Source organism: Rhinoderma darwinii, chromosome 7 (assembly GCF_050947455.1).
Source record: "Rhinoderma darwinii isolate aRhiDar2 chromosome 7, aRhiDar2.hap1, whole genome shotgun sequence".
Lineage (NCBI taxonomy): Eukaryota > Metazoa > Chordata > Amphibia > Anura > Rhinodermatidae > Rhinoderma > Rhinoderma darwinii.
The window spans coordinates 113,368,610-113,656,967 of NC_134693.1; the positions used below are offsets into that span (position 1 = coordinate 113,368,610).

The 288,358-nt window shown below is 40.9% G+C and overlaps 2 protein-coding genes across 2 annotated transcripts; one reads left to right on the forward strand and one right to left on the reverse strand.

Moving 5' to 3' along the window:
* The first annotated feature begins 30,777 nt into the window (after nt 1-30,777).
* On the forward strand, nt 30,778-31,221 carry LOC142657478 (uncharacterized). Its single transcript, XM_075832513.1, has one exon. It carries the CDS (start codon nt 30,778-30,780, stop codon nt 31,219-31,221), a length of 444 nt encoding a protein of 147 aa, XP_075688628.1.
* Nucleotides 31,222-97,889: 66,668 nt separating this feature from the next.
* On the reverse strand, nt 97,890-239,252 carry LOC142658106 (sodium- and chloride-dependent GABA transporter 1). Its single transcript, XM_075833853.1, has 15 exons — nt 239,066-239,252; nt 172,988-173,398; nt 151,336-151,467; nt 148,480-148,580; nt 146,104-146,213; nt 133,064-133,196; nt 131,181-131,315; nt 130,998-131,101; nt 129,816-129,940; nt 125,190-125,302; nt 118,018-118,149; nt 117,363-117,465; nt 103,366-103,466; nt 100,765-100,932; nt 97,890-99,974 (listed from the first exon to the last, which is right to left on the reverse strand). The coding sequence occupies exons 2-15, from the start codon at nt 173,223-173,225 to the stop codon at nt 99,870-99,872; spliced, it is 1,800 nt and encodes a 599-aa protein (XP_075689968.1). The 5' UTR covers nt 173,226-173,398; nt 239,066-239,252; the 3' UTR covers nt 97,890-99,869.
* Between the last annotated feature and the right edge of the window lie 49,106 nt (nt 239,253-288,358).

Consider the following 288,358-nt stretch of genomic DNA (forward strand, 5'->3'; position numbering starts at 1 on the left):
AAAATGTGAATGGCATTATCTATAGTGGGGGGGTCTATCTACAGGGGGGGGGTCATCTTTATGTGGGCTAAAATATATAGGGGGGTCTATATGTGGGGCAGTAGCTACAGGGGGTCTATATGTGGGGCAGTAGCTACAGGGGGGGTCTATATGTGGGGGTGTGGGCCACTATATACAGGGGGGTCTATATGTGGGCCACTATATACAGGGGGGGTCTATATGTGGGGCACTAGCTACAGGGGAGGTCTGTATGTGGGGATGTGGGCCACTATCTACAGGGGGGTCTATATGTGGGGCAGTATATGTGAGACACTATACAGGGGTGGGCTATATGTAGAGCACTATCTATAGGGGAGCTATTTTTTAGGGTACTTTCTATAGGGGTGGGCTATGTGTGGGACACTATATACAGGGGTGGGTTACCTGTGGGGCACTAGCAACAGGGTGGCTATATGTAGTGCACAGTCTACAGGGGTGGGCTATATGTGGGACAATATCTACAGAGGTGGGCTATACGTGGAGCACTAACTGTAGGGGAAGCTATATGTAGGGCAGCACGGTGGCTCAGTGGTTAGCACTATTGCCTTGCAGCTCTGGAGTCCATATGTGGGCACTATCTACAGGGGCTTCTATGTAGGTCACTATCTACAGGGGGCACGGTGTGTGTGTGTGTGACAGTTATATTTAGAGGTGTTGAGAATTTTAACTTTGTTTACAGGTGCAGAAATGTTTTAAAAGTGAGAAGCTGAAGACATCTAAACGGAAAACTGCAGAAATGGGTCATGGCCGGGAGAAATCCATCATAGATGTCTGAACCGGAGGGAGAAGAAAAGAACTAGAATCTGAGACGTCACCGGTGAGTCACTTAATGTAAATGTTTATTCTGCCTCTAATCAGTATTGTAGTCACTGTATGATCTGCAGCGAGATGATGGTGGTATGATTTTTTTTTGTGAAACCGCATCTCCCAGCATATCCTTATCATTGTTTCGGCCATGCTGGGAGCTGTAGTTTTACGCCGTACAAACCTATGCGCAGTGGCGTAACTACCGCTATAGCAGCCGTAGCGACTTCTACGGGGCCTGCAGCATGAGGGGGCCCGTGCCACCCGCCGGCACGGCCTCTCCCATGGCCGCAGGCTCCGCTAGCAGCCGCTATGGCTGCTACAGCGCGACGCCACTGAAGGGGTTGTTCCTACAAAAGACATGCATCCCCTAACCACAGGATAGGGGATACATGTGGGATCGCTGGGACGCCCAGCGATGAGGAGAACGGGGGACCGAAAGTCCCCCCTAAGTTCTCCATGACAAACCTCGGACTTCCGTAGTCTGTCTGCAGCTCCATGGAAATTACTTGCGCACCGGTCGTGCTTGTGCGCATGCGTGACCAGCGCTCCTTTCATTTTTATTGAGCTGCGCAGACGCCGGAAGTCCGAGGTTAGTCATGGAGAACTTGGGGGGACTTTCGGTCCCCCGTTCTCCTTATCGCTGCCAGCGATCACACATGTATCCCCTATCCTGTGGATAGGGGATGCATGTCTTTTGTAGGACAAACTATAGGCCGTTTTTTTTGGGGGGGGGGGGTCTGTATGGCGTAATCTACAGAGGGGGCTGTATGGCGTTATCTACAGAGGGGGTCTGTATGGCATTATCTACAGAGGGGGCTGTATGGCGTTATCTACAGGGGGGGCTGTATGGCGTTATCTACAGGGGGGCTGTATGGCGTTATCTACAGGGGGCTGTGTATGGTGCTATCTATAGGGGGGCGCTGTGTGGTGGAATCTATAGGGAGGCACTATCTACAAGGGGGGGGGGTTGTGTGATACCCAGCAGAGGGGGGGGGGCCCCAGTCAAAAGTTTGCTATGGGGCCCAGTCTTTCCTAGTTAGGCCCCTGGTGCTGGGTCAGGTCCATGTATTTTCTACATGTACAGCACATTATCTTAAAAAAAATATAATTAGCCATTACAAATATGTTTCGTAAATGTCCCCAGCAATAATTATCTATAATGAAAAGGTCTATTCATTTAACATACAATTTCCACTAATGCACGTTCAGCCTGAAGTGATAATCACATATTTGTGGCTTTTACTTTCCTGCATTTCTAGCAAGTTCTTCCCATTTGCTGCATTTCCCTATATGTGAATTGTGCTCCTTTTTTTTCTGCTCTTCGCCTACAATTTGACCTTTTTCTGCAATGAGAAAGAAACCCTGAGGCAGAATAAATGAACCACAGTAAAATCTGATAGATTGCTGAATTTCCAGCCTCAAACTGTTAATGCTGATGTGGTTCTTCATGAATCATTTCTCTGTGTGGATTTCATTTTGTATTAATATTATGTGGTTCTTATTATTTTGCAAGGATATGATAACAATGATGATGATTATTATTGCTAAATGCTAGATAAATGTTACAATAATTTTTTTAAATGCAGAAATTTATTTTATGTCTAATATGATATGACTGAAATAATTGTAAAAATTCTAAGTATTATACTTACATATACATACCTATATCATACAATTCTGCATTTATTACACAAGTAAATGATGTATAAATCCCATATAGGTGTAGACTTTTCTTTAAGAAATAATATTTTTTTTATTTGTCTTTAATAATATTAAGGATTAGATATTTTATACATAGACATCTGATAATATGAAAATGGTTTGGCAGCCCTGTTCCCTATAAGGTGCGCGGCTGCGGACCTTTCACGGTCGTCGTCGTCCCACTCAATAAACTTTAAAGTCCGTGCACAGTAACAGGCGGCGGGCAGATGTAACATTTTAATTTACAAATTGCATCTCTCCTCTGCTCCAACAGCGCTTTGGAGCGATAGACGTCACGTTTCTCAATCTCCTCCCTCTCTCACCATCACGGAACGGCCACCCAATGATAAGTCCCGGAAGGTGAGAGAGGGAGGAGATAGCCCTATCCTATCAGAGACCGGTATTGGTGCAGCACGAACGTGACCAGTGACTCATTCCTTTCCCTCCTGAATGACCGGGCAGCATCCTCTGCCCTTGTCGCCGGCACAGCTTCTGGGGCCTGACTGTGACGCAGGTAGATATTGAAAATGTAAGTTACTGCTAAAGGGGCTAAGAAATTGCTGGACCCTCAGTTCTGTGCAGCTTTGCAAGTTTTCGAGGAAGTTGTCAACCAAATGCCAGAATTAAGGTTTTGCAAAAAAGTAATCTTACAACTCTAGATGCTTATCAATATGTTATGGCCAAAATATCTAGACTATGTTCACAGTTCTTGGGTGAAACATTACATTGGAGTGAGCAAGTATGCAAAATAATGGCAGATAATGGAACTGAAATCAATATGGCCCAATTATTAGGTTTGTTGAACGCTTATTTTTACAATTGGAGTGTCGTTTTCCAGAAAACGAGCTGATGGAGTTGAGAATTTTTGACATATCTGCCTTCAGCGTTGCATTACATTATGGAAATGGCTGTCAAGATATTACAACACTTGTTTCAAGATCTTCTGGTGGCTTTTTGCCATGTAATAAAGATGACCAAGATATAGTGATGAAAGTAACAGACCAATACCAGGACTTAGGCTGGGTTGACACGAGCATGTTATATCCGTAATGGACGGAACGTATTTTGGCCGCAAGTCCCGGACCGAACACACTGCAGGGAGCTGGGCTCCTAGCATCATAGTTATGTACGATGCTAGGAGTCCCTGCCTCTCCGTGGAACTACTGTCCCGTACTGAAAACATGATTACAGTACGGGACAGTTGTCCTGCAGCGAGGCAGGGACTCCTAGCATCATACATAACTATGATGCTAGGAGCCCGGCTCCCTGCAGTGTGTTCAGTCAGGGACTTGCGGCCGAAATACGTTCCGTCCATTACGGATGTAACATGTTCGTAAAATGGCCCATAAAAACCTGGTTGGTAGTGCCACACAGCCCACTGGTTGGTAGTGCCACACAGCCCACAGCCCCCTGGTTGGTAGAGCCACACAGCCCACAGCCCCCTGGTAGGTAGTGCCACACAGCCCCCTGGTAGGTAGTGCCACACAGCCCCCTAGTAGGTAGTGCCACACAGCCCACTGGTTGGTAGTGCCACACAGCCCACAGCCCCCTGGTTGGTAGTGCCACACAGCCCACAGCCCCGTCGTAGGTAGTGCCACACTGCCCACAGCCCCCTTGTAGGTAGTGCAAGGACTACGAAATGACCGATAGCTGGCGGGCAATAGATATTCAAAAAAGGACAACTGTGCAGGAGCACACAGAATACCCAGCTTTCCCAGCTATCAAATAAATGTGTGGAAATAAACTAAGTTATAACTTTTATTTAGTCTGAGTAAAGGATTAATCCTTTTAGCTAGATTAAATAAAAGTTATATTTTAGTTTATTTCCACACTTTTTTTTTGATACCCGGGAAAGCTGGGTATTTTGTGTGCTCCTGCACAGTTGTTCTTTGTAGGTAGTGCCACACAGCCCACAGCCCCCCTGTAGATAGCAACCCCCCCTTCCAGTATAGATAGCACCACTGTAGCTCCCTGAAGGAGGGGAATCCCCGTGTGGCCAGGGATTCCGCTCCTGGAGCGCTGCTTGATGCCTCTGTCCATATATGGACAGTGACATCAGGGAAAACTCCTGAAGCGGAATCCCCGGTCACAGCGTTGCAGACGCTATGACCGTCGATTCCACTCCAGGAGAAGCTTCTGACGTCTGTGTCCATGATGTCATTTGCTTCTCCTGGAGTGGAATCCCCGATCATAGAGTCTGCAATGCTGTGACCGGGGATTCCGCTTCAGGAGTTTTCCCTGATGTCACTGTCCATATATGGACAGAGGCATCAAGCAGCGCTCCAGGACCGGAATCCCCGGCCACACGGGGATTCCGCTCCTTCAGGGAGCTACGGTGGCGCTATCCTGGAAAGGGGGGTTTGATATCTACAGGGGGGCACTATAGCAGAGCAAGGGAGGTATCTCCCTGCTCTGCTGTCTACTAGCGCCGCTGTAGCTGAAGGGAGCTACAGTGGCGCTAGTAGACAGCAGAGCAGGGAGATATCTCCCTGCTCTGCTATAGTGCCGTCGCTAACGCTATAGCAGCCTCAGCAGCTGCTAGCGGTGCCACCGCCCTCGTGCCCGGTGTCACCGCTAGCAGCCGCTATGGCTGCTACAGCGGTAGCGATGGCCACTAAGTGAAGAAGCGCCCGGGTGCGACTGCAGTTAGTGTGTGTATCCCCGCTGGTAGTTGCAACGGCGCGGGGATACACACACCCGCTGGCGCCCATCTTGCCGTGTGGCGGCTGGTGCCCTGTGCGACCGCACTGGTCGAACATATCTAAGGCCGGCCATGCCTACATGTGTTTGCTCTGAGAGGAATAATACATTGTGGACAGAGGCTTAATATGGATTGGTAAGTAGATTAAGATAAGAGGCTAGAGCTTCTTTATTTTTTTTATTTTTTTGGTGCTACTTATTGATGTGTTCTACAGAATTGTTTCTCTTTTGTTCCACTAGGTTGTTTTACTTCTCTTCGCATCAGGTAATATTTTTTGGTGTTGTATTCTGTCTATTTGCAATGGAGAAACAGATTGATTGACATCTAGAGAAATAAGATGGTTTACTTTTTTTTTTTGTTTTGTTTTTTTCCACACAGGGGACAGTGGTGTAAGAGGGATTCTTTCATTGATGCCTACAATTGGTGTTTATAAATCTCTATTTTACTGGTGTACTTGTAATATTATAGTATTTAAAAAATAATGAAAACAAATTTAAGCTAAGTTTTCTTATTCTCTTATTTAGTACGCCATATTAGCGTTTACTGGGGGTATTACTTTTGGTCATCAGATCGCCCACCATTGATGGAGACTTTCCCTGCTCCCTAACTGCTCCGCTCAGGAGGTGCCAAGACTTAGAGGGAACACTGTTTGGCAGAGGGTGATCCAACATGGCAGCCATCTTGAATGCCGATATTTTGGATTCAACTTTAGGCTGAACACAATGGACTGAACGATGACTCATGAGATCATGATGTGATCATGAGGCCAAATGCTGAATGTACCCCTGTCCATGAGGAAACAGAAGCTCAGGGGCCTTTATGACCTTGTATTAGCCCATTAATGACACGGTCAATTTTCCTTTTTGCCATTTTAGTTTTTTCCTCCCCTCCTTCTAAAAGACATAACTTTTTATTTTTCCGTCGATATAACCGTATGGGGACTTGTTTTTTGCAGGACAAGTTGTAGTTTTTATGGCACCATTTAATGTATTATAAAATGTACTGGGAAACTGAAAAAAATTTGGCGTGGGGTGAAATTGGCAAAAAAACAGCAATTGCACCACTTGTTAGTGGGTTTCATTTTTACGCCATTCATTGTGCGATAAAAATGTAATGTTCACCTTATTCTATGGGTTAATAAGATTACGGCGATACAAATTTATGTTTTCTTTTTGTTTTACCACCTTTTATAAATAAAAAAACTGCTTGAGTAAAAGGAGAAAAAAAAAAACAAAGGAGACGGCGCTTCTCTAAGGCAATATTGTGGGGACCAACAATTTCTGCAGGGTATATTATATATATACGAAATGGCTGCTCGCCTTTTAGAGTTGTGCTGGTTCATTGGCACAACCCATTTTTTTTTATCATGCTGAGTCTTAGACTCTGGAATCACAGTGTACTAGCCTTGGGAGATGACGCTGGATCTGATCGGGCACAGCTCTTCCGTTGTCTCAGGAAATGCAGTTTGACAAGAAAAATTTCTCCCTTCCTTTGGCGCTCTTGTGTTCATCAGTTATTCCCTGGAAAAAGTTCACAGGTATTCTTCACTACTTGTGAATTTTTTCCCCAAAAAATTAACTGACGAACACGAGTGCCAAAGAAAAGCAGAATATTTTCTTGTCAAACTGCATAAATTAAAAATTGTTTTCTGTTGCCATATTCTGAGGGCCATAACTTTTTTTATTTTTCCGTTGATTGAGCGGCGTGTGGGCCTGTTTTTTGCAGGGTGAGCTGTAGATTTTATTGCCACCATTTTGGGGTACATGCAACTTTTTAATCACTTTTTATCCTATTTTTTTGGGGAGTTAAGGTGACCAAAAAACAGCAATTTGGGAGTTTTTAAATGTGTTCATCGAGAAGGTTAAATAACACTATATTGTAATAGTTCGGACTTTTACGCATGCGGCGATACCAGTGATGTTTATTTATTTTTTTACACTTCTTTAGGGAAAAAATGGGAAAATGTTCTTTTTTTTTTAAACTTTTAATATTTTTTTTGGTACAATAATGAAAAACTTATTTAATTATTTTTTACTTGCTTCATTAGTCTTCTTAGGGGACTTAAACCATCGATCATCAGATAGTTTGTTAAAAAAAATTCACTGCAATACTGATGTGTATATTGTCATTTTTACAGGCTTCTGTTAAGAGCTGCCAGAGGCAGGGCTTAACAGAGGCAGAATGAAGGCAGATCTGGGAGCCTTCATTAGGCCCTCGGGCTGCCATGACAACCAGCTGCATCCCGCGTTCGCGTCGTGGGGGGGCAATTGGGCTATCAGAGGGGGCCACCCCCTCTTTCTAAGAGCTTCGATGCCGCGATCACTATTAAAGGGTTAAATGGCCATTAACCGCTGTTCCCGGCCGTTACTGCAGGGTTCCAGCTGTAAAACACAGCTGACACTCGCAGCGTATGGAGCCAACTTAGCACGTGAGGCGGCTCCTTACTTCAACCCCCACACCAGGACGTATGGGGACGTCCTGTTGGGTGAAGGGGTTATGCTATACTGGGGTTTATATATTTTTTTACCGCTATTCTGAGTCAAAAGCAGGAGCTAACAGAGTCTGAGATCAGAACTATTTATTAATGATACCCTGGTCATAACCATGTATTCATACTATTCTGGGTCTTAAACCTGTATTAACAGTCTAGGATCAGCACCATGTGCAGCGCTCCAAGTTGCAATATTAATTTGCGCTGGGGCGACCTTTGTAACTTGAAAATATTGTAACTTGAGACTGTAACTCTATGGAAAACTAGTAATTGGTTCCAAAGCCCCCAAAATATCAACCAAAAACAATAAAAATTAAGATAAAAGAGGCTCTGTCACCAGTTTATAACTTCCTTATCTCCTACCTAATCTAATAGGCGCTTTAATGTAGATAATTACTGTTTTGTTTTGTTTTTAAAACGTTTTTTATTGACCAAGTTATAAACATTTTTCGATCTATGCAAATTTTTTCTAAATGCCCAACTGGGCGTTTTTTTTTCTATTCACCAAGTGGGCGTTGTATAGAAAAGTGTATGACACTGACCAATCAGCGTCATACACTTCTCTTCAATCCGGCCAAGCTTGATTCACAGCACAGCGGGATCTCGCGAGATCACGCTGTGACGTGACCTCCTCCCGCAGGTTCTTCACCGGAGCGACGAAAGACTGAACAGACATCGCCTCCAGGCGTGCTAGGACATTTATCTGAATCTGCGGTAACTGGAGGCGATGTATGTTCAGTCTTCCGTCGCTCCGGTGAAGGACCTGCGGGAGGAAGTCACGTCACAGCGTGGTCTCGCGAGATCACGCTGTGCTGTGAATCAAGCTGGGCTGGAATGAAGAGAAGTGTATGACGTTGAGTGGTCAGCATCATGCCCTTTTCTATACAATGCCAACTTGGTGAATAGAAAAAAAAAAGCCCCGTTGGGCATTTAGATTTTTTTTTTATAAATCGCAAAATGTTCATAACTTGGTAAATAATCAACATTTTATTTTATTAAAAAAAGTAATTATCTACATCAAAGCGCCTATTAGATTAAGTAGGAGATAGGGAAGTTATAAACTGATGACAGAGCCTCTTTAAAGAAAAATAAGCAGATAACTAATGCAGATAAAGCAAGTCCTTACATATAAAAGTCAGAGGGAGCTGCTGCATTACTTTCTATGTTGGGGAGAGGAGCTTTTTCATGGTCCTGTATATTATGCACAGTGTACAATAAAAATAATAATATAAAAATAAAATGGAGCAAAAGAAGCAGCACAGCAGCATGGGCACATTACATGTAGTACAGTACCCTACCTCGGAGAGGCGCTACTAGACCACCCATTGTAATTAGCGGATTCTAAGGTGTTTTAATAGTAAAATGCCTACGCTGATTGTCCTTATCTGGAGATTGGCACCGTATCTGGCAATGTAGTTTCAAGTTATGGTAGCCCGGGAGACCGTTGTAACTATATCCCAACTTTACGTATCATGGCTTTAGTGGTTGATAAGGATCCCATGCTCTTTAATGCCTAGGAGCACAAATCATTCTCACCCCACCGCTACCTGGAACTCAACAACATACGGACCCGCAGGGCCGCCATCAGGAATTTCAGGGCCCCCTACAGCTAAATTTTCTGGGCCCCACTACCGTGGCACCGCCTGTTAACGGTACTCCGTCCAGAACTATATCATGGTACCCAGGGCCGCCATCAGGGGGGGTATTAGGGGTACTGATGTGAGAGGCCCGGCCAAACCTAATTGAAAGGGGGGCCCGGCAAACTGCCGCGACTTGCCTTTGGTAGAAAAAAAACAGGCCCCTGCAATGGGGCCCATTTTTTTCACCAAAAGAATGTCGTGAGCTGCGGGCCCCCCTTTCAATTAGGTTTGGCCGGGCCTCTCACATCAGTACCCCTAATACCCCCCTGATGGCGGCCCTGGGTAGCATGGGGGTCGTCATGGGGGCCGTCAAAGACCGCCGCCCGTGCGACCGATCGCGCGCACCCGCAAACTCCCGCGCATGCGCACCCGCGACCGCCTGGAACCGCGCACCGAATTTTGAGGCAGATTTTGACCTGCCCACACTATCTTGCCGCGTTTTTTGCCCACGGCGATTGAGGACAGCAGACAAAAAACGCAGGGAAAAATGCATTTTCTGCCTCCCATTGATTTCGATGGGAGGTCAGAGGCGGAACCGCGACAAGAAAGGACGTGCTGCTTTTTCTTTTTTCCGCGACTGGCTCCCATTGATTTCAGATTAAATCAATGGGAGGCGGTTTTGGAAGTTGTTTGGTGCTGATTCTGACGCAGTGTCCGAGTCAATATCAAGGGCCTTATTGTTAGGGCTTATTCAGACGAACGTGTAATACATCCGTGCAACGCGCGTGATTTTCACGCGCCTCGCACGGACCTATGTTACTCTATGGGGCCGTTCAGACTGTCAGTGATTTTCACGCAGCGTGTGTCCGCTGCGTAAAACTCACGACATGTCCTATATTTGTGCATTGTTCGAGCATCACGCACCCATTGAAGTCAATGGGTGCGTGAAAATCACGCCCAGCACTTCCGCAGCAGTATAAACTATGAATGAAAACAGAAATGCACCACGTGCTACAAACAAACAAACAGAGTGTCATAATGATGGCGGCTGAGCGAAAATCACGCAGCCACACATCATACGCTGCTGACACACGGAGCTGTTATGGACCTTTTGCATGCGCAAAACGCCACGTTTTTGCGCGCGCAAATAGCACACGCTTGTGTAAATCCGGCCTTAGGGTAGGAACACACTAGGCATGAACACTGCGGATTTTATGCAGCACATTTTATTGTGGAAAATCCGCAGCGTATTACAGTCGCAGCAGAGTGGATGAGATATGAACAAATCTCATCCACACGCTGCAAAAATAATGGACCTGCCGTGTGGCTTTTGGCTTTTTAAGCCGCAGCGTGTCAATGTATTCTGTGGGATCGATGCTCCTCTGTTGCGGAAATGCTGCGGTTCTGCCGCAAAAATCACACATGAGAAAAAAAAAAAAGGCACTTTTTTAAATTTATAAAAAAGTTTAGACTTGCTCCGGCCGTAGTCCTGGTGACGCGATCCTCTATTCTTAGCGCAGCCCCGCCTCCTGTCATGACGTTTCATCCCATGTGACCGCTGCAGCGGTCACATGGTCTACAGCGTCATCCCAGGAGGCGGGGCTACGTTCAGAAGAGAGAGATGCGTCACCAGGACTACGGCCGGGGCAAGTCTAAACTTTTTTTTCCCTGCAGGATTCCCGCAGCGGACACGCCTCACGAAACCTGCGCCACTATTTGGTGCGGTTTTGCTGGCAGAATTCCCTGCATCTACCGGGGCGGATAAGCTGTGGAGTTTTACTCAGCGTATCCGCCTACTGTGGTCCTTATGTTTTCGCTCCTGGAGCTGCTGCCGGTCTCTAAATAGGCAGTTGGTCCAGTAGAATTTGGAATTATTTTTTTTTGTGAACCAGCTTAAAAAAATACAAAACTTTTGTGTTAGGGCCTATTCACATCACCGTTCGCTTCCGTTCCGGGGTTCCGTCTGAGGTTTCCGTCGGGTGAACCCCGCAACGGAAAGTGAAAGTGACAGCACAGCTTCCGTTTCCGTCACCATTAGCGCAGTCGACTACGCTATTGATTCCGTCCGAAAACCAGCCAGAATGGTGACGAACGGAAACCATTAGCGATGTTTCCGTCACCATTGAGATCAATGGTGACTGAAACGGAAGCTGTGCTGTCACTTTCCGTTGCGGGGTTCACCCGACGGAAACCTCAGACGGAACCCCGGAACGGAAGCGAATGGCCGGGAAGCGAATTCATTTTCTACCAAAGACAAGTCGCAGCAGTGGCCGGGCCCCCCTTTCAATTAGGTTTGGCCGGGCCCCTCACACCACTACCCCTAATACCCCCCTGATGGCGGCCCTGCGGACCCGTCATCTTAGGACTGGCCAGAAAATCTGATGGTAAAATACATTTATCTTGAGACAGGTACGCTTTAAGAACAGGATCTAATTGATACCCATAAACTGGTTGCCTAGTGGGTGCTAAGAGCCCTCGTTATATAGTCCTCAACATTGATGGATGTATATTGTGTCAATGTACCTGATGAATTGGACAGTTCTGTGATGCTGATTCATGGAGGGCTTCTGATACAAGGCTTCTCCCTCGTGTTCCCTTCCCCCGGCTTCCCAGTTCAGTAGAAAGAGCCCGGTTTGGTAGGGCTGATATAGTACTGTAGGTGCTCTAATCACACAATGTACTACCTTGGGAAATCGGGCCTATATCATGTTCTAACACATCAAAAAGACATGGGAAAGCGAGAAAATCAGATCACTTATTCCATTTGCTGACCTGCAGTGGGAAAACTTACCAAGAATCTGTCTATGGGCACACATTTTTCTGCACTATTTTTATGTACCTCCTTCAACCAAACCCAAGCCAAATATGTTTATATGTTACCAGAATATGAAAAACCATAAAGTATGTGTATGTGCATAACACAATTGATTTGATGCAATTTTTTTTAAATGAAAAAAGTACGGAGCCACATTTTACAAACTTTTGTAACTGAGAAACACCCAGGACACTATCGCTGCCTAAGTCCCCATGCACATGGCCATAATTTTGATCCGCAATTACGGACCGTTCATTTCTATTGCCCACAGACACCTTCCCCTATATTTACGGGAAGATGCCCGGGCCGTAGAAATGACCCGCAAAAAATATTACATGTCCTATTTTTTTTATTTTACGGACCGTGCTCCCATACTAATTATAATGACTGACTGCGGCAGTCTGTGCCTGTAACCACAGGCCTTGATTACGGGCATGGCCGTATGCAGAGGGCCTTAGTACGTATTTGAAGTTTTCATAGCTAAATGGAAAAGAAAATTACTCAGAATTTAAGTACACTGGCATCTTTCCTTCAGTGATACACCCCGAGGCCTACAAAGATGTAATGCATAGTGACTGATTTACATTACATAACATTTTCAACAACTTCAAATGATATCTATGTATCATCTGCATATGTGTGTGTGTGTGTATGTATATATATATATATATATATATATATATATATATATATATATATATATATATATATATAAGAAAGCGTAGAACACAGTGACGGCACCAGGACTTCAAGGCAGATGAAAGCAAAGTGGATATATTCACCTCAAAAAACAACAGCAACATTTCGGTTCAACAGGAACCTTTCTCAAGCCATGACAAACTAACAATAGTGCCAAGTATATATAGGGAGGACGCACATCAATTGACAATAAAAAAATTGACTGTACAATTCTCATTAAATACATCAAAATGTGGTTATCACAGTGTATTACAAACATTATGAATGGAGTGCAGCAATGAATCTTCAGAAAGACATTAGTAGATAACAGTGTATTTGAAAACATGATAATAAGTACACATCATGAATAGTGAATAATAGGTGCAATAGGATTAATTAGGAGGACAGCAGAGGCCAATTATCAATTAATTTAGATCCCTAAACTTACAGTTTACGATGTATCCATGTACCCAGCATGTAATGTTCGCGCGCATCGACTGTGCATGCTCCAAGATGGTGTCGAAACCGGATATTAATTCCGGTGGAACGCATCGTGCAGCGCAATCGCTACTGCGCATGCGCCGAGACGGAACAAACGTTCCAGTCCCATTGCGCAGGCGCAAGTGGCGACTTAGATAGAAGATATAGAGTTTGTAGATTGTGCAAGATTTAGCTCCATAACAGGTCCGGAGGATCACATTTAAAACTACACTGCACAGATAAAGATATTAAGAAATTATTAATAGAAATAGGCATGGGCTTATAAACCAGAGGGCTTGTATACTATTCACGTCCCATTGAGGAATCATGTGACTGTAGTCACCAATGGGATTAATAGAAAAGCCATATTCAATAGAAATTAATAATCCCAGACAGGAGTGTCCAATTTATCAGACATCTCATGCTTGGAAAAAAGATCATAGACCACATATATGTAGAAATATGTATTTTTTATTCATCAAGTGCTAGTCAATAGAGAAATAAAATATGGTAAAGCCATACTCCAGACTTAATAAAATCTAAATTTATGCACATTAGTGTACTACATTGCTGAGATCAATACTGGATATAGAAATATGTAAATAAACAATTCCATATGAGACTCAATGATCCCAATACATAGGCCTCTGCTGCTTTCCGAAATCCTTCATGATGCTTGACAAATCCGTATGTTTCTAAAAGAGTGTAAAAAGAAGCAAATTACCATCTACTATTTAAATAAACAAAAAAATGTGATTTAAAAAAATGTATACATAAAAGAGAAGTCAAAATAAGACTTCAAACTATCCATATACAAAGCACAAACTATACCAATCGGGAACGTAGACCCATCATACCCCCCAGATTATCAGGCAAGTTACCCCCCACTATATTAGATGTGTGGGCCATAAGGATATTCTATATTCAGCCCCTTGGGAGACATAGTTTCCAACTTATAAATCCACTCTAGCACTTTTCTTTTGAGAGCCAAGCCTCTATCTCCACCTCGTCTCATTTGAGGTACCGAATCAATGATTCTGAATCTCAACTGTGACAAGCTATGATTTTTCTTCGCAAAAGTGTCTTGATACTGGTAAATCCTGTATCTTTGTTTTGATGTTAGATTTATGATTTCTCATCCTGAGACGTATTTCTGTTGTGGTCTCACCCACATAGTGTAGACCGCAAGGGCAACTCAGTAGGTAAATAACAAAAGATGAATGACACGTAAAAAAACCTTTTATTTTAATGACATTGCCAGTTTGTGGATGGTTAAACGAATCACCCTTAATCATGTGATCGCAGATATTACATCCCAGGCAGGGGTAACAGCCCAATTTAGGGGGTGCCAGAAAACTTTGACTTTTCCGGTTAGACCCAATATCTATCGGCTCTAACAAGACTATTCTTGATAGTTTTGCCCCTTCTGCAGGCCATCATAGGTCTCTCCTGAAATTCAATTATCTCTGGAAAGGCTCTACTCAAGACCTTCCAGTCCCTCCTCAGAATCTCACCAATTTGTGAGCTTAGTGCGGAGAAAGTGGAAACAAAGAGTAGACGAATCTTCTTTTCTACACTTGACTTTTCATCTAAAAGGGCCTGTCTGTCCAATGAATCGACCTTCCGTCTATTCAGCTCCAAAATATAATTTGGATAGCCTCGATCAGAATTTTTTTTGCACATCTGATCAAGTCGTGAGGATAGTCTGTCCTTTTGACTTACCACCCTCTTGACTCTGATCAATTGGCTATAAGGTAGTGATTTCAACATTACCCCCGAATGTCCACTGGAAAAATGTAAGAGATTATTTCTGTCCGTTTTTTTAGAGAACAGGTCAGAAATCAACTTGTTTCCAGAAATAGAGATCCGAGTATCTAAAAACTCAATAGCAGTAGTAGAAAAGGACATAGTAAATAGGATAGTGGGATTTAAACCATTCAGGAATATTACAAAATCCTGTAATTGACTGATTGGTCCGGTCCAGATGAGGAAGACATCGTCTATGTATCGCCACCACCGCAGCACTTGACTGAAGTGGTGGGACACATAGACAAGGTCCTCCTCCATCCGCCGCATAAAGATATTTGCATAGGTGGGGGCCATATTTGACCCCATTGCAGTCCCTCTCTTTTGCAGATAAAATATATCTCCTACCAAAAAATAATTCTTCACAACGATAAACTCTAATAATGATTTAATGAAATTAATCTTGTCCCTAGAGAAGCCTGACCTCTCAAGATAAGAGAGTGAGGCATCAATACCCTCCTGATGGGTAATTGAGGTATACAGACTACCCACATCAAGGGTAACCAAGACCGACTGGTCAGGGATCGTGAGATCCTGGATCCTGACCAGGAAGTCTGAGGTGTCCCTGATGTAGGAGTCCGCACCAATGGCAAACTGCCTGAGTATTTTTATCAATGAACATAGCTATTGGGACAAACAAGGAATCATTCCCTGATACAATAGGACGTCCAGGGGGTCGAGTAAGATCCTTATGGATTTTTGGTAGGAGATAAAGTACAGGGGTGACAGGAAATTTTACCCATAAAAATTCACAAAGATTTCTATCAATGATTTTCCGCTTAAATGCACTGGAAATCAAGTTGTCCAGCTCACGTAAATATACAAACTTAGGATCACCCGGTAGTACCGCATATATGTTGGTATCATTCAGTTGGTTAGCCATTTCCTGTAGATAAAGGGAGGTGTCCAAAACCACTATGGCACCCCCCTTATCCGCAGCTTTAATGGTTAAATCACTATTACCCATTAAATCCTTAAGTGCCAGATTTTCAGCACGTGTCAAATTTCTTTTAACAAACTGGCTACTCTGCATTCTCTTCAAGGAATCTATCTGATCTTTAACAAATAAAATATAAGTTTCAACAGCATGAATATTTTGGGGAGGCTGAAATTTACTCTTGTTACATAGCCCATAATCCCTAAGGTGGAACATCTCATTAGTTGAAGCTACACATGTATCAGTAATGCATTTAGATGACTCTGAAAAATATGCCTTAAGCCTTAATGACCTAAAAAAATATTCCAAATCTAGATTTAGCCTAAACCAATCAATGGGATTATTTGGACAGAAAGACAGACCATGATTAAGCACTTTGACCTGCAGGTCAGTTAATACATATGACGATATATTCACCACTAGGTCAGGGGGTTCCTCTTCCTGGTCTGATATTGCCGTATCCCCCGTGTTGAGGTCATCCGTCCTCTGGATTTGTTGTAATTCATTCTTCCTCCTGTGTTTCCTCCCGCCCCTTCGGGTTCGCTATCTCCCAGCATGGGAGTATCCATGTTGTCGCCTAAAAAAGGTATAGCATATTGATCATCAGAGAGTTCTGAATCCGTAATGTATGGCTCAGCTCCCCTCTGTCGTCTTCTTGATCCTCTTTCGATCCTCCTGGGACCCCTTGGGTCAGCATCTTCTCCCTGCCAACAGTAGATTTTACCTGTGGCATAATCATCAAGGTCTCGCTGCCATTTTTGGCGCTTTGTCTTCTCAATATCTCCCCAAAATTTCTGTAGGTAAGAGGTAGCTTTATCTTTTAAAGTTGTCAATTCTTGAGAGGATACCATCTCCTTTAGCTGAGTATCCCTTTCACTCAGGCGAACTTTAACCAGATCAATCTCTTTTTGCAGATATTCAAGATTCAGTAGCAAAAGATCCTGACAGTATTTGTTTGAGATAGCTTCAAATCTCTCCTTAAATGCTACGTTTGTAGGGAAGAGATTGGGTCTCAAATGTGAGCGCATGCCACGTGGTATTCGAAGGCATCTGTAGTACTCACCGAGCGTGGATAAATGTAATTCAAGGGAGATTAATCTCTTGGAATCTGCCTCCCATTTTCTCCTCAGATTTTCAACAGTGGGTACACTTAGGAAGGTAACATCTCCCGATAGGCCCTGAAGGATACGGTCAGCGTCCTCCTTGGTATAGGTAAAAACTTGAGCAAGGAATCAGGCCATGTGCTCGTCACCAGGGGATGAATCAATTCCCCTTTTTTTTCTTTCTTCTATTTAAAAAAAAAAGGGGAATTGATTCATCCCCTGGTGATGAGCACATGGCCTGATTCCTTGCTGTTTGGAGTGCTGTGTTCATCTATTGCTGGACTGTATATATATATATATATATATATATATATATATATATAAATATATATATTCCATCCCCATTCAAGTATATACAAATTAGGGAGAAGGGGGTATGATGAAGAAGCCCTATAATAGGCCCTTTATGAATCAACATCACAGAACTACTAAAACAAATCTTTGGCAACACATTCTAAAAGTTGAATGGATATGGACCTAGAAAGAGCACTATGTCCCCTTTTTCTAGAAGTTTCTCCATGTCCCAGATTATGACCTGTCACATTGTAAACAGAGAATGAAGAAAACGGCAGAGGAGTTTTTCTGTATACATGCATGCAGGTGAGTGACCAGGTGACCAAAGACAACACTCCGTGGCCTCCAAAATGTCTGATTATACTTGCAACTTCCTGTTCTCAGCTAGAATATAACAAACACGTCAGACTGCTGATCAGACACATGAAACAACTTGTAGACATAAAGAACTGGGGTCTTTGTAAATATATGTAACTTTCTGTCTATCTTTTGAATACCCATGTCGCAAATTCACTGAACACAGCAATTGAGCTAAGCTTATTTTATATAGGAATGCTCATTGCATTTAAGTTTGTGTGGTCGGAACCACTACTAGAGCTCATGCACATAGGCAAAGCCACATTCAGGGACCATGTATGGCGGGAGACAGAGTCCTTATAGGCCCATAATACTTGTGTGGCACCTTGTGGTGTCTCTGTGAGGCACCGTATTATTCCCTAGGAGAGAATAAATGTAGTATGGCAAATGGTGCTTCATGCTAAAATGTTTTTATAAGTTAGACTTACATGGACGTACAGTATAGGCAATGGACGCTGTTACAAATAATAACAAGTAATATGGCCGTGGGCATGAGCTCTAAAACTATTGTCAAACCATAGGACCTCTTCCTTTATTCAATGTATAATTTGTTACCTAGTTCTGAATTTCCTATTCTAGTTAGTCTTATCAGCTGTGTTCCTCTTTCTTTGTAGTTCATTTGGCAATTTACATTATATAAGCAAATCAATGAGGTTTTTCTACCCTAAGATGCTTGTGAAATTATCAGATGATCCAATCGGAATTGTTGTGTTTTATGGTGTGCAGACACCGCTATTCCATTTCTTCTAAAGTAATAGCGCTCCCTGTGCACAAAGACAATGAACTCGCTAATGTTCTCATTAGCTTAATCTTCCTTTTAATGTTCCTGAATTTGTTTTCTATCATTTATGTTTTACACGCCGGCTGATAACTATATAGAAAAACTATATAGAAAATATTAATATATTGTCTATTATTTAATGAAGACCCTATAATGTGTATTTTCCTTATTTACATTTCATCCCATATCATTGTATACATTGTAACAATGTACACAGGAGAGATGTCCAGTGCTTCTCCGGGTTTACGTGAGTCTAGCATGACTAAAAAAAGATCAGTTGTATCACTAGTGTGCAGCCTGGATAGAAATGAGATTTGCTGCAGCGAAGGAAAAGGCCCTGGAGAATTTTAGATCTAGTTCCCGGGGAGGTAAAGTGGCTTACCAAGCAATATGTCTATACAGCGCTGCAATAGCTGTGTGCATTGAGCGTATTGCTTCTGATTAATTTGCAGACAAGAAAACTTGATTATCCTAAACACTGTATACTATTACCTGCAGTATTAATGACAGCCGTACTATATTTTTCTGGTAAAACCTAATGGCCCCTTTACACACAGAACCAGTCAGATCGTGACAATAATTGGCCAGTGTATGTAAGCCTTAACAATGGACTAACCTATAAAAGTACAATTGCCTCTGATTTAGGACATCTACTAGAAACATATTATATAAACATATTTATTTTTGTGTTTTCTTGTTTTTGTAAAAAATATTTAAATGAGCATTTTTGAAAAAAATCATTGTTATCTTTGTTTGTTGACCTTTTTATAGAAAATAAACACCTTAACTGAACCTTATGTGAGATACATCGCTTCATGCTTAATAGTTGGGAGCAGGGCCACCATCAGGAATTTCAGGGCCCCATACAGCTAAATTGTCTGGGCCCCCCTACCGTGGCACCGCCTGTTAACGATACTCCGTACAGCACCATATCACGCTCTTTGTGTGATACATAACTAATAACTTTTTATTTGACCGAAAGATTTTGAAGCCTGCCACCACGACAAAGTAGACTCTTTTGGCAGGGCCCTACTCTACTCTAACTTTATTCCTTTTTCTGCAGATTTAATGAATATAATACTTAAAGGTGCTTCTCAGCCCCTAAAAATTGATGGCCTATCCTCAGGATAGGCCATCAATAGCTGATGGGTCGGGGTCCAACTACCGGGACCTCTGCCGATCAGCTGTTTTGAAGGGAGAGCAGCGCTCATACGAGCACTGCTTCCCCTTATTTCTACTTGCTCACTGTGAATCATCAACACAGATGTAGCGCAATTCAGAGTATTGCAGCCCTCTCACATTCTCACTGCAATACTGGGAATCGCCACTACATCCGGGTCAACGATTCACAAGTGAGCAAGTTGAAATGAAGGGGAAGCAGCTCTGCACTGCCTTCAAAACAGCTGATCGGTGGGGGTCTTGATAGTTGAACCCCGACCATCAGCTATTAATAGCCTATCCGGAGGATCAGTGCACCTGTCACTATATCATACTGCCCGCAGTTAGGGCAACATTAACAGGCCGACAGGTTCACATAAACAAAAAAGCAGATACAGGATTTGTTTTGGTACAATCCTAAAACCCCATCTATGATCAAAAATAGATGCATAAGAGTAAAGGAGAAAAAGGTTGTTAAAACAGTGGCGTAACAATTGCAGTCACAGGGGGGGTGGGTCCACCTGGAATGGGCGAGCCCCACTTAAAACTGGATCCACATATTTAACGAAGTGTTAGGACGGTGTATGCAGCGTCTAATATAATTTCCTGATGCTGCCCGGCCGGATGTGGCAGTGGGCCTTGTGTACCAGGTCATGAAGGCAAGAGGAGCAAGTAGTGGGGAGTAAATTTTTTTATATTTTTATGTTGGTTCTGGGGTCCATGCTTAAGGTGGACGAGCCTATTAAAAAGTGTGGCATGGGGCGTAGCACAATGTAGTTACACCCCTGTGTGTAAATATTATTCTAGTTCTACAGGGTGGGCCATTTATATGGATACACCTAAATAAAATGGGAATGGTTGGTGATATTAACTTCCTGTTTGTGGCACATTAGTATATGGGAGGGGGGAAACTTTTCAAGCTGGGTGTTGACCATGGCGGCCATTTTGAAGTCGGCCATTTTGTATCCAAATTTAGTTTTTTCAATGGGAAGAGGGTCATGTGACACATCAAACTTATCGATAATTTCACAAGAAAAACAATGGTGTGCTCGGTTTTAACGTTACTTTATTCTTTCATGAGTTATTTACAAGTTTCAGACCACTTATAAAATGTGTTCAAAGTGCTGCCCATTGTGTTGGATTGCCAATGCAACCCTCTTCTCCCACTCTTCACACACTGATAGCAACACCGCAGAAGAAATGCTAGCACAGGCTTCCAGTATCCGTAGTTTCAGTTGCTGCACATCTCGTATCTTCACAGCATAGACAATTGCCTTCAGATGACCCCAAAGATAAAAGTCTAAGGGGGTCAGATCGGGAGACATTTCTTCTGCGGTGTTGCTATCAGTGTGTGAAGAGTGGGAGAAGAGGGTTGCATTGACAATCCAACACAATGGGCAGCACTTTGAACCATTCCCATTTTATTTAGGTGTATCCATACAAATGGCCCACCCTGTATATGTAACCCATTTATTCATTTTACACTTACCTTTGCAGTCTTCCCTTCTCTTCAGCAGGGGGGGCATCAAGCTCACAAGTGCTTACCACACACTGAAGCTGAGCTGCTCCCTCTGCCCTATCCAGACACAGCAGTTGGCGTCGCTGGGATTGCTCTTCAGCGCTTTGGACCTTTAGCAATAATAAAAATTATTAAGTGAAAGAAAAAATAAATATATATTAATTTTGTAAAGAGCTTCGTCATTAGTTCTACAGAGTTTAAAACTTTAGGTTTAACGCTTATGACGTTGAGCGTGACATCAAGATGTGCTACATTGCAGCATGAGACTGCTCAGCAACGTAAATACACCCCAGCTAGATGCACAATGGAGCTGCTGCTTACTGGTTAACCGCTTCCCGACCGCCCACTGTATATTCACGTCGGCACTTGCTGGGCTCTGTGCAGTGCCGACGTGAATTCACGGTGGGTGTTAAAAGCGATCCGGGTGTTTCAGAGTAGCGCTGACACCCGGATCGCGCTGTTATCACCTGCCTCTGGTCCCGGAGATATGATCGGGACCTGATTAGTTCAGGTCCCGGTCATGTGATCGCAGGGAAAGTGTGTTGTAGCAACGAACTGGAAAGTTTGTTGCTATAACAAAGTGGAAAGTTTGTTGCTACAACAAACTTTCCCGGGGACCGATTGCGGGTGCTGCAGTCGGTTATAAGGCAGAACCGGGGGCCATATAAGGGTATGTGCACACGTAGTGACCAAAAACGTCTGAAAATACGGAGCTGTTTTCAAGGGAAAACAGCCCCTGTTTTTCAGACGTTTTTTGAGCAACTCACGTTTTTTGCTGCGTTTTTCGCTGCGTTTTCGCGCAGTTTTAAACGTCCGTTTTTGGAGCTGTTTTCATTGGAGTCTATGAGAAAACGGCTCCAAAAACGCCCAAAGAAGTGTCCTGCACTTCTTTTGCCGAGGCTGTATTTTTACGCGTCGTCGTTTGACAGCTGTCAAACGACGACGCGTAAATTACTGGTCGTCGGCACAGTACGTCGGCAAACCCATTCAAATGAATGGGCAGATGTTTGCTGACGTATTGTAGCCCTATTTTCAGACGTAAAACGAGGCATAATACGCCTCGTTTACGTCTGAAAATAGGTCGTGTGAACCCAGCCTTACAGCCCCCGGGTCTGCCATGCACAGCAGCCTATGAGAACCAGCCGGATGCTGGTTCTCATAAGCTTCCTGTCAGTGTGACTCTCAGCGTCACACTGACAGTTTATAATACGTTACACTACCTAGGTAGTGTAATGTATTATAGCAGCGATCAGTGCTGCCAGGCTTCAAGTAAAAAGTAAAAAATAAAGTGTCAGGTCCGTATTTCACACCGAATAACCACCTCTGTAAATTGAAAGCTGAAGGCATGCCTGGAGAGAAGTACACCACACAAATGTCTGAGGTACAGCTTCAATGTCAGCCAGGAGGGACTGAACTTTATTCAGAACAAAGAAACACACACAGAGAAGACACATGCCCCTCCCTATAAGTTTTCCTATACATTCTTCTGCACACTCCTCTTTGCATTCCAGGGGGCGGTGTCTTCCATAGGTGTGTCCGACATGAACAAAGAACTTGTTATATATATCAGTATATTACACAAAGAACTGAAATGTATATACATATGTGTGAGGATAATATTTTTCAAACAATATACATAGTAATGATCCCTGACAAAAGTAATAAAAAAGTTTTAGAAAAGTGTAAAAACAAGTTATAAAAGTTACAAAGAAAAAGAATGCTTTTTTTCTTATAATAAGTCTTTTATTATAGGAAAAAAATGAAAATGTAAAAAAAAGTACAGATATTTGGTATCACCGCGTTCGTAACGACCCAAACTATAAAACTATAATATTATTTTTCCCGCACGGTGAACACCGCAAAAAAAATAAATTAAAAAACAATGTCAGAATCACTTTTTTTTGGTCATCAACCCTCCCAAAATATAGAATAAAAAGTGATCAAAAAGTCGCATGTACCCCAAAATAATACCAATAAAAACTACAACCTATCCCGCAAAAAACAAGCCCTTACACCGCTTTTTTTACGGAAAAATATAAAATTATGACTCTCAGAATATGGTGACACAAAAAATAAATAATTTCATTAAAGTGATTTTATTGCGCAATCGCCACAAAACATAAAAAACCTATATACATATGGTATCGCCGTAATCGTACCGACCCGCAGAATAAAGTAAAATGTCATTTATACCGCACGGTAAATACTGTAAAAAAAAAAATACAAAAAACATCACATTGTCACTTTGCTTCCAAAAAAATCTAATAAAAAGTGATTAAAAAAAATCACATGTACCCTAAAATGGTACCAATGAAAAGTACAGATTGTCCCGCAACAAATAAGCCCTCACACGGCTCCGTTAGAGAAAAAATAAAAAAGTTCTGGCTCTCAGAATATGGCGATGCAAAATGTGCAGAGTGTTCCAAAAGCGGATGAGATCGGGCGACCATTTATCAGTGCGACACCTGCCACATATCTGCGAATTATTATTTATGTACCCCATTATTATACCCTCTTATTATGCCCTGATGTACTCCGCACAGATTACATATACCCCCACATCATAAACTGAAATACCAGCAAAACCCCAAACAGAACAGTTACCAAGCAAAATCTGCGCTCCAAAAGCCAAATGGTGTTCCCTCCCTTCTGAGCCCCACAGCGTGCCCAAACACCAGCTTACGTCCACATATATGACATTTTATATCCGGGAGAACCCGCTCAACATTGTATGAGGTATTTGTCTTCAGTGGCACAAACTGGGCACAATATATTGTGCATTAAAATGGCATATCAGTGGAAAATGTAAATTTTCACTTTGCACCATCCGCTGCGCATTAACGCCTTGGCGCACCACAACTTAATAGCATGTCGTGGTGCGAGGGGTTATTTATGGAACGGGCTCATGCGCTGTGCACGCTCCATATTCTGCAGGTGTCAGCTGTGTATTACAGCTGACACCCGGGACTAACGGACAGGAACAGCGATCGCGCTGTTACAGGAGCCTGTAAAATGACATTATACTGCAATACATTAGTATTGCAGTGTATTGTACCAGCGACCTAATGATCACTCGTTCCAGTCCCCTAAAGGGACTTTTGGGAGGTTTCCACTGTTTTGGTACCTCAGGGGCTTTGCATATGCGACATGACACCCGAAAACCATTCCAGCTAAATTTTAGCTCCAAAAGCCAAATATTGTTCCTTCCCTCCTGAGTCCTGCCGTGGGTCCAAACAGCAGTTTATTACCACATATGACGTATTGCTGTAATCAGGACAAATTGCTTTACAAATTTTGGGGTAATTTTTCTCCTTTATTCATTGTAAAAATTAAACATTTCTATGTTTTTTCAGAAAAAAGTAGATTTTAATTTTCACGGCCTAATTCCACTAAATTCAGCAAAAAAACTGTGGGGTCAAAATGCTAACTATACCCCTAGAACAATTCCTTGAGGGGTGTAGTCTTCAAAATGGGGTCAGTTTTGGGGGGATTCCACTGTTTTGCTTACTCCAGGGCGTTGCAAACGCGATATGGAACTGAAAACCAATCCAGCAAAATCTGCGCTTCAAAATCCAAATGGCGCTCCTTCCCTTCTGAGCTCTGCCGTGGGTCCAAACAGCAGTTTAGTACCACATATGGGGTATTGGCATAATCGGGAGAAGTAGCTTTACAAGTTCTGGGGTGCTTTTTAATCTTTATTCCTTGCAAATATTAATTTTTTATATTTTTTCAGAAAAAAAGTAGATTTTCACTTTCACAGACAAACTCCAATAAATATAGCAAAATACCTGTGGGGTCAAGATGCTAACTATAACCCTAGATAAATTCCTTGAGGTGTGTAGTTTCCAAAACCGTCTCACTTTTGGGGGATTTCCACTGTTTTGGCACCACAAGACCTCTTCAAACCTGACATGGTGCCTAAAATATATTCTAAAAAAAGGAGGCCCCAAAATCCACTAGGTGCTACTTTGCTTCTGAGGCCGGTATTTCAGTTCATTATCACACTAGAGCCACATGTGGGATATTTCTAAAAACTGCAGAATCTGGGCAATAAATATTGAGTTGCATTTCTCGGGTAAAACCTTCTGTGTTACAGAAAAAAAATTTTTACAAATGAATTTCAGCAAAAAAAATAAAATTTGTAAATTTCACCTCTACTTTGCTTTAATTCCTGTGAAGCGCCTAATGGGTTAAGAAACTTTCTGAATGCTATTTTAAATACTTTGAGGGGTGCAGTTTTTAATTTGGGGTGATTTATGGGGGTCTATCTAGTACATAAGGCCCTCAAAGCCACTTCAGAACTGAACTGGTCCATGTAAAAATAGCCTTTTGAAATTTTATTGAAAACGTGAGAAATTGCTGCTAAAGTTCTAAACGTTGTAACGTCCTAGAAAAATAAAATAATGTTAAAAAAAAAACTATGCAAATATAAAGTAGACATATGGAATATATAAAATAGTAACTATTTTGTGTGGTATTACTATCTGTTTTACAAGCAGATACATTTAAAATGAGAAAAATCATAATTTTTGCAAATTTTCTCTAAATTTTGGTGTTTTTCACAAATAAGCAATGAATTTATTGACCAAATTTTTCCACTAACATAAAGTACAATATGTCACGAGAAAACAATCTCAGAATCGATTGGATAGGCAAAAGCATTCCGGAGTTATTACCACATAAAGAGACACATGTCAGATTTGAGAAAATGGGGCTGGTCATGAAGGTCAAAATTAGCTCGGTCTTGAAAGGGTTAAAAAGCAACCATTCAGTCCAAAAAAACAACAAATTAAATACTGCAAAATTATTGTTAACTTACCTGCTGGCCTCACTTGCTTCTGGTTCTACTTCCTCATTCTGGTCCCTGTTTTCTGGAATCCAAGATGGCTGGTGCGGTCTCAGACTTGTATATAGAAAGCATTACCTGCAATTCTGAGACATGAACGCACCTTCTTCATTGCTCTCAAAAGAACAAGCACCGATGATCTCAGCGCTGTTTCCATCTATTCTGACACTTGTCCTGCTGACTTCTTGACAGGGGTTCCGGCTGCAGCAACATCCTCATTGACAGCGCCTGGTGGACGGAGGAAGACTGTGCCAGGGTTGGCATGAATCATCTTCTGTATTTAAAGAGGCTCTGTCACCACATTATAAGTGCCCTATCTCTTACATAATCTGATTGGCACTGTAATGTAGATAACAGTGGTTTTTATTTTAAGTTATGAACAATTTTACATTTATGCTAATTAGTTTCTTAATAGACAACTGGGCGCTTTTTAACTTTTTACCAACTTGGCATTGTAAAGAGAAGTGTATGAAGCTGACCAATCAGCGTCATAAACTTCTCATAGTTCCAGCCCAGCTTCTTTCACTGCACAGCGTGACCTCGCGAGATCACGCTGTGCTGTGATAAGTCCCACAAAAACTTTACCGAAGTTGTGGCAGTGTGAATAGACATCGTGTCCAGGCTGGAGGTGATGTCTATTCACTCTCGACACTTCGGTAAAGGTAACGTGGGAGTATGTGACAGCACAGCGTGATCTCGCGAGATTATGCTGTGCAGTGAAAGTAGCTGGGCTGGAACGGTGAGAAGTGTATGACGCTGATTGGTCACTGATTGGTCAGTGTCATACACTTCTCTTTACAATGCCCAGTTGGTAAAAAGTTAAAAAGCTCCCAGTTTTCTATTAAGAAACTAATTAGCATAAATATAAAATTGTTCATAACTTGGTCAAAAATGATAGTTTTTCAAAATAAAAACCACAGTTGTTATCTACATTACAGCGCCGATCACATTCTGTAGGAGATAGGGCACTTATAATGTGGTGACAGATCCTCTTTAAGTATATCACATTGTATGCTTGTAACGGTCTTATATGTTTTATTGTCTGTTTTTTTTAAAGGTTTCCGTGTCTTGGACTACGTTGGATTGTCGTGGGATCAAATTTTTACCAATAAAATGGTCAAAGCGGGCTGTAGGGGGGGCATTTTATTTCAATAAAGTGTTTTTTATATTTTTTTCAACTGTGTAACAGCGCTAGTAATCAAGGTGTCTGACTGACACCTCTCCATTACAATCGCTAGGGCTTGGTGTCAGTCAGTGATGTGCTATGTCCACCTTAAGCAATTTTGAGGCAGATTTTTTTCTGCCTGCAAAATACTCTGTGTGAGCAGGGCCATACATAATCAGCACTTTCAGACACTTTACTTACTGTGTCAGAAGAGCTGCTGGCTCCCACTCCAGTCCTCATTGTCAGGCGATGTCTTCCAGGTCCAGTCTTCCAGGTCCAGTCTTTCACCTCCAGCCAGGCTCTAGAAAATGGCGGGGATCGGAGAACGCCTGCCGCCGCACTATAACTAGACTCCTCCCCCTCTCCTTATGAAGCTACGCTCTGGAGGAGAAGGAGGAGGAGGCCCAGGTCAGTTGTGTGTGCGCCGGTGTCTGTGTGTGCCCGCGGGCACGCATCCATCCTCGGGTGCGCGCCTCCATCCGCGGGTGCGAGCGGGCGTTCGCGGGTGCGCGCAAGCTGGCGGTGTTTGACGGCCGGGCCCCCATGATGAGAGGGGGGCCCGCAGCTCACGACATTCTTTTAGTGAAAAGAACGGGCCCCATTGCAGGGGCCTGTTTTTTTTCTACCAAAGGCAAGTCGCGGCAGTTGCCGAGCCCCCCTTTCAATTAGCTTTGGCCGGGCCCCTTACACCAGTACCCCTAGTACTGCCCTGATGGCAGCCCTGGTTGGGAGACCCACCTCTGGGATCCCCACCTAGCTGGAGAACAGGGTTCCTCTGACCCCCGATCTGCCTAGTGAGGTGGCCACCTAGGTGCATATTAAATGGAGAGAGATGGCCATGTATGTCTGTGTCTTTCTCCATTCCATTCTATGGGATTTACAGAAACAGGTGAGAAATTTGGCTCACCAGGCGGATCAGGGTTTAGGGGACCTCTATTCTCCAGATGGGGAGGGTCATATGTCATAAATGTCTGTGGTGGGAAAACCTCTTTAAAATCACACATACTGAACCTTGCAATAGACTTCAAAAAGCAAGAAATTACTCACGTAAGTCCCGTGATATTTCATGTGGGTTGCGCTCCCTTTATCATGTATGAAATTTAACATTTTGTGACTGTTCTCTGTGGAATATTGCTGGTGTTCTCTTTCCACAGAAAACTGAATAAATATATGATTAAAAAAATAACTCAAGAGACTTAAGGGAGCCATTTCTTGCTTTTTGAAAATGATTACAGAGTTCAATATATATGATTTTGGACTGGCTATTTTTCAGACCAAGTGAAGATTTACTAGGTAGATTAATTGGGAGATATTCATAGCTATGCTTTTGCTGGTAAAAAGCCTTAAGGCATGTTCAGACGTGGCGGAATTGCTGCAGACCCTGTCCGCATCAATGCCGCCCATAATCCGCGTTGCGGATTCCGTTGCGGATTTAGCTAAAATGTTAGGTAAAATGCTGCGGATTTGTCGTTGCGGATTCAGGTGCAGATCACACTCTGCTCTCTTTCAAACATTCCATCCCAGTCTGGGTATAGACCTCGACACACATAGGTCCAGTCTTGATCCCGTGTGTTGCACTCACTATACCCTGCACTGGAGGTGTCCCACAATTCAGGACTGTTATGTACCTGAAAAACAAATAGACAGTGCATATTGTAGTTTGATTTGTACTTATGAATAATGTTATATATGTTATATGTTTATCTTTGTTATAATGTTTACATACTGCAAATGCTGCTAGTCAGACATCATACATACAAGTAAACTAGTGAAAACATGACATAAACATGTAAAGTTACTTACAAGGTTAATAAGAGTAGACACTTCCATATCCATCCGCCTATATCTGGCCATGGTAATAGCTCTGTGTTCCTGTAAGCCTGGAAGCCAAAAATTGAGGTTTTCTCTTCCTCATCATAATGATTAAATATCCTGTTCCTGAATGAAATGTGCAACGCAAAACACACAGCAAATCCGCAACATATATTACATCTGCAGATTTCATTGCGTAATTTGAAAACTCCATTGAAGTCAATGGAGAAATTCCGCAACAAGTACGCAACAGATTGTGCAGGCTGCGGACTGCAAATTCCGCATCGCAGCCTATGTTCCGCAGCGGAGTTTTCCGCAACGTCTGCACAAAGTTAACTAAAAAGGTGTTGAAACCAATGGAAAAACTGTCTGCTGCAGATTTCCACTTCGGACTGTCCACAGCGGAATTCCACAGCAATTCTACCACGTCTGAACGTGCCCTTAAACTGTTATTATATTTATGTTTAATTCATATCCATGTTCTTTTTCTTCTGTTCTTGACACTATAAATATACAAGTCGTAAAGGGGAGCAGTGACTCTTAGGCCCTGTTCACACAGATTTTCTTGACGCTTAAAGCACAGCAAAAACCGCTGCAAAAAAAGGCTGAAATTTAAAACAATGGGAGGTGGAGGGGAAAAAAATAACGCTCGCGGAAAAAGTTTTCCGCCTCAAAAACCCAATTAGAATCAATGGGAGACGGGAAAAAATGCCGCTAACGGGCGCGACTGTTTTTGACTCATTATATGGCAAAAAACGCTCACGGTTTTTTCCTTTGCCTGTTGAAGAAAGAGGTAAGAAACGTGGCAAAATGTGCGGAAAAAAACGCCTGTGGTGCAAAACCACTTCAAAGGAACCGGAGCTGATTTTTACAGGCGGAATTTTCTGCCTGCAAAAAACTTTGTGTGAACAGGGCCTAAGTGAACAACCCTCTGGTGCAAATTCCCAGCCTAAGAGTATCAATAACATTCAGAAATCGCAGTAAAATGAATTGTTTTTCTTGCGTTTCAACAACAACGTGTTTCAGAACCAAAAAAGGCGCTTCATCATGTTTATTAGAGAAATATATTCAGGATAAACAACATATGAACAGTTACAAAGGAACAGTTAAAGTGCAATAACGAAGGAGATCCAGCCAGAGGGTGGGATAATCCTGCTGTTAGAAATAACACGTGTTAGAAAAATCTCATATAACAACTACAGATGTGTCTTATCTTTCCTCTTATCTCAACATATCCTGAGATGTGTGTCAGGTAATAAAGTGCTTTGAAAAAAAAACAAAAAAAACATGACTTCGCGATACTCTGTCACAAGATGTCTATGCTATATGTCTCTATGTCTGGCCACCCAGTGGTTGGGATGTGAGTTGCAGCCTTTTAATGATTTTATTAACATGTTGCGATATTGTATATAATTTGATTCCTGACAAATTGGAGACCTTGATTGAATTCAAGCAAAGGAAAGGTTAGACACATCTGTACATATATATATATATATATATATATATATATATATATATATATATATATATATATATATATATAAAAATATGGTTAATAAATATTTCTTTGTTTTTAGAGAATTCTTGGGTCAATTTGTGGTTGTGTTGTTGAACGATATTTTGTTTTTTTTCTTGTCTTTGGAACAACCTCATCCCCATGTCAAAAGGGTTCTGTCTAAGTTAAGAGATAACCACCTTTTAGCTAAGATGGAGACGTGTAAGTTCAAGATTGGGAGCGTTGTTTTTCTGAATTATATTATTTCTCCTCATGAGTTTTCCATAGATCCTTTTAAGGTGCAAGCCATCAAGGATTTGGCTCTCTGCACTAATCTTAAGGCGGTGCAGAGATTTTTGGGGTTTGCCAACTACTATAGGAGATTTAGCAGAACTTTTTCCTCTATAGTGGCTTCTATAACAGCTCTAACTAAGACAGGTGCCAATCCGGCTAAGTGGTCTCCTGATGTCCTAAAGGCATTCTCCACCCTCAAAATGTTGTTTTCTCTTGGTCCCATATTGAGATATCCTGATATTGATGTCCAGTTTATTGTTGCGAACGATTCCTTCAACGTGGGAGCTGCGGATATACTTTTGCGAGAGAATGCTGAAGACCACACCCTACGCCTTCTTATACTGAAAGATTTCTGCAGCTGAGTTTAACTGGGATGAAGGTATTCGTGAGGTGTTGGCTTTTAAATTGTCCTTTGAGGAGTGGAGGCACTGGTTGAAGGGGGCCAAATCCCGATCATTGTAAATAACGACCACAAAAATCTTTTGTATATTGAGCCTGCCAAGAAGCCAAACTCTAGACGGGCTAGATGGACATTAATCTTTTCTATGTTCAATTGTGTCATAATCTTTTGCCCAGACTGCAAAAACCTTAAAGCCAAAGCCCTTCCTTGCAGTTTTTTACAGCAGCACGTGGAGACCTCTACACCTTCTCCCATCTTCTTCTCACACAGGTTTAAGTTGCTACTCCCCCCGGGAACCTGATCAAATTTTTTTGTTCCTAGAGACTAAAGATGAGCGAACTTATGAAAAGTTCAGTTCGGCTGGTTCGCCGAATTTCACGAAAAAGTTTGATCCGGACCGAACTAGTTCTGACCGAACCTGTAATTTCCGTGCGCCGAGCATGGTACAGTCCAGGGTGCTGAAAGAGTTAATGGGCTGCACTAACTCTTTCAGCAACCTTGACAGTACCATGCTCGGCGCGCGGAAAATACAATTTTAATGTAATAAAAAAAAATGTTATTGAGGTGTTATTGAGGACAGGAGTGGAGGAGAGGTAACAGACTGAGAGCTACGTAATGGTCTGAGCAGAGTTCACAGCAGCACAGAATATTTCAGAAGAGGAGCGTGCAGATGTTGAGGAGTGTATGACGCTGACTGGTCACTGATTGGTCAGCGTCATACACATAAACACGCTCAGTTAAAACCACGATACACGCCCAGCTGGACATAACGAAAAAAAAACGCCCAGTTGTCCATTTCAAAGCTCATTTGCATATATGCACACGACCGTAAAAACTCCCGTTATTACGGGTCGTATTTACGACCCGTAATAACGGGCTCATAGACTTCTATTGGCCACGGGTACCTTCCCGTTTTCTTACGGGAAGGTGCCCGTGCTGTTGAAAAAGATAGAACATGTCCTATTTCAGGCCGTAATAACGGCACGGGCAGCCCATAGAAGTCTATGGAGCTGCCGTAATGACGGGTGGCTACATGTGTGCACCCGTCATTACGGCAGCGTTGCTAGGCGACGTCAGTAAATAGTCACTGTCCAGGGTGTTGAAAGAGTTAACTGATCGGCAGTAACTGTTTCAGCACCCTGGACAGTGAATTCCGATTAGAATATAGAGTAACCTATAAAAAAAAAAAAACGTTCATACTTACCGAGAACTTCCTGCTTCCTCCAGTCCGGTCTCCCGGCCGTTGCCTTGGTGACGCGTCCCTCTCGACATCCAGTCCGACCTCCCGGGATGACGCGGCAGTCCATGTGACCGCTACAGCCTGGGATTGGCCTGTGATTGGCTGCAGCGGTCACTTGGACTGAATCGTCATCCCGGGAGGTCGGACTGGAGGAAGAAGTAGGGAGTTATCAGTAAGTAGGAACTTCTATTTTTTTTACACGTTGATGTATATTGTGATCGGAAGTCACTGTCCAGGGTGCTGAAACAGTTACTGCTGATTGTTTAACTCTTTCGGCACCCTGGACAGTGACTATCTCCGCCGGGTTCGGTCAAAACGTGTTCGGCCGAATCCGGTGAAGTTCGGATTCGCTGCGAACCGAACTTTTCCCGATGTTCGGATCGAAACCGGGTTCGGTTGTCCCGGTTCGCTCATCTCTACTAGAGACCTTTTGTCTGCTGTGCTTTTAAAATGTCACGGCAGCAAGATGGCTTGCCATCCAGGGATATCACCAAGGTGTGTAAGGCCTTGCCACATTCTGTCTGGTGGCCAGCTATGAGAAAAGATGTGGAGAATTTTTTGGGTAAATGTGACGTATTTTCCAACAATAATATTCCCAGGGTCCTACCCTTTAGTCAGGTAAGATCATCTCCCACCCCCAGGAGACCATGGACTGACATATTCATGAACTTCATTGTTGAGTTGCCCATCTCAGGGAGGTTGGATACCATATGGGTAGTAGTGGATAGATTCACAAAAAAGGCACATTTCATAACCTTACCTGGCTTACCCCTTTGCTGATACATTGTGTACTCTCTTTGTCCAGCATGTTGTCAGGCTCCATGGTATACCAGAGAACATTATGTCAGACAGGGGCTTCCAATTCATAGCCAGATTTTGGAGGGCTTTTTGTGCTAATTTCTCCCTTCTGTATTTATAGGTTTCATCCCAATGCATCCTCATTTACAGGGACCATGTGCTCTGGAGTTCCTTTGGTCAGACGGAGGGTCAGTCAGTTTGGAATAAGGTCCATAGTGCTTTAGGTACAGCTGCCAAACGCAAGTCTGATCCTCCCCACAGGCCAAGGTCGGAGATATGGAGTATGGTTGTTGCCCAGGAACATTATTTAGCAAGCTGGGCCCCAGGTTCTAGTTTCTTTTCTGTTGGACTTTCCCCAAAGCATGAGAATTCCAAGAACCTTTCACTGCTCCCTTTTTAAGTCTGAGTCTTCTTTCAGTAAGGTTGTTCCTAGAACCCCAACTGTTATGGTCTTTGGTCAGCCGGAGTGTATGATAGAGCAGATCCTTGATGCTAAGTGGGGTGGAACACATCTCCTTTATCTTGTAGAATGGGATTATGGTCTAGAGTTAATCTAGAGTTAATCGGGTGAACCCAGTGTTAGGGCGCTTTAGCCCTTCGTGAGGGGACTGTTACAAGCAGCAGATCCATTCCTGCATGCAGCATTTTCCATCCAGCTATTGAGCAGTAGCTGGGACAGTTGCTGAGGCTACATCATACTGCTCTTTTACATACGTCATATATATATATATATATATATATATATATATATATCTTTATAATTCTAGAGTCAAATTAAGTTGCTAGCTTTTCACTTGATGTTCTTAATGTATAAAAGATAAATATTGAAAAGTAAGCAAACCCCATGCCAATAGCTGACATGAAATATTCAATGGTTCCGAATACACCAAGATGTTAGCTTTCATATACTGTTATGTTTCAAACCTAAAATTTAACCTAATGCAAATCTTAGTGGGAAATTGTTTTAATTGTAGCTGAATAAATATAATAAAAATACATAATGTCATTTCCCCGATCTTTAATTTTTGGGGGTCCCAATTAAAGTTTGAGTCCTTTGGTACCAAGCAATTTTTGCCACCTGTATTATAGTCCAGAGCTGCATTCACAATTCTGCAGGTTTCAGAATTGAAATCTTTAAGTATTACTTGTTGATGTCTACACAGAGCTTGTTCTGGTGCAGCACATCGACCTAGATTTACTTGTGTTTAGTACGCCAGTCTTTATTAGAAGCCTGCTGTAGCAAGATGTGCTACATTTCTTAAGAGGCGCATGCCTCTTGGGCTGTCCGTGCACCACAGACTGAAATCTACACCATGAGCTGGCATAAATTTCCACTATAAACCACGCCAATTTTTGGCATAAATTAAAGTAAATCTGTTGGGCCTCGGGTGGCCCCACCACTCCTACCAAGCCCCACTTACATTTAAAAAACTGTTGAGAGCAGCGGAATATTGTTAAAAGGCAAAACAGGCGTGCACCAATATTTGCAACTTTGTTCTGACAGAAAAAGTTTGCAAATGGCATAATAAATCTCCCCCATAGTCTTTGCACCTGGCAATGTAAAGCAGGTAAAAGAGACTGTCCTGATTCTGATAACTGTAAAGTCTATAGGCAAAACATATGCTTTAGGTTTCATCTCATACCAATTCCTACCTCCAACAATAAGTAATGAAGTAATTTGTTGCCTCTGAAAACGACATTGGCAAACTCCACAGATTTCATTAATCAGAATGTTCCAGTATATTTCCTGTAGATTATATCATATGCTTCAGACCCCATCCCTAAATTTCCTCTTTGACACTAAATGGCCAGGCTGTCCTATGACTTGTGGGAAAGTTTGGGCCTGAAATTTGGACCAGCATGAGAAAGGGAAGAGGGAGAGGAACAATGTACAAGATGTAGCTGTTATAGGGCCCAGACTTGGTTGTTTGCATTCCCTTTGTTATTGGGTGACAAGAAGTTTTGCAAAACTCCCCTATACAGAGTAACTGCATTGGTAGGGAATTGTCCCAAGGGTCATGGAAAGAGCACTGTGTGGGAAGCACACCCCCAGCACTTCTGTCCTGAGTTATAGGCCAAGTTTAATCTTTAATATGCGGGCCCCGTTTGTACACCACTGGAGGGAGGGTTAATCATCTTAATTCATGTATAGCGCGGGCTACCAGGTATTCTATTCACGCATAGTTCAGTCAACTGACTTATGTATACTACTGTACTATATGTACATATATGATGAAAAATTCTAATGAACGCTGACTATGGTAAAACCCATACTAAAAATTTGGACACAATGAAAAACAACAAAAAAACAAAACAAAATAAAACACTAAATGTTTCTTTAATCTGGAGCAGGTGGAAACTTGGAACAAACTGTATCATATCCCTGAAGCTGCTTGTACGGATGTATTATTGATAGTTCTACTAAGATCGCAGATTCTCATATCACCTGCTGGGATACAGTCAATTCTCAAAGTGGCACAATTTCTTCCGGATACTTATAGCTTAATAACATGTGTACAAGACATAATCAGCTGCAGGCAGCTCAGTGGGTTTTCTATTTCATTGCTTTTGTTAGTGCCAACTGATAACCAGCTCCAACTAGTTAGCAAATATTTGCTGGCCTGAGGTCTTCAATCTGGCCGGTTTGCCGTCCGTGGCCATCCTTTACTAGAAACATATTATAGTCACAGACGCTCGTGTGCAGTGGTGAGAAGAGACAGGTGCTGCCTTATCACATTAGTGACATGAAGTATTTAAACAGAGGTCTTACCTAGTGACCGGTGCAATTGTCATTAGAGTGGAATTATCTCTTTCGCTGGTATTTATCGACCAAATTAAAAAAAAAAAAAAAGTTGCATAAAAATGAAAAATAACTGATGCTAACAGAAAACGACAAAGGTGTTGAAGTCAAAATGGTGGTTAGCTTTCCCAGGACATAATGTATATGAACATCTTGCGAAGGATTTTTATTTTCCTTTGGAAATGTATTTGTTGTAGAAAACATCCATCACCCACTCAGGTGTTCCCTTGGAAACCTCTTTATACATACCATGATACCATATGTGCTGCGATAAGCTCTGTCACTGTCAGCCGTGCTTAATCGTCTACATTTTGTCAATATATTGTTTTTGTATGCGTGGATCATTTTAAAAACATTCCAGCATATTAAATTCTCATGAAATTTACTCTAGTGTATTTGTACCTGTGGTTAGCAAATTGGTCTTTGAAATACTAATACATACAAATACATTGTCAATTATGGTGTCATGTGTAGTGTGAGATACTGTATGCAGATAGAATATAAATAAAAGGTAATGGAATATTATATGAATAATTATTTAAATGAACAATAACACTAACATCAGGTCCTCCCAAGGGAAACGTTTTAAAATTCCCTAACTGTGGCATCCGCATGGCACCATGGCATCTACATGGCACTATTCAACATAGAATTTACCTGAGGTGATCAAGTCGAAGTACCCAATGATTTTTCCCCTTCTATCCCTGTCTGGCATCAGTAGGTCAGATGGAAAGGTGAGATGGACCTCAGGTGACAGGTGAGTTGGACCTCAAGTCACACGTCACAATAGGCTGACACTTCTGCTTTTGTAGAGATCACTTTCCAAATTGTGTTGTGAATACTGAAGCCAAGGTCAGTGGTCTTATCATTATCATCAGATGGTAAGATTACGTTAAAGGTAATCTCCATTATACAGCTGGAGACAAATAACACAGGATGACACTATTGACAATAGGCAATGGACACAGTACAGTCCCCCCCTCCCTGCACAATGACCTCTGCACATGACACAGAGCATGCCCACAACACTTTTCCATAGAAGTTAATGAGTCTTATGTACAATCTGTTTTTAGAGATTTGCTTTACAGCATAGGAAATCTCTAAAAGCATATTTAAAAAAAGGGTATAATTTAGCCTATATTTATAAATAATTAACCAAAAAATAAAGGTGATATGATTTCTTTAAGGTTGCACAAAAAAAATGAAAGGAACCAAAGACTCCGTTCACATCTGTATTTCCATTATTCTGTTCCGTTATAGAAACACAATAACAAAATTAATGAATAGAACAGAACACGTCAAATGACTAACACCAATGCCGGCCCGACAGAACCCATTAACTTCAATGGGTTCTCTCAGGCTTTTGTCATAGCTTGCGTCACTTTACTCGACAAATATGACGGAATCTGCAATGGAGGATCTTAATGGAACCTGCAACGCAGATGTGAGTAGAGTCTAAGGGTGTGTTCACATCAGCATCAGCCAAACCATTTGCAACAGAAGCATTACCATTGGAATCAATGGTAATTCAAACGGAAGCTATGGATTCCGTTTGTCTTTCCATTCATGGGTTCCTCCGACAAAAAGGTCTAACCAAACCCATGAATTGAGGGGTGACGCTGATGTGAACAGGCCCTAACTTTACTCAGTTGCTTAATACTCTAACATTTTATATTACATTGTAGCTGGGTTTTTGGGGTTTTTTTTTTGCGGCTGACATTGTTGGTTTAACATTTTCTTTTAGTAAACTAAATATACAATAGCAAGAAAGAAATAATTCTTCTTCTATTCAGTGGTATGATTAGTATTGTCTTCAAACTCCATTAGGTAATTCACTTGGATCATTAAATGCAAAACTCAATTTCCAGTCTAGCGCCTTTTTTTCTAATAGCTGATATTTCTAGGCTAAACATTGTAATATTTTATTAGAATACCAACCAGTGTTAATAACTGCACAGGGGCAGAAATGATCCAGGACGTTTCCTGAAAATGTTATCATTTTTTATAATTGAGAAATTTCCATAATTTCATATAAGTTTATGCCTCAATTAACAAAAAATGTTGTGTTCTGTTCACACTTTGCAGTATATAATATACCAAGCTGCTGATCTCAGGGACCATGGTTGCAAGACAATTTGTTTATTTATTTATGTAGTGGTTCAGAGCGCACAAGATCCGGTAGGTGCACGAATAGGGTCCCAAACCAATTACGTTATGTTTATTTATTTGTTTGTTTATGTATTTATGCATTTATTTGGGGAAACTGGCCTTATTCTCACGAGCGTGTCCGTTTTTCATACATATGACTGTCTGTATGCAGTCAGTGAGCTTTCCATGTGGCATCCGTTTTACTCATTCATGTGTCTGTTCTGCAAGCACATCCTGACTTTATTTAGATTTTTTTTTCTCTGCATTTCTTTAGCAACTAACACGTGAAACAAGGACAGCACATGAATGTCGCCCGTGTGCTCCGTTAATTTCATGCACCCATTGACTTTAATAGTGGTCTGAAAAAATGGACCAGAATAAGATATGTGATGAGTTTCAGGCAACGGACACGCGTTCCATGAAAAAACACGGATGTTTGAATAGCCCCATTGAATTGCAAAGGACAGCACACGGACTTAAAGAGACTCTGTCACCAGATTTTGCAACCCCTATCTGCTATTGCAGCAGATAGGCGCTGCAATGTAGATTACAGTAAAGTCTTTATTTAAAAAAAACGAACATTTTTGGCCAAGTTATGACCATTTTTGTATTTATGCAAATGAGGCTTGCAAAAGTACAACTGGGCGTGTTTACAGTAAAAGTACAACTGGGCGTGTATTATGTATGTACATCGGGGCGTTTTTACTTCTTTTACTAGCTGGGCGTTAGGAATGGGAGTGTATGATGCTGACGAATCAGCATCATCCACTTCTGTTGGTTAAAACCCAGCTTCTGGCAGTGCACAGACACACAGCGTGTTCTCGAGAGATCACGCTGTGACGTCACTCACTTCCGGCCCCAGGTCCTGCATCGTGTCGGCCACATCGGCACCAGAGGCTACAGTTGATTCTGCAGCAGCATCAGCGTTTGCAGGTAAGTAGCTACATCGACTTACCTGCAAACGCCGATGCTGCTGCAGAATCATCTGTAGCCTCTGGTGCCGATGTGTCCTCGCTCGTCCAACACGATGCAGGACCTGGGGCATGAAGTGAGTGACGACACAGCGTGATCTCTCGAGAACACACTGTGTGTCTGCACTGCCAGAAGCTGGGCGTTCTGAAGAGAAGTGGATGATACTTCTCGTCAGAACGCCCAGCTAGTAAAAGTAGTAAACACACCCCGATGTACGCACATAATACACGCCCAGTTGGAATTTTACTTTAAACACGCCCAGTTGGACTTTAGCAAGCCTCATTTGCATAAATACAAAAATGGTCATAACTTGGCCAAAAATGCTCGTTTTTTAAAAATAAAAACGTTACTCTTATCTACATTGCAGCGCCGATCTGCTGCAATAGCAGATAGGGGTTGCAAAATCTGGTGACAGAGCCTCTTTAAGTCATTTGTAGTCCTTGGTGGTGCTGCTGCTAAACTGTGCTGCTGAGGAAAGGCTTCTGTGATTGGCTAAAGAAACTGAGCCGAAACTGCACCAAAAATGGCATTAAAACTGTGTGTGTGGGCGTGTGTGTGCGTGTGCGTGTGCGTGTTTGTGTGCGTGTGTGTGTGTGTGTGTGTCGTTCTGTGTGTGTGATCCTGGCCTTAGACTGGAATAACATAAATACACTTTTGAAGCAGTTTTTGCCTTTTATTTGCCTTTAGGTCATTTTTTTTTACTATGCAGAAGTGGATGTTAATGAATACTCATGAGAGACTCTACACAGTCATGAGGCATTGCTGAACGTCTATTGTAGATTTCTCACTAGCGGTTACCCTGCATAAAATATGGAATAAACATATTTATACACAATATATGTGTATCCTAGTAGTCACCTTGCTGTGCGTTCCTTCCAAGTAATGATCATTCATTTTGCAAACATACAGCACATAACGCTTCACAAAGCATAACTAGTCCCAGTAGCTGTAAAAAACGATCAGCGTCCAGCCAAGAGCGCTGCCGGATTTCTTAAGGCACTGAAGCGTGCTGGGTATATTTCACTACAGCAAAGAACTATCCTTAATGTCTCATCTTGTAATTAGTTCTACTTTCTTTCTCTATAATATCTGTCTGTGTGCTTTTCTGTGCTGGTAAATAAAATAAAGCAGAATAGATGTTTTTAAGTGTTTTCTACGGAACAAATACACAATCCTGACAAGTATTTGACTGTGCTAGGGACAGCATTCCAAATATTAGATGTACCAATAAGCTGCCTTTTGGTCTACAAGAGTATCGTGCTGATATATCTGGGATACACGACCAGCTTCTAATTGCTTTCTGTTATCAGCAGTTCCTACAATGGGTAATTTTAAGTGACATTCTATTCTACCTTTCGAGCCACTTTCAAGGTTTTTTTCCCCCCGAAACAATGTTACTTTGATTCATGAACTGTGTCAGGTATTGCCAATCAGTCCCATTCACTTGATGCACCAGTCTGTCTATTCTCAGAAACCTTTTTAAAACATTAGTGCACCTTGATATAAATATATGTTACAGGGGAGGGAGTTCCAGACCGTTATGTATAATTTTCAGCGATCACAAAGTTCTGCATAATGGCTATTTAAAGGGGTTTTCTAAAGATTAACATTAATCCTTTATACACATTATAGGTGCTAACTGCATGATGACTTGGGGCCCCACTGCCGAGACCCCCACCGATCACTAGATCGGGAGTCCCACCCCCCTGGTTTATTCTCACTGCATGATCACGGTGAACATGAGTTTGAATAGAGTGGAGGACAAGCATGCGCCCTGCCACTCCATTTAAAGTCTAAGAGACTGACGTAGATAGCGGAGTAGAGCGCTCAGCTGTTTTCATCAGCCCCATAGACACTGAATGGAGCAGCAAGGTGCTTACCCGTCCTCCGCTCCATTCAAGCTCCTTCTCAATGCAAGTTTTGGGACCCCCATTCTAGTGATCGGTAGGGACCCCCAGTGATTAGACATTTATCACCTATCCTGTGAGTAGTTGATCAATTTTAATCTTGGGACAACTACTTTAATGGGATCATAGCCGTCTAACCCTTAAAATACTGCAATGAATAATGACTTGCGCATTAGCAAAGTGAGGGGGTCCGTCCGGGTTAAAAAAAAGTTCTAATAAAGCTATGCAGATGTTATATTATCTTACTGTACACCGTAAGTGAGGTTTCTGCTAATTGCGTCTCCTTTTTTTTTTCTAGTATGACATTTTCTATTATAAAGTGTGTGTAAAACAAGACAAATACATTTCTAGATAATTACTTTCTGTAGAAGAACATTGTGTCTATGTTCTAGAAGCTTCCATCAGAAATCCCGTGTTTACAGCTGCGAGTCTATGCTTGAGTGGTTAATTCTGCGTTACTTTGTACTGTAAGAGCTTTAGTATTGCCCCATGTACTGAATCTTAACAAAATGATTTCCTTCTCTCTAATTCAGGCATTCAGATTAAAATAAAAATACACCGAGGAGAAGAAGAACTTGATAGTCACCATATGATTGCCCTTCGAGTCTCCTTCTTCTATCAGTTAAATAGAAAGAAGCCCATGCATAGAAGTCATGTTGCCTAGCAACTGGAGGTGAGCAAACGTACGCAGGGTCTTGCAAACTCTAGATAGTGAAGGGTAAAGGGATAGAGGCTGAAGGCATTGTCACGTGAAATTAGTTGATCTGTTCATTTCTCCAGCAGAAAAAATTAATACCTTTTTTTCCATCGTGTTTTTAAGGTTATGACAAACATCCCTATACAAGTTGTCATTCTGGTCAGGTCACCGGCCGCTTCTGTGGATCTGAACTCATTGCAGACAACTCTGAAATATTAGTATTGCTCGTACAGTCAGAAGAGACTGTATCAAACGTGTACGGATACTTGTAATGTATGTTAACCAATTCTTCTATTGCTGTTATCAATGATGCATGTAAAGGGGAATGGACTGCAATGCATGTAATAAGTTATTTAGCGGTAACAGACAGTGCTTAACCCCATGTGTGCCAGAGATTTAGGAGTTATCTATTCTTTATACTGTTCTTTCCTTTTGGATCCACATCTGACTTTGGCTCAAAGAACTGAGCCAAAAACTGCATCAATACTGTGTGTGTTCCTGGCCTTGGGCTGGAATCACACATGCAGTTATTGTTGCAGTTATTGTGGTATTTTTTTAGTTCCAAAGTGAGAAGTGGATCCAAAAAGAAGGGAAGTATAAGGCCTCCTTCACACACAGAAATTATCAGGCAATTTAAACTATAAAAAAAAAAAATGCTTCTAATTATATATTGCAAAGGTTTAGAACACAAGATATAGAATATAACAAATGCATAAAAAGCAATACAGTGCAGATATAGTGTAATCTAGATAGACTGGGATAAAGCCCTGCTCATAGTCCTATTAGGGGATTATATAATTAGCAATTCTCTAAATATATCCTTTTTTCCTGAATCCCAGAATTTCAGAATTGCAGAAGCAATCTTATAACACACTTGTAGAGGTATGTGGGAGGCAGGGGCGTACATAGAGGTAACAGAGGTAATAGACAGGGGTGAACCTAGACCCTCTGCTGCCTGAGGCGAACTATAAAAAGGTGCCCCCCCCCCAATCTATCGGAGTTTTCTCATTACTACCTTTACAGATCAAACACGCAATATATATAAAAAAAAATTAAATAGGAAAACATTTGTTGTTTATTTGTAAAGTGCTGTTTAATGTGTAGAGAAGATTTAAAGAACTCTTTTTACTGTATTACTTTAGTATCATAGATCAGCAACGCAGCATTAACACTGAAAATTGTTTAACATCTTCTATGCCCCCTTTTTATTACCTAATTGACTTCTGATTTTTAACCGAGTTCAGTCGTCGGCATGATGCAGTGACGTCATCGTGCCGGGCAGTTGAAGTCATCAGCGTGCTCCCGATCTCTTGTAGGCCTCAGGCCTAAACCAGGTTGTGGCCTACAAGAGCAAACAGCGGAGCAGTGGTTTCTATTGTGGCAAATTATTATTTTTTTTACATTTTATACTGCTAACTTTTTTTTGGTAGGTTCCAATTGTGAAAGAGGGTTGCATGGGGAAGTTTTGATTTCAATAAAAAAAAAAATCTTATGTCTGTTTTTTTTAAATACTTTATTATGGCCTTAGTAATGGCAGCTGTCTGATTGACAGCGTTCAATTACTAAGGCTGGGGCTTAGCATTAGCCAGTAAAAAGGCTATCACTAACCCCTATTATTACCCCGGTTCCCATTGCCGCCAGGGATACCGGGAAGAGTCGAGTACGATTCAGTACCTGGACATCTGAAACGACTGTTAGGCCGTAGGCTGGTATTATCAGGCTGGGAAGGGCCAAGCAAGTGGCCCTTCCCACCCTGGGGATGCTAGGCTGCAGCTGCTTTATTGTATCTGGCTTGTTATGAAAAATTGGGGAAACCCCTCGTCATTTTTTAAAAATTGAAAAAAAAATTACGTGAGATCCCCTCCATTTTTCATAGCCAGCCAGATACAATAAAGCAGCAGCAGCGTAGCATTACCAGGGTGGGAAGGGCCATGGTTTTTGTCCCTTCCTAGCCTGATAGTACCAGCCTGCGGCCACCCAAGTGCCCTTCTCTTCAGACGGTCGGGTGCTGGATCGTACCCAGCTCTTCCCGGTACTCCTGGTGGCGGTGGGTACCGGGGTAATAATAGGGGTTAGTGATAGCCTTATTACTGGCTAACACTAAGCCCTTTCTTAGTAATGGACGCTCTCGATCAGACAGCAGCCATTACTAAGGCGGTAATGAAGTATTAAAAAACAGAGACATAAAGTAATTTATTTTATTGAAATGACAACTCTTCCACAGAATCCACTTTAACCATTTTATTAAAAAAGAAAAGAAAAAAAGCTTACATCAGCGAAGTAGTCCAACAAATCTACGACGTATTCCAAATGGTCCAGCGGAACCTACAAAACAAAAATTAGCAGTATGAAAAATAAAAATAAAGTTGGCTGCCCCCACAGACGTACAAACATATGAATAAATAACTACCTTCGGGAACATATTAAAATAATAAGAAAAATTAGGCCCATAAAATAAAACATATCAAATAAAAAAATAATAATTATAACACCTTTCTTTTAAAGAGAACCTTTCATCTCCCCATACATGTGCAGCTGAGTGCAGCATATAATGGGGAGGGCCGCACAAACTCTGTGGCACTTTCCATTTTTTTCCTAGCCTCCTTCGTTATTTAGATATCGGTGCTGTAATATTTGGTGCCCGATATTTAAATAACCCCCTGAACTGTCAATGGGGAGGTAATTGGCAAGGGGGCGTGTAACATCGCTGTGACACTGTCCAATCAGCTACAGACAGTTTCAGAGCAAGAGCTGGACAGAGAGCGCGTGCCCGCGAGCGCGCAGCTCCGCCACCACTAAGGAACAGAAGAAGAGTGTGAATTCTTCTTCTTCTGTTTCATGGCATCGGAGCTGTGCGCACACGCTCTCACTCTTTAGCTCTCGACAGACAAGGACGACAAGACTAATCTCTCACCTGAGATCACAGTCTTGTACTTGCCTGCCGAGAGCTGAAGAGTGAGAGCGTGCGCGCGCACATGCTCTCCTCTCTCCAGCTCTTGCTGTTGACATTGTCCGTAGCTGATTGGACAGTGTCACAGTGATGTTACACGCCCCCTTGCCAATTACCGCCCCCATTGGCAGTTCATGGGGTTATTTAAATATCGGCGCCAAACATTACGGCACCGATATCTAAGTAAGGAAAGAGGGTAGGTAAAAAATGTTTAACGTGCCCCAGAGTTTGTGCAGCCCTGACCATTACATGCTGCACTCAAATGCAAATCTGTGGGCAGGTGAAAGATTCTCTTTAAAGTGTAACAACTTTTTTAAAAACTTTTGACATGTCAGAAGTTTTGATCAGTGGGGTCCGAACACTGAGACCCCCCACTAGTTGCTAAAACGAAGCAACAGAAGTGCTCGGGTGAGCGGTGTGCCGCTTCAATTCTGTTTGGCTTTCCTTGGAGCAGTGTACGGGCTCAATAGAAAGTCTAGGAGTCCGTACACCGCTCACTCGGCTGAAAGTCGATCATAAATGAATCGGCACAGCGCTCACCCGAGCACTTCTGCTGCTTCGTTTTAGTGATCGGTGGGGGCCTCAGTGCTCGGTCCCCCACCGATGAAAACTTCGGACATGTCACTATGATATATAAAGATATCTATTACTGCGATTGGTGCAAGTTTTAATTACTTTTTATTGAAAATGATTTGTACTTTTTGACATACAGCTGCTTTGTATCCTGTATACAGAGCAGCTGTATATTGCGCTGAGACCTGAATCCATTAGATCGCCTATTACCGATCACATCTAAGTTATGAACTTAGATGTGATTGGTAACAGCTCGATCCTGCAGGACCCGCTGACCTGACGGATACAGGATACAGCGCTATATACATTATATTATATATTTATTTTAATTAGCGGGGGCAGGTTTATGGAGAAGGATTAGGGCCTGTTCACATCAGCGTTGGCTTTCCGTTCCGAGGTTCCGTGGGAGGTTTCCGTCGGGAGAAACCCGCAACGGAAAGTCAAACTGAAACCACAGCTTCCGTTTCAGTCACCATTGAAATCAATGATGACGGAAACATTGCTAATGGTTTCCGTTCGTCACCATTCCGGCAGGTTTCCGTTTTTGTGACGGAATCAATAGCGCAGTCGACTGCGCTAATGGTGACGGAAACGGAAGCTGTGGTTTCAGTTTGACGTTGCGGGGTTACCTCCAACGGAACCCCAGAACGGAAAGCCAACGCTGATGTGAACAGGCCCTAAGGCTTCTTTCACACTAGCATTAATATACGTTTACCTCTCCTCCGTCAGAGGAAGAGAGGATCGATAGGTTAAACGGAAAGCAATGGTTCCATTAGAATTACCATTGCTTTCTTTTGTATCAGTTGCTTTCCGTTTGTCTCCGTTCGCTAAGTTTCCGCTTTTTTTAAAGGAAACATAAGTGCAGTCTGCAAAACTTTTATTTCCGTTCAAAAGAACGGAAACCTAGTGAACGGAGACAAAGCAATGGTAATTCTAATGGGACCGTTGCTTTCCGTTTAACGTATCGATCCTCTCTTCCTCTGACGGAAGAGAGGTAAACGTATATTAATGCTAGTGTGAACAAAGCCCAATACAAGATATTAATATTAAAAAAAACAAAAGAAAACCCCAGCTGGGATTTAAACCAGCAACCTTCCATGTGTAAGGCAGACATGCTAACCACTACACTATAGAAGCTGCCATAGACAATGCCTGTGAAACTGTAGTAGTTGAGGGTTTACTATTAGTCTCTCCTGTCTCTGCTGCATGTGGGTGGTGACTGGTCAGAGACTCACAGTCAGACTGGCTGCCGCATTCAGTGTGCACTGTGAGTGACTGTGAGACTCACCAGTCACAGCCCTATTTGTAGTTTTCCCACGCTAATTAAGCACAGGAAAGCTACAAAGCCAGGAGTATACTGCAAGGGAGGCGTTTTACTGACAGCAGAGTGCTCTATAGGGGGGAATTATCCCCCCCCCATAGAGCTCTGACTAGTTCTTATACGGAAAGGTTAGGGGGGTCTGAGTATCTGACTGATTGCTCTAAGGGGGGGGGCAGAATCCCCCCCTATAGAGCTCTCTGCAGTAAGTCAGACCCTCCCCCACCCACACTAATCGTTGCATTATAGTGATGTGAGGGCTCTATGGGGTGGATTACTCTGCTGTCGGTAAAATGCCCAGACCCCCCCTTGCAGTATACTCACGTCACGGGTCCCGGTCCCAGCAAGGCAGGAACTTACCTCTGCTGCTCGTCGCTCCTCCTGCAGACTTGCTCCTCTCTGCCTGCATGTGCTGTGTGCAGCGTCAGAGAGGAGAAGGAGTATTACAGACGTTCGGCACGTCTCTCCCCGGTCCAGTCCGTCCCTGGCTGAAAATGCCGCCCCCCCCCCCCGTTTGGGTAGGTGGTGCCGCCTGAGGCCGTCTGCTCACCTGGCCTCATGGCAGATGCGGTACTGGTAATAGAGGTAATCAAAGATTAAAATAGGGTCTCCCTTTGGTGCTGGCTGACACCACCACACCCCTAACCACCTGGATCAGGAGTAGTTGGTGCTTATTTGCCCCGATCTCCATTAGAGAGGCAGCCAACCTAGACTGGGACCCCTCTCTCTAGAGGACCTATAGCAGCCCCATGGGCTGTTTCTATGGTATGAGCTCTCATTTTGTTAAAGTGTAGCTAAACGTTTGACAAACTTCTGACATGTCATAGTAACATGTCAGAAGTTTGGATTGGTGGGGTTCGAGCACTGAGACTCCCACCAATTGCTAGAATGAAGCAGCTGAAGTGCTCGTGTGAGCGCTCAGCCGCTTCGTGTCTGTTCGGCTTTTTCCGGAAATAAATGTATCAGTGTACGGACTCTATGAGCCCGTAATCCGATACATTGGCTTTCCGGAAAAAGCCGAACAGACACGAATCGGCTAAGCACTCACACGAGCCCTTCAGCTGCTTCGTTCTAGCGATTGGTGGGGGGGCTCAGTGCTCGGACCCCCACCAACCCAAACTTCTGGCATGTTACTATGACATGAACCAAATGGGACATATCCCTTAGAAAAATACTGTACTCAAATATAAAAAGTACAAAAAATATCTTTATTAAATATAATGCCAAATAACAGATGATGGAAAGAGAGATATGATACAACATATATGGAGACATATACAACAGGGTCAGATGTAAAAGACCATGACCGACAGAATCAACCGTCCACTAATGACCTCAGACACGCTCAAGTAATAATAAGCAATACATAAGCCCAGGGGTGTGTGGTGGTAAATCCCACACATAGCAAAAGTGCTACCAGCTGGAAATACCAGTGTACAGAAGTACAATCGTAGCCTATACAATATCAAAGCCTACATAGTATATAGTGATACGTGGGAAAAGTAACCTATAAACGTTTATAAGTGTGCATATAATGATACGTATAGAGCCAGCACAATATGTAGTAATGCGTAGAAGGTGCAGCTAAATAACTATACATATAATAATGCGTACAAAGCCAACACGATATACACTAGTAGGTGAGAGATGCAGCTAATGATATATATATAAATAGTATTACGGCTAAAGTAGCAAAGAGAGGTATAGCTGCCTCTGCTGGACAAAATAGCCCAATAATAGTGAAGGCTACAAAAGCCTGGAAAAGCACATACACGTACCCTGAGACATTTTGGAGAGCGTGAAGGGTCAGAAGAACTGGATGGGTGAACAGGCGCCGCGCCGCGCGTTTCGCCCGATAGACTGGCTTCGCTTTGATATTGTATAGGCTACGTTTGTACTTCTGTACACTGGTATTTCCAGCTAGTAGCACTTTTGCTATGTGTGGGATTTACCACCACACACCCCTGGGCTTATGTATTGCTTATTATTACTTGAGCGTGTCTGAGGTCATTAGTGGACGGTTGATTCTGTCGGTCATGGTTTTTTACATCTGACCCTGTTGTATATGTGTCCATATATGTTGTATCATATCTCTCTTTCCATCATCTGTTATTTGTCATTATATTTAATAAAGATATTTTTTGTACTTTTTATATTTGAGTAAGGTATTTTTCTAAGGGATATGTCCCATTTGGTTAGTTTCTAGGTTTAATTGCTACAGGGGACCCCATTATATGCCAAATCTTTTTTGGTGTGAGGTTTTTGGTTAGGTTGTCATGTTACTATGACATGTCAGAAGTTTGTCAAACGTTTAGCTACACTTTAAATGCATTTCCATAGTTGTAATCAATAGCTTTTGCTTATTATATCTCACTGATTCTGAATTTTACACTTTACTGCCTATTGTAGGGCAGTGGTACATTTCTTATTTATGTGAGGCTGACTTAACAGTTATTCCTTTGTAGTCACTGATCACGGATCAACCCTAATGGAGCTGAACTACAACAGCAGCCATACAGCAAGTATTTAGGAAAATAGCAGGTAAGCATTTGCGGCAAATACGCAACGAATCTGCAGCACAATTACCATATTTTACGGTTTGTCCAGATGTGGTGGATTTCACAGTCTACTCGCAGTACATATCAGCCTTTGCATTGCAAAGGCTGAAATACGCAGTGAAAATTCGCTGCTTCTCCACAACAAATCTGTCACATCTGAACTTGCTCTTATAGGTACTTATATACATATTATTTTTGAGCTCACAACTGAACAGTTGCTTTAAATCTACAAACTGATTTAGGTTTAAAGCCAATATTCATAAAGCTAAAAAAAAAAAAAAAAAAAGATAGAAATCTAGATAGAATAAAATAAATGATATTTTTTTTTATCAGGCAATGAGCATATAATTGCATTTGCCAATATAATATATATATATATATATATATATATATATATATATATATATATATATATATATATGTATATGTATATATAAAAAGTATTTAAAGTGATGACGTTATAATTATATTAAATAAATTTAAAAAAGTATCTTTTGATGATTATCATTTACATGCATTACTTTGCGCCAACGTTTCAATTTAATACTCTTGGAAGTAACTTCAAAATAAATTGAATTTGCAGATTAACATAGATTGTCTTTTTGAAGTGTTCTCTATGATGTTTCAAGATATATGCGGGAAACCTGCAGGAAATATAAAATAGCATTAGATTAAAACAAGTCCTTCCCCAGTTTCAGTCTTTGAGAAATGAAAAAAGGTAATACATTTGCATGAAGTGTGAAAATATAATTAAATGTAACATTTTTGAGAACTTCTTAAATGCTGTGCTGGTAATATAATGAAATAGTGAATTGAGAAAAGATCCCGCATTAGAGAAAGGTTAATGTCATAGGTTAACTTTCATAAATGATGGACTTACTTCTTTTAAAGGGAACCCGTCAGCTCATTGTGTGGATCCGTAATATGTTCATTATGATGCCCCTCTTTTGTTCAATCCGATGCTGCATAAAGTAAAAAACTAACTTTGAAAGCAGTGCAGGCTTTATGCAAATTAGTTCTTTAGAGTCATCTGGGCGATGCTGCATTCTTGTAGTCATTAGTGTTGCAAAATACACCCTACCATGGTTGATCGACATAACAGCAATGTGGTTCGTCACTCCTAACCGTCTCCAAATTTCACGCCATTGACTTGGGACAGTCACAATATTGGAAACTGGCACAGTATTAATGGTAGTGTCAGGGTAAACTCCCTTTTCCCTGTTATTTCACACCGAATAACCACCTCCGTAAGTTGGAAACAGAGTGCATGCGTGGAAGAGATATACCAGGCAGACAAGTTGGTAGAGATCCTCCCTCAGTGAAGTAAAGACTAAACTTTATTGAACAAAGAATCACAAAAATCGCCTCCCTAGAGATGTGGGACGTGCTTAAGCCCCATTGGCTCTATTCAGCTGTAAGTTCATCTTACACTCCTCTTGCATACCAGGGACGGTGTCTTCCATAGGCGTGTTCCTGATACAAACTCCATCGTGTTCCATAGATTCAATTTCTTTGTGTAATATACTGATATATATATATGTAAGGATAATATTTTTGCAAACAATATACAGGGTGGGCCATTTATATGGATACACCTAAATAAAATGGGAATGGTTGGTGATATTAACTTCCTGTTTGTGGCACATTAGTATATGGGAGGGGGGAAACTTTTCAAGCTGGGTGTTGACCATGGCGGCAATTTTGAAGTCAGCCATTTTGTATCCAACTTTAGTTTTTTCAATGGGAAGAGGGTCATGTGACACATCAAACTTATCGAGAATTTCACAAGAAAAACAATGGTGTGCTTGGTTTTAACGTTACTTTATTTTTTCATGAGTTATTTACAAGTTTCTGACCACTTATAAAATGTGTTCAAAGTGCTGCCCATTGTGTTGGATTGTCAATGCAACCCTCTTCTCCCACTCTTCACACACTGATAGCAACACGGCAGAAGAAATGCTAGCACAGGCTTCCAGTATCCGTAGTTTCAGTTGCTGCACATCTCGTATCTTCACAGCATAGACAATTGCCTTCAGATGACCCCAAAGATAAAAGTCTAAGGGGGTCAGATTGGGAGACCTAGGGGGGCATTCAACTAGCCCACGACGACCAATCCACTTTCCGGGAAACTGTTCATCTAGGAATGCTCGAACCTGACACCCATAATGTGGTGGTGCACCATCTTGCTGGAAAAACTCAGGGAACGTGCCAGCTTCTGGAAAGTGGATTGGTCGTCGTGGGCCAGTTGAATGCCCCCCTAGGTCTCCCAATCTGACCCCCTTAGACTTTTATCTTTGGGGTCATCTGAAGGCAATTGTCTATGCTGTGAAGATACAAGATGTGCAGCAACTGAAACTACGGATACTGGAAGCCTGTGCTAGCATTTCTTCTGCGGTGTTGCTATCAGTATGTGAAGAGTGGGAGAAGAGGGTTGCATTGACAATCCAACAAAATGGGCAGCACTTTGAACACATTTTATAAGTGGTCAGAAACTTGTAAATAACTCATGAAAGAATAAAGTAACGTTAAAACCAAGCACACCATTGTTTTTCTTGTGAAATTCTCGATACGTTTGATGTGTCACATGACCCTCTTCCCATTGAAAAAACTAAAGTTGGATACAAAATGGCCGACTTCAAAATGGCCGCCATAGTCAACATCCAGCTTGAAAAGTTTCCCCCCTCCCATATACTAATGTACCACAAACAGGAAGTTAATATCACCAACCTTTAGCATTTTATTTAGGTGTATCCATATAAATGGCCCACCCTGTACATGGTAATGATCCCTGACAGTCCCGCCTAAAAATATTATTACTCTATCCCTGAGTCTTACCTAGCAACCTAATACTGACCACTCGAACCAGGCGGGTAGGGGTTTTGGATTTCTTCACCAAGGGGTAGGGGTAGGGGTTTTGAGATGACCTACTCCTTATGAGTAACCCCCCTTTGTTACTGGACTTCCAAGGTTTCGGAGTGGTCCTAACTTTCCCTATTCTCCTCAGGATATTATGCGATGAAAAGATGGTTCTCCAGAGGAAGTGTCCAACTGGGAGCGGAAGGCGTGAGAATCAGATTCTGACAGAATGTGGACGGATAAAGGAAGGTAAACAGGTAGCACCCAAGGCACTCTTGAAGGCATTTGCATTGATTGTGTATGACCTCACATATGCCCCAAGACTGCAAGGATCGATGTGGTAAGATCTAATTGGTATGTCCCAGGCTTTACAGCTGTTGCTGCTAAATTCTGTTAGAGCTGTTTGATTTACCTACAGAACAGTCTTGGCAGCCCGGTGCCAACCTTATCATACCCGGCTCCCACGAAGAGAACCGACCTTGAGAGGCCTTCCCAGGTAAAACAAACCAGAGTAGGGGGAGAAAAAAAAATGGTTTGAGACACTTGTCAGATAAACATGTGGAATCTGTGTATATTTCTGTGAATAGGAGCTGTTCCAGGTAATCAGCTGAGAATAAGATATAAATCCTGCTGGACGGTGTAACACCAAGTTCAAATACAATGTACCCAGTAATTACACATCTTCTAGGTGCCCTGTCCAGTGGAACAGATTAATAGGATGGTTGTCTTGGTATAATTTACAAATCGCTGCTTGTTGTAATATATATATTATTAATCCAGTTTACATTTTATTAACGGTAATAATTGGGATGAGACTCAAATTCAAACTGGTATGTAACTACATGTGTATTAGAAGAATTATACCAATTGCTACATGTCCCCCCTCAGCACTCTGTGCAATAACACAAAAAAGGATAAGGATGTATATAGTGATAGTCATTCTTTGGAAGAGACCCTCTTGCAGTGCGAGGCGTGGATCCATGTCGGCCTTCCTTCTGGCTTGACTGCAGTGGGCGAGATCAGAAGGACCTGGTATGGACCCTCGAATCTGGCTTCTAAGCCCCTCGCCCTCTTTACTGTTAAACCTACTAATATTGGCGATAATCCAAACTTCTCCTCCACGGCACTTGTATTGGTCATAATTGTGTCGCACTGTGACTTACTGTCCTAATGGGACTTTTACCCCTGCAGATATAACAGGTCATGGGCAGCATCTTCCCCAAACCTAAAGACACCCGAGTAACATAACCTCCGGGCTCTCATTACTGCCATATACTTCTTACATACAACAACCAGTGACCTTCACCTCATAACTCCACATAAAACTCCTCAGATTGTAATTTGCAGTACCGTGGCATATTTACACTCATTATAATTATAAAGCTCAGACAATATAAAGAATACGGCCTCAATTAATAATATAATGCTATCACCAATCTCATGCTATCACCCTCAGGTTTTGGGTCCCATCAGTTCATTGCAAGTCCTGTACATCATAGTCCTCTTCTTCTTTTGTCTTCTGCTCTTCACTGACTGTCGCCCTCAGGGTAACCCACACAATTGTGGAGTCAGACTGCACTGTGGTGTCCAATGGGGGATTTATTATTATCCTCCTCCTGGTCACTTACTCATTAAAACACTTGATACGGCTGACGGATTCACTCAGGTCTTTCGTCTTTACTTTGATCTTTGCTGATGTCATCAGGACTTGGTTTGGTCCTTCTCATCTGTCAGACACCGTCTCTTTTACTGGGCTGTATATAGCACCTCATGCTGTGAGCCTGGGGTGAGATCTCACGTAGACGGAGTAGTGGAGTTTTATTGTGACTACCACAAACCCTCCGCATCTGTCCTCTTCCTCCTCCTCCAAGTTACTTGTCTGGGCGGCTGCTTAGAATTGTGACGCTGCCGTCAGTTCATGACAAACGCGTTGTACTGGCTCAGGCTGCGCCTGCCGCATCTCAGTGATGGAGTTCATCATATTAAAAGTCTTCTAGTTCATGTTTACTGGCACTTGCTGGGGACCCCCAACCCTTGTCAATTGTTAAAATAAATACTAATCTGGTGATAACATCATCCGCATACTGTTAAGGATCTGCCAGGCACAGCTTCTGTATCCACGCCCATAGGTAATCAGTCTGCACCTGCTTCTATGTCTGTGAGACTGACTCCATCTTCCACCACTCAGGATGGCAGGCTAAGGAGTGGGAGAGCCTATCACAGCCTGGCCAGGCGGAGCTAGCTCCCGCCCTCTGTCTATTTATACCTGCCTTTCCTGTTCCTCCTTGCTTGTGATTCTTCTCGTTTTGTTTCCTGGCCCTTCTGCAGCTTCTTGTACCATTTGACCCTGCTTCATATTGACCCTGGCTTACTGACTACTCTCTTGCTCTGCATTTGGTACCTCGTACACTCCTGGTTTGACTCTTTGTGTTCACTACTCTCCTGCTCTGCGTTTGGTACTTTGTACACTCCTGGTTTGACTCGGCTCGTTCACCACTCTTGTTGCTCACGGTGTTGCCGTGGGCAACTTCCCCTTTTCCCTTGCATCTGTGTACCCTTATTTGTTTGTCTGTCGGGCACTTATTGAGCGTAGGGACCGTTGCCCAGTTGTACCCCGTCGCCTAGGGCGGGTCGTTGCAAGTAGGCAGGGACTGAGTGGCGGGTAGATTAGGGCTCACTTGTCTGTTTCCTTACCCCCATCATTACATAATCACAAGCCCATTTACCTACTGTACCCTGGTCCCTCACACTAGTATGGACCCCCTTGAGACCCTGGTTCAGCAAATGCAGGGTCTCTCTCTACAGATCCAGGCCCTGGCTCAGAGGGTCAACCAGCCTGATGCTACCATGGTAGTGCCCCTCACCTCACCTCTTGAACCCCACCTCAAGTTGCCTGACCGGTTCTCAGGGGACCGGAAGACTTTTCTCTCCTTTCGGGAGAGTTGTAGGCTCTATTTTCGTTTAAAGCCCCACTCCTCAGGTTCTGAGAGCCAGCGGGTGGGTATAATTATGTCCCGGCTCCAGGAAGGGCCCCAAGAATGGGCCTTCTCCTTGGCTCCTGACGCCCCTGAACTTTCCTCCGTTGATCTTTTCTTTTCTGCTCTCGGACTCATTTATGACGAGACTGACAAGGCTGCCTTTGCCGAGAGTCAGCTGGTGACCTTACGTCAGGGTAAGAGACCTGTTGAGGAGTATTGTTCTGACTTTAGGAAGTGGTGCGTAGCTTCTCGGTGGAATGACCCTGCCTTAAGGTGCCAGTTTAGGTTGGGTCTGTCGAACGCCCTCAAAGACCTGCTAGTTAGCTATCCCTCTTCTGACTCCCTAGACCAGGTTATGGCTTTAGCGGTACGACTTGACCGACGTCTCAGGGAAAGACAACGTGAACGTTTTGGTGTTTTCTCCTCTGACTCCCCCATGATGCCTCCCGAGCTTCCGTTGCTTCGTTCTTCCACGGAAGACTCGGAGGTACCTATGCAACTCGGGGCCTCCGTGTCCCCCCAACAACGTAGAGAGTTCCGCAGGAAGAATGGTCTCTGCTTCTATTGTGGGGATGACAAGCATCAAGTGAACACCTGTCCTAGGCGTAAGGATAAGCAGCCGGAAAACTTCCGCGCCTAAGTGATCATCGGGGAGGTCACTTGGGCGCACAGGTATTTCCCGTAAATATGAAACGTAATAAAATCTTGCTACCCTTTCAGGTCTCTTTTGGTGGTAGGTCTGCTACCGGCCTTCCCTGGTTGCAGTTGCATAATCCCACGTTTGACTGGAATACTGGGGATCTTACCAAATGGGGTAATGAATGCTTGACGTCATGTTTTTCTGTTAATTCTATTTCTCCCCCTGAGGAGGTGAACACACTACCTGAGTTTGTTCAGGACTTCGCTGATGTTTTCTCTAAGGAGGCCTCCGAAGTGTTACCTCCTCATAGAGAATACGATTGCACTATCGATTTGGTACCAGGAGCTAAGCTCCCTAAGGGTAGGATATTTAATCTCTCTTGTCCCGAACGTGAAGCCATGAGAGAGTATATCCAGGAATGCCTGGCCAAGGGTTACATTCGCCCCTCTACTTCTCCGGTAGGTGCTGGCTTCTTCTTCGTAGGGAAGAAGGATGGTGGTCTTAGGCCATGCATTGACTACCGTAACTTGAATAAGGTCACTGTAAGGAACCAGTATTCCCTTCCTTTGATTCCTGATCTCTTTAATCAGGTTCAGGAGGCCCAATGGTTCTCTAAGTTTGATCTACGGGGGGCGTATAACCTTATCCGCAACAAAGAGGGGGATGAGTGGAAGACTGCGTTTAACACGCCCGAAGGTCATTTTGAATACCTCGTCATGCCCTTTGGGTTGTGTAATGCTCCCGCGGTCTTCCAGAATTTAATAAATGAGGTTTTAAGAGACTACCTGGGGATTTTTCTTGTAGTGTACCTTGATGACATACTTGTGTTTTCCAAGGACTGGTCCTCCCACATTGAGCATGTCAAGAAGGTGGTCCAGGTCCTTCGGGAAAACAAACTGTTTGCGAAGACCGAAAAATGTGTGTTTGGGGTGCAGGAGATACCATTTTTGGGTCAAATCCTCACTCCTCATGAATTCCGCATGGACCCCGCCAAGGTCCAGGCTGTGGCGAATGGGTCCAACCTGCCTCCCTGAAGGCGTTACAGTGCTTCTTGGGGTTTGCTAATTACTACAGGAGATTTATTGTTAACTTCTCGGTCATCGCTAAGCCTCTTACGGACCTCACTCGCAAGGGTGCTGATCTCCTCCGCTGGCCTCCTGAGGCTGTCCAGGCTTTTGAGGTCCTTAAGAAGTGCTTTATCTCGGCCCCGGTGTTGGTTCAGCCCAACCAAATGGAGCCATTTATCGTGGAGGTTGACGCGTCCGAGGTGGGAGTGGGGGCTGTTTTGTCCCAGGGTACCAGGTCCCTCACCCATCTCCGTCCCTGTGCCTACTTCTCCAGGAAGTTTTCGCCCACTGAGAGTAACTATGATATTGGCAACCGCGAACTCTTAGCCATTAAATGGGCATTTGAAGAGTGGCGCCACTTCCTGGAGGGGGCTAGGCACCAGGTAACGGTCCTTACCGACCACAAGAATCTGGTTTTCCTAGAATCTGCCCGGAGGCTAAACCCGAGACAAGCTCGATGGGCGTTATTTTTTACCAGATTAAATTTTTTGGTTACCTATAGGGCTGGGTCTATAAATATTAAGGCTGATGCACTGTCGCGTAGCTTCATGGCCAGCCCTCCTTCGGAGGAAGATCCTGCTTGTATTTTGCCTCCAGGTATAATCATTTCCTCTATTGATTCTGATTTAGTCTCGGAAATTGCTGCTGATCAGGGTTCAGCTCTGGGAACCTTCCTGAGAACAAGCTGTTTGTTCCCCTGCAATTCCGGCTAAAGGTACTTAGGGAAAATCATGACTCCGCACTATCTGGTCATCCAGGCATCCTGGGTACCAAGCACCTCATTGCCAGAAACTATTGGTGGCCTGAGTTGCCTAAAGACGTTAAGGCATACGTCGCCGCTTGTGAGGTTTGTGCTAGGTCCAAGACTCCCAGGTCCCGACCAGCGGGCTTACTACGTTCTTTGCCCATTCCCCAGAGAACTTGGACCCATATCTCCATGGATTTTATCACCGATTTGCCTCCATCTCAGGGCAAGTCGGTGGTGTGGGTTGTAGTAGACCGCTTCAGTAAGATGTGCCACTTTGTGCCCCTCAAAAAACTACCCAATGCTAAGACGTTAGCTACCTTGTTTGTCAAACACATCCTGCGTCTCCATGGGGTCCCTGTCAATATTGTTTCTGACAGAGGGGTACAATTTGTTTATTTGTTTTGGAGAGCCTTCTGTAAAAATTTGGAGATTGATCTGTCCTTCTCCTCTGCCTTCCATCCTGAAACTAATGGCCAAACCGAGAGGACTAATCAGTCTCTAGAACAATATTTAAGGTGTTTTATCTCTGACTGTCAATATGATTGGGTCTCATTCATTCCCCTCGCCGAATTTTCCCTTAATAACCGGGTCAGTAACTTGTCAGGGGTCTCCCCCTTTTTCTGTAATTTTGGGTTTAATCCACGGTTCTCCTCCGTTTCACTTGGTAGTTCCAACAATCCCGAGGTAGAGGTCGTTCATCTGGAACTGTGCACAGTCTGGGCCCAGGTTCAGAAGAACCTAGAGGCGTCCCAGAGCATACAAAAAACTCAGGCAGATAGAAGACGTTCTGCTAACCCCTTGTTTATGGTCGGGGATCTGGTGTGGCTATCGTCTAAGAACTAGCGCCTTAAAGTCAAGCCAAGAAGTTTGCTCCCCGGTTTATAGGGCCGTACAAGGTCATTGAAGTACTCAATCCTGTCTCCTTCCGACTGGAGTTGTCCCCATATTTTCGAGTACACAATGTGTTTCATGCCTCCCTCCTTAAACGCTGCTCCCCGTCCTTGGCTCCCTCGAGGAAACCTCCTGTCCCCGTTCTCACCCCTGAGGGGGTAGAATTCGAGGTGGCCAAGATTGTGGACAGCAAGATGGTCCAAGGCTTCTTCCAGTACCTCGTCCATTGGAGAGGATACGGCCCTGAGGAGAGGACTTGGGTACCCGCCCGGGATGTTCACGCTGGGGTATTGGTCAGGAGGTTCCAGCTTCGTTTCCCCAATAAACCAGGTCCATCTAGAAAGGGTCCGGTGGCCCGTCATAAAAGGGGGGGGGGGTACTGTTAAGGATCTGCCAGGCACAGCTTCTGTATCCACGCCCATAGGTAATCAGTCTGCACCTGCTTCTATGTCTGTGAGACTGACTTCATCTTCCATCACTTAGGATGGCAGGCTTAGGAGTGGGAGAGCCTATCACAGCCTGGCCAGACGGAGCTAGCTCCCACCCTCTGTCTATTTATACCTGCCTTTCCTGTTCCTCCTTGCTTGTGATTCTTCTCGTTTTGTTTCCTGGCCCTTCTGCAGCTTCTTGTACCATTTGACCCTGCTTCATATTGACCCTGGCTTACTGACTACTCTCTTGCTCTGCGTTTGGTACCTCGTACACTCCTGGTTTGACTTTTTGTGTTCACTACTCTCCTGCTCTGCGTTTGGTACCTAGTACACTCCTGGTTTGACTCGGCTTGTTCACCACTCTTGTTACTCACGGTGTTGCCGTGGGCAACTGCCCCTTTTCCCTTGCTTCTGTGTACCCTTATCTGTTTGTCTGTCGGGCACTTATTGAGCGTAGGGACCGTCGCCCAGTTGTACCCCGTCGCCTAGGGCTGGTCGTTGCAAGTAGGCAGGGACTGAGTGGCGGGTAGATTAGGGCTCACTTGTCTGTTTCCTTACTCCCATCATTACACATACACTATAAAAGTTGTTCTAAGTACATACAATAATAATGACAGGCCCTTAAACTACATCAAACAAACACCTTTATATAAGAAAAACTAATCTGTTCCACTGGACAGGGCACCTAGAAGATGTGTAATTACTGGGTATATTGTATTTGAACTTGGTGTTACACCGTCCAGCAGGATTTATATCTTATTCTCAGCTGATTACCTGGAACAGCTCCTATTCACAGAAATATACACAGATTCCACATGTTTATCTGACAAGTGTCTCAAACCAATTTTTCTCCCCCTATTCTGGTTTGTTTTACCTGGGAAGGCCTCTCAAGGTTGGTTCTCTTCGTGGGAGCCGGGTATGATAAGGTTGGCACCGGGCTGCCAGGACTGTTCTGTAGGTAAATCAAACAGCTCTAACAGAATTTAGCAGCAACAGCTGTAAAGCCTGGGACATACCAATTAGATCCTTGCAGTCTTGGGGCATATGTGAGGTCATACACCATCAATGCAAGTGCCATCAAGAGTGCCTTGGGTGCTACCGGTTTACCTTCCTTTATCCATCCACATTCTGTCAGAATCTGATTCTCACGCCTTCCGCTCCCAGTTGGAGACTTCCTGTGGAGAACAAGCTTTTCATCGCATAATCAGTAATTGATCTTAATCAGATAATTAATTTGAAGAAAAACATTAACAATGACAGATTTATGTTATGATTTACACTGGGCAGTAACTAAAGCTAATATATACAAACTGATTCTCCCTCTCTTTATATATATATATATATATATATATATATATATATATATATATACATATATATATATATATATATATATATACATACACATATACACTGCACAGAATTCTCTGCTCTAAAATTTTCCTTTCACAACAAAAATATTTTCAAATGGGAATCTACTTGCACCAAGAAGTTATCATCTACACAAACATAATACTGACGCAGGCTTCCAATAGTCCAATGCTAAGGCTGGTCCAGAACTTTACATAAAACTTAACCTCAGTTTTTAATATTCCCACAACACTTTTTGAATATCATTATTAAACAAACTAACTTTGGAATAACATCTGGAGGACTGCTGACATCTTATCATTGTACAAACACCAGTTCAATACTTGGGATAACACTGTTCCCCTGTCACTACACACAACGTCTGCAGTGGGGAAGATATCGGCCGGGCTTCAGGCGCCCCCTGAGAACAGGTCTACACATACGAGCACCATTTCATACACTTCTACCTCGTGTAGTTGTATGTTCTGCAGTCGCTGGGACGGGTAATCTGGCTGGGCTGCACTTTTCACAGGTACCTTTGCTGTTTTACCTATGTCGTGCCGTGCGCACATCATGCAGGCTGCTACAAACCTAGTGGTGGCATTATTGTATCCAGGGACAAGCCAATTTACTGACACCTGGCTGCACATACTCTATTTGCCGACTCTTTCTTCTCTTGCTCTCTCAATTGGCTTACCCGATGGTCCAATAAAGTTTCTACTACCAATGGGCCCATAATTGTGGGCGATGGCAAAAGCGTACCTAGAGTCAGTGTAAATGTTGGCCGTCTTACCTTCTGCCAGGTTACAGCCTCAGCGAGCACCTCCAGCTCCGCTCCTTGAGATGAACAAGAAGGTGAGAGTGGTTTCTGGATGATTTACCTTGTGCCTGGTATCCTATCTTTTACATACTGTATATGATGAAGTATCTCTACATTACACATTTACATTAAAAAACCATGTCACATATAGATAGAACATTTCAAAGGGGTGGCGTCTTCATTCTTTAGAATAAAAATAAATGTTATACACTTCTCCACACTCATCAGATAATCCAGAACACTTTGAGAATCTCACTTTTATCAGGTTCTGTAAATACTTCAGTAATACAAAAACAAATAAAAATTACTAAAATCTTTACATAAAATTAACAATGTTCAGATAATTTTCACCTCCTTCCCTACTAAATCTATAAAGACTCATCCGTGAGTGACATCTGCCTCTTGTGTAAATTTGCTGGAGGGGGATGGTCTCTTACACATTTTGTAGATCTCCTGGAACCAAATTCATTAATTCAAAACAAACCAAAATTGTACCTGATCAGTCCCTTCACCATTCCCCCTTTTTGGACTCTGCGAAAGTAATGTAGCAGGGTTCAAAACGACATGTTAACATAATAAGGTCAGGCACTCTATCTGGGGGGCACTAATTTAACCCCCTGTAATACACAACAGCCCGGAACAAAAATGACTTTCTCCTGACAAAAATAAATTTTATCTTTAAAATAACTTGCAATCATTTACCTGTAAAACATCTCACATTTTCCAAAATAACATTTAGGCGGCACTTTAGCACGTGCCTCATGTGTGAAATCAAAAACAAAACAATTGTAATTAGTTATCCAATAAAACAGAAAATAATATATCTGCTAATATTAATTACTGCAAACTAATAAACTGTATATAAAAATAGGGAACAGTGGGGGTACATACATTTTCAAGGCCCGTGTCTCACAATATCTGTATTTTAATTAATTTGAATTAACATCAAAACACATTAAATCTTATCACATCATAACACATAAATATGCAGCGTAACTTTTATCTTTTTGCAGACAAATCCAGCGGTCTGTAATATTTTTATCGCTTGGTGCAGTTACGAACAACAGCGCATGCACAAAGATAAGAAACTTTCCTTTACACAGGAAAAAAGAAACTGATTTTAACCCCATACACAAAACACTAAGATTTTTTTTTAGACATTACTGCTGTTAAAAATAAGAGCATACAATATAGATCTAAAATCAGTGCAATATTGTAATCACCTGTCTCATCAGTCCACGCTCTATATACAACTTATACCAGTCTGCTTTTCAGACGTCACACTGCACACATCACACAGCCCCCCTCCCCCACACAATCGATATCAGTCATCGCATTCTACAGGAGGGGTCACGCACTCACTCCTCACAGCTTCTGTTCTCACAATCTTAACAATTTCAACGCCGGCAAAAATTCTCCCATACAATGAACCTCCAAGAGTCACACATCTGTAGTACAACACAAGATAACGTACGTATCTGCAATCATTCATCACACTATTGTATAGGAATTATCTACGTTCAAAACATCAAACACATAATCTGTAACAGTGTCCTATCTGTCGGCCACTATCTCTATATGATGATGACGTGTCTTTTCACCAGTACACAGCGTCCTGCACCCCTGGGACGGAATCTAGAATAGAAGAAAACACTGCAGCATGTGTTACTGGCAACCATTTACTGAGGGAAATGACAAAATTAACAAGGCTATCATTTCATACTGATTTGATTGGGCCGGGCGTGATCTCATCATGGGGTGGGGGGCAGCCTCTCCCACAGGAAGCACATTGCTCAGCTGTGAGGGGTGTTTTGCTGCCCACAATGAGGACGCACCCAACATGAGGGACTTCCGCCATTACAGGGCGGTGGCTGGTCCTGTGGTTTATAATACATATAACATACAATGCCGTTCTTATTTCCAACTTCCCTTTGTTCTCTCAAATAGCTTTTGCCCAGTCTCCGGCTTGTAGCCGCCCTCCCCTATGCATCGCGCACACTTCCATCAATTTCTTCGTTTTACTCACATACGGTCTTCAACCCTCTAGTGAACGGTTCACTGTGGTCTGGCCAAAATATTACAATTCCTCAGTCTGCAACTCATTAAGTCTCGCTGGAATATTACAATTCCTCAGTCTGCAACTCATTAAGTCTCGCTGGAAAATTACAATTCCTCAGTCTGCAACTCATTAAGTCTCGCTGGAATATTACAATTTCTCAGTCTGCAACTCATTAAGTCTTGCTGGAATATTACAATTCCTCAGTCTGCAACTCATTAAGTCTCGCTGGATTATTACAATTCCTCAGTCTGCAACTTATTAAGTCTCGCTGGAATATTACAATTCCTCAGTCTGCAACTCATTAAGTCTCACTGGAATATTACAATTCCTCAGTCTGCAACTCATTAAGTCTCGCTGGAATATTACAATTCCTCAGTCTGCAACTCATTAAGTCTGGCTGGAATATTACTCACAACTTATCACACGTCTTATCGTGCCCCGGTATAAAACAGGTTATATTTTCTATCTAGTCCCTAATTACCCAGAGGATGGTTAGTCGAGCGTGACTAATTTATTACAGGTATGTGACCACACAGCGGGGATGTCGCTCCTGTCGCCTGAGCTAATCCAGGCAATCAACCAGGGTTCTACAGACCACCACAAGACCGTCCACTAACACAGATAAGATGAAGATTTATAAAATCAACTGACTTACCATGTTATTGTGGAGGTGATAAGGCTCCTTCAGTGGGCAGTCCTGGGTCGTTTGTTTCACCCTGTGATTGTCGGTTGTCCGGATTCCGAGATCTCCTCGAGTGCAGCCCCACGCTTCGGGTGCCAATTGTCAGGGTAAACTTCCTTTTCCCTGTTATTTCACAGCGAATAACCACCTCCATAAGTTAGAAACTGAGTGCATGCGTGGAAGAGATATACCAGGCAGACAAGTTGGTAGAGATCCTCTCTCAGTGAAGTAAAGACTAAACTTTATTGAACAAAGAATCACAAAAATCTCCTCCCTAGAGATGTGGGACGTGCTTAAGCCCCATTGGCTCTATTCAGCTGTAAGTTCATCTTACACTCCTCTTGCATTCCAGGGGTGGTGTCTTCCATAGGCGTGTTCCTGATACAAACTCCATCGTGTTCCATAGATTCAATTTCTTTGTGTAATATACTGATATATATATATATATATATATATATATATATATATATATATATATATATATATATATATGTAAGGATAATATTTTTGCAAACAATATACATGGTAATATTATTACTCTATCCCTGAGTCTTACCTAGCAACCTAATACTGACCACTCAAACCAGGCGGGTAGGGGTTTTGGATTTCTTCACCAGCTTGAGATGAGCTACTCCTTATGAGTAACCCCCCTTTGTTACTGGACTTCCAAGGTTTCGGAGTGGTCCTAACTTTTCCTATTCTCCTCAGGATATTATGCGATGAAAAGATGGTTCTCCAGAGGAAGTGTCCAACTGGGAGCGGAAGGCGTGAGAATCAGATTCTGACAGAATGTGGACGGATAAAGGAAGGTAAACCGGTAGCACCCAAGGCACTCTGATGGCACTTGAATTGATTGTGTAAGCCCCATTGGCTCTATTCAGCTGTAAGTTCATCTGTACACTCCTCTTGCATTCCTGGGGCAGTGTCTTCCATAGACGTGTTCCTGATACAGACTCCATCGTGTTCTATAGATTCAATTTCTTTGTGTAATATACTGATATATATATATATATATGTAAGGATAATATTTTTGCAAACAATATACATGGTAATGATCCCTGACAGTAGCAGCAGGATGGCAGAGTTGAATGAGGCAGCAGAATGGGAGGTTTGTGTTGCTATAAAAGATGTGAATGGGCTGCAGAAGCGGAGCACCAAAGATGTATGGGCATAAAATCTGTAGTCATTTTGACAACATTTCATAATGAAATGGGATGGATAAGAAGAGAGGGAAGGAGAATTGGTTGGGTTTTTTTTCTGCCTGTGACTGTGTCTGATCAGTACTGTATTCTCTTGAATAGTCTGCATTTGATAATACTCTACAGATCGCCTGTGTAGACCTGGCATCTGACATTTGGCACTGTATAGCGGCATCATTGGTTCCATTCTTTTTTCTGTACAGTGTGTGCCCGTCCCTTCTTTTGTTGAGGGTTTGGTTTACACATTTGAGGAAGAGGTGAGGGGCACAATCAAACATAGAAATTATTTTTTTTAACTCCCCCCCTAGATTTCAACCATGGGTCTGCCACTCATCTCACATGGGTCTACATTGCTGGTAGTTTGCAGGTGTGATATTTGGTAAGGCTCTCACACTGGAGTGCTGTGCCTTCCTTTAATATAAAAAGTAACAAGTTCATCAACAATGGATAATATTATTCCTTAAGGTATGGTCGTTAGTGGAGGCCGCATGCAGACAAAACCGCGCACACATGTGGTGGCCGATGGACGCATGATTTTACTACATTCGGCCGTCGCTATGTGGGACCTTTCTCTAACAAAATACTGGCTCTTCAAATTCAAGGTGTCATAAATTTATTTTTCTTGACTCTACAAGACTACTTTTTTTTTGTTATCAAGGCCCTGTTAATATCATGTTTGCAATGTACGTTTAGCACATACACCGGAAAAGCTCCCAATGTACACAGATGCTTGTGACGGATGCTGACAGTGGCATCCCTCACACATGCTATTATGGCATCCGTTTAACGTATATATCATGAAAAGGTCAGTTCATAACGTGTATGTTAAACATATCCCACAATAGTCTGTGTGTGACGGATGCTGCTGTTAGGCATCCTTCAAAGCCTAGGATTAACCTATACATTGGGAGCTTTTCTCGGCATGTACGCTAAACGTAGGCCAAAAACACAAAGTAAATGGGGCCTTAGGGAACAAAGGTCACTGGTGAACACTTTATACCACTAGCCATTTTCTTATAAATGTATCACCAGGATCATGAACATTTGTTTATATGTAAACTACTGTGTCATATGTCTTCTACCTTTTTTTTCCCTCCATAATTAATGTATCAAAATATTTCAACTCTTTCATCAATGTCAAAGTTATCTATTCTTAGATAAAAGTTCTTACCATATCAGAACAGGTGTAGCTTTTTAACCTATACAACCTTCTTCATTTATTTTGTAATGAATATCAGTTCACTGCAATAGACTACATGAAGACCTCAAGCGACACTGACACACAGACCTAATACTATATTATGTGGCTTGTTTAAGGGCAATACTGATCTTTCTCAATCTGGCTTAAAGTTATGTGTGTCTTTGGATTTGTCAGAATGTTGTTCAAATGGCCGATTTTTTTTCGCCAAATCTTTTCTGACTGTATTTTTAACTGTTCATAAAAAATGAACACATAGATATGTTCCTTTGGCTAGTATATGACCAATTGAAAACCTTCATTTAAGACTACTTTGTTTCCTTCATTAAATTCTTATTTTCCTAATACACTTACAGGCAAGACAATTTTAAATATAGTCACATTACATTAGTACAAGCATAGATCCCAGCTTGTCAACTGGTGCTTGCTATTCAATGCCACTTGTTGAGAGAAAGTAAAAGACACAGTAGGGTATCCAGATGAGTTCCTCCCCTCATGTGGTGCTGAGAAAAACGTAACTGAAAGGGGCATCACATTTGTCTGCGTCAGACTTGGCCCAAGGGGCCCTTGTCCAGTGCCTTCAATACCTATTGGGCCCTTCTCCTTATACCTCCATGCTCTGTATTGCAGTGGTTTTAAAGCGTACTTAATGTTTCAGAATAAGCTGTCATATGTGTGTTCATGAGGAATAACAATATTTTTGGTCATTATATGACTTGTATTCTGCATTATTTAGCAGAAAGAAAAATTTGGGAATTCAAACTGATGATAAAATTCCAGTCATTGACACAAGGCCTCAATCCAACACCTGGATTTATGAGCCACTACATGGACACCCATCACATCCCCCATCAGACTGACTCCAGATCCCTTATCTCCTAAGCAGTGGCGTAACTACCGCTATCGCAGTCGTAGCGGCTGCTATGGGGCCCGCAGCATGAGGGGGCCGGTGCCACCCGCCGGCACTGGCCCCCCCATGACCGGAGGCTCCGCTAGCAGCCGCTATGGCTGCTACAGCGCGACGCCACTGAAGGGGTTGTTCCTACAAAAGACATGCATCCCCTATCCACAGGATAGGGGATGCATGTGTGATCGCTGGGACGCCCAGTGATAAGGAGAACGGGGGACCGAAAGTCCCCCGAAGTTCTCCATGACAGACCTCGGACTTCCAGGGTCTGTCTGCAGCTCCATAGAAATTAATTGTGCACTGGTCGCGCTTGTGCGCATGCGTGACCAGCGCACCTTTCATTTTTATTGAACTGCGCAGACTCCGGAAGTCCGAGGTTTGTCATGGAGAACTTGGGGGGACTTTCGGTCCCCCATTCTCCTTATCGCTGCCAGCGATCACACATGTATCCCCTATCCTGTGGATAGGGGATACATCTCTTTTGTAGGACAAACTATAGCCCGTTTTTTTTGGGGGGGGGGGCTATATGGCATTATCTACAGGGGGGGTCTGTATGGCATCATCTACGGGGGGGGGGGTTCTGTATGGTGTTATCTACAGGGGGGCTCTGTATGGCGTTATCTACAGGGGGGTCTGTATGGCGTTATCTACAGGGGGGTCTGTATGGCGTTATCTACAGGGGGGTTCTGTATGGTGTTATCTATGGGGGGGGTCTGTATGACGTTATCTGCAGGGGGGGTGACCAGCGCACCTTTCATTTTTAGTGAACTGCGCAGACTCCGGAAGTACGAGGTTTGTCATGGAGAACTTGGGGGGACTTTCGGTCTTCCGTTCCCCTTATCGCTGCCAGCAATCACACATGTATCCCCTATCCTGTGGATAGGGGATACATCTCTTTTGTAGGACAAACTATAGGCCGTTTTTTTTTTGGCATTATCTACAGGGGGGTCAGTATGGCGTTATCTATGGGGGGGGTTCTGTATGGTGTTATCTACAGGGGGGTCTGTATGGCGATATCTACAGGGGGGGTTCTGTATGGTGTTATCTACAGGGGGTCTGTATGGCGCTATCTACAGGGGGGGTCTGTATGGCAAAATCTACAGGGGGTCTGTATGGCAAAATCTACAGGGGGTTCTGTATGACGCTATCTACAGGGGGGTCTGTATGACATTATCTACGGGGGGTCTGTATGGCGTTATCTACAGGGGGGTGTCTGTATGGCGTTATCTACAGGGGGTATGTATGGCGTTATCTACAGGGGGGACTCTGTATGGCGTTATCTACAGGGGGACTCTATATGGCGTTATCTACAGGGGGTCTGTATGGCGTTATCTACAGGGGGGACGTATGGCTTTATCTAAGGGGGGACTCTGTATGGCGTTATCTACAGGGGTACTCTGTATGGCGTTATCTACAGGGAGGTTTGAATGGCGTTATCTACAGGGAGGTCTGTATGGCGTTATCTACATGGGGGCTGTATGGCATTATCTACATGGGGATTGGGGCTGTAAGACGTTATCTACAGGGGGCTGTTTATGGTGCTATCTATAGGGGGGCGCTGTTTGGTGGAATCTATAGGGAGGCACTATCTACAAGGGGGGGTTGTGTGATACCCGGCGGAGGGGGGGCCCCAGTCAAAAGTTTGCTGTGGGGCCCAGTCTTTCCTAGTTACGCCCCTGCTCCTAAGTCATCACCCCTATAACCTCCATGTTATTGCCCCAGCTTATCTTGATGATGTATCACCTCATGTACTAATTGTCTTTGTTTAACATCTTAAATGTTGTGCTTTTTTCTTAGTCATTCATTTGTTAATTTGCCTGATGTGCTCTGAAAGTTTGCATATAGAACTTTTATGGTTAGCCAATAAAGGTATCATACCTACTATACTTTTGTCTTTTTTGACACAGAAGTATTTAACATTGCATATTGTTTCTGGCTAACACGGTACTACACTATTTTTTACTGTACTTCATATTTTGAATAAAATTTCAAAAGCCTCTTTTTTTTAGGGACCAGTTCAGTTCCGAAGTGGTTTTGAGGGGCCTATATATCGGAAACCCCAATAAAACACCACATTTTAGAAACTAGACCCCTCAAAGTATTCAAAACAGCATTTAGAAAGTTTATTAACCCTTTAGGTGTTTCAGAGGAATTTAAAGCAGAGTAGAGGTGAAATTTACAAATTTATTTTTCTTTTTTCAGAAAATCCTATTTATTCAATTTTTTTATGTAAAACATTTTGTGGAATTTGGCTGTGCAATTAAAAAACAATTTTTTTCAGATAAAAGGTAAAAAATTTTAATCTTGACAAGGAATAAAGGAGAAAAAGCACTCCAACTTTTTGTAAAGCAATTTCTCCCGATTATGGCAAAACCCCACATGTAGTCATAAACTGCTGGTTTGACACACGGCAGGGCTCAGAAAGGCAGGAGCGCTATTTGACATGTCGATTTTGGTGGATTGGTTTCTGTCCGCCATGTCGCATTTGCAGAGCTTCTGAGGTACCAGTACAGAAGAAACCACTTAAAAGTGACCCCGTTTTGGAAACTAGACCCCTTGAGGAATCCATTGTAGTGTTCATGGGGTACATGCAACTTTTTTTGATCATGTTTTATTCTATTTTTTAAAAGGTATGGTGACTAAAAAACAGCAATTCTACTATTGTTTTTTATTAAAAAAAAATTATAGCATTCACCCTGCGCTATAAATGACATATTCACTTCATTCTGTGGGGCAATACGATTACAGCGAAACCATATGTTTATAGTTTTTGTTATGTCTTATGGCGTTTGCACAATAAAATATTTTTATAGAAAATCATTTACTTCTCGCTATTGAACACGCCTTCTAAGGGGTTAATCAGCGGGGACACCGCGATCGGTCCCCGCTGAAGGAGCTGCGGCAACTTATGTACGAGACAGCAGTTGTCACAGCTCCTGTATGTGACGGGAGGACGTCCGAAATGGCCTATCCTCCCATGACGTACTAATAGGTCATGGAGCACGAACGATGCACTTGCCGTTACCTAATAGTCCGTTAAGGGTGTGGGAAGGGGTTAAGGAACATCTAGAGGCTTCTCCTTGCTCCTCCCTCTAACCATAAGGTTCCGCTAGAAGAGGTTAAAGACCATGCCCCCTACCAAAACCATTAGCTGTGTGGTGGCGGCCCTGGGTATGGGAGTTGTAGTTTATTATTTTAGTATATTATGTACATTGCCTTTTAGATGAGTATGTAACATGAGTAGACAGTAACCCAGGGCATCGTTGCCACCTTTATTACATAAAACAATAAAAGTGTAATAGTAAAAAAAAAAAGTAATAAAAGAAAATTGAGGCAACAGATTTAGCCTGTTTGATACTTTTATACAGGGCAAAATCTGTAAAGTTTAAAAAGATGTGAAATCTAAAGCGAATATTTGGTCATGTTTGGAGAACATCTCTCATTTATACTCTGAAAGAGGATTACAATCATGTTGTTTGGATAGATCAGAGCAGTAGAGTGAGTAGTATTTGTTGAGGCCTCAGCTGGCTGCAGTTGAAAAAAAAGAGGGTTTTGTCGCATACCTACTGGAAAGAACGTTATCAGAAAATACTGTAATTGCTTTCAGTTAAGTCTTCAGTTCAAAAGTGCTTTACACAAGGAAGATTAATTTGAAATAAGTATCTCTTGGTGTTTTTTTTTTTTTTAAAGCCCGGCTGTTTCTGGGCTCGAAATGTATTCCAGCTGCTGCTCTCATGGGGTTGACTATTAGCCTGATTGTTAGGCATGGAGAGATGTTCTAAAGACAGATTAATAGGCTAAATTACCATGTGCTGTGGTGTGTAATTTAAAGGAAGCTCTAGATGTCTGTGCTTGTGTGACTGTGTCTGTATGAGTGCTCTTTCTTCTTGGAATTTGCACTGTATGTCCTTTTCAGCACTTCAATATGGCACATTTGACTTGGGCATGAGGGAGTCTATCTTCAGCTACCACCCTTCATAAAATCTGTACTATGTAATAAACACAAAATACTACAAGGCTGAAATAAAATCACAAATAACACAGAGAATTTGAGATCAGAAAAAGGAAATCTGCTTTATTTCCAGAAACAGTGTCACTCTTGTCCATGGGTTGTGGCTGGAATTTCAACTCATTCAAGAGTAGAACTGTTTCTGGAAAAAAATCCAAATCGAACTCACTTATGCTGTATATGGAACCTATAGAAGAGTACCTTAGACCTCAGCTTCCCCAGCAATGTCAAACATATTTAATATGTAAATATTCCTCAAAAATATATGAAATCCTAAATTTTGCAAAAAGCTATGGGGTCCAAAATGCCTTAATACGTTTTTTCAGTTCTAAGAAATTGATGGCCTATCCTCAGCATAATATTTGATCAGTGGGGGTCCAACTATCGGCACCCATGACGACGCTGTCAACCTACCCGTTGATGGTTAAGTAACCTCTTTTGGTTTGTATTTATTTTCTTCACACCAGATGATACATTATATATATATATATATATATATATATATATATATATATATAGTACCCGTGTAGCTGACTCTATTGATTGGCCTAATTTAAATAACATTGTAATAGCACTTTACCTATATTTCACTAGGTGTCTGTATTTTATTGTATGCTTCTGTACACTCGTATAATTTTTTTAATGTTAGTTTTATATGAGATTTTGTAATATAGCTGAATATATATGAGCTGAAACGTTGCATGTGGAATTAAACAGGATCACCTCTTATTTGGTTGTGCTGCCTCATCTTCTATTTACTACATTGAAAGGACATTGGACTGTGACCCAGGAGGCATGCACCTATTCACTTTTTTCCCTGTCTGGTGCGGCTGATCTTTGTTTAGCTAATTGGCAGGGGTGCTGAGAGTCGGACCCTCAGCGATCAAATATTGATGGCCTATCCTGAGGAAAGGCCATCAATTTCTTATAATTGGAAAACCCCTTTTAAGTCTGATTGGTTGAACGAAGCACGCTTTAAAACCCTCGTTCATCAGCCCGGGTAATATGCCCAGAAATGAGTCATTTAACAAGCAAATGCTCGTTTGTCAACTGATCGGATCCTTAATGCGGGCATTAAAGTCATCAATTGTCAGCAACACACCTCCCCATGTGAACGGATATGTGCTTCCGTCAATAAACATAGTACAGATAATTACTCCATGTAAATGGAGCTAAGTGAGCTCAGATCGACTTGCTATGTTATCGATCGGCACTCGGAGGCAGAAAATCTGCCAGTGTATATAAGCCCTTAAGGTGGAGCGCCGTGAGACAGTGAAAGCATGTAGATCGGCAGTCGTTGGAGGCAGAATATCTGCCAGTGTATATAAGCCCTTAAGGTGGCGCGCCGACAATAAAAGCATGTAGATTGGCGCTCGTTTTCTCTTTTTACGTGGAGCAATGACCAGGTGTATGGGGTCGTTAATATAATCTTTTGTCTTCATAGGTTCTTCATCTTGCCAACAGCACAATCGCTGTTTACATCGGGAGATGTGCTGCAGACACACAACCATTTTTTTGGCAGCATAAACGATAAGGTCAGCCAACACATGAGCGTTTACTCGTATGTTGGCTAATCTCTGCCCACTTTACACAGTGTTTGCCCGGTCATTGGCTCGTGTAAAAGTTCCTTTACTTGGTTATACTCAATGCACATGATAGCAAATGTTATTTTGATTTGTGTAGATTTGACAGATTGTTTTTGTATCCCGGATTGATTTACCAGCCAGCGATTTGTTCACATCAGTCGTGATATGCTGATTTTAAGTGGTTCACACAGAGTTGATCTAATAACGCTGCTAAGTGGAGCATGACCAGGAACCTTTAGAAGAATTATAATTCTCAGGCTGTGGCATTTAAATTTAAGAATAAAAAGGATAGTTTCATTTCCAGTGTTACCAACATCTATTTACAGTGTAGCAATGTCTATTACTTTTATTGAAAATACCAAAGTACAGTACTTCTTTTTGTTACTGCATGATCCACTTATTATATTCTGATCATATACAGTAATGCATTCAGAATAATAGCAACTCACATAAGGTCAATGTGTTCTGAACCATTAAGTCTTCTTCCTGCTGCGAAACACGTTGTGGCTCATTAACTCCTATTAATTAACAAAGGTGGGTAAATTAGTCAAAGAGAAAATGTAAAAAAAATAAATCTAAAATACCTCTAAAAATAATGTTATTTAAATAATAATAAATAATTTCATAATCTTTGAGGCTGGACATGCAAGGAATTGAAATATCAGAATGTAAGTAATAAGATGTTTTGGAATTACCATAGCTGGTACACCTGTCAGTAGTGTACGTTGACTTCACCTTACCCTCCATTATAATTATTATATATTTTGAAATCAGCTTGAACTCCTGGAAAGTTTATGAATAATTTTTCACTAGACTCTCCAGTCTTTGTGTCTGCAGGCTTCTCAATGGTATGTTTAGGATATTTATTATTGTCCTTTTAATTCTTGCCCTTTAAACCCTTTTTCAATAGAAGATGGCCCGGAAAATAGTTGTCAGGCGCATGTCTGGCTTCTTTAAAGGAACAGTATCATCACAAATTATTTTTTTATATGTTAAAGATGTTAGTGCTTTATTAAAAACGTTTATATTCATTTGTGTGTTTGTGTTTTACTTTTTCTTATTTTTACACTTTTTCTTCCCTATGGGGGCTGCCATTTTTTGTTCCATTTCTGTGTGTGTCGATTAACGACACATAAAGACATGGAATACGGCAGCCACAGTCCCATAGGGACTGCGAACGGCTCCCGTCCCATTGACTGCAGTGTACGGCGTCTGTGTGGGAACTGCGCATGCGCCGCTCCCACACAGTCCTATTCGAAATTGGCGCCGTCCGGCGCCATTTTCCTGTGGACCGGAAGTCGCGGCCGGACAGTAATATTACTACTTCCGGTCGCGGCTTCCGGATTTGTGCACTTGGACCAGCGGCAGCAAACGGAGCGGACGGGCCAGAGGGAGCCGCGGCGGCAGGAGCAGGTAAGAGATTTCAATGTATGTTCGTGTTTGTGTGTGTTTACTACTGTATGTAAACCTACTACACTGTGGGTTAGCTCAAAAAATGGCGACACACAGTGTAGGAGGTTACACCGTTCAAACCCCTCGTTTATCCCGGCACTAGCCAGGATAAAGGAGGGGGGGATGCTGAGAGCTCACTAGAGCGAGGGCTTTTAACCCAATGTTGCAATGCTGCAATTTTGGGAACAGCTCCATCTAGTGACCAAAAATGGGTAGTATTATAAATTAGAAATAATTTATAATATTTCCTGACTCGTTCCAAAAAAAAATAAAAAATTTGAACAATGTTTAATCACCCACACACTAAATGTTTAATTTTTAAAAAAAAAACATGTTTTTCTGGCAACACATTCCCTTTAACCTCCTGTGATGACGTGTTTGCACCTGGTCATCCATGGAAATGTATTAGGCTTCGTTCACATCTGCGTCAGGGCTCTGTTCTTGCATTCCATCTGGGGCTTCCCGTCAGTGGCGGATTAAGTAGACGATGGGCCCTGGGCTGTTACCCAAACTTCGGCCCCCCTTGCGCACCGCCGCCCTGCCGCGCCGTAACTATTTTTAACACTACCTTTTTGGGCAAGCATTAACAAATGGGTGTTACGGATTCCCCTTGTCACAGGGCTGTGTCCCTACATACTGACAGTATAACACTGTACAGGGACACATAATCCTGACAAGGGGAATTGTCTATCAGTCCTGGACTGCAGAAAGACTTTTTGTGAAATACAAGGATTTCCTATAATAAAAATGTCAGGAGACGTCTCAGATTCTAGTAGTTTTTTTCCTCTTTTCTTCTCCATCCGGTCCATAGCACATGACGACTTTTCCCGGCCATGACTCATTTCTGCAGAATTTGCCACTCAGATATCTTCGACTCCTCACTTTTCCAACATTTCCACACCTATAAATGAAAATAAAGTTATCATGGTGCCACATACTGTACCCCTAAATATAATAGCACCAAACATTGCGCGCCTGAATATAATAATACCACACATTCTAAAACACCACATACACACAGCACCCTGTACATAGTGCCACACACAGCCCCCTGTACATAGTGCCACACACAGCCCCTGTAGATATTACACCCCCCCCCCATAGATAGCGCCACACACAGCCCCCTGTACATAGTGCCACACACAGCCCCTGTGGATATTACACCCCCACATACATAGCACCACACACAGCACCAAACACAGCACCCTGTAGATATCACCCCCCCCCCGTAGAGAGCGTTACACACAGACCCCTATAGATACAAATGAATATCCCCCCAAACGGAAATCTTTAGCAAAGTTTCCATCACCATTGAGATCAAGGTTTCCATTTGCCTTTCCATTGAGGGGTTAACCAGACGGAACCCCTCAACGGAAGGGCAGCGGTGAGGTGAACAGGGCCTTAGATACAGGGCCTTAGATACAGGGCCCATGTGCATGTGTGATACTGTTTGTTGGACCCTGTATCTAAGCCTAATGTGGGCTTAGATACAGGGTCCAGCAGACAGTATTCTTATGCAATATAAGCTGGGGACCTGTATCTAAGCCTAACACATGGTAGGCTTTAATGGTTGTCCAGTCCCTAAACATTGATGGCCTATCCTCAGTATAGGCCATCAATAGCTGATGGGTTGGGGTCAGACACCCGGGACCCCCGCCAATCAGCTGTTTTGAAGGGGTTGCAGCCGCTCGTACGAGTGCTGCTTCCCCTTCATTTCCCTCACTTGCTCACAGAGTGTATTGCTCACACGTCCGTGTCGACGATTCAGTGTGAGAAAGTGACCGGCTGCAACCCCTTCAAAACAGCTGATTTGCGTGGGTCCCGGGTGTCTGACCCCAACCCATCAGCAAGATTATAAAATTAAACTTACCTCCTCTTCGGCCGCTGGTCCTCACTCCATCAACTGTTGGGACGCTGTGCACGGCGCATAGCATTATGACGTTATGCGCTGCGCACAGCGCTGTGACGTCAGAACCTCCGATGCACTCCAGGAAGAGGAGGGGTAAGTACTGTCAGTTACTATAGTAACAGGGGCCCGTGTAGTTTATTACATAGGCCCCAGTTACTATAGTAACTTTTCATTGATGTGTGAATGTGGTTGCCGCTAGCACCGGGGCCCCCTCCAGTACTAGCGACGCCACACCGGGCATGAGGGGGGCCGTGCGATCATGTGTGGTAGCCTTGGGCCCCGGACGGCCGCCCGAACCGCCCTAATGATTATCCGCCATTGCTTCCCGTCAGAACGACGGTATAGTCGACTACGGTATTGATTCCGTCAAAACGACATAAACCTTGCACAACTGAGACAAACAGAAACCATTTGCACCGGATCCATCACCATTGAAATCCTTTTACAAATTAAAAACTATTTGTTTCAATATTCTGAAAGCCATAACTTTTTTTTATTTTTTCGTCGATTGAGTTGTGTGAGGGCTTATTCTGTGTGGCACAAGCTGTGTTTTTTATTGGTACTATTTTTTAGTACCTACAACTATTTGATCAATTTTTATAAGTTGACCAAAAAACAGTGATTCTGGCATTTTATATATTTTTTCTTTTTACGGCGTTCACCCTGCGCAATAAATAATGCTATATTGTAATAGTTCGACCTTTTACATACGCAGCGATACCAATTTTGGTTATTTTTTTTATTTTTTACATTACTTCAGGGGAAAAATGGGAAAAGATTAATTTTTTTACAAAAAAAATTCACTACTATAAAACGTATTTAACTTTTTTTGACACAATCTTTTAGTCCCTCTAGGGGACTTGGTACAATACACAGCAATACTAGTGTATTGCAGTGTATAGTCATTTTTACCAGCTTATGTTAAGACAGTGAAGGCAGTCCTGGGGGCCTTCAGTAGGCCCCCGGGTTGCCATGAAAAGCATCGGCACCCCCGATGCCATTCTTGTGGCGCCGATGAGCTGCCCCCTCTCTATAACCCCTCAGATGCTGCGGTCGCGATTGACCACAGCACTTGAGGGGTTAAACGACCAGGAACAGCGCGATCGCTCTTCCTGGCTGTTTGTGCCGTGTGTCAGCTGTAAAACCCAGCTGACACCCGCAGCGTATGGAGCACGTTCCATACTTCTCCCCCTACACCTTGACGTGCACTTACGTCAAGGAACGTTAAGGGGTTAAAGCATAATTGCCATTCTAGCACATTTGGTTATGTTAATAATAGATCAAAACTAACACATTAAAAATTTGCAATTGAAACAAAATCCCACTTTCAGAAAAGAAAATTATTACATCTCATTCTCCAGCTTGTATACACCTCTGAAAACAAAAATTTCTGAGCATCTGTTTGCCTTACTAAAAACAATTGTTGCTTGAAAGGCTTCCTATGGGGCCAGCAATTGGAAACAATGTGAGCTCGCTAAAATAACAGATTAAGGAAAATAACTAAAAGTGACTTGTGGAGCAGTGGGCTGAATCATTTTCCTAGGTCAGCCATGGGTCTCAGGGACTGTACATGACTGGTTAGCCCATGCTTGTTAGCTCATCTCAGAGTAATAAGGTTTCATTATATTTTATATATATATATATATATATATATATATATATATATATATATATATAAAATTCTGACATATCTGATGGACATGTCGGAAAATATAAAATTTTGGGAGCCCCTTTATATGAAAAGAGGTATCTAGAAACCTCTCCAACTTCTGTCATGCTCTGAAATTATTTTTCATATTTTATATTTTTCTTAATTTAAATGAAGCCTACAGTAATTCTAAGATGAAACTCCAATAATTTAAATTCAAATCCAAAGATCCTAAAATTTTTTACTGATTCTCTTTGGAGTGATCCAGCTAAAAGTAGGGAGACTTTAAGGCAATACTCCATGTAAAAATATCCACAATTACTGCTCCTGGAGGAATAAAGCTGTCTCGTCATTGCCATATATAATGTAGGTGGCCACCCTGTAAGTTAATGTCCGATCACTCAAGGAGCCAAACCAGAGATACACATTTGTAGACAGTATTATTTTTGCTCCTTTTTAGTACAGAGTAAAGATCCTTTTACACGGGCCAATGATTGGGCACTAGCACTCATATGAACGCTTGTTCCCGATCATTGCCATGTGTAAGCACTTGTTCATCGACTGATCTGCTAGTTTATACAGCAATAAATATTATCATTGTCAGCAGCACATCTCCCTGTGTTAACAGGGAGTTGTGCTGCCAACATGATGGAAATGTATGGGGACGAGCAATAGTAGTAACTATCGCTCGTCCCCATACAGAACCAAGCATTGCTCCTTGTGAAAGGAGCAAAAGAGTACCGATCATAAAGCTGCCTCGTTGATCGGCACTCGTTTTCACGTTCCTTATCAGGCCGTGTAATAATACCAGTTGCATAGCTATAGGAGTTGCAACGGTCGCAGTTGCGATCGGGCCCCTAAGCCTGGGGGGTCCACAGGGCCCCCGTTGCCGCACAGCGCTGACTGCATTGGTCCCAGGTTCCAACTGTATCTGCGTCCTCAGGGCGCAGATGCAGTTGAATTTAATGCTGGAGCAAGAAGCTGACGGCTCCTTGCTCCAGTATTCACTGTGCCATGAGCCATGAGTGGCTCGTCGCAGACCGGCACGATGTAGAGACGTCTATTCGCCTGTCTGCATCGAGTCACTCATAGCAAAGGCCAAAGGAGGGGAAGGATCTTCTCCACTCATTGTGGGAACGGGGAAAGGTAACTAATTATTTTATTATTTTTCTATTAGGCACATATGGGGGCTTTATACTGGGTATGGGAGGGGGCGGATATGGTGGCAGCTATAGGAGTATTATACTGTATGGGCCATTATAATGTATGGGGCATCTATGGAGGCATTATACTGTGTGGGAGTATTATAGTGTATGTGGAATTATAGTGTATGGGGGCATTATACTGTATGGTGTAGGGGCAGCTATGGGGGACATTTTACTGTGGGGCAGCTATGGGGGGCATTATACTGTGTGGAGCACAGTTATGGGGGCATTATGCTGTGTGGAGGGCAGTTATGGGAGGCATTATGCTGTGTGGGGCAAGCTATGGGGAACATTATACAGTGTGGCAGCTATGGGGGACATTATACTGTATGGGGGCATTAAACTGTGTGGGGGCAGCTATGGGGAGCATTATAGTGTGTGGGGGCTTTATACTGTGGGGGCAGCTATGAGGGGCATTATAGTTTGGGGGCAGCTATGGGGGCATTACAAAGTGGGGGCTGCTTTTGGGGGAATTATACTGTAGGGGCATCTATAGGGGACATTATACTATGGGGGCAGCAATGGGGGCATTATACATTATGGGGGCAGCTATGGGGTCATTATACTGTGTGGGGCAGCAAAGGGGTGCATTATACTGTGTGTGGGAAGCTATGGGGGGCATTATACTTTGTGGGGCAGCTATGGGGAGCATTATACTGTGTGGGGGCATTATAATGTGGAAGCAGCTTTGGGGGGCATCCATAGGGGCTGTCGGGCAAGGTGGCTGGGCAAAGGCATGCACAGGGTTCTGGTGGTGTTGGGGAGGGGTAGGGGGCACAAGCTGAATTCTTGCACCAGGGCCCATGAGCCTTTAGCTATCCCCCTGAATAAGACCTTAAGGCTCTGATTCGGTGAGTGAGATGCTTAGTGAAGTCTTTAAAGCATTGCTTCCAGGGCACTGACAAGGAGGAAAAACTCTCAGAACGGTAATATCTATAGACAGGTATCCCTGGTTTGGCTGATAACCCAAATCATGTTTCAAGGCTCCTTAAGGGGTAAAAAAAAAAAATACAGTAGATTGTACAACATTTTATTACTATCCTAAACAGCACTGATAAATGACTGTATATTTCTCCAGAAATGTGATATACAGTATGTCGTTTTCCACTTGTCATTGCGTAAGAACACCGATAAAGTATAGTGAGAGTAATTCTTACCGATTCCTCAAACTGCATTACCAGCCATGCGACACCTCCAATGCAATTTATACATCAATAGAAATTGTACACCGCAATGCCATCAATGGTGTTTTACATTGCTCTTCCTTGGCATTTAATAGGCATTCTTAGATGAGTTGTTTGAAATGTCACACATTATCAGCCTCGTGTGAAATCTATGTTCCACTTAATGGGGTCAATAGACTCATTAGCAGACAGTAGCTAATAATTCTACTAAAAATCAATGTGTACATAAAAGATTTACATTAAGCTACTAAATGTAACAATTTTGAATGTAAATGACTCTAGTAATTGGCCACACAAGGAAATATAAATCTACATGACCCTTTTAGCTAAAGTTATTCAGGAAATGAGCCCTAGGAACACCACCTGTCACCAGAATCCCAGGGTCAGGAGATTATGATAGCCAAAACAGAAGGGAAAAGGGGTTCCTACAGGTAAAAACTGCATTTACTGACCTTTTATTCCTGAATATCTGCTTCGACCAGAAGAGTTACTCTTTTTAGGTAATATAATAGTTATTAGGTGTGAATATATGGTCAAGATGTATATGTTGTTAGTAGATAATAACTAGATAATCTTTCTACTAATTTATAACAACTGCTTAATTCATGTTATTAAAATCTATGTTGCAGGGGCTGTGATTCTTTTTTAGCTATTATAACTTATGGCCTTGTGTTAAAAAGGTATTCCCAAAATCATAAATTATCACCTATCTACAGGATAGGGGATCATTTCCTGATCGCTGGGACCCCACCGATCATGAGAACGGGGGTTCTGACCCCTGCGGTCGAGCAGTGAGCAGGACATTGAATGGAGCGGCAGTCGAGCATGCGCGCTGCCGTTCCATTCAAAGTCTTTGGTAATGACAGTGAATGAAATGGCGGGCACATGCTCAACCGTTGCTCCATTCAAGCTCTAGGGGTTTGGGACCCCTGTTCTCACGATCGGTGGGGATCCCAACGGTGGCGTCTCTACGAAGGGTCCGTGGCTCCAGCTGATGGGCGCGTCTGTTTTCTAGGCAGCCAACTCTTCTTCTGCTCCAGTCTTCAGTTGCGGCCATCCTCCTCTGCACAGCTGGCAGCATCGGATTTCTGGGGCAACTGGCGTTCCTAGCTCACGTTGGTTCTGGCGGCCTATTTAAAGGTGACTCTAGCCCTCACAGTTCTCCTGCAGATCAAGCTATATCCTTTATTTAGCTATTGTTCATATTGCTTTTTGACTGATCCCGACCCTAAGCTTTTTTTACTTGATTTCGTTTCTGTCTTGACCTTTGGATTTTACACTTGATTCCTATGGTCCTACTCCTGATTTTGAATCCTGGCCTGACTTCAGTTCTGTTTCATCATACGGCTTGCAACTTCCTGACTACGAATTCAACGATGATCCCTAGCTACGTTCCTGATTTCGCTAAAGGGCACCCGTTGCCAATCGATAACTATTCTGGGAACTGTGACATGAAAATCTGACCTGGAAAGTCCACACCTCCTTGCGGGGGTTATAAAGATTCCTAGACTCCATACCCCCATACTGATTGCCACTTAAAGGATCCCCTTCTCCAGCTAGAATTGTAACAATCTTTATACGTGTATAAATTGTCCATGATCAATAAGTGTATCCAACAATTGATTAAATGACCAGGTGATTTTTTTCTTCCCTGCCTGTGTGTTGCCGCTGATGTCCGATTTGCCACTTATCCTTGATTTATTACTTATTTATCTACATTTACTGTATGGTTTTGTTCCCTGTTTAATATAGTGCATGGTTGGCTCGGCAATACAACCTTTTTTGCAAGTTCATCATCTACTCAGTCATCTGGCTGTATATTCAAAATAGTGCATATCTCAGTACTTTTAATAGTACATTAATATTCATGCCTATATTATCTTTGTACAAATTGTCTGATGAGGTTTACTTACTCTGTCAGTACTTTGCCATATTGACATTGCATTTATATGCAATCTTTGTCCTTTCGATTAATTGGTTTCCACCCGGCAGGGTTATGTGATGCGTTCACTGTGACTTACGATCACCTTTGATGCTGCTTTTTCTGATATATTTATCTTTTATTATTGTCCAATAAATGTTGATACTTTTATAACCTAAGAATCGAGTGCCTTGTTTTCCATGGATTTTCCCTCCTCTCCCCCTTTGTTTCCTCTAGTTTAGTATTCCCTGGCGGCACCGTACTATTTGTACTGTACTCTGGTTGTCCATACAAGACCGTTTTCTCTCTCTCAGTTTTTTTCTATTATAATCTTTATTTGTGTTCTGTGTATATACAGGTTTATATTATATACTACAGGAACAGAGAGTCAGTCTCACAACAATTGGCTGCTGCCAGTCACATGGGTAATCTTAAACTTCTAATTCTAACGTCAGGTGTTTGGTACACAAGGAAAATAAATATTTTATTAGACACAATATCTGTCAGTTTAACCATCAAGGGGTTAAAGATAAACTGTCACCTGCTTTTTAATGCAAAATTTTATTTATTATTTTCTATATCTTTAACCTTTTGAGGACCACCACCATATTAATATGTTGCAGGCAGGAATTAAAGCGCACAAATCACTTGAGTACCTGTACCTGATCGATCAGGAGCAGGACAATGGCTGTAACAGCCGCTGTACTGCTCTATCTAACGAGATCAGAGAATTCTCTTAGCTCAATCCTTTAACCCCTTGTATGGTGAATCACACCATATTTAAGGGTAAAAGCAATGGGGAATACTTTATGAAGTTAGGAGGATGCCCTGTAAAGTGCTCTATAACCTATATACTTTTTTTCTGGATTTCCCTCAAAATATACATGAATATATATGAATCACTAACCTACAGATGTGTCCTTTCTTATCTTTCCTTATATTTCAACATATCCTGAGAAGTGTGGCAAGAGATGATCAGCTTTGAAAAAAAAAACATGATTTCGTGATACTCTATCGCGAGATGCCTATTTTATTTGTGGCCCTCAAGTGGTTGTGATGTAAATTGCAGCCTGTTAAGGGTTTTGCAGGCACGTTGTGATATTGTATTAAATTTGTTTAATGAGAAATTGGAGTCCTTAACCAAACTCAAACAAAGGTCAGAGTAGATACATCTGTAAATGACCCGACAAATCCCTCAAAAGCATTGTCTCACACAGCTACATTGTGATGAAAAAAGGAAAGTTATAACCGCTGGAATGTTGAGAGACAAAAAAAAAGTAATGATTTTGGGCCTAACAAGGGTTGTCCGCTTTGGACAATCTCTACTTGTAAGAAGGGTCCAATAAGGTAACCACAAAGTGTCCCCCTGCATGAAACCCCAGTGACCAGCTTTAATTAATGAGGAATCCTGGCAGTAAGTGTTTACATGCAGTGCCACCACATAGGAAATTAGGCATTACACATTGGCCATTCAGCTCAATCGGCGGTCTGTGTAATGCAGGGCATGACGGGTACGGTCTTTGCAATTGTTCTCCACTCTGGCCAAGAGAATTCTCTATTAGGGTAAATGAAAATGGGTTTTATAAATTAGACAACCCTTTTAAGGCCAAAAATGGTCTGGTCTTTAAGGGGTTAAGAACGGACTGCTGACAAGCAAATCATCAACAATTTAGAAAGAAAATAAAATATATTTTTTTCAATTTTAACATTATTTTCAAATAAACAGAGCATTGACAACTAAACCATTGTATGTATTTTTTTTTTTCGTTGAGGTAACATTTGTTCCCCATTCAGTTTTTGGAAGAAAATAAAGAACTCAACGTGACACTTATGAGTGTGGACCAAAGAAAATTAGAAACAATATTTATGTTTCCAAAATGTTCTAAAAAAGAAAAACACTTGACCAACTAAGCCAGTGTTTTGTACAAGAGCGATGCTGCAATCACAGTTAGAGTGACCTGGGGCGTGGAAAGTGCTTTGTACAAACTCAGCATGGTCAGCTGTATTTCTAGTGTTACACTTTGTTCGGAGTACAGTACTTATTGAAAAGAAAGATTTACGTTAGGTTGATGTCTTGTCGCTTTTTTCTTTTTTTAGTTCAGCCAGGGTTTTTTTTTCTGAGCAGAGGGCTTGCTTTAGAAGTTCTTGGACCTAAGTGCGGAGGCGAGCCTGAAATTGCAGCTGCCTGTTCCAAAGCCTTAGGAGGGTGATGATTAAAGAAAAAGTCAAGAAGGTCATAGGCTGCTCTTTATATTTTGCCAGAAATCCTGTATCCTACTGCTGAGTCCTTTGATATCCCACATGTGACAAATGAAATAGGAAAGGTATGTTCAAATCCTCAAAATCAAACAAGAACATAATTTATTATGTTTGACTCTGCTTTGGAAAACTTTCATTCATAACAGCAATAATTAGAATCAAACTCCAAGAAGAAAATATCTAAAATATTACACCGTGATAGAGTTATTAAATTATCCGTTAGGGACTGTTTTGGTGCTGTAAATATATAACGTTTTTTTTCCAGGCCTCAAAATAACATTACAAAAGGAATGGTCACTTTTTTTGCATGAAAAAAGTTGTACAACCCCTCTCCATACTCCCTCTTACAGCATATGTATGTCACAGAATGGGGTACCCCACTTGGGAAACACTTGCATTAACCAAACTGGAGTGCTGCTGTAAAGAGATGCTGCACGGTTGCCCATTTATTTGAAAGGACTCTACATTCCCCCTTCATCGTCCACCTGGTCAGTTGATCAAAAGGGCATTTTGCTTTAGAAAAGAAACTGTGAAATTAGTACAACTTCTTTAACTTTTCTAGCAAAATGAAAGGGATATCTTTAACATTTTTTTCCAGTTTATAAATGAAGGATGGTTATTGTGGGTTCCTTTCCTAGAACCTTGAATGTTTTTCCATTTTTATTTTTTATTGATGTATAAGGTGCCAGCATATTTTGCCATGCCGTACACAGATTGTTATCGCTCTCCCATTGGAGCTCACAATCTAAATGAACTTAGCAAGTGACTCTTAACAATCACGTAGAGGGAGGGAATTAAGATAACAAAAAACTCACCTATAATTCCAGTTCTATTTAATCAGCCATACAATTTTCTAGAACTGCTCAAATTTTTTTCTCATTTCATATTCATCATTGCTTCAACTATAGTATTTAAAAGGGTAATGTGGTTTCAGCAACTCAATGTTTTCCTTTTTCAGTGAAAAGTTGTACACTTTTCCTGTATACAGTACTTTCTGGTTTTCAAGATCTCTGCTTACTGTTGTTTAATAGCGATCTTCAGGGTTATTGCCATTATCTAAAAAGATCAGGGGCACGAGCCCCAAGGCATATCTTTGCCCCCAAAAAATATATTGAAGACAGCATAGTTATAAAACCACTTGTAGATTATGAGAAGCTTAGATACACCATCTAATCAGTACACTCTCCTGGTAATTACTTTGTAAGGAAACCTGTAATGATAGATAAATCGGTGCTGCCCCCAAATAATTTGCCTTGTAAACACAAATTGATATATACTTTCATATCTCTACATATTAGTCATGCACGTACCATATGATAACAGTATACACAGAACAAATAATATCTACACATCATGACCACATATATCTACCAGAAGAACCAATAATATCCTGATACAGTGCCCATATAGTGGTCACATACCAATTCTACACTGGCGCTCTGCAAAGTATAATCACAGTGTAGATCTTATATAAGTGAACACATTACAGTTAAATCCAGTGACGTACAGGTGACATCTTCTCTATTTGGACTCGTTTACTTTCTGTCTCGTCACCATCAGACCCAGACCTTGATAACAAGTTCTTCCGGCTATACCACTTGTTTCTGCAGAGTTTGCTGTTCCCTTTAGTGCACAATACGGTATAAGTGCCTAACACATAAATAGTGGCCTCTTAGTGCTTGCTATAGCAGTGCCACCATGTGTGCCCCTTATGCCCACCCAGTAATGGTTCCCCTTTATGTGCTCCCACACAGTAATGATGCCTCCTTAGTTCCCCCATAGTAATAGTGTGCCACACACAGTAAAAGTGCTGCCCCAGTATTAGTGCCAACATAGTGCCCTCCACACAATAACTCTGTAATGGTGCCCCTTTAGTTCCCCCATGTAGTATTGGTGCCCCTTATTGCCCCCACTCAGTATTGGTGCCCCCGTAAAGCCCCACCCAGTAATGGTGCTCCTTAGTACTTCCACAGTAATGCTGCCCACATAGTGCCCCCACTCAGTAAGCTTGCCCCCCTCTCAGCAAGGGCACTTATCGTTTAAGAATAGCTAAATATTTTTTTTTTTAACTAATATTAATCTTGGCCTGTTCCCATGCCAAGCCACTCAGTCTCTTTAGACCTGCAGTCTATGAGATGCTGGGACGGAATCCCTGCGCAGGCAAAGGAGTTAAGAGCAGGGCAGGTAGATGTCAGCTCCCATGCTCCTCCATAGTATTCAACCGCATGAAGTTGAAAGTGGCATTCACCCAGAGATCCAGGGCACAGGGATACACCGTTGATGCCCAGTTCTAGTGCCACCCCTGGGAGTCTTCGTTGTTTACTTTCAGTGCATAAAAACCTTTGCTGGTCATGTGATGGAAACCCAGGTGCATGACTCATTACAACACACAGTTCTGATAACTGTACTCTAACTGTAATAAGTCCTGAACCTGTGTGTCCATCACATGACCAGGACAGATTTTTATCCACTGGAAATAATCAATGAAGGTCGCTATTGAATGATAACAAGCAGAGATCTTGAAAACTGTGAGGAATTTAATCAGAAAGTAAATAGAGAAATTGTATGACTTTTGATTATAGAACATAACATTTATTTGCTGAAACTGAACAACCCCTTTACCAAAAATCACCCAGGAATTTTCTGTTTAGGGCAAAGCAAGTTCAACTTGAATGATTTTTACTATTTTGTAATGATTTTCTAAGATAAATGCTCTAATCATACCAAACTATATATGCATGTTAATGGTATAAAATTAACATTTTGATGCTCGAACGTTCTTCTGATCACCAACATACCTTGGTCAAAAGACCGCATACACTTTGTTAGTATGCCGATATATTCATAAGAATGTATTTGGAAATGAAAGAGTTATAACTGTGTTTGACATTTCAATCAAATGTAATACATAAACCACAAGGGAGGCAGAATATTTCTCAGACTGCGTCTGCCATTTTAATGGACTTTTTCTGGGTAATGGTTTAATGTAAAGTCTGATAGATACCATGCATAAAATATCTAGATCATTTTCACTCAAAAAAGAAACACTAATGGACATTGTTTTACTTTGTTTTTACTATATTAGTATTGTTACTATAATAATAAAAAAAAAAACAGCTGATTTTAATACAGGAATGACCTCATAAATGTTTCTGCTCTTGCTTGTCCTCTCAGTTGGCCACTGGGGGTGCATGGTAAATTGAGCTTATTCCAGCTGTTCACATGTTGTGGTGCTGTGGAGTGGCACCTGTTGCTGTGTTGCTGCATTTGTGGGGGGACGTAGCCCAGTGCCAAGGAGGCTTAGCACGGTCTGATAGCATGGGTGCTTTTGGGCCCCTGGGTTGCTCCCTCTGCCAGAGTGGTGTTGCGGTGGGGGTGGCCGCCATGCGGTGCTGCGACCGATACAGTAGGGACCCACTTTAAAGAAGTTGCCGTGACGTGGCAAGTGGGCTTATATAGTTTGATCAAAATGTTAACAAAGAACCTCATGTTCATGTTTATAAATTATGCCTGGCGGCTCAGATCAATGTGTATATTGTGTATTGTGTGGTCCATGTCTAGTTTCTCACAATGCTGATACTATATTAAATAGGTTGTCTCATAAAAATTCTTAACAGCCAGCAATAAAACGTTGGTTGGGTGGCCGCTACAGGGTTATTGAAGTACAGTTCTACATTTAAACTGTTCGAATGGATGGGCCAGGACTGTCAGGGCAAAATTTTCTTATTTGTCCTACTCTAGCTTATAGAGGGGGTATCTGAGCGGTGGACCCACCTCTGTAATGTCAGAGGCATAACTTGAACCTCCTGGGCCCCGATGCAATATCAATAACAGGGCCCCTACCATATATCATTTATAATACTGGTGTCTTCTTATGCGACTGAGGGGATTTTGGGCCCCATCAGGCTCCAGGGCCTGGGTGTGACTGGTACCTTTGCACCCCTTAATAGGTACACCCCTACATAATGTCCATATGCTCTTACAGAGCATATGGACAAGGGATGTATTTTTGACCCAACAACTCGAACTCTTTATTTTAACATAGTTTAGGATGGGAATATTCTTAAAAATACAACAATATGAAATACTGCTACATTTTACATGAATGTCATTGGTGTATTTGAACAACATAAAAATACTATTGAAAACTAGGAGAATAATAATTGTTTTCAGGCACTGTGAATAAATCTGTATGGTCTCACTATAGTATTCTCACAATATTGTATTCATGTCAATTCTGCAAACTTACAACATTGCTCATATGGCCCCAGCTGCCAGTCTCAGTGACAGAGGTCAGGAAACAGTAATTGCCGCAGACAAAGAAGCAGCGAGGTGCTTAATAATTTCTGTGAAGGTTGATGAAATTGCCCTTTTGTAGGTCCTTCTCCGTCATTTCAGTCCCACTTTACAATTCTTATTGCTCATTAGGCAATCTGTCGGCCCATTTCATTACATGGGCATGCATCACGTCACATCTGTCAGTTCAGTTGTAATAGATTATTTTTTAATCCAAAATTATAAAAAGTCAAAACCTTAATTGTCTTAATTCTTGGACCACAGACCAAGATTGCAGATTATCAATATAATGTCAAATCATTGTACACACTTTTATTTTACATAATTACCTAACAATAACTAACCCTGTGGTAGTGGGAGGAGTCTGGTGTTTGTGTGTCATGCTATCCATCCCACTCTCTGCGCCCATGGCCGTCTGCGGGTAGCTGTGCTGACTCTTAGGTCTCTCCGTTTACTCATTTGTGGATAACATGCTGTTACTCATCCCTTCCTTTTGCGTGCTACTCCATCATGCTCCTTTCTCTTTTTCATTTTCCCCCACTCATGTGTCCTTTGTGTTTCATTTGTGCTACATTTATTCATTCAATCATGACAGGACTGCTCCCGGAGAATTTTTTTTAAAATTTTTTGGGGATATCTCTCCTTTTTCAGTCATTTCTATTCAGATATTGTTCCCCTCCCCCCTCAGTTTTCCCTGAGCCAAATTATATCTGACAGTCAAAACTCAGGATAAATCTGTGCTCTCTGAAATTCAGTCTTGGTGATTGATTATTTGCGACCCCTCGATCTGTTATTTAACTTGCTTAGGATGGTTATTTGTTGGTTTTGCTTCTGCCTCTATACAGCTCCCCTTTTGTTTACTTTACTGATATTACTTTCATCGAAAGACCTGATGGTAGTACCAGCAAATATTCTTGTTCAATCCCGGAATCAGTAAGCTTAAAGACTATGTAAAATCTTTGTAGTCTTAATTTGTATTTAATGTATGTGTTTAATGATTATAAACCTTAATAGACATTTGTTAAAAATTTTGTTTTGTTTTTGTGCTGCAGCTTCTGTGTATCCACGCTTGATCAACTTAGATGTGATCGGTATTAGGGTGAGATTGTGTTTGTGGCTCGCTGATGGATTCGGCTTACAGCAGCGTTATGCAGCTTCTATGTATAGTGGATATACAGAAGCTGCAGCGCAAAGGCTAAATACAATTTTTAATAAATGTCCATGATTTTTTTTTTTTTATAAATACTAAACATATACATAAAAAAAAAGCTACAAGGGTTTACATAGCCTTCAAACTTCTCCATAATTTTTTTTAATTTTAAAATATTTTTAAATATATTTTAAAATAATTTCTTTTTATTTGGTGTTAGAGATGTCTCTTCACCTTTCTGCACCCATCACACACTCCATACCTTCTAAGGGTATGTGCACACGCTAGCTTCCTTTTACGTCTGAAAAGACAGACTGTTTTCAGGAGAAAACAGCTGCATCGTTTCAGACGTAAAAGCTCCTCCTCGCATTATGCGAGGCGTCTTTGACGCCCGTAATCTTGAGCTGCTCTTCATTGACTTCAATGAAGAACGGCTCAAATTACGTTTCAAAAAAGTGTCCTGCACTTCTTTGACGAGGCAGTCAATTTACGCGTCGTCGTTTGACAGCTGTCAAACGACGACGTGTAAATTACTGGTCGTCGGCACAGTACGTCGGCAAACCCATTCATATGAATGGGCAGATGTTTGCCGACGTATTGTAGCCGTATTTTAAGGCGTAAATCGAGGCATAATACGCCTCGTTTATGCCTGAAAATAAGTCGTGTGAACCCAGCCTAATAGTCAATCAGTCAATCGAGTAATTTTTTCCAGTCCAGTGATTTTGGTCTATCCAACTCAGTCCTGCCACTTCATAAGTCCAGTCTTTTTTCCATGATCTGATACATCACACACTGCTGTTCTTAAATTGGTCACGTCAATCTGGTGGTTCAGTCTTTTCAGCAACCTTATTTACTCCTGATCATGGCCCCACTTAGTCATTGACATCTGGTACTACGTCTAGGCAAAAGAAAGTGAGGCAGCACTACTAAATTTTTGAAAAAAAGATCCTTTTATGAATGAGAAAGGCTCACACTGAGCTGAAACGTCGGACATGGAATAAAAGGATGATTTTTTTCAGAAATTTGGTAGTGCTGCCTCACTTTGTTTTGCCTATACTGAGGAATTATTTTGGACTGTGACCCAAGAGGCGTGCACCCAATTTAATCTTCCTGATCCTGTGCTGCTGATCTATATCTATTTGGTACTACGTCTACATACTTGGCCCCTCAATAGACTAGTCACATGTGATTCCTCCTTGCATCAGGTCATTTAATGATAAAAAAAAAGACTTTAAATAACATTATATTTTATATACAAGACAGTTAAATACCTACCGCTTCTATCTATTTAGCAGTTACATAGTTAGTACGGTTGAAAAAAGACATGTCCATCAAGTTCAACCAAGGAATGGGAAAGGGAAGGGAACAATTTCTACACATAGGAGCTAATATTTTTTTGTTCTAGGAAATTATCTAAGCCTTTTTTAAAGCCATCTACTGTCCCTGCTGTTACCAGCTCCTGCGGTGACTTTTCCATAGATTCATAGTTCTCACAGTAAAGAACGCTTGTCGCCTCTGCAGGTTGAACCTTTCTTTTTCCAGACGGAGGGAGTGCCCCCTTGTTTTTTGAGGGGGTTTTACATGGAACAGGATTTCAACATATTTTTTGTATGTGCCATTCATATATTTATATAAGTTGATCATGTCCCCCCTTAGTCGTCTCTTTTCAAGGCTAGATAGTTTTAATTATTTTCATCTTTCCTCATAACTTAGATTCTCCATGCCCCTTATTAGCTTCGTTGCGCTTCTTTGTATTTTTTCCAACTCCAGGGCATCCTTTCTATGAACTGGAGCCCAGAACTGAACTGCATATTCTAGATGAGGCCTCACTAATGCTTTAAATGGTAATATTATATCCTTGTCCCGCAAGTCCATGGCTTTTTTAATACACGACAATATCTTGCTGGCCTTTGAAGCAGCTGATTGACATTGCATTCTGTTATTTATTTTATGATCTACAAGTACACCCAGATCCATCTCAACAAGTGACTCCCCCATTGTAGCTCCCCCTAGGACATATGATGCACGCAGCTTGTTGGTACCCAGATGCATAACTTGACATTATCTACATTAAACTTAATTTGCCAAGTGTATGCCCAAACTCTTAGTGTATTCAAACCATCTTCTATAGACTGAACAATATTACATAGCTCTGCAAAAATAGAAATAGTGCTATTAATCCCATCCTCTATATCATTAATAAATAAGTTGAATAATAGTGGTCCCAGCACTGAACCCTGGGGTACACCACTTATAACCGGGGACCATTCAGAGTAGGAATCATTGACCACAACTCTCTGGATACAGTCCTTGAGCCAATTCCCAATCCAATTACAAACGATACTTTCTAAACCTATAGTCCTTAATTTACCCATTAGACGACTATAAGGGACAGTGTCAAATGCCTTTGCAAAGTCCAAAAATACTATATTTACAGCGGCCCTTCTGTCTAGGCTTCTGCTCACCTCTTCATAAAAACAAATTAAAACATTCTATTTTGTTCTTATCCTGCTTAGGTTTAAATCCATTTCAATTGCAGGGCATCATTTTGGAGCAACTATCTTGGCCTTTAGATGCCATGTACCACTTCACAGATAGATAAGAGACACAAAACACAGCGCCACATAGTGTAGATTACCAAGGGTAAAGAGATGCAAAATCCAGAAATCCAATTAGGTGCTCACCTAGGATCAAAGGACAACGAACAGTGGAGAGAATGGTTGCTGCTGCTGCCAGGACTCGGTGCCGGTGTTCCACGGAAAACCGCAAGGGATATACTGATATACAGATAAAAAATAGAGTCTCCAAGGCGCTGCTGCACGGGGAAGCAATGAGCATAAAGGAAGTGTAAGGTATAGGTGATTTATTAGAAACAAGGCTACGCGTTTCAATGCCGCACCGGCATCTTCATCAGGCCATCATGGTGCGGCATTGAAACGCGTAGCCTTGTTTCTAATAAATCACCTATACCTTACACTTCCTTTATGCTCATTGCTTCCCCGTGCAGCAGCGCCTTGGAGACTCTATTTTTTATCTGTATATCAGTATATGTACCACTTCACGTAATTAGAAATCTTGAGTACTGGAATTCACAAGTTTACATATCTAGACTGGAATTAGATGCGTTACATTGTTCTTTATTGGTTCTTTATCCTTTCGCCCTCCATAAGCTTGCCTTAAAGTCACTTTAAAGGATTTAAATTGTGTATAATAATAAGAGGGTCCTTCGGGTCTAAATTGCTACAAATTGCACCAATATATGCCGAAATTTGGTACTTTTTCTATGGGACTTTTGTCATCAATTTTATCATTTGCATAATCTGGTTTAGTTGAAGTATAACTTTATTCAAAGATGTAGTTTGTCTGTCCTTTATTCAGAGATAAAAAGTGTCTAAGAAACTCCAATTTTAGTTCTATTTCAGGATTCAGATGTGAGAGATATAAGCACTTGTTCAATATTGTTTCAGAAAAAGACCAAGCAGACTTTATTGTATAAGCTAAGAATTTTATCTGACAAGGGGAGGATTTTAGACCATTGCTATCAAATCTTGGTATAGATACACCAACATGTATATTCTGAGATAGAAGACCCCAGTCATGTCAGGAGAACCTGTCCAGTCCTCAGGGGACAGGGCAGAATCCAAGTATCTTTCTAATTGGCCAAAGTATGGTAAAGGCAGAAGGGGTATAGGTTAGCCTGACAGATCTGAATTTTAGGGACTATCCACAGGGCCGTATTTAGAGTTAATGCTGCCCTAGGCACTTTAATGCTCACGTCCCCTATCGATGAGTGAGGCAGAGGGTACGGTCCCACGCACGGCTTCCACATGTGGCTGAAACTCCGCCCACAGGCAGTGGCCAATGGTCGCACAATTTTGTCGATATACCCAGTAAAACCATGCAGCCATTGGTCCCTGCTTGTGGGTGGTGTTTCGGCTGCATGCGGATGTCGTATAGTTGGACCACACCCTAAAGCTGTTCATACACTTATTATAGCTGTCGGCCAAATGCTCATTACTCCGACAGCTATCTCTACCAACTCACACTTGGCCGAGCATGAATACAACCTGAAGCAATTGACCTACACTATTTATGATCACTTCTATGTCACAGTTAATGAATCAGACAGATTTGAAAAGGGGTCAGGGCTAAGCAAAGTTGTAAAATGCACCAGATTTGGGAAAGTATTGGTGTAAAATAAGTCAGTCTAGAGGTGGCTAAAGGAAATGTCCCTAACATGTCTACCAATATATCACACAATGCTCTACTGTGATAAATTGGTCTCGTTTGTACACAAGTTTCCGTTCCATTTACAGAAAAATAAAAAAGTTCTGGCTGTCAGAATGTGACAACACAAAACAAATATTTTTTTTTTAACAAATAATATTTTCTTTGTAAAAGTAGGATGACATTAAAAAGCACAATATAAATTTGGTATTGCTGTAATCGTATTGACCTCCAGAATAAAGTTAACATGTTGTTTTTACCACACAGTGAATCCTGTAAAAATGAAACCCAAAAAATTGAGGAATCTCAATTTTTTTTCCACATTCCACCCTACAAAGATGGTTTTTTGTTTTGTTTTCCAGTACAATATGAGGGTATGGTGTCCTATGTCTTGAATGGTTAAAAGGATTGTATGTACATGGAAACTTTCTTCCAGAAACAGCGCTACTCTTGTCCATAGGCAGTCTCCGGTATTGCAGCTTAGCCCCAAGTGAATGCAATACCAGAGATTGCCTATAAACAGGAGTGGTGCTGCTATTTTATAATCTCATACAACTACATTGATGGTATTTTATTACATTTAAAAATAAATTGCTCTGTTTCACCACAATCTGAGAGCCATAACTTTGTTTTTTTTGGTCGATTGAGTGGTGTGTGGTCTTATTTTTTTGCGGGACGAGCTGTAGTTTTTAATGGTACTGTTTTTGGTACATACGATTTTTTGATCACTTTTTATTGGAAAAAATGTAGCGCTAAGGTGACCAAAAAACAACGATTCTGGTGTTTTAACTTTTTTTTTTACGCTGTTCAATGTGCACGTTAAATAATGGTATATTGCATTGTTTTTATATTGTGCTTGGGGGAAAATGGGAAAAGGTTTTGGTTTTTTTAACCTTTAATATTTTTTTTCAAATCCTGAAAAATGTATTTAACTTTTTTTACACTTTTTATTAGTCCCCCTGGGGGACTTAAACCAGCGATCTCTAGAAATGTATTGCATTTGGAGGGTGCTGGTTTAAGTGCCGCAGTCGCTATTAAAATAACCTCCTCGTAGGTACTGTGACACAGCCCCCCTCATAGGTACTGCCACACAGCCCCCCTCATAGGTACTGCCACACAGCCCCCCTCGTAGGTACTACCACACAGCCCCCCTCCCAGGTAGTGCCATAGTGCCACAGAGCTCCCCTCCCGGGTAGTGCTACACAGCCCTCTCCCAGGTTGTGCCACACAGCCGCCCTCCCAGGTAGTGCCAAAAAGCCCCCTCCCAGGTAGTGCCATACTGCCCCCTCCCTGCCACACTGCCCCCCCTGCCACACAGCAAGACCCCTCAAAGGTGCTACCTACAGGGAACAGGGCTCGCTGTGTAGGCGCTACCTCCAGTGAGGGGGTTGTGTGGAACTACCAGGGAGGTAGTCTGTGTGGTACTACCAGGGAGAGGGCTGTGTGGCACTACCAGGGAGGGGGCTGTGTGGCACTACCATGGAATAGTGCCCCTCCACTGGTACCCTCATCATCCCTACCAAAGTACCATCATAGTTGTAGTCGGCAGGCAGGTGTCTTCAAGGTGGGCAGCGTTGGTCCGGCAACGCCTACTCCTGGCTTTCCTCACCGGCTGCTGTCACTTGCATTGAACAGGTCGGCGGGCCGGAGTCTGTAGACAAGCAGCAGAAGTCCGGCGGTGCTTCCCCCTTCTGCTGACTGTTCTCTTCTCTGATTGGTGAAGCAGTGGACAGCAGCCCATGCTGACTGCTGCTACACCAATCAGCACTGTACTAACTGAACTGTGTACTGAGACTACCATGAGTCCAGCATATACAAGACAAATCTGCACGTCGTTGTCGTACCTCTCCCCCCCACCATGCAAAAAAACACTGGATTTACTGTCAATTAGGGAGGACAGCAGGGGAGCATTTTGAAAAAAGAAATAAGCAAAAAGTTATGATGTCTGGTGCCGCCCAACGCAAAGACCCCCAGTGCCTAGTGGTAAATACGGCCCTGACTATCCACTAAATATACCACTGAACACCAGCACCTATAACAGAGTTGGACTGGGGATCCTTGGGTTTACAAAAGTAAATGATTATGAGGGCCATATTGATTCATACAGAACATTGGTGCACAATTACCAATGTATTAATAGTAATTAATAGCAAGACAATGTAAACTTACACCAGGAAGGCACAAAATGGACAAAATTTATCACAGTGGTGCATGCTATTTTGTTGCATCTGGTCTGACCTGTTAGACACTATTCTGTTCTTTATACCACTTTTGATTTGGCTAGTTTTGAACCAGAATTTTGTGCCAGTTTTTTTGTGCATTTGTTTTTGCACATTTTATGTCAGGCCTCTTTTCAGATTAGCCAGGTCCATTTGTGGAACAAAAGCGTCCTATTCTGTGCCAAAATTTGGCACCTTTTTCAACACTTCCTAGGCCCAAACACAGTAGTACATCTGCTCTATTGTAATGCATTATAAGCTTTGCAGTTATCACTGTACACACACTAACACCAGTAAGGTATAATAGATTCATATTTTAATCAACATATAAGCAATAGACCCTAGTGTCATGTGATTAGCTCCAAAGTCATCTCCAAATGGTGTTGTTTTCTGCTGGATCTTTGGTGCCTATTAGCCTAGGTCTACCAGAGGATCCTCTGGTGCTCTGGTGGGAAAGCCCTACTCTGGACTGTAGCTATAACTTGCAGACAGCAAGCGAACACTAGAAATAATCCTATACATCACAGATCGGTTACATCAGAGGAAAGGACTCCATTTGTGGAAAGAGATGTTTGCTTACTTACTTGACATTTTATCTTGGCCATAGATATAGGATATCTTTATAGGATATCTGTAAAGGTATCTATATATATATATATATATATATATATATATATATATATATATCTCAAAAGAAAATCCAGCAGCACTCCGATAATGAAGGTGAAAAGAAGGGAAGTTTATTGTGCCAACATGGCAAGTGCAACGTTTCCGTCCCACCTTAAAAAAGGTCCCAAGGTGGGACGGAAACGTTGCACTTGCCATGTTGGCACAATAAACTTCACTTTTTTTCACCTTCATTATCGGAGTGCTGCTGGATTTTCTTTTGGGATATCTGTATGGTCTTTGGATCGGGACTATCAGCTGGCACCCTTTACTATTGGATTTCTCACTTGGAAACAGAGTGCTGCTGCCTTTCTACTGGTGTATATATATATCTATCTATCTATATATATATATATATCTATCTATCTATATATATATATATATATAGATATATATATATATCTATCTATATATATATATATATATATATAGATAGATATATATATATATCTATATCTATATATATATATATATATATATATATATATATATATATAGATATATATATCTATATATATATATATATATAAATACATATATATATCAGTCTACAGTATATGTCATCTAAACACTATATACTATAAATGTAGAGACAACACAACATGTTATTTCAGCAATATTTATATACTGTAATATACAGCTGCACTTTTTTTATGTTCAGACTAAAAGTTTACAACTAATGCAAAGTAAAAAAAATATCGTGACCAGAGTATCTTCATAATGACACCTGCCAGCACAAGTCCTGGAAAAGTTGTATAAATTGGTTGAAAGCGTATAAAATAACATATTGCAAAAAAAAAAGAAGCACAATGGGGATCTGCAAGCCATTAGCTACAATAAGTGGTAGCTAGTCAAATTATATTTTTCAGGTGGCGCTTAAATGGAAAATGCTACGTTTTTAATAATATAAGGTTGTAAGTAAAATATGCAATTACTTAACAGTTTGAAGCTGATCCAAGGGACAAACTGGAGAAATCTACTAGATATAGGTGGTTCACAATAGGCATGTCATTTGCTTAATGGGTAGGTTGTCAAAATCACTCAAAAATAAATGTTTGGCATTACCTTGGAAAATCACAACCCCTCTTAACAGAAGAAAACTCGGTGCATACTTTATTTGTAATATATCCTTTATTTGATTTCTAAATTCATAAACGTACATGACAACCGTGCTTTTCTTACAGAGACACCATTAAAAGACATTTAAAATGTATCTTATATTACATTTGGTCCATAGAACAGGTTGCAAGATACTAAATATAAAGGATATTTTTTCCGTTAACAAGCTCTGTATATAGTTTTACTATGCATATGTTACATTACATATAGATTTTATATATATATATAGAGATAACTTTATTTGAGTCTTGACATAATATCTTATTGCGGTTAAGCTTATTGGATGATAGAATATATTTTTTTTATCAGGGAAGAGACTACAAAAAGATACAGTTATTGACAATTGAAACACAGTAGTTCCTACATCACTATTCTGCTAAGTAGATATTTTGTATATAAGATTGCTACAAAGCATATTTGTAATTTTTTTTTTGTATGTACGTGTTGTATACAATCAAACATTTAAATACTGTATTTATTTTTCTGAACGACATTGGACTGTAGTACATATATTAAACAGCCATCAGGAGCCAATGGCTCATTGACGATGGTACTGCATGAACTTCACGAAGAATAATAGATGACATTGTATACAAAATAAAGTTACAACAAGACGTTCTGCCTGGTTGCACTACAGACATACATTATTATAATTTAGAATATGTTACATTTGATATGAGACATTTCAGGATCTACGAAACAATACTGTTGTACAAATTCCGTTAAAATATTTGTATATATTTTTTACAATAAATGTGCTTGACATTCTTAGAATATTGATTTATTGCAATAACATATATAGATAATTTTTTTTTTCACTCTTTGGACAAAAATGACATACCCAACTAACATCCACAAGAAACATATTATCACGTAATAGCTCTAAAGTATGTGCTATATAACATTTTAAAAAGCACAAGACTTTGTTAAAGAGAAAGTTCATTGTGCAACACAGTCATCTATCACCAATGTAGACGTTGTGCCTCAAATTGACCAAAAGGAAATGCCAATTTTAATCAGGCAACAAGTATTTGTTTCTTTTCCTTTGTTTTGTTATATTATGGAACATTGAACACTTTGATCATTTACAAGGTGCAGTAAATCCAACCAGGGGTGTTGCGTGGCATAAGGGTGTATCTTTGTCCTTTTTCATAACATAATGGAAATTGCAATCCAACAGTTTATGTGAATGCCCTTTTTATAGAAATAAAATTAACAGGTCTCATTATTTAAATGACTTGTAAAGTTTTGAATTTAATTAATAATTGATTAATTAATATATATATATTTTTTTAATAAAGTATAGAATGGATTGTGTAATTGCGTTAAGAAAAGGCTGGTATCTGGCTTATAGATTATAATTTTTATTTTTTTAATATTTCTTTAATAAATGTCTATGTAAATTTGGTCCCTTGAACTTGTGCTTTCATTTCTTCAATAAGAAAAAAAAATCAATCATTCTCTTTAAGAAAACTTTTGACAAAAATAAAAGACAATTTTCTACAATAATTGAAAAATGAAAATCCTTCAAACATCTGTGTTATCTACCCTTGTTCTGTAAAAATGCTGAGTAAAAAAAGAGAGATACTAACCTTTTTATGGGTTTTATTCAAAGTCTCGGGAGCTGCCTCTAAGAAATGTTTCAGAATTAAAAATCAATCACACAAAACATATTTTCATAGCCAAATATCGCTTTAAAAATGGTGTTTTTTTTTCGGTTTACAAATTCAACTCTTGCAGTAAAGATAAAAACGTTAACAGTCTAAATTGCCTGAACACGCAAACCATTCATGTTATTCCACAAAACAGTAAGAAAATAACCTAGTTGATTTCCTTGTGCTCTACTGGTGATGGTCCCCTTTTTTTGCCACTGGAGGTAGGTAAATTCTTTATTCCAGATGTAATTATGTGGTCATGTCAACCATTTTGTATTTAGAAAATTAAAACAACTGCACTTCTTTAGTACAGTATGTTTATATATAGGCTTCCTTGTTGGCAGAGTTACTCTTTGACAACTGTTCGGGCCCATTTTCATTGTGAACAACATCCTCAGTTGGCCGGATCATGACCTGTAGACGCTGTAGAAAAAAAAACATTATCGTATAATTCTCCATAATTCCCCATTGTGAATATGCTGTGATGAGATTAAATTTATCTCTATTTCTGCCCTTTAGAAAGCTTAATTTAATATATTTACTATGCATTTAAATTTACAAGCAATGATAAAAGGTAAAAGTCCACTAGTAGTGCCAAAAATAGTTCAGTAAGATTAAAGGGGTTGTCCAGATTAGAAAAGTGTGTCTTCTTCCAAAAATAGTGCCACACCTATCCACAGGTTGTGTGTGGTATTGCAGCTCAGACCCATTCACATTAATATAGCTGAGCAGCAATACCCGACACAACCCATGCACAGGTGTGGCGCTGTTTCTGAAAGAAAACAGCCATGTTTTCTAATCGAGTACAACCCCTTTAATGCAAAAAAAATAATAATACCCAAAGTTAAATAGTTACATAGTTAGTACGGTTGAAAAAAGGCACATGCCCATCAAATTCAACCAAGGAATGGGAAAAGGGAAGGGAAATTTCCTTTTATTTAAGTAAAAACTAAAATTAAATAAAAAAAGATTTTATTACATAAAAATCCTAAAACATTTGCATACATATTGGTATTATAATAACTATAACAACCCCCCAAATAAACAATAACAAAAAATAACTTTTTTTTATTTCCCCAATTTTGGGGTGGCATAAAATATTACAATTTGTCAAGACCTCATCGTGTTGTCAGCTGTGCATCCTACAACTTTTTCACCATTAAATCTAAATATGTGATTAAGAAGTAATTCAGTGAATGGTCACAGTCCATACCTGTTTTAAAGACCCTTTAAGGGATAGGAACAAATATATCATGTAACCAGGAATCAGCACCATTGAAGATAAAGCCATGAACCAGCCAACTCCTTGTCCCCAAGAAGGGAAAACATAGTTGCCCATGGTAAGTGGAGTCATTTGAACAGCGCTGAAAATGAACACTCCCTGCAAAAAAAAAACAACAACAATAAGCCATAAACGTTTATAAAATACAGATGTATTTCTGACTTGCAACAAAAATTCTTACAAGGTAAACTAACTCAAATCTGAATTAGCGTTGAAAAGGTCACAAAGTCAACATCAACAAAATTAATGCAAAGTACTTTTAGTCTGGCGTCAAAAGGGACAAAAATAGAAGCGTCTCTAAAGCTCTTTCCTAAGGGAAACTTGTTGACATTTCATTAATCAGTGTATTACAAAGTGGTTTGTGAAAGAACATCCAAGTTTATTTTATATTTGTCAAATCTTGTGGGCTCAAAAAAGAATTTAGTGTTGATATTTTTGTTTTATTATTATTATTATTATTATTATTATTTTACATATAAATTTTTTTAGTGAAATCCCTTATTCATAACTGTCTGTTACTTTACTTTTTTTTTAAATTGTTCTACAAAATAAATGGCGCAACATGGTGTAACATATTACTAAGCACGGATGTAGTCATCTTTATCTTAACTCTGATAACATGATGCAGCGTGATATCTCACAGCCAAACCATTGAAAAATTCAAGATAAGGGATCTTGCCACTGTGTATTTAATGCGTTAAAAGTCAAGATAAAGATGGCTACATCTGTACAATCGAAACAACAAATATATATATATTTAAAAATCATACACCACTGCGCTCAACATACACAAAAGACACAACTTCTGTGTAGTAAGAAGAGAAGTGAAATGGATACGGTTGAAAAAATCAAACCGCTATTGATGGGTTAAATAGAAAGGCACATTGAGGCAAGAAATTTACCAAATCTATAAATGCTTATTTGTAGAGTATATATAAAGGTCTACTCACTTTATGCTACTTTGATGGTTCTCTCCCTTCATGAATCTAGCTCTTTTTCAATCTCCACTTTTACGATCCACGCTCCAAGCCGCTATAATGCTCCCAGATTTAAACTTTTGATTTTGGGTTACAGGACGCCCCGGCATTTCCTGATTTCAGAGTTCCGGCCATCTCGAATGACGTCACTACTATTGAGCTATCTTGAATCCGGCCATGAGAGGGCATACACTTTGCAAACGAGTTTAGAAAACTTGCGTTTTTCTCCGTTAGTTTTTGAAACGTGTTGGCGAAGCGTGTGCCCTCTAGTAGCTGCAATTAAAATAGCTGAATAGTAGTGACATCACTCGAACTTGCCAAAGCTCTAATTTTGTGCTAACATCGGAAAACGCCCCTGGACGAGTAGTCCTGTAACTCTAAACCACAACTTTAAATGGTCACTGTCAAGTGTAATATATTATTAATATTACCCAATCTGTTTTCCTTGTGAAAAATCCTTCTGAACACACTGCCACTTGGTGTCTCACTTCTGAGCTATTTGCAGTCCACTGCCTGTCGTCAGGTTCTTTCCGTCTCTAGTTACAGACCAGCTAGAACGGAGAACGGGAAATGGGGGTGTATTTTACACTGACCATTGTGAAGGGGATTCGAAGTACTATAGTCTACTGTAACTGTATGGTCTGGCTCTCCTCTCTGTCAATGCTTGCTAACAGAGACGATGAGTTTAGGACCAGATGGCTTGAGATTGGACAGTAATAATGCGCTATACATTATGGGTAGTAAGGAAACAGAAGTCGATTTAGAAAACTACTTGCAAGCTTCCCTGCCTTTTAATATGCCCCCCCCCCCCCCCCCCTTCAAGAGAAAAATGCATCTAGTGGTGCAAACAATTCTGGCATCGGGGACACTGTAAAATTCAACATGGAGCGATAAAAACCAACAGTATTACACAAGTAACATAACAACTAGTAGATTATCAGCTAATTTGGATTTTGTGTGGAGTAACAGGTACACTTTAAATCTTAAAGCATTATAGCAGCTTGAAGTCCATATATCAGTACATTTTATGATATCAATAAAACCACGCATAATATGTGTATTTATTATTTTTATTTAGTCCCCCACTATGCACACACCTACAATGATGGGAACATTTCTAGGCCTGTAGCTACACAATGCCAACATACACATTTTAAAGATTGTCCCCTTCATAGCACTGGTAATTGCAATCTGAGGCTGGGTTCACATGTTGCGGTCAAAATATTATTTTTTTTGCTGCAACTGCAAATCACAGCAAAAACGCACTTTGACTGCGATGTGTGAACTCAGGGCTGATACACACAACCATATTACAGCTCCGTACAACCTCCTACTTGCACTTCATATTACCGTATCTCCTATGCCTCCATTTCCATAGCTGTCTCTGTTGGATTTCAAACAAACCGACAGGAAAAAAAAACTTGTGGCATGCTCCATCGGACTGTGCTTTGCTCTATCTATTTGCAACATAACCAACATATTTGAGCACTGTGTAACAGTATTTTCTCTCAATAATATATAATGCCTGCCAATTAAACATTTAATGTCATCTTACCCCTACAACGATGGGTGTGAAGAATGACCAACAGAGTTTCCACCAAAGACAAGGCCTGTAACCAACCATTTCTTCAATGTTGTCATAAAATCTGTTAACACCTGGAAGAAATGTGAATGTTTTAAATAAAATATGGATAATTTAGATAAAACAATATTTCTTATGATAGTGATATGTGTTATTTTAATGGGACCATATGCTGTATGTGTCATATACATTACTTTTTGGTCTTACTATATGAAAATTCGATTTTTCACAGAAAATGCTTTGTTAGTTTTTTTTGTTATTTTTAAAGGAAAAACATTCAACCTTTAATGTTCTATTCTTATATGCCCTCTTGTATTACTTTGCTTTAGAAGACCACTGGACAAATCACCACCACAGGACCCCTAAGGTGGTGGTTTGTCCAGTGGTCTTTCTCCCCTTTTTATGTATACGTGTCAGGGATCATTAGCCTGTATATTGCTTGCAAAAATATTATTAACTTACATAAACGAAATATCATTATATTTCACAAAGAATTTGAATGTATGCAACAAGATGGAGTCTGCATAAGGAACACGCCTATGGAAGACACCGCCCCTGGAATGCAAGAGGAGTGTGCAGATGAACTCACAACTGAATAGAACCAATAGGGCTTAAGCACGTCCAAACATCTCTAGGGAGGACACTTGTAATTCTTTGTTTAATAAAGTTCAGTTGTACTTCCTACTTCACTGAGGGAGGATCTTTACCAACAACTCTGTCTGGTGCATTTCTTCCATGCATGCCCTCAGTTTCCAATTTATAGAGGTGGTTATTCGGTGTGGAATAACAGGGAAAAGGAACCCTGACAATTGGCACCCAGCGTGGGGCTACACTCGAGGGTATTTCGGAATCCGGACAACCGACGACCACAGGGTGAAGCAGATGACCCGGGACTGCCCACTAAAGGAGCCTGATCACCTCCACAATAACACGGTTAGTCAGTTGATTTTATAAATCTTCGACTTATCTGTGTTAGTGGACGGTCTTGTGGGAATATGTAGCACCCTAGTCGGTTGGCTGGATTACCTCAGGCAACAGGAGAGATATCCCCGCTGTGTGGTCACGAACCCGTAAGAAATTAGTTGCACCCGACTAACCATCCTCTGAGTAATTAGGGACTAGATAGAAAATATAACATGTCTTATACAGGGACACGCAGACATGCGGAGTCTATAAAACACTCTTAAGACATGTGATACGTCGTAGGTAATATGTTGGCCAGACCCCGGTGAACCGGTCACTAGAGGGTTGCAGACCAAAAGTTGTTATATTTTGGCCAGACCATGGTGAAACCGGTCACTAGAGGGTTGCAGACCAAAAGTTGTTATATAGATTACGTGAAGGATATAGAAGGTTAGAATGGATGGTTTACGGTCCATATTCAAATCATCAAGATCACCCGTACCCGGACGATCCTATTCGTATGATTTGGTGAATCGAAGGGAAGGATAACAGTATGTGAGTAAAACGAAGAAATTGATGGAAGTGTGCGGGAAGCATAGGGGAGGGCGGCTACAAGCCGGAGACTGGGCAAAAGGTAATCGAGAGAACAAAGGGGAGTTAGGAATAAGAAAGGCATTATATTATGTTATGTGTATTATAAACCACAGGCCCTGCCACCGCCGTATAATGGCGACGGTCCCTCATGTTGGGTGTGTCCTCATTGTGGGCAGTAAAACCCTCTCACAGCTGAGCAATGTGTTTCCTGTGGGAGAGGCCGCCCCCACCCCCTGATGAGGTCACGCCCGGCCCAACCAAATCAGTAGGAAATTATAGCCTTGTTAATTTTGTCATTTCCCTCAGTAAAGAGTTGACCGTAACACATGCTGCAGTGTTTTCTTCTATTCCAGACTCAGATTCCATCCCAGGGGTGCACAAGCTACAACTAGGAGACTGTGTACTGGTGAAAGGACACGTCAGAGGGGCCTTAAGGGATTAGAATATGTTTAAAAGATAAAATTTTGCATGGACTCCATCTTGTATGGTAGGCGTCCATTTTGGATCATTGGAATCCATCTTTTGGCCTGAAGGAGCCATCTTGAGATCAATAAGTAAAAAGTAATATGTCAGCAGATGTCCTGAAGCAATTCTATGTTGTGTTCTTGAATTGAATGTTTTATTACTCTTGTAAGGAGCAGATCAAATAGCCTCCGTGGAATGGACAATGACATTGTTTACTATGGGGAGGGGGTGATGAGCCCTGGAGAAGCGCTCTGTTTAAATGATTTAATCTTATCTACAGTCCATTCTCTAGTGAGATAAGAAGTAGAGACTAATTAACTTGTAGGAACCTTGGAGAGTGGAGAATTATTATAATGTATTGAAATATTCTCATTGGCTGAATCAGAGTCATTGTCATATTGTAGATGATTGGCTGAAAGCAAAGCCTACACATTTCCTGTCATTGTACTTATACAGTATACTTGTTTGGATCAATAAACTGCGGAGAAGGATTTTGAGCATACAAGCATGGTCTCGTGTGTCATCTTTTCTCTCAGATATATATATATATATCACCTATGATTTGGAAGCTGGATAAATCACTGGAGGGCGGGTATCGGTTGACATACCCATTACAAATTTCAGTCTAATATATGTTGGCCCATGATTGCGTTAACAGTTTTTGGTGCCGAAAACGCCGGAGATTGCTCGTCCGATACGCTGTCGCTGGAAGCCTGACGGCATTTGCATCAGTGAATATCAAAAACCAGCCGGTACGTAGGAAGCTTATTCTTACAAACATGGTTCACTCATTCATTGCCGAGGCCGGAATTAGCGGTCATGACGTCACATCTCCTGACACGCAGTGTTTATCCAGCAGGTATGTTGAAAGTTTTTAGTGTGATGAATGATTGCAGATACGTACGTTGTCTTGAGTTGTTGTACAGATGTGTGAATCTATGGGAGAATTTTTGCCGACAGTGAACATTGAAATTGTTAAGATTGTGAGAACAGAAGCTGTGAGGAGTGAGTGCGTGACCCCCTCCTGTAGAATGTGATGGCTACTATAGATTGTGACGGGGAGCGGCTGTGTGATGTAACGTGTGTGATATAACGTGTGCAGTGTGAAGTCTGAGAAGCAGACTGGTATAAGCTTATATATAGAGCATGGACTGATGAGACAAGGGATTACAATATTGCACTGATTTTAGATCTATATTGTATGCTCTTATTTTTAACAGCAGTAATGTCTAAAAAACAAATATTCTTAGTGTTTTGTGTATGGGGTTAAAATCAGTTTCTTTTTTCTGTGTAATGGAATGTTTCTTATCTTTGCGCATGCGCTGTTGTCCGTAACTACACCAAGCGAGAAAAATATTACAACCAGCTGGATTTGTCTGCAAAAAGATAAAGTTACGCTGCATTATTTATGTGTTATGATGTGATAAGATTTAATGTTGGAATGTTTTGGTGTTAATTCAAATGAATTAAAATACAATTATTGTGAGACACTGGGTCTTGAAAATGTATGTACCCCCAATGTTCCCTATTCTTATATATAGTTTATTGGTTTGCAGTAATTAATATTACCAGATATATTATTTTCTGTTTTATTGAATAACTAATTACAATTGTTTTGTTTTGTTTTTGTTTTCACACATGAGGCGCGTGCTATAGTGCTGCCTAAATGTTATTTTTGAAAATGTGAGATGTTTTACAGGTAAATGATTGCAAGTCATTTTAAAGATAAAATGTATTTTTGTCAGGAGAAAGTCATTTTTGTTCCAGGCTGTTGGGTATTACAGGGGGATAAACTAGTGCCCCCCAGATGGAGTGCCCAACTTTATTATGTTCAGATATGTAGTTTTGAACTCTACTACATTACTTTCGCAGAGTCCAAATAGGAAAGAATGGTGAAGGGACTGATCAGGTAGTTTTGTGCTTTATTTTGTTTTGAATTAATGAATTTGGTTCTATGAGGTCTACAAAATGTGTATGAGACCCCAATGAGTAATCCAGATTAAATGTGTATGACAGTAATTTTGAGGTTTTTCTGCATAGATGGTTCCAGATCCTTCCAGAACGGTAAATATGGCCCTGGGTATGCTGTGCTGTAGTCTCCACCCAATATGAGGTATTGTGTAAAAGACCATTCCCCTCCAGCAAATTTACACAGGAGGCGAGGTGACGTCACTCACAGATGAGTCTTTACAGATTTAGATGGGGGAGAAGACAAAACAAAAAAATTGGCTGAACATTGTTCATTTTATGCCAGATTTCAGTAACATAATTTGTTTGTTTTTGTATTAATCAGGTATTTACAGGACCTCGTGGATGGGATTTACAAGTGTCCTGGATCATCAGATGAATGTGGAAAAAGAAAACTCCATCCTTTTGAAATGTTCTATCTATATGTGACATGGGTTTCCAATGTAAATTTGTAATGTAGAGATTCTTGATCATATACAGAATGTAAAAAAACACCGAAAAAGGCCATACTTACAAATGGACACAGCCAGGTCAGAAAAGCCGATTCTGACCTGGCTGTGTCCATTTGCAAGTATGGCCTTTTTCGGTGTTTTTGTATATGTCCCCTTGTTTTTATCGGTTCTGTTTGTGCATCAGGAGCGTTCTGTTCCAGTTTAGGAGTTAGGGACTCGCAAGTCTGGGGATCCTTGTCGTGGATTGCGAGCTTGCGTCCTTTTGGCCAAAATGATTACTAATACCCCAGGTATTTTTCATTATTATGTATATTCGCTTCTCTTGGACACAGCTGGGTCTTTGATGCTGGGAGAGCATGGTGTGTTGTTGTTTGGCATAGCAAGCAGGGTAGCCCGCTCTATGAATTATCAAGGCGTCACAAATAGGCTTCTACCTGGCTATACACGTTGTGCCTCATGACGTACACACTATCCCTCCATGTTTCACTCCCTTGCACCCCATTATCCATTTATTTCTATTGAGGCACTTCACTCATTACTGCCCCCTATATTTCACTTATAGTATTACACTTGCACACACACTATTCATTTATTATTTCTTACTACACATCCCATGCACCACACACCACTCCCCTCAAGACTAGTGGGAGTGGCTATTATTATTTAAAGCACCTTCTCACTCCATCAGCGTTTCTGACCTGGCTGTGTCCATTTGTAAGTATGGCCTTTTTAGGTGTTTTTGTATATGTCCCCTTGTTTTTATCGGTTCTGTATATACAGAATGTACAAGACAGGATACGAGGCACAAGGTAAATCATCCAGAAACCACTCTCACCTTCTTGTTCATCTCAAGGAGCGGAGCTGGAGGTGCTTGCTGAGGCTTGCAACCTTGCAGAAGGTAAGACGGCCGACATTTACACTGACTCTAGGCTTCGCTTTTGGCATCGCCGACAATTATGGGCCCATTGGCAGTAGGAACTTTATTGGATCATCGGATAAGCCAAAGACCTGACAACAAGGGTATGTGCTGCCAGGTGTCAGTAAATTGGCTTGTCCCTGGATACAATAATGCCACCACTAGGTTTGTAGCAGCCTGCATGATGTGCGCACGGCATGACATAGGTAAAACAGCAAAGGTACCTGTGAAAAGTCAACCCTGGCCAGATTACCCATCCCAGCGACTTCAGAACATACAACTATCCGAGGTAGAAGTGTATGACAATGTGCTCGTATGTGTAGACCTGTTCTCAGGGTGGTCTGAAGCCCGGCCGGTATCTTCCCCAACGCAGAACTTGTGTGTAGTGACAGGGGAACAGTGCTTATCCCAAGTATTGAACTGGTGTTTGTACAATGATAAGATGTCAAAAGTTCTCCAGATGTTATTCCAAAGTTAGTTTGTTTAATAACTGTATTCAAGAAGTGTTGTGGGAATATTAAATACTGAGGTTAAGTTTTATGTAAAGTTCCAGACCAGCCTCAGCATTGGACTATTGGAGGCGTCAGATAAAAGCTACAGAAGCGGAGTATTCCCATTTGAAAACATTTTTATGTATTTATTCTTTTGTTGTTGTGAAAGGAAAATTTTAGAGCGGAGAATTCTGTGCAGTATATATATATATATATATATATATATATATATATATATATATATATAAAAGAAGAAGAATCAGTTTGTATGTATCAGTTTTAGTTACTGCTCAATGTAAACCTTTAATGTAAAGATGTTATTTGTTAATGTTTTTCTTCAATTTAATTATCTGATTAAGATCAATTAATGATTATACAATGAAAAAGCTTGTTCTCAACAGGAAGTCTCCAACTGGGAGCGGAAGGCGTGAGAACCAGATTCTAACAGAATGTGGACGGATAAAGGAAGGTAAACCGGTAGCACCCAAAGCGCTCTTGATAGCACTTGTATTGATGGTGTATGACCTCACATATGCCCCAAGACTGCAAGGATCGATGTGGTAAGATCTAATTGGTATGTCCCAGGCTTTACAGCTGTTGCTGGTAAATTCTGTTAGAGCTGTTTGATTTGCCTACAGAACAGTCCTGGCAGACCGGTGCCAACCTTATCATACCCGCCTCCCACAAAGAGAAGAGACCTTGAGAGGCCTTCCCAGGTAGAACAAACCAGAGTAGGAAAAATTGGTTTGAGATACTTGTCAGATAAAACGTATGGTATCTGTGAATATTTCTGTGAGTAGAATCTGTTAAAGGTAATCAGCTGAGAATAAGGTATAAATCCTGCTGAAAAGTGTAACACCAAGTGCAAATACAATGTACCCAGTAACTACACATTTTCTAGGTGCCCTGTCCAGTGGAACAGAGAAGTTTTTCTTACAAAAAGGTGTTTGTCTGATGTAGTTTAAGGGCCTGACATTATTATTGTATGTACTTAGAACAACGTTTATAGTGTATGCAGATGATGTTATCACCAGATTAGCATTTATTTTAACAATTGACAAGGGTTGGGGGTCCCCGGCAAGTGCCAGTAAACATGAACTAGAAGACTTTTAAAATGATGAACTTCATCACTGAGATGCGGCAGGCGCAGCCTGAGCCAGTACAACACGTTTGTCATGAACTGACGGCAGTGTCACAATTCTAAGCAGCTGTGCAGACAAGTAACTTGCCAGAGGAAGAGGACAGATGCGGAGGGTTTGTGGTAGTCACAATAAAACTCCACTATTCCGTCTACGTGGGATCTCACCCCAGGCTCACAGCATGAGGTGCTATGTACAGCCCGGTGACGTATACTAAAAGAGACGGTGTCTGAAAGATGAGAAGGACCAAACCAAGTCCTGATGACATCAGCAAAGTAAAGTAAAGACCACAGACCTGAGTGAATCCGTCAGCAGTATCAAGTGTTTTAATAAGTAAGTGACCAGGAGGGGGTAATAATAAATCCCCCACTGGACACCAAGGTACAGTCTGACTCCACAATTGTGTGGGTTACCCTGCTCAGTGAAGAGCAGAAAACAGGAGAAGAATAGGACGATGAGGTACAGGACTTGCAATGAACTGATGGGACCCAAACCCTGAGGGTGATAGCATGAGATTGGTGATAGCATTATATTATTAATTGAGGCCCTATTGTTTATATTGTATGAGGTTTATAATTATAATGTGTGTAAATATGCCACGGTACTGCAAATTACGATCTGAGGAGTTTTATGTGGAGGTGTGAGGTGAAGGTCACTGGTTGTTGTCACTCATATGTAAGAAGCACAGGGCAGCAGTGACAGCCCAGAGGTTATGTTACCCGGGTGTATTTAGGTTTGGGGAAGATGCTGCCCACGACCTGTTATATCTGCAGGGGTAAAAGTCCCATTAGGACAGTAAGTGACAGTGCGACAATTATGACCAATACAGGTGCCGTGGAGGAGAAGTTTGAATTATTGCCAATATTGGTAGGTTTAACAGTAAAGAATGTGAGGGGCTTAGAAGCCAGATTCGAGGGTCCATACCAGGTCCTCCTAATCTCGCCCATTGCAATTAAGCCGGAAGGAAGGCCAACATGGATCCACGCCTCGCACTGCAAGAGGGTCTCTTCCAAAGAATGACTATCACCATATACATCCTTATCCTTTTTCGTGTTATTGCACAGAGTGCTGAGGGGGGACATGTAGCAATCACCACCTTTTGGTATAATTCTTCTAAGACACATGTAGTTACATACCAGTTTGAATTTGAGTCTCTTATCCCAATTATTACCATTAATAAAAAATTCGACTGGATTAATTATATATATTACAACCAGCAGTGGTTTGTAAATTATACCCGATGCTTTACAAGGGTTAGCCGACCAACTAGGGCCCACCTCAACTATGACATTCCAAAATAGAATGGCTCTTGATATGATATTGGCTGAAAAAGGTGGGGTATGCCGAATGATAGGGACAACCTGTTGTACGTATATCTCCGACAACACCGGGCCCAAAGGGAAAGTCACAATGGCAATACATAAGTTGGAGAGCTTAGCTCAAGAGTTGAAAAGGAACTCAGGTATTACCGACCCATGGGACCAGTATTTTTCATGGATGACTGGATGGCAGAAAATATTAGCACAAATAGGAGTAGTGATAGTGGTCTTTTTAATACTATTCTCTGTCCTTGTGTGCTGTGTTTTCACTTGTATCAGGAAAATGATGACGAAAGCTGTAGAACAGACTGTGCCCACTATGTTTACACAAATAGACGAGGTGACACCAAAAGTCCCTTTAAAGACAACCATCCTGTATTCTGAGGAGAATAGGGAAAGTTAGGACCATTCTGAAACCTTGGAAGTCCAGGTACAAAGGGGGGTTACTCATAAGGAGTAGCTCGTCTCAAGCTGGTGAAGAAATCCAAAACCCCTACCAGCCTGGTTCGAGTGGTCAGTAGTAGATTGCTAGGCAAGACTCAGGGATAGAGTAATAATATTATTAGGGGGGACTGTCAGGGATCATTAGCCTGTATATTGCTTGCAAAAATATTATTACCTTACATAAACTAAATATCAGTATATTTCACAAAGAATTTGAATGTATGCAACAAGATCGAGCCTGCATAAGGAACACGCCTATGGAAGACACCGCCCCTGGAATGCAAGGGGAGTGTACAGATGAACTCACAACTGAATAGAACCAATGGGGCTTAAGCACGTCCCACATCTCTAGGGAGGAAACTTGTAATTCTTTGTTTAATAAAGTTCAGTTGTACTTCCTACTTCACTGAGGGAGGATCTTTACCAACAACTCTGTCTGGTGCATTTCTTCCATGCATGCCCTCAGTTTCCAATTTACAGAGGTGGTTATTCGATGTGGAATAACAGGGAAAAGGAACCCTGACATACGTATCCCATTATGGGTTAGTATTTGTATGTTCAATACTAGGAGCCTATTCTGGCAACTTGAAGCTGTATATGCTCTCTTTTTGGTATAGTTGTCATATGCATGGTGTTATTTCTGCTACCTGTATAGGAATCAGTTTTTTTTTATATACCTTACTTGGGGTTTATTTGTATTTATATACCAATCTATACTAGAGATGTATATTCTATTGAATTTGTGCTACATAATTTGTCTACCTTATAGTATATGTATTTCCTTGGACCTACATAAATTTGTGACCATGTACTTCTGGATATTTGACCACCTCCTCAGTCTGGTTTTAGTGACTTTTATGCTGAGTTTACACAGGGCGGATGCGTAATACATAGTTACATAGTTACATAGTTACATAGTTACATAGTTACATAGTTACATAGTTAGTACGGCTGAAAAAAGACACATGTCCATCAAGTTCAACCAAGGGAAGGGAAAAGGGAAGGAAAAATTTCTACACATAGGAGCTAATATTTTTTTGTTCTAGGAAATTATCTAACCCTTTTTTAAAGCCATCTACTGTCCCTGCTGTGACCAGCTCCTGCGGTAGGCTATTCCATAAATTCACAGTTCTCACTGTAAAGAAGCCTTGTCGCCTCTGCAGCTTGAACCTTTTTTTCTCCAGACGGAGGGAGTGCCCCCTTGTTTTTTGAGGGGGTTTTACAAGGAACAGGATTTCACCATATTTTTTGTATGTGCCATTAATATATTTATATAAGTTAATCATGTCCCCCCTTAGTCGTCTTTTTTCAAGGCTAAATAGGTTTAATTCTTTCAATCTTTCCTCATAACTTAAATTCTCCATGCCCCTTATTAGCTTCGTTGCTCTTCTTTGTATTTTTTCCAACTCCAGGGCATCCTTTCTATGAACTGGAGCCCAGAACTGAACTGCATATTCTAGATGAGGCCTCACTAATGCTTTGTAAAGTGGCATTATTACATCCCTGTCCCGCGAGTCCATGCCTCTTTTAATACACGACAATATCCTGCTGGCCTTTGAAGCAGCTGATTGACACTGCATGCTGTTATTGAGTTTATGATTTACAAGTACACCCAGATCCTTCTCAACAAGTGAATCCGCCAGTGTAGCGCCCCCTAGGACATATGATGCATGCAGGTTGTTGGTACCAAGATGCATAACTTTACATTTATCTACATTAAACTTCATTTGCCAAGTGGACGCCCAAACACTTAGTTTGTTTAAATCTGCCTGTAATTCATGAACATCTTCCATAGTCTGAACTATATTACATAGCTTGGTGTCATCTGCAAAAATAGAAATAGTGCTATTAATCCCTTCCTCTATATCATTAATAAATAAGTTGAATAATAGTGGTCCCAGCACTGAACCCTGGGGTACACCACTTATAACCGGGGACCATTCAGAGAAGGAATCATTGACCACAACCCTCTGGATACGGTCCTTGAGCCAATTCTCAATCCAATTACAAACTATATTTTCTAAACCTATAGTCCTTAATTTACCCATTAGGCGTCTATGGGGGACAGTGTCAAATGCCTTTGCAAAGTCCAAAAACACTAAATCCACAGCGGCCCCTCTGTCTAGACTTCTGCTCACCTCTTCATAAAAACAGATTAGGTTAGTTTGACAACTTCTGTCCTTAGTAAAACCGTGCTGGCTGTCACTTATAATGCTATTTATTGTCACATAATCCTGTATATAGTCCCTCAATAGCCCCTCAAACATTTTCCCCACGATGGATGTTAAGCTTACTGGTCTATAATTACCCGGGGAAGACCTAGAGCCCTTTTTGAAAATAGGCACCACATTTGCCCTGCGCCAGTCCCTTGGCACTATACCAGTCACTAGAGATTCTCTGAATATTATGAAAAGGGGGACAGAAATAACTGAACTAAGCTCTTTAAGAATTCTAGGGTGTAACCCATCTGGTCCCGGAGCCTTGTGCACATTTATTTTATTTAATTTAGCTTGGACCATCTCTACATTCATCCAATTCAGTATATCAACTGATATATTAACAGCACTGGCACCGGCTACATCAGCTGCTCTTTCTTCTGTTGTATATACAGAGCTAAAGAACCCATTTAGTAACTCTGCCTTCTCTTGATCCCCTGTGATCAACTCCCCATTACCATTATCTAGGGGTCCTACATGTTCAGACCTTGGCTTTTTTGCATTTATATGCTTGAAGAATTTTTTAGGATTTGTTTTACTATCCTTGGCCACCTGCCTTTCATTTTGTATTTTTGCTAATTTTATTACATTTTTACAGATTTTATTAAGCTCTTTATATTTTACAAAGGCTACAGCTGTACCCTCAGATTTGTATTTTTTAAATGCCCTTTTTTTGTCATGTATTGCCCCTTTCACAGAAGGTGTAAGCCATGTGGGGTTTAATTTGAGTCGTTTATACTTATTACCTGTAGGAATAAATTTTGCACTATAATAACTCAAAGTAGATTTGAAAATCTCCCATTTATCATTTGTTCCATTATTTGACATTAGTTCTTCCCAGTCTATATCCTGAATTGCAGCCCTCATCCTGGGGAAATTGGCTTTCTTAAAATTAAATGTTTTTGCCCTCCCAGCCTGCGTTTGTTTTTTACAGTATAGGTAAAATGTAACTATATTATGATCACTGTTACCGAGGTTTTCACGAACATTGACATTCCCAACAAGATCTGCATTATTAGAAATGACCAGATCCAACAGAGCTTCACCTCTAGTCGGGTCTTCCACAAACTGGCCCATAAAATTTTCCTGCAACAGGTTGAGGAAATGTCTCCCCTTTGCAGTTGAAGCCGAACCATGACACCAATTAATATCCCGGAAATTAAAATCTCCCATTATCACTACAGTACCCGCCTGTGCAGCCCGCTCCATCTGTTTATATATCTGACCTTCCATCTCCTCAGTTATATTGGGGGGTCTATAGATTACACCAAAAGTAATTTTTTCAGTGTTTACCTCCCTTTCTAGTTCCACCCACAAGGTTTCAACCTCCTCACAGTCTTGACCCACTATTGTCTCTTTCACACTCGCCTTCATATCACTTCTCACATACAGACATACACCACCACCTTTCCTATTTGTCCTGTCTTTACGAAAAAGTGTAAAACCCTGTAGATTTACAGCCCAGTCATGTGAAGAGTCCAGCCATGTTTCAGCAACACCAACTATATCTATATTTTCTTCCAGTATCAAGGCCTCCAGCTCCCCCATTTTGCTTGCTAGACTTCTGGCATTTGTGAACATACACTTTAACTTGCCTGTCAGTTTTTCACTTTTATTATCAGAAATGTGATTTGACATTAATCGGTCCTTTTTATTTACACTGATGTTTTGTAACGAAAGGATCTCATTATCTTGTTGTCTAGCCCTCTCCCCACATTCTGTTTCTCCCCCCACCAATATAGTCTGACCCCTCTCTAACCTGGCTACCCCTTTTTTTTCTACATTGACCTCCCTCCTCAGCCCTAGTTTAAATACTCCGCCACCCCAGCTAGAATTCTCTCCCCCAGCACAGCGGACCCCCTTCCATTTAGGTGCAAATCATCTGCAGAATACAGTTTGTACCCCAATGAAAAGTCAGCCCAGTGCTCTAGGAACCCAAATCCTTCTCCTCTACACCAAGACTTCAGCCATGCATTTAACTCCCTAAGCTCCCGCTGTCTTTCCTGTGATGCGCATGGCACAGGCAGTATTCCTGAGAATACAACCTTGGAGGTCCTTCCCTTCAGCTTGTAGCCTAGTTCTTTAAAATTATTCTTAAGGCTCCTCCACCTACCATTTATTCTGTCGTTGGTACCGACATGGACCACGACAGCTGGATCATCACCAGCCCCTCCCAGCAATTTGTCCACCCGTTCCACCACATGCCGAACCCTGGCACCAGGGAGACAGCAAACCATTCGGTTGAGGCGGTCTTGGCGACAAATTATTCTATAGCACGCAGCACGCAGCACGCAGCATATCCGCTCTGTGCGCCGCAGGGAATTACAGGCGAAAAAGTGCACCAAACTGTGGTGTAGTTTTTCGCCCGGAATGTCCGCTGCAAAAAACTGCAGCGCTTAGCCAGCCTGCTAGCAGGCCGACCTCCTGGGATGACGTCTCATCCCAGGAGACTGCTGCAGCGTGTGATCGGCTGCAGCGGCGGTCACAAGGGATGGAGCGTCATCCAAGGAGGATGAAACACAGACTCCTAGGTAACTTTAATATTTTTTTTGTTTTATGAGTTCCGTTTATTGCGGGGGGGATCATTGCGAACCTGCCACAAAAAAATGGAACAACTGCTATTTGCTGCGGGATTTACATCCGCAACATGTAAGCAGCGTTTACTTAAAAACAATTGACATGCTGCGGAATAAAATTCCGCACCGCAGGTCAATTTCTGAGCGTTTTTTCCACTCAGTATTTACGCAGCGTGTGGATGAGATTTGTTTACCTCATCCACTTTGCTGCAACTGTATTTGCTGCGGATTTTCCGCAATGAATTCCGTTCCGGCAAATCCGCAGTATTTACGCAACGTATGCACTGGCCCTTAATGTTTTAAATTGAGACCGTTTTTTGTCCCTTTTTGTATATTTAATGCAGGTATTATCGTTGTTTGGATCCGAACCCAGAACCCCAGTGGTGCAAGGCTACCGTGCTGCCCCAATAATAATAGTATTCAATAATAAATCAAATATTTCCCTGCAGTTTGAGACAATATAATATTTAAACTGATGTTTTCTTACCATAACACCATGATATGGAGATGCACTCAAAGAACACAAGGAACAGCAGACTCATTCCACTGGCTGAATAATAATCAAAAAGTTTGAATACATAAATTCCACCCTGTAGAGAAAATGAAGTTCAGATTACTTGTGGCATCATTTTATACATTTTTATACGGTAACAATGAACTGAATGCTGTAGTTCTTTTGTACCCAATGTTGTTTAAACCATGATATACAATAAGTGCAATATCAAAATATTTTTTGTGCTATGGAGTGCTTGGATTAATGATCTGGGAATGGAACATCCATCCATAATGTAGACTGTAGAGATGAGAATACATGAACAAGCTCTACTTCTGTGCTTACCGTCCCTGTGATCAGTGACATCACTTTATATGACAGATATAGCAGAGGAGGGAACCAAAGTTATTAAGGGAATGGGTGGATTGCGGTACCAAGACCGATGATCAAACTTGGGGTTATTTAGGATGGAAAATAGATGGCTTAGGGGCAATTTTTGGATATCTGGTGTCGGGAAGGAAATTTTTCCCCTAATGTGAGACAATGTTGAATTTTATGGACCTGTGTAATTTTTCTTCCTTACTATGTCATACTACCAAGCATGCTCTATTACTTGAGCTGGTATAGAATCTCTTGCAAGTATACTTACCTGAGTTATGTTGGACAACCCAATGAGATAGGAAACTACACAGACAATTGCAATAAAGATTTCTCTTCGGTTACGCAGAAGTTTTGGAAATTCATCCACAAGAGCTGTTATAAATCCTTCAACTGTACAGAACTGCAAAATAAGAAGGAACATTGTACAATTAATGTTGGCAAAAGTCATTAAAATCCTAAAGGACCCAGGGACAAATAGATTACATTCGTATGGTTCAACTCAGAAAATGACTACCACAGTCAAGAATCTCATAAGTATTCAAAGCAGCATTTTATTTTCCATCTGCCGTCTGCTGGAATTTCTTTTACACTGTTAAGAAAAAATGCATTAAATTGGCATGATTGTCGGTGAGATCTGTCAATTTTTCATAGCTGGAACCACATCAGAGCTTATTGCTTTATTTGCAGTGGTTTGTCTATTTATATACTGCATCTATATCTCCTCCTGATAGGATCAAAGATTAAAAGAATCTGAAGTGACTGCTTCAATGACAGCGAGTTTATATGTATCTACTATTATGCAGGATTTTTTTTGTTAGAATTAATCATTAACGTCTAAAAAAAAATACTATAAAGGCCAACTTTTATTTTTACTGCATTGAAGTTACTCTATTATCCCTGAAAATGCTAGAGGTACTCCTAGAAGAATTGGGGCACACACCAGTGGGAGTTGTAGTATCAGGGTTAGACCAGAACAGAAGGGGGCGTGCAGGAGGGCATTGCAAGCAGATTTGGTGGCTAGGAAGGAAGATGTGTGTTTAACACTAAGATGGTATTGTAGCGAGAAGAAGAAAAGTGTCTTATTTCGAAGTGGGAAGAAAACGGGAAATAAACATTTTCCTACCCATCTACCTCTTAAATTTGGTGTGGGAGGGTTACTGTTAGATTCTAATAGCCGGGGCGTTTTGGGTGGCGAACATATATAAAACTAAAGTTATCTTGGTAAATTGTAGTGCATGTTGCTAGAGGTAAATGACATATTTCATTGGTAAACTGTGAAAGCCATAAATCTCCACTTTGCGTTACCAAAGCAGCGTATGATTGTTTATAGCTCATGGTATATGCGCATGTGGAGTAACTTGAATTAGTAAGAAGTATCTTTAATGCATTATATGTAGTTTTACTCTTGACGCCTGTATACTACCAATAACTGTCTATTAAGACATAATAGTTGCAAAACTCACTATTGAAGGCAGGTCGCTTGCATAGCTTGACAAAACTAGAGCATTTATATTTTCGCCTGCAGTGAACTGCAAGTATGAACAGCTATTCTGGAGTATTTTTTTTTCAATCCTGTGATGAATGATACTGCCTCACTCCATTTTTAGCGCAATATTTAGTGTGGAGATGGATCTAAAGAGAGCTCAGTAGCTCAGCCATTCAGTACTGGTGTGCCACAGTCATTTGATTTAGCTGCTACTTTGTTAGTTACACGCGCTACCTTGTTTCTTGGTCTGCATTTTCACCCCTTCCACGGAGCACAACAACCAGCGGCGTTCCTATCACTGCTCCTTACCACTTACTGCTCCTCCCACCCAAAAAAAGAAAATGGGTAATTTTGCTTCTCCCTTCCATGTTTATTTATCTGTGACATGGTAAGAAAATGAAATTATCATGTGTTATTTTACCCAGAGAGTTCCAGCTTTTTTTTTATATAAGAGTCATGAACAGTGTTCCAGACAAACGCTAAAAGAAAAAGTATAATTTTACTGCTCTGTACACAGCATTTCAGTTTTTCATCTGTGACACAGACAGAGCATTACTGCCAAATAAAAGCACTGCACGACTATAGGATTATTTTTTCCTATAAATTATTGATCCAGGCATTTAGATTGTTTTTAACCTTATCAACGATCAACTGTGTAACTATAATATAATCTCAAAAATTGTTTAGTAAAATAAAATAACGCCAACCCCACTTAAATTAACATGCCAAAGGCATGTTCCTTAATGGCTAATTTATGTGCTCTCATTGATGGCACTGCGTGATCAGCAGAATTAGTCTGTCACACAATCCTGTATTGTGACAGGAAACTGAAATAATCAGTTCTCTGTCACTAAAAGCCCCTGAAAACAACACTCATGTTGAGCACTGTGTTCCCAAATGCAGAAATTGAAGCTTCTGCATTCGGGTGGTTGCTAGGGAGCCCTGTGACATCAGTAATGACATCCCAGAAATTGCCAGTGCAGAGGGAGCTCGGAGCCATGCAGAGAAGACATGATGTGCTGTTGCCATTACATAACTGCTATCCCTGCCATCCTGTGCCCCATAGTAAAAATTTAATAAATTAATAAATAAACATAGTACAATATATATATATATATATATATATATATATATATATATATATATATATATATATATATATATATATATATATATGTATATGTATATTATAAAATAAAATTAGAACAAATAATAAAACAATAAAAAAGAGAGAGAAAAAATAAAAATAAAAAGCCTCCTTCCCCTTTAAAGGTGCACATCTCTCTGAACCCACACGCACCAATTTCAAACATCCTGTGTGGCACAAACACATTTTGCATTGACGTCATGTGTTCAGGCATTATTACGTTCCTATCACTTAAAATATACCCCAAACATACAATCATTACCCCCAGCCCTCCAATTTTTGCCAGTTCTAAAGTTGAGGGAGATGTATTTAAAAATAAAATAGGGTGTTTCTTCTTGGTGCTATAGCCACGTCATACATTACACATTGTACACTATTTGGCATTGTTAAGCACAGATAAATAGAGGATTCATTTTTGATGTGAAAATTATTCAATGAATAAACTATCTTTAACCCCTTGACGCACCAGGACGTCCCCGTACGTCCTGGTGCGGGGGATGAAGTATAGAGTGGGCTCATGTGCTGAGCCTGCTCCATATTCTGCGGGTGTCAGCTGTGTATTACAGCTGACACTTTGCACAAATGACCAGGAAGAGAGATCACTCTGATCCTGGCCATTTAACCACTTAGATGCCGTAGTCAATAGCGATTGCGGCATCTGAACCATTAGAAAGAGGGGACGGCCTACTCTGACAGCCCATCGACCCCCCGCGACATGATCACGGGGTGCCGGTAACTGTCATAGCAGCCCAGGGACCTAATGAAGGCCCCCAGGTCTGCCTTCTTTCTGCTCCTGCCTCTGGCAGGGCTTACCATGAGTCTGTAAAAATGACAATTTACTGCGATACGTTAGTATTTCAGTGTATTGTACCAGCAATACTAACCATCTGACGATTTCTGGCTTAAATCCGCTAGGGGGACTAAAAAAATGTGTTAAAAATAGTTGAATAAAGTTTTCAGTAGTCTACATAAAATAAAAAAAATTATAAAAATGAAAAAACCCTCCTTTTCCAAAATTGGTATTGCTGCGTCCGTAAAAGTCAGAACTTTTACAAATTTAACAAAGTCATGAAAAAGTGGTGTGTACTAAGTAATGGTACCAATACAAACCACTGCTCAATCGACGAAAAAATAAATAACATGGCTTTCAGAATATGGCAACACTGTTTTTTCTTTGTAAAAGTAGTGAAACATAATAAAAAAAAATACATCAATTTGGTATTGCCGTAATCGTATTGACCAGCAGAATAAAGTTGTTTTTTTTCCACAAAACAAAACCCCCCCCAAAAAATGGAATCACACCCCACAAAATTTTTTTTTTCACTTTCCCAGTACATTATATTGTACATTAAATAGTACCAATAGAAACTACAACTCGTCCCACAAAAGATAAGCCTTCACACCACCCAATTGATGGAAAAATATTATGTTTCTTGGAAGGCGAGGAGTGAAAAATGAAAACGGAAAGCATTTTGATTTTTTTTTCCTGTGTCTAATTTTCCCTAAATAAGCCCTACAATTTATATCAGCTTCAAATAATAAGAAAGCCCTCATGTGTCCCGAAAGACATTTTCGACTTCACTATAACATAGAAAAAAATATTCATTGTTTGAATGCAGTAATCCAAAACGAGAAATTTTGCTTTGTTCATCGAGGGCCAAAACATCCTCAGTCATGAAAGGGTTATTTTACACTGTGGATCTATTTCCAAGTTTCCCGAGCTTATAAATGTCTTGGCAACATTTTATGTAAATTGCATTCTTACTTGCTCCAAAAACACTATATAAAATTAGCTGACTGCTGTAATATCTGGTCCATGAGTTTCCGCTACTAGTGAAAACTAAACCCACAACTCCATCCTCTCCCCCTTCTGCCTTGACATTACCACAGGCATATAGCTCGAGGCCAATCTTTGGATTTTCTACTATTGCTCATCCTGTATCAGTCCAAAATAGTAACATAGAGACAATGTATTCCATATAATACTATTTAAATCTGAAAGGTGCAGTGAGCTGAAAGACATTTCGTAAGAGCAAATGGGAAGCAAAGCACCATAAAAGAATAGAGGGAATACAGTATATACAACATAACTATAGTATAGAATTGAGCAGACATACCCATGTGTCTAATAATGTAAAGGGTGCAGTTGTACTTTAAAACTATTATTTATTTATTCCTAGTTATATAGGGCCAACATATCCCACAGCGCTGTACGCATTCTGCATTTGGTTTCAGTGGGTCTCGAATTCTACACATTCCCTCACTAGAGTAATTTCTTAGGATTCCAACAGAACTATTAGTAAACCTGGGATGGCCAGAGAATACGCAAACAAAGGGCCATCATACAAGCTCCCTTCCTGTTGCACGTGTGTATGGTCAGATTCCAACCCAGTGCTGCAAGACAAAAGTGATCACAGTGACACCATAGAAAAGAAGAGAAACTGGCCCACATTTATAATGCAGTTTACACGAAGGCATAAAATGCGACAGAAAAAGGTCACAAATCCCAACATGCTTAAAATTTTCGGTAATTTTTGTGACTGTACTCATCACTCACCAAATTTGGAAAGTGACGAGAAAAGTGGACTTAGTCTCCAAGGAGATGTAGTTTTAGTCAAATTGATAGAGTATAAAGCCTGAAAATGGCGCTAATTTAGTTGCAGATCTACACCTGGTGTAGATTTGGTTTTCTGCCTCTGAGACATGAGCCTTTTAATAAATTTGGTGCAAATCACGGCAAGTATCTCCTTTATCAATCTTAGTCATTGTAGGCCACTGCCACTGTTTTTCTCTGATGCTTTTAACCCCTGCCTTTGAGAAAATTCTTCCAACAAGAAAAGAAAAAAGAAAAATCTATTGGGCACCACCAGTAAGGTAAAAGGTCATAAAAACCATTTATTTGCCAACGAACAACGCGTTTAAAAGCCGTTCTGACTTCTTCATCGGTTGTACCTAATGAAGACGTCAAAAAGACTTAGAAATTCGTTGTACAATGGCAAATAAATGTTTTTTATAATCTTATGATCTTCCACTCCTTTTACCTTACTGGTGGCGCCCATTAGATCCTGCCTTCTTTCTTTTTTTGTTGGATGATCTCTCTTGGTCTCATATAGAAGGTGGAGCAAAGAAAATGCCAATCGGAGGACCAACCCCGGACCTACACGTGCATCCAAGAGTTGTGCCAGCTGGGTCTGGTGAGTGCAGCTCCATTTCCTCCGGCCAGAGGATTACTAATCTTAATTGTACATACATATCACGCTATGGAGGGCTTTCTATCCTATTTGTTCTTGAGAAAATTCTGGCAGTCACACTCGGGACCTTGTGTGTTAGGGACCCAAGGGCCCCTTTGCCACATAAGTCGACACCTGTATTATAAATATTGCATGGTAGGTGGGGCCCTATTACCGATTTTGGAATTGGGGCCCAGGAGTTGTAAGCCTCTGAATGTAAATACATACATGGTTGTATGGGCGAAGAACTATAGACTTCCAAGGACAACATGTGCAATAAGTAATATGATTGAGACTTGTCATACTGTATTTAGTTGCTGCCAGGCATAATCTGAAATCTAATTTTATTTCTTTATGTATTGTATTTAGATCTCAGCATTTGTAAATAGCATGAAAACAAATAGTCCATATTTAACAAAGACTCGGGATAGTTATATATACTGCAGACATTATTATTTAAATATTTTTTCTCACTGATCATCTCTCAGTTCCTGAGGCATTTAGCGACCTACTTTCCTCGTATGACTTGACAACTATTCAGAATATGACCGCAGCACTTGTCAAGACTCCTGTGCACTCATATGTGAAGCAATGGCATGGCCACTTTGAAACAATATGAATCATGATGTTTTAGTGATATTACAATTGTTTCAACACATTTCTAAAACTTAATGACCAAAACAAAATGTATATATTTTTGCACATTTTATTATATGTAACTGCTTATTATAGACATTAAGATATTAGATTAAAACATTGTAATTATTTTAGTTATGTATTATATACATTACATACAGTATTTCTACAATCTTAGAGGGAGCCTATCACTAAGATCATGCTAACCTATCTTGGGGCAGCTTGAGTAGTTTCAGGGCCATACAGCAAAAGCAGTAAGATAAAAAAAAAAAGAATGCTAAATTTATGAGAAAAAGTACTTTATACACTGCAGACATGTGCCACGCTTTTGGGTTATGTGCCCAAGCTCTTTGTGTATAGGATAATCTTAACCCAATGTAGGGTGGACATTTCTCCAAGCCCGCCACATTACACTGATCATGACCTGAATGTATAAGGTAGTAGTTCTCTTAAACATGGTGGAAAAACTTTACTGCATATGCTGAACGGCCCTGTAACAACTCATAGTCTCTGCAGTTCCCTCTAAGCTGTGCTCTCTGGAGTGTTTTCTTTAGGGAATGTATTTCAAATCCTAAAATGTGAGACAACATAGAAAGGATTACCAGATTACGACCTTAACTAATGACAGACTATATTGGTTAGTACTATTGTTAGTATAAAAATATTACATGGTACAAAGTACTGGCTAAAATATAAAAAAAATTGCATACTTCCGAAATAGGGGATGTTTAAATTTGGATCTTATTCCAATGTTTCACAGTAAACATCACAACTTGATGCTAAATAGATGTCGCCAGGTGCTGAATGTTTACTTGGGGTCTGCTATATCTTTATGTAAAGAGGAAGCCCCCATCTTAATTTTAATATCATTATTACAGTGATTCTAAATTTTTGTCTATTCTGTAGTTCTTTAAAAAATATATGTTTTTCAGAAACGGTACCTGACTGTCGATTCCAAGCATCAGCAACATGGAGAAGAAGAGGATAGCCCAAAGAGGAGAAACAGGCAGTTGAGTGACTGCTTCTGGATAAGCTAAAAATGCCAATCCTGGTCCTGTAAGAAGAAGATCATAGTTTAGCGTTATTCATGTGACAATTAACCAGAAGCACCATGCTATAAATTAATTTTAATCAGAATTTAGGAAATGTTTTTATTGCCCATAAAATTATTTGCTCAGGAATTTTTACACAATTTATATCACATTTTGCAATGGGATTATATTCCCAATGTTTCCTTATATGCATTATGGGTGAAGAATTTTTGTAAAGCTGTAAAATAAAAAATGTATCCTGTATCAGAGATGCAGCTAGTCACTATCTACAGGCGGGTTGTATGGCCCTTTCTACAGTGGGGGTTGTATGGCATTATCTACAGGGGGCTGTATGGCACTGTCTACAAGCGGGAGGTGGGGGTGCTATCTACAAGGGGGCGCTGTATGACACTATCTACAAGGGGGATGTGGGGGCGCTATCAATGGGGGGGGGCTGTATGTCACTATCTACAGGGGGCACTATCTACAAGGGGGAACTGGGGACACTATCTATAAGAGGGAGGTGGGGGCACTATATACAGGGAGCTGTATGGCACTATCTACAAGGGGGAGGTGGGGGCCACTATCTACAAGGTGTGGCTGTATGGCACTATCTACAATGGGGTGTGACACTATCTACAGGGGGGCTGTAAAGTACTGTCTACAGGGGGCTGTATGGCACAATCTACAGGGGGGCTGTATGGCACAATCTACAGGTGGGCTGTATGGCACAATCTACAGGTGGACTGTATAGCACAATCTATAGGGGGCACTACTATCTACAGGGGGACACTATCTACAAGGAGGAGGCTATGTGTGGCCCCTAGTGGAGGGGGGGCCAGTCAAAAGTCTGCTATGGGGCCCAGTCTTTCCTAGATAAGCCCCTGGCGGCAAATATACAGTTTTGCTTCCCAAGCTCAGTATCTAAATGCCCTGGCCAAGGCAGAGTAGCTTGTTGTTGCTCCCCCAGCTCCAAAATATCCAAAACCTCCAGTTACACCCCCAGACCTATTCACCTCATCCGTGTTTTAATTACTAATCTGTGTGAAACCAGTTAAGCAAGGATAACTACACATGTTTCATGAAAAACATGTTGTTTTACTCTATGGTGGTTCAAATGACTCATGCACCATTTCTGGGAGATACTTTGTTTTAGATATATTACTCTGAATAAATTGTACACCTGATAGCACTGCTAAAAACAATATTTTAAACAAGCAAAGTATTAGAGCAAGGGCAAAATCTCCCAACCATACTGTTTTTCATGGGATTGACCCACAAATGGGGCGTAAAGTGGGCAGGCTTATGCAAATTTACAAAAAGTGTGCGTTCTCAGAATGTTTTGTAGGCGTTCCTGGGTGGATCAGGGGTGGGTTTTGAAAGAGTCCAGCAAATGGGAATGCAAATGTTGAGAGGTATGCAAGTGGCAACAGATATTTTTCAATTTAAAAAATACTGTTCGGTCTGTGATATAAGGTCCGAATGTCGGCCGCATTTCCCAGACTGAACACAGAGCAGGGAGCCGGGCTCCTAGCATCATAGTCATGTATGACGCTAAGTGCCCCGGCCTCCCCGCAGAACTACTGTCCCATGCTGAAAACATGATTACAGCATGGGACAGTTTTCCCGTAGCGAGGCAGGGACTCCTAGTCAGTGGCGGATCCTCATATAGGCGGTTTGGGCGGTATAGTGTGTTTATAGTGAGTAGTGTGTGTATAGTGTATATAGTATGTCTATATAGTGTGTAGTGTGTATAAAGTGTAAGTCTATATAGTGAGTAGTGTGTATATAGTGTAAGTCTATATAGTGTGTAGTATGTATAGTGTATATAGTGTGCAGTGTGTGTATAGTGTATACAGTGTAAGTCTATATAGTGTGTTCTGTGTGTGTGTGTGTGTGTGTGTGTGTGTGTATAGTGTTTATAGTGTAAGTCTATATAGTGTGTTCTGTGTGTGTATATAGTGTGTATAATGTAAGTCTGTATAGTGTGTGTATATGGTGTAAGTCTATATAGTGTGTGTGTATAGTGTGACTATATAGTGTGTGTATAGTGTATATAGTGTAAGTCTATATAGTGTGTGCTGTGTGTATAGAGTTTATAGTGTGTATAATGTAAGTCTATATAGTGTGTATATAGTGTAAGTCTATATAGTGTGTGCTATGTGTATAGAGTTTATAGTGTGTATAATGTAAGTCTATATAGTGTAAGTGTGTGCGTGTAGTTTGTGTATATAGTGTGTGTGTGTGTGTGTGTGTGTGTGTGTGTATAATGTAAGTCTATATAGAGTGTATATAGTGTAAGTGTGAGTGTAGCGTGTGTGTGTGTATATAGTGTGTGGTTTGAATATATAGTGTGTGGTGTTAGTGTGAATTGTATATAGGGTGTTTAGTTTCTACATTTTTGTGTGTAATAATTTCCCACCAACAGAGCCCTCTGCAGTCAATGAGATGCTCAGAACCCCCCTTGCAATATAATCTCCCCCATAGAGCCCTCAGTAGTTATTATCCTGAAAAAGGAGGTGGGGGGTCATTGCATCTGAATGACTGCTGAGGTCTCCATGGGGGGATAACTCCTTCCCCTCAGAGCCATAAAAGTCAGACACTCAGACCCTCCCATAGAGCACTCAGCAGTCAGTCAGATGTTGCAGTATAATCCCCCCATATAGCCCTCAGAAGTTATTTTACTGCAAGGGGAGGGGTGTCTGACTGCTTAATTGGTAACTTCCCAGTGCTGTGCTACTTTGTTTCTGATCGTTTTTCCTCTGATAGCTAAGCAAGCGGTGTACGGGCACAATAGAAAGTCAATGAGTCCGTAAACTACTCCAAGGAAAGGTGATCAGAGATGAAGTGGAACGGTGCTCACCCGAGCAATTCTGCTACTTTGTTTTAGTGATCGGTGGGGTTCTCAGTGCTCGGACCCCCATCGATCAAAACTTCTGACATATCACTATAACACGCCAATGTTTTTTTAAAAGTTTAGTTACCACTTGGGGGCTGAGTTTATTGGTCTGAGTTAATGTATGGGCGTGGGGGTCTTAATTTGCTTAGGGGTCTGGCATATAAAACAATTTAGGTTGTTTAGTTTCTGAATTTTTGTGTTGCTATAGATGCTGAAAATGGCTGCGGAATCGGGGGGCAAAGATGTCTCATCAGGAAACTCTGCAGACATCAGGAGAAGTCACCATAACGGTCTGTGTCAAATGGAGAAGAGAAGAAAAGAGAACGATTCCCATCAGAGAAGACATGACTTGTGAGTCACTGGATCTATAGAGGATCTGTCCCCTTTCCTGACATAGTAAACTTACTGCAAACCTCAAAACAAGGTACGACGAGACAAGGGGAGATCCCCAAGCAAACTAGGAAACAACCTACAAGCGCACAAGCGCAAGGGACATAACATCCCAATAAAGTATGAAAGTAAATACCATGGGTAGTAAGAAAATATATAACTTTATTAATACATAACAATACATGGTATAACGATATTAGATATAATGAAAAATATGGTGGATCCTATATCTAAAGGAGTAGCGATCTGGTAGAGATGACAACATACCATAGGGAACACAAGAAAAAACCAACCTCAAACAACGTCCCAATACTAGCATGCCATGGATACAAGTAAACTGAAATATCAAAAAAAGAAGTATGTATGGCTATATATATGTGGGAAGAATAATGCCCGTTACAAGGAGTACATAGCACAGATATGCTATGGATAAATAGCGTGTATGCAAACCAACATATACAATAAATGCCAGATAGAAGGGGTAAAAAGTTCAGATACCTGTAGACATGATGAAAGCAGGGGACGTGGAGAGATGCCACGTTCACATGGTACGTTCACATGGCTTATTTTTGGACGTTTTTCGGGCCATAAACGGACGAAAAACGGACGAAAAGTCGGAAGCAGGCCGGTTTTTTTACGCGGCCGTTTTGAAAAACGGCAGCGAAAAGGAAGTGCATGTCACTTCTTCAGCCGTTTTTGGAGCAGTTTTTCAGGGACTCTATAGAAAAACAGCACCAAAAACAGGCGTAAAAAAAAACGCTACAAAAAACGCGAGTGGCTTAAAAAACTTCTGAAAATTAGGAGCTGTTTTCCCTTGAAAACAGCTCCGTATTTTCAGATGTTTTTGAGTTTGTGTGTGCACATACCCTAACTCTAACGAATGGTGTACCTATGTGTACATCACATGACCAGTAAAAAAAAGAAAACAAACTTCTATTATATAGCTGGAGACAGAAAAAGACATTAGGTCATGGGGACAGCTCAGATTATTCTTTCTCCCCCTCCCTGCACAGCAACCTGTGCTTATGTCACAGAGCATGCCCACACAACTCGCCAATATTTTCTGATGGAGGCTTCTTAATGTCCATGAGGCTGATGTAAAGCAAATCTCTGGAACTGCAGGTCACAGCTCAGAGTAGCAGCATAGAACAAAAGTTTAAGCATAGATTTTTAATTTGAAAAAAATAAAATAAAACTGGTGATAAAAATTATTTTAACTTCTGAGGAAATAACAATTATATTTATACCTGAAGCTGCAACTTGTGCTATTGGTCTTTTAGTCACGTGTGCCATAAATCCAACGATGGAAAAGATGACAAAACCCGCAAACATACTTGTGGCAGAATTGATGCAACAGACAATGATTGAATCTCTAGAAGAGATAAATTAAAATTCACCATAGGACTAATAAACATTTCAGTGTTAAAAATTATAGTACAACACATACATTGCAATGTATTACTTTAAATTATTAAAGGATCTGTCATATATTTATGCTGCCCTGTCTGAGGGCAGCATGAAGAAGTGACAGACATGTTCATTTCAGTGGTCTGTCATTTATTAGGTAATGTGCTGTTGTTTTTTCGCTATTTAGTAGTTATACTGCTACTCTATATCTGTATATACTAGTATTTTATATCCGTATATAAAAGTCATTTACATAAGGAGCGGGCCAATTTTGGCCTTGAGGAAAAGAACAATTTTTTTCTGCTTTGCATTTCTTTGGTCAGAACTTTTTTTTTTTTGACCTAGCTGTATTTTTTTGCTTTTGGATTCGCTCTGATGCGTTCAAAGGAAGGAACTCCCTCAGTCTCTCCAAGAATGCTGCAATCAGCATTGATCGCAGCATTCAAAGGATTATAGGCACAGATCAGAGAATGCTCTGAACTCCACCATTAGAGCAGAGCAGCGACTGCTTATTACAGCCGTTGCCCCACTACTGATCACAGGGGCTGTGCCCGTGCGATCAGCAGGACGAGTATGCAAGTCCTGTCGCGGCAAGCGTCCTGCGTCACATTTTTTATTTTGATCTTACTAATTAAGGCCCTGTTCACAGCACGTTATTGCCCAACGTTTGAAGTATGCTCTAGGATGCATAGAGACCCATTAACCAAGTATATGCCAAAAGAGTGTTCTTTTGGCATATGCTTTGTAAGCATGCATCGGCATACCATTCTTTTTCACTGTATACAATGGCATAGCAGACTACATTATTTTATGCAGAGGCATTACTATTGAGTCTAATGGACAATGTATGCCACTGTAAGTCTATACAGTGGCATACGGCATAGCCCTCCGTCACAGGTATACGCCGGGAAATCCTCCCAACGTATACCTCCGATGGTAGGTTATAACAAAGTACGAACAGACCCTTACAATTAAGACATTTAAGATGATATTAAAAGAACTAGTCCAAACATTTTACTTGCCTGTAAACATTGTTGTGGAATGTATTGTAACTTCCTAGGGCAATTAGGGACCCAAGTCCCAAACCATATGAAAAAAATATTTGGGTAGCAGCATCCAGCCACACCTGTGTCCGAGATGAAAATATTTGTTATGATCGCAGTGATTCACATTTAAAAAGTATATTCATAAATGTTTCTTTTTACCTCCGAATCTGAGAGTTTACTGAAATCTGGAGTGATATAAAATAAAATTCCATCCACTGCTCCAGGGAGGGTGACACCTCGGAAAAACAAGATGACCAACATGATGTAGGGGTAAGTGGCTGAAAAATAGACTACCTACAAAAAAAACAGATAAATATTCCACGGTTACATAGGTTGAAAAAGGACACTTTTCTTAGATCTATTATACATCAATCAATACTAATTATGTATACTCCTCAATGCCATTTGTCATTAGATAAGCATCTAAATCTTTTTTAAATGCTGACATAGTATAGGCCAATACTACCCATTGGGTAGTACATTCTATAGTTTGACTACTCTAACTGTAAAGAACCCTTTCCTATATTGATGTCTGAACCCTTCCTCCCCTGGTCCTTTGTACTGTTCTTGAAAACAATAAAAATAATGTGCCAGTTCTTTATGTTGACCACACATATACTTATACATTAGATCACCTCTAATGGGTCTTTTTTCCAAGCTGAGCAAGTCCAAATTTTTAAGCCTCTCATTGTAAGAAGAGACCTCCTATCTCATCGAATAATCTCCCATATTAATCATATTTTGTGATATTTATTAAAGGATTTCCACTCCTCCCCATGAAACCATCACAGACCATGTGGAATGACAAGCCTCCATCTACAGCTTCTACAAACCAGCATGCATCGTAAAATGGATTATCTTCATCCAGCTGTTTCTTCCTCAGCCAATTGTCATCTTTACGCCCAGGAATCATGAGTTGTAATGTGGCACATACAAGCAAATATATATATATACCTAGTTTGTTCACGCTATCTAGATGGTACCACGCTATCTAGATGTCATTTTCTGGATACTCCAGGTGATAATTGTGGATTGCTTATTGATTCAACCCTGGTTGTGTCAGGGGTATGCGTGTATCAAAAGAATGGCCTAGAGTATTTTAATCTGAATAATGAATAAAGGCTATGGATTATAAAGAGTTCCCACTCTGTGATACTACTTTGTTTCTTTAGGGCACCCACATATTGATTTCAGTGATAATATTATAATTTCCAGACAAAAAGAGGGCTCTTCTTCTTTTAAATGCAGCTCTACCCTGAGATGTTTAAATGGGTTATCCATGTTCAGCAAAACCTGGCCAGGGGGTGACCAAAAAACAATAAAAGTGCCATTACCCACCTGATAGATCCCTGCTGTTCCGGCGCCTACCACGCCGCAGCTCCCTCCCACTCAATGTTGACTGTGCTGCAGTGATGATTTGCCGGTATACCCACGTGATCGCTACAGACCAACACTGACCTCAGGAGGCTCCTCCTCTTGCTCCGGAATAATGTTGATATAACTGGAGGTGTCTGGCAAGGTATTTTTATGTATTGTTGACTACTTCATAACTGCCAGGTCTAAAGGGGGATATGTTAAGCACTGGGAGTTCAAATGATTAAAATGAAATACTAGAATTATCTTAGTGTTGAGCCTCTAAGGCACATTTATAAAATAATTGATTTTGCCTAACTAAAATGTTGCATGGATTTACAGTATATGAATTTGTCCCTTTAGTTCTGCCCTTTATAAATCATTCTATAATGTCTGAACTGGTATAGGGTAGCAAATAATTGTCACATGTTTATGACAAAATAGACAACACCCCCATTTAAAAACTGTGAAAACTGCTGAAAACATAAAAAATTGGTGGACAAATGCATAATATGACTGAACATGTTCATATAATTTAATTTAGCATATTTTTACAGACTCGTTTAGAAAATATAATAACATTAATTTCATTTCTATTTGGTTAAGACCTGTTAAAAAATTTAAAATATATTTTAATTTATCACATAAGCAACCTGAGAGTCATTCAGATAACACAAATCTGATGTTACCTTTCCTGTCCAGCCAACCCCTTTCCAGATGCAAAAATAGACCAGCACCCATGCAATAGCCAAGGTGATGGCTAGTGGCCATCTGATATGACCTGGCTTTTCCAGGCCATCTGTCATTTGGTGCATGTTACGTCTGAAATATGAGAACACAATGGTTAGCCAAAAAGTTAAAGTCTTGTTATTCTAAATTTAAAAGAACACAAAAAGGAAACAAATACAATTTTTATGTCCCAACCTGATCTTATCTGAGAGCATTGGTCTTTTTCCTTGTTTTTTTTATGTGAAAATAGGAGTTTATTGGACAATAGATAACAAAGAGGAACTGAATATCTCTCCATTATTGCAGAAAATTAGATCTAAAATACAAATCTAAAAATTTTAAGTTTTAGAAAATAGTCTGGTTTGTGGGGAAAGTTATCGAAAGTATATCTATGATCGTTTCTAATAAGAGTTCTGATTATCAATTAAACAATCCCAATTGGATCACATATTGGCGAATATAGCAGAATTGTCATTTAGTCCTGTATTGCGAATAATCCAAATATACATTGTAAGTAGAGCTTACTATGTCCCTTAGAGATTGGCAAAATTCTACACAAATGAAAGTTCAGCATGTCCCAAATGTGTGAGTGAAATGGGGGATTTATGCTTTGCGATGGCTTTGTCACTTATAGTTACATTTTCGGAAGAAGTAAAAAAATTTATTAATGAACTGTATTATATAAGTCTTCCCCTGGTTCTTGAGATCTGCATATTGGGTAGTAGCAAATTCAGGAGGGAATAAGCAAGTGAAACCATTAGTGATAATGCAATTGCTTTGTTATGCAAGGAAAAGCATCATGATGAAATGGATATTTAAAGAATGTCCTACCAAAAAAAGTTGGATAATGTATGTTAAAAAAGTGTTACATGAGGAAAATTTTTTTTTTTTATATGGAAGGACAATAGAGAGCAGCGTTATAATGTATTTATGACTTTTGCTAATAAAGACTGAAGAATTTACCAAACTCACCCCCCCAAAAAAAACACAAAAAAAACCTAGTAGTTCTTAGGGACCTTTTACACCTGCAGATTTATGCTGGTAAACGAGTGCTGATCAGCGTTATAGCTTGTCAATCAGTGCTTCATTTAACTGTATTTGCATCAGTGGCAGCAGAACACCCCCTCTTTACACAGGGAGATGAGCTGCCGACAACAATGATTTTTAAGACCGCTTTAAAGATGCGATCAGCCGACACAGAATTGTTTGCTCGGTTGTTAGATGATCACTGGGTCTATTTACACAGGATGATGATCGTGAACAAACGGTATGTTCCCCTGATCATCGGCCTGTGTAAAAGGGCCATTACTGTCCTTTAACCCTGAATTTCTACACGATAATTTATTTGAAAGCCTTTAAAGAGAGACCAGTCAGTCTAATAGGCTTAAACGTCTTAGGCTCTGTGTGCCCGCTTATTTCCCCTTCAAATGCCCCATCTTAAAGGGGTTCTCCAGGACTTTTATATTGATGGCCTTTACTTAAGATAGGTCATCAATATCAGATCGGTGGGGGTCCGAGTCCCAGCACCCCCTGCTGATCAACTGACTGAAGGGGCATATGTCAACGCAGCCCCATCCGTCAGCTGATCGGCGGGGCTAACGGTACTTAATCTTAAGGATAGGCCAGCAATATAAACGTTCTTGAGAACTCTTTAAGTAGCAGATATCGCAAAGGCCAAAAGAATGATGATGCTTTTTTTATTGTGAACTCCGTACACAAGGTCTCACTTTTTATATGCCTAATTTAATTGGGGGTCCCAATGATAGAGGAAGAATGGAAATTGGTAGAGATTCCCACTACAATACTATTTAATAGATGAAGAAAATAATAAAATAATCTATTTATTAAAAATACATTAAAAATATTATAAAATACCAGTCATGAAGGGAATATTATATTTCTGCTACTCATAATGTTATTACAGTGTTAGGTCTCGATGGTCATAATACAAAATGTACATTAAAGCCTACAATATATTTGCTAAGGGATGCGATGCTACTATCTAGTCTTTGGGTGATGACATTATATGTATCATCATGGCACTACTCTATCCAGAAATTATACAATATAAAATGCTCATAAGTCAAAGTGCTAATGTGGCTTGAAACTTGTAAGTAGCAAGAAAAAATGCTTGGATGGAACTGTCAGCAGACACCAGGAAAAGGAGGGATGAATGACCCACTTGCAGAGAGACAAGTGCATACAGGATTCCTTCAGTTACTGTGTGATAGTGGCAACACAGATCAAGGAACTGGGTACAGCTGAGGGACTAAGAGGATCATTCTCCTTAATTCATGGATGAAAAGAACTCATTCTGTCAGATATCACACAAAGTAGGAGCCCTGCAACCACAGAAAGAAAAGCCTATTAAAGGGAAACTAAACGTTCAACAAACTTCTGACATGTCATCGTGACATGTCAGAAGTTTTGATTGTTGGGGGTCCGAGCACTCAGACCCCCACCAATCGCTAAAACCAATCAAAACTTTTGACATGTCACTATGACATGTCAGAAGTTTGTTGAACGTTTAGTTACCCTTTAAGACTGTCACCTGAATTTATGCCACTTCCTATCTCTCAAGGAGGACTCTTACAGATGTATTACTGTAGTTTAATTGATCGCTATATTGGCCGTTAAGTACAACAATAATCTTAAATATATGTTTTTAATTGATCTAATATCAAATCTGTGAATTAAAGAAGTACCAACCAATTTTGTTGGCTACGAACATGTCACAATAACCTTCCCAAATGTTCAGCATCAACATAAAATTGCCTTGTCTTGGGAGTTTAGAAGTGGATAAATAAGAGTCGGACGGGTGCAATATGATAATAACTGTGTGCTTCAAAGAAATTTGCAAGAGCAGAATGCAAAAAAAAAAAAGGAGTTTGTTTGTAAAAGAGACAAAGTCACAGGAGAGACCAATGGACACACAGTAATAGTGCCCCACACACAGTAATCACGCTCACACATATTAAATGTTCCCCCTTAGATTTCCCCCCAGTAATGGTGCCCCCACACACAGTAATATTTCACACCATTAGATACTGGGCTAATGTGCAATACTGTCTGTTAGACCCTGTATCTACGTCGTCCACAAGGTAGGCTTAGATTTAGGGCCTCAGCAGACCGTAACATTATACTTACCCTCATCTTCGGCTCCGCACAGCGTCGTGACGTCATGACTCGATTAGAATTCAGGACCTGCGCTCGGGAACAAGGAGGTTAAGTAAATTGTTATCACTATAGTAACAGGGGCCCATGTATGTTATTACATAGGCCCCAGTTACTATAATAACTGTTTATAGACATGGTGGGGGGGAGGCCATGGGCCCTCCTGGTTTCGGTGCCCGGTCGCAATTGCGACCGCTAAGACCCCTATAGCTAGGCCATAACGTGGCAGTTGCCCGGGGATCCGGGGCACCGGGCCAAAGACCTGGGGCTTGGGCCCCCGAATTCTCGGTTCTAGCGACACCACTGCTCAGTCACTTTTGGTCTTCAGCCTATGAGCTGACGAGACAGGACGCCTGCGCAGGCCAGCGCTATGCAATAACATAACTGTGCCTGCCTGCGCCGAGCTTAAAATGGCGCGTGTATGTGGCCTTTAGCATACGAGAGTGAATGGTGATGCAGGTAGCTGAGAGTTCCGTGCCCCGCCGTAGCATTGAAAGGTATCTCCGTTCTAGGGATGCAGATACAATTGAAAATGGCAGACACCCAGGGATCTGAGGCACTGAGCCAAAAAATGCCCATTGCTAGCGACGCCACTGCAAATGGATTAAATAGACATAAGGGACAAGGAGCATGTTAGACAAAAAACAAAAGAGGAGCGTGGAGATGAAGGGGACGGAGAGAGGGAGGAGTGGATGGGGAAGAGGAAAGAGTGAAGGAGAAGATGAAGAAAAGGAGTGATAATGGGAAAAACTGCAGTTCAATTGCAGTGGAATTAACCATCGGGTTAACAACTCTTATTTACACAAACTAAAGGACCAAGAAACTTTATTATATTCATCCAACCTCCTGGATTGCCCATGGGAGACATTTAGGACATCCAAAAGAGCAGCCAAGTCCCCTGTAAAGCAGTCAGTCTGGCCAATAGGAACTGACCAGTCCTACAGGATGATGGCGCGCTCTGGCACTAATCATTACTGTTAGAGACGAGCATCGGGAAAGGAAGTGGAAGTGGGAGGCCACTTGTTGGCTGCTTTTATGTCACTTCCTGGGGGGAGAGATGCTGGAGAAAGACCGAGGTGAGGGTTTTAAGTTTAAACTTGCTGGCTGCCACTATTCATGGGAGCACTCAGCTTTTATTTTTTTAAACTGCCCTGTAAAAACAAATATAAATATAATAAAAAATAATAGAAATGTAAAAATAAAAGCTGCACTGTAATTGGTTGCTTTGGGCAACTAAGCCATTTGTTCTATTTCACAGTTTTGTTAAATGAGGCTTAGGCTAGATTCACACGAGCGTGGGGGAAACTCGGATATGAAAAACGTGACTTTGTGCAGGTTCGGTTTTCACGGATCCCCATAAACTTGAGTCTATGGAGGGTTCCGTGAAAATGGAACAAAATAGGACATGTTCCATTTTTCATTGGACCCTTCACACGGTCCGTTAAAACAACATCCGTGTGAACGGCCCCATTGTAATACATGTGTCCGTGTGACGGCCGTTGTTTTAATGGCTGCCACATGGACGTAAAATACGCTCATGTGAATCAGGCCTACTGTGTTTTATTTTAAGTATGATGGTTTTTCCCGAACCCTTACCTCTTATCCCTTACTCCACCTATGGTGAGACAGTTGTCTGGCCTTTGTATCCCTTTCATATTAAAACTAATACACATGAAGCAGCAGCAGACACCAGCCAAGTAAACCAACCAACCTGGTGCTTTTATATAACCTAATGCATTTTGTCCATGTAACCATACTATATATTCAGCTTTTCAGTAATTGTATTGAAAGCTGTCACTGGAATACAAACTGAGAGGAAGACATGATTGAAAAAAGGCACTACAATATTCAATGTCTGTGAAAGAGCAATCAAGTGGTAATTATTCCATTGATGGGATTTATAGATAGTTTTGCACAGAGATACATAGACATATCTGAATGAGCTGCACGACAACTAGAATAATGAAACAGATGCAGGACCTTTAGTTAAAAAAAAACAAAAAAAAAAAAACATACAGAATGGATTATTGGATTATGGGGGGTTTGAAAGCTTCATAAACGGGAATAAGTGAAGGAAACTTTATAAGAGACTTGTACTTGAGAAAATAAGATTGTTTCATAACAGAATGTAGCTCACAAATGTGTAGCCACGACATAGCAGCCGCGACAGCTGCTCTAGAATTGGATGACCTGACCCACAGTATAATGTCACAATTATGGTCACGAGTTCTTGAATTTTAGTTTCACATATCAGGGTTTTTTTTAAGCAGGAGCTGACCTATCTCTAGTTTTTGGTCCAGAAGAATGTCGTACTGTACATGGCTGTTATCAAGACTGAAAGCTGTACTGCTTTAAAGCCTAGTGGTCCACCAAAACAAGCTAACAGTGGAGCCAAAATTAGCATTGGAAGCAAGAAGATATTACCCTGCTACTCTGTTGTGTTAATTAAAGTGTAGCTAAATGTTTGACAATCGCTAGAACGAAGCAGCTGAAGCGCTCGTGTGAGCGCTCAGCCGTTTCGTGTCTGTTCAGTTTTTTTCAGAAATAAAAAATGGGTGTCTTTGAGGCTAGTGTGAAAGCAGAGTCAATGATCCTATTCCCAAAAGATTATAATGTACAGATGAACATCATTATAAATCATGGATTAACCGCAAATGCACCACATGGCCTAAAGTATGTGAACTAATATTAGCAGGGGAACGGGTCATACTGAAGAGCTCAGTAATTTTACACATGGCACTGGTTATAGAATGCCACCTTAGTCAGTCAGTCAGTCAGTCAGTCAGTCAGTCAGTCAGTCACATAAGTCCCATTTCTACTCTACATCTATACTGACAAATGTAAGTGTTGTTAGGCCGGATTCACACTAGCGTGTTCGGTCCGTGATATACGGTCCGTACGTCGGCTGTATTTACCAGACTGAGCACACTGCAGGGACCTGGGCTCTTATCGTCATCGTTATCTATGACGCTAGGTGTCACTGCCTCGCTGCGGGAAAACTGTCACGTACTGAAAACATGTTTTCAGTACGGGACAGTAGTTCCGCGGAGAGGCAGGGACTCCTAGCGTCATAGATAACGATGATGCTAGGAGCCCGGCTCCCTGCACTGTGTTCGGTCCGGGAAATGCGGCCGACCTGCGGACCGTATATCACGGACTGAACATGCTTGTGTGAATCCGGCCTAAATGTGTAGCAAAAAAGTCTTGGCGCAAAAAAAGATAAAAAATCGGCTGTAAAATCCTACAGAATGGGATTCCTGGGTGCTGAAGTAAGTAGCACATACAATGTTTTCAATTGACTGAGTTACAAACTGCCTCTAAATGTAAGGGTATGTGCACACGCTAGCTGTCATTTACGTGTGAAAAGACAGACTGTTTTCAAGAGAAAAACAGCTGCCTCGTTCACACGTAAATGCTCCTCCTCGCATTTTGCGAGGCGTCTGAGACGCTCGTAAATCTTGAGCTGTGCTTCATTGAGTTCAATGAAGAACAGCTCAAATTACGTGGCAAAGAAGTGTCCTGCACTTCTTTGCCGAGGCAGTCCATTTACGCGTCGTCGTTTGACAGCTGTCAAACGACGACGCGTAAATTACAGGTTGTCTGCACAGTACGTCGGCAAACCCATTCAAATGAATGGGCAAATGTTTGCCGACTTATTGCAGCCCTATTTTCAGACGTAAAACGAGGCATAATACGCCTCGTTTACGTCTGAAAATAGGTCGTGTGAACCCAGCCTAACATAGGTACAAGATTTGCCCATCAGGTACTTCATGGATTGAGTTTCTGTAGAGAAGCAACCATGCACAGGTCTAAGATACAGTAGGCATGGGCAATTCCGAGCATTGGCTGGGGTGCAGGATTTATTTGGTAATGGAACATAATTTTCTGGAGCAATAAACCACACTTGACAATAATGGACGAATCTGAATTTGAGAATGCAAGTGGAATCATTCCTGTCTGAATGCATAGCGCCAACTGTATAGTTTGACAGAGGAAGAATAGTAATATCATGGCAGTCTATAGTCTGCCTATGGGATACGGGTAATATATAACATGGTGGTAGGTTTAAGGGTTTATTAGGGAACTGAACAAAAGGGGCATTTCTAATATTAATTTGGTGGTACAATTAATCGTTACCAAATTTTCTGATGTGCTAGTGATAGGCTTCTTTACATTTTACTGGCCTGCAACTGGCATAAATCTTCAGATACAGTATTTTCAGATAGTCACATACCCGTTATGCCAGAGCTGGAGTTGGACTAGTGATTAGTTAACTGAACTTTATTACAGTGCCTCAATTTGTCTCCCTGTTTTGACCTTCTTTTCACTAGATACTTTATAGAAAACCTTGAAGATATAGACAAGTATTTAATAAGGTGTCTGTCGACTGCTTCACTATCTCCACGAGTCATTTACCACGATTTCCTCTTTTCTGTTTTTTCTTTTGGGATTTCTACCCAGGCTAAAATTATAGAAAAAAATAACTATATATTATGAGCCATATATCAATTTAGCACAATAAAAAAGTGTGATTTCTGCTCTTGAGTTAATGATGTAGAACCCATAAAAGAAGTGTGACTGTTGAAGAGCCTGCGGCACTCAATATTACCTGCTCTAGATTTTATATAGTGGATATTGTAGAATATTTGACTATGTAAGATTTATACTCATATGTCAGCAGGGGCGTAGCAAAGAGGGTGCAGACACACCCAGAAACTTGGAGCCTGAGAGAGGTGTCTCTGCCCCTTAAGAACAGACCATTAACCCTTGCAGAACCAAGGCCTTCCGATGCCTGAATGTCCACAGCAAAATTTCACCTCTTGAAAAGACACATTCTAAGGGGTAAATATTTTTTTTTCTTTCGGGTACAGATGGGGTTTTAATGTGGTATCAAGACAGAACTGGTATCTTTTATTTTTGATTTTTTTTGTAGGGGAAAATTGGAAAAAAAGTTAAAAAAGTAAAAAGTTTAAGCCATTAATGACCAGCCTATTTTAGACCTTAATGACCAAGTCATTTTTTACGTTTTTCCATCATCTTATTCAAGGAGCTATAACTTTTTTATTTTTGCATCGAAATAGCCGTATAAGGTCTTGTTTTTTGCGGGACAAGTTGTAATTTTTTTTAGCACAATTTTGGAGTACATAGAATTGATTGAATAACTTTTATTAACTTTTTGTTTTGGGGGGGGATAGAAAAAAATTGCAATTTCGCCACACTTTTTTGCGTCCTAAATTTACGCCGCTTACTGTGTGGTATAAATAACACAATAACTTTATTCAACGGTTTGTTGCGATTGCAACGATACCAAATTTATATCGTTTTTGTATGTTTTACTACTTTTACACAGTGAAAACCCTTTTTTTTTCCAAATTATTTGTTTTTGTGTCTTCATATTTGAAGAGCCATAACTTTGTTATTTTTTTTGCCAATGCAGCTGTATGAGGGCTTTTTTTTTCGGGACGACTTGTAGTTTTTATTGGTACCATTTTAGAGTAGATGCGACTTTTTGATCGCTTTTTATCACATTTTTTTTAAGGCAGAATTCAAAGAAAACAGCAATTGTTGCATGTTTTTTTATTTTCTTTTTTACGACGTTCACTTTGCGGGTTAAATGATGTAATAAGTTTATAGTTGGAGTCGTTACGGACGTGGCGATGCCAAATATGTGTAACTTTTTTACTTTATTTTGCTTTTTAATAATAAAGCAGTTTGTAAGGGGAAAGGTGGGTTTTTCATTTTTTTTTCACTTTTCTTTTTCACTTTTTATTAAACTTTTTTTAAACTGTTTTACTAGTCCCACTAGGGGACTTCACTATGTGATCCTCCGATCACATTTATAATACACTGCAATACTTCTGTATTGTAGTGTATTACTGCCTGTCCGTGTAAAATGGACAGGCATCTGCTAGCTCATGCCAGAGGCATGACCTAGCAGGCATACACTACAGGCAGACCTGGGGGCCTTTATTAGACCCCCCCCCCCGGCTGCCATAGAAGACAGACACTTGGCAATCTTATCACTGGGTGTCGGTGGGATGAGAGGGAGATCCGGCACTCGCTATTGCATCCAAGTATAATGTGTCTATATCACAGAAAATAGTCCATGACGGTGCGGGTGGCTGGAGGGAGGTGTTAGTATTTTTTATTTTATTTCATAGGCCTTTTAATTTTTTTTTTTTTGTCCTAATTTTTAAGTGATCTGCTTACAGAGGATTGCTGCAGGAACACAGATCATGTCCTCCCAGCATACTTCTGTCCCCCATCAGATTTTTGGAAGCTCGTGATGTAATTGAGCCATGACCGGCTTCCATGCCAACAGCCCAAATACAGGAAGGAAGCTTCCTGAATTCGGATCCCTGTGCAGAACACAGTGCTCATTTTGAGCTCTGTGTTTAGTGTATTTTGTGACAGGAGACTGGTTGTTTTAGCTCTTTGTCACTTCAGGAGGATCGGTCTGACACAGTGATCAGCCATTAAACAGGATAACGTCATTTTATGTCCATGCAGCATAAACCTTCCACTTCTAGCACAAGCCACTGCATAGCTTCCGGCGTCCGGAGGCAGCCAGGACAGCTGATCGGTGCGGCGTCCAGGTATCGGATAGGTCATCAGTATGAAAAACAGCCCCCATACTGGACAACCCCATTACTGTATTCTGTATTATGCATATGCTACTATTTGTTTTATGGAACCATGCCATGGAACATGGGAAATACATTGCCAAGTTTTTATTTTGTTATTTGAACCAATAAACATTCTGTTTTCTGGATATAGCATAAGTTGCAGTCCTCCATTAAACAGGTGATATTAGAATGTGAAATTACCATGTGTTGTGGCACATATGCATGGCCATCCTCAGGGGCATTTGTGGCCACCAGAAATCCTTTAATTAAATGTATGCCACTGTTACTAAATTACTATATGTATGGAGCTGTTATTTGGTGACTATATGTTGGTATTTTAGCACTGTATGATGGTATTCTGTGGTGATGCTGCTTAGGCAGTGTACAGTATGTTATTTTTGCAGTGTATATTGGTGGTGGTGGCGGTATTGTATAGCATTGTTATTCAGGCAACACCATATGCGGAAGGAGGCGCCAAAAGAAGGTACCGCGCAGGGCAATATCCAACGTAAGGCCAGCCCTGTTCATAGGATAAACTCTGCTATATTTGTATATCATGCTGAGAATTTGTTCATAACTATAAGTCACCTCCCACCACAAATTACTACAGATGATCTGTTATTCAGTATACAACTCGCTGAAGAAAAACAAAGCCATTGAAATTTAAATTTTAGCTCATGTATTTAAAAATATATGCACAATTAATACATATGATTTTTACTTAAACAGGGTCACCACAATGTTTTACCCATATTATACAGGAGAGGTGTAAATAATCATGACTGTTCTTCTCTTTCCATTGAGTATCATACATTTATTATAGTCTATCCCTGGTTGACCGTAGAACGGAATCCTCACTAAGCTCTATCAGTATAGCGCGACTGCCTTGACATGATAACCTTGGTTAGGATTCTGTCTCCAAGGTACTACGCTATTGTTTCCGTTAAAAAACTGAAACTTTACGGAATGGAAACAAATGGAAACCAACTGAAACGGAAGCATTACCATTGAAATCAACGGTAATGCAAACGGAAGCTAAAGTATCCATTCAGCTTTCCGTTCATCTGTTCCTCTGAACGGATGAACTGAAACACCAAATGGAACCCGACGCTGAAGTGAATAGGCCCTAAGTCATCCTAGTTTGTCCTAGTCTCAGTGTGTTTCGCAATAAATATTATACGTTCATCGAGGATTTTCACATCACAGTGACACCATGTGGCTATAGATGTTTGGATTTCATGATCCGCATTTATATCCTATACGTTTTTGTCTTTTTTTACTTTTTTGACAGTATTGCATCATGTCTGGCACCATCAAAAGAGGGTATTTACTTTCTCTTTGCCAATACATAGATTGCCTCAGTTATGGTAGGTGAATAAATAAGTAGTCATATTGTACAGAATTAGCATAAATACCTGTTGTTTTTTTTTGGGTGTTTTTTAAAAGCCATTTCAGTGACATTAAATTGCCTATTGTTTAAATGAGGATTTTATGTTAAACATATTTTTTTTATTTCATTTTTGGAGAAATTTTTTTATATTTTCTTAAACTTTCTATCTGCCCAAGAAAAATGAAGATGGTAATCCTGAAATATTGAATTTTGGCACTGTCTACTGAGCCCCAACAAAAGCAAAGGCTACTTGTTTTTTTAAAGAGGCTCTGTCACCAGATTTTGCAACCCCTATCTGCTATTGCAGCAGATAGGCGCTGCAATGTAGATTACAGTAACGTTTTTATTTTTAAAAAAACGAGCATTTTTGGCCAAGTTATGACCATTTTTGTATTTATGCAAATGAGGCTTGCAAAAGTACAACTGGGCGTGTTTAAAGTAAAAGTCCAAGTGGGCGTGTATTATGTGTGTACATCGGGGCGTTTTTACTACTTTTACTAGCTGGGCGCTCTGACGAGAAGTATCATCCACTTCTCTTCAGAACGCCCAGCTTCTGGCAGTGCAGATCTGTGACGTCACTCACAGGTCCTGCATCGTGTCGGCCACATCGGCACCAGAGGCTTCAGTTGATTCTGCAGCAGCATCGGCGTTTGCAGGTAAGTAGCTACAAAAAACTACAACTCATCCCGCAAAAATCAAGCCCTTGTAGTACTATATCGACGGAAAAATAAAGACGTTATGGCTTCTGGAATGTGGGTAGGAAAAAACGAAAATGAAAATCTGAAAGTTGTTTACGACGGGAAGGGGTTAAAGTTAACACCTCTATTATAAATTTGTAGGCAGACAACACAGGATCACATCCTCGACACTAGGTGATGGTGATAGCTCACCCCCCCCCCCACACTTCTCTGCACATTGACCTCTGCACATGTCACAGAGCATGCTCACAACACTCTCCCATATGAGTCAGGTTTTGTTTATGTCCAGGACCAGGAGCCTACTATAAAGCAAATCTATGCAACTGCTGTTTTAACAAGATCACTGAACCCATAATCTTTTAACGAAAATAGAAAAATATACAATCAGATAATAACAGATAAAAAAAAAAAAAATGTTTCAGTATATACAATATTTGGGGTTAATAACAAAAATAAGTGATATATCTCCTTTACAAAGAAAGCTACATGAATATCCACTCCTAGGTAAAAGGTGAGATTGCAACTAAATGAAATGACAAAAAAAATCTTATTTTGAAAAAAAAAAAAAGTCACACTGTGTTTTTCTCATATTATATATTCCATAGCATTTTTTTTTTTCTTGCAGTATTTAAGCCAATGATTTTGTACATCTTCAGCAATGAATACTGTGGCTTCTTGACAAGTTCTTTATAGAATTTAGTAAATACCATAAATGTGCATTATAGCAACCAGTCATTAAGTCTATCCGATCTTGTGATATAGTTAGAGAGCGAGGGTCTGACTAGTTGTTCTCTGTTACAGCACAATTATACTTTTCACCCTGTTATTAGAGAAGCCTGATGCTACAAGCTACAATTACTGTAGATGGAAGTCTGGTTTGCTGAACTATTATAGGTACAGTTACATGTAATCTCACCATTATATAAAACAGGTGCTACTGTCTTATTCAACAGGCTATATATGAAGTATATAGAGCAGTGTATATATATATATATATATATATATATATATATATAGACAAATCCACCGTCCAGTAGCACCAGCGAAAAAGTATGGTGGGTGCACGCCTCAGGGATCCTCATGTTTTATTCTTCAAAAAGAGACAAACTTACTCCCAAAATTCAGTCACTGCGCTGGTCATGTTTGTTGTGTTGAGGATAGAATAATTAGAGAAGCAACGCTCTGTATTCCATGAATTGCCACAATGTTTCCAAGGTAAAACCTATATGATAAAAAAAAAATACAAATACGATTGGACATAAAATAAATATAAAAAACAAAACGAAAACACTAGTGATGCTATTAATGTTTATTTTTTATTTTATTTTATAAGGTTCCTATATGGCGAAACACAAGTTCCTATGGATCTGTAATATGGGTCTATATACACTCCATGTGCTACAGTCTAGTTTCTCTGTGGAGGCTCAATATGCCTATGCTTGTGAGACACACGTGGATCTTTTCTTCAGGGCTTGAGCAGTTCCTGCAGCAATTACTCCTTATGGTCATAAATAGCAATGGCGGACATTTTTAAGAAGTCCAATGTCTCCAATAAAGGTGAGAGCCATATTGCTGGTTCTCATCTATTGTGTTCATGTATAATCCAGAAAATAATAGACAGATATATATATATCTTTATAGATCTTCTATTCCTTTTGATAGGGCAGTGGTCTAAGGGGCCTTTCACACGAGCATGTTACGTCCGTAAAGGACGGAACGTATTTCGGTCGCAAGTCCCGGACCGAACACAGTGCAGGGAGCCGGGCTCCTAGCCTCATAGTTATGTACGACGCTAGGAGTCCCTGCCTCGCTGCGGGACAACTGTCCCGTACTGTAATCATGTTTTCAGTACGGGACAGTAGTTCCACGGAGAGGCAGGGACTCCTAGCATCGTACATAACTATGATGCCAAGAGCCCGGCCCCCTGCAGTGTGTTCGGTCCGGGACTTCCGGCCGAAATACGTTCTGTCCTTTACGGACGTAACATGGTCGTGTGAAAGGCCCCTTATAGTTAAACAATAAGATCATAAATACATTTTATTAAACAAAAAGCAAACAATTAAATGTCATAATTAAAACCTGCTGTGGATAAAGTTTTAAATTAAAAATCCATTCAAATTCTGTTTTCAACATTTAATAATTAAAATTAACATTTTGAGAATCATTATGGAGGTTTTCAGTAAATAATAAAATGCTGCTAATTTTAGATGTTGGCTATCAATATATTTGATTCCTCTTTGGTAAGTATATCTTTCTTTTCCACATGTAATCAATTTTGTGTAGCTTCTTTGTATAGTCCGTGCTTTGATTCCCTTGTAAACGTTTATATGTATGAGAAACTGGTAGTAATCTCATTCTAATTTTCTTTAATATTGTGTTATGTCTAATAAAATAAGACAATCTTGTAACTATTTTATTTACTGAAGATTTGTTTATAGCACCGCCACGCTATACAAATACATGCAATTATAAGACTGACAATTTCAACTATCTACTAGTATATCCCCTTCCTGAGATCAGCTTTTATACACACATATATATAGCAGAAAAAGAATGGTGACATCACACTGCGAACACTAATGCCACCTAAACCACTAAATATAAATAAATATGCACTAAAGCTAAATCTACTTAAAATAGGGAGGTTCTTAGTGCACATTTTGATCAAAAAGTGTTAGCCCACCTGCCACGACAAGGCGACTTCTGTAAGGTGGGAACCTACGCTGCACATACACCCAGAACTCGGACTAAGCCTACATATATACCTGGGGATGGTAGGATCCAGCATTGAACTGATTAAAATCACCCAGGGCAGAATGGGAGGAGTGCAAGAACAAAAATGGAGGCAGTCACTAACCCCACATATATGGATCACATAAACACAACAAAAATTTGAACAGCACATTCCAACTAAATGATATAAAATGTATGCAGGTGCAGGAACACCTGTGACTGCAAATATACAGCAGACAAAGAAATGGCGACAGTACACTGCGAACACTAATGCCACCTAAACCACTAAATATAAATAAAATAAATTCTATATATATATATATATATATATATATATATATATATATATATATATATATATATATAAAAAAAAATATATATATATATATATATATATATATATAAATATATATGTACATGCATATATATGTATGTATATATATGAAGAGACTCTTAATAAAACGCCTCCTTGATGGTCAAGTGGTCTTATTCCTATGTATTATATGGGATTTATTTATTTTTAAGTAAGATTTCTTTTTAGGATATATAAGGATAATATTTGATTTAGAATATTTATTTGATTGTTTTCTTACAATGTAGTGAGTTTTATATGCTGGTTGATTAAATGTCACATAATTACATAGTTACATATTTCTTATTTTAATTTTAAAATTAATCAGAGAATAAAGAACAATATGGGCTATGGGAGCTGTAGCTACATTGTATCTATTAACTACATTTATAGAAATACTTACAGTTGTGAATGAGTTATAGAGATAATATATGGCCCAGGATATAATAACAATGTAGTAAATATTTAACCAGAAAGACAGAACAGCAGCAGCGAGTCCAACACCTGTAAATAACAAAACATAATGATGTATGCAATAATTTACTCTATTAGTAATAGAAGTAATAATCATATTACTTGATGGTCATAGTCATTTTTTAACAGAATGGGTATTATTACCAAACATAAAGAAATATTCTCCTAACGCTTTCAATGTGTTGTACGGGATTAGAAAAACATGGCTATTTTGTTCCAGAAACAGCGCTACATCCATCCATGGGTTTTGTCTGGTATTACAGCTCAGCTTTACTGAAGTAAATATGGCTTCGTTTCAATACCATGTACAACCTGTGGACAGGTGTGGCACTGTTTTTGGAAGAAAGCAGCCATTTTTACTAATCATGTACAACCCCTTAAAGGTGAAAAGCCAACTCCCTGTGATGTAAAGTATGTTTGCTCAGAACATAATATACTAATTACTCTATAGTTCAGCTGAGCAAAAACACATATAGTGATAAAATTCTGAAAAAGCCCCATGAAAAAAACAAAGCAAAAAGCCCAAAAATTAACAAAAACAATGCACACTTCTATACCTATCAGCACCATTAATTTATAATTTATGACATTTGACATTAAGACCCTCATCCCACAATAACAACTTATCCACAGTATAGCTAAGTGTTTCATCGCTGGGATCCGACTGCTAAGACCTCCACCAATCAAAGGAACAGGGGTCCTGAGTCATCTGGCTTAATGAAGTGGGAGTCATGCTTGAGCGCTGCTGCTTCATTTATTCTCTATGGGACTGCCGGAGATTTCTCAGTGCTGTACTCGGCTATCTCTGGCAGTCCCATAGAAATTAATTGGACCGGTAGTGCACATGTGTGGCCGCTGCTACGCTCAAAAAGGGGACTCAAGACCCCCCCTTCTCTTGATCGGACGTGTCCCAGTGGTCGGATCCCAGTAATGAAACACTTATCACCTATACTGTGGATAGGTGATAAGTTGTTATGTGGGATAACGCCTATAAGACTGTAGCTGGCTATCCACAACAGATAACTCTTGTGGACCCACCAGTTTCAATAAGTTCAAACAACAATCTATTGTATAAGGGGGCAAAACCCAACTGCTTCCTGATATCTGACGTTGGGAGAAACAAGGTTTGAGCATGTAGGATTTTAGTTTGACTAATTATTTGTTCTCTCATGAGATAAGCAGAGGCAGTAGTCTCTCTTCCCATGGCAATAAAGTTAGATGCTTGGCTGATCCCTGCATGCATGATTTTGGGAAAGTCAGTGATAACTATTAGGGTATGTGCACACACACTAATTACGTCCGTAATTGACGGACGTATTTCGGCCGCAAGTCCCGGACCGAACACAGTGCAGGGAGCCGGGCTCCTAGCATCATACTTATGTACGATGCTAGGAGTCCCTGCCTCGCTGCAGGACAACTGTCCCGTTCTGAAAACATGATTACAGTATGGGACAGTTGTCCTGCAGCGAGGCAGGGACTCCTAGCATCGTACATAAGTATGATGCTAGGAGCCCGGCTCCCTGCACTGTGTTCGGTCCGGGACTTGCGCCCGAAATACGTCCGTCAATTACGGACGTAATTAGTGTGTGTGCACATACCCTTAGGAGGACAACTATCTTATGTGTATGATGAGCTTTAGTAAATAAAATATTATTCTAGAAAGAAAAGTCATGCTGAGCTTATATTTTTCATGTTTTTTTACCCTAAAGGGAAAATGTACTTAATATTTACTTTATATTTTCCATATTTTCAATGGTTTGATTTACTGACAAGCCACTGTTGTAAATTTGTACATTTGTGGATTTCAAAAACTGAAGACCACCCAAACCTCTTTGGAGCCAACTAGAGATATATATTACTGAAAATCTCTGGTGCAATATTATAAGCGCACTGCCATTGATTTGGATGGCTCTTGCTCAGAATGTTGTGTCAGAGCTTTCCTGTAACTGAAATGTTTGAGTGGCGCTGAGTAGCTTGAAGGGCTCTAAGGAGTAACACAACCTCTTCTCTCCGGAAATTGGTGGTGGTCCATGCTCATGGACTACACTACAAGATCATTATGATTTTTATTTCATATAAATTTTGGAAAGATTTTCCCTTTAAATACTAGTATGTATTGTAATGTTAATTTTATCTATAACTTTTATAATAGACTGAGTTTGTATGAGTTTATTAAGCTTTTATTTTTTTATTGAACAGTTTAATGGAAGGGTGCTGCTAGTTTGCAATTTTGGTGATGACCAATTACCACCATAGGGCTCCGCATCTGCTATAAAATATTTAAGCATTCTAGAAATGGGCACTACAGAATAAAAATATGGTATGCTTTTGTACATAGATTATGATAGAAATAAAAAAGGGTAAAATTGCTATACTCTAGAAACAAATAAAAAAATAAGTATCTATCTATCTATCTATCTATCTATCTATCTATCTATCTATCTATCTATCTATCTATCTATCTATCTATCTATCTATCTATCTATCTATCTATCTATCTATCTATCTATCTATCTATTCAATCATATGAAATGGTGATCTCTTGCCATCCTTGGGATTATTACAGATCGTTACAAGATTTATTGTGACTAATAACAAAATATGTATTTTATGTAATAATAAATTCAAAGTATATTAATAATATGCAAAAACTTAACTGTCATATACATTTAACTAAGAAGTCTATCAACAAATTACTACAAACCATTTTGATGACTATATGACTATGTGACAATAACTATAGTGATAATTATGGGAAACAATCTATTTCAAATTTTACACGTACCTTTAAACATTGGAGCAAGCCTCCAAACTCCAAGACCTCCGATAGATGTGAATTGCCCCAAGGAACACTCCAAGAGGAACAGCGGAACCCCAGCGAAAATCAGGGTTAAGAAATATGGGATAAGAAAGGCCCCTAAAAGAAAAGTAACATTATGTAAACTCCAGTGAGATTGATGTGTATATATATATTATTGCTTTGTCTACCAGCAATTATCAGATGATAATACAACATGTCTGTCTAATACTTGGACATATAAATGTATCTTCTGAGGATGGCTACAAGGAGACATTAATTATAAAATAGCCTTCAACCAAACATTCTTAATTTGGATTATTTTACTTAAAGGCCTTGTCTAGTTTAGAAAACCCATTTTCATACACCCTTGTAGGGAATTCTGGGTTAACAGAGAGAGGTCCTCTGTTCAGGATCCTCATCTCGTCGACACAGTAGAGAACAGCTATAAAGAGCGTCTCTCGCACTGGAGAACATGTCCTGCTTTACATAGACAACACATTCATTTTAATGGGCACTGTGTACTGCTAAATTTTTAAATAAATTGAACACTTGTCACCAGGTTTTCCTACAACTTTCAGCTGATCGCTGGGGTTTCCAGCAGGTGGACACTATGTGATCAACTTATTGTCAATGAATCCTTCAATCAAGTATACTTGTCCAAAGAGCCCAACGCCTTGAAGAGATGAAGTATGTTGACCACAGTTCATTGAAGATACAGATATGTTCACTCCACCCCTGGTTAAATTAGATAGTGATGTCATATCTGACAGTCTTGTTGCTACTGCCTGATAACCACAATCTTAAGAATGGGTTGTCTAATAAGGGCATATAAACCATAGAGGGAGGCCATGTGATTGCTATGGGGACCTTAGAAAGAGGGGACCCAACCCTGATTTGCCCCATCCACTATGCTACTTGGTGAAGAGAACCTCAGCTGGAGGTATAATTACCACTGAACTGAGGGTAGAGAATGGCAACTAAATTATGCCTAACTCCATCTCTGATTGCCACATTGAACATATTTTTGTAAAAATAAATTACAGTGACATGTTCTCCATAGTGACTTGACCCCTGTGGCTAGTAATTAGCTTTAGCTAATAGTGTATATGTTCCCAAATGTAATGGCTTGGTAACACAGAGCTATGTTTTTTGAGCTGTTTGTTTGTTCTAGTACAGATCACAGTAGTAGCACAGCACAGTTTGGCTTTCAAAGTACAATACAAACCAGCCTACTCAAAATATCTGTAATTCATATGGAACCCACAGTAAGGGATGTATGATAAACTTAAAACAGTGGTGCACTGCTAATGTACCAAGGAAGTTAAAGCTTACCTGTTATTATAACTCTTTTTTTATTTTTATTCCAACAATCAGTAAGACATGAGTGATACATTAGCAGTCTGTAATTCCCATTTTCCTGCCTGCAACCTTTCTATAAATGTTCAGAAACCTCTTCAGTCACCAAAACATTCTCAACTGTAAAACAGTAAATACTAGTCAGGGTGGAGGGGGGAGCTACAGCAGTATCTCTTCCTTAGTGTGAGAGGGGAGGGGAGGAGTAAGGATCAATGTACCCATGCAATTAGAGCCTACCTGTTATTATTATTATTATTATTATTATTGTTGCTTTATTATTATTATAATTATTAGATATTTTTTAGTCAGTAGGATATGAGTAGTACATCAACTGTCTGTAGCTCCCGTTTTCCTTCCTGCAACCTTCTGTGAATGCTAAGAAATCTCTTTAGTCATCAAAACATACTTTAGTGTAAAACAGTAAATATTAGACCGAGTGGAGGGGGAAGCTACAGCAGTATCTCTCCCTAAGGCCCCATGCACACGAAGATAATTTTTATCCACAATTACGGATCCGTAATTGCGGACAAATTACGGATACATTTCTATGGCCCACGGACACCTTCCCATATATCTAAGGGTACGTGTCTGGGCCGTAGAAATAACCCGCAAAAAATGGGACATGTTCTATTTTTTGAATTTGCGGACCATGCTTCTATACTTTATAATGGGAGCACGGTCCACAAATGCTGGTGACAGTTCGCAACCGTCCGTGCCAGTAATGACAGAACATGCATACGGCTACGGCCGTGTGCATGAGGCCTTATTGAGTGAAAGTCATGCTGTGAGAGGGGAGGGGGAGGAGCAAGTATGTTGTAGTCTCTCTGCTTCAATCTTTGTGTAAGAAGGGAGGGGAAACAGAAGGGGGAGACATCTGATTGGTTCAGAACCCACAGTTAAGCTCTGACATCACACCAGTAAGACCCATCACAGAGAGAAAGTGTTAATTTACAGAAACCAGCAAAGGGAAGGGAAGAGACCCAATATATGTAGGTTAGACAACATATTTTTTTTGCACTACATCTAATACACCTCTAAAGATGCCTAAGAATGGATGGTGATTTACTTTTTGTAACATTAGGTACACTTTAAAATACAAATTTTGCACAATGGCATATTGTTTTAATAGACAGGGAGACTTGAGAGTATTTAATGGGAAACACATGCCAAAAAATGAGTTTCAAAAGGAAACACTGATTATTAATGGCTTAACCCTTAAGTCAATGTCTCACCCAAGAAGATGGTCACATATGGGATTTCAGCCAACTCTCTCATAAATACCCATTGGCTTTGTGCATGTTTATTTCAGTAAAGAGATGGGGAAAAGTCACCATCAGAATGTTCAGGAGATAGGGGGATAAAAAATTGAATATCCGAGGGCGCAGCTGTACTGAAAATTGCTTTTATTTGTACAACAACAACAACGTGTTTCAAGGCCGTACCGGCCTCTTCGTCAGGTTAGGTACAAGTGTCACCTGGATCTACATAGTGGATTTTTATCAATCTTCGAACCGGAATTTGGGCTGCAACTGTCTCAACCTAAGTATAACTTGGACACGCATCATGGGATGTTATGCTCCTAGCATAACAACATCAGGTCAGCATAATTGACCACCTTTATCCTATTGTTCTCATATTTTACAGGCTCATGCACTATGTGCGCTTTGTTCCCTTTTTCCCTATAGCGTGACCATGAGAATGTTATCGTTTATCTTCTATGGGAATAAAGGAACAGATATGTTGATCTTTCTATCCCCACAACAACATATTTTTGGCATATCCCCCATACACATGAAATTGACAGCTGATTTTGCTGAAATTGGTGTGTTTGACTAACATTTATCTAATATGTATGACCTGCTATGGGACAACTATGGACAACTGACTCTGCAGACAGAGTTTTCTTCCTATTGGAGGAAAGTTATTGACACAAATCTTCTGAAAATGATGCAATGTAAAAAGGATACAGAAAACATGACCATATATAACGTACTATACATTCCAGGGAAATTATGGAAAAATATGCAAAATAGTATTAACTTGACATTCTACCAAACATCCCATTATGCCTAATATCTGACCACACAATTCATTCAACAAACAAATATATATCCAATATCCAATATGAAGTGTGGTTTTGCAATGTTTGTATAGATATATAAATTGTCTCAGGGCTTTTAATTTGCTTTTTAATAGTTTTCCGCGGTTCTTATGACTCAGGTAACTTTGCGCATGATGGATGCAGAAGCACTAACATTTACATACCGTCTATATCAAATTTGAAGTAACAAGAAAGAAAAAATATTGATTTTTAAAAACTAGGTTGTCAACCTTTAAGTTCTGGTACCTTACTATGCGTCATGCTGGCATAAACGCCCATCACACACTTAAAAAAATTTCAGCAACAACTGCAGCCCCTTTGTTATACTAATCGGTGGAGATCCCGGAGGTCAGACCCTCACCGATCAGTCTATAATGGCCTAAAGTTTATTGAAAAAAGTCTTTCAGATACTTTTCAAGATCCTATCTAGCCTAGCGCTCATGTCATTATATGTTAAATTGTTATTTTCCATTTTTTTTTCGCTTGACCTGTACATAACCCGTTCCATCAGTCATATCCAGTCAGATCCACTAACAATCGTTTGCCTATAAGGAGGCAAGACTCTCTTCCAGTGGCTTATTTTAATGAAGAAATGGATGGGACAGGTTGGATATTTCTTGTCTCATTCTATTGTTTTTCCAGAGAATTGGCACTGGAGATGTCTGGAAATCTTTCACGTCTCTGCTTCATAGAATTAACATGTTTGTTTGGCAAACAGAAACTTGCATGTTTATAATGGGATCAGACATTGTAATTGTAGGCTGAATTAAGTTTTTGGCTAGCCGTTTTTGATGGGCAGACTTGGAGACAATTACGCACAGAATTTTTTGCCTATAATCATAGTTACAGTACATAGTGGATTGGACTAAGACATATGTTCAACTTTTTTACTTGCAAACTACATGTGATACAGATAAAATCCAGGTAGAACCACCCATGAATGGCAGAGACCAATTTGTCATAGGGGAAATTATTGGTCCGCTACTGGCAAGCAGACCAATCCCTGGATCTTCATTCTACATTAATACCAGTAAAACTGTATATTGTATTTCTCCAGGGAGTTGTGCAACCCTTTCGTAAATCTATCCATACTTGCAGCTATTACCAGTTTCTGTGAAAGTATGTCTCATACATTTCCTCATAAGTGAGATCCTCCATGCATACTATTAATTTGGATTACATTCTTTGAACTTTGACCAGTTCCCCGATATAATTTTTCTGAGTTTGTATCCAAAACTGGACTATGTTCAAGATGTAGATGCACAGATGTTTTATAAACGGATAAATAATACCTTCTTTAAAAGACATGCCTTTTTTTAATACATAACAATATCTTGTTAGCATTAGATGAAGCAGATTACCATTACATATTATAATTTGTTATCAATAATTACCCTTAAATCAATCTATATTGTGGATTAATGCAATAGAAATTCATTCAGAGGATAAATGGCTTGCCTATTTTTGTCCCAAAATATATAATATTAATGAAAATTAAACTTGATTTGCCAGTTTACCCAGGTCTGCATGTAGAGCTAACACATCCTGTGCTTTATCTAAAAACCTATAGACCTTGGTGTCATCTGCACATAGAGACAAAGTATAACCAAGTCCAACAGTAATGATCCCAGTACAGATCTCTGTGGTACCCCACTTGTAACATTAGTCAATCAAATGTAGAGCACCCTGGAAGTTTATGGCTCTATATAAAAAAAAATAATAAGTCGACGGTGTGGTATAAACAATTTTTAAGCACTATTTGTCTATCAGCAAACATTGTATCAAATTATAATTTTACTTCCCATACCAATGGATCAATGGAAATTGTTCATAAAACTCAAACAAAATATTATATTATTATTAGTATTATTATATTGGTCAGACCAACAGAATAAAACTAACATTGGTCTGATTGGGTTACCAAATATCCATGAATAACAATATGTATATATGTGTAAACCGATCTTCACTCATATTTGATTATCCCCATCCAATACATGTTTTGTGTTTTAAGAATTAAGAATTTTCTATATTCAGCCATTAAGACATTAAATTATTGTTGATATTGCAAAGAAATGTTTTGTCATAAGTCTCTTTCACACTTGCGTATTTACGTCAGTATTTCGTATCAGTATTCGTAAGCTGAAACTAGCAAGTCTGGGGATCCTTGTCGTGGATTGCGAGCTTGCGTCCTTTTGGCCAAAATGATCACTAATACCCCAGGTATTTTTCATTATTACTTATATTCGCTTCTTTTGGACACAGCCAGGTCTTTGATGCTGGGAGAGCATGGTGTGTTGTTGTTTGGCCTAGCAAGCAGGGTAGCCCGCTCTATGAATTATCAAGGCGTCACAAATAGGCTTCTACCTGGCTAGTCACGTTGCGCCTCATGACTTACACACTATTCCTCCATGTTTCACACACTTGCATCCCATTATTCATTTATTTTTTAGGCACTTCACTCATTACTGCCCCCTATATTTCACTCACATTATTACACTTGCACATACACTATTCATTTATTATTTCTTACTACACATCACATGCACCACATACCACTCCCCTCAAGACTAGTGGGAGTGGCTATTATTATTTAAAGCACCTGCTCACTCGCCTTCATCAGCGTTTCAGACCTGGCTGTGTCCATTTGTAAGTATGGCCTTTTTCGGTGTTTTTGAATAAATGTCCTTGTTTTTATCTGTTTTGTCTGTACATCAGGAGCTTTTCGCTCCAGTTAGGGACTCGCAAGTCTGGGGATCCTTGTCGTGGATTGCGAGCTTGCGTCCTTTTGGCCAAAATGATCACTAATACCCCAGGTATTTTTCATTATTACTTATATTCGCTTCTTTTGGACACAGCCAGGTCTTTGATGCTGGGAGAGCATGGTGTGTTGTTGTTTGGCCTAGCAAGCAGGGTAGCCCGCTCTATGAATTATCAAGGCGTCACAAATAGGCTTCTACCTGGCTAGTCACGTTGCGCCTCATGACTTACACACTATTCCTCCATGTTTCACACACTTGCATCCCATTATTCATTTATTTTTTAGGCACTTCACTCATTACTGCCCCCTATATTTCACTCACATTATTACACTTGCACATACACTATTCATTTATTATTTCTTACTACACATCACATGCACCACATACCACTCCCCTCAAGACTAGTGGGAGTGGCTATTATTATTTAAAGCACCTGCTCACTCGCCTTCATCAGCGTTTCAGACCTGGCTGTGTCCATTTGTAAGTATGGCCTTTTTCGGTGTTTTTGAATAAATGTCCTTGTTTTTATCTGTTTTGAAAGTATAACCAAGTCCAACAGTAATGATCCCAGTACAGATCTCTGTGGTACCCCACTTGTAACATTAGTCAATCAAATGTAGAGCACCCTGGAAGTTTATGGCTCTATATAAAAAAAAATAATAAGTCGACGGTGTGGTATAAACAATTTTTAAGCACTATTTGTCTATCAGCAAACATTGTATCAAATTATAATTTTACTTCCCATACCAATGGATCAATGGAAATTGTTCATAAAACTCAAACAAAATATTATATTATTATTAGTATTATTATATTGGTCAGACCAACAGAATAAAACTAACATTGGTCTGATTGGGTTACCAAATATCCATGAATAACAATATGTATATATGTGTAAACCGATCTTCACTCATATTTGATTATCCCCATCCAATACATGTTTTGTGTTTTAAGAATTAAGAATTTTCTATATTCAGCCATTAAGACATTAAATTATTGTTGATATTGCAAAGAAATGTTTTGTCATAAGTCTCTTTCACACTTGCGTATTTACGTCAGTATTTCGTATCAGTATTCGTAAGCTGAAACTAGAAGTGGTACCAAAACACAGAAGAGGTACAAATTTTTCCATTATACTTATACTGTTTATGTAAATACTGACCAAAATACTGCCGTGTGAAAGTGACCTGAAGATCACAATACATAACCCATTTTGTGTCATAGTCCATGGGGTGGATTCATTGGGTTTCTACTGGATTTGGCTTTTCTTAGTGCAGAGGAATTTTCCATTTACCTTTAACCCCTGCAAGATTTATGGCCTTTGTTGGAAGGAATTTCTAGGGTATACTGAAGGGGATAATGGGTTACAAGCGTTGTTAGACAGAGTCATAGTCAGGCAAAGCAAGAAATTAAGGCAGAATGGTGCATTCCCAGTGGGAAGATAGGAATGGTTTGAGATGAGTGGCAGTCATTCTGGTAGGTATCAAGTATGCAGGGCCAGCATTAGGGGGAGGCAAACTAGGCAATTGCCCAGGGCCCCTATCCTCTCAGGGCCCCCTGCCCAATGGCGGCACTATAGCAGCCATAGCGGATGCAGGACGTAGATACAATTAAATATTATGGCGGAGCAGCTCCCAACTCCACCATTCACTAGGCTACAGGCCACATTAGGCCTGCAGCCTATAAGACACTGGGACAGAATCCCTGCTCAGGCCTGTGTGATGACGTCACTGGATAACGCCAGCCTACGTAAGGGTCCAAGCATCTCAAGGCTGTGGAGAAGCTGTGTACGTCGCGGGAATGGTGCTAGGTGAAAACATTTTTTATTGTTGTGGGGCTGGGTGGCACTATCTACAAGAGGTGCTGTGTGGTACTATCTACAAAGAGGGCTGTGTGGAACTATCTACAAGGGGGGGTTGTGTGGCACTATCTACAAGGGGGGCTGTGTGGCACTATCTACAAGAGGGGCTGTTTGTATCTACAAGGGGGGCTGTGTGGCACTATCTACAGGGGGCTGTGTGACAGGGGGCTGTGTGTGGTACTATATATATTGGCACTGTGGCACTATCTACAGGGGCACAAAGGGGACATTATTACTGTGTGAGGGCACAAAGGGGGCACGGTTAGTGATGGGGCACTTTTATTGTGTCGAGCACTAAGGGATCATTATTACAATTTAGGACACTGAGGATTATGAGTTTGCTTCGAGGATGAGGTATGGGGTTGCTGGAAAAGCGAGAAACCAACATGTCTGTGCATCAATTTCTGCATAGAAGAGTCGTGGCTGGAATAAGTCGTAAGAGGTCTGGGCCGGATGGATGAAAAAAAGGGAAAGTCAACTACTCCAATCAGAGAAAACATCACCTGTGAGTCACTGGATATAAATATGCTGTAATTACTTATACTGTCTGCAGAGCTCCTATGTAAAACTGGCATTTACCACTATATGGTCAATATATAGGGGTAATATTGGTCTTTGTATAGTTGTTTTTATTCAGTAACAGTATGGGGGTATTATTCAGTCAATATGTGGTTATGGTGTGGCAGTATTATTCAGTAACAGTATGGGGGTATTATTCAGTCACTATGTGGTTATGGTGTGGTGATATTATTCAGTAACAGTAAGGGGGTTATTTTTGAGTCACTATGTGGTTATGGTGTGGCGGTATTATTCAGGGACATATGCTTTGGGTCTTGCCACACTCCTGGACGCGCTGGAAATCAGTGATGCAGTTCTCTGCACATCGCCTTCTGAATTGACTGCATTATTGATACAATAATTCGGTATTTGGGACCCCACTTTTAACTGCCTACTGCCACACTTTGTCTAAAACCAGTTCTGCCGGTATAGGATAGGAAGCCAGAGTTTAAGAGTAAGGTAATAAAACAGACTTGTCAGTAACAGGTCAAGAACACAATCAGAAAGCTCTCTGCCGCAAATCTCACAGGAACACAGGGAACATTATTTCTCAGGCACCAGAGAGGAGTGTTAAACTAGTATATATACACGTGGGTAAAGAATGATTCCATAATTTTTAGTGCATAAATATTTCCTGTGCATTCACCCTTTAAATTGTTAAGACTAGCCAGGAGGAGGGAAGCTTGCCACCAAGCAGGGGCCTGAGGACAGATTGGAGAAGTCATACGCTGGGATTTGCAGCTGGGCTAGTTTGGAGGCTTCACTTGATCTCAATGTCACACAAGGAGGTTTTCCAACATGTTGCAATAACCAGATAATTATCCACACAGGCTGGTAAGACATCTGCCACATAACAGCCTTAAGAACCTATCCTCCTACCTTAAACTGAATTATTATATATGAATTATATACTGAATGTATGTAGATTTATGCATAAGTGATATAAAAACCTGTGTATGTTTGTTATTATTAGAGAAGGGTGAACTTTTGAATCCACTACACCACTGATTCACTGAATCTGAATAATTAGATATGTCATCAAAGAGTGTCAGTGGAGGTTTGACATTTAGAATTAAGGCCCTTAAGGCTATGTTCACACGGAGTATTTTGGGGGAGGAATATCTGCCTCAAAATTCCGTTTGGAACTTTGAGGCAGATATTCCTCTCCCTGCACGCCGATTTTCGCGGCGATTACCGCGCCGTTTTTCGCCCGCGGCCATTGAGCGCCGCGGGCATAAAACAGCGAGAAATACGCTTTCTCCTGCCTCCCATTGAAGTCAATGGGAGGTCAGAGGCGGAAGCGCCCGAAGATAGGGCATGTCGCTTCTTTTTCCCGCGAGGCAGTTTTACTGCTCGCGGGAAAAAGACGCCGACGCCTCCCATTGAAATCAATGGGAGGCGTTCTCGGGCCGTTTTTGCCGAGTTTTGCGACGCGGTTTCCGCGTCAAAAAACTCGGCAAAATACCCCGTGTGAACATAGCCTAATGATCCCAATTATATAATAAGAGGTCCAATTTAACACTAAAAATTTTAAATTGGCCAGGGAACACTGGTGAAACAACATCACAATTGCTTCCTGGAAAGGTGAACTTAAGGCTGGGTTCCCACAGTGCTAATTTGCTGCAGATTGTGCATGCGTTTTTTTTTAAGCCAAAATCAGGAACGGAACCTAAACAGAAGAAATATTTAAAGTAAGGCTTTATAGGTCTGCTCTCCTGGATTAAATTCTGGTTTTGGTTAAAAAATCTGCAGCAAATCTGCACTGTGGGAACACAGCCTTAGGGTCCTATTACACGGCCCGACATGGGCCGTGTAAACGAGCGCCGATCTACAAGATAGCTCGGTACACGCAGCAATAATTGCTTTTGTATAGGGATAAGCAATCGTTACACCCATCGCTTGTCCCCATACACTCTCATCATTTCGGCAGTGCATCCCCCTGATTACACAGGGAGAGGTGCTGCCGACAGCTATATTTTTTAATTCTGCCTAATCAAAAGAGCAAATCAGCCGATGAACAAGCGTTTGTTCATTCATCGGCTGATCATTGCCCTGATCACACCGGGCAATGATCGGGAACGAGCGTTCATATGAACGCTCATTTGCCCGATCATTGGCCCGTGTAATAGAGCCTTTAGAAGAGAGTCGAAATTTAACACACTGTAAGCAATTGTTAATTTTTTCTTTTGGCCAACTCACAGATAGCAGCATCGCAAGTTCACAATAGGGAGGCTAATCAAAGAAGGCTAGTAGAATGCAGAAAATTGTTAACAATTTGTTTTCAATATCTTGGCACTACTCTGCCAGAAATGTACATCTGAAATTGGGCCACAAAAGCTGACACAACATGAAGATTACACCTGAATAAGGGTTTGTGCACACAACAGAGACAGGGAGGCTGTATGGCAGCACATAGAGACTGTATGTCTCCTTTGTACGGAGCTATATAGCATTCGCGCCCTTCACGTCATACAGGCTACGAGCACAGAGCTCTGTTGCGTGCAATCCGTGTGTATGGAGAGTACAGATATGACCACCCTTACCATTGCTTGAAATTTGTTTATGACTCCAATTTCTCTTGAAAAAATTCAATATAATATTTTGACATACTAGCAAAACCTTTGAGAAACTGTAATTCACATCACAATTACTGGGTGTCCAAACATAGACACATATAGCATAGACATCTTGTGACATAGTGTCACAAAATCCTTTTTTTTTCAAAGCTGGTTATCTTGCGCCAAACATCGCAAGATATGTTGAGATATAAGAAAATGTAAGGAAGGAAACATCTGTGCCTCTGCAAATATGATGGAGATGCCACAATCGTATAGAAAAAATTCTTATGCCTCCATATGATATCGGAGTCCTTACAGAACTATTGTAGAGGCCTCATGGACCTCTTTGGCAGCCCTATTACAACTCTGTACAAAACTGAGTGTTTTGACCAGTGGGTTGTGGACCCACTGGGCTACTCCACTGGTTTGGCATGGGGACACCTCTAAGGGCGTTATCTAAGTAAGCTCCCTGGTCTTCACCCTTTTACAACCATACAGAGGTCTGGTCTTCGCTGCTGGGAGGCTCCCGGGTCGCTACCCCTTGAGGTGGTCCTGTGTGGTACTATCTATAGGGGGCTGTGTGTGGCGCTATCTACAGGGGGGTGTGATGCTGTCTACAGGGGGTGTGTGGTGCTAACTACAGGGGGTGTGTGGTGCTATCTACAGGGGGTGTGTGGCGCTATCTACAGGGGGTGTGTGTGTGATGCTATCTACAGGTGGTGTGTGGCGCTATCTACAGGGGACTTTGTGTGGCGCTATTTACAAGGGGTGTGTGGCACTATCTATATGGGGCTGTGTGTGATGCTATCTACAAGTGGAGTGTGGTGCTATCTACAGGGGGCTGTGTGGCGCTATTTACAGGGGCTGTGTGTGGCACTATCTACTGGGTGCTGAGTGGAAGTATCTATAGGGGGCTATGTGAGATGCTATCTACAAGGGGTGTGGCGCTATCTACAGCGGGGTATGAGATTCTATCTACAGGGGAGTTTGGCAGTATCTACAGGGGGCTGTATGTGGCGTTATCTACAGGGGGCTGTATGTGGCGCTATCTACTGGGGGCTCTGTGTATGTGGTGCTTTACTTTACAGTGTATGGTGCTATTATATTTGGGGGCACAGTGTGTGGCACCATGATAATTTTATCTTTCGTTTTATAGGTGTGGAAATGTTGGAAAAGTGAGGAGCTGAAGACATCTGAGTGGTCGGGAGAAGTCATCATGAAGTCTGAAAACTACTAGAATCTGAGACGTCGTCACCTGTGAGTCACTAGATTTATAGAGAATCTGTCACCTCTCCTGACATGTTTATTATAGGAAATCCTTGTATTTCACAAAAATGATTTGCGCAGTCCAGGACTGATGAACAAATTGATGTTACCATTCCCCTTGTCAGGAGGATGTACAGTGTGAATCTGTCAGTATGTAGGGACACAGCCCTGTGACAAGGGGAATCGTAACACCCATTTGTTAATGCTTGCACAAAAAAGTAGTGTTAAAAGAGTTACGGCGGGGCAGTGCGGCAGGGGAGAAGTGGGGCCCAAGTTTGGGTAACAATCCGCCACTGCAGATGGTACATTGATGGATGGAAGCTACAGGCTTGTCACCGACAGTTAGAGGCAGACTGGCAGCGGCAGCTGGATGGAACCTGATAGCGGATAGCTGGACACTGGCTGATGACATGTAGCTGATTACAGACAGACAGCAGATTACTGGATTCAGGCTAATAACAGATAACTAGATACAGCCTGGTACCGGATAACTAGATACAGGCTGAAAACAGATAGCAATAGTTGACTAGAATCAGATGCACACAGGAACCTTAGCAGGGTACAACTAGGTGGTTCCAATGTTGCTCAGGCACCAGGTGGATTGTGTAGGTGTCTCAAATAGTCCTGAGGCAACAGGGATTGGATATGAGAACTTTGAATTTCCTGCGTGCTGGCCCTTTAAGAGGTGGCTGGAGCATGTGCACTAGGGACATTGGGGGTGTAAGCGCAGGAACACAGCAGACGCCGGAAGCCAGGGAGGGAGGCAGAACCAGGCCGCCGGAGGAGATACGGGACCTGGAGGTGGGGACTGCCGGTAGGAGCAGGACACACCGCTGGCGTTACACTGAGCCTTAATACGGCTGTATGCATGAGCCCTTAATTGGAAGGAGGCTCAAAGCTGGCTCACAAAGAACATTTGCCCATTCAAGATGTATACGGAAAAGTATGATATTATGAGAGTCTTTAAATCATATTATTGTAAATTTGCAGATATTTTTGTGTTGTTAAGGGCATGCCTAACACATGTGTAGATTGTGCAGCTTTAGAGTAACTTTTCTATGTTTTTTCTATGATAGAATTATATATTTTATATATTTTGTAGCATGAGAAGGTTATTGTCTTCATGTAAAGACATCATTTGATCATTCTTCCCATGAGATCAGCTGTGGCACTACATTTCTCTTATTCTTCCTTCAGATGTCGTTGAAAGTGAAAAATAACATAAAATAATTAATCTCTTGTTGATCACAAAGCACGACCGGGAATGGAACATCAAATCTCTACACATTACACAAGAAGGTGCAAAACCATTGGACACGTTTAAGTAAATTGTTCACATGGAAACTATACCACAATGGAAACGATCTATTGATGTGTCTGTAAATTATATCCACATAAGACGAGTGTGTCCGATTTGTGCGCGTAAAAAAAGCAGCATTTTTCCTACATTTTATGTCCGTGTGCCATCAGTGTGCATTACGTATTGGCATCAGTGTGCATTGCGTATGGGCATCAGTGTACTTTGCGTGCGTTTTTCACGTCCATGCAAGCACTTCTTTCTATTTTAAACATTTCTCTGAAATTCTTTGTAACTGATGCGTGAAACACGAACAGCACACAGCACACGTCTGTATGTTGTTCATGGTTTCCACGCACCCATAGACTTCAATGGGAGACTAGGTGCGCGAAAACGCACCAACATAGGACATGCAGTGAATTTTGAATTTTTGTTTCTTTCTCCCATCCCTTGGTTGAACTTGATGGACATATGTATTTTTTCAACTGAACTAACTATGTAACTATGTACAGGAATAATTGCTGGAATTACGCTGCCATCAGCTGTCCCCAATGTCCCTATACACTGAAATCACTACAGCATATTAATACCAGGTTATCCTTTTTCTGATTGTCTTATACGCAAGTTGTCAGTAACATAAGACTCAACGTGTCAATATGAGATTTGTAATTTTATAATATTTTTTTGTCCCAATAAACATTTGAAGAAATAGTAATAGAAAAAAGACCCTGTGGGACCATTGTGGCTCAAAGTAATATGATGATAATAATTTTATGTATTGAATTAGGGGCTTGCATACCTTTTTTAAAATGTATTATTAAAACCTAAGATGTCAATGTCTTTTTGCTCTCATTTTTTTTATTACTTATAGGCATATTATTCAGGGTTTTATGAGTCCTGACACATTGTACATTCCACATTATTTCTACTATGACAAGCCCCCAGGCGGGTTTTTTACTAGATTTTTCACAATGGCCATTATCAACATTTTAAAGACAGTGCTGATTTTCATTTTAGAAGAAGTCGTACTGCCTGTCCAGTGTTGACGATGGTTATGAAAAAATGTGCCATATTTTATTACAAATATTAGAATTCACCTTGAATTTCAGTAACCTATATAATGGTCTCAAGCCTTGTACTTTTATATGCCCATGAATCTTCTTGGTTGCTTCTACTAAGCTTATAATTTACTGGGTTCACACTGTGTGTTCTTCAGCAAAGGCTGCAAGATGAGGCTGAAAATACCAAAACAGATTCTGGTGTTCCAGACTAAATTCATCTAGAAGATCTTAATGTTATTATCTACAGTAGGGTGTAAATTACCACATATATAGTATACCCATAACCATAATCCAAAGTTTTTCCTCTTTACATTCTTAGAAATCATATTTGCCTTTGAATTAGTAATAGTTAAAATATGAAATCCCTTCTATGCCATAATAGTTGATATTTTGGTAAAATAAAGAAGGTGAAATTTTGCTGAGAAGTGAGCTATTCTGCTAATCCTTTCAGCCTGAAGATTAAGCACAGTACTACAGTACCGTTGTGTAATAAGAAGTGTGAAGTTCTTAGTCCTCCAATTGCATATCGGATAATTCTGTCAGCAGACAACTTGAATCTAATATTTAGAATAGGAATATATTACACTGTTAGAATCAGTCTGTCAACAGGACAAACACCTTTATTTCAGAGCATCTAACAGATGCCTTAAGAAAAACAAGCCAGTGGGAGATATTCCAAGAAATTGTATCTTCTATGTAAATTAAGTGTCCCGTATCAGGGCTTCAGGGGGCCTCATAGTGGGTTCAAGAACACATTAAATGTGCTAAGTATCATTTTTATCCATGTAGATAGTATATCAATGCATTTTTATAGGATTACTAGTTACAGGGCACTAGTAATTCTTTAAAACATCTCGCCTTTTTTTAGTCTGTGACTTCTTCTGTGATCTCATTTTTTCCATCTGTGTTTGTAATATAGCAATGTTACCTCCTGGAGGCACCCCCATACTAAAGGGTACAATCTTCCTAAACCTACTTAATCTACCAAGTAGGGGAATCTCTAAATCCCATTATTACTATACATGAATAGACCAAAAGGTCCCAAATAGTAGTCATAAGAGATTAATTTCCAAAAATCTGAAAAATGTTGAAGGGTAACTAAACTTTCAAAAAACTTCTGACATGTCATAGTGACATGTCATAAGTTTTTATCGGTGGGGCCTGAGCACTGAGATCCCCACCGATCGCTAAAACAAAGCGACAGAAGCGCTCGGTGAACGCTGAGCCGCTTTGTTTCTGATCAGCTTTTCTCGGAAAGCCTAGCAATTGGTCTACGGGCTCAATAGATAGTTTATGAGCCTGTACACCAAGGGCTTTCCGAGACAAGCCGATCAGAAACGAAGCGGCTCATCGCTCACCCGAGTGCTTCTGTCACTTCGTTCTAGCGATCGGTGGGGGTCTCAGTGCTCGCCCTCAGAGTGGTCAGTTCTGCTTGCATTTGGAAACAATTATGGAATTAAAAAGTTAAGACTCAATATATCAAGTTCATGGAAGAAAACCAAATCAATTACATCTTTAATAAATAAAATGGCTCAAATATGTCTAACATTACTGTGCCCCCCATAAAGATCCAGTAAAACACTAATCAACAACTAACACCATAGCACCAATATGATTGCCCACTAACCAGCTTTCCACTTTAACTCTTTACGCTCAAAAGTATTACAGCACAGTGCTTTCTATGTGTTGCAGGTCATTATATATACCACACATAGTTTTACGAAAGTTTTTATGCTAAAGCTATGAACAATGGCAGAATCTGCACCTATTACCTACTCAGTGCAATGTGCCATGATGTTAGATTTCCATTAATGCTCTATCCAAAAACCGATGATGTTCCCTTTACCTACTCAAAAGGAGGGACCACACCAGATAATTGGCAGGATATATGTTTTGTTGTGTTTTTAGAAGACAAAGAAATAAATTAAAATAATTTTCTGAAAGAACTATTAAAATTTAACTATGAAAAAGGGCCCATAAGGTGAGATATGTAGCAGAAGTGCTACATTGCCGCCTGAGCCTCCATGTACCCCATTAAAGAGGATCTGTCACTAGTTTAGTAATGCCCTATCTCTTAGCTAATCTAATAGGCGCTGTCACACTGATGATGCTAGTGAAAATTATGTCCCAAAGCATTTATTATTTTAAAAGTTATGAGCTTTTTTCTAAATATGCAAATTAGCCTATATTTGACAAACGGGCATCAACACCAGCGATTCTCCTGAGGTGGAGCCTCCTCACAGCCTCTGACGCTGTCCTATCAGCATGAAGCTGCTTCACGCAGTGTGAGAGACATTCTAGAAGGAGGGGGGATTAATTCTAACAGCCATATCTCCGGCTGTGGACCACCTAGAACAGCGGTTCTCATAGTATATGAAAGATGAAATTCTAATCTTTCTTATAACACCAGTCGCAGTTCAATCTGTGAAACAACCGGAGATATCACCAGCTGAAAATACAGTTGGGAATGGAAGCTATATACTAAATGAACACGCTGTGTTGCTGGGCAGGGAAGGGGGAGAAGCTGTGTGCTGATTGAACAGCATCATACAAAAAACATTACACCGCTCAGAGTGAAAAAAGAGTCACCTCCTATTTGGCAAGTATAGCCAAATTAGCATATTTAGAAAAACACTCAGAACTTTGCAAATAATAAACATTTTTGAAAACAAATTACACTGTAGTTATCAGCATCATAGCACCTATTAGATGAGTTAGGGGATAGGGAATTAATAAAGTAGTGACAGATCCTCTTTAACCCCTTCCCGCATTTTCACGTACATGCACGTTGGGGAATGCAGCCTGTTCGCGCATTCCCACGTGCATGTATGTGATGGAGATGTGACTGACAGCCAGGCTCCCGGTGAAACGGCCGAGATTGAAGAAACTTTCAATCTCAGCCATTTAACCCATTAAATGCCGCGGTCAATAGCGACCGAGGCATTTAAATCTATTGACAGAGGGAGGGAGCTCACTGTGTCACCCATCGGCGGCCCGTGATTGTGATCGCCGGCCGCCAATGAGTTGCCATGGCAGCCGGTGGTCTAACAAAGACCCCCAGGTCTGCCCTGGCTGTATGCCTATTAGGCCCAGAGGCACGGCCTAATAGATTGCCTGTCAGTTTTACACTGACAGGCAATAATGCTTTGGTATACTAAGTATACCAAAGCATTATATTTGCGATCAGAAGATCACAAGGTTGAAGTCCCCTAGTGGGACTTAAAAAAATTATTAAAAACAATCAAATAAAGTTTTTGAACATATAAAAAAAAAACATGAACAGTAAAAATAAAATAAAACCATTTTATTTAATAAAAGTGTAAAAAAAACAAGTACACATATATGGTATTGCTGTGATCATAACAACACAAAGAATAAAGTTAACACATTAATTCAACTGTATAGTGAACGCTGTACAAAAAAACACAATTAAACATTAGCAAAATTGCTTTTTTTCTCTATTCCCCCACCAAAAAAATATAATAAAAGTTAATCAATAAGTCCCATGGACCCCAAAATAGTAACGATGAAAACTACAATTTGACCCGCAAAAAACGAGCATTAGTATTGCAGTATATCGTGCAAGCGATTTAACGATCGCTGGTTGAAGTCCCCTAGGGGGACTAATAAAAAAAGTTAAAATTTGTAAAATAAAGGTTTTTTTTTATGTAAAAAAAAATATTAAAAGTTCACTGTTAAAAAGATAACCTTTCCCCATTTCCCCCCTAGAGCATAGTAAAAAAAAATGAATAAATAAACATAATTGGTATCGTCGCGTCCTATACAATATATCATTATTTAACCCGTACGGTGAACGCCGTAAAAAAAAAAAACATTGTAAACTCCAAAATCGCTATTTTTTGGTCACCTAATCTCGCACAAAAAATGAAATAAAAAGTGATCAAAATGTTGCATGTACCCCAAAATGGTATAATTAAAAACTACAGCTTATCTCGCAAAAAATAAGCCCTAATACCACTTAATCGACGGGAAAAATAAAAAACGTATGGCTCTCAGAATTTGGCGACACAAAATAAATAAAAAATTTTTACACTTAGGTTTTTACTTGTAAAAGTAGTAAAATATAGAAAAAACTATAGAAATTTGTTATCGCTGTAATCGTATTGACCCACAAAATAAAGTTAACATGTTGTTTTAATTGCACAGTGAATTTCCTAGTACATTATATGGCACAATAAATGGTGCTACGAAAAACGACAACTTATACTGCAAAAATCAAGCCCTCGTAGGACTATATCGACGGAAAAATAAAAAAGTTATGGCTTTTGAAAAGTGGGGAGGAAAAAACTACTAGTCTATTTCCTATAGTCCTATTTGCTTCTACAGTACTAGAGTATCACATAGAATAGTTGTCAAGTTTTCATGTGTCTTAAAGTGTGTTTTTTTGCCATTTAAAACTAGTAATTATAGTGTACGGGCACGAGTAATTATAGTGTACGGGCACTCTACATGAGACAGACAGAAAGTGTTAGTCCTGTCTTTGTAATGTAATGCGAGTGTAAAGGAAAAATACACCATTATTTGGATTAATTTGATGCAACTATCACTTCGGGATGAGGCTTGCTCTGTGCCAGCTAAATATTCAGGGTTGTGTTAGAAAAAAAATTATTGTCTGCCGTGTAGCCCTATGTATGTCATTATGTACGTCCTGCATTGTATTAATGCTAACAAATGCCAAGTGCAATAGATAAGTAGACATACTAATCCAGTGAAAACTCTGTATACTGTTTACATGGACTACAGTATGTACAAGCATTTTTTGTAAAAAAAAAATTAAACATCAAAGACTTAAAGAAGTGCAGGGTTTTATTATTTTTGCTCATACAGAGGTTGCAATCTTGACCGTAAATGCATTAAATAACTACACAGTGGCAAGAAATGTTAACTTGACTTTTTCAATGGTTTTGGATGGCTTATGTGATAAGTTATCACGCTGCAGCAAGTTATCAATGTATAAGGATTGCTACATCTGTAAACCCATACTGATTAAGAATGCATGAGGGTCAATTCCACTGCAGACACATGTAATTCGGTACATCAAATAGAGTCTCTACAGCATCACTGCAAACCCTCTTCATCACCATTGTTTTGATGTAGGTGAGACAAACTTTCTTTGATGTAGGTTATAAACATGCAATGTCACAGAAGACATGTGAACATGTGAGGGAAAGTAAAATAATGTAAAAATTGGCTTTTCTTTGAAGTGCCACTGTGTGAAAAGTAAAATCATGGGGTGAAGAAAATCGATAATATAAATGTAGTATTATCTCTCTGAAGGGACAGCAGGATATTTTTTCCTTATTCTAATATTTGAAAAGACTCATGCACACATCCGTTGCCCGTCGTACGGCCGCTCATGATGTATCCGTGAAACACGGACTGCACTCGGATGGCTTCCGTGTGCAGTCTGTTGTTTCAACGGACCAAATGAAGGGAATGGCCGAGACTGTTCCCTCAAAAATTGACAGGTGTAGGACCTGTCCTATTTTTGTCGGAACGGCCACACGGTTCCGTTAAAACAATGGAAGTGTGCATGTCCCCATAGAAATGAATGTGTCAGTGTGCTATCCATTAAAAAAACAAAAGCACACTGAAGAAAATTACGGAAAGGGCATGAGGCCTAAGGATTACAAGAAAATGTAAACTTTATTGATCTAAAAAAAATTAGGTAGAATAATTGATTGATTTGATTGATTGATTGATTGATTGATAAATAGTGTATTGTGAGAAATCACGCAAATGTCTTAAAGTGTACATATCCTTCCAAACAAAACAACAATAACAATCTCTCAATAGATGAAAAAAAAGCCTGAAATGTTGTGTGTAAGCTGCATATTTTGGATCTTTTTTCCTTCCTTCTGCTGGTTTGAATGGGTATTTCACCCCTGAGGCTCCCCCTCTCCTCTTACAGCATAAGTGTCACACACTGGCCAATGAACTGCAGCTGCATCCCCCTCTTTTCAGTATACTATTCATCCCTACTGTACTGCTCTAGATGGATTTTTTGAGGACTGAGGAGGTTTATGAACATCCCGGAGATCCTGCAGACAAAACTGGAACAAGAGGCTGCTGGAAGGCGATTCAGATATCACTTTTCCCTAATGAGATATACTACAAAGTTTCCTGTATTCACACTGATTTAGCCCAAAAAGTTATAGTGATAGGCACACTTTAATATTCATTTTGATCTGTTAATCATAATTAGTATATTTTCATTATATTTTAGAGAAATTAGTGTCTTTATAAAATTTTCTTTCACCGTCCCACTACTGCCTTATCCTAAAATCTGTCACCTTGAATAAAAATGTAACATTTCCTATAAATCATACATACGGCATTAACCTACCAAAATGAAAAATCTGCATAGTAAATAACATAATATATAACGTATCTAATCCATGCTACACCAAGTGCCTTAAGGTGTAGGTGTAGAAAATTTCACCGGAAACCTGCTGTTAGATATGCAGATTTTTGTGTGGATTTTGATGCAGGTTTTCACCATGAATTTCACCCTTCTCATTGAAAGGAGGAAAATCTGCAATGAAAATTCACAAAATAACTTGACATGCATGTCAATTTACGTGCGGAAAATATATGCAGAATGTAGCTGAGATTTATTTAAATCCCATCTACGTTGCTCGTACTGTATTACGCTTTGGCTTTTTCTGTCTGTATTTTTCATGTGCAGGTACCCTTAAAGTTCAATGGTTGAATGGAATATTACTTTTTCGCCAAAATTAATAAAATACTATTTTTTAATAAATACTATTTTTTAATAATTTCAACAGCGTCTTACCTCCTCCATTCTTTCCACAGAGATATGGAAATCTCCATACATTTCCTAAGCCAATTGCATAACCAACACAGGACATAAGGAAATCAAATCTTCCTTTCCATGTATCTCTCTCGACATCTTCTGTTCTCTTCTTCTGAACCTTAACAACCAAGGTCTTGGGTTTATCATTTGTGATCGGTGCTTCACAGAGCTCAGTAGAAATTTGTCCATCTGCAACTTTAGTTCCATTTGTTGCCATGTCTCGTGGTTTGGAATGGCAGTGCCTGGTACCCAGACGTGAAATTTCAGCACCAGTCCACGTGGACAGCAGTTTCGCGGCTCCCTTTTACTTCACTAGGGTTACAAAGATGATTTAAAAATCCTCTGTTTATGGTTGCAGGTCCACATCAGACTATAAGATTAGATGTTGAGCTGAAAAAACAACAAAAATATTTTTATAATGACATCACAACAATGGTAGTAGATTTATTATATGCAGTTTTAAGATCAAAACACTAATTTATACATTCTATTTCTAATGAAAAAAAAAACATGCAAGAAAAAGAGGGAGCTGCACATTATTTATGATTAAAAAAATATTTTCTTAAAGACCACAGGCAGAACTGAAATACATTCCTATGTCTAGCGCAGGGCCTTGAGGGGTGGTGGATGACACATGGATTCTCTCTTTAGCTTTCTTTGAATTCCTGTGTCATGTACCTCCCCCCCAGGCCGTGGACTAGGCATAACACTGTTTATATTCTCTATATAGTAAATGGACAGTAGTACACATGGGGACAAAATAATCTGAAAAGATAAAATTATATTCATTAACATATATATATATAGTCCTGCAAATAGATGAACACAGCACTCCACAATAGCAGAAAATCAGGCCATGTGCTCGTCACCTGGGGATGAATCAATTCCCCCTTCTTTTTTAAAAATAGAAACAAGCATAGAACACAGAGACGGCACCAGGACTTCAAGTCAGATGAAAAGCAAAGTGGATTTAATCACCTCAGAAAACAGCAACGTTTCGGTTCAACAGGAACCTTTCTCAACAGGAACCTTTATGGCTTGAGAAAGGTTCCTGTTGAACCGAAATGTTGCTGTTTTCTGAGGTGATTAAATCCACTTTGCTTTTCATCTGACTTGAAGTCCTGGTGCCGTCTCTGTGTTCTATGCTTGTTTCCATATATATATATATATATATATCTATATATATATATACATACATACACACATATATGCATTATATACAATTTATGACCAAAGGTATTGGAATACAGCTCTTAATTATTGAATGTCGGTGTTTCATTTAGTCCCATTGTCACCTGTGTATAATATCAAGCACCTCACCATGCAGTCTGCCTTTACAAACATTTGTGAAAGAATGGTTCGTTCTAAAGAGCTCACTGAATTGAAATCCGCCACTGGACTCTGGAGCAGTGGAAACGTGTTCTGTGCAGTGACGAATCACACTTCTCTATCTGGCAGTCCCATGGACAAGTCTGGGTTTGGCAAATGCCAGGAGAACGTTACCTGCCTGACTGCATTGTGCCAACTGTAAAGTTTGGTGGAGGAGGGATAATGCTTAGAGGCTGTTTCTCAGGGGTGGGACTAGGCCCCTTAGTTTCAGTTCAGGGAAATCTTAATGCTTCAGCATACCAAGACATTTTGACAATTGTGTACTTCCAACTTTAGGGGAACAGTTTGGGAAAGGCCCTTTTCTGTTCCTGCCTGACTGTGCCCCAGTGCACAAAGCAAGGTCCATAAAGACATGGTTGGGTGATTTTGGGGTGGAAGAAGTTGACTGGCACACAGAGCCCTGACCTCAACCCCATCCAAAACCTTTGGGATGAACTGGAACGGAGATTGCGAGCCAGACCCTCTTGTTCAACATCAGTGTCTGAACTCACAAATGCTCTTCTAGATGAATGGGCAAAAATTCTCACAGACACTCTCCAAAATTCTGTAGAAAGCCTTCCCAGAGGGGTGGAAGCTATTTTAGCTCCAAAGAGGGGACCAATGTCATACTAATGCCTATGGATTTAGAATAATATATAAACTGCAGTGACCACTGCATAAATTAATTACCGTAAAACAAATCCTATTTTTTTTTACATGCCATAAACAAATAACCCAATTTAAATACATACAACTATTGATATCTTGCTTTGTCCAGACTACAGAATGGTCAGTGGTTTTGCAAAGTGGACAACAAAATAGCCAAAATTTTAAAGCCCTAGAACTTTAGTAAAGGGAGTCAAGCAAGTAAAGATTTGTTTGAATCAAACCAGAGATTCCACTTGAAGCACACATGTACTGATTGATACTATGGATATATTATGAAAAGACCTAATTCAATGAAATAGATATGATTGAAAGACTAGAAAGAAAAAGAGGAAGAAAATAATTAACAAGTTGGATGAAGAACCATCGAGACCCAACCAAAGGACATGACATTGTGGAAAACACTGTTCACATAGTCACCAGGTATAGAGTTGCAAGCTTCATTTTTTTTGTCCACTATTCTTACAAAACTTTATGTGAATGGTATGGATGGATTCCAGCCCTAATGAGCAGGCTGGATGGAACTTCACTATAAATCATCATAAATAAAAAAAATAAAGAAGGACATAGTAAACTATTTACGGTAAACAGGTGTGAATATGTTTCTAAGAAGTTATGCAGATTTTCAAAGGATGTGATGATGTTACTATAATCCAGAATATGTCACTTTTTTAAAGATTTTCTTTTCTTTCTGATTGAAGTATACAGTTTTGTTTTTTTTTGTCAAATATGGTAAGTGGTAAACTTTAATTGCCCAAGAGATCATTATCTTATCTTAGTATTGATTCAGATCCAACATTATAGCGTACAAGAACCAACTGAGCTGATTTTATTCTTAAAATAAAACAGAAACAGATCAATTGATTTTTAGGAGAAAACAGCATTTGAAAAGCTGTAAAAGAGTGATGTATAAAGCAGAAATGTTAAAGTGCAATCAATTTACAATCAAAATTCACTTAAAGGTGCAAATATTAGATGTATTTCTGTTTTTAGTAGATCATATGCCCTTATGATTTAAAGGAATTTTCCATGAAAAATGCTCAACTAAATAGTGTCCAAAAGACCCACCCAACTTACTTTTCCTTATTGCTCCCGGTGGCACTATTTAATTTTTCATTAGCAGGTAATGATATTTATAGTGGTTTATGACTATATTATTCCCACAGCTCTTCCTCCGATATTCCGTACTTTGTCATTCCCAAACCTCTTTTGTTCCAAGCACTGTACAAAGCACTTTTTATTTCCCTCTTGCTCTACAGCCTTTTCCTGGCTCCCTTGTCACTCATGTTGCAACAGCCAATCCTCATGTGTGAAATGTCTGTTAAAGGCTCTGCAGTTCCTGCATCCAGCTTTTTCCAGACAGAACTTTATTCATAAATTAGAAAAATAATAAATAATCTTCCTTCTGAAACCTTGTATAAATAAGGGAGCATAGGGACAGTCTGTGAGTGAAGAGGTCCTGTTCATGTTAGAATACAGTTTTTACAAGGTTAGACACAGGCAGACAAGCAAGCTGCGCCTCCCACAGGCTAAGAAAAATAGCTGCAACCATTCACAAGTTGAATAAATGTACAAACGTATAGATTATTCTTGAGGAAATAACTACCATATTGAGGAGCTTTGGCGAGACTCATTTAATCACTGCATCTGCAATTTCTTTTTATGCGGGTTATCCCATTTACAAATCCCCTATACGAAAATGTAGAGCCTTCACTAGGGGGGGGGGGGGGCTCTCATTTAGAAACCCAACATCAATTAACCAGAGAAAAAAAAGGCTGCAAAAATAGTTTCCCTCTCGTTTCTCCCCCTTAATTTTTTATTACACAATGTCATTTTAAGTAATAACTACACATTTTAGTTAATTTGATATAAAATTGTAGCATCTTTCAACTTAAAGTGTGAAAAGTGGTTGAAAAATCTTCAGTTTTCCGTTCTGAAGACTGATGCAGGTTTTCCTGATCCTTATAAGTGGTATGGTACTCTCCTCTTTTTCTCCCATTTTCTTCCTTCCTCTCTTTGTTTGGCTTCATCTTAATCCTTCCTCTCATCTTTTTTTTTTTGTTTTTATCATATTTTTTCTTTTCTCCTTTGGCCCTTGGTATCTTCTACCTACCATAACATTATTTTCCTGCTCTAATAAAGTACATCCCCTAATGCATTAACAATTATTTAAGTGCTTTCACTTTTTTATACGGTGTTGTTTTATACTTTAATCTGTATAATTTGGATTTAATCTTCCTTGGTCCTTAAATGTGAATGTGTATATACTGTAGATGCATGTCTTAGCCTATTGCCCCAAGGTTAATAATAGTGATAATGACTTGGGTTTATGATAACACACTTATTTGACCATTCGGATTTGGATCTTATGTAAATAATGAATTTTCCAACCTCTGCTGAATATACAACATACTTGCATTTTTTTGTTGAATGACTTATGAGATTTGCATCGCAATTCAGCTTAGTAGAATAAAATCTTAAAGGACATGTTTATGGGGAAAACAGTTTGGTAAATATTACTGCTTACATTCCGTAACTGTATGTGACTGCTGAAGCGGAGAGAAAAACAATGGGAGATTAATTAATATGTTGTCTGCAAATGTAACTGCAAATGATGTTTGCAATGGGAAAATCCTGCAATGATAGACGTTGGTCCCACCTTCTATTTTCTATAAAAGCCTCTGTATTGTAAACACTCAGTGGGAAGTGGTTCTTGGTTATTAAATAAGTGTTCTAACTGCTAAGTAATGACAATATTCACGTAGATTTGGACACTGATTAATTTAACTTTTTTGCATTAGTCATATTTTAAAATGGGTTTTAAAGGGGTTGTCTTCTGAAAACAAACTATTTTCAAAGGCGGCCATTATTTTATTATTATTACACGGCGGCCATTCAATAGCAGCCAGGTTTGCAAGAGCGGCTATACATTCTGGCTCATAGCAGGGGATTCTGAGTGGAGAACCCCCTCTATGACATCCATAATCTTTATAGGGTTTATGAACAGGGATTGCCTTCATGAAACAACCCCTTTAAGCATCCTTAAGCCTATATACTATATACTAAGCCTATATACTGTAGTTAATTTGTATTAGCATTTGATTAAATCTAAAGGAAGGGTAAATTTAATTATTTTTAAAAGACAGTTTTTTGAAAACTGTACATAGAGCTTAACGCATCTGGACCCCACTCCAAGAGCTAAACCAGGGCCCACCACTTATCTAATAAGGCTTTTAGTATCTGATGGTAACATACTTTATAGGATTTTTATACACCAGTGATTCACAACCAGTGGCTCTTGGGCCTCCAGGATGTGGCTCCTCAGCTGGTGCAGTTGTAAATACTATTGTACTTTAGTAGCACAATAGATATTAGTGGCACTCGTGCACATTAAGTGGTTTTAGAATGATGAACGAGCAGATCATGGACTGAAACACGTTGCCTTGTGTATTATCTAATGGGGAAAATATGGATCAGTATTTTGTAGTTTACAATAGTGATATTCAATATTTTACTCATTTGTAATAATAGAAAGTTTCAGGCTTTAAATTCTGAGAAAGAACTCAGCTATGTCTAAAGCTGGCCATATCGTAGATGAAAGTCAGCCGGAAGGGCCAATTTTAACCATTTCAGACGACAATAATTTTGAAATAGTAAGTGAACATGATGTCAATTGACTGATCAATGTCCCTCCAAAAATGTAATCTCCCATATTAGACTTCTAAAAAGAAGATCCCCAATGTTTTCATCATCTTCTTTTCCATGAGCAGGGGCTTACAGATCCAATTTTACAAATCCGTGCAAATCCTGACTACCAGATCAGCATGAAACCCGGAATAGTTGTTGACAGCAGCTTGTTTTATATACCCATCCCTATGTTGTACCCACAGCACAACTCTTTCACTACTGCTATAATTAAACTACTATAATTATAGTGTTTATACTGTGATTATTATTCCATGCCCTTTAATAGAAACCTATTAGGGTGCAATTAGGAGGTTCCAGTTAGTGAGATCAACATTATCGGGGCGGCAGTTTCGCCGATGGCAGGGCTCTATAGGATAGTTATGTTTATAGGGTGAAATTTTTCTTTCTACCAGATATACACTACCGTTCAAAAGTTTGGGGTCACCCAGACAATTTTGTGTTTTCCATGAAAACTCACACTTATATTTATCAAATGAGTTGCAAAATGACTAGAAAATATAGTCAAGAAATTGACAAGGTTAGAAATAATGATTTTTATTTGAAATAATAATTTTCTCCTTCAAACTTTGCTTTCGTCAAAGAATGCTCCATTTGCAGCAAGCACAGCATTGCAGACCTTTGGCATTCTAGCTGTTAATTTGCTGAGGTAATCGGGAGAAATTTACCCCATGCTTCCAGAAGCCCCTCCCACAAGTTGGATTGGCTTGATGGGCACTTCTTGCGTACCATACGGTCAAGCTGCTCCCACAACAGCTCTATGGGGTTGAGATCTGGTGACTGCGCTGGCCACTCCATTACAGATAGAATACCACCTGCCTGCTTCTTCTCTAAATAGTTCTTGCATAATTTGGAGGTGTGCTTTAGGTCATTGTCCTGTTGGCTCCAATCAAGCGCTGTCCACAGGGTATGGCATGGCGTTGCAAAATGGAGTGATAGCCTTCCTTATTCAAAATCCCTTTTACCTTGTACAAATCTCCCACTTTACCAGCACCAAAGCAACCCCAGACCATCACATTACCTCCACCATGCTTGACAGATGGCGTCAGGCACTCTTCCAGCATCTTTTCAGTTGTTCTGCGTCTCACAAATGTTCTTCTGTGTGATCCAAACACCTCAAACTTTGATTCGTCTGTCCATAACACTTTTTTCCAATCTTCCTCTGTCCAATGTCTCTGTGCTTTTGCCCATATTAATCTTTTCCTTTTATTAGCCAGTTTCAGATATGGCTTTTTCTTTGCCACTCTGCCCTGAAGGCCAGCATCCCGGAGTCACCTCTTCACTGTAGATGTTGACACTGGCGTTTTGTGGGTACTATTTAATTAAGCTGCCAGTTGAGGACCTGTGAGGTGTCTATTTCTCAAACTAGAGACTCTAATGTACTTGTCTTGTTGCTCAGTTGTGCAGCGCGGCCTCCCACTTCTCTTTCTACTCTGGTTCGAGCATGTGTGTGCTGTCCTCTGAAGGGAGTAGTACACACGTTGTAGGAAATCTTCAGTTTCTTGGCAATTTCTCGCATGGAATAGCCTTCATTTCTAAGAACAAGAATAGACTGTTGAGTTTCACTTGAAAGCTCTCTTTTTCTAGCCATTTTGAGAGTTTAATCATACCCACAAATGTAATGCTCCAGATTCTCAACTAGCTCAAAGGAAGGTCAGTTTTATAGCTCCTCTAAACAGCAAAACTGTTTACAGCGGTGCTAACATAATTGCACAAGGGTTTTCAAGTGTTTTCTAATCATCCATTAGCCTTCTAACACAGTTAGCAAACACAATGTACCATTAGAACACTGGAGTGATGGTTGCTGGGAATGGGCCTCTATACACCTATGTAGATATTGTATTAAAAACCAGACGTTTGCAGCTAGAATAGTCATTTAGCACATTAACAATGTATAGAGTGTATTTCTGATTAATTTTATGTTATCTTCATTGAAAAAAACTGTGCTTTTCTTGCAAAAATAAGGAAATTTCTAAGTGACCCTAAACTTTTGAATAGTAGAGTATCATCCTAATCACTGAGTCCCTTGCCTCCTATACAAAATGTTTACTGTGTGTGACACGGATACATTACCAGTTTTTTTTAAGTCAAATTTTTAAAGGTTACGTTTTATATTGATGGTCCTCCTGTGACTCCTCTTTCCTTAATTAAGTTAAAGTAGAGCCAACACATCTAAACCAGTGTTCCCAAACTTTAGCAAAAGTTTGATATTTCCCCTGAGATCTATAGATACTGCCTTGTTTTTTAACAGTACCTCTATTGAAAAACCATATCCCTACTAGTTAATACCAGGGTAAGATCCATGTGACTCGGCATGGTTTAACACCATGTGTCATAGATAAAAGTAGCTCACAAACGGAAAAAAATTTGGGGCTGATGACATATACCATACAATGAAGTATTCATTTCTATAGTGAGGTCAAATAACATCACTAGTTATGGTGAGCTCTTTGTGCCACTTATAGTGCCACTATTCCTTGTGAACCGTTTTATCTATGAGTTCTCATTAAATGCAGTTATAGACTGTACAATTGTTCAATCCCATCATTCATTGAAGATGAATAAATAAGATAGACTAAATAAGGTAAACCTCTTCTGAAGCAGGAGTGGTAATGTTTAAAGGAAGAGTATTATATGACATGACAGAAGATATAAAGTAATGATAGCCCAGCCAACTCGATAAAGATCAGAATATAAACAATGAATAGGCAAAGAGGTAGAATTTCTGACAAGAATGATTAGATAAAATACTCATAAATCAATCTGTGTAGTCTGATCCTACAGTCAAACTCCCATCTTTTTGGTAACATACATTCAGTAGGATATAAGTAAGAAATAGGAAGAAGATGGAAGAGATTATGACTGTAGTATCAGAGATTATTTGTAGTCTATAACCATGGAGATACATAGGTCGGTATAGGAGCTGTAAACACAAAAACAGAAAAATATTTTAATCAAGACTTTGTGTAAAGTTTCTTTAATTTTTCACTTAGATACATTAGAGATGTAATCTGTAAACAGGCTTTTTTATGATTCTGTTTTTAAAATCTGATCGATATATAATTTTTTGTATTATATCTATTATTATTATAATTTGTTGGTGCATCTTACAAAATGCAGATCCTTAGGGGGCGTTAATACAACAAAATGCTAATTTCTCTCAGAGTTAGCTGGCTTTATACACTAACTAGTGATCAATTGAATTTCGGACAGTTCATATGAATGATACATCCATCTACATAGCAAACTGAACTGGCAGATCAAAGACATCATTTTAAAAAATGGGATAAAAAAAAATTGTTTTAGCTGACAACCGGTCAAAAAAGTCTAATATGACAGATTACATTTTAGGGGGACATTGATCAGTCAATTGACATCAAGTTCACTTACCATTTCAAAATGATTATCGTCTGAAATGATTAAAATTGGCCGTTCCGGCTGACTTTCATCTAAGATATGGCCAGCTTTAGACACAGCTGACCTCTTTCTCAGAATTAAAAGCCTGAAACTTCCTATTATTAGAAATTAGTAAAATATTGAACATCATTATTGTAAAGTACAAAATACTGATCTATATTTTCCCCATGGAGTCTAAAAATACAACTGACTTCTATGTGGAGAAAAGAGATAGTCTCCACTTAGAAATAAAATTTGAAGTAATGTGCACACTGACATAAACACGATAATCATTTATTATACCAAAAATAATATTTGTATATATGGAGAATTAAGCTAAAAATTAATATATGTAGCTTTTTATGGGACATGTAATAATTAAAAACTTCAAAAATCGAACAAAAATAACATAACGTCCAAAAAGCAAAACTTCACCTTATATAATCTTTGCTGTAAATACCGAGTTTGTTTGTGTTTCTTAAAGTCTATTTTATCTTGCGTTGTGCAATTTTGCTTGAAGAACAAACTGTACTTACAGATGTCAACAATGAAACTTCTGTCTTGTAAAATACTGTGACTTTTCTGCTATGTTTAAACTATTTTGACTTAAAAGGGCACTTTTATTACTATCCTTGTCTCCAACTCCATTCATGCATGTTCTTTACTGTCAAAGCCTATCAAACTCAAATTTCAAGCTGAAAAATATTATATTGCTTTAACCCTTTTAATAATACCACCTGGTTAGTTATTAGCACACACAGTGTTAACTTTTTTTCTGGCTTTTAGATTAACCAAAGTCTTTGAAGATGGATTATTTAAGAAAAATTCACTGATTGACGGTACACTCATGAATAAAGGCAACTGCTTTATTTTAAAATATCCAGTTGGGTCAGGGTTTGGTAAGAAAATGAATAAACCGGACCTGAAGATTAACATATTGTAATGTGGTAAGTAAAGATGCATGGTTTCAACCTGGCAGGTAAAGGCTGTGCTCATGAATCCACTGATGATAAAGGCCACAGAAATTTTTAGGACAGTGAGGCAGATTTACGACTGGCGTTTCATTAGCGCCAGTCTTAGTATTAAGTCAGTAGGAGTAAGATGCAGCTCACCACTTAGTAAATTTGTTGCAGTGTGATTGTGCAGTGAAATAAGCTGGGCTGGAACAATGAGATGTGTATGACGCTGATTGGTCACGGATTGGTCAGCGTCATACACAAAGTAAAAACACGCCCAGTTGTCTATTAAGAAACAAATTAGCATAAATCTAAAATTGTTTATAACTTGGTCAACAATGATCATTTTTCAAAATAAAAACCACTGTTGTTGGGGGCGTGGCCAGCAGGCAACATGAGAAGACGTGCTGAGTGAGAGCTCCGTCGGGTAACCCGCTATACTTGCTATCCTGCCTATTATCCTGAGACTACCAGTCCTCTACACAGCTTACCGGAGTGGTGCTGAGTCATAGCACCGATGGGCCCCACGAAAGGCACTTCAGCGGTGGAGAAATTGAAGGATTTTGCATCGGGCAGTTCTCAAAATGGCGCCGCAGCATCTCCGGCACAGCGCTCCAGGCCACCACGCGGTCAGAGTGCCAGCACGACACAGCCTGAGGAGACGGAGCCTGGCCCTGAACTGACTCTGCAACAGGTATATGAACAACTGTTGCAGGCTATAAATCTGTCTACTACTTCGCTGACTGGGAAGATAGAAGAGGTGAGAGTAGATTTCGGCCTGCTGCGCCATGATGTACAGAATCTCAGGGAGAGGGTGAAGGAAACGGAACACAGAATTTCCGCCATTGAAGATGCTAATATACGCATTCCTGCAAGATTATCGGCTGTGGAGGCCAAAGTGGAAATATGGCAGCAGAAATGTGACGATTTGGAGAATCGTTCGCGTAGGAATAATGTCTGAATTATTGGCTTGCCGGAGCGAGTGGAGGGAGCTGTACCTGGCACATTTATTGAGCAGTGGTTCCAGACCACCTTCCCAGAGGCACATTTTTCAGCAGCATTTGTGGTGGAACGAGCACACAGAGTGGCGGCGCGACCACCTCAACCCGGCATGCCGCCAAGGCCTTTATTGGCACGTTTACTCAATTGGAAGGATCAGGATCTGATATTGCAAATGGCTCGCAAGCACCCCAATATCCAGTCCGAGAATTCTCGGGTGCTATTGTTTCCAGATTTTTCAGCTGAACTGCAGAAAAAATGTGCCACCTTTATTGCTGTTAAGAGGAAGGTGCGGGACCTGAACATATCCTACTCGATGGCTTATCCAGCTCGTCTACGCATAACTGATGGAGGGAAGGCGGTTTTCTTTGGAGATCCGAGGGAAGCTGAGGAATGGCTGTCTATGCAACCAGGAGAATCCAGTGATCGATAATGGCCACCTGTACTCTGCAGAATTTGTTGTGGTGCCGCATGTCTAGGTCACCGAGAGGTCGATGCATCTTTTCATCCTATGGACTGTCCGGTGTATCCTGTCGAACTTGTGAAGAGGTCTGATGTGTGATAGTGGGGGGAAATTTGGGTTGCTGTTGCTGATTATTTCTGTGTAGCTTACATTTTCCATCTTTAATTGTATGCACAGATACCCCGTAACCGTCAGTCCTGGTATACTAGTTACACCTTTACCTTTAAAGGATACTGATAAGTTTTCCCATGGGAGGGGACCCCTCTCATGGAAGCCCCCGAAGGGGGAAGTTTTGTTCTGTTGGATAAGAATTAACGTGCTTGCTATATACTCAATACATTGTCAACGTTTTAAGTCATTAATTGATGCCTTGTACTCCATGCAGAGGCTAAGTGGGGAGGATTCCTGTAATATATATGTGGGTGTGATTTCATGGCTGACCTGCGAGTGATGTCATGGAACATTAGAGGCATGGGTACCCCTCGCAAGAGAATTACGGTATTTGCACACGTGCGGGAATTTGGTCCACACATTCTGTGTCTTCAGGAGACCCATCTAACGGCCGATACTGTTAATCGTTTAAACAATCCCTGGGTTCAATGGGCGGAGCACTTGTGGCATACGTCATACTCTCGAGGGGTTTCTATACTAGTCCACCGGTCAGTGAGATGGAGTGTGACTAAGACGGTGAAGGACACAGAGGGTAGATATGTCTTTGTCCATGCATATCTTAATTGTGTGTCCTTTGTAATCATGGGGGTACATAACCCGCCTCCAGCAAACCTGTCAATCCTACAGTTAGCAATTAATTTTGTTTCTAATTACCCTGACGCTAAGGTACTGTGTATGGGAGATTTTAATCTTTTACTGAATCCGACTCTTGATAAATTGATACCCCAGAACGGAGATGGGGAACTGAACTCATCCTCGAACTTGCAATGATTGGCAGATGAGATGGGATGGGTGGAGTTGTGGAGACTGAAACATCCCCAATCTTTAGAGTTCTCATGCTTTACTCCTGCTAGGGGGGCGTTATCCAGAATTGACTATATGTTTGGCTCAACCTCTTTGGGCCCTAGGGTGTCTGATATTGACTACGCTCCTCCTAGCGCATCGGATCATGCGCCCCTGCGGGCGACATTTCGGTTGTGTGATCGACAGGCTAGTAAACTGAATTGGAGAGTTCATCCATTTTGGCTGTCCCTGATTGGGCCCAATGACCGCATTCCTGACCAGATAACTCAATTTTTTGACATTCATGGTGAGGAGACTGACACTATGCTCAAGTGGGATACGTTTAAGGCATATTTAAGGGGGTGTCTGAGATCCACTATTTCTTTCGTTAAAAAAACATCACTGGTAGAGGAGGATAGATTGGCCATGACTTGCAAAGACCTGGAGAAGGCGTTCAATGATGAGCCTTCTGAGGAGAGTAGATTATGCTGGCAACAGGCTGGCAGAATGTATCTGCTACATCTTAAAGAGAAGGGGGATAGAAAGTTGTTTTTTCTCAGGCAAAATGCCTTTGAATTGAGTAACCAGTCTGGTAGATTGCTGTCGCATATAGTGCATTCTAATCAGTCAACTCCTGCCATTCTGCATATTCTGCATGAGGGACGTCAAACACTTAGTAATGCTGAACAAATTGGTGATAGGTTCCGCCGATTCTATATTGAATTATATACATCCCAGTGTGAGTACTCAGATGAGTCATTGATTGAATATTTGGAGGGGCTCGCCTTCCCACAGTTATCGGGAGAACATAGAGATTGCTTGGATGAGGCTCTTACTCTGGAAGAATTGCAGATGGCTGTACAGGATTTAGCTAGTGAGAAATCGCCTGGGCCTGATGGGGTTCCATTGGAGGTATATTCCAGATATTTGGAGATTATTGGTCCCGAATTGCTCCAGATGTATGCGGCAGCTTTTGAGAAGGGAGTCTTGCCCACTTCCTTGTACGAGGCTACTATTATTATTTTGCTGAAACCTGACAAAAACCCCATGGAGTGTGGATCATATAGACCTATCTCCTTACTCAATTTAGATTATAAGATTCTGACTAAAATATTGGCAAATCGACTTAATCCTATTATCCCCTCATTAATACATGAGGATCAATCCGGCTTTATTCCTGGGAGATCCACTTCGGGGAATATTCGTAGGGTCCAAGCGGTTTCACAGGTAGGGGGAAAATAACATAAACAATGGGCTTTGGCGTCTCTTGATACGGCCAAGGCCTTTGACTCCGTGGAGTGGAGATATCTGCAAGCGGTATTGTCTAAATTCGGATTTGGATCTGGATTTTCCAAATGGATATCCATTTTATATATGCACCCCAGGGCAAACCTCTTGGTTAATGGTATGGGTACTGCATTTTTCGATCTAAGTCGGGGCACTAGACAAGGCTGTCCGTTATCTCCTCTTCTCTTTGCTTTAGCCATAGAACCTCTTGCCATTCACATCCGTCAGGATCACATATTTCAGGGAGTTCTAATTGGTAATAGAGAAAGCAGGATAGGTCTGTATGCGGATGATTTAGTTCTCTACATGTCAGAGGTTCATGATACTCTTCCACGGGCTATTGATATTGTGAACCGTTTTGGCCGCTATTCTGGTCTTCTGATCAACTGGGCTAAGGTTGGCTCTGATGCCTTTGTGGGAGGTGGACTGGCCAGAGGTGTATTATAATCTGCCAGTGGTCGCTAGCTTTAAATATCTAGGCATATACATTACAAAACTTCCTGAGGAGTTTCATGATAAGAATATATACCCCTTGGAGAGTCTTTTCGTTCACAAATTTAAAGCATGGAAAACTTTGCCGTTGTCAGTGGTGGGAAGGGTAAACTTGGTGAAGATGATCCTGTTACCAAAGGGATTAAACTTACTGGAGCACGCAAGTGGTCCTATCCTGAGATCCTTTTTTGATAGGCTGCACTCCTTGATAGCTAGTTTTATTTGGGGGAAATCCCGTAGGAAACTTGCATTGGTCAAGTTACAGCGCCCGAAGGTCAGGGGGTGACTGGCATTGCCTGATTTTTATATTTACTTTTGAGTGGTCAACTGCGTTATTTGAAGGTATGGATTGATCAGGGCATGGAATCCTTTCCCGATTATGCTTTAGGTCAGGTGCTGGGGGTATCTGTCCTGTGGCCTGTGCTGGAGAACCCCACTCTGTTCAGAGGGAAACTGCTTCCACTTCACAGACTGGCACATCAGGTGTGGAAGGCGGCTAAGCTGCTGTGTAAATTTGAGGATCTGAAGGAGGGGACACCGTTGTGGGGAAATCCCATGTTCCCGCACATACACACATTGGAAGGGTCCGAGTTTTGGAAGTCCAAGGGAGTTCTGTGTTTTGGGGATATTTATAAAGACAATGTGTTTTTATCATTCATTCAGATGAAGGAGGGCTATAATTTACATCGTACCCAGTTCTTCAGGTACTTACAGCTCCGACATGCGCTGACCTCGCAATTCAGGACACAGTCCCCGTCTCTTTCGAAGTTCCCATTGATTGGAGTTCTGAAGACACAGGGACCCAAGGGTATTATTTCGGCAATATACACTCACCTCTTGAATGCAAAAACGAGTACACTCCCTGTACAGTCGGCCTGGCGGACAGTTATCCCAGATTTGTCAGAGGAAGATTGGTCAGAGGCCCTGGAATCTCATTTATTGGTATCTCCTTCCGTTAATAATAGACTGACCCAACTGTATATAATACACCAGTGTTATATTACACCAACTAGTCTGTACCGTATGGGTAGGATGCCCCATACAGAATGTCATAGATGTCGCTCCTCAGGGGCAAACTTCATACATCTTATCTGGAGCTGTTAGTGTATTAGCTCCTTCTGGGGTGGGGTACTCGAAGGTCTTGAATAGTATTATATTGGTGCCTATACCCAAGACACCGGAAATTTGTTTGCTCGGACTGTTGCGGGAGGAGAATTGGCCATTCCACAATCGGGTATTTATTAGGGAAACTTTGTTCCTAGCTAGGAAAGCTATAGCCTTGAGATGGATGGCGGACAGGCCCCCCACGCTTACACAATGGAAATCTCTGGTTAATCAAGTCATCCCGTTTGAGAGAGTGGTTTATAGAAATAGGAAATGTGACCATAAGTTTGGCAAGATTTGGGATGGGTGGCTATTCTCACCTGAGACATTGGACCCAGGAAATACTATGCACTCTCTCTCACATGGATAGTCGAGGGAGGGTAGGGAGTGGGATATGTTTGAATAATGTACTTGAATACTGTGTAATAATTTTTGTATATTTCTTGTAAGTGTATGTATATATGGAATTCAATTGCCTGATGTCCTCTGAATAAGATGCCGACGTGTGGGTCGGATATAATGGCTGAAATGTAAATTGTGTTGTTCAAATTGACCTGACTGACTTGTAATCATTCTGATTCGTTGATATATGATATGCCTTAAACATTGTAAATTCTTTGTTGCAAGCTTGAAGTTCAATAAAACGAGTTTAAAAACAAAACAAAAAAACACTGTTGTTATCTACATTGCAGCACCGATCAGATTATGTAGGGCATAGGGCACTTATAATCTGGTGACAGAGCCTCTTTAAAGTGTATTCACATGTTTCTTTCTTATTGGTATACACTGAAAGGTCCACCAATATTTCATTCAAGTGAAATGCTGCCATTATTAGGTTTCTGCATGGAGTTGACAGGATGAATTAATTACACGATGGGGCTGGGAATGACCCAGTTGTCTTAGTCCATATTGGAAATACTCACAAAATTATTGTTGGTGGAGCATCTTAAGGCTGAGATCACAGATTTGTCAAGGATTTTGATGGAGATTAGTCAAGGATCCCACCCTTTCCATTGCAAAGGGTAAAATCTGCGCTGAAAGTCTGTGTCAAATTCGTAGAGTGTGAACTCAGCCTAAGGCCGTGTTCAGACATTCAAAGATTCCATCAGGATTTAGGTGTGGATCCCACCACTAATGCATGTGAATGCTTTTGGTGTAAGGAAGAGGTTTCTAAATTCGTACAGTATTGGGACAACTTTGCTTTGGGTTAATGTGCTGATGATGTATTCAACACTACCTGTTTATTTGGAAATAAACATGAATGTTTTTTGTTCACTTAGAGCAAGCAGAGATCTTAAAAATGGGCAAGAATTGGAAGAGTATATGACAAAAAAAGCATTTTATTTTTTATTATTCAGTAATTAAGATTTAGCATGGCTACATCTTATTATAGATGAGTAATTTCTAAAACAAGATGTGAACCTCAAGCCTGGTGCATTCATTCTTTCATCTGTAACTTGACAGGTTTGTCTGGAGAAGTACATTTTCTAAATGTTTATAAAGAAAATTCCTTGGAGAATGGTAGAAGCTCTCTAAAGTCTTTAAAGAAGCAAACGCTCATTTCCTGAAAAATTTCTGTAAGCATTTTTTGTATGTTGTATCTGACATTTAAGCGCTAATTGAGATATTCATGGAGGAGAGATTCATTCTCTGCCACTTGATTAATAACCCTAATTATGTCTACATGCAATTAAAGCTAATTTTATCCACTGGGGGTTATATTTCTGATTATATGCTGCTGTATACACTATTCTGAAAAAATCACAACCCACCTTTTTGTTCTATTTTCTATAATGTATTTCAATCATTTTTGGAAACTCCATTTTTTTCAATATTTTCCAGAATTTAAATGGTCTATCTGGGCAAGGGGTGGTTTTTCATACTGATGACCTACCCATAGGATAGGTCATCAGTATATGATCGGTGGGGTCTGACACTCAAACCCCACACTGATCAGCTGTTCCATCTGCCTCTGGCAGTGCGAGTTATGCAGTGGTCAGTGCCGGAAGCAGATGGCTCCGTACACTGTATAGCAGCCGTGCTGCAGTACTGCAGCTCTGCTCCTATTCAAATGAATAGGTGCAGAGTTGCAGTAACTCAGCATAGCCGCCATACCGTATACAGAGCCATCTGCTACCGGCACCAAACACTGCTTAACTCCCGGTGGTAGAGGCAGCTGGAAAAACTGATCTGTACAGGGTCCGGGTGTTGGACCCCCACCAATCATATACTGATGACCTGTCCTGTGGATTGGTGATCAGTTTGAAAAACCACCCCTTGCCCAGACAACCCCTTTAATGTCAGAGCCTTTAGTTTTAAAATCACGTTTCCCTGATATTTCAAGTTATTCCTGGGTATGTGAAAATAAGTAATAGTTTAGAACAGATACATGACTGGATTCCAATATTAGAAAAAAACTTCAAAGGATGGCAACACAGCTGAATAACTTGACTTTTACAACCCTATTACGTCATGTCCAACTGTTCTACAAGACCTGTGTCAAAATCCTAAAGCAATATAAGGCTGTGTAGAATCTCTTTTTGGCTTTTGCAGCTGTGTAAATGTTCTATGGTATTTCAGATATTCCGGATATTACCCTAAAGTTAGGTCTCTCAGGATGTGGCAGTGTAGGGGGTCAGACTTTGACAGAGTAGTTTACCAGTACTGAAAACCTTCATTATTACTTACCCTGCCCCTTTTAATAATTGCTCATATCATTGTATTTCTATACAGTCTTACTTTCGCGATCGGTAGCAATAGAGTGTATGTGTAGGTTCTGCATTCTGTATGTTGTGAATGTTTTATTGGATTTCCCTATTACTGCAAATAAAACGTGATCGTTATGTTTTGACAAGTTATACAATTTACCAATATACTTTCTGTCTCAACTCCTCACCATTTTCAAGATTGCTTGCCGTCATTGAATGTGAACCTTAATTATTTTTTTACAGACGATACAAGTCTTAGATGATCACTCAGATCTTTCACTTTTTGGACTAAATTGGTATGATCATATACTGTGCTGCATCTCAAACGCACAGCATAAGGAGACTGTGAGGACCCACTAGACCTAGCCAGTGGGAGAAATGTATCACTAGTGTCGGGCTGAGGTTCCTTGGGCCCACCAAAGGAAATAATTTTGAGGGTCCATTGTCCATCTATAGAGATCATATCCATGTCTTTGTTAATTGTATCATAATCTTTGTCATCATTGTATACATAGGACACATCACCAATGAGTTCCATAAGAAATAGCCCCAAATGTCTTCTGCTAGACCATTGGCCTATTATTGCCTGGGCCCATAGGAGGTTCCTATGGTGCTCTGATGGACAAGTCCGATCCTGTGTTTCACAGATTCAGAACCTAGATTCCATAAGATTGTTTTGTTACTACAGTACATGTGATAAGGTTATCCTTCAGAATAATTGCCGAATAATTGATCGTATTTATAATCCTCCTGGAGCAACTCATTGAATACTTATTTTGCTTCCATGTATAATAGACAAAATAAAATTAATTCAACCAGGGTTCCCTATCCAGGTTAGAAAAAATGGCACTTGTCTGGACACTGGACAAATCCAAATCACTGGTTTGTTGAACAAAACATATTTATTTAAGTCTCAGATGGACAACGCATTTCAGGGTACAGAGGACTCCTTCATCAGGTAAAAAAAAAAACATACCTAAAAAGCGTTTTCCGTCTGAGACTCAAATAAATTAATTTTATCCACCATGCAAGTGACTTGGATTTGCATTGAGGATTGCGCCAGACAAGTGCCGTTTTTTTCTAACCTGGATCAGGAACCCTGGTTGGAATAATTTTATTTTGTACAAGTTGCAAAACCCCAGTGGAGTGGGCATCATTCGCAGAGGGGAACATGGCACTGGCAGCATCCTTACAATTCTTACAACCCTAAATATAGTGTTATGCCTACATTTTAGCACAACACGACCAGGTTAGCCTTCACTACCATTATTATAACAAATAACTTATTTTGATCGTACTCACCCTAGCGCCATTTATTTCCCTTTTCTCCTGCACTATATACATATAGAATATACAGTATGGGCCTGTATACTGCTAAACTTAGTATATATGAGTTCATTTCAGAATTTTTGAGTAAAACCTATGTATTAGTCTCCATTAATTTACATGTCATAGTGCAAAGAAACTGTGTGAGCATGTTTACGTGGAACAAAGCAATGACATCTTTGTTTATCTGGCCTCAAAGATTATAATGGGGCCAAATAATGGGCTTCAATGTTGCTATCAGCGGTAATTACTAAAAAAACTTCTATAAAACATTATAGCCATTGCTTTTTATAGTGTTCCTGCTCTTGCATTTACGCACAAAAAAGTAATCTAGAAGCGCAATGTTTATAGGTCAATTTTAGTTTATGTCATTTGCAGATAATTAAAAAGCCTCAGGACGGAGTCATATAGTGCAGTCTATTGCGTGTGAAAAATTATGTCATTAGCAAATTGCATTTGATGAACACAACAAATTTTCCAGAAAACTGTCTGATTTTTGCCTCTGGTATTTTCTATTAAATAATTTATTCTAATATTAATAACTAATTTGAATCTTTATATTTTAGATACTAAGTCAGTTAGAAGAATTCTGTTTGAGATTGGGATTTATGTAACCTCAGTTTTTCAGTGTAGCAGAGCATACGTAACATAGAGAAAGCTGCTATGGGTCTCAGACCTATTTTGTCTCATCCCCTTTGCTCTTAAGTGACAAGAACCTATGCAGGACTCCGCTCTCCAGAACTAGATTGTTAGCAAACATCGCAGAGTATTGGCAAAAGAGTCATAGGAAAGGAGGTGGAGGGGGAAACAAACACAAGACCCATTTGTGCAGGGTAGCAGAACCCTATACCATAATGGGGGGTCCAGCTTGCTATAGGACTCCCTCTTTTCTGTGTACGTTACTGACTTAGTAAGTAATCACAGTACAGAAAAGGAATAATTAAATGACAAATTCAGCTATGCTACTTCTCCTATATCATTAAACTAATGCATAACTTTTTGAAACATGTCACACAATAGGTGATAAATGTATGATCGCCAGGGGCCCCACCACTGGGACCCCCACCTATAACAGTGAGGAGGATTTTGAATGTGCGACCGCCGCTCCATTCAAAATCCTTCTAGTTGCACGATTGTAGAGATCAGTGAGGGTCCCGGCGATCAAACCTTTATCACCTATCCTGATAATTGCTAAATGTTCAGTTTGGAAAAAACGCTTTAATAGCACTGTCAAGTGAATGAGTCTGAGCTGCAATACCATATACAGCCTATGAAAAAAGTTGCTGCTGACTCTGGAAGAAAGCAGTCATATTTTTCTTCTCCTATAAACCATTTTAATTATAGTACAGTATGTATGCATTGTCTCATTTATGTCTTATGGAGAGGAGAAGTAGTAGTAGTAGTAGTAGTAGTAGTAGTAGTAGTAGTAGCAACAGTAGTAGAAGTAGTAGTTTTAGAAGTAGTAGTAGTAGTAGTAGTAGTAGTAGTAGTAGTAGTATTCAGGTGGTGGTAGAAGCAGTAATAGAAGTAATAATAGTAGTAGTAGTAGTAGTAGTAGCAGTAGTAGAAGTAGTAGTAGTATTAGTAGTAGTTTTAGCAGCAGTAGAATTAGTGCTAGTATTAGACGTAGTAGTAGTAGTAGAGTAGTAGTTTTAGTAGTAGTAGAAGTAGTAGAAGCAGAATCGGACTGGCCCAATGGAGGACCGGAGTATCCTCTGGTGGGCCCTGGCAGCAAGCTGCTGTCATCCGTCAGTGGAGCAGAGAGACATTGTCTCCCTGTCCCGCTGCTTACGCTTGTAGGCAGGGCTGGCGTTAGGGCCCCTTGCCAACTATAGCAGGCATAGCCGCTGCAACAGGGCCCGCGACATGAGGAGACCCACGCCGCCCGGCCTGGTGGCATCGCTACCGCTGGAGGGGTCCCTGGTGCTAGTGATTGCTACATTCACTTGTATCTGCGTCCACAGATACAATTGAATAGTATAGGCTGCAGCCCACATTAGGCTTGCAGCCTATAAGCCGCTGGGACAGAGTAACTGCACAGGCCGGCGTGATGATGTCATTGCATCACGCTGGCCTACAACATCTTAGATGGTGGAGCACTCCGTCCGTCGTGGGAACGGGGCTAAGTAAGTACAATTTTTTTGGGGGGTGTGTGACGCTATCTACTGAGGGAGCTGTTTAACGCTATCTACTAGGGGGGCTGTGTGGCACTATCTGCTACGGGGTGTGTGGCACTATATGGGGGGGGGGGTTGTGTTGCACTATACAGGGTGAAGCACTGTGTGGCGCTATCTATTAGAGGGGCTGTGTGGCGCTACCTGTTATGGGGGCTGTGTGGCACTATCTACTAGGGGAGGCTATGTGGCTGTAATGTCCGTGGCTGTGGGCTGTCAGCTCCATACCCCCCCTGATAGCCGCAGCCACGAGTCGCCAAGCGCTGGACCCAGCCTCCTCCTCAGGAAACGCCACTGCCCGCGTCCACTCACCTCAGCTGGATCCTGTAGGGTGCGCACGCACGCTCGTGCCCGCTCTTAAAGAGGCAGCGCACGCACCGGACCTTGTTGATGAACTTTGACCCGTGAGTACCCTGGACTATCAGAGGGGTCCAGCCCCCTAGTTCTATGCCTGAGCGTTGTTGTGTTCCCTAAAGTTTGTCCATGTGATGGTCACCTAGTGTGTTCCTCTTCCTGTACCTGTTCCAGTACCTGTTTCCTGTTCCTGTACCTGTTCCAGTATCTGTTCCTGTTCCTTGCATTTCCATACCATCCTGGTCGAGCACTGTGCTGTGCCAAAGTCGTGTCGTGCTGTATCCATGTCTGACCTGCTTCACCTCGCCAGACGTCTACCTGCTGCCTGGTCCAAGCCGAGCCTGCCCTGCTGCTGTCTGAGCTGCCACAGGTACCTATACGAACTATAGACTTTCACCTGCTCCATGTTGGCCAGCTGCCTTACTGCCAAGGCGGTACGGCCCAGTGGGTCCACAGACCCTTCGTGACAGTGGAACTATGCAGGGGGGAGTGCTATGTTGTGCTATCTACTAGGGGGGCTGTGTGGCATCCTAAAGGGGGAGGGCTGTGTGGCAATATACAGGGGGAGGGCTGTGTGGTGCTATCTACTAGGGGGGCTGTGTGGCGCTATCTACTAGCGGGCTGTGTGGTACTATATGAGGGGGCTGTGTGGCACTATCTACAAGAGGGGGGCACTGTGTGGTGTTATCTACAAGAGGTGGGCTGTGTGTGGCACTATCTACAAGAGAAGGGGCTGTGTGTGGGGCTATTTACAAGAGGGGGCTGTGTGTGGCACTATCTACAAGAGGGGGGCTGGGTGTGGCTCTATCTACAAGAGGGGGCTGCGTGTGGCACTATCTACAAGAGGGGGCGGTGTGTGGCACTATCTTCAAGAGGGGCTGTGCATGGCACTATCTACAAGAGGGGGCTGTGTGTGGTACTATCTACAAGAGAAGGGGCTGTGTGTGGCACTATCTACAAGAGAAGGGGCTGTGTGTGGCACTATCTACAAGAGGGGGGCTGGGTTTGGCACTATCTACAAGAGGGGGGCTCTGTGTGGTACTATCTACAAGAGTGGGCTGTGTGTGCCACTATCTACACTATCTACCAGCGGGGGGCTGTATGTGGCACTTTCTACAAGAGAAGGGGCTGTGTGTGCCACTATCTACAAGAGCGGGGCTGTGTGTGGCACTATCTACAAGAGAAGGGGCTGTGTGTGGCACTATCTGCAAGAGAAGGGGCTGTGTGTGGCACTATCTACAAGAGAAGGGGCTGTGTGTGGCACTATCTACAAGAGAAGGGGCTGTGTGTGGCACTATCTACAAGAGGGGGCTGTGTGTGGCACTATCTACAAGAGAAGGGGCTGTGTGTGGGGCTATTTACAAGAGGGGGCTGTGTGTGGCACTATCTACAAGAGGGGGGCTGGGTGTGGCTCTATCTACAAGAGGGGGCTGCGTGTGGCACTATCTACAAGAGGGGGCGGTGTGTGGCACTATCTTCAAGAGGGGCTGTGCATGGCACTATCTACAAGAGGGGGCTGTGTGTGGTACTATCTACAAGAGAAGGGGCTGTGTGTGGCACTATCTACAAGAGAAGGGGCTGTGTGTGGCACTATCTACAAGAGGGGGGCTGGGTTTGGCACTATCTACAAGAGGGGGGCTCTGTGTGGTACTATCTACAAGAGTGGGCTGTGTGTGCCACTATCTACACTATCTACCAGCGGGGGGCTGTATGTGGCACTTTCTACAAGAGAAGGGGCTGTGTGTGGCACTATCTACAAGAGCGGGGCTGTGTGTGGCACTATCTACAAGAGAAGGGGCTGTGTGTGGCACTATCTGCAAGAGAAGGGGCTCTGTGTGGCACTATCTACAAGAGAAGGGGCTGTGTGTGGCACTATCTACAAGAGAAGGGGCTGTGTGTGGCACTATCTACAAGAGGGGGCTGTGTGTGGCACTATCTACAAGGGAGGGGCTGTGTGTGGCACTATCTACAAGAGGGGGTCTGTGTATGGCACTATCTACAAGAGGGGAACTGTGTGTGGCACTATCTACAAGAGGGAGCTGTGTGTGGCGCTATCTACAAGAGGGGGGCTGTGTGTGACACTATTATTATTGTGTGGCCTAAAGGGGGTACTATTTTAGTGTGTGGCACAAAGGGGGCATTATTTCCATCTGGGGAACTATAGATGGTGAGGGTATTGTAGAGGGTGGGGAGGTGCTACAAAAGCGAGAAGCCAAAGATGTTTGTGTTTCAAATTCAGCAGAGGCGATTTGTAGTTGGTAAAAGGCATCAGGGCAATCTGGGCTGGATGAAGAAAATGAAAGGTTAGTGACTCCTATTTGAGAAGACATCACTGGTGAGTCACTGGATTTCACTCTATTGTACTAAAGAAGTTTTCCCATCTAGACATTTATGGCATATCCACTGAAAAGACAGATGCAGGTCCCAGCTCTGGTACCTGCAGCTATATCTAGAACTGACCGCAATATCCAGGTGGAGACCAGTGGAGAAAGGACCGCGCGTACGCGCAGTTCTCTCTATTCTGTTGTTTAGTTGTTATGGATACAGCCGAGCAGCTCTTGCTCGGCTGTTTCCGTAACTCCCATTAAACAGAATGGAGAGTGCTGCGCACACGCGTGACCCTCACTCCACTGGTCTCTGTCTGGATTCTGTGGTCAGTTCTAGATATAGCTGCGGGTACCAGAGCTGCGACCTGCATCTATCAGACATTCTTGGCATTTCCTGTGGATATTCCATAAATGTCTAAGTTGAGAAAACTCCTTTAAGTTATATGGTCTGCAGAGAGCTTGTGTAGGACTTGTGTCTACCACTTTATGGTCACTATGTGGTAGTAATATTGGTCTTTAGTTTACTACACACGCATTACTACACAATTAAGAGTTGTCACATTTTTTCTATATAGCTGACGAGTGGGCCCCAATAATTATTTCCTCTGGTAGGCCCAAGGTACTCCAGTCCGACAATGTGTAGAAGTAGTAATAATAGTAGTAGTAGTAGTAGTAGTAGTAGTAGTAGTAGTAGTAGTAGTAGTAGTAGTAGTAGAGTAGTAGTAGAAGTAGTAAAAGTAGCAGTACAAGTAGTAGTAGTAGTAGTAGTAGTAGTAGTAGTAATAGTAGTAGTAGTAGTAGTAGTAGTAGTAGTAGTAGTAGTATTATAGCTTAGGAGTAGATTAGGATAGAGCAGAGTACAGTAGATTGGGGGGGGATATCAGAACTAAATTATATTTGCTTCTTCTGTATTTTTTTCTTATTTTCTAAACTAAGCCTAACCTAAACCATTAAACTAAACGTAAACCAATTCATCCTCACTATGAGGAGGTTGGACACACTGCTATTTTTCATACAGCTATGAATGAAAGATAATTTTGCAGAGAGCAAAAAAAAATTTGTAATGCTAATCCACTGAGACAGAAACGAAAACGCATACTCTCCTAACCGTTATCCAAATATAATGACCTTGGCTTCCAATTTTATGCACTTCCATAGAGATGCAGGTGCAGTTGTATGGTCAGTGTGTCAGGAGAACTCTAAGGTCAAATTCACACTTTGTGATGTCATGTAACACAAAGATGTACAACAGCCACAAAGAAAAATTACAACTATTGGCAGAACAATAATGAAAAATATAGAATGTAAACGTTTTTTTTTAACCCACCTAAATTCTATGGACACCAAGAACTGCCAATAAGCCAATATCACCTATTGGTGCATGAATACAGTCCTCTTATCGGTGAATTTCAATTAGTAATGACAATAATAAAAATGGTCAGGAATTCGTCCAAGACAATGTTAGAAGGATAACCAAGCAATTGCCGATTCATAAATTATTTATTGTTCTAATCGACCAATCACATTAACTACATCATCTGGTTGGATATATTAAAGAAACATGGTATAGATACAGATAGAGAAAATGTCTAAGGTCTCATATCTAATGTCTTAAAATGTAGGTAAACGTTTGACAAACTTCTTACATGTCATAGTGACATGTCAGAAGATTGAATTGGTGGGGGTCCGAGCACTGAGACCACCACCAATCGCTAGAACGAAGCAGCTGAAGTACTCGTATGAGCGCTCAGCTGCTTCGTGTCTGTTCGGCTTTTTCCGGAAATAAATGTATCGTATACGGACTCAATAGAAAGTCTATGAGCCCGTACTCCGATACATCGGATTTCCGGAAAAAGCCGAACAGAAACAAAGCAGCTGAGCGCTCACACGAGCACTTCATCTGCCTCGTTCTAGCAATTGGTGGGGGTCTCAGTGCTCGGACCCCCACCAATCAAAACTTCTTACATGTCACTATGACATGTCAGAAGTTTGTCAAACGTTTAGCTACACTTTAAGTGTAAACAGCTAACGTTACAATGTTACTAGAATTATAAAGCATGAGTAAATGATTATCTTTTAATGACTTTGAAAAATATCACCTTCTGGGGACTGGAAATGTATACTTGTTTATTAAATCATATTAGTCATAGTGTATCCCAAACATGATTTCGTACTTAATAGTGTTCTTTTAATACCAAACATTATTTTGATCTAATACAATTTTTATGGGCAATAAATAAATTGTGTAAGCCTCATTATACAGTGACAATACCCATTAAGTTAATGGAAAACGAAGCCAATATTTACAATGTAAATATGTTGAATCTAGTTTTATAAATAATGCAAGGCTTTGTGATTCCACATAAATAATTTGTAGAGTAATAAATACATCCCGAAAAAAAAGAATATCAAAATTAAAGGAGTATTTCTTAGAAATGTCCATATATTAGTCAGCCAGAATTTAGAACAGCAGCCAAACTTTGGTAATTAAGTTACTTTTAGTTACCAAAACATCTTTCTATTTCGTTTTTGTAGCAACCATTTTTTTGTTTTTTTTTTAAGTATCGTCATATTAGATTTATCTTCTTAGCAACTTTTCACATTTATAAAACTGTGCCGTGCGATCACCTGATGGAGGAAGGCAGTGATTGATAGCTGCCCTGCAGCACTAAAGGCCGGGACCGGAGAAAACTTCCTGCATGGTGATCAATTTAAATTGTGGTGCTGGCAAACGAAGGGGCTCCCTTTGTCCTGTCCCTGTCAGCCCATGCAATGCTGACTTGGAAATTGTGACAGGTCTGGGCCAAATAAAGGCCACCAGAGCTGTCTAGTGATATCCTGTTAGGGGATATCTTAGGTGTGCCATAACAGAAGCTTGTGCATTTTAAATGCATGACAGTATATTATGTTTAAAAAAAATAGTTACATGTGAAAGTCTCCTAATATAAATAGAAAAAAAAAAATCCTGCTGCAAAGCAAAAATGACAAAATACTTGATTTTTTAAAAATAATTTAATTTTATTTAATCAAAGTATAAAAAACATAAAATATATGCTTGCTGTATATCCCCACATTTGTTTTGACCCAAACAATACAGTTATGCCCTCTATTAACCCCTTAATGACCAGCCTATTTTAGACCTTAATGACCAAGCCATTTTTTAAGTTTTGCCATCGTCTCATTCAAAGAGCTATAACTTTTTTATTTTTGTGTCGACATAGCTGTGGCTGTATAAGGTCTTGTTTTTTGCGGGACAAGTTGTAATTTTCAATAGCACCATTTTGGGGTACCTAGTTTTTTTTAATTAACTTTTATTAACTTTTTTGCGGGGGGGGAATAGAAAAAAGACTGCAATTTCGCCACACTTTTTTGCGTCCTAAATTTACGCCGTTTACCGTGTGGTATAAATAACATAATAACTCTATTCAGCGGGTTGTTGTGATTGCAAATTTATATAGATTTTGTATGTTTTACTACTTTTACACAGTGAAAACACTTTTTTTTCAAAATTATTTGTTTTTGTGTCTCCATATTTGAAGAGCCGTTACGTTTTTTGAATGTAGAGTGTATGATGCTGACTGGTCACTGATTGGTCAGCGTCATACACGTAAACACGCCCAGTTAAAAACACAATACACGCCCAGTTGGACATAACAAAAAAAAACGCCTAGTTGTCCATTTCAAACTCCATTTGCATATATATAAAATAGCTCATAACTTGGCCAAAAATGAACGTTTCAAAAAAATTAAAAACGTTACTGTTATCTACATTGCAGCGCCGATCACATGCAATAGGAGATAGGGATTTGAGAATCTGGTGACAGAGCCTCTTTAAGGGACTAAAGAGAAGCTCTTAAAATATAGTTTCCCATTATAGTTATTACCTAAGGAATCTTTCAGACTAACTGACAAAATTGTCTATGCACCTGCCTAGCAACAGATCTCACTACCAGAAGTGACCATACTGGATATGCATTGTGGACCCCAGCATAGTCACCTTCTATAATACAAAAATCCTGTTGCCACATCATCCTGATGCTGCACTTCTGCCCCGTGCATTTTGCATGTGAAGATGGCAGCTGACCCCAACATTGAAGTGGGGAGTATTAGGTAAGTACATTTTGTATCCACCAGCGACCTATGATAGAGGGTATAAATGAGCAGGACTTCATATATAATTGTCAATCCTTAGGTATTGCGTGTTATAGATCTGAAATTAGCAGTTGGGTAATTATTACATCTCAATTTTCACATCTGAATTTTCATATCACAATCTTCATATCACAAATCACATCTCCGTTTCTAGGAGTTTGATGATTTTCCTAAACCATGACTCAATTGGTAGGTATGATGAATGAAATGTTAGGAATAACTGTATTTTTTTTCAATTTTCAAAAGTAACACCAAAGTTAATTTCATTCCACAAAAAGCACTCTATGAAGAGGTGAAGCAAAACTGAACCTTTTTAGAAAACAACACAGGCCCCATTATGTCTTAAAGGGGTTGTCTGGTTTACAAAACCCATTTTTAAATACCCTATTAGGAGATTCTGCATTAATAGAGGGAACTGTAGACTTGCTGCCGGGTTCCCCAGCATATTACAGCTGATCACTGAGGATCTTGCGATTTTCAGGGGACTCTTCTAACAAACAAGGATCGTTAAAAGCAGACAACCCCTTTAAGGCAATATACAAATAGTCATAGATGGAGGTGATAGATTGATGGTGAGTGGTATGCTTTGAAAGTCGTACATTTTTACTGAATTATATAGAAATGTTCTATATATATAAGGAAGTTGGACATTAGTGACCAGATAATGGATAGGAAATATAGATTTCCATACATTAATATATATATGAGGCAGCACACCAGCATGGTTTCAAAGGTGTTTACTCACCCAGTGTATAAGTGGCAACGTTTCACCTTCCCAATGAAGGCATTTTCGAGACAGATCTCCTGAGGTTCAGCACCCACTACCTCTTGCTGTGCAGCTCCTTTCTGCTCTATATTTGGACTATATATATATATATATATATACATATATATATATATATATATATATATATACATATATATATGTATATATATTACTCCATTGTTTATAGTGACACTACATATCCAGTATTCACCTTAATGTGGTCAAATATCTTACATATGCACAGAATTCTCATAAATTACGTAAAAAATAAATACATCAAAATGTTTAATAGTTACAGCTTCCAGCCTTCCATTTCCTGTTCTTTTCTGAAAACAATATTGTTTTTCACGAGACGAGTTGTATTTCTCAATTGCACCATTTTTGGAGGCATATAATATATTGATTAACTTTTATTACCTTTATTGTAGTAGAGAATTGAAAATAAGCAGCTATGCCAGCATTGACTTTCGCGTTATAAATGTGCGCTGTTCACTATGCAGTATAAATAACATATTACCTTTATTCTATGGGTCGGTACGATTACGGGGATACCAAATATCTAAAGGTTTTATATGTTTTCCTATGTTTGCAAAATAAAAACCCTTTAAAAAGGGTAACTTTTTTATTTTTCCATCGATGTAGCCATATGTGCGCTTGTTTTTTACAGGACAAGGTGTAGTTTTTATTGGTACTATTTTGGGGTACATGGAACTTATTGATTAACTTTTATTTTATTTTTTATGGGGGGAATGGGAGAAAAAAATGAATTTTGCCGGTGGTTTTTATTTATTTTTTCCTTTTCCCCAGCTGCCATGGAAACCCATCGGCATCCCACAATCTATTCGCTGGGTGCCAATGGGCTGACAGAGGGAGGCCCCTCCCTCTGTCAAACACATTAGATGCCACTGTCGCTATTGACAGTGGTATCTAATGTGTTAAACTGCCGGAATCGGAGAGCGCTTTGATTCCGGAAGGTGCGGCTGGAGCTAGGATGTTTATAACAGCCGTGCTCCTGCCGCTGATCTCGTGGGTATAGTGACCGTACCCACAAGATCAGAGCGACGGATAAATCCGTCCCTTTTCAGGAACTGGCTCCTCCTTAGGACGGCTATATCCGTTGTTCGTCGTTAAGGGGTTAACACAAAGGATTATTTGTCATAATTGTTTCTACATTTAAAAGAATATGTCTCAATTACTAAACATTGACGTGACATTTGATTTTTAACAATGAAATTTCATGATGTTTAATACTAATTAGAAATCACTAACCATGGAAATAACAATGCACAAAAATTAGTGCAGCTGATTAAATGGAACAAGGTCTTACTAATGGAAAGTAATAATACCCAGAAGAAAACAATGATATATTTAACTATAGCTACTTTACCTATTTACTGTGTACTTAAACTCCACTTAATTTGTGGTTTTCCTAATTTAACATTGATCAGTCACAATGTACAAAAAATTATAAGTAATTAAATAAAGTTTACATTGAGATATTATTGATCAGAGCAGGGCCGGTTTTAGACAAAGTGTGGCCCTGGCAAAGTTAAAAGTGGGGCCCCAAATGCTGAATTAGGGCCTCTTTACATCTGCGTCAGGGTTCCGTTGATGGCTTCCATCATACCTTTCTGTCAGGGGAACCCACGAATGCAGACCAAACTGAAACCATAACTTTCCGATTGCATTACCACTGATTTGAATGGTAATGTTTCCATTGCAAATGGTTTCCGTTTGTCTCAGTTCTGTAACGTTTCCATTTTTTGGGTGGAAACAATAGTGCAGTCGACTGCACTATTGATTCCATCAAAAGACACCAGAAACCTTGTGGAGCGGAGACAAACGGAAACCATTTGCAACACAAGCATTACCATTCATATCAATGGTAATGCAAACGGAAGCTATGGTTTCCGTTTGCTTTTCAGTTGATGGGTTCCTCCGACGGAAAGTTCTGATGGAATCCATCAACGGAAACCAAACACTGATGTAAACAGGCCCTTACTGTAACAATAATGCAGTCACTTCAGAAGGCAGTATGCAGAGAACTGCATCGCTGATTTCTAGCGCATCCATCAGTGTTGCAAGCCCAAAAAGCATACGTCGCCCCCTCACACCAAAAAATTATCTATATACATATACAGTTATTAAATCATACGGTCCAAATAATACAGCGACACCATAATCACATAGTGACTGAATAATACTCCCACATTATTATAGAATAATACCGCCACACCATAAACATAGTGACTAACTAATACCCCCATACTGTTACTGAATAATACCTCCACACCATAACCACATAGTGACTGAATAATACCCCCATACTGTTACTAAATAATACCTCCACACCATAACCACATAGTGACTGAATAATACCCCCATACTGTTACTTAATAATACCACCACACCATAACCACATAGTGACTGAAGAATACCCCCATACTGTTACTAAATAATACCTCCACACCATTACCACATAGTGACTGAATAATACCCCCATATGATTACTAAATAATACCACCACACCATTACCACATAGTGACTGAATAATACCCCCATACTGTTACTGAATAAAAACCACTATACAAAGAATAATATTACCTCCATGTATTGACCATATAGTGGTAGATGCCAGTTATACACAGGAGCTCTGCTAGCGATATAAGTCATTACAGCACATTTATATCTAGTGACTCACAGGTGATGTTTTCTCTGATTAATGTCGTTCACTTTGCCTTTTTTTTCTCCATTCGGCCCAGACCACTGTGATGACTTATTCTAGTCATGACTCGTCTCTGCAGAATTTGACACAGAGACATATTGGTTTCTCGCTTTTCCAACATCCTCCCCACCTATACTCCATTCTCTAAACAAACTCGTAATCCACAGTGCTCCAGATGGTAATAATGAACCCTCAGTGCTCGACACAATGAAAGTACCCCCTCAGTAACCGTGCCCCCTTTATGCCTCCAGAGTAATGATGACCCCTATGTGCCCCCTGTAGATAGCGCCACGCACAGCCCCCCTGTAGATAGCGCCACACATCCCTCCCCCTTGTATATAGTGCCACACATCCCTTCCCCTTGTATATAGTGCCACACAGCCCTCTCCTTGTAAATAGAGCCATAAAGCCCCCACTTAGTATAGTGCCACACAGTGCCCACATCCAGTATAGTGCCCCACAGCGCTCCCACTTAGTAAATAGTACCACACAGCCCTGCTTTTGTAAAGTGCCACACAGCCCCACTTGTATATAGTGACACATAGCCCCCCCTTGTAATAGTGCCACACAGCCCCCCTTGTATATAGTGCCACACAGCCCCTCCTTGTATATAGTGCCACACAGCCCACATGTATATAGTGACACACAACCCCTCCTTGTATATAGTGCCACACAGCCCCCCTTCTATATAGTGCCACACAGCCCTCCTCTTGTATATAGTGACACACAGCTCTCCCCTTGTATATAGTGCTACACAGCCCCCTCCCTTGAAACAGCCCCCCTCACTTGTATATAGTGCCACACAGCACCCCTCCCTTGTATATAGTGCCACACAGCCCCCCTTGTATATAGTGCCACACAGCCTCTCCTTGTATATAGTACCACACAGCCCCTCCTTGTATATAGTGCCACACAGCCTCCCCTTGTATATAGTGATACACAGTCCCCCCCTTGTATATAGTGCCACACAGCCCCCTTTGTAAATAGTGCCACCCAGGCTCCCCTTGTATATAGTGCCACACAGCCCCCCTTGTATATAGTGCCACCCTGGCCCCCTTTATATATATATAGTGCCACACAGCCCCCTTGTATATTGTGCTACACAGCAATCCCCCCTGTATATTGCCAAAAAGTACTCCCCAAAAAATAATAATATTATACTTACCTTGCCCCGTTCCCGTGACGGACGGAGCGCTGCACAGGCTTCGGTCGGGACGTATGCGCAGACCAGCGTGATGGCCTAACGTGGCCTGCAGCCTATAGTATTTATTTGTACCTGTGTCCTGAGGATGCAGATACAAGTGATTTTGGCTGTCACTAGCACCGGGGACCCCTACGGTGCTAGCGACGCCACCGGGCATGAGGGGGCCTGTGCTGCTTGGCCCATAAATGTTTCCTTGGGTCCCGTAGCAGCAGGGGGCCCTAAGAGAATGGGGGCCTTGGGCAATTGCCAAGTTTGTATCCCCTAACGCCGGCCCTGGATCAGAGCTGAGAGCTAGGAGAGGGAGGAGAAGCAGAAGGGGGTTGTATGACATCATCCTGTGAAAGAGGACCTGTAACCTCTCCTGACATGTCTATGTTACTAAATAATTGTATTCCCATGAAATAACAATTCTGGAACATATTTTCTTAGAATTATACGTTGTGCCATTCCCATTTTAATAAATTAACAACTGGGTGTTACCAATCCCTTTGTTAAAGGGATATGCAGAACTTTTGTTTCCGTGAAAAAAACCTGAAACCTACCGAATGGAGGCAAACGGAATGCAACTGTAACAAAATAATTACCATTGAAATCAATGATAATTCAAACAGAAGCGATGCTTTCCGTTTAAGCTGTTGGTCATCTCTTCCTCTGACGGAAGAGAGCTAAATGCAAGATGATGGTAGTGTGGACGTGTGGTAGCCTGAGCAATACATAGCATATTCTAAATGGACTGATCTTCAAATAGAAGACTGCACTTACTGACTTGGTTTCAAATTTCAGTAAACCACTATTCACATTCTGCGTTTTCAAAATGTGTTTTTTTGTTTTGGTTGATAAACTCCCATTGAGAGACATTGGAGTTTATCTACATAAAAAAAAAAACGCATGTTAAAAATACAATAAAAAAAATGCAGTGTGAACTGAGCCTTGTCATTAGTCAGACAATGTCTATTTTGTGATGTTTTTTTAAGATTTATGTGTTCCTTGATGAAATCTTGTAGGACTTCTAAACCAACATAATAATTTCTGTGTTAATGAATTGCAAAACTCCTTTAGGTGCTAAAGTAAACTTTACAAAGATATCAATTAGCTTGTTCTGCAAAATGATACAAAAATAGTCAGAAACACCTGTCATCACTACAATGTACAATCCAGAAATAACCATTTAAGGGGGAGATCACGTTCTTTGTCAAGCAGAAAAAAATCTGCCTCAAAATTCCTTCAGGAATCAACGCAAAAAATGCTGTGTGAACTACCCCTAAAATCAGTGGCGTAACTGCCGCTGTTGCAGCCATAGCGGCTGCTACAGGACCCGCCGACATGGCCCCCCCCCCATGTCCAGTAGTGCAGCTACAGTGATTGCGACGCTTCATTCAATAGTATCTGCGTCCTTAGGACGCAATTACTATTGAACATTATACCTCCCAACCATCCCGTATTCAGCGGGGGCAGGTCCCGCTGTAAACTGTATCTGCGTCCCCAGGACGCAGATACAGTTGAACCCAATTCTGAAGCAGGGAACCATCAGCTCCCAAACATACCCCAACTTACGCAGGAGCTGATATCTTATTTACAAAACAAAGGAGGTCTACAGGTCAGCACTACTCACAGTCCTCACTTGTCCTGGGAGCGGGGAACATTCTCCCTCACCTCCCGTCCATGGATGTTTTATGAGCTGAAATAAAAGGATTTTAAGGTGGGATGGTGAGTTGCCACTTTTTGCTTTTTATTCTTCTTTGGATTGTAGGATAGCTGACAACTTCCATGCTACTAACAGCAGAGATTGTAAATCCAGCTTCTTAGAGAACTATGAAAATTCATCTGAACCTAGTGAAAAGAAGCCATGCAGTCGCCTTTACAAACATTTGTGAAAGAATGGGTCATTCTAAAGAGCTCACTGAATTCCAACGTGGTCCTGTAATAGGACGCCACAGTCGTAACAAGTCAGTTCGTGAAATTTATTCCCTTCTAGATATTTCACGATCAACTGTGAGTGGTATTATTGTAAAGTGGAAGCATTTAGGAACCACAGCAATTCAGCCACGAAGTGGCAAACCACGTAAAGTTACAGTGCGGGACACCAAGAGCTGAAGTGCATAAAAGTGGCCAATGCTCTGTGACTCAATAACTCCAGAGTACCAAGCCTCCTCTGGCATTAACATCAGAACAATAAGAGTGCAGCTGGGAGCTTTATGGCCTGGGATTCAATGGCCGATCAGCTGCATGCAAGCCTTACATCACAAAGTACAATGACAAAGCACGATGCCACTGGACTCTGGAGCACTGGAAACATGTTCTGTGGAGTGACGAATCACCCTTCTCTATCTTGCAGTCTGATGGATGAGTCTGGGTTTGGCAAATGGCAGTAGAACGTTACCTGCCTGACTCATTGTGCCAACGGTAAAGTCTGGTGGAGAAGGGATAATTGTAAAGTGTTTGCCAGACACAGGTTCTGTGTCGACGCCCGGGGTTAATCAGCCCTCATCAGCTCCAAGGTCTGCTACAGTGACGCGATCTGTTACCACTCAGGCTTGCAGGCTGAGGAGAGGGAGAACCTATCACAGCCTGGCCTGACGGCTCTAGCTCCCGCCCTTGGTCTATTTATACCCCCACTTGCAGCATGCTCCTTGCCTGTGATTGTCTGGTTTCCTGGTTCTGCGATTCCTGCTATTCACCCTATTGACCGCTGTTACTTATTGACCCTGACTTGTCTGACTATTCTCCTGCTCTGATTTGCTACTACCTACTCCCCTGGTTTGATTCGGCTTATTCACCACTGCCTGTTGCTCACGGTGTTTCCGTGGGCAACTGCCCCTACCCCCCTCCTTGCTTCTGTGTGCCCTTGTCTTGTGTTGTTCTGTCTTGCACTTACTGAGCATAGGGACCGTCGCCCAGTTGTACACCGTCACTTAGGACGGGCCGTGCAAGTAGGCAGGGACTGAGCTGATTAGGGCTCACCTGTCCGTCTTCATACCCCGATTCATTACAATAATGCTATGTTTTTTTTTTAGGTGTTGGCTAAGGCCCCTTAGTTCTAGTGAAGGGAAATGCTTTTGGACAATTGTATGATTCCAACTTTGTGGGAACAGTTTAGGGAAAGCCCTTTCATGTTTTAGCAAGACTGTGCACCTGTGCATAAAGCAAGGTCCATAAAGACATGGTTGGGTGAGTTTGGTGTGGAAGAACTTGACTGGCGCACACAATGCCCTGACCACAACCCCATCAGACACCTTTGGGAAGAACTAGAATGGAGATTGCGAGTCAGGCTCTGTCACAAAGCGGGTTAGTGGACCCACTAGGCCGTACCGCCGTAGCGGGAAGGCAGCTGGCCAAACCACAGGAAACCCCAGAAATACAATGTTCCGCACAAGGGTACCTGGATAGTCCAGACGGTGGCCGCAGCTCTGGCACAGATGAGATGGGTGCAGCAGATGGCGCCAAACGTGGCGGATGACACAGGAGCCGCAAGTTGCGCCAGACGTGGCGGATTCCTCCGGACGTGGCAGATGACACAGGACGTGGCGGATTCCTCCGGACGTGGCAGATGACACAGGACGTGGCAGATGACACAGGACGTGGCGGATTCCTCCGGACATGGCAGATGACACAGGACGTGGCAGATGACACAGGGCGTGGCAGATACCTCTGGACATGGCAGATGACACAGAACGTGGCAGATTCCTCTGGACGTGGCAGATGACACAGGACGTGGCACGACTTGATACTAAGGCAAAGCACGGGAAACAGGAACGGGGAACAAGGCACGGGTAACAACAGGAACGGGAAACACTAAGGGACCATTTGCAAGACAGACTGGGAAAACTAACAACGCTCAGGCAAGGATTAGAAGGCCAGGGGCCTTCTTATAGACCAGGAAATCGTGGCAGTTGATGATGATGACGATTTCCTAATTGCGCGCCCTGGTCCTTTAAGGCCGGGCGCGAGCGTGCGCGCACACCCTACGGGACACAGCTGAACTGAGCGGAAGTGAGCGCTGGCGTCTCCTAGAAGGGAGACGGGGACCAGCGCTCACAGATCCATGGCTGCGGGCGTCGGGAGGTGAGGAAACCCGATGGCCCGCGGCCATGGACGCTACAGGCCCTCTCGTTAACCATGGTGTCTGATCTCACAAATGCTCTTCTGGATGAATGAGCAAAAATTCACACTGACACGCTACAAAATCTTGTAGAAAGTCTTTCCAGAAGAGTGAAAGATGTTTTAGCTGCAAAGGAGGGGGGGGGGGGCTCCATATTAATGCTTATTGATTTAGAATGAGATGTCATAAAAGCTCTTGTACAGTAGATGTAATGTGTAGGTTTCCCAATATTTTTGTCCATATAAAGTTCTTTAGATCGACACTTACACCATTATAGCCTAATAATGCTTTAGGTTTATACTCCAGGAGTAGGTATGGCGAATACCAGCACAGTGTGAACAGTGTCTAAGCTAACTTTCTAATACACTTTGTAACTCTTCTTCATTTTAAGATTTCTGGTTGATGTTATGTCTATTGAAAGATTAACATTAATTACATCCAGAGGCTGAAAACCCACCAGGTCTAATAGTTGTCACAGCTGAGGGTTTCCTGCAATGTATCCTGTCTATTATTATTTTAAAACGCCAGTATTTCCAGGGCACTGAACATATGAAAAAAGGGTTTAGGAACATAACTTTAGAGAATAAAACAATAAGCAGAATAAATAAGAGCTTAATAAATGACAAACTAGTAGAGAAGGAGAGGGTCTATGCAGTCCTAACCGCAATCACAGACCTTAGATATGGCAATAAAGCATTAAGAATGTCAAAAAGTTGTCTAACTTCAATATTTAAAGGGGTATTCCAGTTTCACATGACCATGAACAGATTTATATCCCCTTGGAGTAAATAATAGAAGTTCCTATTATATGACTAAAAGCAGATATTTTTAAAACTGTGAGGAATTGATACAGAAAGTTTATTGTAACATTTTATAACTTTTCATTATACAAAACAAAAGTGACCCATTATTTTTTCGAAACCATAATACCCTCTTAAAGGAAATCTGTCAGCCGTTTTGAGTCCTCAAAACCGCTGACAGAGCGTTATAGGGGAGAAGGAGGGCATTGTGAACATACTTTTTGTCTCCGTCATGGAATGTTTAATTCATCTGAACTTCACGATGACAGCCCCGCTCCTCTGCTCTGAGTGACAGCTCTAGCGGTCTCCTGATTGGGTGCTAGAGCCATCACTCAGAGCAGAGAGTGGCACTTGCAATGACCGCGACAGGGGAATCAAACGTCGGTTTCTCAGTCATGTGAGGCAAAAAGTATATATCTATACATTGACTTCCCCCTCCCCTATTTTGCTCTATCAGCAGTTTTGAGGCCTCAAAACTGCTGACAAAACTCCTTTATTCTTTCATTACTTAAGACTGGACAACCCCTTTAACCACAATTAAGCTGTTGAAGTGATAATATAAATGTCCGCAGTGACGATCCATATTAATTAAAATCTTACATCTTAAAAAATAAATTGTGGCTTCTTGATATTAATTTTGTTAATGCTATGATATTCACATTTAACAAATGGCCAAGAATTGCTATGTGGATCCATTCAACAGTATAATTGTTTCGATGCAATTTTGATTGTTCAAAATATTTTTGCCTGCATGAGTGTTTTGTTTACTGGACATCTACTTACCTTTAGTCAGTACTAAGCTTAAAGAGGTTTTTCCATAATCAATATTCCACAGTATAGGTGATACATATCTGATCTGTGGGGGTCCCCACCGATTTCAAGAACAGGGTCACCTTCCCTACCTGTGTGCCCCCATATGAATGGAACAGTATTGCACATGCTTGACCACTGCTCCATTCACTTTCTATGGGGTTGCCACTCAGCTATCTCCGGCAGCCCCATAGAAAATTAATGGAGCAGTGACTGAGTATGCGCAGTACAGCTCGATTCAAATGGGGTGCACAGGAATGGCTTGGTTAATCCCGTTATCGGGATCGGTGAGGGTTCCCACAGTCGGACCCTCACCGATCAGATATTTTCACCTATCCTGTAGATAGGTGATGAATATTAATTATGGGAAGTCACTGTCCATATATGGATACTGACAGCAAGAGCAGTGCTGGAGTCCCCTAGCAGAGAACTAGCTGATGCTCTGCTCGGTGGTTCCAGCGATAGGAAACTCCTGACGTCACTGTCGATAAATGGACAGTGACATCACAAGCTTTCTCAGAGCCGGAGTCCAGGGAGAGAACATCTACTAGCACTCTAATCCGGGACTCCAGCACTGCTCCTGATGTCCCTTTCCATTTATAGACAGGGAGTTCCTGGGCAGAGCGCTAGTAGATGCTTTGTCCTAGGACTCCGGCCCTGGGAAAGCATATATGGACAGTGACATCAGGAGCAGTGCTGGAGTCCCGGTATAGAGCGCTAGCTGATGCCCTGCTTGGGGACTCTAGCAATAAGAAACTCCTGACGTTACTGTCCATATATGGACAGTGACATCAGGAGTTTTCCCAGGGCCAGAGTTCATCTACTAGCGCTCTCGCCAGGGACTCCAGCGCTGTGTAAGCTCCTGGCATCACTGTCCATATATGGACAGTGACGTCAGGAGTTTCCTATCGCTGGTGTCCCCGAGCACAGTATCAGCTAGCGCTCTGCCCCGGGACTACAGCGCTGCTCCTGGCGTCACTGTCCATATAGTACAGTGATGTTGGGAGCTCCCCGAGGTATACGTTTAACGTATACCTGTAACAGATGCCATACAGTGGCATCTGTCACCCATAGGCTCCTATGTTAAAAAAAAAGTTTTTTTCTGTTGGATCACTCAGGATGGAATAGCTTAGTCTTCTACTCTATTCCATCTTTTAAAAAAAAGGTATACCGACGTATACCACCCTGACGGAAGCCAAAAGGGCACTGTTTTGGTCTCCGTTGGGATAATGGAGCCCTATGCACACGTTTATCTTGTACGTCTGAGCTTTCCTGACGTACAAGATAAACGTAGGGCAATGACGTGATGTGAATGGGGCCTAATACACACATACTGTAGGACTTTTGGCCTCTTATGAAATGATCCCTAGAATGTTTGGGCTTGTAAATATGGAAATCAGATTCTCTAGTTTGGACAGCCAAATAAGTTACATTTCTAGCTGTTAACTCTAGGTAAGTCTTTATTTCCCGAGTCACATTAAAATATTCTACAGCGCCCAGTGAAATCAAAGAACCAGTCACCTTGTTATGTGTGAAAGCATTAGGTCATTTTCAGTGAGAGTTGTTAATATTTGGTATCTCTCCAGTCTGGCTAATAAAAGAGGGTCTCGAACTGTATTCCCATCTATTATATCTACTTCTATGATTTCTTAACAGTTGTCTTAAGCTCTATTCATACTACCACTAGTTTCTGTTAAATTGAATTTCCATAGTTTTTTAACGGCAAGAGCAGCCAAAAATAGAAACGGAATGGAAATCCAATTATAATTCAATGGGATCCATCAGGATTTATTCTGATCTATTTCAAAATTGATCTTTTAAAGCTGTCATGATTCTGTTAATATTGGAAACCATGGCACTTGCCACGAGGCCTACTTGTGTGATGTGGATCCTCTGGGTTGCTAACGGATATGGCATGAGGATAATCCTGAAAGTGGAGTCTAAGAGATTGTAAATTATTTACCCTTAACCCCTGCAAATAGATGTGGCCTTTCCCTCAGGGTACCCTAAGGTCCCTACACATGAAATAATCTCCGTTAGCATTGGCTGGCCTGTGGATAGCAAAATACACCAATACACTGTACCAAGGCTGAGGCCGAAGATGTAGTCTGGCAGGCACAGGTCATGGCAGGCGGAGTTTAACCAAGAGGCAGGCAGAGGTCCGGAGGGAACCACACCAATACACGTTAGCAGAGTACTAAAACCAAATGGGCCTTATTGCTCAGGCACAGGAGGATGAGGGAAAATCTTTATGATGCCTGTGACTACTGGGTATTGGACAGAGAGAAAGAGTATTTGCTCACTGGCCCTTAAGTCAGCGCACGCGTAAGAGGCAGCAGCAGAGGACCCAGCAGGAAAGGAGGATGATAGCTACAGAAGACAAACCCAGGAAAGTGGCCGGTGGAGCAGAATGCCGGGCATGGACATGCTGAACAGGGAAGAACCAGGGATGAGCAGGATTCTGGTCACAGGTAGATGAATAGCCGTAAGTAGACAAATCCTTTAAATAGTAAATATAATATGGATTTGAACTGGTATGAATGGATTCTCTAAGCAATAATATACAAGATGGAGCACATCATTTGGAGATAATTTATAGGTTGCAAAGATAATGCAAAAATAAAGTAAAAAATATTGTAAGTACAAATTACAAAAGAAGAATGTAACACATTTCACATATCCTTCTTACAAACTAGAAATTGCTACCAAAAAAATGCACGAAGAATATATATATGATAATTTTTTCTGCTTGGGCTTTTTGACTCGTAGAAAAAAAAATCGGATTTTGGTCTATTGAATCGTCATGCTTAGCAGAGAAAAGCGCAGCCACAGATCAGCAAATCCGCACAACAAGCTGGGACTATTAATATGCAGCGCAGAACCCTCCACTCCAGCAGTTACATTATCTTGTATTGCACATACATTGTTGTCAAGGCAACCAGTATCCTTCAAGCACGTCTATTATTATGGCTATTACAGGCTTTTGTATTCTCTTGTGCCAAGGCTATCATTCTGAGCTCTTTTAAGTTAACAGTTTTAAACACATTACGGATGCAAGGACTGAGGCATGAAATAAGGGAAATTATGCTGTCCCAGTAGATAAACTGAGCTGGGTGCATATTCTGACACGGGTAATTAAATGTAATCAGTTAAGTAAGAATTTACTGTATTGCACAACACATCACATTGATGCCAGGATCAGAGCAGATTTCAGATAAATAACAGCAACCTTCGGTGATATTTCTTTTAATCTGGATGTGTTCACTGTGCAGAATGCAAACTGTTATTTTCACTTACTACACAATAATGTGAGCCAATTCCAATACAGCAGAAGACATTAATGAGGACCTATCACCTCTCCTGACATGTCTGTTCTAGTAAATACTTGTATTTCCCATTAACTAAATATTCTGGAGCATCTTCTCTTAAAAGTTTGCGTTATGCCATTCCTCTGTTATTCCTCCTACACATTTATGAATAAATGACAACTATGTGTTACCAGTTGGGGGTGTGTCCCTACAAAGTCTGACAATGTCCAATGAGTGCTGACAGAGTGAGATTGTGTAGAGACACGCCCCTTTGACAAGGGAAATGGTAACACCCAGTTGTCAAGTTATTCATACATTTTTAGGAGCAATAACAGAGAAATAGCACAATGCTTTGCTCTAAGAAATGATGCTTTAGAAAAGTGAATTTATGGGCGATACACGTATTCACTAAAACAGAAATGAATTATGGTACATTTACATTTCTAAATTACATGCATTAAAGGGTTTTTTGAAAATGTGATGGTATCTCGGACAACCCCTTTAAAAAGAAATGAATACAGTGCTGTATTCATTAATATGAACAAGTCCTACCCCTACTTACTATGAAAAGCCTTCAGGTCAGTTCTAGAGATGAGTGAATCCATTTGCCAAGTTTTAAGTTTATTTTCTGAATCTTTATTCTTTAGCAATTTCTAGAGCTCAAAATCAAATCGGTAAATCAGAACAATTTGGAAACTGCAAATTGTGGGATTGGCAAATAGAGCTCCCCTGCAATTCCCATTCTGCAGTACATATAATCATTTCTATTAGCGTAGCTGGACCATTATCTTCGTCTCTTGAACAATTTGCGTCTACCGCCAAATGTCTTTGACGTTCCCTGAGTGTGTTTTACAGAACATTGCCTTTATTGGAATTCAGCATGAAATTCACGTTTTCATGCTGTTTTAGTAAAAATTTAGTAATGCTTTAAAGCAACTGCCCCATCTATCCATTTATATGTTTTTAGTAATTGGACACATAGGAAAAAGCCTCCCCAATCAGTAACTTTATTCCTCATCTAGACATTTATAGAAGTTGGGTAGATACTTAGATTGAATACATTGATTTTTATTAAGTGTGTCCAAGCTTTTTCCGATGTGTTTCCACAAATAACTTATACAAAATCAGCAGAGATGAGCAAATTTCCCAAAATTTGTTTACGGACCGATTGTACCCAATCGGCTGTCCGAATAGATTTGCCACAAATCACAAGTGCCTGAATGCCCTGTTTGATTCTCTGATGTCCTCTAGGACTGTATCTAAGTTGGATACAGTCCTAAAAGACATCAAAAAGTCAAACAAGGCAATCAGGGCACTTGTGATTCCACCCCTAAAATAAAATACTGTACTCTCCTCCCCTAATCTCCCCTAGCAATGCATCCCTATCGTCCTTCTGAGATTATGTAATTTTGTCTCATGTGACCGCTGCTGCAATATGTCCGTGGTGGTCTCATGGGACAAAACAACGTCATCTCAGGAGGTCGGCAGGGATGCGCCGCGAAGGGAAACAAGGTGAGTATGGTATTTTTTTTATCTCCTCTTCTGCCCTTTAACTTTTTAGAACCTGCTGATTCTTGAGCAGTGAATGAAAAAAGTTTCAGATTTCCCCAAATCCGAAACTTCTGGAAAATTGAGAGCGAATTTGATTCTCTTTGAAAAGATTCACTCAGCTCTACAAATCAGCTGCTTATTCTACACTGCCATAAAATTGTTTTTGTGGTAGTTCAGCAAGGATGCTATTGTGCTTTTTTATTTTAACTGAGGAAATCAATTAAAGTTTAGGCAAATGTTGTAAAGAATAGATAGGTAGATGCATTTATTAAAAAGGTAATACCAGATTAGTTAAATATATATATGCTTTTTTCCCCCAGAAACAGTTCCAATCTTGTCCGTGGACGGTGTCTAGTATTGCTGTTCAGTCCCATTCACTAGAATGGGACTGGGCTGCAATATCAGACACAGCCCATAGGCAAGTTTGGCACTATTTTGTGTTCTGGTACAACCTGCTTAAAGAAACACTCCGGCTATTTTTTCACATGAAAATGGGATGAAGTGCAAGGTAGTTCTGGGCTGCCATTGGGTCACGTGATCTCCATTTTGACTCCCTGAATTCTACAGTGCCTGCTGTGTGGACCGGAAGTCAGCCTCTCTGTACAAATCTATAAGAGCCTCGATATGAGTAAATACTGTAGAATTTGGGCGGTCAGAATGGAGATCACGTGACCCAACGGTGGCCTGGAATGAAGAAACTACTTTTGAAATAAACTATTAGGTAAGTCAAGACAAAATACTACCTTGCATTTAATCACATTTTCAAACAGGATGGGGTGCGGAAACATAAATAGCCCCAGTACTTCTTTAACTAAAAATGCCCACACACAGGATATTTTTTGCCATCTGTCCCAAGTCACAATATTAGGCCTCATGCACACGGCCGTGTTCGGTCTGTAATATATTGACCGCTTGTTGGCCGCAATTCCCGGAACGAACACAGTTCAGGGAGCCGGGCTACTAGCATCTTAGTTATGTAGGATGCCAGGTGTCCCTGCCTCCCCGTGGAAATACTGACCCGTAATGAAAACATGTTTCAGTACGGGACAATATTCCCACGAGGAGGCAGGGAAAACTAGCGTCATACATAACTATGATGCTAGAATTCCGGCTCCCTGAACGGTGTTCGGTCCAGGAAATGCGGCCGACATGCGGTCTGTATAACACGGACCGAACACGGCCGTGTGCATGAGGCCTAACAGTTTGTTTTTTTTGTGTCCAGTTTAGTTATAACGTAGTAACATTGTAGAAGTCAAGGTCATTAAGTGATTTGATGTATCTTTGTTTGGTAAAATAAATATTAACCTAAATATTATACCTTAAAATGGTTGACTAGTTTTGGCAACCATGTTTCAGATTGTGGGTACTGCTCAGCTTCTTGGGACATAAGCACCCATGCTATGACAAGGCACTGAATAATTTTGCAAGGCATTCATCTGAAGACATTTAAATAAATCGACTTCCATAATGTCTAGTGTCTGAAGTCAGGTTCCTAAAGCTGCTCATATACAACTGAATGATTATTTAGCCAACAGCTCTATTCCCAGATTCCCCCGCATATCACTGGCAGAGCGTACATGTTATTTTAATAGTGGGCAGATAAGCAGCTATGTTAAATCGACTGTGTTGTCATAAGAGTGATGGGCAGATCCACCAACAAATATTTTTTTTAGTGTATATTATAAGTATGGCTACAGATGTAGCCGTCTTTATCTTGGCTTTTAACGCATTAAATAAACAATGGCTAGATCTCTTATCTTGACTTCTTCAATGACTTTTCAGTGACTTTTCTTGTGTGATATCACGCTGCAGCAAGTTATCAGAATCAAGTTAAAGATGGCTACATTTGTAGCTTAAAGTAAATGTCCCCCTGTTTTACACAATGTTGTTTTTAGGTCTAACATTGTGTGCTGATAAACTTTTTAATATATCTTTATAGCGGGCAATGCACTTTTTTCCTAGTATAGCGCTCCAAATCCCCTGTATAGACATAAATAATTACATTCTGGCTGCTTGCCGCTGCCACCAGGGGGAGCTCACCACGTAGACTTCTAATGCAGCTCTCAGCTTGTAGTAGTGGTCTAAAAGTCTAATTTGCAGATCAGTCTGAGGACCTTTCAACACCACATAATACATAAAAGATTTTCATTCATTTCTTCATCTTAGGCCTCATGCACACAAACTTATTTTTTCCCTCCCGTAAATACAGGTGTAAATACGGGTCCTTGGTCACACGTATTCGACCCGTATTGCACCAGTATTTACGGACCCTTGCCCGTAAATACGGGTCCGGTGTCACCAGTATTCCACCCGTATTTACAGGCACGTTTTTGCTGCAAAATTGCACTGCACTAATCGGCAGCCCCTTCTCTCTACCAGTGCAGGATAGGGAGAAGGGGCAGCCCTTTCCGAGGTAAAAGTAAAAGAAACTCATACTTACCCGGCCGTTGCCTTGGTGACGCATCCCTCTTTCGACATCCAGCCCGACCTCCCTGGATGACGCGGCAGTCCATGTGACCGCTGCAGCCTGTGATTGGTCTGTGATTGGCTGCAGCGGTCACATGGGCTGAAACTTCATCCCGGGAGGCCGGACTGGAGGAAGAAGCAGGGAATTCTGGGTAAGTATGAACTTCTATTTGTTTTACACGTTGATTTATATTGTGATCGGAAGTCACTGTCCAGGGTGCTGAAAGAGTTACTGCCGATCAGTTAAGTCTTTCAGCACCCTGGACAGTGACTATGCACTAACGTCACCTAGCAACGCTCCCGTAATAACGAGTGCACACACGTAGGCACCCGTAATTACGGGAGCCCCATAGACTTCTATGGGCCTGCCCGTGCCATAATTACGGCCTAAAATAGGACATGTTCTATATTTTTCAACGGCCCGGGCACCTTCCCGTAAGCATACGGGGAGGTATCCGTGGCCAATAGAAGTCTATGGGCCCGTAATTACTGGGCGTAATTACGGCCCGTGATTACGGGCGCTTTTACGTTCGTGTGCATGGGACTTAACTCCTTATTTCCCTTTCTTTAGAATCATTCTCTGAAATTCTATAATTTTCACAGTCCATTTAAATACCATGTTGGACAAATCAAAGGTGTCCAAATTACGTTCTCATTTGCATTCATGTCCTATGCCACCAATAACACACATAATACATATCAATTGTATCTATATCAGTCGTATGTAAGGAAAACATGAATTATTAATACAATATGTGCACCTGCATCAATATAAAATATGGTGATTTTCCCCAGTCGTGTAAGTCATCAATTCTCTTCCATGCCCTGCTGAAGAAGTTATGATAATCAGTCTTTAAATGCAGACGATATTTATCAAGCTCCTTGCACATCCTTATCGTGCGCAGTTAGGTTCTTATTAAACCATGAATTTAACATGAAATAAAAGACAATACTCCATAAATTATCATTATGAACACATCCTTGAGTTTAATTGTGCTGCTGAGAATCTCATATACTAGTGAAGACTGTGTAATAAATTATGAATGGGCACTATGTAAAGACTTTAACTGAACAAATCTCATTAACAGTCCTATCGCACAGCACAGTACCATCCATACCATCAGAGCTTCAAAGAGCAGTATGTCATGCATGGATGATGGGGGAGGGGGATCAGTAGGACACAAGATTACCTGTTCTCGGTGCACAAGACTCCCCAAAGTGTTGAATGAGGGGCTGATATCTAGCACTCTAAATGTAATAAAATAAGCTTAGATCTACATCAAGATTTTCAAGCTTTCCAATAGAGTCTGCAAGTATGTGGACACCTGATAATCACACCTTTACGAGCTTGATGGACAACCCTTTTCAAAACCATGGGTGTTAATTTGGAGTTGGGCACCCTTTTGAGTCTTCAACAGCATCCACTCTTCTGGTGAAGTTTTCCCACAAATTATTGGAGAGTGTCTTGGGGACTTTGTGCCCATTCAGCCGAAAGAGCATTTGTGATTGTTCAGACACTGATGTTGGACGAGAAGGTCTTGCTCGCAATCGGTGTTCCAATTCATCACAAAGTTGTTGGATGTGGTGAGCTCAGGACTATGTGCAGCCACTCAAGTTCCTCCACACCCGGTCTTTATGGACCTTGCTTTGTGCACAGAGGAACTTTCATGCTCGAACAGGGCCTTCTCCAAGCTATTGCACAAAGTTGGAAGTTTACAATTGTCTAAAATGTGTTTGAATTCTGTAGCATTAAGATTCCCTTTCACTGGAAATAAGGGGCTTAGGGCAACCCCTGAAAACCAGCCCCAGACCATTATCCCTCCTCCACCAAATTTTACAGTAGACACTATGCATTCCGGTAAGTAGCATCCTGGCATCCACCAAGCCCTGATTTGTCCATCAGATTGTCCTGGTCTACTGCTTTGTGGCTGAGCTGTTGTTACTCCTAGACACTTCCACTTGGTAATTTTACCAGTTCTAGCAAATTAGAAATTTCACAAACTACCATGTGGCAAAGGTGGCATCCTATGTCAGTGCCATGTTTAAATTCACTGAGCTCTTCAGTACGACACATGCTATTTGCAATGTTTATCTATAGAGATTGCATGGCTGTGTGCTTGATTTGTGGCACCTGTTTGCAATGGCCCTATCTAAGAATTCTTTCCAAAACTGACCGTAATTCTTTAAGTGAATTGTATATTTTTGGTTGCCTAAATCCTCACACAAGGAAACAGCATGGTACCTGCAAAGGTCCATTTCATTCATACATCTGTAGGGAATATAGTGGAGATTTAAAGGCGTGGACATTGCCATGGGCAAGCAGAAACAGTCGTTGGTATGTCAAGAAAATATAGACCAGAAATAGTTTTGTTTTTATAGAGCATTCTTGTTTCAGCAAATTAATTTTATTCTTTGTATTATGAAAAGCTATGCAGTTTTCCTATATAATTTCTGTATTAATTGCTCATGTTTTCAGCATCTCTGCTTGTTGTCATTCAATTGAAACCTTCTTTGTTTTTTTCTAGTGGATAAAAATCTGTCCTGATCATGTGATGGACACACAGGTTCTGAGATCGCTAGAAGACTCGTTACTCTGATATCTGTACGGTAACTCTACTAAGTTCTGAACCTGTGTGTTTTATTTATTCGTGTCGTTTCTGTTTAATTTACATCTATAAAATATAGTTGACCATTTTATGTAACTTTTATGCCTGCAACTGCTAGTAGTCAATAATCAGAACCATTAGAAACACAAATCTCAAGTAATTAGTGCTATAAGTCCATCAACTAATAAGAATTGTCGAGTTGTTATACCCTTAGTGTGGTACTTTTTACTCATATTATCCACTTGTGCAGGCAACGCTATTGTTATGGTGCTCATGCATGGAGGTGGGTGGTCACTGAACCGTCCCTTCCCCAAGTGCTTGAGAAAGGCTCCTGCGTAGTTGAAATGTAGCCATTTTTTTTATATATATATTTGGGATGTGTTAATAAACACAATTATATTTTTGCCATACTGATGCTGTCCTCAAGTTCTTTATACAAGTTATTTGTCTGGATGGGATTTCTGGACATGGAGTTTGCATCTCCTTCCTAAAATTGAAGTGGAAAGAATCTAATCAAGTGAGTGCTGTGGAATATTTTTTACCTTCCCCAAGTAAGTATTCTCAAACCAAAATCAACACTTGGTACCTGCAGCAATCATCTGTAATCTGTTGGAGAACCCAGCAACACGTGTTCAATTCGCCTACAGTGCCACCACAGGAGAAATAAAGAATTGCAGTTACCACAGAAATCAATGGCCTATCCGTGTAATGCACTGACATGCTTGGTCCTTGACAGAGAAAAAAAATGCTCTTTGTAGCCATTGGCTAATAGATAAGGGTCCTAAAGCAGGATATTTTAAAATAGGTTTTCTAAGCCAGACAACCTTTTTAATATCCCATAATAGGATAGGGACCTTAATATTTTTAATTGGGGCTCACACTTACTATGAATGCCCTCCAGTCTTGTTGTTCTTATCATCGGTACATCCATTTATATCAACTGGCTATATTTTATTGTTCTGAATGCGTTGCTGGTAGACAAGATCTTGTAAATACTATATGTCATCCGTTAGGCTCTGGATGGGGGAAAGCACTTTGCATTTCCCTTATCATACAATTCGTAGTAACAAAAGCAGCTTTCATACTCAATACAGTTGTCATCTCCTCTTGTCGTCTTTCATACACAACATGACAAATGATTCTGCAAAACACACTGACAAAGACTAATCATTTTGCTTCCATATAGTCATCAATCAGATAATAAGACTGTAATAAAGCCACATAATACAGACTCAATCTCTTTTACCTTGTTTCTCCAAGTAAAACGTAGAATTATTTTCCTAAAGCAAATTCAACTATGCTGGTGGCTATTTATAAATTTGTCTAAATGTAAAACACAAAGGATATTGAAATAAAGGAAACGCTGGAACAAAAGAACAATAGAACTGATGTTTATAGATCTATTATAGTGTTTTATAGGCTGATAGCTTATATTATTCATTGTGTCAATGAAAGTACCGATCTATTTTTATTAAATAAAAAATGAAATAATAATTTAAAAAAAACTTTCTATGAGATTAGGATCTGTTTCTAAACGAATTAACTACATTTTGAAAAGATAATGTTCCGAAATGTATGGCATTTAGTGCTTTAATGTACAAAGAGTAGTTGCTGGGGCTTTGCTGCAATTAAAAGGTTGGTTGTTAGGTAGCGTATCCCCAGCAACCATTCTTTCTCTGGCCTCATGCACATGACCGTGTTTTTGCGTCCGTAATTCATCCACAAAAATTCGGATGACTTGCGGACCCATTTTTTTCTATGGGTCTATGCACACGACTGTGGTTTTCCACGGTCCGTGCATTGGCCGAGAGCCCGGGCTCCTTGAAATCAATGTGTGCACGGTCCATGAATTGCGGACAGCCCGCGGATGACACTCCACGACCGTCTGTGCCGTAATCACGGGCCATGCACACGGCTACGGGCGTGTGCATGGGCCTATATTTATAATGTGTAAACAATAGACGGCAGTGTTCTCCGCGTCCATACAATGTAAGATGGCAGAGGTCATGTGGATAAATCCCGTGGCCGCTTCCTTGGCTGTAATCCGGCTACTTTGAGCAGGTGCTGAACAGTAACTGAACGCATTTAGTGCATGCGTAGCTAAAGGGATCAGAATCTTTTGTATATGCGCATGCGCTGAACACGTTCAACTACTCTTCAGTGCCTGCAAGTGAATGCGGCGGGGGACAGCCAAGGAAGCTGTCATATATTTTATCCACATGACCACTGCCTCCATCCATTGTTTATACACTACAAGGGCAACTGGGGGACTTTATTTGCAAAGTGGGGTATTGTATCAAGAATATTATACTTAAAAAATCAAGCTTAACTGTTGTGAACACCATATTTTTCAACTTTTTTACACCTGACATAAACACATTGATGAATCTCTATTCGGCTCTAAACCCACTGCTTCTCTCTACACACAGTCCATGATAAAACTGTCTGCCAGCAGCTGCCACTAGGGGGAGCTCAGTGCATATGAATTTATACAGCTGCCTTAGAACACAATGGAAGGTACAACAATCTCTATGCACTGAGTTTCCCCTAGTGGTGGCTGCAAGAAAATGCTATTGCTTTACGTTGGGAAGTAGGAGGAGTTCAGAGCTGGGCCCCCTATAGCAATGGCATGGTCTGTCTCTATGGTGAGTACGCCACTGCCAGGATTTCTTGAATGCATCCTGCAGAAGTATATCATTGCAAAAGTATCTCTATATTTCCTATGAAAATATGGCCATTCTTGTGCAAGGTACATCCGAGAAGGTCAAGCTACAGTATTTCTTTTTACCATAACGACGGAAGTTTAAATATGTAGAATTTATTTAATGACAGTCCCCACTGCTATAGGTAGCAGAAATCACCCAAAAGTTTTAGGCGTGTAAAGGCAAAAAAGTTAGTTTAAAAAAAGTTACTAAAGTATTACATTTCATTAGTAGGCGCTGCTATGTTATATTATACACAAAACTCAAATTCTTAGCTCTGCCAACTACAAAGGAAATAAATTCTGATATTAAAGATTTAGAATTAAAAGACTCGTTTGATGCAAAGAAAATCCACCTCAGTATTAAGTACAAATCTTACTGCTAAGATGTCTGACCAAAATTGGCAATAGTACTGACATTTCAACAGTGAAATATTTCTGCAAGTTGATACTCTGAAGATTACAGAATTATCATATTCTGATAAACTCCTGCAAACTCATCTGCTAAGGAAAGCTCATTGTATGTCAAAGTTACTAACTGCGAATATAAAATATGTTCTGAATTTAATCATGTCTTAATTGTGATACTCCAAACAAAACTGAAAATATTCATGTATCCAAATTTTCGTGTTTGGAAGGGAAGTAGAATACGGGAAGTTCTCACTGCAACACAATTTTTCCCTCTTATCCTCAGCTACAAATTTGATAACTAAAGGTGGACTTGGCAGTGGGAACCATGGATCTACATGGAAATCAAGTCTAAAATTTAAGTCTGAAGTTGGAGCTCTTTTTTTTATGACACAGAGCACCAAATCCCTTATGGAAAACTATGATACTTTCACTGGGAGGTTTCTGTAATTCCCATTCATATCATTAGAGAATGACTGTTCATGTGCGGCCACCTCTCCATTGAAAACAGTGACCCAGTTGGCAACAGGACCTTGTTCTTTTTGCAAGTGGTGGGGCTTCAATTCCACCATTCTTTAAGGATTAAAATCATTAAAAATAGGGAACCCTATTCAGCTTGTCAGCTTCTTATATTATTTCGCATCTGGCTATTCCAGGCACTTAATTATTCAATCATGAATACGGTTATTAAATTATTCAATTTTAATTTCATGGCAATTTTGTAATGCATTAGCCAAATATGGTATCAATCCAAAGCAATATGTGGATTTAACACCAGTGTTAGTGTCCCATATGTGTGATATAAAAATTAAAATACAATTCTGCAAGACATTTTATGGAGCAAATATACTTAAAAGGAATCTCCACCTTTTGTCATCATGTCATTTACATGTGCAAAATTCTGTGCTGATCAATTTCTTAACATATCTTAATAGCCACCAGAGCTCCATTTGTCTCATAGAGAGCTCTAATTCCCTTACATAGACAAAGATTCACATAAGAGAACATTCTGGCTGCCTTCAGCCACCACTAGATGGAGCTTAGGAGCTTACTGCATACTGTATCCTTATTGAGTTTAATGTATAACAGTAGAGGGCACTCAACTGCCATGTGAACCATGGTAAGAGAGCTCAAAGCTGAAATGCTTCCCCTCCATAGTAGCTACCTGTAAGCATGAGAAGGGGAGCTTACTGTTTACGTATTGCTCCTATTGAGGGTCATAGTTGTATAGTTGTACAAATCCCTCATATATAGATAGCGCCTCCTAGTTGTGGCTACATGCAGCCAGAAATATATAATTTATGAAGTCAGAAAAACAGAGCTCCCCTCTACAGATATATTATGAAATTAATCAGTACAGAATTTTGGATCTAAAATCGGAAAGATGGACTACATTTTAATAAAGATGTAGGCAGAACTGTCAGTGAGGATTAGGATCATTCTGAGTTTTGATTCTTATGTACATCTCTGACTAACCCATTTCTTTTTTTGAGCAGGAATAATGTGATGATAAATCAAGGTAGCAGTAAGGAAATCAGATTCTCTGTTGTAACCTTGAAAGTCCATCAACAGAATACAGGCTACAATTTAAAGAGGATCTGTCACTGGTTTATTAATTCTCTATCTCCTAACTTATCTAATAGGTGCTATGATGCGGATAACTACACTGTGATTTTTTTTCCAAAAACTTTTATTATTTGCAAAATTATGAGCTTTTTTTTCTAAATATGCTAATTTGGCTATAGTTGCCAAATGGGAAGTCTCTTTCTTTTCACTCTGGGCGGTGTAATGTTTTCTGTATGACGCTGTCCAATCAGCTTTATTCAGTACTTCCCTTTCCCAGCCCAATAACACAGTGTGATCATATAGTATACAGCCGCCATTCCCGACTGTGATTTCAACTAATGATACCTCCGGTTGTTTCACAGCTACAACTGTGATATGGCTATTTGAAGTGATTCCCCTTTCCTCCAGCCTCAGTCTCTCACACTGTGTGAAGCAGCTTCATGCTGATAGGACAGCGTCAGAGGTTGTGAGGAGGCTCCACCTCAGGAGAATCGCTGCTGTTGACACCCACTTGTCTAGTATAGCCTCATTTGCATATTTAGAAAAAAAAGCTCATAACTTTTAAAATAATAAACTTCTTGGGACACAATTTTCACTGGCATTATCAGTGTGACAATGCCAATTAGATTAGCTGGGAGATCAGGCATTACTAAATTAGTGACAGATCCTATTTAATGAAGTCTATACTTTGCTAACCGCGCAGAGTATCGCAAAAGAACAAAAAAACATTAAAATAAATGTAATTTCCCCAAAACTCTATTTCCTTGCTCCCACTCAAAAGGGTTATTATAAGGTAACTCCACTCACATAACATAATTCTATTACTGCATGTTAGTTTATCCTTGCCTTATATATGCACCTGTCATTCAGTACCCCCATAATGTTGCCAGCCATTGTTGATATTCTAATAACAGACTCTAATAAAAATGCTAGCCTCAGTGCCCTCATAACAGAACCTGTCAGTGGCCCATCATAATCAAAGAGCACCCATACAATGACATCAATAGACCCCCATATTCCCAGGCATATGAGTAGGCAGGGTAGGGTGTCATTAAGAGAGAGGGGTACAATTTTTGGATTTATGGTCTGCCTTTAAATGTTTAACCCATCAGTGTTTTCCTGTGCATCAAGGAGAAATTAAATAAATAATTATTCATCCGACAACTACCATGCTGAACTTCAGGGACCAATGATGGTGGCGTGCATTCTGAAACAGTTTCCATATAGTTCAAGTTACAGAGTAAACATATAGTACTAGAGATAGGGTTGCCATACAGTTAAAGCCATAAAGTCCCCTGTGCCAGTCACAGAGCTCTAATTTCTGGCTACAGGCCCTTAATTTAGAGTAAAATATTTAGTGTAGTTATATGATGTCACTTTGTCATGGAAGATGGCCTCATACAATTAAATAAAAATGTGCATTTAAGAGGCTCTGTCACCACATTATAAGTGCCCTATCTTGTACATGATGTGAGCGGCACTGCAATGTAGATTACAGCAGTGTTTTTTATATTGAAAAACGATAATTTTTTTACCAAGTTATGACCTATTTTAGCTTTATGCTAATGAGTTTCTTAATTGACACCTGGACGTGCTTTACTTTTTGACCAAGTGAGCGTTGTACAGAGAAGTGTATGACGCAGACCAATCAGTGACCAATCAGCGTCATACACTTCTCTCCATTCATTTACACAGCACATAGTGATCTAGCTAGATCACTATGTGCAGTCACTCACTCACATATTAACGTTACTGAAGTGTCCTGACAGTGAATAGACATCATTACCAGCCAGGACGTGATGTCTATTCAGAATCCTGACACTTCGGTAACGTTTGTGTGAGATTTACAGCAAGGCAAGTGTAATCCCACGAGATTACTCTGTAAACTGTCATTTAAAACGAGATTACGCATGCTGTGCTGTAAATCTCACACAAACGTTACCGAAGTGTCAGGATTCTGAACAGACATCACGTCCTGGCTGGTCGTGATGTCTATTCACTGTCAGGACACTTCAGTAACATTAATACGTGAGTAAGTGACTGCACATAGTTATCTAGCTAGATCACTATGTGCTGTGTAAATGAATGGGGAGAAGTGTATGACGCTGATTGGTCAGCGTCATATACTTCTTTCCACAACGCCCACTTGGTCAAAAAGTAAAACACGCCTAGTTGTCCATTAAGAAAGTCATTAGCATAAAGCTAAAATAGGTCATAACGCCGTCAAAAGTGATAGTTTTTCTAAATAAAAAAACACTGCCGTTATCTATATTACAGCGCCGATCACATTATGTACAAGATAGGCCACTTATAATGTGGTGACAGAGCCTCTTTAAGAACCTCACATTTATAAGTATAGTATATAAAGCAGTAATGTAAGTTTAAATAATCCATATATTCAATGTTTGCATATATCTTACGGTCCGCAGGGTGTCGCTGTATCTTTGGGATTTTTGCATTGCATCACAGCAGATTGGCACCTGTCCATTTATTTAACTTTATTAGCCATTGCTGACTAACTTTGTAGACAACAAAGCCCTTAATGCTCGCTACAATGACCCCAGCACCACTAACGGAGCCCTTATTTCTAGTTCTAATACCTCCATTCCCAGCCACACTGCTCCCACTTTCATCCACATGAAGTTCCCTGATATACAAAGAAATTCATTAAAGATGACCATTTGCTTTAAATAGAAGGTCTACAGATATGCACACCCTTAGGAAAGCTTAAATTTGGTTAAAGACTCCAATTTCTCATGAAACCATTTCAATACAATATCATGACATGCTAGAAAAACCCTTGAAATGCTGCAAATCACATAACAGCCACTTGGTGGCCACACATAGACACATATAGCATAGACATATCACAAAATCAAGTTTTTCAAAGCTGGTCATCTCGCTCTACGCATCTCAGGATATTTTAAGATAAGAGGAGAAGTAAGGAAGGACACATCTGTGGTTGTGTTTCCAGCACAGTCAAGCAAAATATATGAAACTAAAACCCAATACTGGAATCATAATATACCAGTCAATATAACATATGATAAATAGACGTTTTCTTCATTAAAAATACTGTAATTTCGTAGGGCAGTGCTACACCATTGCTCTCTGGTTCATAGGTCCGTGATTAGAGTGTGGAAAACTGTAGATATGGAAAGTCAGATAATCAGTGGAGGCTAAATGTAGAATGTCATAGGATTGATTTACTAAAGAGTCAACGCTTGATAGCTTTTCCAGCAGCCTTTGACGTTTTCACCCTGAGTTTTAATGGACAGATAATGTTCTATTATCTGTTATTTATTAGGTATTGATTTTTTTCCCCCTTCATTTATCTGGACATTTGCAGCTAGATTGATATCTTGACTTTTCTCAGTGCCATTTTTTGCCAATATAAAACTTGCAGTAAGGTTGATGGCGGTCATCTCCCATCTACATTTTCTATCATGCTGTAAAATGACCTTATTGATTTGGCCTAGTTGTTATTGGCTGAGAAATTGCAGAATATATGGACACATACATTAAAAAAAGGTGAGATAACTTCTTAAATGGCTCTTCTAAGATTTTACCTGCCCTGACATTATCAACAATAATATAACTTTCATAATTCTAATAAAACATGGGCAGATATAGATTGCAGAGGGCACCTGTGCCACAATATTATATGGACCTTTTGCTTTTCCACAGATAATTTCGCAAGACATCTCAAATGACACTCTAGCAAAACCCTAACTGATGTGCATTTCAATCCACCAGAAATGGTGATCCTTTGATATCTTTAGCACACACCCTAACATGCAATCTTGTACATGCAAGAGGGCACCTAGAGTCCTATGAGCCTCATGGTAAATTCTGCACGTGGACCACCCTCTATCACCCACCACCACGCTTCTTGTTCAGATGTGCGAGCCCCAGTGGCATTGCTAGTCTCAAAGACAGCATTGCTATAAGACTATTTTCTATGTATACCTATAAATTCTACAGTCATAAAGTTACCAAATAATACCATTATCCACTATAAAAGGAACAAATATCACCATACTGTTACTGAACACAATCCACTATCCCATACCATGTTAAATGGCCTTAAAGGAACAAACAATACTCCCATACCATGACCACATATTACCACCACATAGTGACTGATTAATACCACCATACTGTTACTGAATAACACCTCTACACCATGACCACATATTACCACCACATAGTGACTGAATAATACCTCCACACCATAACCACATAGTGACTGAATAATACCCCTATACTGTTAGTGAATAATACCTGCACACCATGACAACATAGTGACTGAATAATACCCCCATAGTGTTACTGAATAATACCGCCACACCATAACCACATAGTGACTGAATAATACCCCCATACTGTTACTGAATAATACCGCCACACCATAACCACATAGTGACTGAATAACACCCCCACACCGTTACTGAATAATACCTCCACACCATGACCGCATATTACCACCACACAGTGACGGAATAATACCACCATAAAGTCACTGAATAATAGCGCCACACCATGACCACATATTACCACCACATAGTGACTGAATATTACCTCCACACCATAACCACATAGTGACTGAATAATACCCCCATAAAGTTCCTGAATAATACCTCCACACCATAACCACATAGTGACTGAATAATACCCCTATACTATTAGTGAATAATACCTCCACACCATGACAACATAGTGACTGAATAATACCCCCATAGTGTTACTGAATAATACCGCCACACCATAACCACATAGTGACTGAATAATACCACCACACTGTTACTGAATAATACCTCCACACCATGACCGCATACTACCACTACACAGTGACTGAATAATACCACCATAATGACACTGAATAATACCGCCACAACATGACCACATATTACCACCACATAGTGACTGAATAGTACCACCATACTGTTACTGAATAATACCTCTGCACCATGACCGTATATTACCACCACACAGTGACTGAATAACACCACCATAATGTCACTGAATAATACCACCACACCAAGACCACATATTACTACTACCTAGTGACTGAATAGTACCCCCATACTGTTGCTGAATGATACTCTGCAGAATTTACAGCACAAATGTCTGCAGCTCCTTGTTTTTCCAGCACATTCACAACTATTCCAAACTTTCCACACAAACTCCCCATCCATAGTGCCCCTGACGGTAATTATGCCTATCTTGGTGCCCATACAATAATAGTACCACCTTTTGTACCTACACAGTAGTAATGTCCCCCTTTGTGCCCTCTTATAGTAGTAAGGCCCCCATATAGTGGTTAGTTGCCTCAATATAGTAGTTGTGTACCTCATATAATAGTTATTTGCCTCCGTCTAGTAGTTAGGTGCCCCATTTAGAAGTTAAGTGCCCCCATACCTGTATAGTAGTTAGGCCCCCATTTGTAGTTAGCCTTCTTAATTAATAATGCCTCTATATAGCAGTTAGGTGTCCCTGTATAAAAGTTAGGTGCCCCATAAAGTAGTTAGGCCCCCATTTAGTAGTTAGGTGCCCCAATATAGTAGTTAGGTGCTCCAATATAATAGTTAGGCCCCCATATAGTAGTTATCTTTCTTAATTAATGTGTGTAGTAGGCCCAAGTTTCCTTCTTGTATTTTAACCATTGGTTTTACCCCTTTAACAATTTTGATAAACACTGTAAAATTACTGCTATAATACTAAAGACAGTAAAACTTTGTTATAAATCTGTTGGTCACATTGTATTGTGTAAAGCAAAAAAATTATTGTATGTCATAATGCCCAATAAACAGAGCCAAATACTACAGAGCATCCAAATTTCAATGTTTATGGTAGCCAAAGCTGATAACAAAATGTACTGGAATAAGATAATGGAGTGCTTCAATATGATTCAATTAACCCATTGTTTGTAAAATTGTGTAATCAATGTCACAACTGTATCAGTAAAGCTGGCACCTAAGATAACAACCAGATGACACCTTGACTTAAGGTCAAATTACGTGGCCCATCCTAGGCCATGTAAACGAGCGCCGATCAACGAGACGACGCTATTCCGAGCGCTCATCCCCATACATTATTATCATGTCTGAATCATGTCTCCCTGTTTACACAGGGAGATGTGCTGCCGACAACAATAATATTTTTCATTTTTAAAACCATACGATGAAAAGATGAACGAGCATTTGCTCATTCATCTGCTGATCGCTGCCCTGTTTACACAGGCAAATTATCATCAACGAGCGTACTATTCACGAGCGTTTGCACGATAATTGGCCCGTGTTACAGGGCCTTTACCATGGAAAGATAAAACATATGACAGAGGCTAGTTTGCATTATCATTTTGCACTTTAATGAGTTTGCTTTCTAATTGCTATACAATAGGGAGAAGTGTGAGTAAAGGCCCTTTTACACGGGCCAATCATCGGGCAAATGAGCTTTTATTTAAAAATTCCGATCATTGCAATGATCAGCCGAAGAAAGAGCAAACGCTCGTTCATCGGCTGACCTAATTGTTTATGCAACAATAAATATTATCGTCATCGGCAGCAGATCTCCATATGTAAACAGGGAGATGTGCTGCCGACATGATGGAAATGCATGGGGACGAGTGATCGTAGTAACAATCGCTCGTCCCCATACATAACCAATCATAGCTCCTTGTCAAAGGAGCAACTGAGCGCTGATCAACGAGCTGTCTCGTTGATAGGCACTTGTTTTCACGGCCCATATTGGCCGGTGTAAAATGACCTTATGGGTTTTTCGACCTGACTAGCAACCATTTTATTGGCCGCATAATGGAGCAGATCAGACGTGTACTATTAGAATAGGTCTAAGACAAGTATATTGACTCATCGTGGTCAGCTATAATACGGTAGTTATGTAATGGATTATTTCTGACTTTGTGTAGCTCAGAAACAAATAAAGGCTGATATTCCCAAAATGAAAATTTGTTCTGGAGAAAAATGACTTATATGTCTTTCTTCCTGCCTCTCATTCTGTCCCCCTTGTACATTACATTATATATTAGGTCCACCAGGGGTGAAGCTATAGGGGTCAGCGTTAGCAGAAGCTTAAGCCACATAAGTAGACACCGGTATTGTGTGAAAAACATCTATTGGTAGTCCAGTGGCAAAAAAGTTAACACAAAGCGCACATAACGCATCAAAAGATACAAAGGTGAAGGTTTTCAAGGGTGGTCAAATCTGCTGACCTGGGAGCACAACATCCAAAGAGACGGAGAGTATATTAACACGATGAGTTGTCGGTCTTGCAGATTTGCAGCCTCGGCTCTGGTCTGGATCAGGAATTTGTTCAGAATCAGCATGGAGAAGAGAGAGGCAGAAAATCCAGATGATCGCCATGGCTCAAACCAACTGTGAGAAATTCTGATATTTGTGGAGAGCCAGATTGGCTACAGTGAAACAAATGGTAAATACCTTAATTCCAATTCTTCTAGCTATGTGAGACAAACCGCTACATTTTAAAAGTATTTTACCAATTTTTACCATTTGTTTCACTGTAGCCAATCTGTCTCTCCACGATCGTGCCCTAATGACCTGTGAACCAGCAAGCCACACACCAATGATCGACTGATTGTTTCACCATTATAGTCTGCTATTTAAACTGCTTATATTTCTAGTTGCTCTATCCTTTGTACTTTACCAGAGGAAGAGGCCAGTTTGGCCTCGAAACGCGTTGTTTTGATGTACAAATACTCATTCAATTATCGTAACTATTACGAAGCCTTTTTATCTGTCTCTACAGATATCAGAATTTCTCAAAGTTGGTTGCACCAGGGTGATCATCCGGATTTTTTACCTCTCTCTTCTCCAGTGGCAAAAAGTAGCTTATTGTAGACACAAGAGATTGTTTAAAATGGTAAAATATACCTAACAGGCCACCCTCAACAAAAAATAGTTGAACACATGGGAGGTGTGTTGTATAACGGCATGAACAGTTTCTTTGTATCTCTTTGGATGGGCTATAAAAGTTGAACATATATTATTCTGTTTTTGGTTTTTTTGGGTGTTTTCCAAGTCCAATAAAAACATGGACACCAAAACTGGAAGACTGAGTGTAGAAAGAATAGGTTGATGAAGACCAGATTCTTCTGTAGGGTATTCTGCTTTCAACATGGGTCCATGACACCACTGTTAGATTACTTAAACATCAATGCTGACCATCTTCATTCCTTTATAACTACTGTGTATATACGGTGAATGCTTTCAACATGCATATTTTACAATAGTCAAGCCATTAAAAGGTAGCTTCAAACAGTAAGTATATCTATTTGCATATTTTCTAAAATCTTGCAGGTATGGGAGCGATGGAGGGGCAGGCGTCATTGTTAGTATGCCTTCCCTCTTTCTTCTTAGCAGAGGTCCAAACCAATTGAAGATTTGAAGATTAGAACAAACACCTATCACCCCATCCCTTCTAGACTAGACTGTTAAAGGGGTTTTCCAGCCACTAAAAATTGATGACCCCCACTGATCAGCTGTTTTGAAGGGGCTGCAGCTCTCGTACAAGTGATGCTTCCCCTTCATTTCTTCTTGCTCACTGTGAGTCATCGACACGCATTTAGCAGCGATTCACAGGTATTGCAGCCTTTTCTCCCATTGAAGTGAATGGGAGAAAATGCTGCAATACCTGTGAGTTGCCACTAAATGCGTGTCGATGACTCACAGTGAGCAGGAAGAAATGAAGGGGAAGCAGCCCTCATACTAGATCTGTGGCCCCTTCAAAACAGCTGATCGGCTGGGGTCTCGAAGACAGGGGGTCCCGAAAGTTCTGAGGATAGGCTATCAATTTTTAGTGTCTGGAAAACCCCTTTAAGCAAACAAGATTCTAAGGCTATGTTCAAACATGTCAGGCAAGTCCAACATTTATTTACTGCCAGATCTACAGCACAAATCCGAGGCTTATCTCAGAATACTGCATTTTGACATGCAGCGGATCTATGTGAGGATTTGATCTGTTCTTATTGATGCAGATTTTAAATTGGCACATGAAATTTCCACTACATCTGCATACAGATGCAAATTTACCATTGAAATCACATGGATCTCAAGTGGATTCTGGACCGTGTTACTGTGGCGTTAGTCAATAATAAGAGTGGATGATTTTCAAGTTATTTCTGTTCCTACCTCTTGTCCAGTCAGTAATATTCAACTTTAATTTTTCCAATAGAGGTTTGGCACCATTCATACCCTCAAAATAGCTAAACTAGTGGGTAGGTTTGAATTTCAGCTGCCAACTGTAAGACTTAATGCCGCTCCCTTCCCAGCTCTTAGCCAACTCGAAAGATTGAGTTGTTTTTCTCTCAGTTATGGGTTAGCCTAAAACACTCCATGGTTCAGCACCTCAATGCAACGTGTGAAATTCATTGGTAGAACATAGTGAAGAACTGCGCATGTCGTTGATGTGTCACATGGATGTCACAACTAATTGGCCAAAGAAATACATTGCTCACTTTATTGACAACAAGGAAGCAAAGCCAGGGCTACAAGAGCCAGAGTCTATATTCATAGGAATTTACCTCCAGTTCATTGGTTGGCAATTTATATCATTTTACAGTTGTCACCCTTATTTATTTATTTTTTTATTGATATCCATTTATTGAACACTTACTGATTTTTTTCTTTTTAGTTCTCCTTATATGTGCTAAGCAGGAAAAGGCAACTGTCATCATCAAGCTCCCATTCTAACGGTAACATAATATTGCACTATTTCTAACAGAACATATTTGTTTACTCTAAAACATGCATATTAATATCATAATGAATAAATATTATGAAAATTCCGTAATAATGCTTGCAGCCATTAATAAACATAAGGAAGCTACGCACATCTTCACTCATTTGCATTTTTCCTGAACACAATAAATTCAACATACATTTATATCTATTTGCTAACAGCTTAATATTTTTCGTGTGGATTTATGTTGTATTCTATACAGTTTTTTTCTTCAGGCTCTATAACTATTATTTACATCATGTTATATTCACTACTATAAAATATACTCAGACTCAATTATTCGTTTTACAGAAGAAGGCATGTTCGTGAATGACTGACACATTTACACAGAGCAAAATGTACATTTTTAGAATATACATTTTTTGTGTTTCATTTAAATACTATTTCTTTTAAACCAGGGCTACAGTGTTATATAAAAATAAAGACACACTGTTTTAAACTATATTTTCAACAAAAACAAAGCGTTGATCATCAATCAATGTATAGAAAAAAATAATAATGGTAGAAAGGTTTCCATTGTTTATTACATTTTTTTTAATATGTAAACAATTGTTTTTATATCTATTTTATCACTTTTTGTTATCTAAGATTTTTTTAACATTTTTTTTATTTAACATTTTTATTCAATAATTCAGTGAAAAAAAATATTTATTTCTAAACTTGGAAAATAAAAAATAAAAAAGGGTTTTAAATGAGTATACCACATGTGTTTAATATTTGTAAATAAAAAAAGCATGATTAATTATTAATTTATAGAAATATTAAATTAAAACCTAAAAAAATTCCCTAAAAATACTCATATTGTAATGAGACGAAAATATATCTACAACCAACTCATTGGGAAGGAAAACAATATGGCGGCCAAGGTTTTAAGTCTAAAGGAAGATTTCGAGATGTTCTGCAAGTGATGGCATTCAAGAGACCATATTCCGAGTAGAGCCAACAACAATGATCACAGACTTGGCTCTAAGATGGTTCGCTAGAAACACTTGTTTGTCCTGCTAAATTCTAGTTGACAGACATCTCCATTAATTAGCAAACAGAAGCATTTATTCATCAAGCTTAACAGATTTTCCATTCACACTGTGACAAAAAACACACATGATCCCATATAAAGTTTACAATGGTAAATGTTGAGTTATTTCCAGAATGTGTATGAACAAAGACGACAGCCTCATGCCCTTGGAGATGAAAAGAACAGCTCTAATGACCTTGGGCATTTTGTGTATAAAGGGTTTCATGTCAAAAACTATAACTGACCTAATTTTTTCAAATACATGGTCAAAGAATGCTATATAGAAAATATATATGGCTTGTAAAAATATGCAACTAAAAGTGAGACAATACAACTGCAAGCTGTCACATCACTTTGCACAAATTAATTGTAGCTGTTCATTTGCCTCAATTCAGATGTTAATCCCCTACAATAAAAGCTTTTTCTAGGAAATGTGATTCTAGTAATATGAATTTAATGGTGATTGAAAGGGCTCGAAGAGACATTCGTCTTTTCTTTGGTGGAAGATAAATTCATTGTGTATTTAAGATGCATGGCAATGCCTACTGCAACAGGGGCTGAAAATGAGCAAGACAAACAGAGCAATCAAAGCAGACCTGGGGAACAACTGGCTTAGAGCAGGGACTTCCAACCACAACTTGCTGAAGCTAATTCCATCTATATTCATTACCTGGGAAAATGTACGAGGCTTGCATTGTGCTATTTGCTTTGCACTATATATTTTTTGCTTATAGGCTGTATTATATAGAGGTATATTGATGTCAGACTAGACCTTCCATGACCGCAGATCTGCATAATTGTATATATATATATATATATATATATATATATATATATATATATATATATATTAGTATTGAACTATACACATTATACATATTTTTTAAAAAGATAAACAATATTAATATTTTCTCTTTTTTTTCTCTTTATATAATTATATTGAATTATACTTTTCAGTTCTATACTCTGCAATTGCTCATTATTTTAAATAACCAAAATACTATGACAAAATAATCAACAATAACAATAATTACATATCGTAAAAAGGAAACCATTGTATATTAATATTATAGTAAAATGCTAATTATTAAATATATATGGATTATTTTGCCCTTGAAAAAATATATAAATATAGCAATCTTTTATATATAACATATATTGAAATATTTATAATAAATTAATATATAAATATAATTTTATATATATATATATATATATATATATATATATATATATATATATATATATATGTATTTATATATATACATATATATATATATATATATATATATATATATATATATATAATTTTTTTTAGGTATAGAAAACAGCACGAACATAGCAACTGATTTTTGGTCGGCATATTATTCAGGATATTGACTTTCCTTATACATGCTTAAATTCATTGTAGCTATAAATGAACATCACATTGTAACATCTTAAGCCAGACTGCCTTTGACAGAGATTAAGGCAGCAGGAACACCTGTAAACTAGAGCACAGACTGTACGGAGGACCTACATAGCTTGAACAGTTAAAATCTCATGTATTTTACATTCTATCAGCTATGGCATTCTTGCATGCAATGTCAAACTGAGATAAGTAGATCACATTTTCCTGGAAGGCAATACACCAAACTACAATATATATGCATGCTTGCTTCATCTTATAAATCTGGATACTACCGCTATTATTATAGATATATACTCTCAGATATAATACGGTTACATAGTTCAGCATCAGAGCAAATGTTCTCTTTTAAATTCACTACAGGAAGATCATTTTTAGATGCAAACTTTGTTTCTATCTATTCATGGAAATCCTACCTGATACAGATGTGCCTCTCTGGCCAGGGTTCATTTTTTGATCATTTCAGCTCCACACAGTAGAAATTCAGTTGTTCTCAGCACCAAATCAGCACAGCACAGCTCTAATTCAGTAGACTCAACCTCCACATCAAGACTTAGACACACCTCTCTCCATGTCATCTGCTACTCTCCAGCTCCCAAGAATAAATGAGAAGAACCTGAGCTGAATAAAATATGGATATATTCTGTTACATTGTCATACATCAACCCAATAGTGTTCGCTTTCTTTAACAGAAAATACTCTACTAACGGTACAAATTATGTGATAGGAAAATTCCTTGATTATTCGGCAGTTCTCTTATATAAATTATTTTGATTGCACGGGTGATGTTATACAGAGGAGAAAATGTATATAGTATCAATCCTCAGGACTTAGAGCTAATGGTTTGGTATATGACCAATGTAGGACAAAGCAAGACTCATAATTAGGATGTAGGAAGATGGATAGATAGATAGATAGATAGATAGATAGATAGATAGATAGATAGATAGATAGATAGATAGATAGATAGATAGATAGATAGATAGATAGATAGATAGATAGATAGATAGATGTTTTTTTGCGGGGAGGGCGAAACATATGTCTTGGGGCATGTGCCTTTAATTTTTTAAGACGCTTGCAATGTCCCTGTCTGCTAGTGCTGCATCAATGGGTCACTTAAGAGAACCAGCAATGCAGCTGAAAGTTACGGGGTGGCCGTGACCGTCGACTGTGAAGAGAAGTCAGGAGGTGGTGGCCAAGAAGAACTTTTGCCCCGAGGCCCATAAGCACCAAGTCAGATCCATTTGGAAACTGACAAAAAAATAAGTTTTTAATTTCCGCATTACAAAGGTATTCTGCCCTAGAAGAATTGCTTCTAGGGGAGAATACCTTTGTAACACGGTTCTGTAAAGAGGCACCAAACGATGGCACCTGGCGTGTGGGACTGTATGTGCTGCCGTAGAGACTCCGTGCACACAACTCTGCCATGTACATGAGGCCTTACTTTCTTTTTGGTCATATAACTTAGGTTATCAACAGTAACGCTTGAAGAGTGGTGCCGTGGAAGACCTAAATCCCGTTAATCTGGCATCTTTCCATTCAAAAATGTTTCTAGCTCTTACTTCTATCACTAATTGTCCCCAAGACCTATAACAAAACACTAAGCATATATGACCAGTCATGAGAGTTTTCTCATTGAGCATTTTGAGCTGCCTTTCTAGATGTTATCCTCCTTTACAACTATATTTTATATTGTTTTGTCATTTATTGTTGTCCTATGATCCATGATATTTGACAGAACCGGCACCTATAATATCCCATTTATTCTTGATTACAGGATTCCCACTCTGGCGATGGATGGATGGATGGATGGATGGATAGATAGATAGATAGATAGATAGATAGATAGACTCAGTACAACTCATGATGTGATGATGTGGCTCGTGATATTATGATATGCTGTTTGTTTTCTGCTTTTTAACATCTATTTATCTAATATCCATCTCATATCTATTTATCTATCTGTCTCATATCTATCTCTCTCTCTCTCTCTCTCTCTCTGTATCCATCCATCATCTATCTATCTATCTAGCTATCTCATTCAATTTCCATTTGTTCTTCTGGTTTGTTTTGCAGTGGAGTATAATTATTTCCAAAACTCTTACTCTTGTTTTCTTCTTTTTTACTTTTCATCAGACCTTGTATTTCAAAGGACTTTACCTAAAGACACAACCAGTACAAATATTACAGTACAAAACATACATTGCACTAGTTGACTATTTCCTTCATGAACATGGTTCTTCCTCCTTGTTCTGACCACATCATTTTTCTCACTTTCACATTATGTCAGATTCACACTGAATAACCTATTTTTCCTATTTCCTCTTCATTTTATTAATCTGAAGATGAAAGAATCGATTTGCCAGGATTGAGATTTGGAGCTATTCAAGCTTGTCCACATTTTAAGGAAAGGGGAATGTGTAAACATTCTCTTTTTTTATATAAATATGGTAGAATAGATTAAAAATTTGTCAATCACAGGAAATCAAGCGATCCCTCTCCTGAAGAATCAATCAATACAGAAGAGTCTAGTTCATACATATTTGCTTGATCTCATTGGGCTAATAATAGTAGCACTTTAGATAGTATTGCTCCTCCCATATATTTACAAGGCAGCCCATTCAGTCCAACTGACAGACCTATGTCAGTGGGCCAGGGAGACAAGGGGACATGGCGGTGTAAGATTTCCCATATAGTTTCCTTAGTGATCGGGCAGAGTACTCATGACCGATCATAGGGACAATTATGTGGCTAATGAATCACAAACCCCTCTATTCCTTGCACTTTACAGATCTCTCTAATCAATCCTAGGCAGAAAGGAGCTTCTGAATGTGATGAGCAGATCATAAGAGATATCACTGGAGCCTGGAAACACTGTACACTAAGTATATATTAACCCATAGATTACCAGACATGCCTGTATTAATGCCTCCACTACTCTAGACCACCAGGGATACTGTCAATTACCCATCCAATACATTATGCCAGAGGCCTGCAACCTTTTGTAGGTCACAAAATACTTGCAAACAAGAGGCAAAATGTCTATCAAAGGTATGATGTAGATATGTGTTTCTTTAGTAATAGCTGCATGTGATATGGTTTTGATTCTAGTACCAAGTTCTAGTAATGCCCTGACATTCCTGGTGCCGCTGGTGGACAATAGTCTCTGTAGCTGCCAATAGCTGGGGAAAAACATGCTGGGGCCATGAGAGCCACATGTGGCTCCTGAGCCACTGGTTGGGAAACACGGCATTAGATCACTAATGATGCTGTTATTAACCACTTCACAACCTTAAACCACGAGGCATGCTCCCATTAACCATTTTACTAGCATAGTCCAACAGGGTTATTACCATTAATTCCTTCACTTATATGGACCACCGGGGATAAAATGTATAACTATTTAGACATCTTCTACCACCAAATATATTTATATATTTAGCATTAACTACATAAGCTAAGTTTTAGAGGATGTCATGGGCATAGCTATAGCCGTAGCAGCCATAGAAGCTGCTATGGGGCCCAGAGGCTAAGGGTGCACGGTCAAGTGTCAGGATATTATTCCCTTTCGTGGGGAACTACATGTCAGTGAACTACTGTCTTGTGTGGGTTCACCATATCTATCTATCTATCTATCTTTCTATCTATCTATCTATCTATCTATCTATCTATCTATCTATCTATCTATCTATCTATCTATCTATCTATCTATCTATCTATCTATCTATCTATCTCTCTCTCTCTCTCTCTCTCTCTCTCTCTCTCTCTATCTATCTATCTATCTATCTATCTATCTATCTATCTATCTATCTATCTATCTATCTATCTATCTATCTATCTATCTATCTATCTCTATCCCCTGTTCTCCTGTCTGCACTATAATTTACTATCATCTATGTGGTGGGGGCCAATTCCTTTCTTTGCTATAGGGCCCCTGTGAATCGTAGTTACGCCCCTAGTAGAGATATCTATATATATATATATATATATATATATATATATATATATATATATATACATATACCAAAACCATCCTTTTTCGATAAAAAAGGCAAAAGATGCATATTATTGCATATCATTGAGTTTGTTATTCTTCAAAAATAAATACTAAGGCCTCTTTCAGCTTCAAACACCATGATGCTAAGGCTGCTTGTTTATGATGAGTAGATATTATTAGGTACATGTTTTGCCCTTTGGGCTCACTCAGAATGGACCACTGGGAGATTTCAGACAAGTCGCAGATAAGAATTGATTGGAATTTGATTGTTTCCACAGCGTGCAAGAAGAATACATAATACAATAGATGATAATAGAATGTTGGATTTTAGCCTTGCTTGTCGGAGCATGGAGTAAATCTAGCGGAAAGTCAAAGAAAGTGGAGAGATGTATGAGGATAGAGCTCTATAATTGCAGGAAGAAGGGGAGGTCGAACAGTCTTTGTGGCACAATCAGAACTGTTCTAAAGATATTTTCACACAGTCAATTCGAGCTGTCATTGTGAGCAGTCTCATTTCGAACACATTAGCTGTCAGTGCTGGTTCATTGTATACTGAGATGATTAAATCTCTGACCCTATTGGATGATATAATTTTAAATATTATGTGACAACAGGATATTGAATAGATTAAGAAATATAAGATACAAATATTATAAAAATATATATCGTATATATTTGCATTATCTCTACAAATTAATAAATATTTGTGGTTACTATAATATTGTGTCTTCTTGTTTGAATTACCTCTTTTCACAACAGCTGGTCACATGGGGTCCCACAGAACCCCCCAGGCCCAGCTTTAATGGAACCACACTATAACTGCTTGTTTTCCTTGGTGTGCTCATGCAGGGAAAACATTAAAGGAGTTTTTCCGAATTTTACAAATCTGATAAAGGAGCCATTACTCCCCTGACAAATCCTCTTTGGTGCTCCACAGGCCTCAGCGGTCTCATGCCATATAACACTGATGGGATACAGCGATCACGTGGGTATACGAGCACATCATTACTGCAGCACTGTCAAAAAAGAGCGAAGGGGCGCACCGGAGCGACTGCACTGGAACGCCGGGGGCTTTGTCATGAGTTATGGCTCCTTTATTGTTTTATGGCTTTGCCCCGAACCCGGAAGACTTTAAGTTGTGGGAAGAGTCAAGAATATCTTTAATAATTCTATTCTCCATTTTATCTCCTAAATTAAATCAATCTCTACAAATCTGTAAACTGGAAAATAACTCTAAGCACTATTTGCTGGACACTCAGAGGCGTAACACAGGGGCTCCAAGGACCCAATGGATGATCTGTAACAGGGTTCCCCACCTACCATGTGCCCTTTATAATACTGATGTCTTCCTGTGTGGCAGATGGGTCTGCTGCTGCACAGGGTCTGGGTGCCATTCCTACCTCTGCAGTCCCTTTAAGCATCTTGGTCTGTCTGATACTCAATTTTAACCCCCAAAATAGGACTCCTTTGACTTTTACGCTCTCCCTACATAAAGCATACCTATCATAATAATTTTTTATTTATTAATATATTATTTTGTTGCAAATTAAAATTTGTCATATCTTTTTTCAAAAAAAATTGTAGTTTAATTTTGCAATGTTATAATGTTACAAACAAGCAAACAAAGAATGAACAATATGTCCTATGGCAAAAGCATCTCTAAACATTATAATGTTATTGTACACATTGCAAAGTATATATCAAATGATCATTGATAAAGTCATAATTGAATCACAGAGATTTTGCCCCAAAAAAAGAAATGTCAAAAGTCATTGAATCATAGGACATAAAACCTATTAAAATAAAACATAAGAAGAGGGGGATGATGGAGTGAAAGGGAAGAAGAAAATGGACACGTGTATCTCCTATTTGTCATCTCTTGATGTATTATTGAGAATTAGGAATCATATTGTGATCGGTGCCACACTAGTCAGTTGATGCTCTAGATACCAAGTTATGAAACCAAAGTATGCAATTTGTTTTTGTTTTAGATGAAGTGGTAGAAGAGGTATAAAGTTCTCCCAGGGGCGTAGCTAGGGGGGGGGGGGGCAGGCGGGGCGCCCCGGGCGCAACCCGGAGGATAGGGAAGGGGGGGTGCCGAAGAGCAGCTGATCGCTGCTGACAGGCGCCCCGTATGTCGGACACCTGCAGCAGCTTAGGAAGAGCCAGGACATTACGGCATTCTGACTGGGGTCTGTGACGGCCAGGAAGTGGACCAGTCCAGTCACCTGACCTCACGTCAGTGACATGAGGTCAGATGACTCAGGTCAGGGGACAGGTCCACTCCCGTGCTGCAGCCTCCCTGCATCTGCCTGTGCTCTGCCGAGAAGCAGAGAGGAAGCTCCGCCCACACACAGCCCGTCCTGACCTTTCAGCAAGGAGACATGGTGAGTGTGTGTGTGTGTGTGTGTGTGTGTGTGTGTGTTCGTGTGTGTGTGTGTGTGTGTGTGTGTGTGTCTCTGTCTGTCTGTGTCTCTGCATGTGTTTGTCTCTTACATCTACTACATTATCTGTACTCAGAAAGTTATCACTGCGTTATCTGTGGTGTTACATAGGACTGCAGGTAACATCTACTACATTATCTGTACTCAGAAAGTTATCACTGTGTTATCTGTGGTGTTACATAGGACTGCAGGTAACACTACTATCTGTATTTAGAGAGTTATCTCTGTGTTATCTGTGGTGTTACATAGGACTGCAGGTAACATCTACTACATTATCTGTACTGTGTGCTAAATTACAATCTCAGCTCTGCTACACAGTACAGATAATGTAGTAGATGTTACCTGCAGTCCTATGTAACACCACAGATAACACAGAGATAACTCTCTAAATACAGATAGTAGTGTTACGTGCAGTCCTATGTAACACCACAGATAACACAGAGATAACTCTCTAAATACAGATAGTAGTGTTACCTGCAGTCCTATGTAACACCACAGATATCACAGTGATAACTCTCTGAGTACAGATAATGTAGTAGCTGTTGCCTGCAGTCCTATGTAACACCACAGATAACACATTGTGATAAATTACAATCTCAGCTCTGCTACAATGTGTTATCTGTGGTGTTACATAGGACTGCAGGCAACAGCTACTACATTATCTGTACTCAGAGAGTTATCACTGTGTTATTTGTGGTGTTACATAGGACTGCAGGTAACACTACTATCTGTATTTAGAGAGTTATCTCTGTGTTATCTGTGGTGTTACATAGGACTGCAGGTGACATCTACATTATCTGTACTCAGAGAGTTATCACTGTGTTATCTGTGGTGTTACATAGGACTACAGGTAACATCTACTACATTATCTGTGCTGTGTACATATGTGCCTGTGTGCGTATATATGGGTCTGTTTGTGAATGTGTCTTTGTGCTTTTATGTATTTGCATATTTTCCGGTCTGTGTATTTATCTGCCGGTGTGTGTGTGTGTGTATATGTGTCTGTACGTCTATATAGTTACCTGTATGTATATATTCCAGATGTGTGTATGTATATTTGCCTGTATATCTAAATATCTGTCTTTATGTATGTACAGTATATATGTTCCAGCGTGTCCATACATGTGGTTAATTTTTGGTTTGTGTAGGGGGCAGCAATAGAGAGTCCCGCACAGGGCGCCATCCAACCTAAGGCCGGCCCTGGCTGTTACCAACCCTAGTCAGAAGGAACTCCACCGCTGCCCGTGCCGCATGACCTCCTCGGCTCCTCCGGTAAGTCACACCAGGCAGAGCGGAGAGTGGTAGCGGTAGGCTACTGCTCACCGGTCTGTTCACAGTGTGGCGCTAAGTACAAGGGGTGGGAGTGTGGCGCTATTTAAAAGGGGGGGAATGTGGCGCTATTTACAAGGGGGGAGTGTGGCGCTATTTACAAAGGGGCAGCGGGCTGTGTGTGACGCTATCTACAAGGGGGGCTGTGTGTGGCGCTATCTACAGGGGGCTGTGTGTGGCGCTATCTACAAGGGGGGCTGTGTGGCGCTATCTACAGGGGGCTGTGTGTGGCCTCTTTAATTTATTTTCTTTTAATTTATTTTTATGTTAATTACATTATAGAACTATATCGCTTGTAAAATGTAGAAATGCTTTTATACTCGAGTTACATTAAAAAAATGGTGAAAAAAAATTACATCTCATTGATTGGTAGGGAAAGAAAACATGGCGAGGGGGAAGGAGATGTCGGGAAATAAGTTGGGGGGGGGACGCCAAACTGAATCTTTGCCCCCGGGTGCAGGAGAACCTAGCTACGCCTCTGAGTTCTCCCATAACATAAAAAAAGGTTTCAGTTTAGTGCTCTTTACGAACGGAGGTTTCCACCCAATCCATTCTGAAGAGATATGATAATTTTTCCAGAAAGATACAATGAGTGTATTGTTTATCCAAACCTGAAGGATGGCTTTTCTAGCAGCAGCAGAGACATAATATAGCATTTTTTTTGTGATTATTCAGAATAGGGGTTATGGAAGGGGGCAGTATGCCAAATAGACCCCATTGCAGAGCAGAGGGGCATTGTATAGACAATTAGTTCAATACAAAGTGCCGTATCTTTCGCCAAAATTCGACAATAGCCGGGCACAATCAGAGGCAATGTAATAAGTCCGCGTGTGGTGATCCACACTTTAAACACGAATGGTCAGAGGAGTTACCCATGAGAAAGCCCCTGTGTGGGGAGACGTAAGCCCTATGAGAAATTTTAAAGGACATTTCCCACTACATAGCTGATCGGAGGTATTTAGCAGCTTTAGTTATAGATAACAGTATGTCATCATGGGTTATTTGGTCTACGTGGTCAACCCTTTAGGATATGCGTGGTCTCGATTTAGAGTAGTCAAGCGATTGTCTTTAAGTGCTATAATGTATAGTGGTGATCAGTCGTTTTTGGCATTGATGAGTTGGGGTTAAGTGACAGAAGAAGTCATCCCAGTCTTGGCCCTGTAGGTGTCAGATTACATTGTGAGCATAGCTACAGGCCTGCATGTAATAAAATGGGTGTTGTCCCAAAAAGTCGTATTGAATATGTAGTTCATTAAATGTGTAAGGACAACGAGTGGATGTGTCAACAGTGTGATTGATGCAAGTCAACCCATTCGTAGCCCATCTACAAAACACTGCATGGGGTTAGTATTTTGGAAGTCTAAATTATCGATCCAAGGAAGGAGTAGGGAGAATCTAGGGTTTAAACCTTAGTGTTGTCTGTCATTGGTCCACGTCTTCCATCTAGACATGACTAGAGCGTTAGCCCGTTGATCAGGTGATAGGGCAGAGTAAAGAGTGTGTAGGAGGCACGTTAAGGTAACAGTTTTTATAAATTGTTGTTCTAATCTGGAGTCAGTAAAGCAGGAGCTACCAGTTATCCAATCTCCGATCACCCATAGTTGAGCTGCCATATTGCTTAAGTAAATCTGGGGAAAGTTAATCCCGCCATGTTCACGGTGTTGCTGTAATATGCAAATGCTTACTCTAGGCCTCTTGTAGTTCCAAATATAGCCACGAAATAGAGCATTCAACCGCTTAACCTCCACTGGTCTCAAGTATATAGGTAAGGATTTCAGTAAGTATAACAGTTTAGGGAAGATAACCATTTTTTATAAATTTTCCCTTCCTAAAAAGCATAGAGTGAAGTGCCTCCAGGCCAGGAGTAGGGACTCCAAACACGTAACAAAGGAATCCAGGTTTTGCTAATATAAGCGTGATGGTTGTCTCATAATACATACCCCCAAATAGGGAATGCAGTCCGAGTTCCATTTAAAGGCATGTTTCGAGGACCAAAGTGGCCTGGAGGGACCCGTAAGAATCAGGGTTTCCAATTTTTGTATATTGATCTTGAAACCTGACAGGGAGCCATAAAATGAAATATCCTGAAGGATCGGTTGGAGGGTAGAGGCAGGGTTAGATATGAACAATAAAATATCATCTGCAAATGCCGATAGCTTAATTTGAGACTCACCAATCTGTATACCCTGAAAGCATGATAGGGACTGTAGGTGACAAAGAAGTGGGTCTAGGGACAAATTAAACAATAGCGGGGAGAGGGGGCATGCCTGGCATGTACCCCTGAAATTTGGGATAGGAGGCGAGTTGAGCCCATTAATGGTAAGGAATGTGGGGGAGCATGCCTGTGATCGTGAGAGAAACGTTAGAAAGCGGTCTCCGAAGGCTCGAGATTGTAAAATCGCTGTAAGAAATGGCCATGACATTGAGTCAAACGCCTTTTCCGTGTCAAGTCCCAGCAGCATTGTCACCGGGAAGGAGGGGTCAATTGCAGATACCATGGCTGTTACAGCCTGACGGATACCTTTGATGGAATGTCTGTTTTTCAAGAATCCTAGTTGGGTTGGTTTGAGGACGATTGGCCAGAATCTTTGTTAATAGTTTATAGTCTTGATTTAAAAGGGAAATCGGGAGAAAGCAATATGGTCCTGGACTCATGAAAGTTAGGTATGTCTATCTCCCCACTATATACGGCATGTAATATATCTTAATAAGATAAATTGGAAACGTTGTCATCTTCCAGCAGCCTGTAATTCCTTTCCTGTATGCGCTCTATAAATGTTCAGAAACCTCCTCAATCCCTAAAAAAAATCAGTCTAAAAGAATAAAATAGTAGACAAGGAGAAAGGGGGAGAAGGGGATGCAGCTGCAATATCTCTTCCTCTCAGTGTGTGAGACTGTATGCTGGGAGAGAGGAGGGGGATCAGAAGTGGTGAGCACAGCACTAGCATCACACTAGTAAGAGCCCGCTTACTTATCAGGAATAGGGATAGAAAATATACGATTTCATAAGACATACAGAGAGATAGAAGAAGATTTTAAAAAACACAGGTACAGTTTCTGGCTGAACTAGATCTATGACAGACCTACAGCTTGTGATTTTTCTATTTGTAACAATAGGTGCGCATAACATGGATAACTGACTCCCCGGCTGCTTTTTTGTTGCTTTCAACTAGGGTTGTTCAACTTCACATACTATAACAAGTAAAGGATAAACAGCACCGCATTCACTGATCACACCATTACTCACAAAAGAACCTTGACGGACCCCCTTATAGTCAACGGGGTCTTTCGGGGGCCTTTGGTGTCCATCGTGTGACGGATTTAGAACTTTGGCTACAATTTCTGTAATAATTGAAAACCATGATGGAGGTATGAACAGAGCCTAATTTGTCACAGTCTATTCAGAGTGAGTGAGGCTCTCCTGGATGCTGGGAGGTGGTTTTACTCCTGGTCAACTGCTAACTCAAAATGGCAGCTAATGCAATTCATTCAGTCTCTTTTGTCACACAGACTTCTAATGCTGCTTACTCTTGAGGGTGTAGCTAAAGTTCTCTTGTGGTTCTCTTAAGTGACCCATCGATGCAGCACTAGCAGACAGGGACATTACAGGGTTCTGACAAAAGACATATGTGTTGCCCCCCCCCAAAAAAAAATAATAATAATAAATCTATCTATCTATCTATCTATCTATCTATCTATCTATCTATCTATCTATCTATCTATCTATCTATCTATCTATCTATCGATCAAACAAACAGTATCACACCTGATAGGATCAGATACATTGGCTCAGCAGACAGTATCACAATTCATAGGATTAGATACAGCAGCTCAGCAGATAGTATCACTCATTATAGAATTTGATACTGTACACGACTCAGTAAACAGTATTACACATGACAGGCTTAGATACATCAGCTAAGCAGACATTATCACACATGATAGGCTTAGATACATCTGTTCAGGAGACAGTATCACACATGATAGGCTTAGATACTGCTTACACTAATAACTTCTTCTTCACACTGGAATCTCTCCTGCACTTATCAAGTGAGGTTTGTGTAAATCCCTTATATGAGGCTGTGTAGGTAACAGGCAGACATTATTGTGTCACACACTGCTGCTCCCTCAGCACTGTCTCTTTGTTTCCATTACACCAACTGTCAACTGATACTTTTCCCACCCACCCCTCGTTACTACCTGAAACTCCTCCCACCTCATCAACACCTGAGACAACTCCTACCTCATCAACACCTGAGACTCCTCCCACCTCATCAACACCTGAGATTCCTCCTACCTGATTAACACCTGAGACTCCTCCCACCTCATCAACACCTGAGACTCCTCCTACCTCATCAACACCTGAGACTCCTCCCAACTCATCAACACCTGTTACTCCTCACACATCAACACCTGAGACCTTTCCTACCTCATCAACACCTGAGACCTTTCTCACCTCATCAACACCTGAGACTCCTCCCACCTCATCAACACTTGAGACTCCTCCCACCTCATCAACACTTGAAACTCCTTCCATCTCATCATCACCTGAGATTCCTCACAACTCATCAACACCTGAAACTCCTCCCACCTCAAACTCTGAGACTCCTCCCACCTCATCAACACCTGAAGCTCTTCCCATCTCATCAACACCTGAGACTCCTCCCACCTCATTAACACCTGAGACTCCTCACACCTCATCAACACCTGAGACTTCTCCTACCTGAGCCATGCACCAGAGTATGGTCTCTAGCCTGATTGTGTCTTACTAAAACATTGTTCATTGCTCATGCACATGATACCTTAGCGGGGTTGCAAGCTTCCACTTCAGTAATTTCTGAACAACTGCGCTAAAGAATCTTGGAGAGACCAAAATTTTTACGAACACATTACAAAATCATTGCCTGTTCTAGGAGCAACTCACCAATCAAAGCTCCGCTTGTAGCTTTCCCCCGCTAACTTAGAGTGGGAAAGCTGCAAGCGGGGCTGTGATTGGTGAGTCTGACTCACTCACCACTCACTCTGCCCCCTCACCCCCACGACCGCTACCGCCAGAGCCTGTTTTAGACAAAGTGTGGCCCTGGGCAAAGTTAAAAGTGGGGCCCCAAATGCTGAATTATTTTATCAATAATGTAGTCAATTGAGAAGGCGTTGTGCAGAGAACTGCGTCACTGATTTTCAGCGCGTCCAGGAGTGTTGTAAGCCCCAAAGCATATGTCCCCCTCTCTTACAATTTTTTTTTATCTATATACTTATACAGCTATTAAATCATACAACTATACCAGATGAAATATTACCTGCATACTGTTACTGAACACAACTCACTTTTATAAGACCAATAATAACACAATATAAGGTCCAAATAATACAGCGACTCCATAACCACAGTGACTGAATACTACCACTATATGGTTACTGAATAATACCTCCACACCATAACCACATAGTGACTGAATAACACCCCCATACTGTTACTGAATAATACTGCCACACTATAACCACATAGTGACTGAATAATACCCCCACACCGTTACTGAATAATACCTCCACACCATAACCACATAGTGACTGAATAATACCCCCATACTGTTACTGAATAATACTGCCACACTATAACCACATAGTGACTGAATAATACCCCCATACTGTTACTGAATAATACCGCCACACTATAACCACATAGTGACTGAATAATATCCCCACAATGTTACTGAATAATACCGCCCACACCATAACCACATAATGACTGAATAATACCCCAATAATGTTACTGAATAATACCACCATACCATAACCGCATAGTGACTGAATAATACCACTATATGGTTACTGAATAATACCACCACACCATAACCACATAGTGACTGAATAATACCCCCCATACTGTTACTGAATAATGCCGCCATAACATAACCACATAATGACTGAATAATACCCCCATACTGATAATGAATAATACCACCACATCATAACCACATAGTGACTGAATAATACCCCCATACTGATAATGAATAATACCACCACATCATAACCACATAGTGACTGAATAATACCGCCATACTGTAACTGAATAATACTGCCACACTATAACCACATAGTGATTGAATAATACCCCCATACTGTTACTGAATAATACCACCACACCATAACCACATAGTGACTGAATAATACCTCCATACTGATACTGAATAATACCGCCACACCATAACCACATAGTGACTGAATTATACCCCCATACTGTTAATAAATAATACCACCCCACCATAACCACATAGTGACTGAATAATACCCCCCAAAGAGTTTCTGAATAATACCGCCACACCATAACCACATGGTGACTGAATAATACCCCCATACTATTACTGAATAATACCACCACACCATAACCAAATAGTGACTGAATAATACTCCATACTGTTACTGAATAATACCACCACACCATAACCACATAATGTCTGAATAATACTCCATACTGTTACTGAATAATAGCACCACACCATAACCACATAGTGACTGAATAATACCCCCATAACGTTTCTGAATAAGACCGCCACACTATAACCACATAGTGACTGAATAATACCTCCATACTGTTACTGAAGTATACCGCCACACTATAACCATATAGTGACTGAATAATACCCCCATACTGTTACTGAATAATACCGCCACACTATAACCACATAGTGACTGAATGATACCCCCACAATGTTACTGAATAATACCGCCACACTATAACCACATAGTGACTGAATAATACCCCCATACTGTTACTGAATAATACCGCCACACCATAACCGCATAGTGACTGAATAATACCCTCATACTGATAATGAATAATACCACCACATCAGAACCACATAGTGACTGAATAATACCGCCATACTTTAACTGAATAATACTGCCACACTATAACCACATAGTGACTGAATAATACCCCCATACTGTTACTGAATAATACCACCACACCATAACCACATAGTGACTGAATAATACCCCCATTCTGTTATTGAATAATACTGCCACACCATAACCACATAGTAACTGAATAATACCCCCATACTGTTACTGAATAATACCGCCACACCATAACCACATAGTGACTGAATAATACCTCCATACTGTTACTGAATAATACCGCCACACTATAACCACATAGTGACTGAATAATACCCCCATACTGTTACTGAATAATACCGCCACACCATAACCGCATAGTGACTGAATAATACCCTCATACTGATAATGAATAATACCACCACATCATAACCACATAGTGACTGAATAATACCGCCATACTTTAACTGAATAATACTGCCACACTATAACCACATAGTGACTGAATAATACCCCCATACTGTTACTGAATAATACCACCACACCATAACCACATAGTGACTGAATAATACCCCCATTCTGTTATTGAATAATACTGCCACACCATAACCACATAGTAACTGAATAATACCCCCATACTGTTACTGAATAATACCGCCACACCATAACCACATAGTGACTGAATAATACCTCCATACTGATACTGAATAATACCACCACACATAACCAAATAGTGACTGAATAATAGCCCCATACTGTTACTTAATAATACCCCCATACTGTTACTGAATAATACCGCCACACTATAACCACATAGTGACTGAATAATACCCCCACAATGCTACTGAATAATACCGCCACACCATAACCACATAGTGACTGAATAATACCCCCATACTGTTACTGAATAATACCGCCACACCATAACCGCATAGTGACTGAATAATACCACTGTATGGTTACTGAATAATACCACCACACCATAACCACATAGTGACTGAATAATACCCCCATACTGTTACTGAATAATACCGCCACAACATAACCACATAATGACTGAATAATACCCCCATACTGATAATGAATAATACCACCACATCATAACCACATAGTGACTGAATAATACCGCCATACTTTAACTGAATAATACTGCCACACTATAACCACATAGTGACTGAATAATACCCCATACTGTTACTGAATAATACCACCACACCATAACCACATAGTGACTGAATAATACCCCCATTCTGTAACTGAATAATACCGCCACACCATAACCACATAGTGACTGAATAATACCCCCATACTGTTACTGAATAATACTGCCACACCATAACCACATAGTGACTGAATAATACCTCCATACTAATACTGAATAATATCACCACACCATAACCAAATAGTGACTGAATAATAGCCCCATACTGTTCCTAAATAATACCTCCATACTGTTAGTAAATAATACCCCCATACTGTTACTGAATAAAAACCCCATACAAAGACCAATATTACCACCATATAGTGATCATAAAGTGGTAGAGGCCAGTTATACACAAGAGCTCTGCAGATGCTATAAGTGATTACAGCACATTTATATCCAGTGACTCACAGGTGATGTTTCTCTGATTAGAGTCATTCACTTTCCCTTTTTATCTCCATCTGGCCCAAAGCACTGTGATGACTTATTCAAGCCACGGCTCATCCGCTACCGCTCTCCGCTCTGCCAGATGTGACCCACATTTAGGAGCAGATCACGCGGCGGCAGACTGAGTGAGGTTTATGCCAACATCGGAGTGGACCAGTTGAGTCATCTGACCTGAGTCAGTCACCTGACCTCACGTCACTGACGTGAGGTCAGGTGATTCAGGTCAGGTGACTGGAGTGGTCCACTCCCAGCTCCGACCTCACTCAGATCGCTTACTCACTTGGCCGCGGCCTGTGGCTTACTCTTCCCTTTGCATTACGCATGTCCTTGTGGTGCATTCGCAGTGCAATATTCAGGGAGAATAAGGCTACATCCCGGATGGTGCTTTTTCCGGTGGACACTACGGATGCCAGAAAAAAGCACCTGTTTTTTGTGCACTGTCCGTAAATTTACGGACGGTTGGCAACCATGTACCTGAGGGTCTTGTTGTTGCAGTTGTATTGTACCCATTCCTCCAATTTGTAAACTTTTTGTTGTTAGATATCACTCATTTAATATATAATAAAATATATTGAAAAATGTAATTATGTTGTATAACAATGATGCCTAAATGATTTATTATTATTTCAAAATACCAGTCCCTCTTTAGACTCACACAGCTCCAGATCTTTCATTGGAAACCTTACATAATGCAACATTCCCTCTGGTTACAGATTTGTCATTTTTTTCCTCTTTCCAGCTGCTTGATCTTGAGGAAACCCATTAACATAGACATTATCTAGTCTCTTCATCAAACAAACAATGTTCCCATGATGCTGAGTAGAGTATGACAAGATATCTGAGGCTGTGCTTTCTTCCTGAATGAAACAAAATGACAAGTGATTTCAGCACAGATGATCAGCCTTTGACAGGCGGAAATATTACATATAGCAGGAGAAAAATTAATATAGTCAAAGAAGGTTATATATCAATAAGCTTGTATGTACAACATGTTGGTTTCCAATGCAGTACCACTGAATATACCGGTATCTATGACCAGGGGTTCCATGGGCCCACCAGAGGATATTATTTTCAGGGCCCAGCCTCCATCTATATAGAACATGTCTACTTTTTATTTCATCATTGTCCTTGTTGTTATCATTGTACACACCGGACATATTATCAATAAGGTCTAATCGGTAATTTGTGAATCAACTCATGAGAAATAGATACTAGTGGCAAGCGATTGCTCCGAAGTCACCTCCAAAAAGATTTGTTTTCTGCTGGACCTTTAGGGCCAGTTCACACAGAGTTTCTTAACTCTGATTTTGAGGCAGAAACCGCAACGGAATCAGCGGCAAAAAACAGCTGAAACCACCTCCCATTGATTTCTAGAAGCGTCATGCTCTTTCTTGATGCAATTCCGCCTCTGACCTCCCAGTGCAAACAATAGGAGGCAGAGAAACGTTTCTTGGGGCTACGGCCAAAAATTGAAGCAAGAAATTGCAGGCAGGTTAAAATCTGCCTCAAAATTCCTGAAGGAATTTTGAGGCAGATTTTTCTGTCTGCAAAAAAACTCTGTGTAAACAGCGCCTTAACGTCCATTATTGTGTTAGAGCCTGGGCCCACGGAGGATCCTCTGGTTCTCTGGTGGTCCAGTCTGACCCTGTCATTGACGTTCATTTCATCATCATGGGGGAATTAGTGACGGAAACGAAAAAGTTAGCACTCTATATTACAGGCAGGTATGATTAAAAGATGCAAACCTGATTATAGAAAAACATTAAAAGTAAGATGGACACGCAGGAAGCGAGAACGAAACAGAGCTCGGATTCATTCCTACCTCATAAATGATTTTTGGCGCCGACCCCTACTATAAATCAATGAACAACATGTATTATTGCTGTAATGTAAAATTATCATCAACAGAGTATCAAACTAATAGCTCACGAGAACATAAAGTGTTAAATAAAATGTAATTTTACATTACAGTTAGTGACACTTGGAGCTTTTAATTAAGTAACTTAAAGGGGAATATCAACCTTTAAATAGAAAATTAAAGGGTGTTGGCAAGTGTAGAGAAATATGGCTGCTTTCTTCCAGAAACAGCGCCACACCTGTCCATGAGTTGTGTCTGGTATTGCAGCTCAGCTGCATGGAGTTGAATAGACCTGAGCTGCAATAATACCACAGAGAAGACACAGACAACGATAATTTAATCATCATTAACAACGCCTTTAAAGTTTATATATAGAAGTTATATACATAAACAATCTTAAACTTTGTGAATACATTGGATTTTGGATATTGTACTGATCCTGAGACCCAGTCTATATTATAGTTCAGAGCTGCAGTCACATTACTGCTTTTTAGCATTGGAAACAGTCAATAAGCTTGTTTTGAGACACATTAAGCAGCTTAGCTGAGCTCCTATACTTTAGGGTATGTGCACACGATAGCAGGCATTTACGTCTGAAAAGACAGACTGTTTTCAGGAGAAAACAGCTGCCTCGTTTCAGACGTAAAAGCTCCTCCTCGCATTACTTCTCTGACAGCCGTAAATTTTGAGCTGTGCTTCATTGAGTTCAATGAAGAACGGCTTAAATTACGTCCTGCACTTCTTTTGACGAGGCTGTATATTTACGCGTCGTCGTTTGACAGCTGTCAAACGACGACGCGTAAATGACAGGTCGTCTGCACAGTACGTCGGCAAACCCATTCAAATGAATGGGCAGATGTTTGCCGACGTATTGTAGCCCTATTTTCAGACGTAAAACGAGGCATAATACGCCTCGTTTACGCCTGAAAATAGGTAGTGTGAACCCAGCCTTAGGGCTTATTCAGACGAACGTTGCGTTCGTTGCGTATTCAAAAAACGTGGCGTTTTGCGCGCGCAAAAACCACTTGACAGCTCCGTGTGTCATCCGTGTATGATGCGCGGCTGCGTGATTTTTGCGCAGCCGCCATCATAGAGATGAGTCTAGTCGACGTCAGTCACTGTCCAGGGTGCTGAAAGAGTTAACTGATCGGCAGTTAACTCTTTCAGCACCCTCGACAGTGAATGCCGATCACAATATCGAGAAACCTGTTAAAAAAAAAGAAAAAGTTCGTACTTACCGAGAACTTCCCTCCCGGCCGTTGCCTTGGTGATGCGTCCTTGGTGACGCGCCTCTCTTGACATCGGGCCCCACCTCCCTGGATGACGCCGCAGTCCATGTGACCGCTGCAGCCTGTGCTTGGCCTGTGATTGGCTGGAGCTGTCACTTGGACTGAATTGTCATCCCAGGAGGTCAGACTGGAGGAAGAAGCCGGGAGTTATCGGTAAGTCAGAACTTCTTTATTTTTTTACACGTTCATGTATATTGGGATCGGAAGTCACTGTCCAGGGTGCTGAAACAGTTTAACTCTTTCAGCACCCTGGACAGTGACTATCTCCTGACGTCGCGTACCGTAAAATTTTTTGCCGGGTTCGGCCAAAACGAGTTCGGCCAAACCCGGTGAAGTTTGGTTCGGTTGTCCGGTTCGCTCATCTCAAAGACACTCCGTTTGGATGTTTGTAAACAGAAAAGCACGTGGTGCTTTTCTGTTTACATTCATCCTTTTGACAGCTGGTGCGCGAAAAAGGCAGTTCGCACGGAAGTGCTTCCGTGCGACCTGCGTGGTTTTCACGCACCCATTGACTTCAATGGGTGCGTGATGCGAGAAATACGCGGAGATATTGACCATGTCGCGCTTTTTGCGCAGCGGACAAACGCTGCGCAAAAAGCACGGACTGTCTGTACTGCCCCATAGACTTGTATTGGTCTGTGCGTGGCGCGTGAAAACCATGCGGCCCGCACGGACCCAATACACGTTCGTGTGAATCCACCCTTAGTAAAATACTAGTAACACACTTCCTAAAATGCACATCAACAGAACATGAAATAATTTACTCATTGATTGGAGTATTAGGACATAGGACTGTCAAAGATGAGTTCTTGCAGTATTATATTGAAGTCTGGTCACAGCAAAATTATGCTGCTCCCCCTCCCTACACACTTTGTCCTTCTTCAGTCAGGGGTGCCCCATGAAATGTAAATGTTAAGGAACTGGAGCCAAATAGGGAAGGGCACATATGCCATGCGTAAATCTTTCTGGGTCACAATGCCACTTGAGACGACAACCTCTAAAATGAAAGAATTTTGGGGTCAATATCTTGCATTTAACTGAGGATGGCTTAAAGATTTATACTGAATGTTGCAGATGGTCTGAAGGGGCTTATGGGTTAATAGTGAATATCTATGGTGTGCTTTAGAGTTTAATAATAATATTCCTTGTACCCTGGTGGTCTATGGGAGTGAAGGGGTAAGTAGTAATAACCCTGGTAATCTAGGCTAGGGATAGGGGTTAATAGCAGTATCCCTGGTGGTCTAGGATAAGGAAAGTATTAATGTCAACATCCCTGGTAGTGTAGGGTAATAAAGGGGTAATGGTAGCGTCCCTCGTGGTCTAGGGTAGTGAAGTGTTTAATGCCAACATCCATGGTGGTATAACATAGTGTATGTTTTACGGTCAACATCCTTGGTGGTCTAGAATACTTAGAGTTAGGGTCAAACTGTTTATAAAGAGGTAGGTTGTGTTCACATCAGCATCTGGCTTTTGTTCATGGGTTTTGTTCGACATTTCCCTCAGGAGGAACTGATGTACGGAAATTGGTTTCCGTTTCTCTTCGTTCTGTAAGGATTGCGTTTTCTTCGCGGAAACAATAGCGTAGTCGACTACGCTATTGTTTCTGCAAAAAAAACGGAAACTTTATAGAACAGAAACAAACAGAATCCAGCTGCAACTAAAGCATTACCATTGAAATCAATGGTAATGCAAACGGAAGCTATGGTTTCGGTTTGGCTTTCCGTTCATCAGTTTCTCTGACTGAAAGGTCAATAGGAACCCATGAACGGAAGCAGGACGCTGATGTGAACAGGCCCTTAAGGTCAGTATCTCTGATGATCTAGGAAAGTAAAGAGGTCAATTCCTGATGGTCTAGGGTAACAAAAGATTTAATGCCAGCATCCCTGGTGGTCCAAGGTAATGATGGGGGTCAATTTATACCTAGGTTCCAGTGGTTTAGTCACCTCTACGGGCTCCAGGGTTGTCGTCATACTGTGACAGGAAACTGGAGATTAGTGCTGGTGGGTGATAGACATAACCATGTGGCTGTAAAAGCTGCACAGTTATCTCTATGATCAGGCAGAGTGCTTCATGATCACTCAATCACTAAGGACACTCCCTTTGTCCCATAACACAAGTCCGCAATGCCCTCCTTTGGATGGCACTGTGCAGAGAATTAGTACAAGGATCGCCTCTCCACATGCCCGACAATGTAAGCAAACAAGAATGTTTAGAATCAACTCAAGGAGTATAGAAAGAACATTATTCCTCAGAACGCGATAATTTAATTCAACAATATCCCTCACAATCCTTGCACCCTAAGGCCTCATTCACACGACAGTGAAAAACGGCCGTGTGATGGCCGTCCTTTTAACGGCTTTCACATGGCCGTTTTCAGAACAATGATATTCTATGGGTGCATTCACAGGGCCGTTTTTTTAACGGCCCGTCAATAATGGCTGTCAAAAAATAGGACATGTCCTATTTTTGGCCGTTTTAACGGCCTGACAGCCCCCATAGAAGTCAATGGATCTGTTTTTAACGGCTGTCAATACATGTAACAACCGTTAAAAACGGATCTGTTACATGGGGATTGGCAAGGGAACTACCAGTTCCCTTGCTGGCTATCGTTGGCATACTCACGTTTGCGGCGCTTCTTCAGGTGTGGTCACTCGTCTTTACAGGTTTGAAGGTGCCTCGATGACATCATCGCCTCGTCGCGCTGCCTTGCCAGATCCCGTGCAGACGAGTGACCACACCTGAAGAAGACAAGAGACGGCGCTGCTCTCGTGAGTATGTGGCATCATTTACAGGCAGGCTGGTGTGGCATCTACAGGGAGGCTGGTGTGGCATCTACAGGCAGGCTGGTGTGGCATCTACAGGGAGGCTGGTGTGGCATCATGTACAGGGAGGCTGGTGTGGTATCATCTACAGGGAGGCTGGTGTGGCATTTACAGGGAGGTGTGTGGCATCATATACAGGGAGGCGTGTGGCATCATCTACAGGGAGGCGTGTAGCATCATCTACAGGGAGGCGTGTGGCATCATCCACAGGGAGGGGTGTGGCATCATATACAGGGAGGCGTGTGTCACATCATATACAGAGAGGCGTGTGGCATCATATACAGGGAGGCGTGTGACATCATATACAGGGAGGCTGGTGTGGCATCATCTACAGGGAGGCGTGTGGCATCATATACAGGGAGGTGTGTGGCATCATATACAGGGAAGCGTGTGGCATCATATACAGGGAGGCTGTTGTGGCATCTACAGGGAGGCTGGTGTGGCATATACAGGTAGTCTAGTGTGGCATCTACAGGGAGGCGTGTGGCATCATATACAGGGAGGCGTGTGGCATCATCTACAGGGAGGCGTGTGGGATCATCTACAGGGAGGCTGGTGTGGCATCTACAGGGAGGCTGGCGTGGCATCTACAGGGAGGCTGGCGTGGCATCTACAGGGAGGCTGGCGTGGCATCATATACAGGGAGGCTGGTGTGGCATGATCTACAGGGAGGCTGGTGTGGCATCATATACAGGGAGGCGTGTGGCATCATATACAGGGAGGCGTGTGGCATCATATACAGGGAGGCTGGTGTGGCATCTACAGGGAGGCTGGTGTGGCATCTACAGGGAGGCTGGTGTGGCATCATATACAGGGAGGCTGGTGTGGCATCATATACAGAGAGGCGTGTGGCATCATATACAGGGAGGCGTGTGGCATTATATACAGGGAGGCGTGTGGCATCATATACAGGGAGGCGTGTGGCATCATATACAGGGAGGCTGGTGTGGCATGATCTACAGGGTGGCTGGTGAGGCATCATATACAGGGAGGCGTGTGGCATCATATACAAGGAGGCGTGTGGCATTATATACAGGGAGGTGTGTGGCATCATATACAGGGAGGCTGTAAATAGTGTCTAGGTGAACATGTGACCTTCCTTTGGTTGTTTTCAGGGGGTTGGGACAAAAAAAGCCTGACCAATGAAATTCATCAGTTTTTTTAACGGCCATGAAAAACTGATGCAAAATGGATGTCAAACGGACATTAAAAACGGACAGATGGACTTGAAATGGATGAAAATTTAGAGACACACTGATGCAAAATGGCCATGAAAAACTGACAGTTGATCAGTTTTAAATGGACATTTTTTTTCACTGTCGTGTGAATAAGGCCTATGGCTCCCTTTACCCGGGCCAATTTTGGCCGTAACAACAAGTGCTGATCAATGAGACAGCTTGTTGATCGACGCTCGTTTGCTCCTTTCACAAGAAGCTAGTATCAGTAATGTATGGGAATGAGCGCTCGTTACTCCGATCGCTCGTCCCCATGCATTACCATCATGTCTGCAGCACATCTCTCTGCTTACACAGGGAGATGTGCTCCCAACAAGTATAACATTTCCTGCTGCATAAACGATACGATTAGCCGATGAATGAGCGTTTTATTGTTCATCCTCTGATCATTGCCCTGTTTACATATGGAAATGATCGGGAATGAGCGTTCCTATGAACACTTGTTTGCCCGAACAATTGCCCTTTTAAAAGAGCTTTAATGCTCTTTATGTCTGTGTCTCCACCGATACTGGCTGGGTGATTGGTTCATGCCGTTTTATGTGTCTTCCACAGTTTTGTACAAAAGATGTCTGGACCATAGTACAAAGCAACCATTTTTACCTCTAGTGTCACCCCTGTAGATTGTAAGCTCTTGCGAGCTACTCTTGTTTGAGTTTGGTAATTACTTGCTACTATGTTGGGTTTGTTTGTACATGTACCTGCTGAATAGTAAAATGCTGCAGAATATGTTGGCACTATATAAAGATTAATACTATTATAGGTAGAAGCAAACAAGAATCAAGTCCTCCTGTCCCAGGTGCCTTGGGGTGTGGTGGTGTCAAGCTGCACCAGAAGGGGCCTTGTTGTAATGTTTGGAATGGGGCCCTCTTTCCTCTATGTATACCCCTGGATGTCATTCCACGTTTTAAGAATATACTTATAGAAAAAACAACTAAATCAAGTTTTAAATGGGTTGTCCACTTAGAACAACCCAAATCCGAAGGCAGATACCCCATCAGTGAGCTGATGATGGGTGTCTGGCTGTTGATTAGCAACGCTGCTGGGGAATTGTACTGAAGTCAATCCGTCACCATGTAATAATTAGTTGCGCCTGACAGTGCTCTATGTAGATGCTCGCCACTTCTACGCTTCTTTCCCGCCTTATAGAAGAGAAAAAAAATCCCATAATTAATAGTGGGTGATGGGTGACATTGTAGCTATCTTCTTTGATTTCTGTGAAATAAATATATGTAGTCTTTTTAAAAAAATGTTTTTTATTGAACCCATTGAAATTTCGAATCATGCCTTGTGCAGTACTTTAACACATCATTTAAATACTTGTTATTGATAGTTGCCAATTTGATGCATAGCCATAAATCTAGCATCTCAAAAAGGAGATTTGATTTTTATAGTTTGGAGCCCGTGCTGAATGCTTCCTCTTTCGTCAATAATGGAGAATGATGCATAATGAAGCATCTACCAATATGGATACACTTCCTGCTTCCTAGAGATAAGCAGCACATACAATTATAGTATCTCAGAGGAAGGAGATAGGAGAAAACCTATTCTGGTCATCTCTGGAACTAGATGCATTGAAAGGCTATAATAGATTAGTTTGGATTTCCGGAATTCAATAAAAAGCATTTCATAGAAATTCAGAAATTAAATATTGTGAACATTTTTTTTTCCTCCAAGAGGCACACAAAAAAGTTAGATTTAAGAAAATAGTTGTGCAGTTTGCGGTGTTGTTAATCTCAGTACAATGATAAAATGATCCAAATCAAGCTTTTATGACATCTAATTGTAACATTTAAATGTAAAGGGTTATACACAACCTCTTCTTAGTCGGGTATCTGTAGTAACTTGCAGGGGTTCCCAAATAAGACCCCCTCTATTATCTAAAGGGAACTGCATCATATAGCTGACTTTAGAGTTCTACATAGTACTCTAAGAAATCAGTGTACATAATGGGCGGCCGTTGACTTTAATGGCGCTTTGAAATGCACTTACATAACAGCTAAATGCATGGGATCCTAGCACAAAGACCTCCATGATTAGCCTGGATTGGATATTACTGGATAAACAATTTTTTTTATTGTTCCAAAATGGCAATTTTGTAAATTGTCTTAATACATTTTTTTATAGAGCGTTACTGGTACACATTGGCACCCTCTACCCAGGGATTAACTCAACTGATACTTAACGACATTACAATACAGATACTCCTAATAAAAGTCTGTATCAGGATAGAATTGTAGGATTAAAGCGTCTTTATCGTTTCAGGAGACTTTAAATGTCATGTGTGTGTACATTAGGAATAACACTATTTCTGGCTATTATATGGCATATTTTACCAGTTTTCCTATCAGTATGCTCTATCTCTCTGATTATCAGTTTTATCTGATGTAGGGGATGGGGACTAGCTGCTATGTGTCCTATAAAATGCAAACAGAGAAAATATGAGATCCTGCTCTCTTATCTCTCTCTGTAGCACACCCTCAGAAGCAGCAGCAGCAGAATGGAGGAGATTATACAGTAATAATGAGCAGTTAAACTGTGAATCCAGCACTGAGATGAGATAGAACACTTACTAGAAGATGCAGCAGCATCTTTGTGTGTCTGTATATCTTTATGCAGCTGCTCCCTGCTTCCACTCCCTCTCTATAGACTTTTATGGGCAGCATGTAACCTGATCCCACAGTGAGATGATAATCATACAGTATACAAATATCCATACCAAACAGTGCCACACAGCAGTGGCGGATTAAGTAGACTATGGGCCCTGGGCTGTTACCCAAACTTGGGCCCCCTTCTCCCCCGCCGAACACTACCTTTTTGTGCAAGCATTAACAAATGGGTGTTACGATTCCCCTTCTCAAAGGGCTGTGTCCCTACATACTGACAGTCTCCAACCATCGCTGACAGTATCACACTGTGCAGGGACACATCCTCCTAACAAGGAGAATGGTAACACACATTTGTCTATCAGTCCTGGACTGCACAAAGACTTTTAGTGAAACACAAGGATTTCCTATATGTGACGACTCCTCAGATTCTGGTAACTTTTTTCCTCTTTTCTTCTCCATCCGGTCCAGACTTCATGACGACTTCTCCCGGCCATGACCCATTTCTGCAGAATTTGCCACTTAGATGTCTTCTGTTGCTCACTTTTCCAACATTTCTACACATATAAACGAAAACAAAATGATCATGGTGCCACAGACTGTGCCTCTAAATATAATAGCACCAAACACTGCGCCCCTGAATATAATTGTGTCAAACACTGTATAGTAAAGCACCACGTGCACAAAGGCCCTTGTATATAGCGTCACACACATCCCCCTGTATATAGCGTCACACACATCCCCCTGTATATAGCGTCCCACACACATCCCCCCCTGTATATAGCGTCACACACACATCCCCCCTGTATATAGCGTCACACACAAACCCCCCCTGTATATAGCGTCACACACACATCCCCCCTGTATATAGCGTCACACACATCCCCCTGTATATAGCATCACACACATATCCCCCTGTATATAACATCACACATATCCCCCTGTATATAGCATCACACACATATCCCCCTGTATATAGCATCACACACATATCCCCCTGTATATAACATCACACATATCCCCCTGTATATAACATCACACATATCCCCCTGTATATCGCATCACACACATATCCCCCTGTATATAGCATCACACATATCCCCCTGTATATAGCATCACACACATCCCCCTGTATATGGCATCACACATATCCCCCTGTATATAGCATCACACATATCCCCCTGTATATAGCATCACACATATCCCCCTGTATATAGCATCACACACAGCAGTGATGAAGGGAGGGAGTGAGTTATGGAAGAATGAAGGGAGGGATGAACAGATGGAGAGAGTGAGTGATGAAGGGATGGGGGTTTGGAAAAGTACTCACCAGCCTGGAGCTCTGTGTAAAAACTTGACTGGTGGGCGGGCCTTCTTCCCTGCAGATATTCTGCTCATTCACTGTGATAGACGGACCTGATTGGTGGACGGGAGTCACATGGGCACGACGTCATCAAAGGTCCTTTAGCCTTCAATTCGGAGCACATTTATTTAGAGAGGTAACTTTCACTATCCCGGCTAAGCCCGCCCCGAATTGTTCTGCCTGCACCTTCTCTCTGCAGTGAGTTAGCGCTGCATAGTTTTTACGATTATGTGCAGTTCGGGCAGCAATGGGCCCCCTAAGTGTCTCGGGCCCCGGGCGGCCGTCCGAAACGCCCATATGATGATCCGCCATTGCCACACAGTATGGTTCCTAAATAGCGGTTCCCTACTTTGACCGAATAACACTTTCATACAAATGCCCAAATAACAATGCTATACAATTCTATACAGTGTCACAATCGCTATGCACTGTAAGATAATATACTGTGCAACCCCTAAGTAGCAGTGCCACACAATGAGTGATACCCAAATGGTGCTCAAATAACAAACAGTGACCAGAAAACAGCCTCATACATACCTAGTAATGTAATATGAATGCTATACAGTATCCAAAAAATGATCTTAATGCTGTGACCACCTTCAGCCGGTCGAACACCAAAGGCTGGCCCTGCTGAAGCATATTCATACTTGTCCACATATATCAAAGCTGTTTGTGTGTTCATATCACATAATAAATTTGTACAATTTAGTAATAAAAATTTAGCTCTGGGTAGACTGGATTATACAGATGTGTCCTTACTTACCTTTCCTCTTATCTTAACATTTCCTGAGATGTGTGGCGCGAGATGACCAGCTTTGAAAAAAAAACATGATTTTGCGATACTCTGTCAAGAGATGTCTATATTTGTGTCTATGTGTGGCCACCTAGTGGTTGTGATGTGGATTGCAGCCAGTCAAGGGTTTTGCTAGCATGCTGTGAGCAGCAAAATAACCAAAAATGCCTTGGACAAGGGGAGACGAAAACCATTCCATATTCCCTTAAAGAAGGAAACAATAGAGATCTTCTTATTATCCTTTAGTTTTGCCTTTAGTTTTGATACAGTGTAAAATATTATCTCATCTTGACAGCACCTTTTCCTTATGCCCTATAGGGCATAACATCATAGTGGAAGGACCACAGTGGAGAGCCGCTAGCAAGAAACTGCTTTTACTGTGGACGGCAATTCATTTGAATGGCCATATGTAATATCACATTTCACCTGTAGCGGTAGCGGAAATGAGCCTGTAACAGTAGGCAATGAGGCAGTTGATTTCTTCACAAGCTTTATTTTTCTCAAACTTCATACTTGACAGTACAGTGACAACACGCTGAACAATATGGTTCTGCGGAGGCATGTTCCTCAAGAGCAAAAAATTTATTCTTCACCCAAAGTCATAGTGGTACAGAGAGTAAGGCTACATTCAGACGAGCGTGCCTGATTTGCGTGCAGAAAAAACGCAACATTTTTCCTACATTTCTTGTCCGTGTGCATCAGTGTGCTTTGCGTGTGGCATGTGTTTTTCACATCCATGCAAATACTTCTTTTTTAATTTTTTTATTTCTCTGCATTTCATTGTAACTGATACGTGAAACACGGACAGCACACAGATGTTGTTCATGTGCTGACTGTGGTTTTCACGCACCCATGGACTTCAATGGGCGACTAGGTACACAAAAATACCCCAACATAGGACAAGCTGTAAGTTTCATGCAAAGGATACTCGCTGCATGAAAACTCACGCATGTGTGACTAGCCCCATTGAAATTAATCGGTTCATGTGCTGTGAGTTATTTCAACTCACAGCACACGGATGAGGAACACATTTGTCTGAATGAGCCCTAAGGCCTAAAGGTTGAAGAGAAAGTTTTCAGTTTATTAAGTTCCCCTAATAGAATTGATTTTGGAACATGGAAAGACAGTCATCAATAGTAATTAAAAAAAAAACATTGTCTTACGGTCTTGGTTTACTATTTGTGACCTTTTAGTGGATCATTATGGGAAGTGCATGTTTAATTACTCTTGTGGATGAACTTCAAAGGCACATAGAGGGGTTATGTATCAGTGCCAGTTATGAATTGAGATTGTTTTCCCCTTTTGGTCACAGTAAAACCTTAAAGGAACAGTGTCACCCAAAAAAATTTTTTTACATCAGTTTGATGTTAGTGTTTTATTAAAAACTTTTATATTTATTTGTGTGTTACTTTTTTTTATTTTTTTACTTTTTCTTCCCTATGGGGGCTGCCATTTTTTTTTTCCATTTCTGTATGTGTCGATTAACGACACATACAGACATGGAATACGGCAGCTCCAGTCCCATAGTGAATGCGAACGGGGCCCGTTCCATCCACTATGGTGTACGCCGTCTGTGTGGGAACGGCGCATGTGCCGCTCCCACACAGTCCAAGTTGAACTGAGCGCCGTCCGGCGCCATTTTCCTGTAGACCGGAAGTCGCGGCCGGACAGTAAGATTACTACTTCCGGTCGCGGCTTCCGGACTTGTGCACTTGGAGCCGCGGCAGCAGACGGAGCGGACGGATCGGAGGGAGCGGCGGCGGCAGGAGCAGGTAAGTGATTTCTATGTATGTTCGTGTTTCAGTGTGTGTTTACTAGTGTATGTAAACCTACTACACTGTGTGTTAGCTCAAAAAATGGCGACACACAGTGTAGGAGGTTTGACCGTTCAATCCCCTCGTTTCTCCCGGCACTAGCCAGGATAAAGGAGGGGGGGATTCTGAAAGCTCACTAGAGCGAGGGATTTTTTTCCAATTTTGCAGCATAAAGCAATGTGGTTGCTTTACCACATGCAATGCTGCAATTTTGGGAATGGCTCCATCTAGTGACCAGTGCTGGGAAATATTATAAATTAGAATCTAATTTATAATATTTCCTGACTCGTGAAAAAAATTAAAAAAATTAGAACAATGTTTAATCACCTACACACTAATTGTTTAACTAAAAAAAAGAAAATACATTTTTTGCTAGCAACACATTCCCTTTAAGGGTGCTTTTACACATGGCATAAAAATATGCCACAAAATTAGCTACAGTAATACTGCAGAGGAATTACTGTAGCAGATTTTGTGACGTAGTTGCTACGTTTTCGTGTTGAATTCGGTGTCAAATGTCACATAGAAATATAGATAATGCAGTATCATGACGGTAAAAAAAATCCATGAAGTATGTTTATTTGTAAGAGGAATAAAAGCCAACAGATAAACTGCCTACGCGTTTCACGCAAACGTGCCTTTGATTAAAGCAGTCAAAGAGATTGGCTGTTTTCGGCAGTCCCATGGACATTGACTGGAGCTGCAGTTATATGCTCGACAGCCACTTTATTCAATGTGTAATCAAGCAGCGAGGAAGAATTGGGGGTTCCGTACCCTCGTTCTCGCAATGAGTGGGGGTCCCAGGGGTGGGGCCCCCAGCAATCAGACAATTATCATTTATCTGTGGATAGGTGATAATTGTCGATTCTGGTACAACCCTTTTAAGACCAGATTCACGCAAACGTAAGTAAAATACATCAATTAAAACATTTAAACTAAATGGTATAACTATAAAAACCAAAAACAAAAAAAAAAAACTTTAAGGGACTGTAAGGTTAACTTGTCTCCCGATCGTGAATAAGGGGATCAGGAGCAGACGTACCTGATTTATCTTCATGTTATCTGCCTAGTTTAATAACTGACTTACAATTCTCTGTCTTTCTCCTTTGCAGACAGCTAATTGCCACTTCATCTGTACTGTACATGCCGATAAAGTAGTAGCTTGTAGTCTGTTGCTAAAGAGCAATATAGAGAGTGTTAAATGTCTGCCATAAATCTCTGTGAACGCAAAGGATAGGAAAAGACTATGATCCAGCGCTGATGCTTTTAAAAGGAAACAATGTTCCAATTTTATTCCAAAAAAATTACAATTCCATAGTAAACAGGGATGGTTGCACTAGTTGTAGTGTCTACACATTTCCGACAATGCTGGTGTCCTTACCCATGACATATCATGAGATATAGGGGGATTCAATTGAGTGCTAACCAAAGCCACATACAAATCATAAGAGACAGAATCTCAAAGCACAATGTTACAGTTTAATGTAAATTATAAGAATATTACATGTATTAAAGAAGTTCTGTTACCATAGACCAGAGGCCAAGTGCTTTAATAGATGTAACAAAGTCTGCTGAAGAGAATGCAGGAGCTTCTAGTCAATACTAAATAACATGAAAAGCCTAAAAGTGCTGGTCACCGTGCGTCCTATACAGTGCAAGCCACGGTGGCCATCTCCAAACTGTATATTTACCTTCTCCCGATTCCTTCAGTCCTCTCCAAGTTACATTTAGCTACCTTTTCCTGTAACCAGGGGCGTTGCTAGGGTCTTAAGAGATCAGGAGCACAAGCCCCGAGACATATATTTACCCCCCTCCTCGAAAAATATATCAATTTTTTTTACATATACTGTATATCGGAGATATCATATCTATAAGACTAAGGCTCCTTTAGCTGCACTGCTGGATAGAATTGTATGCATTGTCTAAGCAGACAGTATAATAAATGATAGACTTAGGGCTCATTCAGACGAGAGTGAATCTCGTCCGTGGGCTGTGAGTTGAAACAACGTACAGCACATGGACCCATTGATTTCAATGGGGCTATTCCCACATGTGAGAGTTTTCACGCAGTGAGTGTCTGTTGCGTGAATTTCACTGAACGTCCTATATTGGTGAGTTTTCACGCACCTAGCCACCCATTGAAGGCAATAGGTGCGTGAAAACGACATCCGTGTGCTGTCCGTGTTTCACGCATCGATTAAATTTGAAAAAAAAAGTGCTTGCAAATGCGTGAAAAACACATGCCACACGCAAACCACACTGATGCAAAACGCAACACACACGACCAGATTTACGCATGTTTTTTACGCACGTAAATCTGTCACACTCATGTGAATGTAGCCTTAGATACAGGGCCCCAGCAGTAAGTATCCTTGTACTAAACCTCAGGGGCAAATTTGGCATTTCTGGAGCCTCAAACAAAGTTATGCTCTAATCAAAGACACCTGTAGAAAGTTCGCCACACAATGCCCCCTGTATATAGGGTCACAACCCCCATGTATGGTTCCACACACAGTCCCCCTGCCATACAGTATATCCCACTTGTAGACAGGTCCATGAAGTCCCCTTTAGGTAGTCCCACATACCCGCCTTGTCTCAGCAGACAGTATCATAAATGATAGGCTTAGATTGATGGCCCCAGCAGACAGTATCACACATGATAGGCTTATATACATGGCCCAGCAGACAGTATCACACATGATAGACTTAGATAATGAACAATGTGTGTGCGTGTATGCATATGTGTGTGTGTGTGTGTGTGTGTGTGTATGTATATATATATGAGATAGCATATCTGTAGCACTCTGACCCTATAGGGCTCAGCAGACAGTATCGCACATGATAGGATTAGATACAGTGGCTCAGCAGACAGTATCACACATGATAGGATTAGATACATGGCCCAGCAGAGAGTATCACACATGATAGGATTAGATATAGGGCCCAGCTCGCTGACATTGCTACTCCAGCGCTGAACCCATGAAAGGTAAGTATAATAATTGCTTTGTTTTTTTATGTTACTAATTATTTTTGTGTGTTTGTAATTTTTTACAGGTTCGGTCGTTGGACTATTTCGGATTCGAGGACTACTTCGATGACTGCTTTTTTGAATTCAATAAAATATTTTTTTTATGTCCTTTTTTAAACTTTATTACTACCACCTTAATAATAGCTGCTGGCTGATTAACAGCGTCCATTACTAAGGTGTTAGCCAGTGCAGAGGCTAGCACTAACCCCCATTATTACCCCGGTACCCACCGCCACCAGGGGTGCCGGAAAAACCTGGGTACGATCCAGTACCCGATCATCCGTATGGATGGTCGGGCAATAGGGTGGCAACAGGCTGGTGTTATCAGGCTGGGAAGGCCAAAAACAGTGGCCCTTCCCACCCTGGTAATGCTGGGAGGCTGCTGTGTTGTATGTGGCTGGTTATAAAAAATGGAGGGGGGGTGTCATTTTTAACAATTATTTATTTTAAAAAATATATATATAAAAAAATGACATGTTCATAACCAGCCACAAACAACACAGCAGCAGCAGCCTAGCATTGCCAGGGTGGAAAAGGCCACTGTTTTTGGCCTTTCCCAGCCTAATAATACCAGCCTGCGGCCGCCCCAGTCCCCACCATTGCTACAGATGGTCGGATACTGGATCGTACCCAGCTCATCCGAGTACCCCCGGTGGCTGTGGGTACCGGGATAATAATGGGGGTTAGTGTTAGTCTCTGCACCGGCTAACACTTAGCCCCGCCTCAGTAATGGACACTGTCTATCAGCCAGCGGCCATTACTAAGGCGGTAGTAATAAAGTTTAAAAGAAAATACAAAGACATAGAAAAAATATTTTATTGAAGTAAAAAACCCCCACACAACCCTCATTAACCATTTTATTGAGAATAAGAAAAGCCATCATCGAAGTAGTCCTCGAATACGACGTAGTTCAATGACCAAACCTGTAAGAAAACACAAAAAACAAACACATTAGTAAAACATGTGGTAGACGTAGATACAGGGACCATGTGTGATACTATCTGTTAGACCATGTAGCTAAGCCTATCACAATGTAGGCTTAGATACAGGGCCCCAGCAGGCAGTAATCTTATACAGTATAAGATTACTGTCTGCTAGGGCCCTGTATCTAAACCTAGCATGTGGTAGGCTTAGATACAGGGTCCATGTGTGACACGGTCTGTTAGACCCTGTAACTAAGAATACCACAAGTTAGGCTTAGACACTGGACCCCAGCAGACAGTAATCTTATACTTTATAAGATTACTGTCTGCTGGGGCCCTGTATCTAAGTCTAACATGTGGTAGGCTTAGATACAGGGTCCATATGTGATACTGTCTGTTAGAACCTGTATCTAAGCTTACCACAAGGCAGGCTTAGATACAGGACCCCAGCAGATCGTAATGTTACACTTACCCTCCTCTTCGGCTCTGGGTGCAGCGGATGTCCCAACACCATCTAGCGTTGCGACGTCATCCGCGGTGCACAGCATCGTGACGTCTTGATGCGAGAAGACATCAGGACTTCCGCTGCACTCGGGAAGGCAGATAGGTAAGTATGTGTCGTTACTATAGTAACAGGGGCCTGTGTATTTTATTACATAGGCCCCATTTACTATAGTAACTTTTATAGATGCGGTGCTGGTGGCCGCATCCCGGTCACAATTGCAACCACTGTGACCCGGACGCAATTGCTACAGCTACAACCCATACGTGGCAGTCGTCGGGGGTTTTGGGGCACTGGGCGAAAGATCCGGGTCTTGGGCCCCGAAGGTCTTGTGCTAGCGAAGCCTCTGCCTGTAACAGATATCACTTCTGCAGCGAGAGATGAGCGGCGCCTATATAAAGGGGCATAACTAGGAAAGACTGGGCCCCATAGCAAACTTTTGACTGCCCCCCTCTTCTAGGTGCCACACACAGCCCCCCCTTGTAGATAGTGCCCCCTGTAGATTGTGCCTTAAAGCCCCCCTGTAGATTGTGCCATACAGCCCCCCCTGTAGACAGTGCTATACAGCCCCCCCTGTAGACAGTGCTATACAGCCCCCCCCTGTAGACAGTGCCACCCTTCCCCCATGTAGATAGTGCCCCCCTCCCCTTTGTGGACAGTGCAGATACTATTGACTGTGGTGTCGCTACCTCTGTAGCAGCCATAGCGTCTGCTACTGGCACCACCAGGCATGGGGCGGCCCCCTCGTGCTGCTGGCCCCTAACGCCACTGCCTATGTAGCCTCACACAACTCTGTACAATCTGCACATTCTCACATTCTACCACCAGAACATATCAGTTATACATGTATTTATCACATGCACATCAATGGTCCATCACATGTAATTGTGCCCTATTACAGAGGTATTCTCCCCTAAATGCATTGCTTCTTGGGCAGAATACGGTGCCTCAAGGTGGCACTATACAGCACAACACTAAATACATATGGACCCATAATATGGACTGAAAAGAACTCAGTGAGCTACCATACAGTCAATGCAAGCGGCTATACTATGTGCATGAACCCTCAGGCTACATTTTGACATGGGAGTATTTCGGTCACTATTTTGTAGTTTTTTTTTAGTATTTGAAAGCCAAAACTAGGAGTGGAACATAGAGAAGTAGCATAATGTAAAGATTTGTACATCTTGTGTGTTTTGGACTCTTTCCTGGTTTTGGCTTTCAAATACTGAATAAAATTATTGACCTAAATACTGACGTGTAAAAGTGGTCTAAGTCTTAATTTGTACATCTCACAATTTAGGTCTGTTACATCTGTCATTTTTAAGCCCAGCACTCAGTGCAGCCTTGTACTTTTTTTTATTTGAATGTGCTCTTACAAGATGCATTCAATGTTCTTTCTGTATTGTACTGAACTCTGTAGACCAGAGAATGGATTCAAAGAGTACCGGGAGCTCATCTCTTGTACGCCTACCTGCTTCACTTAGCTTTTAAATCAATCTCACTCTGGCTGGTGGGGTTGTGTGTCAGTCTTAGGTTATGGCAGTTGCTGCATTAATCTTGCGAACGTATGTTGGGCATAGGATTTAATATAGGAACATATACTTATATTATATATATATATATATATATATATATATATATATATATATATATATATATATACATATATATATATATATATATATACATATATATATATATATATATATATATATATATATATATATATATATATGCAGAAATAAATCCAGCAGCACTCCGGTAATCAAGGTGAAAAAAATGTGGTTTATTGTGCCACATTTCTTTTCACCTTGATTACTGGAGTGCTGCTGGATTTATTTCTGGATATCTACATTGTGTTTGGATCAAGACTACTAGCTGGCACCCTCTATGATTGGACTTTTCTGCTGGAAAACCGAGTTCTGCTGTCTCTCTTTGCTGGTATATATATATATATATATATATATATATATATATATATATATGTACAGGTAGATGAGGGATTGTGCTCAAGGAAGACGTGAAGCAGAATGAACATCTCGAGTCTTCTTCTAAATGCAATTTCCCCACAACCGTCCTATGCTGCTATGGAGAATGAAGATTATTACAATGCATGGAACATTGATTTCCTCACTGCCAGCTGTGCACTAGTGATACATCGTAGAGAATGACTCCTAATGAACAAGTCTATTGGAGAAGAACACACACGCTAAAGGCATTTAATTGGTAATGCCCAAGTGGATATTAGTGATCCTTCAACTGAGATAAATTGAAATGCTAGTTTGAATTAGCGTGGCCAGGCCATGGAGAAAACTAAAGACTTAGCAATTTTGTATTGACAAAATAGGCCACACATTATTTTCACACTTCGGATTTTCCATAGCCAAGGCAGATCCGACACGTATTTACTACAGTATCTGCGGCAGAAATCCACGTCTGACCCTCAGGATTCTGCCGTGGATGTGCAGTTTAATGTGCTGCGCATCCGCACAAGAATTAGCCCCATTTAATGGAGCTCATGTGCGTGAGGCTAATTTACAGTTTTTTCATTTCGGAATTTGTGGAAAATTAATACCATGCTACTTACGCTTGAGGCATAGACAAAATTTAAGCAGATTTTTTTCTACTGCATGTGTACGGGATTAAAAAAAACCTACTCAAATGCATTGAATTCGGATTGTCTTTGAATTTGGAGTGGATTTTTGGCAAAGAATGTTAAACATGAACAGGGCCTTAAATTCTGATCTATTTATTTATTTTAACTAAATGTTAACATTAGACATATGGGAGTATGCACTTTTAATGACATATGTAAGCAGATGTATTCATATATGAGTTCTATCCAATGTATCACACCATGCACCTCAGGTACTGTTCCTCTTGTTTTTAGTGCTCTCTTTTAGGGAAATTCTGTAGAGAAAAATGAGGTCACTTGAGAGCACTGATGTATTGTTGTTCCACACAATGGCCATCCTTGTACTATTGAGATGATTAATAAGAAGCTATGCATTTCAAATGTGGTGGGTCCTCCCAGGCTTCATATAGAAAAACATATATATATATATATATATATATATATATATATATATATGTGTATATATACTGTATACTCAAAAAGAAGGTCATCTCCAAAAGTGTAGGTCTTGTGGGATGTTACTGCTATGCAATGGTTAGTACCTACCAAAAGTGGTCAAAGGAAGGACAACTGGTGGACTGGTGACAGGCTCTTGGGTACCCCAGGCTCATTAATGTGCGTTGGGAGAAAAGGCTAGCCCGTCTGGTCCGATCCCAAAAAAGAGCTACTGTAACACAAATTGCTATAGAAGTTAATTCTGGCTATGATAGAAAGGTGTCAGAATACACAGCTCATCTCAGCTTGCTGCTCTTGGGGCTACGTACCCGCAGAATAGTCATAGTGCCCATGTTGACCCTTGTCCACCGTCGAAAGCACCTACAAAAAACATGTGAACAGCATTACTAGCCTGTGGAAAAAATTGAAGAAGGTGGCCTAGTCTAAATCGTATTTTAATTTACATCATGTGGACAGCTGCATGCGTGTGCGTCGCTTACCTAGGCAAGAGATGACACCAGGATGCACTATATTTGGCACCCGATATTTAAATAACCCCCTGAACTGTCAATGGGGCCTGTACTGGCAAGGGGGCGTGTTACTATGGCTGTGACACTGTCCAATCAGATACGGACAGTGATACAGCAAGAGCAAGGAGGGTGTGCGCGTGCACGCTCTCACTCTTCAGCTTTCAAGATCAGTCTTGTAATGACGGGGTAGGGAGACAGACAGGTGAGCCCTAATCTACCCACCACTCAGTCCCTGCCTACTTGCAACGGCCCGTCCTAGGCAACGGCGTACAACTGGGCGACGGTCCTTACGCTCAATAAGTGCACGACAGACAAACAGACAAGGGCACACAGAAGCTAAGGGAAATGGGGCAGTTGCCCAAGGCAACACAGTGAGCAACACGAGAAGTGAACGAGCCGAGTCAAACCAGGAGTGCACGAGGTACAAATCGCAGAGCAGGAGCATAGTCAGTAAAGCCAGGGTCAAAAATTAAGCAAGGTCAATAATCATAGCAGGAGCAGCAGAGCCAGGAAACAGAAAAGAATCACAGGCAAAGGAGCAGCAGGAAATGCAGGTATAAATAGACAGGGCGGGAGCTAGCTCCGTCTGGCCAGGCTGTGATAGGCTCTCCCACTCCTCAGCCTCCCAGCCTGACTGGTAGAAGATCGTGTCACTCTCTCAGACTTAGGAGCAGGTGCAGACTGATTACCCACGGGCGTCGACACAGAAGCTGTGTCTGGCAGATCCTTTACAGTACTCCCCCTTTTAAGAGGGGCCACTGGACCCTTTCTAGGTGGACCTGGCTTATTGGGGAAGCGAAGATGGAACCTCCTGAGCAATACCCCAGCGTGAACATCCCGGGCGGGTACCCAAGTCTCTCCTCAGGCCCGTATCCTCTCCAATGGACCAGGTACTGGAGGGAGCCTTGGACCATCCTGCTGTCCACAATCTTGGCCACCTCGAATTCTATCCCTTCAGGGGTGAGAACAGGGACTGGAGGTTTCCTCGAGGGAGCCAAGGACGGGGAGCAGCGTTTAAGGAGGGAGGCATGAAACATGTCGTGTACTCGAAAAGACGGGGGTAACTCCAGTCGGAAGGGGACAGGGTTAAGGACTTCAATGACCTTGTACGACCCTATATATCGGGAGCAAATTTTTTGGACGGGACTTTAAGGCGCAAATTTTTAGGAGATAGCCACACCAGATCCCCGACCACAAACAAGGGGTTAGCAGAACGTCTTCTATCTGCCTGAGTCTTTTGTATGCTCTGGGACGCCTCTAGGTTCTTCTGTACCTGGGCCCAGACTGTGCACAGTTCCTGATGAACGACATCTACCTCGGGATTGTTGGAACTACCAGGTGAAACGGAGGAGAACCGTGGATTAAACCCAAAATTACAGAAAAAGGGGGAGACCCCTGACGAGTTACTGACCCGGTTATTAAGGGAAAATTCGGCGAGGGGAATGAAGGAGACCCAATCATATTGACAGTCAGAGATAAAACGCCTTAAATATTGTTCTAGAGACTGATTAGTCCTCTCAGTTTGGCCATTCGTTTCAGGATGGAAGGCCAAGGAGAAGGACAGATCAATCTCCAACTTTTTACAGAAGGCTCTCCAAAACAATGAAACAAATTGTACCCCTCTGTCAGAAACAATATTGACAGGAACCCCATGGAGACGCAGGATGTGTTTGACAAACAAGGTAGCTAACGTCTTAGCATTGGGTAGTTTCTTGACGGGCACAAAGTGGCACATCTTACTGAAACGGTCTACTACAACCCACACCACCGACTTGCCTTGAGATGGAGGCAAATCGGTGATAAAATCCATGGAGATATGGGTCCAAGGTCTCTGGGAAATGGGCAAAGAACAAAGTAAGCCCGCTGGTCGGGACCTGGGAGTCTTGGACCTAGCACAAATGTCACAAGCGGCGACATAGGCCTTAACATCTGTAAGCAACCCAGGCCACCAATAGTTTCTGGCAATGAGATGCTTGGTACCCAGGATGCCTGGATGGCCAGATAGTGCAGAGTCATGATTTTCCCTGAGTACCCTTATCCGGAATTGCAGGGGAACAAACAGCTTGTTCTCAGGAAGGTTCCCGGGAGCTGAACCTTGATCAGCCGCAATTTCAGAGTCTAAGTCAGAATCAACAGAGGAAATGATTATACCTGGAGGCAAAACACATGCAGGATCTTCCTCCGAAGGAGGGCTGGCCATGAAGCTACGCGACAGTGCATCAGCCTTAATATTTTTAGACCCAACCCTATAGGTGACCAAAAAGTTGAATCTAGTAAAAAATAATGCCTATCGAGCTTGTCTCGGGTTTAGCCTCCGGGCAGATTCTAAGAAAACCAGATTCTTGTGGTCGGTAAGGACCGTTACCTGGTGCCTAGCCCCCTCCAGGAAGTGGCGCCACTCTTCAAATGCCCATTTAATGGCTAAGAGTTCGCGGTTGCCAATATCATAGTTACTCTCAGTGGGCGAGAACTTCCTGGAGAAGTAGGCACAGGGACATAGATGGGTGAGGGACCTGGTACCCTGGGACAAGAGAGCACCCACTCCCACCTCGGAGGCATCAACCTCCACGATGAATGGCTCCATTTGGTTAGGCTGAATCAGCACAGGGGCTGAGATAAAGCACTTCTTAAGAACCTCAAAATCCTTGACCGCCTCTGGAGGCCAGTGGAGGAGGTCAGCACCTTTGCGAGTAAGATCCGTAAGAGGCTTAGCGATGACCGAGAAGTTAGCAATAAATCTCCTGTAATAATTAGCAAACCCCAGGAAGCACTGTAACGCCTTCAGGGAGGCAGGTTGGACCCATTCAGCCACAGCCTGAACCTTGGCAGGGTCCATGCGGAATTCATGAGGAGTGAGGATTTATCCCAAAAATAGTATCTCCTGCACCCCAAACACACATTTTTCGGTTTTAGCAAACAGTTTGTTTTCCCGAAGGGCCTGGAGCACCTTCCTGACATGCTCAATGTGGGAGGACCAGTCCTTGGAAAACACAAGTATGGCATCAAGGTACACTACAAGAAATACCCCCAGGTAGTCTCTTAAAATATCATTTATGAAATTCTGGAAGACCGCGGGAGCATTACACAACACAAAGGGCATGATGAGGTATTCGAAATTACCTTCGGGCGTGTTAAACGCAGTCTTACACTTATCCGCCTCTTTGATGCGGATAAGGTTATAAGCCCCCCGTAGATCAAACTTAGAGAACCATTGGGCCCCCTGAACCTGATTGAAGAGATCAGGAATCAAAGGAAGGGAATACTTGTTCCTTACAGTGACCTTATTCAAGTTTCGGTAGTCAATGCACGGCCTAGGACCAACATCCTTCTTCTCTACGAAGAAGAAGCCAGCACCTACCGGAGAAGTAGAGGGGCGCATGTAACCCTTGGCCAGGCATTCCTGGATATACTCTCTCATGGCTTCACGTTCGGGACACGAGAGATTAAATATCCTACCCTTAGGGAGCTTAGCTCATGGTACCAAATCGATTGCGCAATCAAATTCTCTATGAGGAGGTAACACTTCAGAGGCCTTTTTAGAAAAAACATCAGCGAAGTCCTGAATAAACTCAGGTAGAGTGTTTACCTCCTCAGAGAGAGAGATAAAATTAACAGAAAAACATGACGTCATGCATTCATTACCCCATTTGGTAAGATCCCCAATATTCCAGTTAAACGTTGGATTATGCATCTGCAACCAGGGAAGGCCTAAAACCAAATCGGACGATAATCCCTGTATCACCAGTACAGAGCACTGCTCCAAATGCATGGAGCCAACAAGGAGTTCAAAAACAGGGGTATGCTGTGTAAAATAACCATTAGCAAGAGGAGTGGAGTCTTCCACTACCGGGACAGGTTTAGGCAAGTCAATCAATGGCATAGCTAGAGACCTAACAAATTCCACAGACATAATATTAGCAGAAGACCCTGAATCCACGAAGGCACTGCCAGTGGCAGACCAACCCTCAAAAGAGACCTGAAAGGGAAGCAAGATCTTATTAGGTTTCATATATACGGGAAATACCTGTGTGCCCAAATGACCTCCCCAATGGTCACTTAGGCGCGGAAGTTCTTCCGGCTGCTTATTCTTACGCCTAGGACAATTGTTCACTTGATGCTTGTCATCCCCACAGTAGAAGCAGAGACCATTCTTCCTGCGTAACTCTCTACGTTGTTGGGGAGAGACGGAGGCCCCAAGTTGCATAGGTTCATCCGAGTTTTCCGTGGAAGAATGAAGCAACGGAACCTCGGGAGCCATCATGGGGGGGTCAGAGGGGAAGGCACCAAAACGTTCCAGTCATCGTTCCCTGAGACGTCGGTCAAGACATACCGCTAAAGCCATAACCTGATCTAGGGAGTCAGAAGAGGGATAGCAAACTAACAGGTCTTTCAGGGCGTTCGACAGACCCAATCTAAACGGAAATAGAGCCTACAACTCTCCCGAAAGGAGAAAAAAGTCTTCCGGTCCCCTGAGAACCAGTCAGGCAACTTGAGGTGGGGTTCAAGAGGTGAGGTGGGGGGCACTACCAGGGTAGCATCCTGCTGGTTGCCCTTCTGAGCCAGGGCTTGGACCTGTAGGGAGAGGCCCTGCATTTGCTGAGCCAGGGTCTCAAGGGGGTCCATAGTTGTGTCAGGGACCAGCGTAGAAAAGTTATATGGGCCTGTGATTATGTAATGAAAGGGGTAGGGAGACAGACAGGTGAGCCCTAATCTACCCACCACTCAGTCCCTGCCTACTTGCAACGGCCCATCCTAGGCGATGGCGTACAACTGGGCGACGGTCCTTACGCTCAATAAGTGCACGACAGACAAACAGACAAGGCTACACAGAAGCTAAGGGAAATGGGGCAGTTGCCCACGGCAACACAGTGAGCAACAAGAGAAGTGAATGAGCCGAGTCAAACCAGGAGTGCACGAGGTACAAATCGCAGAGCAGGAGCATAGTCAGTAAAGCCAGGGTCAAAAATTAAGCAAGGTCAATAATCATAGCAGGAGCAGCAGAGCCAGGAAACAGAAAAGAATCACAGGCAGAGGAGGAGCAGGAAATGCAGGTATAAATAGACAGAGGGCGGGAGCTAGCTCCGTCTGGCCAGGCTGTGATAGGCTCTCCCACTCCTCAGCCTCCCAGTCTGACTGGTAGAAGATCGTGTCACTCTCTCAGACTTAGGAGCAGGTGCAGACTGATTACCCACGGGCGTCGACACAGAAGCTGTGTCTGGCAGATCCTTTACAAGTCTTCTGCCGAACTGGCAAGGGGTCGTGTCACTGCTATGAACAGTGTAAGAGCTGTGGAGAGGAGAACGCGCATGCACGCTCTCATCTCTTCAGCTCTTGCGAGAGATCAGTCTTGTACTTTGTCTGTTGAACTGGCAAGGGAGCGTGTCACTGCTACGGACAGTGTAAGAGCTGGGGAGCGCTTGCATTGTCCGTAGCAGAGACACGCCCCCTTGCCAGTTCGGCAAACAAAGTACAAGACTGATCTCTCGCAAGAGCTGAAGAGAGGAGAGCGCACATACCCGCTCTGCACTCCCTAGCTCTTACACTGTCTGTAGCAGTGACACACCCCCTTGCCAGTTCGGCAGAAGACTGATCTTGAAAGCTGAAGAGTGAGAGCGTGCGCGCGCGCACACTCTCTTCTAACCTCGCACTTGCTGTAACACTGTCCGTATCTGATTGGATAGATTAGACCGATATCTAAATAACGGAGGAGGTAGGAAATTTTTTTAAAGTACCCCAGGGTTTGTGCAGCCCTGCCCATTACATGCTGCATTCAGCTGCACATGTATGGGGAGGTGAAAGGTTCTCTTTAAAGTGTGGATAAATAATCCCAGTGAAGTGACTTACCCATATGTGCTGAGTAGACCGTGTGCTTAAGTGTAGCGCCCCGATGCGCGTTTTGCGTTTAATCGCTTTTTCAAGGCGTACTGAAAATTATGTTCAAGTTCCTGGCTTTTAAAGAACGCTGTGTATGTCATGTGACGCTAGTTTACCGAATAGTCATCCTGGTCAACGGCGCATGTGCGGGATCAATCCAAATACCACGAGACTGTCGACCAGAGCCATCCGAGCACTATCTGCGCATGCGCCACCTACGGGACGCATCAACAAGGAGATGACGCATGCGCACAGCACCCACACTGGAGACCCAGATCGGCAACTCTGCAAACCGGATCCACAATCAATGCGCAACCCCAGGTAACTATTGATGTTGGATATAAGGTGAATATAATATTTAAATTTGAGGAACGCTCCAAATATTCAGAGATCAAATCTCATGGCGCCAGATTAAGCCTGCCATACTACCCATGTGGATATAAATTATAACACACCAATTCAAGAGAATATATCATATTAGAAATGGTGCCAGTAGTGAAAACATCATAGAACAAACGTGTACACAAATATAAGAATTATATAGCAAATTCAAAAATATATTTGCGTAAAAGGTTATGGAAAGTGAACTATCAGTAGTGAAAAAACACCAAGTGCATTAAATGATAGAAAAGCTAATATTTGATAAAAAAATTTCCATACCAAAAGCAATCATATGCATTTTGAATACTAAAAATAATAACAAAGTGAATATGGCATAATAATTATAAACTATATTAATAGTGGGGATACAATTATTTAAATATATTAAATAATAATGTATGGTCTATCTCCCCAAGTATACAAAGTGCACAAAATACCACAATAAAAAAAAAGAAAAATCAAAAATCATAACAGTGAATGGAAATAGACAAAATATACAAAAAAGGAGTGACTGAAAGAATGATGGTTGAAAAATAAATGAAAAAATAATAAAAAAGCAGGTTTCATATAGATAGTTATTCGAAACTAGGGAGCGATCCATCGTACTGCTCCTCAATATTATGAATCCCGAGGACTGATATTCACAAAATAGACTAAGACCAGGAGACTTCTGATTCTGAGTTTAACGACATCTCAGCACATTTTCCTTAAGGCGGTACTTGGGAATCTATGAATGCATTTCTCCAAGATGCATATTTGGGAACTAAATATTACATTTTAAAGTGAGAGCGCATTTAGTAATTGTATATTAGCTTTAATTGTTGTTGTTTTTTTTTTTAAACAAACTGATTTTCTTTTTGTGCCGACCTGACTTTTTATTTTTGCAAGAGAATGTATCCAAAAATCACGGGCAACCAACATTTTGTATGGACAAATTGGAAAATCATAATGAAAAATAAAGATTATAAATAATATTTGTCTACAGCTTAGAATGGTGATATTACATTTACATTTACATTACATTATATTGTTAATTGAAAACCCAATAATTTGTACAAGCTCCTCCAACTTTAAAACAGTCATGAACGCACCAATTTTTTTTCACGGACATTATTTTTATGGACTGTCCAGCAACTTATGGATGGTTGGCAACCCTAATCAATATCCATACACACATATACATACAGTATTTAGGTTCATACATACAGGCAAACAGATGTATACATGCATAGTCATACCTCCCAACCGTCCCGGATACGGCGGGACAGTCCCGGTTTCTCACCGGGGTCCCGCCATCCCGGGGCGGTCTGCAAAATGTCCTGCTGGGCGCTGCAGCTGTATCAAAACAGCTGATCACTGCTGACAGGCGCCCTGCATGCCAGACGACTGCAGCAGCGATCAGAAGAAGGCAGGAGTCTTGTGGCAGTGTTCCCATTGGGATCGATGCCGGCACGGAAGTGGACCAGTCCAGTCACCTGACCTGTCATCTGACCTCACCGGTCAGGTGACAGGTCAGGCGACTGGACTGGTCCACTCCCGGGCCGGCACCAACACCAGTGGGAACGCCACTGCAAGACTCCTGCCTTCTTCTGACGGTGAGTGACATCAAAGCAGAGCGGAGAGTGGCAGCAGTAGACTACCTCTACAGCTTTCCGCTCAGGTGGCATTGCGGCACAAAGTATAAGGGGGCTGTGTTGCTCTACCTACAGGGGGGCTGTGTGTGGAGCTATGTACATGGGGGCTGTGTGTGGCGCTATCTACAGGGGGGTTGTGTCTGGAGCTATCTACAAGGGGGTCTGTGTGTGGAGCTATCTACAGGGGGGCTGTGTGTGGAGCAATCTACAGGGGGCTGTGTGTGGAGCTATCTACAGGGGGGCTGTGTGTGGAGCTATCTACAGGGGGCTGTGTCTGGCGCTATGTACAGGGGGGCTGTGTGTGGCACTATGTACAGGGGGGCTGTGTCTGGCGTTATGTACAAGGGAGCTGTGTGTGGAGCCATCTACAGGGGGCTGTGTGTGGAGCAATCTACAGGGGGCTTTGTCTGGAGCTATCTACAGGGGGCTGTAGCAAAAATAGTGAGGATTTCTCCAGCTCACCTTGTGAAAATTGTGTGTGTTGTAGATGGTGATTCTGGCGCTCGGATCCTCGTGGTGGCACACGGAAAGACTTGCTGTTTTGTAGGAAGGATGGTTGGATCCAGCGCTAGAGGTAATTAAAAGGAAGCTTTTTCCAAGTTTTAATGGTTCCTTTAAAAGAAGATTTTTTCCTTCATTGGCGTATGTGATATCTTGCAATGTTAGATAGGATGGAAGAAGTAGGTAGCCTACGCGTTTCGGACGACCAAAACAAAATCACTTTCCTAGATCTGGATTTAATAGGAGAGGCAGATAGCATTATACAAATACAAACTCATCGCAAAATAACTAGTGGCAACACAATACTGCATGCTAACAGTAACCACTTAAAACAAACCATAAAATCTATTCCAGTGGGGGAAATGTATTGTGCAAAGAGAAATTGTACCTCTCACTCCCAATATTTGAAGGAAAAAAATCAAATTGAAAATAGGCTACAAAAAAGAGGATATCCAAAATGGTCTCTTAAAAGAGCAGATATCATTACATCCAAAATAGATAGAACCCACCTCTTAAACCAAACAAAAAAACACGCCAAAGTGGAACCAAACAAGCCTACCCTAGATATGCCTCCTATGTGGAGGGAATGCTTTTCACAATTGCCCACTAAAGAGGACTTCAAGAGTATGATACAGGAAGTGAAGGAAGCTTTTCGCTTAGAATTGGCGGTGGTTTCTCAGCATATGCACCAAATTGCTACGAGGGTGGCGCCTCTGGAGGATGATAACGATTCCACTAGACGCCATGTTTCTGTTATACAATCTACTGTGTCCTCTCAGATTGTGTCCATTAGAGACATGCAACTACATCTGGAGGATTTGGATAACAGGGGACGTATACCTGAGCCCTCGGGTGCAGAAGATCTTCATTTCGTGTTAGAGACCATCTTTAACGACATTTTTTGTGCACCCCCGTCTAATAAGATACCGCTTGACAGAGCACATCGGGCGCTGAAACCTAAATCCATCACATCTCAAACCAGAGATATTATTTGTTGCGTTCAAGATTTCCGTACTAAAGAGGACATTATGCTCAAAACCAGACAGCGTAAAAATTTGGAGTATGGAGGCACTCCGATCCAGTTGTTTCCGGATCTCTCCTGGATTACGTTACAGAAAAGACGTCTGCTTCGTCCTCTACTTGCTACCTTGCGTGACCATAATATTATCTCCAGATAGGGTTTCCCGTTCTCCCTTACCGCTCGAATAGATGGCGTCTCTGCAACCCTGTTATACCCTGGGGATTTGCCTCACTTTTGTGATAGCCTTGGTATACCAACACCCAAGATGCAGAATTGGGAGACTCCTTTCCCGCCTTCTTCTCCACCTCCAGCCTGGCAATCTGTCACAAACAAGCGGAGGCTCTCCCCACGACGATCACCAAGCCGCAGATCTTCGAGACCTGATCAGAATTGATGGACGCTGCGCTGTTTCAAGGCACTTGTGTGATTTATGTGAAGGAGTCTGGTCACCTATACCAGATGTTCTCTTCACCAGCTGCACTGTTTTAGGCTAATCTAAGCTTATATTTCTTGTTTTACATTGCTTCTCTTTATCCCTTTAAAGTAAATTGTGGCAGGGTAGGATCGACCTGAGACAACTTAGCTCATCTACCTCCTTTTTGGCCTTTACCTAATTATACGTACTCTTGTATCAGGTTATTTGATTGCTGAGACCCGACCTCCTCTTTTGATAGGGGTATTATTTTTGCAGTTCTCCCTCTGTTTTTGGAGAGAGTTGCAAAGGGTAATATTGTATTGTAAGCTTTTAATTGCTTTAATAACACCCACCCCAGGGTATAGTATTCTCCCTGGTAGTACATTCCGCTCTTTGACTGATGTGCACTGATTTCATGCATTTTTTTTGTTCTTAATGCTGATATTTGTTTTGTTTCCCTAGTATGTTTCTATCCCAGTGTTTCCCCCTTCCCTTCTACTTCTATCCGCGATAGCAGCTGAGACAAATTTGTGTCTTCCGCAAACCTCCTTGGCAGAAGGGTATCAGAGAAAACTGTTTGCCTTGAGACTTGACTGGGACCGACCTCGACGTAACTGTGAGCTGTACACGTTTGCATTTTCCACATCATTTTTTGTTCTCCCATACATCTCTGACCATGGTTAAATTTGTCACACTTAATGTGAAGGGCCTCAACTCCAAGGGTGAAGAGACGCTTGCTTCTTAGAGAGCGGAAATCGCTTGGAGCGGAGGTCGCTTTCCTACAGGAGACACACTTAGATTCTTCTGGTTCCTTTCGCTTTGCTCGTGGGGCGTATCCTGCTGTGTATTCTGCCTTGTCTGGTCGTAAGAGGGAGGGGGTTGCCATTCTGATCTCCACTGCATGTCCCATTACAGGTCCATACCTCACATTTAGATCTTGGGGAAGATATGTTATCTTGGAGGGGACTCTGTTTGGCCAGCCCATTGTTTTATGTAACGTCTACTCCCCTAATACTGCACAGATCCCATTCCTACGTAGACTCTTCTCCAAGCTACAAAACCTCCCCTCCACCTGGGCATAGATATATGTTAAAATGGGAGACCCTGTTGAATAAATCTATCCTTCCCTCATTGTGACAGATTATCTGGTCACCATCAGCTAAAACTTCCATCTGCACTACATATAAAGAAAATCAACATAAAATTCTTATGTTTTGGTACCTTACCCCGGCCTTATTGCATGGCTTCAATCCGGGTATTCCATCGGATTGTTGGTGATGCAGAGATCAGAGGGGAGACCTGTTCCATATTTTTTGGAGCTGTTCCCTGGTGCAACAGTTTTGGATGGAGGTTAAGAATTTGGCGGTGGCGGTGTTGCAGCAGGATATTCCTCTAGACCAGGGGTCTCAAACTCGGCTGGGTAAGTGGGCCGCATATAGAAAAAATGGGAAGTTGACGGGCCGCATTACGTTCAAATTTGATACAATACAAAATTATTGTTAATCAATTAGTTATTTGAACTACTATAACACTACATTACTATAAAAATAGCGCTAGGTTTAAAATTTGAGATATTTCTCCACGTGCTTATTTCAACAATCCAGCTTTCCAGTTTAAGTGTCGCTAAATGCAGTCCGGTGGCTCAGTTAGCACACATGTCAAGATTGGGCAGCCCCTTTTTAGATAGTGCCGCAGTGCCCTCTGTGGATGCTGCCGCAGTGCCATCTGTGGATAATGCAACACACCCCTAGATAAGGCCACAGTGCCCTCTGTAGATAAGGCCACAGTGCCCTCT

Excerpts from the sequence above, each read along its gene's own strand:
- LOC142657478 (XM_075832513.1), top strand. The coding sequence starts at position 30,778 with ATGGAGACGTGTAAGTTCAAGATTGGGAGCGTTGTTTTTCTGAATTAT.
- LOC142658106 (XM_075833853.1), bottom strand. The coding sequence starts at position 173,225 with ATGGCAACAAATGGAACTAAAGTTGCAGATGGACAAATTTCTACTGAG. Across the intron at positions 133,197-146,103 it reads GCAGTGACTGAATTTTGGGA|ACGTAACATGCACCAAATGA; the intron begins GTAAGTTTGTCT and ends CTCATATTTCAG. Across the intron at positions 129,941-130,997 it reads TTCCACAACAATGTTTACAG|AGATTCAATCATTGTCTGTT; the intron begins GCAAGTAAAATG and ends TATCTCTTCTAG.